Here is a 288,358-nt window from a genome sequence, read left to right as displayed (position 1 = left end):
ATCATGGATAGAGAGATAAGATGACTTTTTATTGCTTCTACTAAAACTTGTTGAATCTGCTCCAAAATGCTGAAAATAATAGCTTCATGTCTTCAAAACTCATTGGCACAATTCCTACTATGTGAAAAGATGTTCTGACATAGTAGGAAATTGTTGGCTTAGTGGCCATTAATGGATGCCACTAGTCAACACGAGAACTCTCACCATTGATGACAATGAGAGTCAAGATGCCCAAACACATCTTTCTAGGTACGAATGAATTTGCTGAAGTCGAGTCACCTAGAAGATCTGACGAACAAGGGACATTAATGTATTCCCATTGTTTGTCAGCATGAGGACTTGCCATTAAGGCATGCAAGCCTCAAGGTGTTTTTACAAAGAATTTAGACTCAAAGGACTATGGACTCAATAATTTGCATTGAAGCAGGGCTTATTTGCGGAATGAAAATGACAAGGAATGGAAGATGAAAATGGAAAATGGCAATGGAGAACAGAAATGGCAATGGCAATAAGCATGTGAATGAGCCTCTTGCTTTTATTTGTGGGTTATGAATGGACAAAAAGAGATGGAAAGTGTATGTGAATGAAAATGGAAAATATGGAGGAAAATGAGATGAATGGTTTATTACGAGGTATGGATGTGATGGATGGATATGATGGAGACGATAGTATCTGAAAGTTTTTCAAGTGTTTGGATCTGAATTTGCATCAACATATTTCCTCTTTGTTGCTGACCATCCTCTTATGAAAAAAATTGGTCTCTTAGAGAGACACCATTCTCTTGTAGTCATTTGTCCTTCCTCCTGAAACCTGCAAAAAAACTAATATTTCTTCTGCAATGGAATGTAAGATTATCAAAGGAGAGAGGTGATCAATCTCTCTAGTTATGATATTTACACACAAAACTAAGAATTTGTATTAATGAAACAAGTTCTCAAAGGAAAAATCAAAAGAATTTATACCTGCTTTGAAATTGGTGCCCAAGTTGAATGTTGCTTCTTTCCAGCAATTTATTTCATTATTTGCCATTTCAAACTCTAATGATAGATTTCTCATTGTATAGATCTTGTTGAGATCTTTCCAATGATAGTTAAATCATCAAAATCTGATTTTGTATGAGAAAGATAGGCTGATTTGAACAATGAGGTTTTTCTGGCTGCGGAATTAGACTTTAGCTGCGGAATGTGCACGGTTCTGTAGCTACAATCTTGGATACAAAGTTAGCCATTCATCTTTCATCATCAGTCCAAAATTAATCAATACCTTCATAAAAGTGAGCAAATAACTTATTCATTTCATTGATTCAAAATTATTATTTTTTCTTGACATGCAGCGACTCAGTGTGGCGACTTAGTGATAACACACAATTTGACTTCCTTTTGACCGAGGTCTTTTTCATCAAATTTGATCGAATGAATAGGACACCATCCATGTACCAACATTCCCCCAGCTACCCATGTGACTTGTTTTGCTTGATGACACCTGCAACCTAGAGTTTAACAAAACAGCTGCGGAAAGTTGAGCCAGCTGCGGAAAGTTGAGCCAACTGCGGAAAGTTAAGCTAAAACAGTCGATCATCAATTTTGAAAAAAAAAATTCATTGTCTGCATGTAGGAACTCTGTGAATGGAGCAAAACAATCTTATTAATGGACTTATAGTTTGATAAACAGCCTATAACCATGATCATAACTATTTGGCCCTTTCATAGACTTAAGCCCTTCCGGTTCTGCCCTCAATAACATACCCATTCTTTCCTTCTTGTTCTAACAATTCATCTACGTGAATGATGGATGAAGAAGATTCATAATGTGTTAGCGGGGAATTGACATGGTTTTATGGAGAAAAATACAATGATGGTAAATGGAGAAACAGAGAACAAGTGGCAGGAACGGAGCGGAGTAGTGAAGTTAGATAGAAATTGCCAGATCAATTTGGACTGGTTCACGTGATGGAGAGCCGTGTTCAATTGGATTGCTGTTAACCACTGTTTTGTTTAATTTAGAATTTTTATTAATCGAGAGGTGGCGGAGCAAGTGCTTAGACGGGTGGCAAAATCAACAAACGGTTTTTTAATGACAAAGAGTCGTATTTCAACTACAGTGTGCCGTGTTTGAATTGTTCTCTATGCATTTAATAAAAATACTTTTTTCCTCATATTCAGTGAAATGGTGGATGATCTGGCCGCCAAGGAGATAGGACCTAAGTGGATTTCTCTTCCTCAGGCACACGGAATTGAATCACGCATTCAAACTATCAGTTAATTAACTAATATTCCGTTTTTCTTCACGCGGCGGCAAAGGAGGCTCCAAAGAACCGAATATTTCTCCCGGACCGCCACAAATTGCTTCAAACAGTTTCTGGGTTATCTAATTGACCTACTTGGAAAACAAACCCATGTTTTATTTTCTTGAAATTCGCCTTCTTTTGGGCAAATCGAGCTCTCAAAGTTTGACGTTTTTTTTTCTGTTCTGTATTTTTTCTGAGTTGATGTTTTTATTGCTGCATTCGTTTTTCTCGTTTGATTAACAAATGAATCCGTATAGAAATTTTCAAAAACAATAGCATTGTTTCATTTGTTATGATCAGGTATTTGATGGAATGTAAGCGATGGTTTCACAGAGGCGGAACGGTTGTATGAGCGGAAGATGGAAGAAGATTGCGGAAAAAAACCAGTGGTTGCAAAAAGAATACAGAGCATACAATGAAAATGTGTTTACAAAACAGAGACTTGTATAAACAGATCCTCAACTAGCAATCGTAAACTCTAGCAGAATTTTAAAATAAAAGGTTGCGGGGTGCAAATTCATAAAATGACTGCAGAGTGGTGTATTGGATTGAAGAAAACAAAAAGTTTCTTTATCCTTTTGTGAAGATCCAAAGTCCTGAGAACATAAATTAAGAACAAAAAATATTTGGTTCTCTCGGACTTGCCAATTGATAGATCACTCCACCATTTCTCAGATTGCAAGATAGGGAGGAATTTGGATACCTTGATATTAATGCAAATGAATCGGTAGTTCTATAGATATTTCAACACAATGTGTTGTCAATGCCTTTTCTACAAGATATCCAACTAATCCTTCATACCTTTTCTTTGAAAACCAGATCAGCAGAATTCCAACCAGATTCCAAAAATGCAGAGTTTTTATTTTAACACAACAGAGTTTTGATTTATTTGGTTTTTGCAGGTTCATTTTAAAGCCAAAATTTGAACATGGATGCATACTGAGGCCACAGTGAAAGCTAGGATTGAGGATAACCATAGATTGTTTTTCTTCTCTTTTTTTCTCTGAAATTGTAAAATTTTATAAAAAGGATTCATGATTTTCAATTTCAGGCAGCAAATACTTTAAGAAAAACATGTTAAAAATAGGACTTTCATTAAGGTCTTAGGTTGGTTTTTCATCGATCTGAGCTGGGTGACTAGGATAGGATCCATGTCGGGACAATTCTGAAGATGTCCATGTGGTCGGTTTTTTCATTGAATGCTTGTAACCTGCTAAACCATGAAACAGCTGCGGAATTCTCAGGTAGCTGCAAAATCAGGGCAGTTTCCGCAGCTAAGTTGCAAAACTTTATTAAAACAGGATACAGTGTTTTGAAGACCACTACAAAGCATAACCAGACAATTTTTGACAATTTGAACCTATCAAAGCAGTTGAGTTTCATTTTTTCATCAATTTTTTTTTTTTTATTGAATCAATTGAAATGTTGAAGTTTATTTTGTCTCCTTTTTTTTATTTTTTTACATAATAATTCTTTTTCTAATCCTCCAGATCACACAAAGTGTAAGAGGAGAGCATACTCAAGAATTATTAACTTTTTTTTTTTACATAACAATAATTTTTCTGATCCTCCAGATCACACAAAGTGCAGGAGGAGAGCATACTCAAGAATTGTTAATTTTTTTTTCAGATGTAAGAAATAAGGTCTCCTAATTACACTTCCCCGGCAACGGCGCCAAAATGTCTAGTCAATTTAACGTCGTAAATTGCTCTACATAAATTATCAATCCGGGTATCGTAAACTGATGAAGTGTGGTGCACCATATGTGCTTAGTTAACCTTTCTCTTACTTCGTTGTTTTATAGTTTATGTTGTTTTTGGGGTTTTGTTCTTGTTGGTTTTCTAAAGTGTTTAATGCAAATGGAAATCCTATTCTAAGTTCTTAAGAATACTTTTAAAGGACAAGTATGGATAAAGATTTCAAGACAAGGCCTATGTCCCTAATGGTAACTTCCAAAACTTAGCACTTCAAAAGAACTTAAAACATGTTATTGGTGGAATTAGTATTTAAACAAAAGTGTAAATATACAGCTAGTTCAATCAAAATAAAATGCAATAACCAAAAAATGAGCTAGTGACTATGAGACCCAGTATCCTTGCTGCTTCAGCAGAAGGACAAGATGATTCTATCATGTCATTAGTCATTAAAGGCTATGTGCATCACTAATCTACAATCAACCGGTTGAACACACTTGCATGAATTAAAATTGCATGAATGAAAAATCTAATCTATCAAACTTGAAAGCAATTTATGTATAGCTAATATACAGAAGCATAACAAAATTAATGTAAAACAACAGTAATCAAAACAGCTTGTTATGTACAGCTAATGTACAGAAGCATAACAAAATTAAATGCAGAATTAAATGACAACTATACAAGGCTTTAGTGTGCAGGGGCCCTCTGCCACTTGCATGAATTAAAATTGCATGAATGAAAAATCTAATCTATCAAACTTGAAAGCAATTAAATAACATAATGAAATCAAAGCAATATTTACAAAATGAAATCTACTCTACCTTACATTCTACAAAGCAATATTTACAAAATGAAATCTACTCTACCTTACATTCTAATATGCTCCATGACATTTACTTCACGTCTCCTTCCATGTTGAGAACATCAAAGCTTTATTCAATTTCTTCAAAAGTACAAAGTACAACAAAGTTCTCCAAAGCTTTCAAAAGCCATCAAGGAAGAATTACAAACTTAAGAACTAGGGACTAACAAGCTTAAGCTAAAATAGACTAACAAATGAAGGAGAGAGATCTCCTATTTATACAAAAAGATGAGAGCCATCTTATTAATGAGAGTCCATGAATCTCTCCCTCTACCTCTAGAGTCCTAATCAAAATAGGAACTGATAAGACACGTCTTCTTAGAGTTACAATACAATTAGGAGATGTGACACATATCCTCATGATCCCATGATTCTTTCCAACCAAATTCGAATTTAGCCTTAGAGTGCCACATAAGGGTCTTCTAGAAGTCTCCTTTCAACCTACACATGTCAACAACCTCAACCCATTTGTTAGGTATAAGCATATGCACATTATTTTCTAATTTTTAACCACAAATTCACTTAAAAGACTTAGAATTAATAAAGATTGGAAAAACATAAATGTGGCCCAATGATAATGAAAGTGGGATGAATGTGGTGACATAGTAGTGAAGTGGAGGTGATATAATGGACATAATAGTGAAAGTGTAATGGAAATGAATGAAATTTTCAAGGCTCAACAAGTGTTATCATAAAGCAATGGAAATAACATTATCATTCATCATCTTCATTATCTTCAATTATACATATGCAGTGGAATAAACAACACAAGTATACACATATACTTGGGAGGGGAAACTCCCAGTTAAGTCTGCCCAAATAATATATAAAATCTTTAATAATCTACAAATACAATATTTACAACGTTTCCCAAGTTCGTGCAGCCACCTGCACACCTTGCCAAGTTCACTCGGTTATCATTCCCGGGTCGTGCAGAACTGCCACTCGTCGACACTATCTCTGCTAGAAACACCAAAATAGTGATGTCCAAAACAATCATGCAACACCCTTGTGTTCAGAACTTCCTAAATTTTTCCTTCAATTGTGTCAAACATATCATGCAGCGTCGCCCAGGCAACACATTCAACCCTTCTGGTGCCTTCGTTCAACCGTGCCCAGGTCTGCATTCAACTCCGTTCATTCGCGCCCAAGTCCGCTCGTTCACTGTCCTATCAACCCGTTCAGATCTTCGTGCAACCCCTTCACATAGGGTGGGCACATTGCTTAGGCCAGTGTCAGCGACACTGCATGCCTGCGCCCTTCCTGTGACCTTCCTGCCTACGAAACTCGACCTCCTCTGCCCGACCTGTGACTCGACTCAATTCTTCACCCTTCAGCATTCCTTCTTCGATATCCTTTGCCTTTGCTTTGTTTTATGTATGTAGAGTGAGTTGCCTCGCTCCCTTAGCTCCTCCAACTCTACTTCTACTTATACACTTCCCATCCATATGCATTCCATCAAATAGTCATGACATTTGGGATGCCCATGGGTCAGCCTACCCATCTCTAGGTTAGCCGACCTGTCCACCCATCACCATACTTCATTGCATGCATTCATTGTGCCCATGTTTCGGCTCCACCATATAATTTTTTGACCGACTATATATGACTCTGCACTTCGCTAACACGACTACCCGAGTTGTTTTGCCTGGGTGCTCACCCTCGCCCAACTCGTCGCACATGGTGGCCTCGTCCTCTTGGGCACCCAACACGAGTCGCCTGTTGCGTTGTCACCCAGTGACTTTCCCATTGTGTACTCACCAAGGGGCTTGCGCTCTCCCAACACTATGCACCCACTATGTAATCGCCCATCACCAAGTCCGCCCATTCACTATCCTGTCAACCCGTTCAGTTCTCCGTTCAACCCTGCCTATCGGGCAGGCACATTGCTTAGGCTAGTGTCAGCGATACTGCATGCCCGCACCCTTCTTGTGACCTTCCTACCTATGAAACTTAACCTCCTCTGCCTCACCGGCGACTCGACTCAATTCTTCACCCTTTGGCATTCCTTCTTCGCTATCCTTTGCATTCGCTCTGTTTTATGTATGTAGAGTGAGTTTCCTCACTCCCTTAGCTCCTCCAACTCTACTTATACTTATACACTTCCCATCCATATGCATTCCATCGAATAGTCATGACATTTTGGATGCCCATAGGTTAGCCTGCCCATCTCTAGGTCGGCTGACTTGTCCACCCATCGCCACACTTCATTGTGTGCCTTCATTGTGACCATTTGTCGGCTCCACCATATAATTGTTCGACTGACTATATATAAATCTGCACTTCGCCAACACGACTACCCGAGTTGCCTTGCCCATGCGTTCACCCTTTCCCAACTCGTCGCACATGGTGGCCTTGTCCTCTCCGGTGCCCAACACGGGTCACCTGTTGCGCTGTCGTCGGGTGAATTTCCCATCGTGTACTCACCAAGGGGCTTACGCTCGCCCAACACTATGCACCTACTATGTCCGCGCCCATCACCATTGTACATAAATGAATGTCATACCAAGTCATCACATGCACGTGCTCTCCACCCGATTTGGTCCAACACGAGCACCCATCGCACATGGGTGTGCCTGTTATGACTCGATTGCACGTCCTCCTGACTCGGAGGCCTGAAACTCCTTACCTCTCCACCTCTATCACTCTATGTCTTTTTTCTTCCCTCCCATATCTATCTAGAGTTAATATATATCATGATATATTAATATATATTATCGTATAACAAATTTAATATTATATTAATCCAAAGTTATTAAATTTAATAAAATTAATATTATAACATATTAAAATGAATATTAGATTTAATAATAGTAATCATAATAATAATAATCTTTTAATATTAATATTAGGGTTAATAATGTTTTCTTTGCATGGTATTTGTTATCCCCTGAGATGCAGTGTTGCTATTTTTAGAAGAAATGTCCCCTGTTTTAGCTCTGACGGCCACATCTCCTCTTGCTCCACTTTGGCATCTCCAAATGGGTCCAAATATGCTCTTTAAGTCTTCAAAGGCCAGTAAAATCATGCCAAAGACCAAAACCAGCACAGGAGAAGAACCCTTGGAATGGCGGAAAAGCACTATCGGGAGGCAAAAACACATAAAAATAGTGAAAAACCAAGCATCGAAGGCATAAAAACTAAAATGCACAGCAGTCGTACGACCTTGCCAATCAATGGTCCAAATATGATCAGCGAGTCGCAATCGCCTAAGGCAGTCGGAGGATATCGGAGGCGGACACACGATACAACAGGGTCGATGCGATATCGCGATCTCCGATATCGGCAGATCGCAATCGGCGGGGGCATAGGCCAATGTTATATGGAAAGACCTCAGGCTTGGGAGATATGCGATTGTGACAAGTCGCATCACAATATCGTGTTGGAACATTGCAAAGGAGCAGGGCGGTTATATATTTATGCGATCTGATGAACCAGGCTTGATGGTTATATAAACCTCATTGCATATTTTGAGATCCACAGAAAAGGAATTTTCCTTTGTATTTGCGTATTTCGTTTATTAAACTAAATACAAAGGGATCAAGTGCCGATGCGATAAGCCAGACTCGAAAGGGTTCCTTAAGGCTAATGTATAATATTTCAGGTCCACCAAAGCCAATTTTGCATGATTTTTAGTGTTTTTCATGTATTTCAAAATCCAAAGGGAAGCCATGGAAGGGGCATTGCGACGTGCGATAAGTGATCACAGGCAGACCCAATGGGAGAATAGATCATATTTAAGGACTTTTGAAGTCCGAATGAGCAGTGTTTTGGGCATAATTTCACAGTATTGCAGCATTTCACCATGTTAACAGAAAGCGGCCATTGAAAGGATTTCAAAGGCCCGAAGACCCATTCCATCACATAACAGAGGCCGGGAGATAGAGACAGAAGGCCAGAAGGGGAAAGGCAACAGCGCAACACAACAAAACCAATAGAAGGGATCATGGAGCATCGCTAGCATGAGTGAGCTCCCTAACAGCGCAACAAACTACTAGAATGCAGTTACTCGGCTGTTAGAAGAAGAAACCTTCGAGCCCACACATGCCTAGTCATGGCATCAGATAGTTTAAAGGATAGAAAGGATAGATTAAGACCTCTCGAGCCTCAAAAGGCTCGAGAGCATTGTAAAAGGCATATAAATATTAGAAAGTTCAGAGTAACAGGGGTTCAATTTTTTATGACTATGGAGACTCTACTCCTATAGCTTCTCATCTTCATTCTAGTAATATAATCTTCTTTTGTTGTTACATGTCCAATTCCCATTTTCTCTCATGTTCTATGCTTGCACTTGAATAGGTTATTAATGTTTCTTCTGTGTCTAATGCTAGATAATTGTCATCTTATCTCTGCATTGATAAATTAGATTTGCAAGCTTCATTTGCTTTCTGTAGCTAGCCATTCATATGTGTTTATGTATGCATCTGCTAGTATTGTCAGTATTCTCCATTTATCCATTGAATCTTTAAACTATTGAGCATTAGTGGTCTAAAGCCTTATATTGTTGAGGGTGTTCATGCATGTCTTGAGTGAGAATAGAGCTGAAATGGTTATCTGACTTGATCCAAACCATCATCCATTCCAATAATTCCGAGAACAATATTGAAGATTATATGTTACCAGGCATCTCCGAGCTACAACCTAGGAGAGTTTCCGGGAGTGATAACATAATTGGCACCATTGCTGGGGAGAGGAGGCTGAAGCTCGGCTTCCCTAGGAGACGACACAGATCCAACTTTGATGATAGACAAATCCTGAACACTTTTTCGGTTGTAATAATATATCTGGTGACTCTACTGAATGACGAACCTCTTGGCGACTCCACTTCATAGTTCTTGCTCAATTTGTGAGGCATACTCAAAGAAATCCTCAAAAGCCACAAGCTGACCCAGTATCTGATCCTGAAAAAATCATCAAAGAAAGAAAGGTATTGCAGAAAGGAGCATGAGGTTCAGGTAAATCTAAACAATATTCTATAGCTCTTCAAGAAAATTCTGTAATAGAACAAATACATGTTGAGAGTATAGCTTCTAATACTAGCAGTGAAGAAAAACTCTCAGAAATTCATAAATCTCCTTATTATTTAGGTTCTCCTTTTGTTGTAAACCCAAAGGAAACCTCACCTCCTATCCATCATACTCCTTTAGTCCTATCAATCACTCCTTAGCCTCTGTCATTCAGACTTCTAGTACCCTTATAGCCACCACAGCTATGGAAGGCCCACAAGCACCTACCAAAATGGAAAGAATCATAACTGCTAGGTATGGACCTCTGGTACTACCCACTCCTTTGAATGCCATTCCTACTGGAGAATACCAAAACTATAGGCCAAATTTCACTGGGACTGAAGGTGTTACAGCTGAAGAACACCTTGAATCATTCTATAGCTATGCTGATAACCTGGACATTAGTGAAGATGATGTCTGGATGAGAGTCTTTGTCCAAAGCCCAGATGGAGAGGCTAGAAAATGGTTTAGAGAACTGACCTCAAGATCTATAGGAAAAATTGAGGCTTTAGATGATGCATTCTTAAAGCATTGGGGGGATAAGAAAGATCTACTCTACTACCACACCGAGTTTGGGAACTTAAAGAGGGAAAATTGTGAGTTATTGTCTGATTTTAATAAGAGGTTTAACCTCATGTATAGAAAAATACCAGCTAAAGTAAAACCCACCACTACCTCTCCTAACTCACCTATGCTAGTGCCTTTGATTCTGACTTATGTCTACTATTGAGGGAAAGGTGATGTGCTACTTTGGCTGATATGTAGGATGTAGCCTTGGAAGTAGAATTAAACATCATGGCTGCAGAGAAGCTCAAGGGGAATGTTGATAGAAGGAGACAGAGGTGAAAGTCTTCATCATCTTCAGATCCCAAGATAGATAAAATGACTAAGATGATAGAGTGATTAGCCTATGAAATATCCAAATTAAAGATTGAGCAACACCTTGGGAAAGGAAGAGTTCCTAATACCTTTGCTCCTAGAAATCTAAATCCATATAGAAGAGCTAATGAGCAGTTGCAGATTTTGCAAAGAAGCAAAGATGCCAATGAAGACGAAATGGTGAAGACCCCTTTCCAGAACATAATCATGGAAGAAGAGAAGTTTGAAGAAGATGATGAGATCCATTGTATGGAAGACAAAGGTAGTGCCTCCTTTTTGACCTTAGTTGCCTATGAAAAGTCATTATTCAATGACCAGATCAACCAAGAATGGGATGGTGAAGCTGTTCTGCAAACTGAAGATCAACACAGATATAATATAAGGTTGAAGATGAATAATGCCAAGGAAACCTCTATTCAAAGAGCTGTTGTCCCTGCAGTACAACAAGCTAATAAGCAGAAGCGACCAACAGTTGATCCTATCATCCTCAAAGCTCCAGCTCATGAGGTAAGAGGCCTTGACAAGTCTCCTTCTCCTTTCAATTTTCAATCAGAAATTTAGAAGCTAAGAATACCTATACCTATGATTGAACTAGTGAAGAATGAGTCCTTCAAAAGATCCATCCTCGAGGCCCTTTAGCCTAAAGCCATCCAAGCCTCCACTGACTATGTAATTCTGCAACATGACAAACCAGCTGTTATTCGCAGCCCAATGATTGAAAATTGTGAAGACATCCCCCCAACATTCTATGTCTCACTAGCTATTCATGACAAAATCCTTCATAACTGCCTTCTGGACATAGGATCCAGCCATAATCTAATGCCCAAGGCTGTCATGGATGAATTGAGTCTTGATATTAACAAGCCTTATCATGACTTGTTTTCTTTTGACTCTAGAAAAGTGAAATGTCTGGGATTAATCAAGGACCTAGCCATCACTTTGTCTCAGCTACCCATGAAGAGCATGATGATGGATATTGTGGTAGAAAATGTACCCCCCAAGTTTGGCATGCTGCTTTCCAGAGGTTGGATCAAGAGATTAGGTGGAACATTGCAAAATGATCTGTCCTATGCTACTGTCCTAGTTTTTGGAGGTGAGAGTAAGAGATTATACAGGGAAGCTCAGTTGGCTTATATAATCAATGATGAAAAGAATCCCACTAATCATCCCATCTATGCTGTCAACACTGATTTTGGAGCTTGTATTCTTCAGATTGAAGAATCCCAGTTGGCCTCCACACAGCTTAAAAAACCAGTTTTCCATATCGTAGAGGAAGAAGGCCCACAAATTTGGGACATGTTCTTTGATGGGGCTTGCTCTAAGGAAGCTGCAAGGGAAGGTGTATTCCTTGTGTCCCCCACAGGAATGCATTCATTTATCTTTCAAATTAAATTTTTAGGTCATGAATAACATAGCAGAGTATGAAGCCTTGATATTGGGCTTAAACACTGCTAAAGAAATGGGCATCAAAGGTCTGAAAGTGTTTGGAGACGCATACCTTATCATTCAGTAGGTCAACAAAAATTTCCAAGAAAATCATCCAAGGCTGAAAGCATACAGAGATGAGGTATGGAAGATTAAGGACGCTTTTAATATTTTCGGCATTTCTTACATCCCCAGAATGAATACCTAGCTTGTTGATTCCCTTGTTGTGTATGCTAGCACGTTTATTCATCCTTTGCCTCTTAAATTGACTTATGAAGTTCAGGTGAAATATAGACCATATCTGCCTGACAATGTCAAATACTAGAAAGTTTTTGAAGATGATGATGAAATTAACAGGTTTTTACAAGTCGTTGACAAATTTTCTGAAATGCACATCGACCAAGAAAACGAAAACAATGAAGAATGCAACCAGTCCAAGCTAAAGGATGAGATTGGTTAGGACAAAATTGTTCAACTGCCAAGTAACAATATACCCAAAGGATTGGTGCCCCTATAGAAGTTGTTTGATCATAATGATGTACCTTATAAGCCTGCCAAAATAGAAATTGAGTCTGCTATTTATAAACATAATATAGGGACTCCAGCCCATCCAAAATACATAAATCTGTCCACTCACTAGTCTGCTGCCCAAAATTCCGAGTATTGCACCTTAATGAAGCAATTTGTTGATATTTTTGCTTGGGAATACAGTGATTTCAAGACTTATGACATAAACATCATTCAGCATAAGATTCCGCTAGAGAAGAACACCATCCCTTTTAAGCAGAAATTAAGACCTATTAGCCCTCTCTTATTGCCTTTGATTGAGAAAGAAATCAAGAACCCGTTGGATGCCAAGATCATAGTTCCCCTATGGTATTCAAAGTGGATAGCTAACCTTGTGGTAGTAAGAAAGAAGAATGGAGAAATCAGGCTTTGTGTTGACTTCAGGAATCTGAACAAATGCTCTATAAAAGACAACTACCCCCTGCCTAAGATGGAACACATGTTGCAAAAAGTTTCAAGGGCTAGAGTCATGTCTTTCCTAGAAGGATTTTCAGGTTACAATCATATTGTTGTACATCCAGAAGATCAGGAAAAGACCACCTTCACTACTCCTTGGGGCACTTTCATGTACTCCAAGATGCCTTTTGGAATCATGAATGCTGGGGCTACTTTTCAGAGGGCCATGGACATAGCCTTTGTGGGAGAGAAGGACAAGTTTGTCCTTATTTACCTTGATGACATAACAGTCTTTTCCAACACTCACAAGGACCATTTGCAACATTTGAAGAATGTTTTTCTTAAGTGCAGACAGTTTGGAATTTCTGTGAACCCAAAGAAGTCACAATTTTTTCTAGAAGAAGGAAAACTTCTGGGACATATTGTTTTTGCTAAAGGTGTGAAGATTTATCTAGCAAGAGTTCAAGCAATTCATACATTGTCTACCCCAAGATCAAAAAGGGACATTCAATATTTCCTGGGTAAGATTAACTTTGTAAGGAGGTTCATTCCAAACTTTGCAGAGCTTGTGAAGCACATCACTTCCATGATGAAGAAAGGATCGGAAATAAAATGGACAGATACTGCAAGAAGCTCTTTTAAGGCCATCAAACAAGCTATCATGGAAGCTCCCACTCTAATCAGCTCAGATTACACCAAGGAGTTCTACATCTTCTCTTTTGCCTCTTATGATACACTTGCAACAGTTTTGTTGCAAAAAAATGATGAAGGCATAGAACACCTTGTGGCCTTTTTCAGCAAAACTCTGAGGGATGTTGAACTAAGGTATGACCTTATTGAAAAACAAGCTTATGCTCTAATAAAATCTTTAAAGGCATTCATAATTTATATACTTCATTCCAAAGTGATTGCATATGTACCTTTGGACTCAGTAAAAGATGTTTTAACTCAGCTGAATATCGATGGAAAGAGAGCTAAATGGATTGCAAAATTTATAGAGTTCAACATAGAGGTGAAGCCCACCAATCTTGTCAAAGGCTAGGGCTTGGCTAAACTTATGGGCAAGGAAAATTGCAGCTTGTTAGACATCAATTGCATGGGTTCAAATTCAGGTGATCAGCAGACAAAGGAAGCAGCAGAAGAGAAAAATCAAAATTAGTCTTTGGCTGAAAATCTAGGCACCTGTGAATGGTATTCCAGCATAGTTCATTTTTTGCAGAAGATATAAGGCCCTTCAGGGCTTAGCTCAAGTCAAGCCTAGGCCATTAAGCTTAGATTAGCCAAATTCTGCATTAATGAAAACCTGCTCTATTGGAAAGACCGATCAAGAATCCTCTTGAGATGTCTAGATAAAGGACAATCTGTGGAAGTCATGCACCAGTTCCATTCTAGCATCTGTGGAGGGCATCATTATTGGAAAATCACATCCTACAAGATCTTGAGAGCTGGGTATTATTGGCCTACTCTGTTCTCTGATGCGTGTTATTTTGTGAGGTCTTGTGATAAATGTCAGAGGTTTGCAGGAAGACAACAACTAAAATATCTGCCTTTGAAGCCAGTACACACCAATGGTCCCTTCCAGCAGTGGGGCTTGGACTTTATAGGAGAGATCAACCCACATTTCAATGGCCAGCACAAATGGATCTTGGTAGCCACTGATTATTTAACCAAGTGGATTGAGGCTATACCCACTAAGAATGCTAACCATCAAGTTGTCATAAAGTTCTTAAAAGAGAATATTTTCACTATATTTGGGTGCCCAACTGATGAGCCCCAGAAATGGGTAATTATATGGGCTCATTTTGCCTCTTAATTCGACTTAATCCACCATTCTCATTAGTTTATTGCATGTTTTTTATTATATTTATGCTAATAGAGTGAATTGGGTTAGTCATTATGCCAAAAAGTCTAATGTGTGCTTTATGCAGATTTTTGGTCAATTTTGAGACAAAATCAAAGGTTTAATGAGCATTTGGCAGCCAAATTCGAGGAAGAACAAGGGAGAGGAATTGTAGTAGGGTGTCCCCTTCATTTATGAACCCTTACCTAAAATTCTCCATCAGAAAATCGGAGCATAAGCAGCCACATCAGTGCATCCAACGGGCAGTCGAGCAAGTAAAGAAGGACCACTGTTTGTCTGCAGTTTTGGGAAGCTAAGCCCCTTGATTTTAGGAGAGCTGTTGGAGGCTCGAGTTGTATAAATAGTAGGGATTAGGTGCTCAATTTTTTTAGTTGGATTTTAGCCAGTCATTAGTAGATTTTCGCACTTTTGTGCAGCATTGTGTTCAACTCATTTTCGAATTCCTTTTTGAGAACAGTTCTTGTAATGTGACTATTATTTTTGGTAATGAAGATGAAACAATTTTTAAGCCAGCATTGATCTCTTCCAGAGGGCTGATGCTTTTGGGTTAGGGCCCAACCCAAGTTGCCCAACACCTCTTACTGTGTACTTATATGTTTTTTCTTCAGTTCATGAGTTAATTTATGTGGCATAGATTCATTTTACCTTGTTAGATTAGGTTGCTTTTGATGGTTAGCATAGTTGTTTTTGTTTCAGTTGCTCAAATAGGTTACTGTAGTGACGGAATAAGACTCAAAAAGGCCAATAGCAGGCCCTGATCTCCTTTCTCCCTTCCTGGGACTATGCTTTGAGGTCAAGGCATTTTTTCTGTAACCAAAAACATAGTTTTTGTTCTTCCATGCAACTGCTAGTGTGATAACTTGATTTGGAAAAATTGATATATTGGTTCAGATTCAGTTGCTTAGATCATTTCCTGTAATTTTACCATAGTTCTCTCCACATTCTTTTCTGTTCACAGGTTACTGTTCAACATTTTGTGTTTGTAGGTCAGAATTAGGTCAAGCTAGAAAAAGTTCTGTTTTCATGGTATAGTTAGTGCTTTCTTTGATCAGTTTTGATAAGTAAATATGCAGATCTCTTGCAGGACATCTCAGCTCACCATCCATCCATAAAACAGCTAGCACCAGCTCACTTCTCATAGATTTCCCAGGTCATTCGCAACATTTCACTAATCTGCCCTAATTTCTGCGTTTTTCTCCATAAGCTTTTTTCTTGCCATTTGAACAAATCCAACCATCATATTCATTCTTGATCTTCCTTTAAAAGTTATAAACACCTCAAACACCTTCATCTAGCCTTCAGTTCCTCTTTCCCATCACTTTTCCACCTTCAAACCTCCAAAAATAGCTCTAGGCCTCCTCCTATAGATCCCATGCAACATCCTGTAGAGCTTCTTGTGTGTGATTTTGGAAGTCCGATCGCTATGAAAGTCTTCAAAAGGATACTAGGGGCTTCTTAGGACCTCTCCAAATCTTCCTCCACCTCTACAACAACCAAATCCACCTTCCTTCACCACCAAACCTCTGAACAATCACAATCAGACAAATCACAAGTATAATGATTTCACATAAAAACACTCAAAAGCACAAAAAATGTTTTCTTCTCATTTCTTTTCAGAAGTAGCTTGAATAAATGCAATTTACCTTTTCAGTAGTCAATATCACTCTTTTCATCAGTTTCCATCTCTTTTCTTGCAAAAGTAAGGTTAATAGGTAAATTAGGGTTTGCTAGGGTTTGTGTTACATTTCAGTGCTCATTCTCTTTCTACAAGTAGAATAGTCCTTGTAGAGTTAGCTTTCTTTCATCACAATTAAAAGATTCTTCTGAGAATCCATAGAAGTTGGCTTAAGCTCCTAGTGATCTTGTGCCAGCTGACCAAGTGACAACTTGCAGTAATAGCTAGTACTTGTGCATACAACACCGCCGCTTCCAAGTTTGTTACGAACTACCGAGTTGATAAAAGTAAAGAAGAAAGCCCCAGGAGTTGCAGCATTATTGCTACAATACTGGTGCTCACCATCTTTTTGGCGTTGTTTTTGGGGAAGCGTCAGAGTATTTTGTGATTACTGCTTTTCTTCTATTTTCTACTGCAGCATTCTGCTAAGTAGTTTATTTCAGCAAAAGTAGAGTATTTGTTTCATTTCAATTCTGATAAAGTAGATTACGCATTTCCTGCTTTCATTTCAGGTCTGCAATTTCAATTCTGCAAAAGTAGATTAGACATTTCTGCTTTCATTTCAATTCTGCAATTTCCATTTCAGCAAAGTAGATTAGGCATTTCCTGCTTTCATTTCAATTCTGCAATTTCCATTTCAGCAAAGTAGATTAGGCATTTCCTGCTTTCATTTCAATTCTGCAATTTCCATTTCAGCAAAAGTAGATTAGTCATTTCCTTGCTTTCATTTCAATTCTGCAATTTCCATTCCAGCAAAAGTAGATTAGTCATTTCCTTGCTTTCATTTCAATTCTGCAATTTCGTTTCAACAAGTTCATTTCAGATTAGTTGCAATTTGTTTGTTCATTCAATTTCAGTTTTGCAAGTACAAGCAAAAAAAACAAAAACCACCCAAAAATATTTCCTTTCATGCCTTGTAGGAGTAGAGATAATTCAGAAAAATGTTTGCCCAACACCCCCACTGCTTCACACAACCAACCTTCTCTCTTCTTCGGTGGCTGCAATCAAGAAACACCCTTAGGTAACAGCCAGACATATTTGAAGAACCTATAGGGAAAAAAGAAGAAGAAAACATTCCTCTGGAGCCAATGGCTGAGAACAGAAATGCTGGGAGCAGTACCTTTTCTTCCAACTCATCCATTAAGGGTGAAATTGGAAACATGTGGGAAGACTTCAAGAGTGAGATGCAGCATATTCTTGCCATGCATATCAAAAGAAAACAAGAGGAAGTAGAGAGGGCTTTGGCCATTTTTTGTCTTAGCTGCACAAGGAGTCATTCTAGGAATGAATGCCCATTGAAATCTACAGAGGTTTGTTCAATCTGTGAAGAAAATCATTCTACAGACAAGTGCCCTTCCTTGCCCAGACTTAAAGTTGTATACCAAGGGGCCGCAAAAGTCACTGAACAAACCTATTACATAGACCAAAGGAGGCCGCATGGACCTAGACCATATCAGTAGGGGATGCAAGGGACATCTCAGGCATACTATAACCCCAACCAAGTCACTTCTATTCCTTCTTGGGGCCCCCTTGCTCATCCTTCCTGGTCCATGCCTCCTCCTTGGTCCTTCACATCTCCATGTCATGCCCAACCAACTGCTCATCCATTTCACCCCTATGCTCAACCACAGCCTCAATGGAATGCACCTCATCAGGGGTGGAGGCCCCAGTACAACTCTCCTCCCGCTCTTTTTCCTCCACCACCTGCTCAACCGCAACCATTGCCTCCTGCTCCACCAAGGCAACCCCAAATGCCTACTCAACTGAACCCGAACCTGAATAACAAATAGGCCCAACAAGTATATAGTGGGGAACCACCATTTCCAAACCCACACATTGGAGTAGCTCAACCCAATTACAAAGCTGAGGTACAACAATTCCAAACAACTCCTCTTGAGCTCAATGATATTCACCATAGCTCAGGAAGAATATTACAAAAAAGAGATTATATTGATATCATTGAAGGACCACATCCAACAGAAGAAGATGCAAAAGAGAAGATCAAAGAAACATGGGCTACACTTAATGAAGAGAAGACGTTAGAATCAGAGATCGAGAGAGCTCCCTCATGGTTACCATCAAATCCTCCATGTATTCAAGAGAAAAAATAGCAAAAAGAGGAAGATGTGAAGGTCATGGTATAAGGTGACATGAAGAATGATCCAGATCAGCAAAAGGACCAAGGAAATCACAACTATATTCAAATATGGTTCCAGACAGTCATTAAGTTGCAGCAGTACTCTCTTCCTCAACTATGCTTGATCTCTTCAAAGTCAAATCATTTGGTCTCTGAAATCTGGATACCTGTCAAAGCATGCATTTCAAGCCTCCACATCATTTTGTCTATCATCTCGATGTGCACATGGCTCCACTGGAAGTATTCTTATAGTTAGAAATGATTTTGTTTTTCAAGTAGGGTAGGGTAGAGAAAAATAAGAAAAATAAGAGAAAAAAATAAAAATCTAAGGTGAAAACCTCCTCGGAGGTGGCTCAGATTGGCTCATTGATTGAAAACCTCCATGAGGCAGTCAATGGGTTGGAAAGAAGAGAAAAGAAAAAGAGAATAAGATTCCTGGGTGAAAACATCCCTTGGAGGCGCCCAGCGCAGACAATTAGGGTGAAAACCTCCTTGAGTGCCCTAGTTGTTTCAAAAAAAAAAAAAGAGAAAAAGAAAAAGAAAAATGAATTTCCAGTTGTATTGCAGGTCTGCAGGAGAACTTCAAGAAGCAGCAACAGGTGCCAAGAAAGCTCTGAAACCAATAACAACACCTATCCTACCTTCCCTCACCCTTCTCCATCATTCTTGACATTCTTTCCACCTCACTGTGCTTCTTTTCTGAAAACTGTGTTTTCTACAGGAGACTCCTGTAGAAATTACAGAGAGCTAGAAATGGATTTTAAAAGCAGTTTGGGGAACAGGGAAGCTTCATAAAGGGTTTATAAATCCCCCTGCAATCTTCAAACCTCTCTTCCATCATTTCCAATTCTGCATTACAGCCAAAGCTCATTTTTTCTTATTATCCAAAAAACTGCAGAATGCTCTGACTAAAAAATACATAGAGCAGAAATTTTCTTTTTCCCTAACTTGAAAACTGTGCATCCATTTAAAAAATTGTTTCATGGGGAATTGTATAGGGATGATGGCAACATGCCCAAGCAATTTCAGCCAATTCCAGTGCACGGTTTCCAAGAAATCAACCTCCATCACCTTCAGCCATTTTTGCATTTTCTCCATATCCGTGCATCCATTTAAAAACCTGTTTCATGGGGAGATGCATATGGGTGATAGTAACATGCCCAAGCAATTTCAGCCAATTCTAGTGCACGGTTTCCAAGAAATCGGCCTCCATCACCTTCATCCATTTTCAATTTTTCTCGAAATCCGTGCAATAATTGACCACAATTTTTCTATGGGGGTGCATAATGATGATGGAAACATGCTCAAAAAATTTCAGGTCAATCCAGTCTATCGTTTAGGAGATATGGACAAAAAAAGTCACTGTCCCATTAAAATCTAGCATCAGCAGCGTGAGCATGCAAATCTGAAGGTTGAAGTAGACTCCTGCAACTTAGATCCAGCTAGAGGATGCCTGCACAAGAAAAATAGTCACACATCAGATAGAAACAAAGCATAGCAACTGATACCCTTAAAAATCAAGCTCCAGAAGTAGAATCGGTGCAACCACAGATGTGTAGAATGCGCAAGGAGCAGGATCCTGATTGAAGATCACCTGTACAAGGAAGCTGATCCACCAATCCAAAATCCACAGGCACTAGCAACAAAATCCATGGATAGAACGCCAAATCCTAAGCATGCAACAACACGACAGCACACAATTCTCGACTAACAGGTAACTGACTAAACTCGTTCCTCTGTTGCATGGGTATAGTTTAAAAACTTCATGGACAAATGAGATGGTTGCGGTTAAACTAGATCGGTGGCTAGCTAACTGGCCACCCTCGTCTAGTTCAAACAGCGCTCAACCGGAGTTCACACTACAGGTGTGTCTAGTCAACTCATGAGAATCTGAAAACAATAAGTGGTGGTTGTTTAAACTCCAACGCAAATGATGGGAGGTGATTGCGGACAGAAAGCATAAGGTTGCATGATGACACTACAGTATGGACCAATAGTCCAAATAATGCCAACACACATTTTTTCCAACTCACCATCGGCGGAAATATCTCAAAGAAAACACAAGTATGCCTCCTCGATACTCCTTCACCACATTTTCTTCCATTTCATCCTCGTCCACTTAGTTGCAGTAAGCTCTATACCACCACCATAACCTCGAAATCATCATCCTCTATCGTTTTCAGCCATTTTTCTGCTATCGGCATTCTACAGGAGCAGTAACAGGTTCTACAAGAGGGCCAGTAAGCTGTTTTGGAGAGGAAAAACATGGTTTTTAGCACAATTCTTGGGCTACAGAGGTAGGTTCTTGGCGTACCTCCATTGAATATCAAAATATGCTAACAATGGTTTAGCTTTTGAGGAGAAAATACAACTGTTGGGTGGGGGAATTCATAAAAAATTGCTGCTTATGGTTGAAAAAAATATAGTCTCTGTCTCTCTGTTAAAAAAAAAAAAAGGAATTCTCTCCATTTCCATAGTTGGTTTTCCAAGGAAGCTTGAATAAAATGACAGGAGGTTTTATGAGAAGCGGAAGAAACTGGTGATTTAGAAGAACAAGAAGGGAAGAAGGAAGAAAGCAAGATAGAGGAGGAGAAAGTTGAATAAACGGAGTAGGGAGAGACAGAAATAGAGAAAGAGACATAAGGAGGAAAAAAGGCAGAAGAGCAGACCAAGGGGTGGAAGACATTGAGCACATGGAAAACAAGTTGAGAGAAATGGCCAAGGAATTGAGCACGGTAAGACATACAGAAAGCATCAGAAGAGCTCAATTAGAGGCAGAAAATGAAATGTTAAAGAAGCAACTACAAGAAAGGGAACCTCAAGGAGGAAATGAGTTGTCAATCTTAAAAAGAAAACAATAGGAAGAGGAACCCTAGGCAGACAGTGAGACATTAATAAGAAAACAACAGGAAAGGGAATCCCAGGCAGAAAATGAGGTGTTGATCTTGAGAAGACAGCTACAGGAAAAGGAAGCCCAATTAGCCTGCATGGCCAACTAGGCTATGGAGGCATTACAGTGCAGGTAGCCAGCCCAATCATATGTAGTATACCTCAAGGATCAGTGGCTCCAATTTCAGATCAAGACACTAGCCCAGAGGGGCACAATACCTTTTTAGGATTATGGCCAATTCATGCATCTATGTGATCACAGTTCAGCTGAGGACAAAGCGAAGCTAGTAGAGTTTTACTTGCACAACATGGCCCTCACTAATATGAACCTATGGGATCCTAATGCTGCGTTGGGAGACTTGCAGCTGATGGCCATGGCATCTTGGATGAGCCATGGATAGAAAGGTAGGATTCCATGATAAAGAGGAAGATATCACATCAGAAGCATGGGATGTCAGGGAATCTGTTAGAGCCATCAAGGATGAAGAGTTAGACTAGTTGCTCAAAGGATGAGCAACCCATTCAGTAGGGGGGTAATGATGAGCCCCAGAAATGGGTAATTATATGGGCTCATTTTGCCTCTTAATTCGACTTAATCCACCATTCTCATTAGTTTATTGCATGTTTTTAATTATATTTATGCTAAAAGAGTGAATTGGGTTAGTCATTATGCCAAAAAGTCTAATGTGCATGCTTTATGCAGATTTTTAGTCAATTTTGAGACAAAATCAAAGGTTTAATGAGCATTTGGCAGCCAAATTCGAGGAAGAACAAGGGAGAGGATTTGTAGGATGGTGTCCCCTTCATTTATGAACCCTTACCTCAAGTTCTCCATCAGAATATCGGAGCATAAGCAGCCACATGAGTGCATCCAAGGGGCAACCGAGCAAGTAAAGAAGGACTGCTATTTATTTGCAATTTTGGGAAGCTGAGCCCCTTGATTTTAGGAGAGCTGTTGGAGGCTCGAGTTGTATAAATAGCAGGGCTTAGGTGCTCAGTTTTTTTAGTTGGATTTTAGCCAGTGTTTAGTAGATTTTCGCACTTTTGTGCAGCATTGTGTTAAGCTCATTTTCGAGTTCCCTTTTGAGAACAGTTCTTGTAATGTGACTATTATTTTTGGTAATGAGATGAAACAATTTTTGAGCCAACACTGATGTCTTCCAGAGGGATGATGCTCTTGGGTTAGGGCCCAACCCAAGCTGCCCAACACCTCTTACTATGTACTTATATGTTTTTGCTTCAGTTCATGAGATAATTTCTGTTGCATAGATTCATTTTACCTTGTTAGATTAGGTTGCTTTTGATGGTTAACATAGTTGTTTTTGTTTCAGTTGTTCAAGTAGGTTACTACACTGACGGAATAAGACTCAAAAAGACCAAAAGCAGGCTCTGATCTCCTTTCTCCCTTCCTGGGACTATGATTTGAGGTCAAGACACTTCTGCTACCACTAAAAACACAATTTTTGCTCTTACATGCAACTGCTAGTGTGATAACTTGATTTGGAAAAATTGATATATTGGTTCAGATTCAGTTGCTTAGATCATTTCCTGTTCTTTTACCATAGTTCTCTCCGCATGCTTTTCTGTTCACAAGTTACTATTCAGTATTTTCTGTTTGTAGGTCAGAACTAGGTCAAGCTAGAAAAAGTTCTGTTTTCATGGTATAGTTAGTGATTTCTTTGATAAGTTTTGATAAGTAAATGTGCAGATCTCTTGCAGGACATCTTAGCTCACCATCCATCCATAAAATAGCCAGCACCAGCTCACTTCTCATAGATTTCCCAAGTCATTCGCAACATTTTGCCAATCTGCCCTAATTTCTGCGTTTTTCTCCATAAGCTTCTTTCTTGCCATTTGAACAAATCCAACCATCACATTCATTCTTGATCTTCCTTGACAAGTTCTAGACACCTCAACACCTTCATCTAGCCTTCAGTTCCCCTTTCCCATCACTTTTCCACCTTCAAACCTCCAAAAATAGCTCTCAGCCTCCTCCTATAGATCCTCCTATAGATCCCCTGCAACCTCCTATAGAACTTCCTGTGAGTGATTTTTCGAAGTCCGATCGCTATGAAAGTCTTCAGAAGGATACTAGGGGCTTCTTAGGACCTCTCCACACCTTCCTCCACCTCTACAACAACCAACTCCACCTTCCTTCGCCACCAAACCTCTGCACAATCACAACTAGACAAATCACAAGCATAATGATTTCACATAAAAACACTCAAAAGCACAAAAAATGTTTTCTTCTCATTTCTTTTTAGAAGTAGCTTGAATAAATGCAATTTACCTTTTCAGTAGTCAATAGCACTCTTTTCATCAGTTTCCATCTCTTTTCTTGCAAAAGTAGGGTTAATAGGTAAATTAGGGTTTGCTAGGGTTTGCGTTACATTTCAGTTCTCCTTCTCTTTCTACAAGTAGAATAGTCCTTGTAGAGTTATCTTTCTTTCATCACAGTTAAAAGCTTCTTCTGAGAATTCATAGAAGTTGGCTTAAGTTCCTAGCCAACTGACCAAGTGACAACCTGCAGTAAGAGCTAGTACTTGTGCATACAGCACCGTCGCTTCCAAGTTTGTTACGAACTACTGGGTTGATAAAAGTAAAGAAGGAAGCCCCAGAAGTTGCAGCATTATTTCTACAATTCTGGTGCTCACCACCAACCAAACTAGTGACTGATAATGCAGCAACTTTCAAGGCAAAAGAGTTGGTGGACATGACTGAATACATGGGCATTCAATTGGTGCATTCTACCTCATATTATCCTCAAGGCAATGGCCTGGGAGAATCATCTAATAAGAGTCTTGTAAGGATAATCAAAAAGCTGTTGGAGGACAACAAAAAGCGCTGGGATTCCAAGTTGAAGTTTGCACTATGGGCTGACATAGTTACCAACAAGAAGTCCATAGGAAATTCTCCTTTTAAGCTGGTTTATGGCGCTGATGTTGTTTTTCCTATCCAGCTGGTTCTCCCTGTGGCTAAATTCTTGCAAGAAGAATAGGATGAAGAGAATGACATGGTAAGGATAATTAATAGCCTGGTCGAATTACAGCAGATCAGAGAGCAGTTGGTTGAGAAGTCAAGAATTCATCAAAAGAGGATCAAATAAACCTTTGACAAGAAGGCAAAAGTGGAAAATTTCCAAGTTGGTGACTGGATTCTCAAATGGGATGCATTGAAGGAAAAGAAAGGTAATCATGGTAAGTTTGACTCCTTATGGACGGGTCCATTCATCATCACTCAAATTCAGCAGAACAATACCTTTATTCTGGAGAGTCTGGAAGAAGAAGATGTTTTTTGTGGCCTAGTCAATGGGCAGTTCTTGAAACTTTATTTCATTTAAGGCTTTAAAGCCTTGCTATTGTAAATATGTTTTTCAGTTTTTATTTTTTATGCAAAATAAACTCCATGCCCAATGTAACACCAGGAGATAGATTTGATTTTGGTTTTACAGGAAAGGCATTGGTCTGTGGTTCTTAAAACCTCACAAGGAGGCTTTCATCCCCAGAAGGAGCCAGTGTTAGCCCCTGAGGTGTAGTGCTACTATTTTTAGCAGAAATGTCCCCTGTTTCAGCTTTGACAGCCACATCTCCTCTTGCTCCGCTTTGGCCGTAATCCAGACTTCCAAATATTAATCTTGCATCTCCAAATGGGTCAAAATATGCTCTTTAAGTCTTCAAAGGCCAATAAAATCATGCCAAAGACCAAAACCAGTGCAGCAAAATAACCCTTGGAATGGCGGAAAAGCACTATTGGTAGGCAAAAACACATAAAAACAGTGAAAAACCAAGTATCGGAGGCATAAACACTAAAATGCACAGCAATCGTTCGATCTAGCCGATCAACAGTCTAGATCTGATCGGCGGGTCGCAATCAGCTAAGGCAGTCAGAGGATATCGGAGGCGAAGGCACGATAGGACCGAGCCGATGCGATATCGTGATCTCCGATATTGGCGGATCGCAATCGGCGGGGGCATAGGCCAATGTTATATGGAAATACCTTAGGTTTGGGCGACATGTGATTGCGACAAGTCGCATCGCAATATTGCATCAGAACATTGCAAAGGAGCAGGGCGGTTATATATTTATGTGATCTGATGAACCGGACCTGATGGCTATATAAACCTCATTGCATAGATTTTGAGATCCACAGAAAATGCATTTTCCTTTATATTTGTGTATTTCGTTTATTAAACGAAATACAAAGGGATCAAGCACCGATGCGATAAGCCGGACCCAAAAAGGTTCCTTAAGGCTAATGTATAATATTTCAGGTCCGCCAAAGCCAAATTTTCATAATTTTTAGTGTTTTTCACGTATCTCAAAATCCAAAGGGAAGCCAGCGAAGGGGCATTGCGACTTGCAATAAGCGATCACAGGCGGAGCCGATGGGAGAGTAGATCATATTTAAGGACTTTTGAAGTTCGGATGAGCAATGTTTTGGGCATAATTTCACAGTATTGCAGCATTTCACCGTGTTAATAGAAAGTGGCCATTGAAAGGATTTCAAAGGCCTGAAGACCCATTCCATTACATAACAGAGGCCGGGAGACAGAGACAGAAGGCCAAAATGGGAAAGGCAACAGCACAACACAACAAAACTAATAGAAGGGATCATGGAGCATCGCTAGCACAAGTGAGCTCCCTGATAGCACAACAAACTACTAGAATTCAGTTACTCGACTGTTAGAAGAAGGAACCTCCAAGCCCACGCGTGCCTAGTCATGGCATCAGATAGTTAAAAGGACATAAATGATAGATTAAGACCTCTCGAGCCTTTGAAGGCTCGAGAGCATTGTAAAAGGTCTATAAATATTAGAAAGTTCAGAGTAACAGGGGTTTAATTTTTGGAGACTATGGAGACTCTAGTCCTCTAGCTTCTCATCTTCATTCCAGCAATATAAGCTTCTTTTGTTGTTACATGTCCAATTCCCATTTTCTCTTATGTTCTATGCTTGCACTTGAATAGGTTATTCATGTTTCTTCTGTGTCTAATGCTAGATAACTGTCATCTTATCTCTACATTGATAAATTAGATTTGCAAGCTTCATTTGCTTTCTGTAGCTAGCCATTCATATGTGTTTATGTAGGCGTCTGCTGGTACATTCAGTATTCTCCATTTATCCATTGAATCTATAAACTATTGAGCATTAGTAGTCTAAAGCCTTATATTGTTGAGGGTGTTCATGCATGTCTTAAGTGAGAATATAACTGAAATGGTTATCTGACTTGATCCATACCATCATCCATTCCAATAGTTCTGAGAACAATATTGAAGATTATATGTTACCAGGCATCTCCGAGCTACAACCTAAGAGAGTTTCCATGAATGTTAACAGTATTATTAATATTTTGGCCCATGGTCATGGAAAGTTTTAGGGGCTAACATTCACAGGTGGGCTAATTTTCCATGCTTTTTCAAAAAAAAGATTAGTCAATTTCCATTTTTTTATAAAAAATTATTTGTATATTAGGGACTAGTGAGATTCGACAATATTTTTAAACTTCAAGATAATTTTCCATCCTTAAAATTTTCCCTGCCTATGGGATTTGGCCCATAGGCTTTACCTAAATAAAACCTGTTTTTTGGGTGTTCTTAAGTATAAAGAGGTTTAGGGAGTAAATATAAAAAGAGGTTTATGATTGTTTTTATAAAATTAAAATTTTAATATTTTCTATTATCACATATTTTAAGTTTTACATAAACATATATCTTGTAGTGATTATTACATAAAAAATGTTAGAAAGAAATGAGATAATCACCTCTAATTAAAAGTAATATTATTTCATAAAACACAATTAATGAATCTTTCAAGATAACATTTCACGCACCAAGATATAGAATAAAAGTAAATTGCTATGATATATCATTCTCTTTCTTTTTTTTTAAATTAATTTAAATATGTGATTTTTTTCATTTTAAAAATATTAATTAATAAATTTTACATTTTTAATATAATAATTTTTTTGGAAATATTAATTTGATGGTTATAATGCAGATCAAGGCGATTTAAAATGAGTTTTTTTTTGTTATTAATACATTTTTAAGTATATGTCAATATTAATTCATATTAAAATATTTTATTCATAACATTAAAATATCATTGCGTATTTATTATATATAACATTAAAATATTATCTTTTAGCATGTTTTTTTTTTTCCATATATAGATATATACTAATTTTTACCATTGGTAGTTTATGGGTTCCAGGTTTTGACAGCCCATGGTATTTTCCCTTTAAAACTTCATATATATTTATATGTAGAAAAAAATGTTAAATGAAAATATTTTAAAGTTGTATATAGTAAAATTGCTTCTGGTTGGCTAAGAGCTCGTCTTCCTCGGACGTAAGGAAACAGGTTAACGGCCCAAGACCCAAAGGCATCTGGCAGGAGTGAAAGCCTACTCCCTTACGGACCACCAGCGGGTTATTACAGGTGGCGTGGTTTTCCTTGATAACGGTGATGAGTCAAACCGACATTCGCGGATAGCACCTAGAGATAGCTATTGGTTTGACACCTGAGTTTGATAAGTTTTACCACCTTTGAAAAAAAAAAAAGAAAAAAAAAAAAGTAAATATTTTTTAAATTTATATAATTAGTTACATTAGACATAGAACTAAACTTTTAAAAAGCTTATTTTAAATTTTATCTTTATGATGTTGAATTTATCATCTTTTATTGAAACCTTTATTCCTTTCTACTGTAATAATTTGATATATAATATTTATATATAATTATTATGAATTAGTTTTACAAAGCGCAATATTAAAATATAGGTTGAAAATTCTCTCCAACATGATAATTCTTAAATTGATGTGAAGTTGAGACATTTACAAACAAATCTTTGTATATTTTTATGTAACAATATTTAATATGAATACAAGAATATATTTATGCAAAATCTTTGATATATAGAATCTATAATATCGAGATCTCCTCAAAATATTATAAAACTCAGTGTCCACTGCACAGATTACAAACAAATTTAGTAAATTATAATTATTGAATGAGTTGATGCATTAGTTTGTAATAAAGAAAATTGGAAAAACCAATTAAGAATGTTGCCAACAGGATGAAATGATTGGAGAAAGAGTTATACGACATAATGTTATAATTATTTTTTTTCGTGAAAACATTATAGTAAATGAAAAATGGAACCATGTATACATAGATTCCGAAAGATTGCAGGTCAGATTTCGGACCTGAAAAGGGAATTAGAGGTTCTACCCACGCTCGAAAATGATAATAGAAAATGAGAAGGAGAAAAGTTAACATGTTTACAGGGTGACCATCTAAATGCCCTTGATTTTCCATCATACTCTGCACAACACAATGCTCGGTTGTAGGATTCTTTATGACCATCACAGGAAACTTTGCATGGTGTGCACAAAGCCACTAACGCTCTACGTAAGTGTTCTGCAACAACATCGCCATAGTGGTTATAAAATCATGCTACTAAAACACATAGATTATTAGAAAACATCAAGAATAAAAAACCATCTCACAACTGATACTCAGGGAAACACTTGGAACGATTTAGTTGACAGTTAAAACACTTGAACGATTTACTTGACAGTTAAAATAGTGGGATTTAACGGTGGAAAAATTTTCAATCGTTTAAAATTTGATCTGAAGATATAAAAAGGTGCAGAGTGGTAACTGGGAGAGTTCTTTTCGAAGGAACACCTTATCACCTTATGGCATAATAAAAAACTATTTAATGTTGACTAAATCAAAATTAAACAAAAAAAATAAAAACTATGTAATTAAAATAATAAAAAAAAGATGTATACCATATGTTTCATGTAGGTTCCATTAAAACACACATAAATAACAATATAAACTCAAAACATCCAGAAATAATTTGAATCGAGGAATTTAGAGAATAACTGAGCAATACACTAAAGAAAGCAGAGAATGTAATATTTTCATGTATAAATTGCTTTTGGTTATAACTACTTAGGTGTTCAAAAAGATCATGTCCTTTCATAGCACTTAGGAATAATTTGGATTCCTATCTGATAGAAGAATCCTGGATATTGTGGCTATCCCAAAAGAATGCGTACATTCAATTAGACCACACAATCTGAAGTCTGTTTAATGAAAATTGACCTCATAAGAGCATATGGCAAGGTAAATTGGGAATTTTTCAGACCGATTCTTCCCAAAATAGACTTTCCCTACAGACATATCAAATGGATCATGGTATGTGTTACTACAACGAACATGGTCGTATTAATCAACGGTTTGCCAACATATTTTTTCAAGATCTCTAGATGATTACGACAAGGGTGTGCACCTTTGCCTCTTCCTTTTATTCTGGTTATTGATGCGCTTAATAGAGGACTAAGGGAAGCGAAGGAGGCAGATAAAATTTATGGGTGCAGGGTAACAAGAAATATATCAACGACACATCTAAGGTTCATTGATGACGCCCTCGGTTTTGAAGAGGCTAATATATCTGAATGGCAGATCTTCTACTAATTTGTGTATCACAGTGATGTCTCTATCTCACAAGGATGATAAGCTAGTGTGGGGAGGTAGAGCATATGGAGATAATATCTCAACGAAAGAGGCTTATTCCTATATTTCTATGAATAATTAGCGTAAACTCCATGTGGATTGGTTGGCTCAAATGTGGAAGTGGGAAGTTCCACTAAATCTAAAATGTTTTACTTGGTTGGTACTTCACAATCAGATTCTCACTTGGGAAAATATGATTAAGAGGGATTTTCGGGGCCAGGGAGATTCCCTCCGTGTGGATTGGCATATGAAGAGATTGTGCATCTATTTTTGAGCTGCCCATTTGTGATCACTATTTGGGAGGAGGTATCTAAACTTATTAAGATTGATGTTATGATGGATCCATTTTTTTTATTGATTCTTGTATCAATAACTGAACCACTAGGCTGACATAATTCAGATCTATCCCACTGTACATTTTTTTGGGGAATCTTGTGGTGTAGAAATGCTAGCATTTTCGAAAACAAATCCCCTGATGTGTTGATCATCAGTCTGAAAATTGTGGCCTATTTCCAGGAGATTGGTTCATGGAAACCAAAGATCCATCGAAGTTGTGTTACCTTTAAGGATCTTGGGACCTCTTTTCCTATTGGGTTTTTTGACGGGGCATTTTCTAGTGGACAGTGTGGTTGCAGGGCCTATATAGAGCTTAGTCCGGTGTGTTGGGAATTGGATAATCCAACGCTCCCCATTAATGACAGTGTAGAAGGATAATCCAACACCCTCGTGTGTTTAGTGGCATGTGCTTAAATCTAGCCATGTGTCTGTTTACTAACACCTGCGGGTTTTGGTGTAACTGACAATGGTGACTCTAACAAGTGATATCAGAGCCAAAGGTCTCGAGTTCAAAACACACTTGGCTCACGTTGGGGGGGAGATTGTTGGGAATTAGATAATCCAACACTCCCCGTAACACTCCCCCTTAATGGATCCGTTAACTCTAGCGATGTGTCTGTTTACTAACACCTGCGAGGGGGGGAGATTGTTGGGAATTAGATAATCCAACACTCCCCGTAACACTCCCCCTTAATGGATCCGTTAACTCTAGCGATGTGTCTGTTTACTAACACCTGCGAATTTTGCGAATTTTGGTGTAACAACAATCTTGACTCCAACACGGTAGACTTAGTAATGCGCATCTTGCCTGACCATTGAGGAGATTCTAATCGTCAGTGATTCCAAAATGGTGCTCGAGTGGGTACAAGGCCAGAACTCTCTTAAGGTGTTATCCTTATTTCATTGGAGGCAAAATATCGAATTTCTGATGCAATCCCTCATTAACATCTCCTTCTGACATGTATATCAGGAGCATAATACAATGGTAGATTCCCTCTGTAAACACGGGACTTCCTTTCAGGCAGGTTTGATGCATATTGACTACCTTGTCAATGTTGTTGTATGCGGATCGGGGACTTTTGACTTCTAGCATAGACATGGTTTTGGTTATTTTTCTCTATTTTTTCTTTTTTTTGATCTGAAATACGAAGATGATCCTTTTGTTCTTTTTTGGAGGTGACTTTTTGATCTATATTTCTCGTCTTGCTCGGGGAACTGTTCGATAATTTAGTCAAAGTGAAATCCGTGATTCGTGGGTCGTTGATCCTCTGCACTTTACTGTCTTTTCACTTTTTTGTCTCCTTTGTTTTGGCCTATCACATAATGTAGATCGTATCATGCCCCTGTTTCGGCTATAGTATTATTTTCAACAGTATGCTTCTCAATTCTCTGTAGGTTAAAATGTAAACAGCATTGTGAATGAATCTGAGTCATCAGGATACAGAGATATGATCATGTAAACTTCTTTTATATTAATGAAAGAAGTTTGTTTTTTTCTCGTGGAAAAAGAAAACTGCTTGGGTATTTATAAATAAATCAGGGATGATCTTGACAACAAATGTGACCAATTAAAATGTAAACAAGGAAATTATAGAATAAACGTAATATTTTAAGGTATAAATTGTTTTGGTTATAACTACATAGGTGTTCATAAATCGGGGCGATCATGACGACAAATGCAGCCAATTAAAATGTAAACAATTATATTTGCATTTTGTTTTCCCTCACATCATTTTTTCTTCTGTTCAGGAAGGTTTTTTCTGGTGGAGTAGACAATTTCCCTCTTGAAGATCGCTGTTCATTATCACTTGCTAGTATCTGTGGAACTGGAGGAATGCGCACATTTTCCAAGACTCTAAGGAACCTCTCCAGGCTATTCTTCAGCGTATATTGGCTTGCTACGATTCCTATCACCAAAATTTCACTACATCAACATGTGATCCCATCTGATGCCGCGAGATTGTGGTTCTGCATGAGGTTTCTGCCTTTCAGATTGTCATTATCCTTTTTGTTTGGATCCTCTTCACCAAGGCAGGGCGTATCTGCCCCCTCCTTATATGTTTTTGAATGAATCTCCTTTTTGGTACAGCCTTGTAAAGTTTTGACACATCTCCATCAAGCTTCTTGATCAACTGATCCTGGAGATGTATTATATATTGTCTCTGTTCTCTTTCATGTGCATTTCTGAACTGGTCTGACATAATGTTTTTTGCTAAGGATGATAGACATTATCTGCCTGTATGGGAATCTGTCTGCATTTTTATGAAGAGGTCTGGGCATATCCATGCCAAATCAGTCATCTTGAATTATGTATTGAAAATCTTTATATACTCTTAATATAAAGCTATGCTGTTTTTTTTCTCTGAAAAAAAAAGAGATTGTTTCCCAAATGTTTCTTGAAATAACACGTAGTATAAGTGCCCTGCAACTTTTCCTGGAAAATTATGGAAATTATGGTAAAATTTTGGTCAAATCTAGCAGGGATTTTTGTAAGTCCAGGTTACCGCTATCAAACTTCAGTATTAGGTGCCCAAAAGTTTTTGATGGTGTTGAATCTATTTCCACCATCAAAAACATGATTCAAACACTGGTACTGCAAAAAATTTTGAAAATTTTTATCCAAATTCTAGCCACTTTTGACAGTCCAAGCAATTTTACCACAACAAAAAAAATAATTAGCAAAACCAATTCACTGGCTAATCTTCAGTTCCATCTCATAAACTTCACACAAAAGCCATTTCCAAGTACTCGTGTTATGCATATATACGATTCTACAACACTCACGGGGATCGAACCTGTGACATCTGCTTCTCAAATGCAAACTTTGCAATTTCTCTGTAATACCATTACCAAATACCTGTGCTATGCAAAGAACAACTTACGAAGGGGAAATAATTTATGCGTAAGATTATTAGTAGTGATCCTTTAGAATTATGGGCAGTGCATAACACGATTCTACAACACTCACGGGGATCGAACCTGTGACATCTGCTTCTCAAATGCGAACTTTGCACTTTCTCTGTAATACCATTACCAAATACCTGTGCTATGCAAAGAACAACTTACGAAGGGGAAATAATTTATGCGCAAGATTATTAGTAGTGATTAGAATTATGGGCATTTAACGAGGATACAACTAAGCTCTTTTTCCTTTAACAACATAATATATATATATTTTTAGACTAGTAATGGTCATGTATTGTGCCGTAGACATTTATGCGTTCACACATATTGAAAGTGTTTGTGTGGTGATATTGAGTAGTATATTTTTGCATTGTAAAAGAAGTTGAAAAACTATTTGTGTTAATTATTTTTTTAAAGTCAAAATTCTATTCATTCATCAAAAAACAGATAATCTCACCCCGACCAAGTTTGTTGACCACCATTTGCAGCATATGATTAATAAAAAAAGGAGACTAAGGACATCATCCATAACCGAGAAGCCCAGAGACACCAGAAGACAGGTAACACAAAAAGAACACCTATAGTCATGCTAGTCATCCGACGTGATGGAAGTTGGGTTGTCCGGGGTTGTCCCAGGAGGAGGCGGACGATGGAAGGAGCATTGGGCATGCCCTTCAAAGTGAGCCATCCAAGACTCTAGCTTCTCCACATTCTTCGATAGCAGGTTTTTTCCACCCCAGACCACCACCACTCGTTCATGAACCTGACACTGGAAGTAGTGCATTTTATCCAAGGTGGCTACCAATTCAAAATGCTCCTCTCTTCAGATCTATTCAACCATTTCCAACCTCTCCAGCAGGGATTGTATCAGCTCACGGTAATTATCCAGAAAACAATGCTGAATTTCCCTCGCACTAGGTGTCGAACGCCTTACAGACCCACGCCTTCCAGTGCCACGACGTTTCATGCCACAACTCCGTCGTGGTCGCTGCGAGCGCCCCCCACGCCACATCACCAAGTTTCCACCTCACACACCAGCCACTCTCTACTGGGAGCACCTCGTTGTCTTACCACCCCAGCAAGCCCTTACGTTTCCACTCTCAGGTCTAAAGATTGTATTTGAGTTTCTGGGTCCCTGCATCCAGCCGGGCCAGGGTTTGTTGGGAGGGAGGACCGCCTTCATCGCGGAGATGGGCACCACTGGCTAGACCAACAACGACACTATCGATACCAGAGTCAAGAATGCAAGAACCATTGGTAGCCTTCCAAACACACCCGAACCCTAACCACCAAGCCCGCCTCCCCAAAGGCTAAACCGCTAGCCACCTAGGCAAAGTTGAGAGCTAGCACTTACCTTGCTAAAGCATCAAAACACACCTACCTGACTTCTACCACCCCACAAATCTTGCTACCCTAGGCCCCGGTTCATAAACTCACCATAATTTTGAAATTTTAGAAGATGAAGGGTCGAGAAATACCCGACCTTTCCCGAAGCACTCCGAGGAGCACCTCCCCAGCCACACTAGCAATAGGAAGCCACAACGACCTTCAAGGACCCAACTCCCTTCGCCCCAGAACACATAGAAAACCATACATTGAGAAGCATAGCAGCCCAATTATAGGCCCAACAACCTACAAAGGAGCGCCACACATAAAGCCGTCACCACCACTAGAAGCACCACCAACTATACCACCTCCACCAACCTCCAAGAAACTAATAAACCACAACTTCTAATTTCCAAATGAACCAGAAATACAAACTAGTCGACACCTTCGAAAGCCACATTGTGCATGCGCAAAAAAACACGTGATACCACCCTTGGAACAAGAAGGATACTAACCTGCAGAGCCAAGAGTCTGGGAAGAAACTCTAGGATTGACACCATGCCCAGAATTGACACCGTGCCCAGAAAATCTAGTGATGCTTCCTTCATCAGCAAGTAGAATACCTGGAACATGAAACTATATTGAAAATCTAACGCAAATGGATTCACCATAACCTATCCTATGTCTCAGATCATTGGCTCTCGTGCTAGTTGAGGCGCTGAGGTATTTCACACAGACGCCATAACTCTCCCCCGTACGTCAGGTGATTTGAGAGGGTGGGGAGGCCGACCCTCCACCCTTATGCCAATTGTTTACAAACATGAGCCACGTGATGCTTCGTGCGACGGGTTCCTCACCTCCATTGGGGAAGCCTCTTCCTCTGCCACTATCCGACATAGATCCACCAGGTGGGTATTTTGTGAAAGGGGGGGTCAATCCTGGAGGAGATCCTTCCCTTGATGATCACTACCCCAATTTTCTAGTTTATCAGCTACCTTATTACCCTCTCAATCGACATGTTATGTGATTACATATTCAAAGGAGGAAAGCCTGGAATGAATATTTTCCCATATTAGTTCGATTTGCGAGCTCTTTATGACTATGTCTGGAGAGGATCTTTTAATGAGTTTTTGAATCATGGCTATAGCTATCTGGGACTCTCCTATGACTTGGAGTTTAGACACCCTCATTTCCTTTGCTACGTGAAACCCTCTTTCAAAGGACAGAAATTCAGCTACATTGTTTGTGGTGTTGTCACAAGAGGTTGCGTAAAATTTTACGCTTTCCCTTTGTCATTGCAAATTATTCCCCCCAGACAATCTAACCCAGGGTTTCCCTTGGAGGCCCCATCAAAATGAAGCTTAAGAAATCCCTGTAGGGGGCAAATGAAAGCGCTGGAACATGCTTCATGTATTGTGGGGAAACGAGCTGGCCTAGGGTCAAAGGAATCCCGAAGGAGATCAAGGGTAGTCAGAATGACATGTTCATTACCCTCTTCTTTCCAGTCATCCTCTGACCAACGTGAGATTGACAAAGTTTCCTTGATGTTCCAAAGGAAGGTTTTCCATACATTATTGCTTTGAAAGGCTTATGAGTGGAAAACTTCCATGTTTCTGGCTTTCCATATATTCCAGAGGACAAATCCTTGCGAGAGGCACCATGCTCTATTGACAATGGGGTTTTTAAAGAGAGTCCATCTCCATGTCTCCAATGATTCTTGTAGGCTATTGACTGATAGGTCAGATGCTCCAAACACGTCTATGTGATGGCCCCAGACCTTCAACGCCTTTGGAAAGAATTTTAAGAGGTGATCGTTCATTTCCTCCTCATTGTGGCAAAGAGGGCACCAGGAGGGGCCATGGAAACCTTTTTTCTATATTTTATCCCATGTGAGGAGCTTACCTTGGCCTGTTAACCATAAGAAGAACGTAATTTTTTGCCATAATCAGGAGTACCATATTCACTTCCACAATGGATCCAGCTCGAAGTCTCCTGTAGATGATAAGATTGAATAAGCTTCCTTGAGGGAGAACATTCCTTTCAAAGGGTGTCCCCATCGTAGCTTGTATAGTTCCCCGCCGTTGAGAATAGGGTGATGGCGAAGAATCAAGGTGAGAGCCTCCCAGTCCAGAGGTGGGTCATGGGCTGGCCAGTGAGCTAAAGATTTCCATTCCCTCCATTTCGACCCTGGGATTGGGTCTTGCCAGAAGTCCTTAGTGCGAACCGCCCCCAACTAGGAGGTCAATGCTTGGAGACATTCGAGGGTAAGGTATTGATCCAATCTAGGGTGCTACATCCAACCCTCTTTCCAGACTTAGGCCTTGTTGTTGTTCCTGATTTCCCAAAACTCGTGATCCCGAATGAGGCCCTGGTGGAATTTTGCTCGATTCCATATTGAGGTGTCATTTGGTAGGTTATGATGGTGTTGCAGTGGATCCTTTCAATCCGCAACCCTGTATTTTCACACCCAATGTTTCTTCCATATCTCTTGTCCACCTTGCAACCATCGCCACCAAAATTTTGCACTAATGGCATGAGATAGTAACTTAGGATATGTTATGAAACCAGCTCACAAAAAGATAGAAAAGAGAGATCCACGCCTTAGAATTCAGCCTCTTCGAGGGGGCAACCTCCTTTACATTACATAAATGAACAATTCTTGGATGATACAAATGAAAAACCTCCTTTCTATATATAGGAGTCTAAGTGGTCCCAATATAATCAAAGCCTACCTAACAATAATATTGTAGGGCACAAAAATAACAATAGTGGGATTCTATGTGGCACAATAGTAACAATATGGGCACTACATGGGTACAACAATATAAATAAGGGGTATAACTACAATAGTAATGGGGTAATCACTAGTATTATAGGGACCCAACATGCCCCTCTCCTTCAAAAAAGTGTTGTCCTCAACGCTTGAGTAGTTCTGGATACTTCTGCATAAAATTCTCATCCTCCCATGTGGAATCTTCAGCGGATAAGTTCTTCCACTTGATAAGATACTCTGAAATTGATCGATTTCGTAGCTGTCGAGTTCTTGTTTCTGTGACTGCTTCCGGTTCCAATATAATTTTTCCTTCCTCGTCAAGTTCTGGCAATATTGTTTGAACTGGGAGCTTGTCGCCTATAACCTTCTTTAAACATGAAACATGGAAAACTGGGTGCAATCGAGAAGCTGCAGGAAGCTCCAATTTGTATGCCATAGTACCAATCTTTTGCAACACCTTGTACGGACCATAATACTTTGGTGATAATTTATTATCCTTCTTAGCTTGCTTGAGGGACATTTGCTTATATGGTTGTAGCCGTAGGAATACCCAATCACCTACATCAAAACTTCTTTCACTGCGATGTTGATCTGCCTGTTGTTTCATTCTATTTTGTGCCAACACGAGGTTATCCTTTAAGAGTTGGAGGACTTGTTGTTGATGTTCGATGTGATGTTCCACTGCCTGAACCTTAGAATTTTCTCTTAAATATGATGTGATGGATGGTGGTTGATACCCATAAAGTGCCATAAATGGGGTCATTTTTGTTGCTGTATGGAAGGAAGTGTTATACCACCATTCAGCCAGAGGCAACCATTTGACCCATTGTGTCTGTTTATCAGATACAAAGCAACGAAGATATCCTTCCAAACATTTGTTTACTATCTCAGTTTGCCCATCAGATTGAGGATGATAAGATGAGCTATGAGCTAACTGAGTACCAAGACAAGAAAATAATTCTGTCCAAAAATTTCCAGTGAAAATGGGATCTCTGTCACTTACAATAATCTTTGGGTTTCCATGTAGCTTTTGAACTGTTTCCATAAATGCAGTAGAAACTGTACTGGCTTTAAATGGATGTGATAATGCACAAAAGTGTGCATACTTGGTAAGTCTGTCAACTACCACCATGATGACACTCTTTCCCTCAGACTTGGGTAAACCTGTGATAAAATCCATTGAAACCTCCTCCCAACGTTGGCTTGGAATGGATAAAGGTTGTAATAGACCCGGTGTCTTAATTGTTTCAACTTTATTTTGCTGGCAAACCAAACATTCCGCCACAAACTTTTGAATATCTGATTTAAGGCCATCCCAAAAAAATTCCTTCTTAACCCTGTGGTAAGTTTTTAAAAATCCTGAGTGCCCTCCTAAGGGAGAAGTGTGCAATTCCATAAGAATCTTTTGTTTTAGCTGGGAATTCTTACAGAGGTATAAGCGATCTTTGTACCATAACGAATCATTTTTCCAGCTAAATGTATCAGAAGTACTGGAATCTTGTTGTAGCTTTCGAATAAGTGCCCACACTTCTTCGTCATTCTTCCATTCCTCCCTTGCTTCGTTTATCCAATCTGGTTGGATAATAGAAATGGCACACAACAATGCTTCCACATCCTCATCCTTTCTTGAGAGTGCATCTGCCACCACATTTTGCTTCCCTTTTTTGTAGATGATTTCAAAGTCATAACCCAACATCTTTGTGACCCACTTTTGTTGCTCTTCAGAGGATAATCTTTGTTCTAAAAAGTATTTAAGGCTATCATGATCCGTTTTTACCTTGAAGTGTCTTCCCATTAGGTAGGGTCGCCATTTCTTAAGTGCATGGAGTATTGCCAACATTTCCTTCTCATAAATAGCTTTGCTTAAAAACTTTCCCTTGATTGGACGACTTTCAAAAGCAATGGGTCTTTCATCTTGCATTAGAACAGCACCAATTCCATTTCCTGAAGCATCACATTCCACAATAAAGGTTTTTGTGAAGTCCGGTGTAGCTAAGACCGGTGCTTGGCACATTGCCTCTTTAAGATGTTCAAAGGCCTTTGTTGCTTCCGAAGTCCATGAAAATGAATCTTTCTTCAATAATGTTGTTAGAGGTGCTGCTATTCTCCCATAATTCTTAACAAACTTGCGATAATACCCTGTCAACCCAAGAAATCCTCGCAGATGCTTTATGGATGTGGGGATTTTCCATTCCTTAATGGCTTTAATTTTGCTAGGGTCTACCTTAACTCCTTCATGAGATACAATATGACCCAAATATTCCACCTCCTGGACTCCAAAGAAACATTTGGATCTTTTTGCATATAATTGTTTCTCCTCCAATAGTTGTAGCACCCTGTCAACATGTTCAACATGATCCTTCCAAGACTTGCTGTAGATTAGTATATCATCAAAAAATACTAACACAAATTTTCTAAGGAATGGTTTGAAAATTGAATTCATCAAACCTTGAAATGTTGAAGGTGCATTGGTAAGGCCAAAAGGCATGACCAAAAATTCATAATGACCCTCATGAGTTCTAAATGCTGTTTTTGGAATGTCTTCAATCTTCATTCTGATTTGATGATATCCCGAACGAAGATCCAACTTGGTGAAGTAAATTGATCCATGCAATTCATCCAGTAATTCATCAATAACAGGAATGGGGAACTTATCTTTAATAGTGAGCTTGTTGAGCTCCCTATAATCTGGACACATGCGCCATGATCCATCCTTCTTGTGCACCAATACTACTGGAGCTGAGAAAGAACTTTGACTCGGTTGAATTATACCAGCCTCTAGCATTTCTGCAACCATACGTTCAATTTCACTTTTTTGGACATATGGATATCTGTACGGCCTGATGTTTGGAGGAACACTTCCTGGAATCAGATGAATAGCATGATCATGATCACGCATAGGTGGGAGACCTTTGGGAGTCTCAAATACCTTGGAATGATTGTCCAGGACTTTTTGGAGATCTGGAGAAATAGATGATTCCAATGTGGAAACATCTAGCGAACATAATTGTGCAATTACACCTCTTTGCTCCTTTTTTAGAAGCTTTGTCATACCATTAGAGCTGATTATCTTTCCTGGTTTCCCTGCAATACCCCTTAATTCAACTTCCTTTCCTTCCACAGAAAATTTCATGAAAAGTTCTTGAAAATTAAAAGCTATTGTACCCAAGGATTGTAGCCATTGGACTCCTAGTACAACATCAGCACCTCCCATTGGAATGGAAAGCATTGGGCTAGTCAATACATATTCTCCCATGGATAGCTTGATATTATGGCACTTTCCAGAACAATTTATTGTTCCTCCATTTGCAATCATCACTTGACACTCTGGTGCTGGATATAGGAAGCAATTCAATTCTTTTGCTACCCTACAATGAATAAAATTGTGGGTGCTTCCTGAATCAATCAACACTATTACCTTTTTCTTCTTGATTTGTCCTTCTATCTTGATGGTTTGAGGAGTGGTAATTCCCGCCAATGCATTACAAGATATGGTCGGATTTATTTGTTCTTCATCTAGGCTTTGTTCCTGAATATATCCTCTTCTTTTGACCTTTCTTGCTCCTTTTCTTCTTCCTCTTCACAATCTATGTAGAATAATTTCTTCTCAGCACACTTATGACCTTTTGTGTATTTGCTATCACAATTGTAACAAAGCCCTTTTGCTCTTTTTTCTTCCAATTGTTGTGGTGTCAACCTTGTAGGTTGTGGAAGACTATGGGCAACAACACTTCCGTCTTTATAGTTGTGAATGGTATGCTTCCTAGTTGCCATAATTTTGCTTTCCATTTTTCTTGCTAACCTGAATGCCTTCTCTAATGAATCAGGTTCCCAAAGGCGCACATCATGTTGGATATTATCCTTTAAAGACCCTATGAACACATCAATCCTATGCTCCTCTGGAATATCTTTTACCCTTATGTTCAATTTTTGGAACTCCTCAATGTGCTCCATTATTGAACCCTTTTGTTTGAGACTTATCAATTGGCTAAAAAAAGTGTTGCTTTTTGTATCCTCATAATGTGCTATCAATTCTTCCGTAAAAATTGCCCAAGTGATAAATTGTTTACGAGAACAAAGCCATTGATACCATACAAACTGATTTGGTTCCAAATATAAAGTTGCCATACGTACCTTTTGTGTGTTTTGCACATTATTGAGATCGAAGAATTGCTCCATCTGTAATATCCATGTGGCGGGATCCTTGCCATCAAACTTCCTCATATCGATTTTTGGAACATGGTGAGTCTTCGATCCAACATTAGAGTCTATGGAATCATGATTAACATTTCTTTTGTTCTCATCATGAGTTTCCTTTACTACCTTTTCACCATTAGTGACCCTTTCTTGTAGCAACTTCTTCAATTCTTCCATGTTTGTATTCAAATCTATCTTCAAATTTGCCATCGAATCCTCCATCTTAGCTTCCATGCCCTTTATCTTAGATTCCACGCCATTTACCTTAGATTCCACGCCACTTATCTTAGCTTCTGTTAGCTTTTGTGAGCGTGACATTTGTTGCACTTGTTCTTGTAATTTTGATATATCATGTAGCATTTCTTCCTCTTCTTCATGAGTCATGCTAGAGCTTTCAGGTTCCTTACTAGGTGTTTGCATTTTCTTTCCTCGGGGCATCAGTTACCGATAATAATGCTTTACTATGCCCTTTGAATTCCGTTAAACCAAGCTTACACAAAAATTAAAAAAAAACTACACACCTTTTTTTCACTTTATAGAAGCCTGATATTGAATCTGATGTATCTCTGTAATTTCGGATCATCCAATTCTGAAATTACTACCTGTAGTAGCCTTCTGCGTCTTCTTTCCAATGACACAAGTCTGAGACAAATTGGATTCTCCAAGGAAGAGTTATGTGAAATCTCCCACGGTGACTTGCTTTTAGACTGGTTTAGTAGAGCGAAGTTGTACGACGTGCCACGAGTCACTGTTTCGACCTTTGGATCTGAAAAACACCCAAAAGAAACTACAGTCCGTCCTCTTTCTGTACCTTCTTACGAAACTTCAATCCGATGCTCAGAAAGAAAGTTATGACGATTTTCCCCAGGTCACCTGTTTTGAGTGTAATTCAGGAGTCATCAAAAAGACCAACTTCCTAAGATCATATCTCCGAAAATATCGCGCGAAAAGCTCTGAAATTCGGACCCAAGGTTCAGCGCGATGTCTTCTCAAATGGGTTTTTTTTTGCGACTTCTGAAACGTCACAGAAAAAAAGTTATAGCAAAAATTCCACGATGACCTGTTTGGAGCAGCGAAACCCTAGAATCCAAAGCTCTGATACCAAATGTTATGAAACCAGCTCACAAAAAGATAGAAAAGAGAGATCCACGCCTTAGAATTCAGCCTCTTCGAAGGGGCAACCTCCTTTACATTACATAAATGAACAATTCTTGGATGATACAAATGAAAATACCTTCTTTATATATATAGGAGTCTAAGTGGTCCCAATACAATCAAAGCCTACATAACAATAATATTGTAGGGCACAACAATAACAATAGTGGGCTTCTATGTGGCACAATAGTAACAATATGGGCACTACATGGGTACATCAATATAAATAAGGGGTATAACTACAATAGTAATGGGGTAATCACTAGTATTATAGGGACCCAACAGGATATTTCAATTCTAGGCCACCATGAATCTTTGGTTTACATAACTTATCACATGCCACCAGGGCCCATTTTCGGCTGATCTGTTGTCCAACCTAGAGAAATTTCTGGAACTTGACTATGAGCTCCCTGTAGATGCTCTTGGGGTGTTGTAGGGAAAAGTATCCGACTCGGATGACCCTAACCCACTCTAAGGGTGACAGTTCCTTAGCAACAACTGTAAAACAAACTACTGAAGTTTTACTTCTTTATGAAAGCAAAAGAGGATGGATAGAGCACTAACCGTTGCCTTGCGCTTAATGTCGAATCCAAACTCTCCTCTTTGGCCGCTTGTTCCTAGCTCTTTGTTGTTCTGCTCGCCCAGCTGCAATGAGATCTTGCACAATAACAAAGAAGGAAACTACAAGAGGCATGCAATCATAACTGGTTCATGGATTAGTGTAAACCAAACATGCAATCATCACAATATATAACTGAAACAAAAGCACATAGAAGAACCTCAATAGCTTTTATTAATGAAGAAATAAAGGTTCTGAAAGGATTACAACCATTGCAGGCTCCAACCCAGCAACACCTCCCAGCAGAAAGAATTGCTCTTCTTCACCTCTCTCAAACAATCACCCAATAACTCAAGAATGAAACCAACAGCATATCATTACTTTGCACCAAATTCCAGCCTCCTGAGCTCATAGGAGAGAGCTCAATATATAGATGAATTGAGAAAGGATGAGTCAGCTTGCAACTGATGTGTAGCTGCCTTGTGTCCTCTCTCTCTTCAGTTAATCTTTAGTTGATCTTCAGTTCTTGAGTCCACTTGGTGAACCTTGCTTCCACTTGGAGAAACAAAGCCTCTGACTCATCACAAGGCGAAATACCTGATCCAAGTGTCATTTTTGGAAGATTCCAAAGCTATGACTCACTCTGCCACATGTCCAAACTCGCCCAACGCAGGTGGGCTTTGTTCTGCCTGCTTTGCAACGCAGGTACACCATGGAGCAGTTGTGTTTCAGCGCAGAAACCCAGTGGAGCACCTGCTTTGATTTCAGGATTGCTTGATTTTGAGTGTTTTCAGGTGGAGAACTGATCTGAGAGCTGTTGGTTTGCTGACCTTGTTCCTCTAGGGGTAGGAACATCATGTTTAGGGAACTTTGGATCCCTTGGATTATTGACAATTCATGCTTGTTGCTGTAAGGCACAAAATTGTCTATAACAGATGCCCCCTAAAGTATGAGGTCGTTTATCGGGTGAAATGCTTTATTGAGAGGATCCGAAGTTCATTCAATCTGCTGAGAAGTGTCCTGTAATAAGATACAATACAATACATTATTTTTCATACATTTTTCATGATCTAGCTGAGGCGGGCATTCCCATGCTCAGCTTAATAAATACATTTTGGTACATAGAACAGACGATCGTCTGATGCTAGACTGATAATTCTCTGCCGAATTTATCGTCCTTCACTGATAATTCTCTGCCGAATTTATCATCTTTTGAGAAGGATGATCATCTGTTGCAATGATGTACATATCAAATGTCTTTACGTCCCGAATATATATCGCAGCCCAAATGGATGAAACTAGATCCAGGGTCTTCAATCTCTTCCAATCTTCACTCGATGTACAAGTCGATCCATGTGAGAATTTCTTGAAGTCGAACATGGAAAGACATCGCTTGATTACCGGTCAATAATGTAAACCGTTAACAAGCGCAAGAGGAATCACCGATAAGGATGATGACCCTCAAGGTACGGCAGTACAATCTACATGGTGGGAATAAAGGACTTGGCGTCGACCACCATGCAAAATCTTCTGGTCGAAGGTCATTGATGTATACCTGTCGCCGGAAGTGAGAAACTTGCCATTGAGGCATGCAAGCTTCAAAGTACTGAGGGGGGTGTTCCTAGATCAACTCCTTGGATAATGAGCTGATGTCGACAAGGAGCGATCCGTCAAAGGAGGGCCTTAATGAATCCCACATCAGTGACACGGAACGGAGCTAGTGATAATGATGAGGTGAAAACAAACTGTGATGTATGATTCAGGGTGGCGGTCATGAAATGGATGAAGGATAATGTATGGCAGTGGGCGGAGCAGGGTTGACTCTTTACAGAACCACATCTCTTGAACATATAACAACACTGATGTGATGGATTGGTAGCATTACCCCAATTGTGGATGGTGTGGCGAGGACCATGATTCTGCGACCGGTGAATGAAACAACCCAACCCGAAGCGGACGGAGGACAAAGTGTCATGTTCAAGAGCGACTTGCTACCATTAATACTGTGAGGTTCTCCCAATTTTTCCCCAGTCATTGCTGACCAGTACCTCTTTATTTTTGTCAAGCTTGAGGAGGATAACATATGCTTGTTCTATAACCTGCCCTTCGGGCAAGCCCATCGCTATGTTTTAACGAGCCTAGCGATAGGGAAACTCGTTCTCGTCTAAAGACAAGTTTGTCGCTATTTAATCATTTTAACGAGTCTAACGACAAGGAAAACTCGGTCCTTTTCATTTTTAGAGAGTCTGAAAAGGTACGAAAAGTTAACTCCAAAATTCCTTTTTCGTCTTCTAATCCCTTAAGTCCGAAAAAGTATAAAACAATACAGAAGGAATGAATTTTCGGTTGCTTTAACGAGCCGAACAAAACAAGCGCTCGATCTTTTTGTGCAATAATCCCTCAGGTCCAAAAAGATTAAAATCTAAAGGAGGGATAGCTTTCCGGTCGCTTTAACGAGCTGGAAGGCCAAAACTCGGCAAACTTTTCATATTTTACGAGTCAGTGAAAAGAGCTCAAAGAAGACTCGTCTTTTGAGGAACGAGTGATGAACAGGGATAGCAGCAGATTCCAGGTACAGGTTGGAACTTTCCAATCACGGCAGTGTCACAAGGATGGCTAAGTGAAATCACTCTTCGCAGCTGTTCCTCAAAATGGGTAAACAAACATATGGAGGTGAACGATTGGCCAAATGAACGGATGGAGGTGATGGCATATAAACACGACCAAAGGGCTTTTAATATGGCTTTCAAAGGTTACATTTCTCGAGGTTGTTTACCGGTTCATTTTTTATGCGTGAGCTTGAACTGCTAGGGAAAGATTGCTCACAATCTACGTTTATTTTTTAACGAGCATGAACTTCTGCACAAAAACTGCTCGATTCTTGCGTTTATTTTTTAACGAGCATGAACATTGCCAAAACTGCTCGGTTCTTGTGTTTATTTTTTAACGAGCATGAACACTGCTAAAACTGCTCGAATTATACCAGTCTTAATACAAGGAATGCTTTTAGGTGAGGTAATCTTATTTAAGGAGCGATACCTCACTAATTACTCCAATTTGGCAGGTTTTAACTTTTGCCCTTCATCCTTTCTTTATGCAAGCTAGAAACGGCTAATCCTACGAGTTTAATGGGTTAGACCTACAGGTTTAAAGGGAGGACCTAAAAATTTAAAAAATAAATAGTCGTCCCATGCTTGCACTCCAAAAGGTTTGCATGCCCCCAGGTATAAAGTATAATTTCGAGATTCTGCCATCTCTTACTTATTATCCGAAAAATGGTTTTGTTTGCTGCCGCAAACTAAACTCTCTTTTCGGCGATGTCTATCATTAGGTTGCTAAGGATGGTGACCACTTGTTGCAGCAATTTCATCTCTTTCTTTGAAGACTGCCCCTACTTATCCTTCAAAACAGCTTGTTTTAGTGGGTGAGGCTTGACATTCAAAGATGGTGGCTTCTTGCTACCACAAATAGACCCCCTCCTTAGGAGAGCCCACCTCTTTAGACAAAGGGAGCGATCGCTTCGCTTCAACATAACTTTGACAAAATAATTTTCTCCTAGAACAACCCTCTCTTCCACTGCCGGACGGGGTACGGACTAGTCCATTCTTCTGCGGAAATTAACTTTATACCCAAGGTTTTCTCTGCCCGAGGCAGGCCAGGGTGCATGCCCCCTGGGTCCCAGTTCTTTTCTTTCTGAATTACTCGCATTCATCGGGAAGTAGAACCGGAGGCGGTGGCATTCCTTGAGTGAATAAACCATTAAGGGATGGTATTTGACTATTTGCAATGCGTGATCCTGGAAATGAAAGTTGGTCTACGAGCTGGACCATTCTTCCTTCGTGCGGAAAACACATGACTCTAAAGAGCGAGGACACTATCGCCTCCATGCAATATATATAGTCTCGTCCAAGGAGTAAGTTATATGCCAAGGGTCCCTGGACGACCATGATGTTCATGCGAACTGACTTCCCTTTCAATGTAAGCGGAACATTGGGGAGAATCCCTAACGGGTGACTGGTTCCTTTATCAAAACCTGATAGATTTCTCATCTCAGGTAAAAGCGCTGGGCAACCCAGTGCTTTCCAAGCAACAGAGGAAAGGATACTCACAGACGCCCCTTCATCAATGATAGTTCCAGCCATCACCATTCTGTAGATTTGGACTATGATTCTGAATGGGATACTGGCTGGTAACCGGGGTCTGCCTAGTTGATTCCAATCAAAGGATACAACTAGGTTGCTTGGTGGTGGGACCGAATATACGGCCGGATACGACCCTGACGATGTTCCTTCCTGCGATAAAGGAATGGGCGCATTGCCCTGATGCTCATCAGAGTCTGTGTTGATGAAAAGAATATGGATGGTGTCATCCTTATCCTCTTCAGTGAGGGTGTCATTTGAAGATGGGTCTTCAATGACGGAGTCATTGGACGATGAAACCTCTGAAGGAAGAACCGGGTCAACTGCCGTTTCGACCTTTAGACTTTCGTCTGGTCTGGATTCAGCAGGTTCACTCTCAATGACCGACACTTCAGCTGACCACTTGGGTGGGTCAGCTGGATTTTCAACTATCGAGGGATTAGGCGCGAGTTTTTGGTATCCAGGAGGAAGTCGTAACGGTGAAACCGGACGATCTTCTAAAACTCTCTTTGCCTCATCTAAGAATGGACATCGGTGGATGGCATGCTCGCCTTCACACAATACACAGGGTGATCTTGGTCTCCCTCTTCGTCCTTCACTCTCGCTAGTTGATGGACTGCAATCAACATGACTACCAGAGGTTGATGCTACCGGATTGTGCAACCTTGGGGACCAGTCCCTTAGTATCCGGGGAATACAAGGACAATCACGATGGAAGTGGGTCCCTTCACAAATGACACATGGCGATTTAGGCCCGGTCGGTGCAGTGTGTGGGTTTTTGTCAGCTGTCTTCTGCTTGCCCCCAGTCGCCTTCGCCATAGGCTCCTTCTGCTTCTTTTCTTTCTTCTTCTTTTCTTTCTTCTCCTTGGGAGGCTGACTTTTTCCAGCTCTACCTCGCGAAGATGAAGGATCGGAGGAAGTATTGTAAGAAGTGGAAGGCTGGTGGGTAGTTCTAGATTGTTCTGACTGTTGATTCGACTGCTCAGGATTAGTGGCGATTTGGACTACATTAGTTGAAAAGAGCCATACAGGGAGGCCGATTGTCAATCCTGGAAGAGACAATGTTGCCATATGAGGCGCACCAACATCTCCCCAAGAGGAGAAGGGATTTGGACTTCTGCCAAGGTTGCCTCCTTGGTTGGTGGGCTCCATACTTTTCAACTGAAAGATCAACGTGGGAATAACAGGTGATTTTGTTCCGCTTAAAATAAATTTTATTAACGACGCTTTTAGACACAAACTTGCTTTTTCATGTTTTAAGAGTCGAGAAAAAGCTAAAGATGACTCTAGTCGCCTTCGATGTTTTAACGAGCCCGAAGTGACAAATGCTCGGATGGACTTTTTCAGTTATAGAGTTTGAAAAAGGCCAAAAGAAACTGCTCTGGAGTTCTAGGCAGAGGGTGTGCCAAACTTTTCGTGAAACCACAGAATACGTTTTACGGTACGGGTGGTCGATCTTCGTGAATGCTGTGTTCACTGCATCGCGATCAGTAGGGCGGTCGACACGGCTTCCTATGGATAAAGGATAATTGCCTATAGGGGTCTCCCAATATATACGCGACGGTACGTGGGAGCACAAGTCCGTATTAGTGCCACCGACTCTCAGGAGGAATCACCCACCTTCGTAGAGATCGACAGTCACTATGTTTAACGATGCCGGAACACGTCTCTACCTAGACCTCTAGATGTTTGCGTTATGTTACAAAGCGTTGTTATGTAAATTGGATTTATTTTAATGTTGATCTTGCTTAACAGTTTGCCTTTAAGGATCACCACGAGATGTATATAACAAATTCCTGAATGCAGTCTAAGATGAGAAGCAAACTTTTCAATCTTTCAACTTTGAAAACCTTAACTACTGAGGGAAAAGAAAGGCAAATCTTTTCACACAGATCATAGAGCACACACTAAAATGCAAATTTTCCTAAATCGTCAAGCACACAATCAAATGCAAAATGCACAATGCATGTATTTTCTTTTTCCCTTTCTTAATGTGGATGGATACAAAAAGAAAGTGGTTATATAACTTTGATTTCGATTTAAAGCGAAAGTAAACAAGCTTGTCCAAAATCAAAAGACACCTTAAGATTCACTTGCTTAATCACTGGAAATACATGAAATCAAACCAAATTAACGAAAGTAAAATGACTAATCAGTTATGGACAGCAAGCAAGCTAACTCTTTAGACCAGCAAAACGCCTAACACAGGTTCAGATCTAAGAGGCCAAAAGCATGACTAGTTTACTTTTCGTTATGGGAAATTGTAAATGAGCAAGAAATACAAAGAACAAGTACAATTTTGTTATATAACAGAGGCAGAATGATGGCAAGTAATATTGGTTTCAAAACAGGTACAAGACTGACACCTAGCAGCAAAACTAAGTGAAAACAGGCAAGAGAAAGAAGAGACCCCAAATGCACTAAGCAAATTTGGGTCAACGCAGGCTCTGCACAGTCAAACTGGCTCTCAGCGCAGGTAGCTAGTTCGGGACCTGCGTTGCAAAGCAGGTAGCCTGTGTACTACCTGCTTTGGAAAACGAGAATTGCGTTTTCACAGTCTCCGGGTCATAATTTTCTCAAAAATGCGCGGTTTTTGCTCAAATCAGAAGCATTCAGTCAAGTATACTCAAAGGGATGATTTAGAAGGTGCAAAGCTATCACTAAGAGCTTACAAGGATCTTTGTAGATCAGCCTTCAAATCATGAATCTGCTCAGACAATAAGCAAGAGTAGCAGCCCCTCTACTTCGCTTTTGATATAGTCAAAAGCTTTTCGATTTGGTACTCTTTGGTTCAGGAAATGAATAGCAAAGATACTACAAACACAATCAAACGGATACGATCCCCAGCGGAGTCGCCAGTTTGTTGTAGGGAAAAGTATCCGACTCGGATGACCCTAACCCACTCTAAGGGTGACAGTTCCTTAGCAACAACTGTAAAACAAACTACTGAAGGTTTACTTCTTTATGAAAGCAAAAGAGGATGGATAGAGCACTAACCGTTGCCTTGCGCTTAATGTCGAATCCAAACTCTCCTCTTTGGCCGCTTGTTCCTAGCTCTTTGTTGTTCTGCTCGCCCAGCTGCAATGAGATCTTGCACAATAACAAAGAAGGAAATTACAAGAGGCATGCAATCATAACTGGTTCATGGATTAGTGTAAACCAAACATGCAATCATCACAATATATAACTGAAACAAAAGCACATAGAAGAACCTCAATAGCTTTTATTAATGAAGAAATAAAGGTTCTGAAAGGATTACAACCATTGCAGGCTCCAACCCAGCAACACCTCCCAGCAGAAAGAATTGCTCTTCTTCACCTCTCTCAAACAATCACCCAATAACTCAAGAATGAAACCAACAGCATATCATTACTTTGCACCAAATTCCAGCCTCCTGAGCTCATAAGAGAGAGCTCAATATATAGATGAATTGAGAAAGGATGAGTCAGCTTGCAACTGATGTGTAGCTGCCTTGTGTCCTCTCTCTCTTCAGTTAATCTTTAGTTGATCTTCAGTTCTTGAGTCCACTTGGTGAACCTTGCTTCCACTTGGAGAAACAAAGCCTCTGACTCATCACAAGGCGAAATACCTGATCCAAGTGTCATTTTTGGAAGATTCCAAAGCTATGACTCACTCTGCCACATGTCCAAACTCGCCCAACGCAGGTGGGCTTTGTTCTGCCTGCTTTGCAACGCAGGTACACCATGGAGCAGTTGTGTTTCAGCGCAGAAACCCAGTGGAGCACCTGCTTTGATTTCAGTATTGCTTGATTTTGAGTGTTTTCAGGTGGAGAACTGATCTGAGAGCTGTTGGTTTGCTGACCTTGTTCCTCTAGGGGTAGGAACATCATGTTTAGGGAACTTTGGATCCCTTGGATTATTGACAATTCATGCTTGTTGCTGTAAGGCACAAAATTGTCTATAACATGGGGGCTAGAATGGTCAGCGCTGATATAGGGGAATTTCTTGCAGAACTTCCATTAGAAGAATGAGTCGACCCGCCGATTTCATAACCCAGAAGGTCCAACTTGATAACTTCTTATCAATGCGGAATAACATCTCCTTCCAATAGGAGATCTTGAGATATTTTGAAACTAGAGGTACTCCGAGGTAAGTGTTAGGGAGTGAGCCAACTTTGAATCCGAGAGTTCTTTCCAGATGACTTTGCACTCTAGGATGAGTGTTGAAGAAGAAGATGTTTGATTTGTCACCATTGATCTGGGTACTAGATGCCTGTTGGAATAGCGCCAGAATAGATCCCAATTTCTTTGCCTCTTTTAAGGTGGGTTTCCCATATAGCATGTTGTCATCAACAAATTTATGGTGGGTGAGAGGAGGGGCCTCTTGCGAGATCTTGATGCCTAGGAGGTTACAAGATTCAACAATTGCTTTGATAAGTCTTCCCAATCCTTCTACTGCGATAAAGAGAAAATGAGAGATTGGATCTCCTTGGCGAAGCCCTCTGGATCCACAAAAGGTCTCAGAGGGCGCTCCATTCACAAGGATTGAATAGAAGGGGGTCAAAATCATGGATTTGAACCAACTAATTTAGAAAAAAGGAAGTTGAAAGTAGCAAGCATAGACAACAAATAATCCCAATTTAATCAATCATAAGATTTGGAGAGATCTAGTTTGATAAGCATACCCTAGGTTCGAGATGAGGACAAAGAGCACCACCTCGTGAGCCACCAATATCCCATCCATTATTTTTCACCCTTCTACAAAAACAGAGTGTTCGGGTCTAATGATATTGTGAAGCAGGGGTTTGAGCTGTCGAACTAGAATTCTTGAGAGGATCTTGTAGCTTACGTTGCAAAGTGAAATTGGCCGAAAGCCACCAGGGTCCAACACCATGCCCTTCTTAGGGATAAGTTTCAGAAATGCTGCATCCAAACCCAACCAAATCCATTGGGTGCGGTGAGAGTGCTCTACTAGTTCGTGAATATCATGTCCTAGTATTTCCAGCTAGCTTTGAAGAATTCTAAGATGAACCCATCCAGGCCAAGGACTTTGTTCGACAGAAGAGCCTGTACCATTTCCTCCACTTCTGCCAAGGAGATTTCTCTCATAAGGTCCTCATTTTAATCTTCTGAAATTAATTTTGGAATGTATTGTTGGATCTTGGATATTTCCTCACTCTTATCATTATTTGGCTATGTGAACATAGTATAGAAGTGAGTGATAAACTCTTCTGAAATTTCCTCATGTTGCACCAATTGTCTACCATCAAAGCCATTGAGGGAGAAGATCCGGTTATACTGGTGATGCTTCAACATGGTCATGTGGAAAAATTTTGTGTTCCGCTCGCCCTCCTTGAGCCATTGGACTCACGACTTATGTCTCCATGGGATTTCCTCATATTTCCATCGTTGTTCTAGATCAGTTAGGAGTTGTCCCTACTGGGCTATGAGGGCATCTGTTCTCCCTTCCAAGAAGATATTTTGTTGAATATATCACATGTCTTCTTCAAGTCATCGCTTTTCCCGGTGGATATTTTTGAAGTTCAATCGGTTCCATTCCTTGATTATTCTTTTTAATTATTTAAGCTTTAGTTGGAAAGTTTCCATTGGGTTGCAACCAATCACCTTGATTTCTTTCCACCATTCTTCCAACTTAGCCAGGAAGTCTAGCTTGCCAAGCCAGAATTATTCAAAGCGAAGCGCACGGTTGTGAGGAGCCATCCACATATCGATCTCAAGATAGATTGGTCAATGATCTGATCCCAGGCACGGGAGGATCGACGCTTGAAAAAATAGATCCTGATGGAGGATGTTATCAGAAAGAAGAAAATGATCTAATTTTGAGGCTATCTGATACTTACCTCCCCGTCGGTTGTTCTAGGTGAAGGAGCCATTCTTAAAATAAATGTCCTTAGTTCCTAGGTCTTGGATGGTTTCCTAGAATGTTAGGGATATCGGATCCAACTACTGAACTCCTCCCTTCTTCTCACTGAGATCTTTTATGAGGTTGAAATCCCCAACAAAGATCCAGTTGGTGTCCCCCAAAAGCTCCTTGAGGTGCCACAGACTATGGAGAAAACTTACTTTCATCCCTGGGAGGGAAGGGTTGTAAACCCCTGTTAACCAAACCTTGTCAGAATATCCTATGCATTCAAATTGGCCCAAAAGGGTATGGGGTTGGTGATCTAGTGCCCGAAGGAGATGGATCGAGGGTCCCAGAGGATACCCAAACCTCCTGCACTACCCCTTGCATCCAGTGCCATGCATTCCACCAAAGGCCAGCTCCTGCTGGTGATATCTTTAAGTTTTTCCTGTGTCACTTTAGTTTCTTGTAGGACTACTATGTCTGGTTTCTTTGTTTGAATTCTATCCTTCAGATACCTCAACTTCCCCTTGGAGTTGAGGCCTCTTATATTCCATGATAGAAGCTTAATTAAGGGAGGGGGGGGGTGTGGGATCGCTAATAATACTCCATCAGGATGTTAGTTTGTTCCCAGTTGAGTAACATCACCCCTACTTCCCAGATCACTTCACTAGTTTTCCTTTTGTGTTTCTTCTTGGAGACCGATCTAGCATTTGTCCATCACGTGGATGTATCTTCATCCCGTATAGCTAAATCCAATTGAGGAGGGGAATCTGCAGAGGCTTGGAATTTCTCCCAATCCTTGTAGATTTGATGGAATTGGTTCAACTAATCTTGAGGGATATCTGATGATCCATATTTAGCCCTGTTTCACAAATAGGCAACCATAACCCTTTCATCGGAATTGAGTTGATCCATATTCACATCATGTTCTAAAGCATGGTGTATCTGGCCAAGGACTTGTTGGATTTCCTTACTGTTGGTATGAGCCTCCAGGGTTTTATGTTTGCTCGACTGTTTATTCTTGGGGTTTTCCTGTCCCAGTTCTACTTCCATCATTGCTTAGGATTGGGCCACAACCCCAGGTGTCGCTAACTATTCTAGTTCAACCGGATCTACTAGGATAGTGAAGTGGTTTTTTGAAGGGAGATTTGGGGCCGCTTGGGAGTTACTAGAGGGGCAGTTGGGGGCCTCTTGAGAGGGTCCATCCTTCTAGCTGGAGGTTGCTTGAGTGGTGCTTTTCGGGGCTTGGGATGGAGGGACTCTACTTGGAGGAGGACATCGCCTCTGAACTTCCTAGAAGTCGTTCACGGAGTGAGCTGCCATGGGAGCCAAAGCTTGCTAAGGGAAATCACGAAATAGATGCCCGTATTCATGGCATAGTCTACATTTAAACGAGACATGTTCATAGTCCAGCGGTTGTGACCAGGTCTCATCCTGGTATTCTATTTCCACCGATTCTTGAGAGAGGTTGGGAGATGTTCATATACACACAGATCTGAGCATACGAAGAAAACCTTCTACGCCGAGTGATCTCTGAGACCTGGACAAAGTCGTTGATGGAGTTGTTGATTGATTCCAAAATGTCCATCTCCCAAAAATCCTTTGGAAGAGAATATGGTCGAAACCAAATAGGGGGAGCTAAGAATTGTTCCTTCTCTGGGTTATAGCAGGGTTCCCAGTGCCTCATAAATAGACCAGCACTATTCATGAAATAAGGGCCATTATCCAAGATTCACTTTCGATCTTCCAGATCTTCGAATATTACTGTGAAAAAACTTTTGGCATGTAGGCAAAGATCAAAGGGGGATTTTGGTTGCCATTTGATCTGGATCGATCACAGGATATCTGCTTCTCGAATCCAGATATCGATTTAATTTACAGATGATTGCATGATCTTGCATAAACTGGTGGGATTTCTCAAGGAGGTTTTTTGGGATCACCACTTTACAATTCTTGGTTGGTTTTGGAAGGCAACAACCTCTCATACGCGACTACCACTGAGCACCGAGGGTCGGTAATTCAAGTTGTTTAGCTTTGTGATGGCCGAAGCTAGACGAGGGGGCAATAGGTGAATGAAGCACGCTGGTGAGGATTGACTTAAAGCAGGGATGGATGACACTCGCTCTCTAGACCCACTCTCTAGTTAAAAAATCACACTTTAGAGAATGACTTCCCTCTGTCTCCACAGCCATAAAATTCCCGTGAATTCCCTGACTACAGAAGCCCTGCCAAAGGGTCCTTGCGCCAACACCAACCAGGACAGAGATAGACCCTCTCTTTTTGCATAAGATTAAACCATTATGCATCCATTTATATATTTTTCTAAGCCTTATCCATATGAGGAAGTGTGGGACTAAGGGCTTACCTCCTGGATCCCACTGATCCACCATGATGATCCTGCTCGCTGAAATGACTTCTGCCTTGTCCAATTTCACCTTCCCCTCATGCGAACCATCTGATCCAAGGCAGGAGGAGTAAATGCAATTCTCATTTAGAGATATTTCACATGTTTGTTCCTTGAATTCACCTGCTACAGATCCGAATCCGAGAAGCGATAAACAAAGTTTCCACACTTAAGCACAAGATTACGCCAAGTGTTTCAACATGCTTAGAACTATGTGCAGGAGGAAAATGGAGGAGGTTTTCACGCTTAGGAATCTAGCCACGAGGTGGGGAGAAGGGGAGATAAGTGAGAGGACGGATTTGATTGGGTCAGGGAAGACAAGAGGAAGGGTGAGGAAGGGTAAGAAACGATGGAGGTCGAGGTAGCCAAGAGAGGTGGGTCAGGGTGAGGGTGATGTGGTGGGAGAGGAGGGAGAGGGGAGGGCGGGGGGAAGGGGGAGGCTGATGTGGCGAGAGAGGAGGAAGAGGGGAGGGTAGGGGGAGGGAACCTTGAAGGAGAGGACGTAACCAATAGTTTCTTGAGTCTTCATAGGTAGAGGGGAAATAGGGATAGAAAAACCCATTAGAACCTTGATTTTTTAGCGATGGTTATGATTTTTTATATAGGGGTCAAGATTAACTTTCAGGTTTAGGATATTCATCTAAGAAATTAGGGAATAGGGAAGTGTCCCTCTATTTCATTTACCTTGCTTCTTTCTTCTTTCATTTAGCAGGCCTTGTTTCTTTCATATCAACTTCCTTGTTTTTACCTCTTAGGATGTGAAAAAACTTTAGTTTCCCAAATAGAGGTAGCATTCCCTGGGCTCTCTTGAGAATTTGATTCAGTTTGTTGTTTTGAGATGCAGAGTTGTGGTTCATATGTTTTATGATAAGAAGGTATCCCCCAAGATATTCATATCCATTATTCCTTTTTGTTCAGCTAAAGGTGAGATCGAGGTACAATCCATAGGCCTCTGCCTGGTTGTTTGTCTTCTTGCCCAAATTCTAGGAAAATCTATATTCAAATATTCCTTCGGGATTAATGAGAATCCCTCCCCTTCCTTCCATCCCATTTAACCATAATATATTAATAAATATATATTGGTACATTAATTTATAGATTAACATTGTAAAAACACTTTTATTTACATATAACACATTAATAATATATTAATTTACGCATTAAAATATGAAGAAATGCATTAATATATTAATAAAAACATTAACACATATTAGTCGTGAGTGACATGGCCAACTATAGTCAACATAGAGATATTAACTATATAATAAACATATTAACTATGCATTAATACATGTTAACTATAGTTGAATTTAGTTGACATGGTCAACCATAGTTGACATGGTAAACCATAGTCAACATGGACATCAATAATCAACATGGTTGTCATGTTCAACCATACTTATCGCATGCATTATGGTCTATGTATATGTGACCCATAGTGAACCATAGTGAACTTTATTAAACCATAGTGGGTGGTCATGACTAACCATGGTGGCCTATAGTGGATGGCCATGACCAACCATGGTGGCCTATAGTGGATGGCCAAGGTTAACTATATTTGACCATGTTGACCTATAGTTGATGGGAATGATTGTTACACAAAAATATCGTCACCATGATTATTTGCAGTCAGTATGGGTCTATCATCACTTGTACTGTCCTCCTAAGCAAGTCTTAGACCTCAGCTCTTCAAGTCAAGCTTTGAAATTGAGAGAGAGACATTGAAAATAAATAAAACTCTGGTTCCGCACTTTCTCTCACTATTGCCTGCGGTCCCACACCTTCTGTTTACAAAAACTGCGGACTTGCCCGCTCTGTCCCTAAAGGTGTGGATGCGGACCCCTGTGAAAGTCAAAAAGGCGCAAGTTTATTCTAAAAAACTCACTTTGGGTTAATTCTAGATGATTCTAGAAGGAATTTTGATGTGGATTGGCCGCTCTTAGGTGGTTCATGCATCCCAAAACAGAAGGAGCTAATCCCTTGATGAGAGGAGCTATCCCTTTGAAGGAGGACCTAGTAACTTCCCTCCATTGCACTATAAATTCAGGCATTGGGCTAGTTGCTAGAGAGGTTAGAAGCTGAACATTTTTTAGGGTAAATGCTGGTGAAATCAAGACTTCCTAGTTGAGCTTAAGAGGAGAGATCACATACCTTTTTGGCTTCATTGGGGAGTGAGTGAGACTTGCCAAAGTAGAGGAGACTTCTTGCTGGACCCTGGGAGGAGCTTGTACAGCGTCAAGGCAAAGGTTGTAAAGTTCTTCTTCTTTTGAATTAATACAATCAAACTCATTTTTCTCAACAAGTATCTCATGTTATTTGTTTCATGGACTCCTTGACTTTCATGCTGAATATGTTTTATGATATTGGCTTTTCAGGTGCTATTTAATTTGTTTGCCTTGTTTGTGTTTGCATATTCGCGACAAAGGAGCTCATTTGGATCGAAGGAGCGAGGGCATCCACAAACTTGCGTTGGACCTAAGGTAGACGCTAAAAACACTTGTTTGTCATTGTTTATTAAAGCATATTTAGAGAAAGATAATGTCTGGTTGGCTTGCTTGTCATTAGGTCTTCTTTAGATTCTAGGAAGGTCTATCTTGTCCGCAAGATCGACTTAGTCCGTGTGACAAAATGGCGTACCTTGATTTTCGTCATTATGTTGGGGGCATGCGAACTTATAACAAGCATAGTTTTTCGTTTCAAGCTTGCGTAAACATGAAACCGGATCCGAGCATAGTTCTTTTCCTGTGTCAAGCTCGTTAAAAAATGAAACAAATCCTCCTCTAATTGAGTCGAGAGTTTGACTAGATCTCATAAATGTTAAGTTGTATATTTAGGTTAGTTATTTCAGTTTTTTGCATAATTTTCTTACAGTTTTAGGTCGAGTCTTTCAAATGATCTCGTAACTGAACCTTCATTTCATCCACCTGGTTGAATGAAATGAAGCTGGGGGGGCATGCGCTCTAGCAGTTATGCTTAGGGGGCATCAAGCACAGTTTTCTCTCTGTTTCAAGCTTGTGTAAAAATGAAACTACTTTGAAGCATAGTTTTTCTCTGTTTCAAGCTTTTGTAAAAATGAAACCTATCTCGAGTCAATTTCAATTATTTTCAAGACTCGTTAAACTCATGAAAATCCCGAGATTATTTTGCTATCTTTCATTCTCGTAAAACAAATGAAAATGTTGAGTTCTTTCCGTCTTTTCCTGCTCGTAAATTAAATTGAAAGTCGGCCATATGAGTACATTTTTATCATTTTTTCGAACTCATTAAAACTTATGAAAAAGTGAAAACCATGAGTACATTTTTATCATTTTTTCGAACTCGTTAAAACTTACGAAAAAGTGAAACCTTAGAGTCACCTTTAAGCTCTTTTTTGACTCCTGAAACATGAAAATATTGCTGAGTTTTTCTTTTAAACTCATTAAAACGGAACTAAAAGACGGTCCACTTACAACTCTTTTCTGACCGTAAAAACATGAAAAGATTGCCGGATTTTTGTCGTTTAAAATTCGATACTGGTTATAAAACGACGTGTCGTTGATCGCTTTTTTACTTTTTTGGATCAGGTGCACTAATTACGAAAAGTACTCCTTGGTCGTAAAAGATCAAACGGTTCTCTCAAGTATTATTTTATACTTTCTCGAGCTTGGGAGACACAAAATTACGAAAAAGGTCAACCTTGGAGTTTTCTGAAGTTTTTTCAGACTCTCTAAAAATGAAAAACGTCGAGTTTCTCCTATACTGGACTCGTTAAAATTTCACAGTAAAGGACCTGTTCAATTACAAACAGGAACGAACCACTCCTTCTTAGGGTTCGAATTTAAACTAAGTTGGACTCATCCGAAGGATGAGCTTATAATCAAGCAAATGTTATCCTCCTCAAGCTTGTCAAAAATAAAGAGGTACTTGCCAGAAATGGTGGGGGAAAAGAGAGAAAAATGAGCCTTTTTGTCATACTTTGTAACCACTCTTGAACACGACACTTTTATTCACCTGGGTTGGGAAATTCTTTGCCTAATAGTTGATCAAACCACATTGAAAGTCTTCAGCCGGTTTCTGGGTATTAACTTTGGGTCAATTGTCACCAAGCCATTTGTCGTGTCGTTATGTGTTCAAGAGGTCACTGCCAATAAGCCATTCATTTGCAAAATATCTGTCATCCATCTTTACCATCCCTGAGTCAGTCCTTGCAACTAAATTTCTTCAACTTGATCTATGATTTCGTGTTGTGGGCTTGCCTGCGACGGATCGCTTTCTATCGACTTCAGCACATTATCTAGAAAGATGATCTAGAAATCGTCAGTACCTTGGGATCTACATGCCTCAATGGCAGGTTTCTCGCCTTTGATGACTGGTTGCATCATTGACCTTCGATCAAGGGATTCCGTGACATGTTCGACATCAACACATTTATTCACATCTCATGGATTGTACTGGGTACTTTGAGAGCCATTGACATCACTGGTGGTTTCTCTCACACTTGTTAACAGTTTACATCATTGACTGGTAATCAAGTGGTTTCTACCATGTTCGACTTCAACACATTCATTCGCATGGATAGAATTGTACTGTTTCGGGAAGTAGAAATGAAGACCCTGGATCTAGTTTCCACAATCCAGGCTGCGAGGAATTTTATATTCATTATATAATGGACTATTCATAAACAGATGGCTGCGTCCATACTGTGTCCACATGAGTCTGTACTTATGATGTATTACAAGATCATTCCTGTATCAGAGCAGTAGTTAGTTTTCTAAGTCAGTTTTGATCTGAGTATGGGAATGCCTACCTCAGCGATGATATGATCTCATATATATATCTTGCATTGAATGTTTTTACAGGTTCCAACCGGGCTCTCCACAATATGATCCTCGAAATGATAAAGTACTTCACTCTTCCTAAATGATAAATGAAATCCTCATCTACTACAGACTTCGCACTTTAGGGGGCAATCTGTTACACAAAAATATCGTCACCAAGATTATTTGCAGTCAGTATGGGTCTATCATCACTTGTACTATCCTCCTAAGCAAGTCTCAGACCTCAGCTCTTCAAGTCAAGCTTTGAAATTGAGAGATAGACATTGAAAATCACTAAAACTCTGGTTCTGCACTTTCTCTCACTATTGCCTGCGGTCCTGCACCTTCTGTTTACAAAAACTGCGGACCTGCCCACTCTGTCCCTAAAGGTGTGGATATGGACCCCTGTGAAAGTCAAAAAAGCGCAAGTTTATTCTAAAAAACTCACTTTGGGTTAATTCTAGATGATTCTAGAAGGAATTTCGACGTGGATTGGCCGCTCTTAGGTGGTTCATGCATCCCAATAGAGAAGGAGCTAATCCCTTGATGAGAGGAGCTATCCCTTTGAAGGAGGGCTTTATCCCTTTGAAGGAGGACCTAGTAACTTCCCTCCATTGCACTATAAGTTCAGGCATTGGGCTGGTTGCTAGAGAGGTTAGAAGCTGAACATTTTTGAGGGTAAATGCTGGTGAAATCAAGACTTCCTAGTTGAGCTTAAGAGGATAGATCACATACCTTTTTGGCTTCATTGGGGAGTGAGTGAAACTTGTCAAAGTAGAGGAGACTTCTTGCTGGACCCTGTGAGGAGCTTGTATAGCGTCAAGGCAAAGGTTGTAAAGTTCTTCTTCTTTTGAATTAATACAATCAAACTCATTTTTCTCAACAAGTATCTCATGTTATTTGTTTCATGGACTCCTTGACTTTCATGTTGAATATGTTTTATGATATTGGCTTTTCAGGTGCTATTTAATTTGTTTGCCTTGTTTGTGTTTGCAGATTCGCGACAAAGGAGCTCATTTGGATCGAAGGAGCGAGGGCATCCACAAACTTGCGTTGGACCTAAGGTAGGCCCTAAAAACACTTGTTTGCCATTGTTTATTAAAGCATATTTAGAGAAAGATAGTGTCTGGTTGGTTTGCTTGTCATTAGGTCTTCTTTAGATTCTAGGAAGGTCTATCTTGTCCGCAAGATCGACTTATTCTGTGTGACAAAATGGCGTACCTCGATTTTCGTCATTATGTTGGGGGCATGCGAACTTATAACAAGCATAGTTTTTCGTTTCAAGCTTGCGTAAACATGAAACCGGATCCGAGCATAGTTCTTTTCCTGTGTCAAGCTCGTTAAAAAATGAAGCAAATCCTCCTCTAATTGAGTCGAGAGTTTGACTAGATCTCATAAATGTTAAGTTGTATATTTAGATTAGTTATTTCAGTTTTTTGCATAATTTTCTTACAGTTTTAGGTCAAGTCTTTCAAATGATCTCGTAACTGAACCTTCATTTCGTCCACCTGGTTGAATGAAATGAAGCTGGGGGGGCATGCGCTCTAGCAGTTATGCTTAGGGGGCATCAAACACAATTTTCTCTCTGTTTCAATCTTGTGTAAAAATGAAACTACTTTGAAGCATAGTTTTTCTCTGTTTCGAGCTTTTGTAAAAATGAAACCTATCTCGAGTCAATTTCAATTATTTTCAAGACTCGTTAAACTCATGAAAATCCCGAGATTATTTTGCTATCTTTCATTCTCTTAAAACAAATGAAAATGCCGAGTTCTTTCCGTCTTTTCCTGCTCGTAAATTAAATTGAAAGTAGACCATATGAGTACATTTTTATCATTTTTTCAAACTCATTAAAACTTACGAAAAATTGAAAACCATGAGTACATTTTTATCATTTTCTCGAACTCGTTAAAACTTACGAAAAAGTGAAACCTTAGAGTCACCTTTAAGCTCTTTTCTGACTCCTGAAACATGAAAAGATTGCTGAGTTTTTCTTTTAAACTCATTAAAACGGAACTAAAAGACGGTCCACTTACAGCTCTTTTCTGACCGTAAAAACATGAAAAGATTGCCGGATTTTTGTCATTTCAAATTTGATACTGGTTATAAAATGACGTGTCGTTGATCGCTTTTTTACTTTTTCGGATTAGGTGCACTAATTACGAAAAGTACTCCTTGGTCATAAAAGATCAAGCGGTTCTCTCAAGTATTATTTTATACTTTTTCGGGCTTGGGAGACACAAATTTACGAAAAAGGTCAACCTTGGAGTTTTCTTAAGTTTTTTCAGACTCTCTAAAATTGAAAAACGTCGAGTTTCTCCTATACTGGACTCGTTAAAATTTCACAGTAAAGGACCTGTTCAATTACAAACAGGAACGAACCACTCCTTCTTAGGGTTCGAATTTAAACTAAGTTGGACTCATCCGAAGGATGAGCTTATAATCAAGCAAATGTTATCCTCCTCAAGCTTGTCAAAAATAAAGAGGTACTTGCCAGAAATGGTGGGGGAAAGAGAGAAAAATGAGCTTGTTTGTCATACTTTGTAACCACTCTTGAACACGACACTTTTATTCACCTGGGTTGGGAAATCCTTTGCCTAACAGTTGATCAAACCACATTGAAAGTCTTCAGCCGGTTTCTGAGTATTAACTTTGGGTCAATTGTCACCAAGCCATCTATCGTGTCGTTATGTGTTCAAGAGGTCATTGCCAATAAGCCATTCATCTGCAAAATATCTGTCATCCATCTTGACCATCCCTGAGACAGTCCTTGCAACTAAATTTCTTCAACTTGATCTATGATTTCGTGTTGTGGGCTTGCCTGCGACGGATCGCTTTCTATCGACTTCAGCTCATTATCTAGAAAGATGATCTAGAAATCGTCAGTACCTTGGGATCTGCATGCCTCAATGGCAGGTTTCTCGCCTTTGACGACAGGTTGCATCATTGACCTTCGATCAAGGGATTCAGTGACATGTTCGACATCAACACATTTATTCACATCTCATGGATTGTACTGGGTACCTTAAGAGCCATTGACATCACTGGTGGTTTCTCTCACACTTGTTAACAGTTTACATCATTGACTGGTAATCAAGTGGTTTCTACCATGTTCGACTTCAACACATTCATTCGCATGGATAGAATCGTACTATTTCGGGAAGTAGAAATGAAGACCCTGGATCTAGTTTCCACAATCTAGGCTGCGAGGAATTTTGTATTCATTATATAATGGACTATTCATAAACAGATGGCTGCGTCCATACTGTGTCCACATGAGTCTATACTTGTGATGTATTACAAGATCATTCCTGTATCAGAGCAGTAGTTAGTTTTCTAAGTCAGTTTTGATCTGAGTATGGGAATGCCTACCTCAGCGATGATATGATCTCATATATATATCTTGCATTGAATGTTTTTACAGGTTCCAACCGGGCTCTCCACAAGATGATCCTCGAAATGATAAATTACTTCACTCTTCCTAAATGATAAATGAAATCCTCATCTACTACAGACTTCGCACTTTAGGGGGAAATCTGTTACACAAAAATATCGTCACCATGATTATTTGCAGTCAGTGTGGATCTATCATCACTTGTACTGTCCTCCTAAGCAAGTCTCAGACCTCAGCTCTTCAAGTCAAGCTTTGAAATTGAGAGAGAGACATTGAAAATCAATAAAACTCTGGTTCTGCACTTTCTCTCACTATTGCCTGCAGTCCCGCACCTTCTATTTACAAAAACTGCGGACTTGCCTACTCTGTCCCTAAAGGTGTGGATGCGGACCCCTGTGAAAGTCAAAAAGGCGCAAGTTTATTCTAAAAAACTCACTTTGGGTTAATTCTAGATGATTCTAGAAGGAATTTTGACGTGGATTGGGCGCTCTTAGGTGGTTCATGCATCCCAAAAGAGAAGGAGCTAATCCCTTGATGAGAGGAGCTATCCCTTTGAAGGAGGGCTTTATCCCTTTGAAGGAGGACCTAATAACTTCCCTCCATTGCACTATAAATTCAGGCATTAGACTGGTTGCTAGAGAGGTTAGAAGCTGAACATTTTTGAGGGTAAATGCTGGTGAAGTCAAGACTTCCTAGTTGAGCTTAAGAGGAGAGTTCACATACCTTTTTGGCTTCATTGGGGAGTGAGTGAAACTTGTCAAAGTAGAGGAGACTTCTTGCCGAACCCTGGGAGGAGCTTGTACAACGTCAAGGCAAAGGTTGTAAAGTTCTTCTTCTTTTGAATTAATACAATCAAACTCAATTTTCTCAACAAGTATCTCATGTTATTTGTTTCATGGACTCCTTGACTTTCATGTTGAATATGTTTTATGATATTGGCCTTTCAGGTGCTATTTAATTTGTTTGCCTTGTTTGTGTTTGCAGATTCGCGACAAAGGAGCTCATTTGGATCGAAGGAGCAAGGGCATCCACAAACTTGTGTTGGACCTAAGGTAGGCCCTAAAAACACTTGTTTTCCATTGTTTATTAAAGCATATTTAGAGAAAGATAGTGTCTGGTTGGTTTGTTTGTCATTAGGTCTTCTTTAGATTCTAGGAAGGTTTATCTTGTCCGCAAGATCGACTTATTCCGTGTGACAAAATGGCGTACCTCGATTTTCGTCATTATGTTGGGGGCATGCGAACTTATAACAAGCATAGTTTTTTGTTTCAAGCTTGTGTAAACATGAAACCGGATCCGAGCATAGTTCTTTTCCTGTGTCAAGCTCGTTAAAAAATGAAGCAAATCCTCCTCTAATTGAGTCGAGAGTTTGACTAGATCTCATAAATGTTAAGTTTTATATTTAGGTTAGTTATTTCAGTTTTTTGCATAATTTTCTTACAGTTTTAGGTTGAGTCTTTCAAATGATCTCGTAACTGAACCTTCATTTCATCCACCTGGTTGAATGAAATGAAGCTGGGGGGGCATGCGCTCTAGCAGTTATGCTTAGGGGGCATCAAGCACAATTTTCTCTCCGTTTCAAGCTTGTGTAAAAATGAAACTACTTTGAAGCATAGTTTTTCTCTGTTTCAAGCTTTTGTAAAAATGAAACCTATCTCGAGTCAATTTCAATTATTTTCAAGACTCGTTAAACTCATGAAAATCCCGAGATTATTTTGCTATCTTTCATTCTCGTAAAACAAATGAAAATGTTGAGTTCTTTCCGTCTTTTCCTGCTCGTAAATTAAATTGAAAGTCGGCCATATGAGTACATTTTTATCATTTTTTCGAACTCATTAAAACTTACGAAAAAGTGAAAACCATGAGTACATTTTTATCATTTTTTCGAACTCGTTAAAACTTACGAAAAAGTGAAACCTTAGAGTCACCTTTAAGCTCTTTTCTGACTCCTGAAACATGAAAAGATTGCCGAGTTTTTCTTTTAAACTCGTTAAAACGGAACTAAAAGACGGTTCACTTACAGCTCTTTTTTGACCGTAAAAACATGAAAAGATTGCGGATTTTTGTCGTTTCAAATTTGATACTGGTTATAAAACGACGTGTCGTTGATCGCTTTTTTACTTTTTCGGATCAGGTGCACTAATAACGAAAAGTACTCCTTGGTCGTAAAAGATCAAGCGGTTCTCTCAAGTATTATTTTATACTTTTTCGGGCTTGGGAGACACAAATTTACGAAACAGGTCAACCTTGGAGTTTTCTTTAGTTTTTTCAGACTCTCTAAAATTGAAAAACGCCGAGTTTCTCCTATACTGGACTCGTTAAAATTTCACAGTAAAGGACCTGTTCAATTACAAACAGGAACGAACCACTCCTTCTTAGGGTTCGAATTTAAACTAAGTTGGACTCATCCGAAGGATGAGCTTATAATCAAGAAAAAGTTATCCTCCTCAAGCTTGTCAAAAATAAAGAGGTACTTGCCAGAAATGGTGGGGGAAAGAGAGAAAAATGAGCCTGTTTGTCATACTTTGTAACCACTCTTGAACACGACACTTTTATTCACCTGGGTTGGGAAATCCTTTGCCTAATAGTTGATCAAAGAGAGAAAAAAGAGCTTGTTTGTCATACTTTATAACCACTCTTGAACACGACACTTTTATTCACCTGGGTTGGGAAATCCTTTGCCTAATAGTTGAACAAACCACATTGAAAGTCTTCAGCCGGTTTCTAGGTATTAACTTTGGGTCAATTGTCACCAAGCCATCTATCATGTCGTTATGTGTTCAAGAGGTCACTGCCAATAAGCCATTCATCTGCAAAATATCTGTCATCCATCTTGACCATCCCTGAGTCAGTCCTTGCAACTAAATTTCTTCAACTTGATCTATGATTTTGTGTTGTGGGCTTGCTTGTGACGGATCGCTTTCTATCGACTTCAGCTCATTATCTAGAAAGATGATCTAGAAATCGTCAGTACCATGGGATCTGCATGCCTCAATGGCAGGTTTCTCGCCTTTGACGACAGGTTGCATCATTGACCTTCGATCAAGGGATTCCATGACATGTTCGACATCAACACATTTATTCACATCTCATGGATTGTACTGGGTACTTTGAGAGCCATTGACATCACTGGTGGTTTCTCTCACACTTGTTAACAGTTTACATCATTGACTGGAAATCAAATGGTTTCTACCATGTTCGACTTCAACACATTCATTCGCATGGATAGAATCGTACTATTTCGGGAAGTAGAAATGAAGACCCTGGATCTAGTTTCCACAATTCAGGCTGCGAGGAATTTTGTATTCATTATATAATGGACTATTCATAAACAGATGGTTGTGTCGATACTGTGTCCACCTGAGTCTATACTTGTGATGTATTAAAAGATCATTCCTGTATCAGAGCAGTAGTTAGTTTTCTAAGTCAGTTTTGATCTGAGTATGGGAATGCCTACCTCAGCGATGATATGATCTCATATATATATATCTTGCATTGAATGTTTTTACAGGTTCCAACCGGGCTCTCCACAAAATGATCCTCGAAATGATAAAGTACTTCACTCTTCCTAAATGATAAATGAAATCCTCATCTACTACAGACTTCGCACTTTAGGGGGCAATCTGTTACACAAAAATATCGTCACCATGATTATTTGCAGTCAGTATGGGTCTATCATCACTTGTACTGTCCTGCTAAGCAAGTCTCAAACCTCAGCTCTTCAAGTCAAGCTTTGAAATTGAGAGAGAGACATTGAAAATCAATAAAACTTTGGTTCCGCACTTTCTCCCACTATTGCCTGCAGTCCCGCACCTTCTGTTTACAAAAACTGCAGACCTGCCCGCTCTGTCCCTAAATGTGTGGGTGCGGACCCCTGTGAAACTCAAAAAGGCGCAAGTTTATTCTAAAAAACTCACTTTGGGTTAATTCTAGATGATTCTAGAAGGAATTTTGACGTGGATTGGGCGCTCTTAGGTGGTTCATGCATCCCAAAAGAGAAGGAGCTAATCCCTGGATGAGAGGAGCTATCCCTTTGAAGGAGGGCTTTATCCCTTTGAAGGAGGACCTAGTAACTTCCCTCCATTGCACTATAAATTCAGGCATTGGGCTGGTTGCTAGAGAGGTTAGAAGCTGAACATTTTTAAGGGTAAATGTTGGTGAAATCAAGACTTCCTAGTTGAGCTTAAGAGGAGAGATCACATACCTTTTTGGCTTCATTGGGGAGTGAGTGAAACTTGTCAAAGTAGAGGAGACTTCTTGCTGGACCTTGGGAGGAGCTTGTACAGCGTCAAGGCAAAGGTTGTAAAGTTCTTCTTCTTTTGAATTAATACAATCAAACTCATTTTTCTCAACAAGTATCTCATGTTATTTGTTTCATGGACTCCTTGACTTTCATGTTGAATATGTTTTATGATATTGGCTTTTCAGGTGCTATTTAATTTGTTTGCCTTGTTTGTGTTTGTAGATTCGCGACAAAGGAGCTCATTTGGATCGAAGGAGCGAGGGCATCCCCAAAATTGCGTTGTACCTAAGGTAGGCCCTAAAAACACTTGTTTTCCATTGTTTATTAAAGCATATTTAGAGAAAGATAGTGTCTGGTTGGTTTGCTTGTCATTAGGTCTTCTTTAGATTCTAGGAAGGTCTATCTTGTCCGCAAGATCGACTTATTCCGTGTGACAAAATGGCGTACCTCGATTTGCGTCATTATGTTGGTGGCATGCGAACTTATAACAAGCATAGTTTTTCGTTTCAAGCTTGCGTAAACATGAAACCGGATCCGAGCATAGTTCTTTTCCTGTGTCAAGCTCGTTAAAAAATGAAACAAATCCTCCTCTAATTGAGTCGAGAGTTTGATTAGATCTCATAAATGTTAAGTTGTATATTTAGGTTAGTTATTTCAGTTTTTTGCATAATTTTCTTACAGTTTTAGGTCGAGTCTTTGAAATGATCTCATAACTGAACCTTCATTTCATCCACTTGGTTGAATGAAATGAAGCTAGGGGGGCATGCGCTCTAGCAGTTATGCTTAGGGGGCATCAAGCACAGTTTTCTCTCTGTTTCAAGCTTGTGTAAAAATGAAACTACTTTGAAGCATAGTTTTTCTCTGTTTCAAGCTTTTGTAAAAATGAAACCTATCTCGAGTCAATTTTAGTTATTTTCAAGACTCGTTAAACTCATGAAAATCCCGAGATTATTTTGCTATCTTTCATTCTCGTAAAACAAATGAATATGCTGAGTTCTTTCCGTCTTTTCCTGCTTGTAAATTAAATTGAAAGTCGGACATATGAGTACATTTTTATCATTTTTTCGAACTCATTAAAACTTACGAAAAAGTGAAAACCATGAGTACATTTTTATCATTTTTTCGAACTCGTTAAAACTTACAAAAAAGTGTAACCTTAGAGTCGCCTTTAAGCTCTTTTCTGACTTCTGAAACATGAAAAGATTGCCGAGTTTTTCTTTTAAACTCGTTAAAACGGAACTAAAAGATGGTCCACTTACAACTCTTTTCTGACCGTAAAAACATGAAAAGATTGCCGGACTTTTGTCGTTTCAAATTCGATACTGGTTATAAAATGGCGTGTCGTTGATCGCTTTTTTACTTTTTCGGATCAGGTGCAATAATTACGAAAAGTACTCCTTGGTCGTAAAAGATCAAGCGGTTCTCTCAAGTATTATTTTATACTTTTTCGGGCTTAGGAGACACAAATTTACGAAAAAGGTCAACCTTGGAGTTTTCTTAAGTTTTTTCAGACTCTCTAAAATTGAAAAACGCCGAGTTTCTCCTATACTGGACTCGTTAAAATTTCACAGTAAAGGACTTGTTCAATTACAAACATGAACGAACCACTCCTTCTTAGGGTTCGAATTTAAACTAAGTTTGACTCATCCGAAGGATGAGCTTATAATCAAGCAAATGTTATCCTCCTCAAGATTGTCTAAAATAAAGAGGTACTTGCCAAAAATGGTGGGGGAAAAGAGAGAAAAATGAGCTTGTTTGTCATACTTTTTAACCACTCTTGAACACGACACTTTTATTCACCTGGGTTGGGAAATCCTTTGCCTAACAGTTGATCAAACCACATTGAAAGTCTTCAGCCGGTTTCTGGGTATTAACTTTGGGTCAATTGTCACCAAGCCATCTGTCGTGTCGTTATGTGTTCAAGAGGTCACTGCCAATAAGCCATTCATCTGCAAAATATCTGTCATCCATCTTGACCATCCCTGAGTCAGTCCTTGCAACTAAATTTCTTCAACTTGATCTATGATTTCGTGTTGTGGGCTTGCCTGCGACGGATCGCTTTCTATCGACTTCAGCTCATTATCTAGAAAGATGATCTAGAAATCGTCAGTACCTTGGGATCTGCATGCCTCAATGGCAGGTTTCTCGCCTTTGATGACAGGTTGCATCATTGACCTTCGATCAAGGGATTCCGTGACATGTTCGACATCAACACATTTATTCACATCTCATGGATTGTACTGGGTACTTTGAGAGCCGTTGACATCACTGGTGGTTTCTCTCACACTTGTTAACAGTTTACATCATTGACTGGTAATCAAGTGGTTTCTACCATGTTCGACTTCAACACATTCATTCGCATGGATAGAATCGTACTGTTTCGGGAAGTAGAAATGAAGACCCTGGATCTAGTTTCCAAAATCCAGGATGCGAGGAATTTTGTATTCATTATATAATGGACTATTCATAAACAGATGGCTGCGTCCATACTATGTCCACATGAGTCTATACTTGTGATGTATTACAAGATCATTCCTGTATCAGAGCAGTAGTTAGTTTTCTAAGTCAGTTTTGATCTGAGTATGGGAATGCCTACCTCAGCGATGATATGATCGCATATATATATCTTGCATTGAATGTTTTTACAGGTTCCAACCGGGCTCTCCACAAGATGATCCTCGAAATGATAAAGTACTTCACTCTTCCTAAATGATAAATGAAATCCTCATCTACTACAGACTTCACACTTTAGGGGGCAATCTATTACACAAAAATATTGTCACCATGATAATTTGCAGTCAGTATGGGTCTATCATCACTTGTACTGTCCTCCTAAGCAAGTCTCAGACCTCAGCTCTTCAAGTCAAGCTTTGAAATTGAGAGAGAGACATTGAAAATCAATAAAACTCTGGTTCCGCGCTTTCTCTCACTATTGCCTGCGGTCCCGCACCTTCTGTTTACAAAAACTGCGGAACTGCCCGCTCTGTCCCTAAAGGTGTGGATGCGGACCCCTGTGAAAGTCAAAAAGGTGCAAGTTTATTCTAAAAAACTCACTTTGGGTTAATTCTAGATGATTCTAGAAGGAATTTTGACGTGGATTGGCCGCTCTTAGGTGGTTCATGCATCCCAAAAGAGAAGGAGCTAATCCCTTGATGAGAGGAGCTATCCCTTTTCAGGAGGGCTTTATCCCTTTGAAGGAGGACCTAGTAACTTCCCTCCATTGCACTATAAATTCAGGCATTGGGCTGGTTGCTAGAGAGGTTAGAAGCTGAACATTTTTTAGGGTAAATGCTGGTGAAATCAAGACTTCCTAGTTGAGCTTAAGAGGAGAGATAACATACCTTTTTGGCTTCATTGGGGAGTGAGTGAAACTTGTCAAAGTAGAGGAGACTTCTTGCTGGACCCTGGGAGGAGCTTGTACAACGTCAAGGCAAAGGTTGTAAAGTTCTTCTTCTTTTGAATTAATACAATCAAACTCATTTTTCTCAACAAGTATCTCATGTTATTTGTTTCATGGACTCCTTGACTTTCATGTTGAATATGTTTTATGATATTGGCTTTTCAGGTGCTATTTAATTTGTTTGCCTTGTTTGTGTTTGTCGATTTGCGACAAAGGAGCTCATTTGGATCGAAGGAGCGAGGGCATCCACAAACTTGCGTTGGACCTAAGGTAGGCCCTAAAAACACTTGTTTGTCATTGTTTATTAAAGCATATTTAGAGAAAGATAGTGTCTGGTTGGTTTGCTTGTCATTAGGTCTTCTTTAGATTCTAGGAAGGTCTATCTTGTCCACAAGATCGACTTATTCCGTGTGACAACGATTGTCCATGTTTGAACTATAGTGAGCCATCAGAAACCATAGTGGCATATAAGATTTATCAAGTTCATATATGATAGTTACAAATAAACCATAGGGTTTCAGAATATGGTTAACCATCAACAACCACCATTGCAATGGTAACCATAGTCAAATCATGGTCAATTGTAGAAAATTTATAGTTAAAATATGTTCAACCATAGTCAAATTGTATTCAAATCATGGTCGACTATAATCATATAATTATTAACCATAGGTAGTCATAGTTAAAACATAATCAATGATGTTTAAACATGGTGAGCATGGACAACTATAATTAACTGTAGTTAACCATAGTCAAACAATTGTTAAACATAGTCACTCATAGTCAAAACACAGTCACTAATGTTTAAATAAGATGAACATGGAAAATCATAGTCAACCATGGTCAACCATTGTCAAACAATAATTAACTATAGTCACAACATAGTCGATGATGTTTAAAAATAGTCACACATGATCAAACATAGCCTAACCAAAATCAACCATCATCAACTATCATCACCATGGTTGACTATGGTTAACTATGATTGACCATAGTTAACTATGGTCACCATGTCCAACCATTATCAACCATAGTTGACTTATTCAACGTGGTTGACCATCACCAAACATGTTTAGTCATGTTTAACCATGGGAAACCTAAGCCAATCATGGTCATCTTAGGTCAACCATAGTCACCATAATCAACCTTTCAAAACCGTGGTTAACCCATGCTCAAAATGGACAACAATGATTAATATGGTCAAACATGGTCAACTGTAGCTATTAATTATCAATATAGACATCCATAATCTATAATGGAAAACTGTGATCAACCATGGTCAAATTTGAACTTGGTTAAGCCATGTTCACCCATGGTTAAACCATGCTCACCCATAGTCAATGTCTAAAAATGTTTAATAATATTAATATTAATATGGTTTAAAACACATTATTTTATTACTGTGGTTAATTGTGTTCAACTATGTTTAACAATCAACTCTCTTCAACTTTGGTTAAACATAATCACTTCTAATTATTAATATTGAATAATAGTAATAGTCAAACAAAGTCAAATTTTATTTTGCAATGTTTAAATAGTTTACCATGTACAAACTTGGTCAACCCTATTTTACCAAATTTAACAATAGTCAACTTGTTCACTCATAGTCATCCTTAGTCAACATAACTCAACCATATTCACTTATACTCAACCATGGTTGAACAAAGTCAAGCATTATCAACCTTGGTCCACTATGGTCATCATAGGTTGGTCATAATCAAGATTTTAAAATCTTTATTAATAACAACATTACTAGAAATAAAGTTTTGTCGACGTGTTTCGAACCATCGAGTGTGGTTCATCCTGACGATGAACCACACTTGATGGTTTGAAATGCGTCGACAAAACTTTGATGATGTGATTTTTACTGAAAGTTTTCTTACTTTTCATGATATGGATCACATAAACCTAAATTCAATTATTAATAAAGTTGAAAAATAATAATAATATTACTATTAATATTGTGACATCAGAATACTACAAAAATCTATATCCAATGTCACAATGTGACAAACATTGCTGCAATGTTATATTACATTGCAATTTATCCAATGCCACAATGCAACATTACAAAATTTGTCAACCACATTTACTGTTGTGGTTAACTATGTTCAATTTTTTCTATTATGTTTGACAATCAACACTTTTCAACTTTGGTCAAACATAATTGCCTATTAATATTATTGATTAATATTAATAAACAAACATGATGTGACATTGGAATGGTATGGAAATCTATCCAATGTTGCAATGTGATAAACATTGTCGCAATGTTAAATTACACTTCAACCTATCTAACGTTGTAATGTGACGTTACAAAATTAGTCAACCACATTTACTAATGGGGTTGACTGTGTTTGATAGTCAACACTCTTCAACTTTGGTCAAACATAACAACCTATTAATATTATTGATTAATATCAATAATCAAACACAGTCAAACAAAGTCAACCTTTAGAGTCAATGTTTACATAGTTGACTATGATCAACTTGGTCAACCCTATATTTACCATATTTAACAATAATCAGCCCTGTTCACTCATAGTTGTCCTTAGTCAACATAACTTGACCATATTCAATTAATAGTCAACCATGGTTGACCAAAATGAAACATTATCAACCTTAGTCAACTCAACTCATCCTTGGTCAATCACAATAAAGATTTAAATATGTTTATTAATAATAAAATGTTGACTAATAATAATAATATTAAGGTTGAATATACTAACCATATCCTAGTATAGTCAACCATGATTGTCTAAAGTCAAATGAATATATTATTAAATTTAATATATTATTGATAGTTGATCATGATCAAACTTGGTTAACTCTATATATACCATAGTTGACAATACTCAACATTATTCACTCATAGTCATCATCAATCAATGTAACTCAACCATGGTTGACCAACATAAATCAAGGTCAACTTTAGTCAACCAAAGTCAATGTTTGATCCAGGTGGATGTTGGTGGCCACCCACCTATTCCACTGGGAGCCCCACCACTGTCTCTTTCAGTTTTTTAGTTTCCTTAATTGTAGCCTAATTTACTATTTTTGGCATTTTTTTGGGTCCTAAACTTCCAGAGCTATTTTGAGGCCCTAAGTGACATTTTTTTTGGGAAAATTGAGGCCAACCAAAGTTATGACCCTTAGAAGTTGATGTACCAATTTACCCAAACGGGGCCCATAGTTTTGTCGCTTCATCTCCTAGGGTTAGGTTTTTGGATGTTTAGGGTTTTCCATTTTTCTCAATAATAAATAGGCCTTTGAGCCTCATTGTAACACAATTTAGAGGCATGTATCTGCCACATCTCTTCTCAAAGATAAGCTATCATCACTCGAGCTAGTATTATTTCCATTATGTTTGTAAGCATATTTCAGTATTTGATATTAATGAAATGAAGTGTTATTTCTGCTACATCTCTGTATTTATGATTAAATCTGTAATTTGTTGTGTTCTTGTTTAAATTCGAATCAGTGGTATCAGAGCAGTCTGCTCTTTCTCTGTTTTTCTTTTCATGTCCCCAATGAGTTTGGGATATAAGGAGTTAGGGCTCAAACTGGTAGAACCTTTGCAATACCAACCTTGCAAATCCCAACGGGCTCCGATGGCAGAAGAGGAGAAAGACAAGAGGGCAAGCGATCCTTAATCTTACTCGAAGAATCCCTCGAGCGATAGAGGAATGCGATGATCGACAACTTTGCGTAGATCCTTTAATGGCTACCCAAGGGAGACACATCTCCTTCCAGTAGCTACTTTGGAAGCGCCACACCCTTTAAGGTACAAGTTAACTTTGACATCCCCATATTTGAGGGTCAGATAGTTGTGGACGCCGTATATAAATGGTTAAATCTGCTAGAAGGATATTTTTTGTTCATGATTTTTCCAACTAGGAAAAGGTTGCTTTTGCACTTCTTAAATCTGCCCCCCATGTCAAGGACTGGTGGGAAACCTACTAGGAGAAGAAGGAAGAAAGTACACCCTCACTATCTTTAGCCACACCCACTTGGAGTTCGTTCTAGGTCGTCATCAAGGAGTAGTACTACCGTGTCAGGAACTATGAGGATAAATACATAAAGTGGACCACACTGCGATAGGGAAGGGACAAAGACGTGTAAGAGTTTACTAATATTTTTCATACCCTTCACAAGAAGTTGGGTATCAAGGATTCTGAGTGGCATTTGGTACTCAAATACCACAACTTACTACACAGGTACATCCAGGATGATATGGAGTTCTTGGAAATCTCCTCTCTCAGCACGTCATACCGATACACTGTCAAGATTCAGCAGAAGTTTCAACAAAAGAAGCAAGACTTTGGATCTGTGAATCTGAAGCAAGGGAGAGGTACCCCCCAATTAGAGAACCAAGGACAAATCGAAGGCGGTTGACCCAAGACAACCCGTCAAAGCTACATGAAAAGAACAACACCACACAGTCAAAGAAGGACACAGGGAAGTGGTGTGAGTTCCATAAAGCCCCACTCACAACACAAGGGAGTGTTGATCTAAGCAGTCGTTGGTGGACAAGTTGAAGGCTTTAGAATTAGATGCATGTTTCGACTCTGAGTCAGAACCCAACAAGAGGAATAAAAAAGGAAAGAATATGATTTATGCGCAGCCCAATGCCATTGTTTCCACCACCATGATCCAGAAGAATGAGGCCAAAGATCCAGAGGAGGGGGAGCGTATCTTCCACTCACAAATGTGGGTGAAGGGTTCGCCACTGCAATTCATTGTCAATAGTGGGAGCCAAAATAACCTCATTTCAGCAGAGGTCGTGAAGTGATTGGGCCTACCGACCACACACACCCGCAACCGTACAATGTTGGGTCCCTATAATACTAGTGATTACCCCATTACTATTGTAGTTATACCCCTTATTTATATTGTTGTGCCCTTATTACCCCCATGTTGTTATTTCTGTGCCCCATAGAATCCCTCTATCGTTATTTTTGTGGCTTTATATTATTATTGTTAGGTCGGCTGGATTATATTGTGACTCCTTAGACTCCTATATATAGAAAGGAGGTTTTGTCATTTGTATCATCCAAGAATTGTTCATTTATGTAATGTAAAGGAGGTTGCCCCCTCGAAGAGGCTAAATTATAAGGCGTTGATCTATCTTTTCTATCTTTTCTTGCGCTGGTTTCATAACATTTGGTATCAGAGCTTTGGATTCTAGGGTTTCGCTGCTCCAAACAGTTCATCGTGGAATTTTCGCTATAATTTTTTTTTCGTGACGCTTCAGAAGTCGCAAAAAAATCCATTTGAGAATAAATCGCGTTGAACCTTGGGTCCAAATTTCAGAGCTTTTCGCGCGATATTTGCGGAGATATGATCTGGGGAAGTTGGTCTTTTTGCAGACTCCTGAATTACATTCAAAACAGGTGACCTGGGGAAAATCGTCATAACTTTCTCTATGGGGATTGGATTGAAATTTCGTAAGAAGGTACAGAAAGAGGACGGATTGTAGTTTCTTGTATGCGTGTTTCAGATCCAAAGGTTGAAACAGTGACTCGTGGCACGTCGTACAAGTTCGCTCTACTGAACTAGTCTAAAAGCAAGTCACTGTGGGAGATTTCACATAACTCTTCCTTGGAGAATCCAATTTGGGTCAGACTTGTGGCATTGGAAAGAGGACGCAGAAGGCTACTACAGGTCGCAATTTCAGAACTGGATGATCCGAAATTACAGAGATACATCAGATTCAATATCAGGCTTCTATAAAGTGAAAAAAGGTGTGTAGTTTTTTTTAAATTTTTGTGTAAGCTTGGTTTAACGGATTTAAAAGGGCATAGTAAAGCATTATTATCGGTAACTGATGCCCCGAGGAAAGAAAATGCAAACACCTAGTAAGGAACCTGAAAGCTCTAGCATGACTCATGAAGAAGAGGAAGAAATGCTACATGATATATCAAAATTACAAGAACAAGTGCAACAAATGTCACGCTCACAAAAGCTAACAGAAGCTAAGATAAATGGCGTGGAATCTAAGATAAAGGGCATGGAAGCTAATATGGGTGATTCGAAGACAGATTTGAAGAGAGACATGGTAGATTTGAAGACAGACATGGCATATTTGAAGACAGATTTGACAAATTTTCTACAAGAAATACTTACTAATGGTGAAAAGGTTGTAAAGGAAACTCATGATGTGAACAAAAGTAATGTTAATCATGATTCCATAGACTCTAATGTTGGATCGAAGACCCACCATATTCCAAAAATCGATATGAGGAAGTTTGATGGCAAGGATCCCGCCACATGGATATTACAGATGGAGCAATTCTTCGATCTCAATAATGTGCAAAACACACAAAAGGTACGTATGGCAACTGTATATTTGGAACCAAATCAGTTTGTATGGTATCAATGGCTTTGCTCTCGTAAACAATTTATCACTTGGGCAATTTTTACGGAAGAATTGATAGCACATTATGAAGATACAAAAAGCAACACTTTTTTAGCCAATTGATAAGTCTCAAACAAAAGGGTTCAGTAATGGAGCACATTGAGGAGTTCCAAAAATTGAACATAAGGGTAAAAGATATTCCAGAGGAGCATAGGATTGATGTGTTCATAGGGTCTTTAAAGGATAATATCCAACATGATGTTCGCCTTTGGGAACCTGATTCATTAGAGAAGGCATTCAGGTTAGCAAGAAAAATGGAAAGCAAAATTATGGCAACCAGGAAGCATACCACTCACAACTATAAAGACGGAAGTGTTGTTGCCCCTAGTCTTCCACAACCTATAAGGTTGACACCACAACAATTGGAAGAAAAAAGAGCAAAAGGGCTTTGTTACAATTGTGATAGCAAATACACTAAAGGTCATAAGTGTGCTGAGAAGAAATTATTCTACATAGATTGTGAAGAGGAAGAAGAAAAGGAGCAAGAAAGGTCAAAAGAAGAAGATATACTCCAGGAACAAAGCCTAGATGAAGAAAAAATAAATCCGACCATATCTTGTAATGCATTGGCAGGAATTACCACTCCTCAAACCATCAAGATAGAAGGACAAATCAAGAAGAAAAAGGTAATAGTGTTGATTGATTCAGGAAGCACCCACAATTTTATTCATTGTAGGGTAGCAAAAGAATTGAATTGCTTCCTATATCCAGCACCAGAGTGTCAAGTGATGATTGCAAATGGAGGAACAATAAATTGCTCTGGAAAGTGCCATAATATCAAGCTATCCATGGGAGAATATGTATTGACTAGCCCAATGCTTTCCATTCCAATGGGAGGTGCTGATGTTGTACTAGGAGTCCAATGGCTACAATCCTTGGGTACAATAGCTTTTAATTTTCAAGAACTTTTCATAAAATTTTCTACGGAAGGAAAGGAAGTTGAATTAAGGGGTATTGCAGGGAAACCAGGAAAGATAATCAGCTCTAATGGTATGACAAAGCTTCTAAAAAAGGAGCAAAGAGGTGTAATTGCACAATTATGTTCGCTAGATGTTTCCACATCGGAATCATCTATTTCTCCAGATCTCCAAAAAGTCTTGGACAATCATTCCAAGGTATTTGAGACTCCCAAAGGTCTCCCACCTATGCGTGATCATGATCATGCTATTCATCTGATTCCAGGAAGTGTTCCTCCAAACATCAGGCCGTACAGATATCCCTATGTCCAAAAAAGTGAAATTGAACGTATGGTTGCAGAAATGCTAGAGGCTGGTATAATTCAACCAAGTCAAAGTTCTTTCTCTGCTCCAGTAGTATTGGTGCACAAGAAGGATGGATCATGGCGCATGTGTCCGGATTATAGGGAGCTCAACAAGCTCACTATTAAAGATAAGTTCCCCATTCCTGTCATTGATGAATTACTGGATGAATTGCATGGATCAATTTACTTCACCAAGTTGGATCTTCGTTCGGGATATCATCAAATCAGAATGAAGATTGAAGACATTCCGAAAATGGCATTTAGAACTCATGAGGGTCATTATGAATTTTTGGTCATGCCTTTTGGCCTTACCAATGCACCTTCAACATTTCAAGGTTTGATGAATTCAATTTTCAAACCATTCCTTAGAAAATTTGTGTTAGTATTTTTTGATGATATACTAATCTACAGCAAGTCTTGGAAGGATCATGTTGAACATGTTGACAGGGTGCTACAACTATTGGAGGAGAAACAATTATATGCAAAAAGATCCAAATGTTTCTTTGGAGTCCAGGAGGTGGAATATTTGGGTCATATTGTATCTCATGAAGGAGTTAAGGTAGACCCTAGCAAAATTAAAGCCATTAAGGAATGGAAAATCCCCACATCCATAAAGCATCTGCGAGGATTTCTTGGGTTGACAGGGTATTATCGCAAGTTTGTTAAGAATTATGGGAGAATAGCAGCACCTCTAACAACATTATTGAAGAAAGATGCATTTTCATGGACTCCGGAAGCAACAAAGGCCTTTGAACATCTTAAAGAGGCAATGTGCCAAGCACCGGTCTTAGCTACACCGGACTTCACAAAAACCTTTATTGTGGAATGTGATGCTTCAGGAAATGGAATTGGTGTTGTTCTAATGCAAGATGAAAGACCCATTGCTTTTGAAAGTCGTCCAATCAAGGGAAAGTTTTTAAGCAAAGCTATTTATGAGAAGGAAATGTTGGCAATACTCCATGCACTTAAGAAATGGCGACCCTACCTAATGGGAAGACACTTCAAGGTAAAAACGGATCATGATAGCCTTAAATACTTTTTAGAACAAAGATTATCCTCTGAAGAGCAACAAAAGTGGGTCACAAAGATGTTGGGTTATGACTTTGAAATCATCTACAAAAAAGGGAAGCAAAATGTGGTGGCAGATGCACTCTCAAGAAAGGATGAGGATGTGGAAGCATTGTTGTGCGCCATTTCTATTATCCAACCAGATTGGATAAACGAAGCAAGGGAGGAATGGAAGAATGACGAAGAAGTGTGGGCACTTATTCGAAAGCTACAACAAGATTCCAGTACGTCTGATACATTTAGCTGGAAAAATGATTCGTTATGGTACAAAGATCGCTTATACCTCTGTAAGAATTCCCAGCTAAAACAAAAGATTCTTATGGAATTGCACACTTCTCCCTTAGGAGGGCACTCAGGATTTTTAAAAACTTACCACAGGGTTAAGAAGGAATTTTTTTGGGATGGCCTTAAATCAGATATTCAAAAGTTTGTGGCGGAATGTTTGGTTTGCCAACAAAATAAAGTTGAAACAATTAAGACACCAGGTCTATTACAACCTTTATCCATTCCAAGCCAACGTTGGGAGGAGGTTCAATGGATTTTATCACAGGTTTACCCAAGTCTGAGGGAAAGAGTGTCATCATGGTGGTAGTTGACAGACTTACCAAGTATGCACACTTTTGTGCATTATCACATCCATTTAAAGCCAGTACAGTTTCTACTGCATTTATGGAAACAATTCAAAAGCTACATGGAAACCCAAAGATTATTGTAAGTGACAGAGATCCCATTTTCACTGGAAATTTTTGGACAGAATTATTTTCTTGTCTTGGTACTCAGTTAGCTCATAGCTCATCTTATCATCCTCAATCTGATGGGCAAACTGAGATAGTAAACAAATGTTTGGAAGGATATCTTCGTTGCTTTGTATCTGATAAACAGACACAATGGGTCAAATGGTTGCCTCTGACTGAATGGTGGTATAACACTTCCTTCCATACAGCAACAAAAATGACCCCATTTATGGCACTTTATGGGTATCAACCACCATCCATCACATCATATTTAAGAGAAAATTCTAAGGTTCAGGCAGTGGAACATCACATCGAACATCAACAACAAGTCCTCCAACTCTTAAAGGATAACCTCGTGTTGGCACAAAATAGAATGAAACAACAGGCAGATCAACATCGCAGTGAAAGAAGTTTTGATGTAGGTGATTGGGTATTCCTACGGCTACAACCATATAAGCAAATGTCCCTAAAGCAAGCTAAGAAGGATAATAAATTATCACCAAAGTATTATGGTCCGTACAAGGTGTTGCAAAAGATTGGTACTATGGCATACAAATTGGAGCTTCCTGCAGCTTCTCGATTGCACCCAGTTTTCCATGTTTCATGTTTAAAGAAGGTTATAGGCGACAAGCTCCCAGTTCAAACAATATTGCCAGAACTTGACGAGGAAGGAAAAATTATATTGGAACCGGAAGCAGTCACAGAAACAAGAACTCGACAGCTACGAAATCGATCAATTTCAGAGTATCTTATCAAGTGGAAGAACTTATCCGCTGAAGATTCCACATGGGAGGATGAGAATTTTATGCAGAAGTATCCAGAACTACTCAAGCGTTGAGGACAACACTTTTTTGAAGGAGAGGGGCATGTTGGGTCCCTATAATACTAGTGATTACCCCATTACTATTGTAGTTATACCCCTTATTTATATTGTTGTGCCCTTATTACCCCCATGTTGTTATTTCTGTGCCCCATAGAATCCCTCTATTGTTATTTTTGTGGCTTTATATTATTATTGTTAGGTCGGCTGGATTATATTGTGACTCCTTAGACTCCTATATATAGAAAGGAGGTTTTGTCATTTGTATCATCCAAGAATTGTTCATTTATGTAATGTAAAGGAGGTTTCCCCCTCGAAGAGGCTGAATTCTAAGGCGTTGATCTATCTTTTCTATCTTTTCTTGAGCTGGTTTCATAACATACAACATCGACTGGCTTCACCAAGGACTAGATCTCCGAGTCAGCTAGTAGTGTCGCCTTCCCTACAACATCAAGCCCTTCATAGATGAGGTATTGTGTGATGTTTCTCCTCTTTATGTTTGTGATGTATTATTAGGACAACCATACTTATGGAAGAGACATGTTGTATATGAATCAAGACCTCGCTCTATTATTATTTCTTTGGGTAATACATTATACAAGATACCAGAGGTAGCTTCGCCTATCGCCATTTCTTTGATCTCTACTAAGAAATGCAATAAGATCATCTCCCAGAATAAGAAATTTTTTTTCTTTTTGATTCACTCTCAAAATAAGGGGAAGATCCTAGCCACATCCATTATGGAAAATTCCAAGTATAAGCAGTGAAATGATCAAAGTCGAGTACCACACAAATTTCAGTTGGGCGATAAAGTTTGGTTGCATTTGCAGAGAGAACGCTTTACCAGAGCTCATCAAAAGCTCAAACCATTACAATATGGTCCTTACACCATTACCGAGGCTGTGGGAGACAATTATTTTGAGCTCAGTATTCCCCCATTCCTTGGCCTACACCCAATGTTCAATGTGGACCACCTTCGACCATACTTCCTTCCATTACTGGAAACATCAAACATTGCAGAATAGCTCACACTAACAGAGTTAAACCAAGACTGCATGGAGCAGGCCACAACTGAACGGATTATGGACACAGGTCAAGAACACTCACCAGGAGAAGATCCAACTATATTAGGTTGTCAAAGATGGCCAATTCCTACACCAAGTCAAGTGGCTCACCAAGGACCAAGTTTAGAAGAAGTTTCCCCATCTCATGGAGGCACTCAATGCAATTGGGACCATTGCTTCCTAAGGGGGGAGGAATGATCTAGGTGGATGTTGGTGGCCACCTGCCTATTCCACTAGGACACCCACCATTGTCTCTTTCAGTTTTTTAGTTTCCTTAATTTTAACACAATTTACTATTTTTGGCATATTTTCAGGTCCTAAACTTTCGGAGCCGTTTTGAGGCCCTAAACGACGTTTTTTGGGAAACTCGGGGCCAACAAGGGTTGTTAGCTAGTGTTGATCAGTTGGAAGTTGTATTCCTCAGATAAATATTTCTAATGAGGTATTGTGTGTGTCAAACGGAGATCATATGCCAAAGTTACGACCCCAGGAAGTTGATGTACCAATTTACCCAAACGGAGCCCATAGTTTAGGGGCTTCATCTCCTAGGGTTAGTTTTTTGAATGTTTATGGTTTTCCATTGTTTCTCAATAATAAATAGGCCTTCGAGCCTCATTGTAACAAAGTTCAGACGCATGTAGCCGCCACATCTCTTCTCAGAGATAAGCTACCATCGCCCGAGCTAGTCTTATTTCCATTTTGTTTGTAAGCATATTTTAGTATTTGATATTAATGAAATGAAGTGTTATTTCTACTGCATCTTTGTATTTATGATTATATCTGTAATTTGTTGCGTTCTTGTTTAAATTCAAATCAATGTTTGTTAGTCAAAGTCAAGGTTTAATAATAATAATAATAATGACAACTATATTATTGTTATTATTATATGATTGAATATATTATTAATAGTTTACCATGATATAACTTGGTCAACCTTATGTTTTACCATAGTCAACAATAGTCAACCTTGCTCATTCATATTCATCCTTAGTCAACATAACTCTTTACCATATTTAATTATAGTCAACCATTGTTGGTCATAGTCAAGGTTTAAAAATATTTAATAATAATAAATTAATGTTAATAAAGTTGACTATTACTAATATCAGTATTGACAAATATTAATATTAAAATTGACTATATTATTATTATTATATGATGATTGAATATATTATTAATAATATTATTATTACTATAAAAGTTAATAACATTAATATTAGTATTAACAAGGTTTATTAATAATATTAATATTAGGGTTTATGGATAAAGTTTAATATTTAATAATAATATTAGGATATCTTAATAAGGCTTAATAATGTTGATTAATAATAATAATATTAAGGTTGAATATATAAGGTGACCATAGCTAGTTATGGTCAGCATGTTTTACAGTGGTCAACCATAGTCAACTATTGTAGCTTGTAGATAACTATGCTCAATGTGGTCAACCATCATCAACCATAGTTGACTCTATTCGAGAGGGTTGACAATAATCAACCACTCTCAATTATGAACTTTAGCTAGCCATCATAAGTCATTGTCAACAATGGTTAATGATCATCAACCATGACTAACCATAGTCATCTTTGGTTGACCATAGTCAACCTTGAATAACAATAGTCAACCCATGCTCAACATGGCAAACCATGGTCAACCATGGTTAAAATGGTCAAACATACTCAACCTTAGTTAAGAATGGGCAACATTAATGTAACATTATTAAATTGAAGTAACATTAATATTTTGTTACATTAATCGTTGATCATGGTCAAATGTAGATAACCTCTATGAACCATGTTCGACCTTGGTCAAAATCATCAACCATGACCAAACTAATCAACCGTCTTCAACCATGGTCAACAACTCCACCCCGCACATATCGATTCTCAACCAACACAATAATATTAGTAAATGTGGTTGATATATGTTGAACTAAGTCATTTTCCCCCTTTCGTAAGGCAATAAGCATATGAAAATGACCTCAACCTATATTAACTATATTTACTAATATAATTGTGCTAGATGACATTTCTTTAAAAATTAAAAAACTAATCAATTTTATATATTCTTAATATCTCATATACCCAATCTAATATACAGATACATATAATGCATTCTCATAAGAAAAAAACTTTGTTGTGAGGAAATTAATTAGAAAGTGCAGACTCAATCTCATATATATATATATAGTGATTGACTCATTATTATTAATATCTCATAGACCAAATCTAATAAATAGGGATATAATTAATTCTCACGAGTGAAGGCTATGTTGCTAGGAAATTAATTCGAAAGTGCAAAATCATTCTAATTTTAAAAAAGAAGTTATGTATCCCTAGATGTGGTCATTGCGGCTTCTGGGCTTGACTTGCAGTGATGGTTGTTGGAGCTCGCGAGCAGACCTGGAATTGGACTTTGACATCATGTTGAACGTATTTTAATTTTTTTTCATATTTATGGTTAATAAAAAATTTAAAATGTTAATAGGACATGTTTAAAGAAAAATTAAACCTCTTAAATTGCGAATATATGTTTCTAAGAAATTAATTATAAAGTGCAAACCACTCTCATTTCAAAAAGATATTCCAGGTTATTAGTTTTGAAAGCCATATGTCTAGATGCGGTCATTCCTATTTCTGGGCTTACGTCGCAGCGATGGCTCTCGAGCTTGTGAGCAGGCCTTGAATTGGAATTTGACGTCATGTTGAATGTATTTTAGTTTTTTAAAAGCAATTTACTATTATAAAAAAATAAAAAATAATAATTGTGACCAGTGAAAATAAAATTACACCCTTAAATTTTAATGGTTAGTTGTAAATATTTAAGTTAAATTGAGTTGATTTTGGATGAAACAATCTTAGTTCGATTTTAAGGAGTCAGTTTATGAGCATATGTACTAGTATATTATTATCATTAATATAATGAATATTTTTTTCAAGAGAATAGCATATGAATTAGAGAACACACATATTGAACACAATTTTCCCATTTGATTACCAAAGAGGGGTTGTTATACATAATGAAGAAGCTTCTGGATCGCCTACACTATCGGTGGCAATGGCTTCTTCAAGAAGCTAAAGAAATCTCTAGAAACTCCGAGACACTTGAGCATTTAATGCGATAGGTATTGGAATTATTGTTTATCCAACACTCCCCCTTAATTTCAACCATATGACAAACACACAAAATACACTATAGCACAATACATAAGACACAAACATACTCTTAATTGACATGCATGCTAGTCTAAGTCTTAGCTAGGCTTACAACATAGTCTGGATTTTCTACAACACATAATTTACTTCTACAAAACTCAAATTTGTCCTTCCTAAGAGGCTTAGTGAATATGTTAGCTACATTCTCATTTGTATTACAATATATTAAGTCAATTTCCTTTGATTGGACCTTTTCTCTTACAAAATGATATTGTGTGTCTATATGCTTTGACCTTACATGACATACATAATTGTTCGCCAATTTGATGGTGCTTTGATTATCACATCTAATCACTAAGGTTCTTGTTGACCTTCACCAACATCTTCAAGTATCCTTCTAAGCCATATAGCTTCACAAGTGGCACTACATAATGCTTTATACTCTGCTTCAGTTGATGACAAGGAAATTGTTGGTTGTTTCTTACTGCTCCATGATATAGCTCCTGATCCTATATTGAACATGTATCCAGTGGTGGATTTCCTGTCATATGGATTTCCGACCCAGTCAGAATCACAATAACCTGTCAATTCAACATTACAATCATTACTATATTCAATACCAAAATTGATAGTTCTCTTTAAATATCGAAGGCCCCTTTTTTGCAGATATCCAATGGCTTTCATTAGGCTTAGCCATGAATTGACTAAGTATGCTTACTGCATAAGCATTGTATGGTCTGGTGGTAGTGAGATAATTCAGACTTCCCACTAATTGTCGATACAATGTTTCATTCACCTCCTTTGTTCCATCATCATTTCTCAATTTGATATTTTGTTCCAATGGAGTACTCACTGCTTTACATCCTTTCATATGAAATCTCTTTAGTACCTCATTTGTATATTTTCTTTGTGTGATTAAAGTCCTTCCATCATCTCTCCATACTTCAAGACCTAGACAATAGTGCATCTGTCCAAGATCCTTCATTTCAAATTCTTGTGATAACTTCCATTTTATATCTTTAATCAATGTATCATTGCTCCCTGTAATTATTAGATCATCAACATATATAGAGATTAATACTATATTTCAATTTTATCTAACTTGACATACAAATTGGGATCGTTTTTTCTTTTGTTAAATCTCTTTCGAAAGAAGAATTTGTCGATTTTCTCATACCAAGCTCTAGGTGCCTATTTTAGCCCATATAAGGCCCTTTTTTAACTTGCATAAAATATGTTCTTGTCACTTCTTTACAAATCCTTTTGGTTGAACAAGATAAGTCTCCTCTTTTAAGTCCCCATTTAGAAAAGTTGACTTCACATCTAATTGGTGTAACTTCCAATCATATTTAGTGGCCAATGCTATCATTATTCTAATTGTATTCATTTTTGCAATTGGAGAAAAGGTATCTTCATAGTCTATACCTTCCTTTTGTGAGTAACCTTTTGCAACCAATCTTGCCTTATACTTGTCTATGCTACCATATGCATTAAATTTTGTCTTGTACAACCATTTTGATCCTATTGGAACTTTATTTTCAGGTAATTCTGTTAATTCCCAAGTTTCATTTTTCATTATAGAGTCATATTCTTCTTTCATAGCTTCCATCCATTATTTATGACTTTTAGCTTATTCATATTTTAAAAGCTCAAAAACTGTCATTACTTGAGACATTAAAACATAATTTGTATACCTGGTAGGGGTTTGAGTTTAACGTGTTCACCTTCTTAGAGGTTCATTACACTCTAGAGTACCTTATCCTCTTCTTCTTCTCCGTGGAGTGCCTTCATCACTTCTTTGTGGACTTTGACTTCTTGAAATGTCTTCTGGAATGTCCATGCTTTCTTGAGATTCCACAACTTCTTCTTCCTTAAAGCTTTCATAAGGAGGCTACCATACATTATGTTCATCTTCTTTTTTGTTTATCTACATGCACATGAAATATAACATCTCTACTTGCAAAGACCTTGTGAGTACTTGGATCATACATTTTATATGCTTTTTTATCAGTACAATATCCAATAAAAATGCATTTGATAGCTTTAGCATCTAATTTTCTCCTATCCTCTTTAGGAATATGAGCAAAGGCCTTGCATCCAAATATCCTTAAATGACTAACTTTAGGTTTAAAACCATAAAATGCTTCCAATGATGTTTTGTGCTCTAGATACTTTGTAGGGCTTCTATTTTTGAGGTATACAATTGTATTAATGGCTTCAGCCCAAAAACTATTAGAAAGTCCTTTACTTTTTAACATACTACGAGCACATTCAAATAATGTTCTATTATTTCTCTCAACTAATCCTTTTTGTTAAGGTGTATGTGGTATTGTAAATTGTTGCATAATTCCATTTTGCTTGCAGTATTTGAAAAAAACTCCAGGAGTGTACTCACCACCTTTATCTGATCGAAGAATTTTAATGCTCTTTCCTATTTTCTTTTCAACCATACTCTTGAATTCTTTAAATTATTCAAACACATCACTTTTGTTTCTTATAAAGTACACCCAGGTGTATCTAGTGCTCTCATCAATAAATATAAGAAAACAATATGTTCCACCAAGTGACATATTTTGCATTGGACCACATACATCAGTATGCACTAGTTCCATTATTCCACGTTTTCTTCTATTTTCATGCACAGGAAATTCTACCCTATGTTGTTTTCCTAGTGCACAACCTTCACATTCAAAGTGTTCACCCTTAATATTTGGAAGGACTTCTTTCATCAATTTCTTTTGTAGTAAAATTAGGTCATTACGATTTAAGTTTCCATGCCTTTGATGCCAAAGCTCTATATTTGACATGCTTGTTGATGCCAAAGGTTGATGCCCATTCTTCATTACATCCAACTTGTATAATCCTCCAACTCTCATTCTTTTTGAAACAACCTTGTAGTTGTCTTGCACATCCTTTACCAAACAATGTGATTTCACAAATTCAACTTTTAAATGTTGATATGTAATAGTAGAGACTGAAATTATGTTCTTCTTTAATCCTCGAACATACACCACATTTTGAATTTGTTTTTCTTGTCCATTAGGAATCATAACACTTATGTCACCATATCCTTTAATTTCATGTGATCTATTATCTTCTAAATAGATGTGTGTGTCATTATTAACTTCATTATATGTATCAAACCAATATCTTTTGCATGACGTGGATTGATGCACCCGAATCTATAAATCAAGCATTATCGTCATCAATTTTTGTTGATAAAGCAGCATTGGACACAAATAATTTAAGATTGCTAAAATCATGACTAATTGCTTCATCTCTATCAACATAATTTCATGAATGCCTTCTTTGTTTAAATTGATCAGACCTTCTTTTCATGCAATTCTTAGAAAAATGACCAGGTTTTCCACAGTAATAACACACATCATCTCTACTTGATTTTCCATTTTTCCTTGGTAAAGTTGTACCTTGAAATGATTTTACCTGTGGCTTTTTGCCTTTATTTTTCTATCACTGTTTGCCATTGAAGCACTGCTTCCCTTTAGCCATCAATGCTAAATCTTAATTGGGAGATTTTTGTTTAAGACTTCTTCTCCGCTCTTCTTCCTGCATAAGTATACCTGCCAACTCATCAAACCCAGGAACCTTCTCTCTAGCTGAAATACCGGTGATAAACATTTGATATTAACCAAGAATTCCATTTAATGTCATAGTAGCCAAGTCTGTACTGGATATTGTTTCACCAATGTCCCCTAATTTATCCTTTAGATCCTTAATTCTAGAAATAAAATTACTGACACTTTCATTTTCTTCCATCTTAATTGAAAAAAGCATACTCTTTAAATACAATATTCAATTTGTAGTCTTCATCTCATACAAATTTTTGAGAGTGTCCCATGTATCCTTGGATGTTTTGCACTCTCTAATGTGTGGAATAATGTTGTCCTTAATGGACATCCGCAAAAGAACCTTCGTTGTGTTTTCTCGTCGCTCTTAATCTTGAATTGTAGCATCTATGGCTTGAGGGGGCACGGGCTTGACTTCAACCCCAAACACAATCGCCCATATATTGTAGCCTTCCATCAAAATCTACAACATAAACTTCCAATTTGCATAGTTTTCACCATCTAGCTTGTTAGAGTCAGATAAATAATATTTTGCCAATATATTAGCCATGATACTAATCTTCTGAATCCTCCAATCACTAAATACCAATAACTTTAATGACTCCTTAATCACAAATAGAATTCCTTAAACATAAGTCATAAAGTTATATTAAACTTCACAACTCAAAAATATTATTAAACAATATGTCTTCCTCCTCCTTTTTTAAGTTATATATATAATTTTTTTTTTATTCCATAATCACCAATTTCATCATATAGCCTTCAATCTTTTAAGAGTCTTTCTAAAATAACAACGCCAGTTTACAAAAAAAGGTTAGGAGGTCAATCATTAATCAACACCCCGCAACACTTTTCACTTAGTTGAAATTTAACAAATTTATTTTTACGACCAAAATTCACTTTTTACTAAGTTGGAAAGTTCCAAGAACTTGAAACCCAAACAAAAGAACCACCACAAACTATTCTTCACTTAGAAAAACTATTTTCACCTTAAATAACCCCAATTTGTAAAATATGCACATTTAAAACTTCATTTCAGAATGCTCACTGAAGGCAAATCAGAGTTTTACACACCGAAAACTTCATTTCACAGTGCCCACCAAACTCACTGTCAAGAATACCAAAAAATGATGTTTTGTTCACCAGAAATATTGCACCCAGTGTTAGCCAAAGCTTTCCCACTTATCCATGCACACACAAAACGATAATTCTAGAGATAGAATGAAAAAAAAAACTTTCCCAAACTTTTCAATATTCTCCACAAAAAAAATCTGAGCAAATAAAAAAATCTCTTGTACCAAAAGCTCACCCCACTAGCTTGTCTTCGGAGCTCCGACAACTCCTTATAAATCTTTGGCTCGGTTTCTCTGACAGGAGTAGACTCCCTCCAGTGAGCCTCATGAACCAGGGACCAGTGCTGCCTCCCTGATCGTCCTTAGCACGACCTCCCTGATCGTCCTCAACACGAGTAGATTTCTCCACACTACCCTGATTGTCCTCAGCACGAGCAGATTTCTCCATACTATCTACACACAAAGATTTCTCCATACTATCTGCACACAAAGACTACACAACTGTTTCTCCCACAGTGGTTGCAGACAACACGCTAAACACTCAACCTCACGCCAATATGTTCTCCACCAAAGCTTAATTAATTTGTTGCACACAGACACTATGCAACACCCTCAGAGATCTCACACTCTGATCGCCCACAGAGAACAAAGACTCACACTCTCACCTCACTCTGATACCAAATCAAAGAACACACATTCGTGGGCTGGTTGCAGGTGTTAAGGATAATCGTTCAAAACTAGAAACGATTTCTTCAAGTTCAGGTGGAACTTCTTCTCGGGTTTCCTTTGGAGTATCAGTCATCAACCTCCAAATTTAGGTATTCTACTAAAATAACATAACTATTAAATTTACCCGATATATGGCAAACCTTCTACTTTTCCACGAAACCAAAAGTAAACAAAACTGCAATTTATAACCTTGTCACGTCTGTCATTCCACAAACCTTTAGCGCGTTAATTCTCTGCCTTCGATCTCATTCCTTAATCCGACAGTTATCGCTTCGTCCGCTCACCAAATAGTCCGGACGATCTCTAGCGTTGATCAATTCCACTTGATCCAATGGTTGTGGCTTAATCTCGTGTGGAATCTTATGCGATGTATAACGAGCCGAGAGCACGCGAGAAAAGAATTTTTCCCGTGCTACGTGTCGGCTGCTAAGTGTAATCACGTGAAATTTCAGAATACAACTTACCACCTTGAGATTGTGCGAGAAACAACTTTCACCTACGAAGACTACTTTTCTATTATGACTAACGCCTATGCTTGTTGGCATGCGATAACCGTTAGATCTATTGGATCTGTCGATCTTCTACTGAATAGATCATCATTGATCCATCCTGTGATCAATGATGATTTGTTAGTGCATTCAATCTTGTACGCTTTCAACCACGATCAACGAATTAAAACCTCAAACATCAGATTCCACTACAGGTTTTAATTTCGCACACAAATTCCTGTATTTAACAGAGATTCAACCTACGATTTAAAGAATCAATGAAACCAAATCACATAAGAAAATGTCACGCAGAAACAAGTTTTTAACACAAAACTCCTTTAATTCACAATTGTATTTACATATCCATTCAGAACATCTTTTGCTATGATTTATTCTCACAACTACTTAGCTCTCTCTAACACTTTCTAACTCTTCCTAACACTCTGTAACACTCTCCTCGTCGGCTTACATTTATAGCATAATTACATAATTATGGATTATACTAGATCCATGATATTTTCCATAATTCACTCAACTAATTCCTATTCGAGGATCTCGTAATCCCTAAGATCTCTACGAGATTACCCATATCAATTATCCCTGATATTCTCACATAGTTGAGAATATTTCACAACTGAAAACCTCACACATAGATTTCTCACTCAATTTATTAAAATATACAAATAAATTAAAACATCACACCCCCTAGTCAACCAAATATACAATGATTTCCTGAAGCAGGATGCTCCTACATCAGACTCCCGATGTAGAAAAGAAAATTTCATAGACTCCTGTCTATGAGGTTTATCACTTTTTTGTAGTAATGTGATAGCTACAAGTCTGAATGACTTGCTACCTCCAGGATTCCAAACTCTGTTTTGCTGATGGTCCTTCAAAGGAATAACTTCATCATGTAGTCTGGCATTAAATTTGTAGAATAATATCTTCAGAGAATGATTAAACATGATTCTCGACTTTCCATACCTCATCATCCTCTGTTCTGGAAATATAGACTCATGAACTGCATGTGGAAACTTGAATACCCATTTTCCTAGTTTCCAAATTTTGAATGAGTCTCAAACTGGTTCACCGTCTGCACCTATAACTTTGCCAGGTAACTCTGTCATGCTGAGATTAGTAAGAACTAAATCTGAAAGTTCTCCATCATCGTCACTCGAATTGTCAACCAAATTTTGTATATTAGTAAAGCAATTTTCTCTACCATGTTCTGCAAGTAATTCCTCTTTGTTAATTACGTCAACGCAGTTGATGTTCTCTATGGTGCCTTTTCCTCCTTTTCTTATAGTTTCTCTGTTCTCAACTTCTTTGGCTTCTTTCTCTTTAGCTATTGTTTCCTTCTCTGCAAACTCAACTTCATGGAATGAAAAACAATCATCCCAATTTCCTTTAGGTTCACAAAAGACTTCTTGATCATAACAATGGTCATTAGCTGTCTCTATAGCAACAAATTCCTTATTTAGTACCATACCTGTATTCACAGACAAACTATTAGTTTTGAAAATACCAAACCTTTCGGTCTCTTTTAATGCTTCAAGCACCAAATTCCCACCATGGAATTTCTGGGTTTCAGCAAATCCTCTTTGCTGTGACTCAATTCCTATGAGTCTCTCCTTCTCCAACAAAGAAATATGTATTTGTTCAAGTTTGTTCATCAACATAGCATTCCATTTCTGTTGCAATAGATTCCACTTGACTTGTTTCCTTATTCTCCATCCATGTCTTCGGTCTTCATTCTCTTTCTCTTGAAACCATTCCTGTAGTATATTCAACTCTGCTCTCATCACTACAATACTTATCCTACGCTCTTCATGACTCATCTGAAATTTATTTGAACCTTTCCTAAGATTCTCCATGTTCATTTTCACTAATTCTTCAAACTCAATTAAAAGAAAATATTTACCTCAATCAAATTCTAAAAATGACTCCTCTGTTTTTCCCTTTGCTTCCATTGCGCCTCTGATTTTCCTTGTCATATGTTTTCTTGTCTTTCTAACAGCTTTAACTTGTAAGTGGCAATCAGCCTCTGCAGTAACAAGTCCCCTTGTTACATGATACCTCACTAAGCTTTCCTCCTCTGAGCTCAGTCATTTGGCATCTCTCTGGTTCTGTCCCCTGGAACCATATGAGCACTCCTTGCTATAGGCCACTGCAAATCTTCTCATCTTTTTCTGTTGTTACTCTGCACAAAAGTATAAAGACTAACGCTGACAAGTTTGCAATATAATCATACTTCACATAGAATCTTCTTCTGCTCTGATACCACTTTGATGGGCTGGTTGTAGGTGTTAAGGATAATTGTTCAAAATTAGAAATGATTTCTTCAAGTTCAGGTGGAACTTCTTCTCGGGTTTCCTTTGGAGTATCAGTCATCAACCTCCAAATTTAGTTATTCTACTAAAATAGCAGAACTATTAAATTTACCCAATATATGGCAAACCTTCTAATTTTCCACGGAATCAAAAGTAAATAAAACTACAGTTTATAACCTTGTCGCATCCATCATTCCACAAACCTTTAGCGTGTTAATTTTTCGTCGTCGATCTCATTCCTCAATTGGATGGTTATCGCTTCGTCCGCTCACCAAATAGTCCAGACAATCTCCACTGTTGATCAATTTCGCTTGATCCAACGGTTGTCACATAATCTCGCATGGAATCTTGCACGATGTATAACGAGCTGAGAGCACGCGAGAGAAACAGTTTTCCCGTGCTACATGTCGGCTACTAAGTGTAATCGTGTGAAATTTCAGAATACAACTTACCACCTTGAGACCGCGCGAGAAACAAGTTTCACCTACAAACACTGCTTTTCTATTCTGACTAACGTCTGTGCTTGTTGGCACGCAATAACCGTTAGATCTATTGGATCTGTCGATCTTCTATCGAATAGATCATCATTGATCCATCCTGTGATCAATGATGATTTGTTAGTGCATTCAATCTTGTATGCTTTCAACCGCGATCAATGAATTAAAACCTCAAACATCAGACTCCACTACAGGTTTTAATTTCACACACAAATTCCTGTATTTAACTGTGATTCAGCCTACGATTTAAGGAATCAACGAAACCAAATCACATAAGAAAATATCACGCAGAAACAAGTTTTTAACACAAAACTCCTTTCATTCATAACAATATTTACACATCCATTCAGAACATCTCGTGCTCTGATTTACTCTCACCACTACTTAGCTCTCTCTAACACTTTCTAACTCTTCCTAACACTCTGTAACACTCTCCTTGCCGGCTTACATTTATAGCATAATTACATAGTTATGAATTATACTAAATCCATGATATTTTCCATAATGCACTCAACTAATTCCTAATCGAGGATCTCGTAATCCCTAAAACCTCTACGAGATTATCCATGAGATTATCCATATCAATTATCACACATACAGAACACAACTTGGTCATTTGATTATCAAAGAAGGGTTTTTATACATAGTAAAGAAGAAAAATCTCTAGAAACTCTCAGAGAGTTCAGCATTTAATGTAATAGGTGTTGAAATCATTGTTTATCCAACATTATGACCCAGCGTGATGTGTCAATCAATTACCTCGAATTATTACCAAAAAAAACTTGATCAAATTTCTTACATGTTACTTAGATATTAATGACAATCCTCTTTCGATTCTAGTTAGGATAAATCCACTATAATGTTCTCGATAATTTCTGTTTTCAAGATTTTTAATCAATTGCCACAAATTTTGTTGATCAATTATTCAAATTAATTACCTCAAACTTTATTGATCAATTGCCTCAAATTATTACCGAGAAAACCAACAAAACTTTTAAATGTTATTTAAATATTAATAATAAAATCTTTTTATTTAAAATTAAAATCTATTTTATGTTAGAGTAGTTTAATTCTCTCCAATATAATTGTCATCCTTAATTGCTCTCCATAAAATTTGAAACTATTGGAAGCCATCACACAAACTAATTAACCTATCTCTATCTCTCGTAAGTATAATCACAATTATATTATATATGGAAGTTATTGCGTGCAACTTAATATAACAATTAAAAAAAAAATCATAAATGTGCATAAAACTTAAATCTACATATAGGTGCTTAAATTTTCCCTTTACGCGTGGAAGAAATTTGAAATTCCAGCACTGCTTGGTGGTCAACGATGGTTCTTAAAGCGCGTGGAAATATCTTCCTACGAGACCTTTATTTCTGCCATTTGAAATTCCATCGCTGCTTTCTAGTCAACGGTGGTTCTGAGATCGCGTGGAATTATCGTCCTATGAAACTTTTATTACTTCAAAGTAATTAACGATGGCCCAGGCCCTGGACTTTATTTCTGAAAAATAGTGTACGTTGCTGCAATAATGTGCATAAAACTTAAATCTACATAAAAGTGCTTAAATTTTCCCTGAACGCATAGAAGAAATTTGAAATTCCAGCCCTGCTTGCTGGTCAACGATGATTCTTAGAGCGCGTGGATTTATCGTCCGACGACACCTTTATTTCTGCAATTTGAAATTCCAGCCCTGCATTTTGTCAACGATGGTTCTCAGATCGCTTGGAATTATCGTCCTATGAAACCTTAATTACTTTAAAATGGTCAAGGATGGTTCTCAGAGCGCGTGGAATTATAGGGCTTTATTTCTGCGAAAGAGTGTACGTTCTTGCAATAGGTCAAATTGGAACTCAACTTTATTATTCTATTATTATCAACAGTCATTGGTCAGCGAAGAAATGAATTTTGCGATGACTTCATTTCCGTTTCGGTACTGGAGCTCGCGAATCAGTCGCGACTCGCCATAAAATTTGGAAGGCTTTTTCTATTTTCACTTTTATAGTATTATAAATGTTATCTGATATGCGAGGGGAATAGTCATCATACTTTAAGTGATAGCACATGGAGAGAGAACCAGGGTTGGAATTTGGATTTCTCTTTACCCGTCAAACAATTTTTTTTTGACGTTTTAGATCTTCATACTACCCGTCAAAGAACGTTATGTTTAAAATGTTACCCTTCACCAGTGATGCTTTGATAATAAATTAACCATTCACCAAAAAAGTTTTGACCATAACACATGAATGAGTTATTGAATCTGATTATTTCCATATAATTAATAATGATAACATATTTTCTATTTTAAAATATCTTTTTATATCAAAATTTCTCAATAACCAAATTGAAAATCAAATTAATTATTAAAAATTAAAATAAAAGTACTTCATTGTAAGTCTTGTACACAAAATTATATAGTACTTCATAAGTGAATTTTTGGCATTTTGGACATTTTTAGACAACCATTTATTTTTATTTAATTTATAGGTGACCATATTATTTTTTATTTTTGTACATAGCCATATTATTATTTGTACACAATTGTTATTATTAATTCCAATTAGACTCAATTAAGTATCATTATTTACAGAAGTTGTCAAATCCCAACCCTCATGAGGGCTACTATGAGGACTCCACCCAGCTAAAGAAAGCAATGCCTTTTGAAAATAAAGTTTTATCCTATTACACAACCCTTTTGAAAATAAGTTATATCTCGTTATACCACTTTCCAAACTGAAGCTAGTGAAACTATTAACATATATATGCAATTACAAATGATTCATACATCATTAACATGTAGCAAAAACTAGTCTAGTGAAAACCCTAAAATGTTTGTCTAAGGTGAAATTGATTAAATTACATTTTTTATTTCCATCCTACATTACAAGTTTATAGATTCTCTAATAATTTATGTCCCTCTTTCCCATATATGTAATAGTAAATCTATAGTCAATAAATACCTCTTCCTCATTTTTTAAAGTATTCTTACCCTTTATCTTGGGCCTCTACTCCACTCCTAATGTCTTATCCTCAAACTAACTCCCTTTTTTTCTTTGTTTTCTGTGCTATTTATTATCATTTTAAACTAACTCCCTTTCTTTCTTTGTTTTATGTGCCAATTTCTTATCATTTTAGAGCACAGATTGATATACTTCTTCTAAAATGGAACTTATGTAAATTTATCTCATTTTACATAGTAAATTTTTAACATATTTGGGATGTTGAAATTCTCTTCATTTTAGAGCACACATTGATATACTTCCACTAAAATGAAACTTATGTAAATTTATCTCATTTTACATTGTAAATTCTTAACATATTTGGGAAGTTGGAATTATTTTTTCCTAGTTATTTTTATGTAAAATTATATCTCATAAAATGCCATTATATACACTTTATACTCTATTCCTCAAACACATTTTCACTCCTTTTCCTTCTCTTACATTTGAATAACACTTTCAACTCCTTTCCTTCATTTAGTTCTTTCCTAGTCATAATTACAACTCATATCAAATTGAGACTAAATTTAATTGAGAATTTCTTGGCAAAGCAATATTAATTAAAACTAAAATTATTTTTATTTTTCTCCAAAAATTATTATGAACGGTTTAGTAAATTTTAAATCAAACAATTAACATAAAAATAAAAACCAAATGCTAGTGAAATTTATCACTTCAATTGGGATTTAATCACAACATTATAATAAATCAAGCGAAGTTAACCATCTCCTCATTACACTTCAAGACAACGTTATAATAAACCATACTGCATTTCAACACAATTAAAAAGATGTTACTTTACTTTATAGTTGGCACTTCAAGACATGTTATTGCTTTTCATGTAAACACAATTAAAAAATGTTAAAAATTTTAATAGTTAAAAATATAATTTAAAAAGAAAAATGAAAAAAAATAGATTTCGTTATAGTATTAAAAGATGAAATAATTGGTCAATCTGTAATGAATAAACACCATCTTACAATTAAATGTAACCTATAAAATTTATTTTTTATTTTTAATAATAAAAATAGATACTAATTTACAAAATGTTTATAATAAAAATACACATCACCATAAATAAAAATACATAAGATATTTCCAACCAAAAAACACAAAAATCTAATAAAAATACAGCGCTGCGAAAATAAAAATACACCAAATGTTACCTGCAAAAAAGGCACAAAATTTTTTAAAATTTCCTAACCTAAACACAACCCAAAGGTCACCCATTATAAAATTTCCAACCTAAACACAACCCATCTTTGCTAGTTCCTCGTTTTGATTTATTTAGTTTATTGGTTTTGATTTAGTTTTCATTGCTACCAAATTTCGATATTTTTATTGGTTAATTTTTCTGTTAAATGACCAATCAATAATGGTTTGAGTAGTTGAGATTTGGTAATAAATCCACATGTAATAACCCAAAGAATAGTTAGACTCTGTCGAAATCCAATGCTATGATGGCGTCACTCGCCTGTCTAATTAATTCATTAGATACAACACAACACAGTGACCGACTTGGATCGCTACCAACTGCGAACTGGTGGAATTGAATGTAAATTGGTGGATCTCATTAATTACATTGCAGAGTTGGAGCCTGCCAGAGCGTGAGAGGACAGCTGTGGGAGAATATAGGTAAATAGGTGACTAGGTATAAAGACGTTTTTGAAAACAATTAAACCGTCAAAAAAACGTTCCGGGAGTTTCAAAACACATCGTGTGAAACGGCAATGTAAAATTATTAAACACATCGTGTGAAACGGCAATGTAAAATTATTAAACACATCGTGTGAAACGGCAATGTAAAATTATTAAACGTATATTACGGTCAAAATGCCTTCTGACGAGCATTTTGCTCGTCAAATTCCAACCCTGGAGAGAACTAACATAGAAAAAGCACTCTGACTATTCCCCTAACATGTCACAATGCATTTATAATGCTATAGGGTGGAAATAGAAAAAACCAACTTAAAAAACGTGGAATTATCGTCCTTCAAAACCTTATTTCCGCAAATAATGTATGTTTGAGCTAAATGTACAGTTGGCGAATACGGACTCAACTTTATTATTATCCAGAGTCCATGGTCGGTGAAATTATCTGGAAACAAAAATGAATCTCCTAATTTTCAGAAGAGAATTTGCCGTGTTAGTGATACAAATTGTGGCGGGTTTAATTATAATTCATATTTCTTTTTAGAACTAAAAGAAAGTCAATCTCCATCTGGACATAAAATGATGTGAAATATAAACATTAAACCATGAATTCTGCCAGCGAAATAAGTTCACAAATAATTTGACCAAGAATTTGTAATGGGAAGGGAAATTGTATATTATTTTTTATATAATTAGCTACTGTAAAATTGTGTGATTTCCCAGATTTGTGTCAATATCGACCAGGAGTCTATTAAAAGGCGGTGCTACAAACTCCTATCATCTTCATCACTCCTATCATCCTCGCTGATATTTATGTTTTTATTCATATTAAATATAGATGCATACCAAACATGATAGCAAATCCATTTTAATTTTACGCTATGTTGTATAATTTATTAAATTTTTTAGCTTATGCATAAAATTAATTATTTACATGATTTTCATTATATTTATCCTTTTCCCTCTCACTTTTATAAAAACAAAAAAAATAATAAATTACTTGGTCTGTTATTTATAGTTATGTTATTATTAAAGATTGTGCAAGGCTTAAAACAAAAAAAAATAATAAATTACTTGGTCTGTTATTTATAGTTATGTTATTATTAAAGATTGTGCAATGCTTAATGAGTTGATTATAGATATTTTTATATATGCCCAACCAACTTTTTCTATCAGAAATGAAGACTCATCACAAGAATTTGATAATTGCTTTTTAGTGACTAAAATTAATACATCATTACAAGAGTTTGATGATTGCATTTTAGTGGTTGAAATTTATATATCAATTTATAAGGATTGCTTGGACTATATTTTTTAAATTTTTATTTAAGCTTGCCAATTTGTGTACTATTAATTTTTAATTTGTACTATGCTAATTATTGAATAGTGATAGACAACTTCGTGATTAATACTCTAATATCTCCCCTTAATCAAGACCTAAATGTTAATTTGTCTGTTGGTCTGGTGTAGTTTCAATAAGAGATTGTAAATGGTAGTAAAACTAAAATATATTTCACTTTTATTTCATTTCCTTTATCACTAGTAATATTTTTTTTGGAAATTTAATGAATATGATTTTCATTGTTGAATTTAGATTAAAAATAAGGTAATTTATTGAGAAGAATTGTCTATGAATAATAGACCTAAAAAATATAGAAAATAAATAGCACTTTGTTGAAGTGTTCAAATTGAAGCCAAATGACTTAATTATTGAAGAAAATATTAATTTTGAGGTTAATAATGAAGAAAAAGATATTGAAAAATTTAAAATATCATTTAAATATGGATGAAAGTAAATACAAAAATAGAAATATTCTATAATAGGTTCAGATGGTGAAAGTGTTGATTCTATATCAAATTCAAACAACATACACCATATGCCAGGGAAAGTAGTAGTACAATTCAATTAAGTGGAATAAATGGTCATGGTTTATGAGGTTCATAAACAACAATTCAAATATTGGAGAGTGAATAAAGAAAATCATATTTATCCATGACTAAACCTCTTCAAATTATGTTGGAAACTATATATTCGTGGCTATAAAAGATTTTCCTTTAGATTTGTACAGAGCCTTATGTGACATTCATAAGTATAGGGAAACACCTAATATGTCTTTAGCCAATGAATAAATTATCCATGTGCCAGTATTGCATGTGGAAAAAAGTCCTTATTAGGAGCAAAAATAGTTTATCTGGAAAAATTGAAGGCAAAAAATGATTTTACTTCTTTCTATTTTATTTTGGTGGATGAAAAGATTGATAAAACAATGGAGCAACACCTTATTGTATATACCACATATTTAATGGATGGAGAAAGAGTTCCACATTAAAATTTATTTGTCTTTTGAAAATCAAGGCTAGTACTTCACTATCAATGTATGAATCCTTATTGTGATTATTATCATAAATAGATTTATGAAAATATATAATGGTAGGATTTGGGTTCCATGGAGCTTCATTTATGAGAGATATTTATGAAGGTTTGACCTCTAAGTTGTTGTGAGAAGTATCTCATTTATTATGCATTCATTCTATAACACATTATGAGGCATTAGCTATAATTGATCCTTTAAATTATGTTTGAAAATTTAATTATATTGATAAATTGGTCAATAAAATATATTTTTGGTTGGGAAAATATACAAAAAAAAATATGGAGAACTTACAAATTTAATTGACATATTTCAAGTTGATAAGTTACAATTACTTCAAATTCATCAAATCCAATGACTTTCTGGAATACAAGTGATGAACCAGCTTGTCAAAATCATTATAATAACAAATAATATAATGTAATGATTAGTTATAATTCAATAAATTTATTAAGTTTTAAAAATAATCATAAATTTCATATTTTTAAAAAGATATAAAATTTAAATATATAAACAATTTAAAATATATTTTTAATTTCAATAATATTTATTTTTCCAGATAGAGACTTAATTCAAACTTATTAAAACTCTAGAATATTACTTAATAATAATATTGGCGTTGATAATTGAAATTTTTTTATTTGTAAATAGGGCAGGCATCGTTAAGACCTCAAGTCAAACCCGTTGCTACCTATTTTGGTTTGGTTCTAGTCATTGGGAATCAATGATAATTTACATGAGCTCTGCAGTTTTAGTTTGCTAAATATTCTTTATAAAAAAAGAAAAAGGAAGAATCGACACCCATGATGTTGGATAATCTTTGTTGATCCTCATTATTGACAAGATGCTGAATAACCTTTAAAGGAAGAATCGACACCCATGATGTTGAATAATCTTTGTTGATCCTCATTATTGACAAGATGCTGAATAACCTTTAATCTTCGTTATTGTCAAAATTTTGTGCTCGAATTATTTTTTGTCACTGATGTCTGGATTTAGAATTGTTTTCATCATCGAAATTAGGCTAACAAAATAAACGAAGATTTGCCTTTTAAACCTGAGAATTCTTGCGGTAATTTTGTTCATGGCAACTTGTAATTTTTATCAGATAAAAATAAATTTTTATTGATGACGATTAATATATTTTTCAACTTCCTATTTTTGTCCGTGTTCTATATACTATGGTGTTAAAAGTTTACACCCTGCCGTAATTCTCAACGAAAAGCTATGTATGTATGACTCGCATGGATTTGAAGTGCGTGGGAATTGATTTAGAACTGTCTATGCAAAGTGAATAGATCAGACAAAATGAACACAAATATACTTTTAGTAATGAAAACCATGTACCTAAGTACAAAGTGGTATAGGAGGTTTGTTACCTCCTAGGCTACATGTGGACCTGGGCCAATGTTTTTAGGCTCTGATATTCTGAGCGAGCGGCTGGGTTTAGGAAGATCCGCCATCCAAAGAGATAAAGAAGGAGATCTTCGAGGTTTCTCTGTCAGACAGTAATGGATGAAAGAGGATCTGACTCTGCACTGAAGCGAACAATGCTAACATATGCAGATAAAAGAAGCAGAAGCATTTCGTCATTAAGACTCTGGATTGGAGGAGAATGAGGAATCTGAATACAAATTAGAGAAAAATACAAAAAAACAAATAATGAGGAGTCTGAAAGAAAATTAGAAAGAAAAAAAGAAGAGACAAATCTGAAAGCAACGCTGATTCAGATTCCCATTATAAAGAAATACAGAAAACAGAGGAATCTCTAAGCAACACTGATTCAGATGCCTATTATAAGGAAATACAGATAACAGAGGAACCTGAAGGCAACACCGATTCAGATGCCTTGGTTGAATACATTTTCACAACTTACTAAATAAAGGTAGGGACTTTGAGGTTGGAAGCTCTTGTACATAGATGCTAAAAGAGCAGATGGATATGCATCTTCAGTCAAGATAGCTACCCTTCATCAAGGTACACATCCAATCAACCCTGAACTGCCCAGCTGAGGATGAGAATGCCTTATTCCAATCATATCCCGCGGTCAAATGTGAATCATGAAAATTATTGCCTGGGACTGAAGTATGTTAGCATTACTACTCCCTGGCGCATAGTAGGTCTTCGGACACTCTGCTCTTGTATGCAGAGAAGAGCCACTAAGAATATATGCAGGGCTTCCTCCACTGGGACGTTGATAAGCCTGGGATCAATAATCTTCATAACTTCTTCTCTGTTCCAATTGGTCATCTTCTTCGCCCACCCTGTGATGTTCATATCCTCTTCAAATTCACTTTCACCAGCTGCCCTTTTGCCCGTGATGAGCTCAAGCAGAACCACTCCAAAGCTGTATACATCACTCTTCTCGTCCACTTTCATGGTGTATGTATACTCTGTACATTCAACATCCAATCTTAAATGGTATGCTACAGCAAAGGCCAGTGGCAAAACCACCCAAAATAAGCAATACGCATACTATGAAGCACTTTTGACTTCTATATAATTGCTTTTATTTATAATGCAGCGCTGCTCTGCCTCAACACACTATGTTTATAATTGGCAATAACAGATCATGGACTTCAATAACAGACCATAAAATTTAGGAAAGCTAGCAGCTCAGTTAAACATTCCGGCGACCCGCCAGTAAAATTAGAAATCGACGACTTCAAAATTTAAAGATGAAACAATCACTTACCTGGAGCTATGTAACCAAAGGTGCCTGCAACTGAAGACATATATTCCGACGTACCAGATTGATGCAAGAGTTTGGCTAGGCCGAAATCTGCAACACGAGCTTGAAAGTTGGAGTCCAAGAGAATATTGCCGGACTTCACGTCGCGATGAAGGATGGCCAGGCGACAATCGTGATGAAGATAGCTCAACCCCTGCGCAGTTTCCACAGCAATTTTGTATCTGGTGTTCCAATCCAGAGGCGTGGCATTGTTTCCATGAAGCAACTTCGCCAGGCTTCCGTTCGGCATGTACTCATACACCAGAAGATTGGTGTCATGGTTGAAGCAAAACGCCAGCAATCTAACAACATGTCGATGGCGGATTCTGCCCAGAGTTTTGATCTCTGCAGAGAAGCCATGAGCATTTGAAGAGCCTATCCGCGTAAGTTTTTTCACTGCAACTACTTCCCCATTGGGCATGATTCCTTTATACACAACACCCTCTCCTCCTTGGCCGATGACATTCTCTTCTCTAATGCATTCCACCACGTCATCGATTCCAAAGCTGAGTGTTTGGAAGGCCGTCATCTTCCATGGCCTGCCCTCGCTATCTTTCTTCTTCTTCTTAATTGTGACTGCTCGAATTGCCCACACCAGCGTACAGAAGAAGAGAATTCCAAGCGCTAAGAGAGGCAAGAGAAGTTCAAGCTTGATGTGTAGTCGGGCGGGCGACCCTTTGACACTAGAATTACAGTTGTCCAACTGTTCTCCGCATAAGTAGGGGTTCCCTACAAAAGAGGTTGAATTTAAACAAAGCAAATGTGGGACAAGACCGGAGAAGTTATTGTATGAGAAATCCGCGGAGATGCTATTGCATGACGAACCCGCGTCCAACAAGCTCGTCATTCCGTCGAATTCTCCGGGAATGCTCTCGTTGAAGTGATTTCTGGATAGATTTAGAGAAAAGAGATTGCTTAACCTGGTGATTTCCACTGGGAGGGGGCCGCTGAATTCGTTCTGACTAAAATCAATTTCTGTCAGATTAATAAAGTTACCAATATCCTTAGGAATCTTACCAGAAAGTCTGTTTTTGCTGAAGTCGACAATTCCAATTTGGCTCAGACCCCCAATGTCTAAGGGAACTTCCCCAGACAATCCGTTTCCCGATAGTTTTAAAGAGATTAGATTGGGCATCCTTATGATTTCCAGTGGGATGGGACCGCTGAATTCGTTCTGGCTAAGATCAATTTCTCTCAGATTAACACAGTTACCAATTTCCCTGGGAATCATACCAGAAAGCTTGTTTGAGCTGAGATCAATGTATGTCAGAGCACTGAAGTCGCTTATCTCCCTAGGAATCATACCAGAAAGCTTGTTTGAGCTGAGATCAATGTATGGAATCCTGCCCTGTAGTATATTATGGGACAGGTCCAAAAAACTCAACTCTCTTAGCTCGGCGAGTTCCACGGGTATTTCACCAGAAAGACCGTTATTTTCTAGATCCAGGGTTTTTAAGGTCACAAGCTGGCCCAGTTGAGGAGGGATAGGGCCTGTGAGGCGACAATCGGACAGATGGAGTTCTACAAGGTTGCTCAAATTTCCTATCTCAGGAGGAATCCCACCATCGAATAAATTTCCCCGCAAATTAAGTGTTTTCAAATTCCCCAGTTTTCCAAGCTCTCCGGGTATTTTTCCACTCAAACTGTTTCCACCGATTGAAAGATATTCCACACTTTTTAGGTTCCCATACTCACCAGGAATGCTGCTGGAGAAGAAATTACCTCCGAGATCAAGATGGTTGAGCTTCAGGAGATAGGCCAAATCCAGTGGCAACGCCCCTGACAACTCGTTGTAAGAGACGTCGAGGACCTCAAGGTTCCTCAATTTTGATATGTTTGAGAGAAGACTTCCAGTGAGGTTGTTATCGGACACATCGAACACCTTTAGATTCCTCAAGTTTGATATATTGGAGGGGAGGCTTCCAGTGAGGTTGTTATGGGAGACATTGAACACCTTTAGATTCCTCAAGTTTGATAGATTGGAGGGAAGACTTCCACTGAGGTTGTTATGGGAGAGGTCGAGCAGTCGGAGCGATGACAAATTTGTGACTTGAGTGGGGAATGAGCCTGAAAGGTAGAGAAATGAAGAGAGATTTAGAGCCACCACTCGACCCCGACCCATGAGGTCACAATGGACGCCAGTCCATGAACAATAGGTGCTGTTATGGGAGAGTGCCCAGTTATGTAACACGTCGTTAGGATCAAAGAGGGCTGCTTTCATTGAGATGAGCGCATTGGCATCTCCATGGATTGATGGATTGCGGAGGGCAGATGAGGATGGGTGTAGAAACAGGGTGAGGATGAAAAGAGGCAAGAGAACGGAAAGATTTTGCAACCTCATATTGCAATTAAACACGGATTTTTGATACTCTGTGTGAGATGCAGAGCAATATATTTTTAAAATGCCACTGACCTATTTAACATAAACAAAAGAAGGCACAGTAGACTTAGAAATAACGCAAGTCAACCGTTAGTCCTGGTATGAACCGTAGATTGTCGGCCAATTCAAACAATGGAATTCAACTTTTGAATTTCTTAATCTTCTATCTCCATTTTGACTGTTTCAGTTAAAATAAATTAAAAAGGGATGGAGTTTAATCTTTCTTCCTAATTTTTCATTTTATAATAGTTTTTAATAATAAGAACACAAATAAATTGAAATTGTGATTAAAATAAAATATTTTTATATAAAAAATACAAATAAATTGAAATTTTGATTAAAATAAAATAATTTTATAATATTTTTTATAATAAAAATACAGATAAATTGAAATTTTGATTAAAATAAAATAATAATAGAATCTAGATTTCTGTGATGTGTGAATGTTGATTTTTAGAGTTTTTTTAAATTATTATAATTTATTTTTATTTTTATTTTTATAATTAAATAAAGAAATATTTAATAATTAAAAAATAATAAATAAAAATTATTAATATTAATATATTGTTTTAATAATAAAAAAGTACCCACAGTAAAATAATAAAAGGTCCAATAAAACCTAATAACTAAAAAGAATAATAATAATTGAAAAATAATTTTAAAATACAAAATATTTTAAAATACAAAATAAATAATTAGTAAATTATTTTTATGATAACTAATTGTATTGAAAAAACCCTAGCTTCTGAGCTCTGAGCTCTGCACCCTACTGCCAATGCGCAGTCCTGCGCCCCTGCGCCATCAGACCTTCTCAGAACGTCATCATACTCAGAATAGCTTGCAGTAACGGTTCTGGAATATATAGGACATCGCGTCATGTCCTCTCGGAAGGGAGGGGCGGGATCTCAAGCCCCCCCTCCTTCAAATGAACAGCAACGGAATGGCGGCGCACCCGTGTTCTCCTCGCCTCCACCTGGTTCATTTCCAGAACAAGGCCAAAGTTCCGAACAGCTTGACATTTCAGTACAACACCCAGACACGGAAGGGGAAGAGACAAATACTCCAAGGGCGTCACAGCGAAAGGCAACATCGGCCACTTGCATCCCCAAGGCAACAGAACGAATCAAAGTTGAGCTTCCCAGCCATAGAATCAATGGCGAAATCCAATACATGCAAGATCATGCACTCATTGGAAAATTTCTCGGGTTCTGGCCAACAGAAAAAGCTTTATATGGATGGATCGCCTCCAAATGGAAACCCAAAGGGCATGTATCGCTGCTACTAGGCCCTAAAGGCTTCTTCACTGCTATATTCACCTGCCTGGAGGACAAAATAAGAGTATTTGAAGGAGGCCCTTACTTCTTCAACTCCGCAGGTCTCTTCCTGCGAGATTGGAAACCGAGGTTCAATCCAGACACAGAAGATCTAAGTCACGCTCCAGTGTGGATTCGCATGTATGGTCTCCCCACGGAGTACTGGAGAGAAGAAACGCTGAAAGACATCGGCGATAGCATTGGCACCTTTATAAAAGTTGCTGAGGAAACCAAGAATAGAAGATTCACCTCATATGCCAAGCTCTGCGTCCAAATGCATCTCAAGAAGACCCTTGCAGACTCGGTAAGTCTTTTTCACGATGACTATGAATGGACTCAACCTCTTGATTATGAACATATTCCATTCCGCTGTCGTAAATGTCATGAACATGGTCATCTGTTCCGAGACTGCCCTCTGACCTCCCAGTTCAAATCTTCTGTTAATGAACCCAGCAAAGACTCTGAGGGTTTCATTAAAGTGCCTTCTTGACGCAGACATACTAAAAAACAAGCTGCTACTCCCTCAAGCCCCAAAAAGCTAGCCTCCCAAAACAGATTTCAAGCCCTCGCTCCTCAAGATCCCTCAGTGTCACAGCCAAATGTATCCCCTGCCTCGCCTCTGCAGCCATCATCATCCAAGGATCTAAAAAACCCCTCGGATCCTTCCTCCTCTATAATGGCCAATGCTCCTCTTGACTCGAATGCCAAAATGCCAACCATAGAAGCTGATATACACCCCTCATCCATGGATCTTGATGCCGCACTAGCCCTCAGTTTGCATGAGGAGGCTACAGAAGACCCTCAGAACATCCCCATTATTATGGAGGAAGATCAAGAAACAGTAAGTATAGATGGTCTGGATATACTTAAACTTGAAGAGGCCTGCAAGCAAAAAGAATATAATTCAATCCCCCCATGGGAAATAGACAGACTTGCAGGAGTCCTTGCCAAAGCTCAGCATAGCGAATGTCTTGGAGTACAAGCAGGCAGTCCATGGGACGGCAAGAAAATCCAAAAAGAAACCAAGAAAAGGTGACGCAAAACCGATTTGCAAAGAACCATCATTCTAGGAGAAATACTTATGGAATCTAGAAGATTTCCGAAGTTGACCACGTTTTACAAGCCCCACCCCCAAAGTTCCCCATGAAGCTTATCTCCTGGAACATGCGTGGGCTCAACAGTCCTTCGAAACACAGAATGTTGAAGAATATGATACAGTTGGAAAAACCAGCAGTGGTATTCCTTCAAGAAACAAAAAGTATTAGTACAGCGCTTGAAAAGATCCTTCGCAAAGCCGGAGCGGAAGTAGATCAGTTTTCGTGGACGCAGTAGGGGCGTCGGGCGGGCTCTCCATTGCATGGAATCCGCAGATCCTGAAGCTACAAGACTTTCATGCAACCCACCATTTCATTCAAGCTAATGTTCATCTTATTGGAACGGACATTCATGGACTCCTCACCAATACATACTTCCCGCAAGATATGCACCACAAGCTAGATGTGCTGGAAGCATTAACAGATCTAAACTCAACCAGACAATTCCCATTGTGGATAAGTGGAGGCGACTTCAATCTTATCACTCATCTGGGAGAAAAAAAAGGCGGGCGCATGAAGCTAGAAGATGACAGTGCCGGTTTCAAAGACTTTATTCGAAGTAATCAGCTTATAGACATACAAACTTCCAATGGCACCTTCACATGGATGAACAAGCGCAGGGGAGTACACAATATTGCCTCTCGACTTGACCGCTTTCTCATCTCAGACAACGCTATCCACTTGGGCGGAGACTTTAACGCTTCCATCCTACCTCAGGGGGGATCGGACCATTGGCCAATCATGCTGCAATGGACGAGACCTGGTAAACACAGCAATCGACCATTTAAATATGAAGCCTTTTGGGCCAGTCATCCCAAATTCAAAGAGGTGGTCCAAGAGGCATGGAAATCATTCTCTCCTCCAGAAGGCGCAAAGATGTTCATATTTCAACAGAAACTCCGACATCTCAAGCAAGTATTGAAGGTGTGGAATAAAACTCAATTCGGGAACATCACGGAATCCAGGCAAAAACTGGAACAGGAAATGAGCACAATACAGCAAACAATCATCCTAGAAGGCAGAACAGAGGAATTGGCAGACAAGGAGCAAGCCACATGGACAGCGTTAGAAGCTCAGAGATCTCAAGAGGAAATCCTCTGGCGCCAAAAATCCAGAATAAAATGGTTAAAAGAAGGTGAGAAAAATACAAAATTCTTTCATCGATCTACCATTCAACGGCGAATGCACAATAACATTGCCTTCATCAACAATAACCAAGGGGAGAAATTAGAAATGCATGAAGATATGGAAAAAGAGCTAAGGGATTACTTTCAGGAAGCACTCAAGGAACAAACCAGAAGCAGAACAACAGCAATACAAGAGGTCACTAGGCACATCCCCAAGCTCATCATAGAAGAACACAACAAAAATTTGTTGCAACCAGTCACAAAGCAAGAGGTAGAGGAAGCAATGGCGCAGTTAAAAGATGGTAAGGCTCCTGGACCTGATGGCTTTACTGCAAATTTTTTTCATGATTTCTGGGAACTAATAGACGCAGAGGTCTGGGAACTAGTGGAAGAATCTCGCTCCATGCACTGGCCCCTCCCCTCTCTCAACTCCACGTTCATTGCTCTGGTTCCCAAGGGGGAAGAAGCCAATACGCCTGACAAATTCAGGCCCATAGCCCTCTGTAATGTTATTTATAAACTCATCTCCAAGGTAGTGGCCAATCGGCTCAAACCCCTCCTGCCGCTTCTTGTCCTTCCGGAACAAACGGGTTATGTCGAAGGTCGCCAAATCATGGATGGCATCATCCTTTCTAATGAGGTGCTCCACTCCCTAAAAATCCTAAAGAAACCTGGTATGATTATGAAGCTTGATCTATCTAAAGCCTTTGATAAGCTTAGTTGGGAGTATATTCAAAAGATGCTGCTAGCCTTTGGCTTTAATGCAACATGGACTAGATGGATCATGAGCCTTATCTCATCTCCCTGTTTCTCGGTTCTTCTCAATGGCTCCCCATCTTTGCCTTTCCGCTCCTCACGAGGCATCCGGCAAGGGGACCCCCTCTCGCCTTTCATTTTCGTTCTGATGGCGGAAGGGCTCAGACGCCTTATACACCATGCTATCTCCTCTCAAGCAATCAGAGGCATAACGCTTCATGGCCTATCCCCCTTATCTCATCAACAGTTTGTCGACGATACCATGCTCTTTGGCCATCCTTCTTCTTCTGAAGCTAAATCCTTCAAAGCCTTGCTCGAGCTGTTCTCTGAAGCCTCAGGGACCTCCATCAATGCTTCTAAATCTCAGCTCTTCTTTTTCAATACCCCTGTCTCCATTCAAAGGAATATAGCGCGCATCCTTGGCTTCACCATTGCAGTGCTCCCATCCAAATACTTGGGTGCTCCTCTTATGGTCTCTGCTCTCAAGCATGCATCCTGGCGCACGCTCCTGGACAAGCTGGAAGCCAGACTCTCATCCTGGACATACCGATCGCTAAACACAGCCAGTCGACTTGTAATGATGAAGTCCGTGGTCCAGGCTATGCCTCTTTACCTCTTTTCCATATTAGCTGCTCCCAAGTGGGTACTCAAAGCCATTCGAAATCTTCAGCGGAACTTTCTATGGGGATCCACAGGTCTCAACAGGAAATGGGCCCTTGTTAAATGGTCAGAAGTATGCCAACTTAAATCAAAAGGAGGATTAGGTCTGCGGGATCCAATGCAAAGTAATCATACCATGGGCGCGAAAGTTTGGTGGAACTGGCTGGTCAAACCTCTAATTCCATGGGCAAAACTCTGGCAAGCCAAGTATGCACCTGGCAGTCAATGGGAGGATCTCATCAGAATAAGTCCAAGCATCTCTGGCTCCATGATATGGAATGCGGCTAAGCTACACAGTGCATTCATACAGGAGTACAGTTTCTGGGAAGTTCATTCCGGTAACTCAGCGCGTTTCTGGGAAGATTCGTGGCAACAACTTCCAAAGCTTGCCACGATTTTCCACAAACCACTTTGGCAGACTTACATGCAGAGCCACAGTTTGGTTCGCATCTCCCAATTCTGGCAACAACAGGCAAACAGCGATTACCAACAATGGAAGCCAGCTTTCTCATGGCAACCGGGATGGCAAGAAGAGACCCACGCAGATATTGAGGAAGAATTAAACCATAGGAAAATCGAGCAGTCAAATAAGCAGGATAAGCTAAGATGGGGGAACACAACAAAGGGAACCTTCACCACGAAAGAGGCTTATATACTGCGATATGCTCCAAGTCAAAACAACAGAGATCCGCTATGGAATAATATATGGCAGCCCAAACTTTGGCCCAAAGTTTCAACCTTCCTATGGTTGTTGAGCAAAAAACGCATCCTTACTTGGGACAACTTGCAGAGAAGAGGATTCATTGGGCCATCAATATGTCCAAATTGCGCTCTCCAGTCGGAAACCATACTGCACCTCATGGAGACATGCCCCCTCGCAGCCCATCTCTGGAATCAAATAGAACGATGCAATCAACGAAGAGCACACCGTCAGGGAGATATCGCAAACCTGCTGAGAACCTGGCACAAATCGTCGTATAAAAGTCCGCTGTTAAACTCTTTGTGGGCTCTCATCCCAGGATTCCTCTATTGGTCCCTATGGAAGGAACAAAATAACAGTGTATTCAACAATAAAAAGCGCCCTCCTAACATCCTTTGGCTACTATTCAAACAAAGTATCCAAGAAACTTTGGCGATAAGAACATGGCAAGAAACAGACTGGCCCTCTTCTCCACAAGAGCTACAGGTCTGGAAATTATGGGATCTCCACATTGCTTGCCCACCTTCTGCCCCCTCTTCATCCCCTCCCAATATTGGCTCCCCTGTTCATTGGACACCCCCAATATCATCAGTCTTCAAACTTAATTTCGATGGTGCAGCAAAAGGAAATCCAGGACCAGCTGGATACGGAGGTGTCATTCGAAACGATCAAGGTATCATTCAGCACATTATCTTTGGCTCCATAGGAAATGACACCAACAATGTTGCAGAACTGGAAGGCCTATGGAAAGGCATCTGTATAGCCGATCAACAAGGGTACTATCCGCTGGTAGCTGAAGGCGACTCATTGATCCTCATCAACGCAGCCATTTGAATTCAGGCAGGATCACCTGCTGCCAAAGTAGCTTCCAGTTGGAGATTGCTCAGCAGACTTGAAGCACTGGAGGACAGGCTCAGGAGCCCCAATAGCATTATCTTCCAACATGTTAAGAGATCCGCCAACAAGGTAGTAGATCGCCTGGCCAACCAAGGAGTTAATCTGAATAGCTCACCCTTCTCAGGTCATCTCAATGAATCAAAGGACACTCAACTTCAACAGGATTGCCTTTCTCTGGCAAATCAGGACCTTCTACCCCCGGCTGCGGGTGATTAGTCTGCCCATAAATGAACGAGCCGCCTCATTAAAAGGCAAGTGGCAGCCCGCTCCAGACGTGTGGACGGAAGCATCTCGAACCCGCCTCCTTCGTCCGGCTCAGTTAAATGCAGCCATTACTCCGCATGGGAGAATGGTCACGCGGCATTCTATTTCATTCGGCTCCATCGGCTCGACGATGCATTATGCAAGGGTGGTAATGGTGGGTATGGTCTGTAACTGGTCTCGGGGTTTAGCCTGCAACTTGCTCAGCTTGTGGATGAGATTGTTTTGGCCGAGTGTGCCAGGCTTTAGACCTCGGCCCTCTGTGCAGAAGGCCTTGGTCTTCATCCTGGCTCGCTCTGGCTCTCTGGTTTATCTGCTTCAAAAGAATTTGGCACCTGTGCGGTCTCGTTGGCTCCAAAGTTTCTGGGCTCTGTGCCATACTCTCAGCGTCGCCCTGGTTCACTTCGGTCAGCATTCGGGGGTGGTAAGCTCTGGTTTTTCCCTGTCTGTCATTTCAATTGATATTTCCTCACCTGGTCGGCTTTTGTGTGGCGAAAGGCTCCTTTGTACACCAGGCAGCACGATACCAGAATGCCGCGAGAACGAATGCGGCAACCTTGCCGACGGGGAGGCTCAAGAGGTGGCGCTCGTGGACGAGCTTCTCCTCCGCGGTCCTCAGCCTCACTCGGTTCTCCTTCCGAAGAAATTAACTCTCCAGGTGCTCGAAGGGGCCGCGGCAGAGGACGAGGGCGGGGTGGCACAGCGATGTGCTCGCTCGGCTCTCACCCTTCCACGCGGTTCCGGTTCCCCTGTGTTCTGGATAACGCCACCTTTTATGTTACTGTTCGGCTCGAGAAATGCGAGCACACCGACCTACCAGCAGCTCCAGCGGAGCCACGACCACCCTCGCCTGTTCAAAGCTCTCGACTACAACCTGCGGAGGCCTCGGGTGCGGCTGCGGGAGCAACAGCTGGAACAAGCGAGCCTGCACGCAATGAACCTCCCCACACGGATACGAGCGCCTCTGTTTCCTTCTCTGCAAACTCAACTTCATGGAATGAAGTTCAATCATCCCAATTTCCTTTAGGTTCACAAAATAATTCTTGATCGTAACAATGGTCATTAGTTATCTCTATAGCAACAAATTCCTTATTTAGTACCATACTTGTATTCATAGACAAACTATCAGTTTTAAAAATACCAGACCTTTCGGTCTCTTTTAATGCTTCAAGCACCAAATTCCCACCATGGAATTTCTGAGTTTTAGCATATCCTCTTTGCTGTGACTCAATTCCTATGAGTCTCTCCTTCTCCAACAAAGAAATATGTATTTGTTCAAGTTTGTTCATCAACATAGCATTCCATTTCTGTTGCAATAGATTCCACTTGACCTGTTTCCTTATTCTCCATCCATGTCTTCGGTCTTCATTCTCTTTCTCTTGAAACCATTCCTGTAGTATATTCAACTCTGCTCTCATCACTGCAATACTTATCCTACACTCTTCATGACTCATCTGACATTTATTTGAACCTTTCCTAAGTTTCTCCATGTTCATTTTCACTAATTCTTCAAACTCAATTAAAAGAAAATATTTACCTCAATCAAATTCTAAAAATGACTCCTTTGTTTTTCCCTTTTCTTCCATTGTGCCTCTGATTTTCCTTTTCATATGCTTTCTTTTCTTTCTAACAGCTTTAACTTGTAAGCGGCAATCAGCCTTTGCAGTAACAAATCCCCCTGCTACATGATACCTCACTAAGCTTTCCTCCTCTGAGCTCAGTCTTTTGGCATCTCTCTGGTTCTCTCCTTTGGAATCATATGAGCACTCCTTGCTCTAGGCCACTGCAAATCTTCCCATCTTTTTCTGTTGTTACTCTGCACAAAATTATAAAGACTAACACTGACAAGTCTGCAATATAATCATACTTCATGTAGAATCTTTTTCTGCTCCGATACCACTTTAATGGGTTGGTTGCAGGTGTTAAGGATAATCGTTCAAAACTAGAAATGATTTCTTCAAGTTCAGGTGGAACTTCTTCTTGGGTTTCCTTTGGAGTATCAGTCATCAACCTCCAAATTTAGTTATTCTACTAAAATAACAGAACTATTAAATTTACCCAATATATGGCAAACCTTTTAATTTTCCACGGAACCAAAAGTAAATAAAACTACAGTTTATAACCTTGTCGCATCTGTCATTCCACAAACCTTTAGCGTGTTAATTCTTCATCGTCGATCTCATTCCTCAATCTGACGGTTATTGCTTCATCCGCTCACCAAATAGTCTAGACAATCTCCATCGTCGATCAATTCCGCTTGATCCAATGGTTGTCGCGTAATCTCGCATGGAATCTTGCATGATGTATAACGAGCTGAGAGCACATGAGAAAAACAATTTTCCCGTACTACGTGTCAGCTGCTAAGTGTAATCGTGTGAAATTTCAGAATACAACTTACCACCTTGAGACCGCGCGAGAAACAACTTTCACCTACAAAGACTGCTTTTCTATTCTAACTAACGCTTGTTCTTGTTGGCACGCAATAACCGTTAGATCTATTGGATTTGTCGATCTTCTACTGAATAGATCATCATTGATCCGTCCTGTGATCAATGATGATTTGTTAGTGCATTCAATCTTGTATGCTTTCAACCGCGACCAATGAATTAAAACCTCAAACATCAGACTCCACTACAAGTTTTAATTTCGCACACAAATTCCTGTATTTAACTGTGATTCAGCCTACGATTTAAGGAATCAATGAAATCAAATCACATAAGAAAATATCACGCAGAAACAAGTTTTTAACACAAAACTCCTTTCATTCATAACAATATTTACATATCCATTCAGAACATCTCGTGCTCTGATTTATTATCACCACTACTTAGCTCTCTCTAACACTTTCTAACTCTTCCTAACACTATGTAAAACTCTCATCGTCGACTTACATTTATAGTATAATTACATAGTTATGAATTATACTAAATCCATGATATTTTCCATAATTCAGTCAACTAATTCCTAATCGAAGATCTCGTAATCCCTAAAACCTCTACGAGATTATCCATATCAATTATCCATGAGATTATCCATATCAATTATCACACATACAGAACACAACTTGGTCATTTGATTATCAAAGAAGGGTTTTTATACATAGTAAAGAAGAAAAATCTCTAGAAACTCTAAGAGAGTTCAGCATTTAATGTAATAGATGTTGAAATCACTGTTTATTCTTACCTGTTACTTAGATATTAGTGACAATCCTCTTTCGATTCTGGTTAGAATAAATCCACTATAATGTTCTCGATAATTTCTGTTTTCAAGATTTTTAATCAATTACCTCAAATTTTGTTGATCAATTATTCAAAATTAATTACCTCAAACTTTATTGATCAATTGCCTCAAATTATTACCAAGAAAACCAACAAAACTTTTAAATGTTATTTAAATATTAATAATAAAATCTTTTTATTTAAAATCTTTTAATAATAATAAAATCTTTTTATTTATTTAGAATAGTTTAATTCTCTCCAATATAATTGTCATCTTTAATTGGAAGCCATCACACAAACTAATTAACCTATCTCTATCTCTCGTAAGTATAATCACAATTATATTATATATGGAAGTTATTTTGTGCAACTTAATATAACAATAAAAAAAATAAAAAATTCATAAATGTGCATAAAACTTAAATCTACATATCCGTGCTTAAATTTTCCCTTAACGCGTAGAAGAAATTTGAAATTCCAACCCTGCTTGCTGGTCAACGATGGTTCTTAGAGCGCGTGGAAATATCTTCCTACGAGACCTTTATTTCTGCAATTTGAAATTCCATCCCTGCTTTCTAGTCAACGGTGGTTCTGAGATCGCGTGGAATTATCGTCCTATGAAACTTTTATTGCTTCAAAGTAATTAACGATGGGCCTGGACTTTATTTCTGAAAAATAGTGTACGTCGCTGCAATAATGTGCATAAAACTTAAATCTACATAAAAGTGCTTAAATTTTCCCTGAACGCGTAGAAGAAATTTGAAATTCCAGCCCTGCTTGCTGGTCAACGATGATTCTTAGAGCGCGTGGATTTATCGTCCCACGACACCTTTATTTCTGCAATTTGAAATTCCAGCCCTGCTTTTTGTCAACGATGGTTCTCAGATCGCTTGGAATTATCGTCCTATGAAACCTTAATTACTTTAAAATGGTCAAGGATGGTTCTCAGAGCGCGTGGAATTATAGGGCTTTATTTCTGCAAAAGAGTGTACGTGGTTGCAATAGGTCAAATTGGAACTCAACTTTATTATTCTATTATTATCAACAGTCATAGGTCAGCGAAGAAATGAATTTTGCGATGACTTCATTTCCGTTTCCGTACTGGAGCTCGCGTTTCCGTACTGGAGCTCGCGAATCAGTAGCGCGATAAAATTTAGAAGGCTTTTCTTATTTCCATTTCTATAGCATTATAAATGTTATCTAACATGCAAAGGGAATAGTCATCGCGCTCTGAGTGACAGCAGGTAGAGAGAAAACAAACCTGAAGAAGGCACTCTATAATTATTCCCCTAGCATGTCAAAGAGCATTTATAATACTATAAAAGTGAAAATAGAAAAAACCAACTTAAAAAACATGGAATTATCTTCCTTCAAAACCTTATTTCCGCAAATAAAAGTGGATATAGGAAAAACCAACTTAAAAGGCGTGGAATTATCTTCCTTCAAAACCTTATTTCCGCAAATAATATATATTTGAGCTAAATGTACAGTTGGCGAATACGGACTCAACTTTATTGTTTTATTATTATCCAGAGTCCATGGTCGGTGGAATTATCTGGAAACAAAAATGAATCTCCTAATTTTCAGAAGAGAATTTACCGTGTTAGTGATACAAATTGTGGCGGGTTTAATTATAATTGATTATAAAAGAAAGTCAATCTCCATCTGGACATAAAATGATGTGAAATATAAACATTAAACCATGAATTCTGCCAGCGAAATAAGTTCACAAATAATTTGACCAAGAACTTGTAATGGGAAGGGAAATTGTATATTATTTTTTATATAATTAGCTACTGTAAAATTGTGTGATTTCCCAGATTTGTATCAATATCGACCAGGAGTCTATTAAAAGGCGGTGCTACAAACTCCTATCATCTTCATCACTCCTATCATCCTCGCTGATATTTATATTTTTATTCATATTAAATATAGATGCATACCAAACATAATAGCAAATCTATTTTAATTTTACGCTATGTTGTATAATTTATTAAATTTTTTTAGCTTACGCATAAAATTAATTATTTACATGATTTTCATTATATTTATCCTTTTCTCTTTCACTTTTATAAAAAAAAAAATAATAATAATAATAAATTACTTGGTCTGTTATTTATAGTTATGTTATTATTAAAGATTGTGCAATGCTTAATGAGTTGATTATAGATATTTTTATATATGCCCAACGAACTTTTTCTATCAGAAATGAAGACTCATCACAAGAATTTGATAATTGCTTTTTAGTGGCTAAAATTAATACATCATTACAAGAATTTGATGATTGCATTTTAGTGGTTGAAATTTATATATCAATTTATAAGGATTGCTTGGACTATATTTTTTAAATTTTTATTTAAGCTTGCCAATTTGTGTACTATTAATTTTTAATTTGTACTATGCTAATTATTGAATAGTGATAGACAACTTCGTGATTAATACTCTAATATCTCCCCTTAATCAAGACCTAAATGTTAATTTGTCTGTTGGTCTAGTGTAGTTTCAATAAGAGATTGTAAATGGTAGTAAAACTAAAATATATTTCACTTTTATTTCATTTCCTTTATCACTAGTAATTTTTTTTTTGGAAATTTAATGAATATGATTTTCATTGTTGAATTTAGATTAAAAATAAGGTAATTTATTGAGAAGAATTGTCTATGAATAATAGACCTAAAAAATATAGAAAATAAATAGCACTTTGTTGAAGTGTTCAAATTGAAGCCAAATGACTTAATTATTGAAGAAAATATTAATTTTGAGGTTAATAATGAAGAAAAAGATATTGAAAAATTTAAAATATCATTTAAATATGGATGAAAGTAAATACAAAAATAGAAATATTCTATAATAGGTTCAGATGGTGAAAGTGTTGATTCTATATCAAATTCAAACAACATACACCATATGCCAGGGAAAGTAGTAGTACAATTCAATTAAGTGGAATAAATGGTCATGGTTTATGAGGTTCATAAACAACAATTCAAATATTGGAGAGTGAATAAAGAAAATCATATTTATCCATGACTAAACCTCTTCAAATTATGTTGGAAACTATATATTCGTGGCTATAAAAGATTTTCCTTTAGATTTGTACAGAGCCTTATGTGACATTCATAAGTATAGGGAAACACCTAATATGTCTTTAGCCAATGAATAAATTATCCATGTGCCAGTATTGCATGTGGAAAAAAGTCCTTATTAGGAGCAAAAATAGTTTATCTGGAAAAATTGAAGGCAAAAAATGATTTTACTTCTTTCTATTTTATTTTGGTGGATGAAAAGATTGATAAAACAATGGAGCAACACCTTATTGTATATACCACATATTTAATGGATGGAGAAAGAGTTCCACATTAAAATTTATTTGTCTTTTGAAAATCAAGGCTAGTACTTCACTATCAATGTATGAATCCTTATTGTGATTATTATCATAAATAGATTTATGAAAATATATAATGGTAGGATTTGGGTTCCATGGAGCTTCATTTATGAGAGATATTTATGAAGGTTTGACCTCTAAGTTGTTGTGAGAAGTATCTCATTTATTATGCATTCATTCTATAACACATTATGAGGCATTAGCTATAATTGATCCTTTAAATTATGTTTGAAAATTTAATTATATTGATAAATTGGTCAATAAAATATATTTTTGGTTGGGAAAATATACAAAAAAAAATATGGAGAACTTACAAATTTAATTGACATATTTCAAGTTGATAAGTTACAATTACTTCAAATTCATCAAATCCAATGACTTTCTGGAATACAAGTGATGAACCAGCTTGTCAAAATCATTATAATAACAAATAATATAATGTAATGATTAGTTATAATTCAATAAATTTATTAAGTTTTAAAAATAATCATAAATTTCATATTTTTAAAAAGATATAAAATTTAAATATATAAACAATTTAAAATATATTTTTAATTTCAATAATATTTATTTTTCCAGATAGAGACTTAATTCAAACTTATTAAAACTCTAGAATATTACTTAATAATAATATTGGCGTTGATAATTGAAATTTTTTTATTTGTAAATAGGGCAGGCATCGTTAAGACCTCAAGTCAAACCCGTTGCTACCTATTTTGGTTTGGTTCTAGTCATTGGGAATCAATGATAATTTACATGAGCTCTGCAGTTTTAGTTTGCTAAATATTCTTTATAAAAAAAGAAAAAGGAAGAATCGACACCCATGATGTTGGATAATCTTTGTTGATCCTCATTATTGACAAGATGCTGAATAACCTTTAAAGGAAGAATCGACACCCATGATGTTGAATAATCTTTGTTGATCCTCATTATTGACAAGATGCTGAATAACCTTTAATCTTCGTTATTGTCAAAATTTTGTGCTCGAATTATTTTTTGTCACTGATGTCTGGATTTAGAATTGTTTTCATCATCGAAATTAGGCTAACAAAATAAACGAAGATTTGCCTTTTAAACCTGAGAATTCTTGCGGTAATTTTGTTCATGGCAACTTGTAATTTTTATCAGATAAAAATAAATTTTTATTGATGACGATTAATATATTTTTCAACTTCCTATTTTTGTCCGTGTTCTATATACTATGGTGTTAAAAGTTTACACCCTGCCGTAATTCTCAACGAAAAGCTATGTATGTATGACTCGCATGGATTTGAAGTGCGTGGGAATTGATTTAGAACTGTCTATGCAAAGTGAATAGATCAGACAAAATGAACACAAATATACTTTTAGTAATGAAAACCATGTACCTAAGTACAAAGTGGTATAGGAGGTTTGTTACCTCCTAGGCTACATGTGGACCTGGGCCAATGTTTTTAGGCTCTGATATTCTGAGCGAGCGGCTGGGTTTAGGAAGATCCGCCATCCAAAGAGATAAAGAAGGAGATCTTCGAGGTTTCTCTGTCAGACAGTAATGGATGAAAGAGGATCTGACTCTGCACTGAAGCGAACAATGCTAACATATGCAGATAAAAGAAGCAGAAGCATTTCGTCATTAAGACTCTGGATTGGAGGAGAATGAGGAATCTGAATACAAATTAGAGAAAAATACAAAAAAACAAATAATGAGGAGTCTGAAAGAAAATTAGAAAGAAAAAAAGAAGAGACAAATCTGAAAGCAACGCTGATTCAGATTCCCATTATAAAGAAATACAGAAAACAGAGGAATCTCTAAGCAACACTGATTCAGATGCCTATTATAAGGAAATACAGATAACAGAGGAACCTGAAGGCAACACCGATTCAGATGCCTTGGTTGAATACATTTTCACAACTTACTAAATAAAGGTAGGGACTTTGAGGTTGGAAGCTCTTGTACATAGATGCTAAAAGAGCAGATGGATATGCATCTTCAGTCAAGATAGCTACCCTTCATCAAGGTACACATCCAATCAACCCTGAACTGCCCAGCTGAGGATGAGAATGCCTTATTCCAATCATATCCCGCGGTCAAATGTGAATCATGAAAATTATTGCCTGGGACTGAAGTATGTTAGCATTACTACTCCCTGGCGCATAGTAGGTCTTCGGACACTCTGCTCTTGTATGCAGAGAAGAGCCACTAAGAATATATGCAGGGCTTCCTCCACTGGGACGTTGATAAGCCTGGGATCAATAATCTTCATAACTTCTTCTCTGTTCCAATTGGTCATCTTCTTCGCCCACCCTGTGATGTTCATATCCTCTTCAAATTCACTTTCACCAGCTGCCCTTTTGCCCGTGATGAGCTCAAGCAGAACCACTCCAAAGCTGTATACATCACTCTTCTCGTCCACTTTCATGGTGTATGTATACTCTGTACATTCAACATCCAATCTTAAATGGTATGCTACAGCAAAGGCCAGTGGCAAAACCACCCAAAATAAGCAATACGCATACTATGAAGCACTTTTGACTTCTATATAATTGCTTTTATTTATAATGCAGCGCTGCTCTGCCTCAACACACTATGTTTATAATTGGCAATAACAGATCATGGACTTCAATAACAGACCATAAAATTTAGGAAAGCTAGCAGCTCAGTTAAACATTCCGGCGACCCGCCAGTAAAATTAGAAATCGACGACTTCAAAATTTAAAGATGAAACAATCACTTACCTGGAGCTATGTAACCAAAGGTGCCTGCAACTGAAGACATATATTCCGACGTACCAGATTGATGCAAGAGTTTGGCTAGGCCGAAATCTGCAACACGAGCTTGAAAGTTGGAGTCCAAGAGAATATTGCCGGACTTCACGTCGCGATGAAGGATGGCCAGGCGACAATCGTGATGAAGATAGCTCAACCCCTGCGCAGTTTCCACAGCAATTTTGTATCTGGTGTTCCAATCCAGAGGCGTGGCATTGTTTCCATGAAGCAACTTCGCCAGGCTTCCGTTCGGCATGTACTCATACACCAGAAGATTGGTGTCATGGTTGAAGCAAAACGCCAGCAATCTAACAACATGTCGATGGCGGATTCTGCCCAGAGTTTTGATCTCTGCAGAGAAGCCATGAGCATTTGAAGAGCCTATCCGCGTAAGTTTTTTCACTGCAACTACTTCCCCATTGGGCATGATTCCTTTATACACAACACCCTCTCCTCCTTGGCCGATGACATTCTCTTCTCTAATGCATTCCACCACGTCATCGATTCCAAAGCTGAGTGTTTGGAAGGCCGTCATCTTCCATGGCCTGCCCTCGCTATCTTTCTTCTTCTTCTTAATTGTGACTGCTCGAATTGCCCACACCAGCGTACAGAAGAAGAGAATTCCAAGCGCTAAGAGAGGCAAGAGAAGTTCAAGCTTGATGTGTAGTCGGGCGGGCGACCCTTTGACACTAGAATTACAGTTGTCCAACTGTTCTCCGCATAAGTAGGGGTTCCCTACAAAAGAGGTTGAATTTAAACAAAGCAAATGTGGGACAAGACCGGAGAAGTTATTGTATGAGAAATCCGCGGAGATGCTATTGCATGACGAACCCGCGTCCAACAAGCTCGTCATTCCGTCGAATTCTCCGGGAATGCTCTCGTTGAAGTGATTTCTGGATAGATTTAGAGAAAAGAGATTGCTTAACCTGGTGATTTCCACTGGGAGGGGGCCGCTGAATTCGTTCTGACTAAAATCAATTTCTGTCAGATTAATAAAGTTACCAATATCCTTAGGAATCTTACCAGAAAGTCTGTTTTTGCTGAAGTCGACAATTCCAATTTGGCTCAGACCCCCAATGTCTAAGGGAACTTCCCCAGACAATCCGTTTCCCGATAGTTTTAAAGAGATTAGATTGGGCATCCTTATGATTTCCAGTGGGATGGGACCGCTGAATTCGTTCTGGCTAAGATCAATTTCTCTCAGATTAACACAGTTACCAATTTCCCTGGGAATCATACCAGAAAGCTTGTTTGAGCTGAGATCAATGTATGTCAGAGCACTGAAGTCGCTTATCTCCCTAGGAATCATACCAGAAAGCTTGTTTGAGCTGAGATCAATGTGTTGCAGAGCACTGAAGTCGCTTATCTCCCTAGGAATCATACCAGAAAGCTTGTTTGAGCTGAGATCAATGTATGGAATCCTGCCCTGTAGTATATTATGGGACAGGTCCAAAAAACTCAACTCTCTTAGCTCGGCGAGTTCCACGGGTATTTCACCAGAAAGACCGTTATTTTCTAGATCCAGGGTTTTTAAGGTCACAAGCTGGCCCAGTTGAGGAGGGATAGGGCCTGTGAGGCGACAATCGGACAGATGGAGTTCTACAAGGTTGCTCAAATTTCCTATCTCAGGAGGAATCCCACCATCGAATAAATTTCCCCGCAAATTAAGTGTTTTCAAATTCCCCAGTTTTCCAAGCTCTCCGGGTATTTTTCCATTCAAACTGTTTCCACCGATTGAAAGATATTCCACACTTTTTAGGTTCCCATACTCACCAGGAATGCTGCTGGAGAAGAAATTACCTCCGAGATCAAGATGGTTGAGCTTCAGGAGATAGGCCAAATCCAGTGGCAACGCCCCTGACAACTCGTTGTAAGAGACGTCGAGGACCTCAAGGTTCCTCAATTTTGATATGTTTGAGAGAAGACTTCCAGTGAGGTTGTTATCGGACACATCGAACACCTTTAGATTCCTCAAGTTTGATATATTGGAGGGGAGGCTTCCAGTGAGGTTGTTATGGGAGACATTGAACACCTTTAGATTCCTCAAGTTTGATAGATTGGAGGGAAGACTTCCACTGAGGTTGTTATTGGAGAGGTCGAGCAGTCGGAGCGATGACAAATTTGTGACTTGAGTGGGGAATGAGCCTGAAAGGTAGAGAAATGAAGAGAGATTTAGAGCCACCACTCGACCCATGAGGTCACAATGGACGCCAGTCCATGAACAATAGGTGCTGTTATGGGAGAGTGCCCAGTTATGTAACACGTCGTTAGGATCAAAGAGGGCTGCTTTCATTGAGATGAGCGCATTGGCATCTCCATGGATTGATGGATTGCGGAGGGCAGATGAGGATGGGTGTAGAAACAGGGTGAGGATGAAAAGAGGCAAGAGAACGGAAAGATTTTGCAACCTCATATTGCAATTAAACACGGATTTTTGATACTCTGTGTGAGATGCAGAGCAATATATTTTTAAAATGCCACTGACCTATTTAACATAAACAAAAGAAGGCACAGTAGACTTAGAAATAGCGCAAGTCAACCGTTAGTCTTGGTATGAACCGTAGATTGTCGGCCAATTCAAACAATGGAATTCAACTTTTGAATTTCTTAATCTTCTATCTCCATTTTGACTGTTTCAGTTAAAATAAATTAAAAAGGGATGGAGTTTAATCTTTCTTCCTAATTTTTCATTTTATAATAGTTTTTAATAATAAAAACACAAATAAATTGAAATTGTGATTAAAATAAAATATTTTTATATAAAAAATACAAGAAATTTTGATTAAAATAAAATAATTTTATAATATTTTTTATAATAAAAATACAGATAAATTGAAATTTTGATTAAAATAAAATAATAATAGAATCTAGATTTCTGTGATGCGTGAATGTTAATTTTTAGAGTTTTTTTAAATTATTATAATTTATTTTTATTTTTATTTTTATAATTAAATAAAGAAATATTTAATAATTAAAAAATAATAAATACAAATTATTAATATTAATATATTGTTTTAATAATAAAAAAGTACCCACAGTAAAATAATAAAAGGTCTAATAAAACCTAATAACTAAAAAGAATAATAATAATTGAAAAATAACTTTAAAATACAAAATAAATAATCAGTAAATTATTTTTATGATAACTAATTGTATTGAAAAAACCCTAGCTTCTGAGCTCTGAGCTCTGCACCCTACTGCCAATGCGCAGTCCTGCGCCCCTGCGCCATCAGAGCTTCTCAGAACGTCATCATACTCAGAATAGCTTGCAGTAACGGTTCTGGAATATATAGGACATCGCGTCATGTCCTCTCGGAAGGGAGGGGCGGGATCTCAAGCCCCCCCTCCTTCAAATGAACAGCAACGGAATGGTGGCGCACCCGTGTTCTCCTCGCCTCCACCTGGTTCATTTCCAGAACAAGGCCAAAGTTCCGAACAGCTTGACATTTCAGTACAACACCCAGACACGGAAGGGGAAGAGACAAATACTCCAAGGGCGTCACAGCAAAAGGCAACATCGGCCACTTGCATCCCCAAGGCAACAGAACGAATCAAAGTTGAGCTTCCCAGCCATAGAATCAATGGCGAAATCCAATACATGCAAGATCATGCACTCATTGGAAAATTTCTCGGGTTCTGGCCAACAGAAAAAGCTTTATATGGATGGATCGCCTCCAAATGGAAACCCAAAGGGCATGTATCGCTGCTACTAGGCCCTAAAGGCTTCTTCACTGCTATATTCACCTGCCTGGAGGACAAAATAAGAGTATTTGAAGGAGGCCCTTACTTCTTCAACTCCGCAGGTCTCTTCCTGCGAGATTGGAAACCGAGGTTCAATCCAGACACAGAAGATCTAAGTCACGCTCCAGTGTGGATTCGCATGTATGGTCTCCCCACGGAGTACTGGAGAGAAGAAACGCTGAAGGACATCGGCGATAGCATTGGCACCTTTATAAAAGTTGCTGAGGAAACCAAGAACAGAAGATTCACCTCATATGCCAGGCTCTGCATCCAAATGCAGCTCAAGAAGACCCTTGCAGACTCGGTAAGTCTTTTTCACGATGACTATGAATGGACTCAACCTCTTGATTATGAACATATTCCATTCCGCTGTCGTAAATGTCATGAACATGGTCATCTGTTCCGAGACTGCCCCTTGACCTCCCAGTTCAAATCTTCTGTTAATGAACCCAGCAAAGACTCTGAGGGTTTCATTAAAGTGCCTTCTCGACGCAGACATACTAAAAAACAGGCTGCTACTCCCTCAAGCCCCAAAAAGCTAGCCTCCCAAAACAGATTTCAAGCCCTCGCTCCTCAAGATCCCTTAGTCTCACAGCCAAATGTATCCCCTGCCTCGCCTCTGCAGCCATCATCATCCAAGGATCTAAAAAACCCCTCGCATCCTTCCTCCTCTATAATGGCCAATGCTCCTCTTGACTCGAATGCCAAAATGCCAACCATAGAAGTTGATATACACCCCTCATCCATGGATCTTGATGTCGCACTAGCCCTCAGTTTGCATGAGGAGGCTACAGAAGACCCTCAGAACATCCCCATTATTATGGAGGAAGATCAAGAAACAGTAAGTATAGATGGTCTGGATATACTTAAACTTGAAGAGGCCTGCAAGCAAAAAGAATATAATTCAATCCCCCCATGGGAAATAGACAGACTTGCAGGAGTCCTTGCCAAAGCTCAGCACAGCAAATGTCTTGGAGTACAAGCAGGCAGTCCATGGGACGGCAAGAAAATCCAAAAAGAAACCAAGAAAAGGGGACGCAAAACCGATTTGCAAAGAACCATCATTCTAGGAGAAATACTTATGGAATCTGGAAGATTTCCGAAGTTGACCACGTTTTACAAGCCCCACCCCCAAAGTTCCCCATGAAGCTTATCTCCTGGAACATGCGTGGGCTCAACAGTCCTTCGAAACACAGAATGTTGAAGAATATGATACAGTTGGAAAAACCAGCAGTGGTATTCCTTCAAGAAACAAAAAGTATTAGTACAGCGCTTGAAAAGATCCTTCGCAAAGCCTGGAGCGGAAGTAGATCAGTTTCCGTGGACGCAGTAGGGGCGTCGGGCGGGCTCTCCATTGCATGGAATCCGCAGATCCTGAAGCTACAAGACTTTCATGCAACCCACCATTTCATTCAAGCTAATTTTCATCTTATTGGAACGGACATTCATGGACTCCTCACCAATACATACTTCCCGCAAGATATGCACCACAAGCTAGATGTGCTGGAAGCATTAACAGATCTAAACTCAACCAGACAATTCCCATTGTGGATAAGTGGAGGCGACTTCAATCTTATCACTCATCCGGGAGAAAAAAAAGGCGGGCGCATGAAGCTAGAAGATGACAGCGCCGGTTTCAAAGACTTCATTCGAAGTAATCAGCTTATAGACATACAAACTTCCAATGGCACCTTCACATGGACGAACAAGTGCAGGGGAGTACACAATATTGCCTCGCGACTTGACCGCTTTCTCATCTCAGACAACGCTATCCACCTGGGCGGAGACTTTAACGCTTCCATCCTACCTCAGGGGGGATCAGACCATTGGCCAATCATGCTGCAATGGACGAGACCTGGTAAACACAGCAATCGACCATTTAAATATGAAGCCTTTTGGGCCAGTCATCCCAAATTCAAAGAGGTGGTCCAAGAGGCATGGAAATCATTCTCTCCTCCAGAAGGCGCAAAGATGTTCATATTTCAACAGAAACTCCGACATCTCAAGCAAGTATTGAAGGTGTGGAATAAAACTCAATTCGGGAACATCACGGAATCCAGGCAAAAACTGGAACAGGAAATGAGCACAATACAACAAACAATCATCCTAGAAGGTAGAACAGAGGAATTGGCAGACAAGGAGCAAGCCACATGGACAGCGTTAGAAGCTCGGAGATCTCAAGAGGAAATCCTCTGGCGCCAAAAATCCAGAATAAAATGGTTAAAAGAAGGTGAGAAAAATACAAAATTCTTTCATCGATCTACCATTCAACGGCGAATGCACAATAACATTGCCTTCATCAACAATAACCAAGGGGAGAAATTAGAAACGCATGAAGATATGGAAAAAGAGCTAAGGGATTACTTTCAGGAAGCACTCAAGGAACAAACCAGAAGCAGAACAACAGCAATACAAGAGGTCACTAGGCACATCCCCAAGCTCATCACAGAAGAACACAACAAAAATTTGCTGCAACCAGTCACAAAGCAAGAGGTAGAGGAAGCAATGGTGCACTTAAAAGATGGTAAGGCTCCTGGACCTAATGGCTTTACTGCAATTTTTTTTCATGATTTCTGGGAACTAATACACGTAGAGGTCTGGGAACTAGTGGAAGAATCTCGCTCCATGCACTGGCTCCTCCCCTCTCTCAACTCCACGTTCATTGCTCTGGTTCCCAAGGGGGAAGAAGCCAATACGCCTGACAAATTCAGGCCCATAGCCCTCTGTAATGTTATTTATAAACTCATCTCCAAGGTAGTGGCCAATCGGCTCAGACCCCTCCTGTCGCTTCTTGTCCTTCCCGAACAAACGGGTTATGTCGAAGGTCGCCAAATCATGGATGGCATCATCCTTTCTAATGAGGTGCTCCACTCCCTAAAAATCCTAAAGAAACCTGGTATGATTATGAAGCTTGATCTATCTAAAGCCTTTGATAAGCTTAGTTGGGAGTATATTCAGAAGATGCTGCTAGCCTTTGGCTTTAATGCAACATGGACTAGATGGATCATGAGCCTTATCTCATCTCTCTATTTCTCGGTTCTTCTCAATGGCTCCCCATCTTTGCCTTTCCGCTCCTCACGAGGCATCCGGCAAGGGGACCCCCTCTCGCCTTTCATTTTCGTTTTGATGGCGGAAGGGCTCATCCGCCTTATACACCATGCTATCTCCTCTCAAGCAATCAGAGGCATAACGCTTCATGGCCTATCCCCCTTATCTCATCAACAGTTTGTCGACGATACCATGCTCTTTGGCCATCCTTCTTCTTCTGAAGCTAAATCCTTCAAAGCCTTTCTCGAGCTGTTCTCTGAAGCCTCAGGGACCTCCATCAATGCTTCTAAATCTCAGCTCTTCTTTTTCAATACCCCTGTCTCCATTCAAAGGAATATAGCGTGCATCCTTGACTTCACCATTGCAGTGCTCCCATCCAAATACTTGGGTGCTCCTCTTATGGTCTCTGCTCTCAAGCATGCATCCTGAAGCTGGAAGCCAGACTCTCATCCTGGATAATTATTTTAGAATAATTTAATTCTCTTAAATGTGACTCGTTTTTATTTGCTCCCCGTAAAATTTTATCCTATAACCAATTGGAAACCATCCCACAAACTGATTAACCTACCTCTCATAAGTATAATCACAATTATATTATATATGGCCTACCTCTCATAAGTATAATCACAATTATATTATATATGGAATCTATTGCGTGGAATTTAGAAAAAAGAAAAAAAAATGAACTCATAAATGTGCATACAACTTAAATCTACATAACCGTGCTTAAATTTTCCCTTAACGCGTAGAAAGAAATTTTAAATTCCAGCCCTGCTTGCTCGTCAACGATGGTTCTTACAGCGCGTGGAATTATCTTCCTACGGGACCTTTATTACTGCAATTTGAAATTTCTAGTCAACAATGGTTCCGAGATCGCGTGGAATTATCGTCCTATGAAATTTTTATTACTTCAAAATAATTAACGATGGGATGGGCGTGGACCTCTTTTCTGAAAAATAGTGTACGTGGCTGCGATAATGTACGGTTGGCAAATTGGAAATCAACTTTGTTGTTATATTTTTATTAAGAGTCAATGGTCAGTGAAGAAATGAATTTTGCGATGACTTCACACGCAGCGACCATATGTTTTTTTTATGATTTGATTTTCTTTAAGATTTATTAATATGGTGTCTTCCTATTGAAGCCAAATGATTTAATTATTGAAAAAATTATTGATTTTGAAGGTGAGATTGAGATTAATAATGAAGAAAAAGATATTGAAAAAAGAAAGGCAATGAGGTTGCTCTTAAAAAATCATTTAAATATGGATGAAAGTAAATACAAAAAAATACAAATATTCTCTAATAGGTTTAGATGGTGAAAGCATTCATTTTATATCAAATTCAAACAACATAAATCATATGCTAGGGAAGGTAGTAGTATAATTCAATTAAGTGGATTAAATGTTCAACTATTGAAAAAATTATTGATTTTGAAGGTGAGATTGAGATTAATAATGAAGAAAAAGATATTGAAAAAAGAAAGGCAATGAGGTAGCTCTTAAAAAATCATTTAAATATGGATGAAAGTAAATACAAAAAAATACAAATATTCTATAATAGGTTTAGATGGTGAAAGAATTCATTTGATATCAAATTCAAACAACATACACCATATGGGAGGGAAGGCAGTAGTATAATTCAATTAAGTGGATTAAATGTTCATGGTTTATGAGGTTCATAAAAGTAAATTTTAATATTGGAGAGTGAATCAAGGAAATCATATTTACCCATGATTAAAGAAACTATATATTTTGTGGCTATAAAAGATTTTTCTTTAGGATTGTACAAAGACTTATGTGACATTCATAGGTAAAGGGAAACATCTAATATGTCTTTAATCAATGAATATATTATCTATGTACCAATATTACATGTGGAAAAAAGTACTTATTAGTAGCAAAAATAGTTTATCTAGAAAAATTGAAGGAAAAAAATCTGTTTAGTTCCTTTTATTTTATTTTGGTGGATGAAAAGATTGATAAAACAATGGAGCAACACCTTATTGTATATATCACATATTTAATTGATGGAGAAAGAATTCCACATTAAAATTTATTTGTGTTTTGAAAATCAAGGCTAGTACTTCACAATCAATTTATGAATCCTTATTGTGATTATTATAAATAGATTTATCATAATATATAACAGTAGGATTTGGGTTACATGGAGCCTCATCTATGAGAGGCATTCATGAAGGTTTGGCCTCCAAGTTGTTGTGAGAAGTATCTCATTTGTTATGGATTCATTGTCTAGCACATTGTGAGGCACTAGCTATAGTTATATTGATAAGTTGGTCAATAAAGTATATTCTTGTTTGGGAAAATATGCAAAGAGACATGAAGAACCTACATGTTTAATTGCATATTTCAAGTTGGTAAGTTACAACTACTTCAAATTCATCAAATCCAATGGATTTCTAGAGTACAGGTGATGAACAAGCTTGTTAGAATCATGCCAACATTATTACAAGAATAGAAACATGATAATCAAAAGATGTATGAAATGGGAACAATATTTCAAGTTCAATTTTGTATTTATTTGCTTGCAAATGTTCTCACTAATTTCAACAGGAACACATTGATATAACATCTATTGCTATGCAATTAGATGTGTTTATTGAACTTGTTCGCAAATAGTTGTGAAATGTGTTTGGAGCATGTTCTCAACTTGTTTCATATTTCTTCAAAAATAAACATGAAAAAATGGAATTTATTGATAATGTAGGTGCTTCACATGTGCATATGTTAAGATTCGAACCTATACCACTTGGGCCAGGTACTATGGAATTGTGCTCACTTGAGTAAAGCATTTGCCCAAAATTTGTTTGATTGACTTACTGATGGGCTTACAAATTTGCGAGTAATCAATACAACAAAATTTTTCATTCCTCATTTTTTACTTTGAAAAAGTGAATGAAAGGGACTTTGAAACAAAACTATGGTCGAAAATGTCTAAATGAAAAATTTGATATCAAATATTTAACAATAATTGATACAGAAAAATGTGAAGGTGAAAGGAAAGATTCATTATTACTCTATATTAGGCTATCAAAAGAACGAATAGTTGGAGCATGGGAACAATATGGAGGAGAACTTCACTGGTGTGACTCTCACCCAAATTTAATTAAATTGTGGAAAATTGTTCTTAGTCTTCTTCATCGGGCCAACACGATTAGTTGTGAAAAAATTATTCTTTAAGTTGAGTTGAGTAAAAAATGATGATAGGTCTAGACTTTATCTACCACCTCAAAAATAGCACCAAGTAAATTGGAACATAGTTTATGAAACATGGGCAAGCATCAGACACGAACAAACTCTCTCACCTCAAATTTGTAATATTCAATACTTTGAATAATGCATTTAAAAGAGTATTTTATATCAATGTATAAACTTATTATCTTTATATCTATTTAGGTAACACCAACTGAAGTTGTGTCTAATTATTTAAATTTAATTTGAAAATTATGAAGATATGTTTTGAAAATGATATTGTTAACTTTTTTATAATTAATAGGTTATAAAATTGTGATTTTACATATAATGTTTTAAATTATTTTAGAGCTTCATATGAAAACAATAATTTATTTTAGTTGGTTTGCATAGAAAAGTTAAATAAATTTTACTTTTCAATTTGAAATGTAAACTTACTCTTCAAATTTGATCTCTAGTTGGGAGGTCCGGTTGTAAAGTTTAAACCCTAGACAATGTCATTTGATGCTTTAAACTCACTTTGGAATTTTTTAAACTCCAAATCACTAATTCTAAAATGAGCCCTGCAAGCCAATTCCTCCCATTTTTCCATCTATAAAATACTAAAATAAATAACAAATTATATAATAATTTGTTATAATTCAATAAACTTATTGTATTTTATAATCCAAAATTATCTAATAATAATCTAAAACTCCATATCTTTTTAAAAACACATGAAAATTAAATATATTAATTATTTAAATATATTGTCAATTTCAATAATATTTTTTCCAAATTATTAATTGAAAATTAATTCAAACTTATTAAAACTCAAAATATTATGATAATTGAAAATCATTGATATGTAAATAAAGTACGGATGGTTGAGACCTCAAGTCAAACCCATTCCTACCTATTTTGGTTTGGTTCCAGTGATGGAGAATTATTGACAATTTACATGAGCTCTGTCGTTTTAGTTTGCTAAATATTCTTTTTTTTTGTAAGCTGAGGTATGATTCCATTAATAGAAAAATAAGAAAACTATGTACATATAAATGCCGTCACCTGCCCCGAAGGGAAACCAGGTGAGCTTCAAAAATAACTCATGTCCAGGCAAAAGGAAGTATATGTTCAAGTTGTCTAAACAGGAAAGAAAACCCTACTATTCAACCTTAACATACTAAACAAAGCTGCGAAGACTGAACTGAAATGAAAGCCCTCTATGATAGCAAAACTACAAAAAAGAGTGATATAAAAAACCGTCAGACGCTACTGCTTCATGTCCTCTGGCTGGATATCAGGTTCCACCTTAACAATGCCACCATCTTTGATCAGCTGGACCAACTTATCGATCTTCCTGTCCTGCATCATGAGAGTAATTTGTAGATTCTTCAGTTCTTTTTTCAGATTCTCTTGAGCAATCTCCACCATTTCCGCTGCTACTTGTTCCATGGACTTGGCAAGCAGACGCTTCAGACCCCAATATACATGCAGAGATTGTTTATATAGGGACATCCGCCCTCTGGTGTGGCCAGGGTCAGGAAGATAATGCTCCCAATCAGCCATCTCCGGATCCGATTGTTCCTGCAGCGCCTCCTCCTCCAGGTGATCAACAATCCTCCGAACATTAGGATGGGTTTCCTGCATGTAGGCGCTCTCGGCTTCCTTCAATTTGCGTCGCATATCCCTCTTTCCTCGCCCCCTTCCAGGAATCTCAGTGCTGCAACCTTCCTCGCGAGCTCGGGCCGGACCACGACCGCGTGCACGACCGCGGCCCCTTCGGCCTCTACCGCGACCGCGTGCACGACCGCGGCCCCTTCGGCCTCTACCGCGACCGCGACTTCCATAAACCTCCTCGTCATCATCATCCGCTGGACTACTATCATCCTCCGCAGCATCTTCATCTCCGGCACCCACTGAGCTAGAATGCCGCATCCATTTGCCAACCTTGCCTCCCGAGGTCGGCCGTCGCAACTCTGCTCCAGAATTCTCCCCGATATCTCCTGCCTGGTCATCCGATTCCTCAGAGATATCTACATGTATAGAACGCAAAGCTTCATCAGCTGCATGTTTCCCCTGCTCCTCCAAAGTCACCCCCTGACTACGCGTTCGTCTTCCCTCAGAGCGGACTGCAGCCATTGTTACAGACAGCAGTTGCGCAATCCGTCTGGACGGCAAACCGAAACTAACCCCCCTCACGAAATAAAGCTGGGACAGAGAGAAACCAATTCTTCTACAAGCATGGAAGAGGAAACCGGTTGCATGGAGCCTTATACCAGTCGACCACCTTCCGTCGTCATTGTGAGGTAGCGCCCAAACTTGGTCATTATTACACGTCGCGGGATGAAGGTGTTGATGTGATGAGCACTGTGTCCTCCCGATGCCACCGCATACCCACAACAATACCAATTCTGCCGTCGGCCTTGGGATGGGCAGTTCGTCGCATGTCTGCATTAAATTATGCTGCCAAATGGGAAGGTGTGCGGATTCGTACCTGATCCCACCGCAGCGTTCTTTATGATGCCGCTCCTTTCGTCCCCAGATCATTATGTGAAGGGTGCTAAACGGTCCTGTCGCGCCCAATGGCATCATCATTATCCTGGCGGATGATGGCTGCCAGCTCAGCCCAGCGTGGATCCTCATGTATCAGACCCCAGCTACCATCCAACACCCGATCCGATTCACCACTTGCCCAATTGGCGAGATAATCTGCCGCCCGATTGCCACGGCGCAGGACATGGGTAAGTGTTATATAATCAATCTGCCGCAGCTGTCCTTCAATATCCTGGATAATGGCAGCAACCCTCCAGCTCTTGGCGACGTGATCCCATGGTTGTCCCCGCTGCAGTTTCCGGAGCATGTCAATGACGATTTGGGAATCGCCTTCTATAACCAGATTGCGATAGCCATTCCTTACCGCAATGCGAATGCCATGGTAAGCCCCCCAGAGCTCCGCCTCGTTATTGGACATCTCCCCCCCCCATTCCGCATATGCCCAACGCGACCTCCCTCTGCTGTATTCTTGATAAAATGAAAGGAAAAGGAAGAATCAACACCCATTATGTTGAATACCCTTTGATCCTCGTTATTGAGAAATGCTGAAAAAACTGAATAACTCTTGCAGTAATTTCCTCATGGCAACTTGTAATTTTTATCAGATAAAAATAAATATTTATTAATAACGATTAATATATTTTTTAAACTTTTTATTTTTGCTTGTGTTCTATACTATGGTGTTAAAAGTTTACACCCTGCTGTAATTCTCAACAAAAAGCTATGTATGTATGACTCGCATGGATTTGAAGTGCGTAGGAATTGATTTAGAACTATCTATGTTAAAGTGAATAGATCGGACAAAATGAACCCAAAGATACTTAAAATGAACCCAAAGATACTTTCAGAAATTAAAACCGTGTACCTGAGGACAAAGCGTTATAAGAGGTTTGTTGGACAAAGTATTATAGGAGGCAGGTTTGTTGCCTCCTAGGCTACATGTGGACCTGGGCCATTGTCTTTGGGCTCTGATATTTTGAGCGGCTGGGTTTTCCGGCTGGGTTTATGAAACCCAGCCTTCAGAGGAAGAGGAGTTTAGGAGATCCATTATTCAAAGAGATAAAGAAATTAATTGGACATCTTCAAGGTTTTTCTGTCAAAGCGTAATGAATGAAAGGAGATCTGATGTTGTTCTGAAATGAAAAATGTTAATATGTGTTAATAGAATGTATATAAAAGAAATTATTATCTAATTTTAAAGTCAGACGTCAAATTAGTGTGAGATCTTTTTGTTTGTGGGACAAAGAGTTAATATATGCCAACAAACTGTAGATAAAAGAAATTATTATTATTATTATCCAATTTGACTGCTAAATCTATAAAGGCATACGTACTCTACCTGCTCGGGTTTTGAACCTATGATTTCTTAGGAGGAAATAGATGCTCTTAACCATTATGTTACTCATCATTACAACCTTAAATCAGAGGAGAATTAAAGCTTTTAATTAGAAGGGTATGAAGAAAACCAATTAAAGAGAAAAATAATGACGATTCTAAAAACAAATTAAAAAGAAATAAAAAAACAAAAGAACTGATTCAGATTCCCATTATAAAGAAATACAGAAAACAGAGGAATCTCAAAGCAAAATTGATTTAGATGCCCATTACAAGGAAATACAGAAAATAGAGGAAATTTAGGGCAACAGGGATTCAGATGCCTTGGTTGTATACATTTTCACAACTTATTTCCTTCAAAACAAACATAGGGACTTTGAGGTTGGAAGCTCTCGCACATAGATGCTAAAAGAGCAGATGGATATGGATCTTCAGTCAACCTTGAATTGCCTCGCTGAGGATGAGAATGCCTTATTCCAATCATGTCCCGGGGTCAAATGTGAACCATGAAAATTATTGCCTGGGACTGAAGTATGTTAGCATTCCTACTACCTGGCGCATAGTAGGTCTTCGGACACTCTGCTCTTGTATACAGAGCAGAGCCACTAAGAATATATGCAGGGCTTCCTCCACTAGGACGTTGATAAGTCTGGGATCAATAATCTTCATAACTTCTTCTCTGTTCCAATTGGTCATCTTCTTCACCCACCCTGTGATGTTCATATCCTCTTCAAATTCGCTTTCACTCACCACGTTTTTGCCCGTGATGAGCTCAAGCAGAACCACTCCAAAGCTGTATACATCACTCTTCTCGTCCACTTTCATGGTGTATGCATACTCTGTAAATTCAACATCCAATCTTAAATAGTATGCTACAGCAAAGGCCAGTGGCAAAACCACCGTAAAATAACCAATACGCATACTATGAAGCACTTTCGACTTCTATACAATTTCTTTTATTTATAATGCAGCGCTGCTCTGCCTCAACATACTATGTTTATAATTGGCAATAACAGATGATGGATGGAATTCAATAACAGACCATAGAATTTCGAAGCTCAGCTAAACTTTCAGGCGACCCTCCACTAAAATTAGAAATCGACGTTTTCAAAATTTATAGATGAAACAACTACTTACCTGGAGCTATGTAGCCAAAGGTCCCTGCAACTGAAGACACATATTCCGACGTACCAGATAGATGCAAGAGTTTGGCGAGGCCGAAATCTGCAACATGAGCTTCAAAGTTGGAGTCCAAAAGAATACTGCTGGACTTTACGTTGCGATGAAGGACGGCCAGCCGACAATCGTGATGAAGATAGCTCAACCCCTGCCCAGTTTCCACTGCAATTTTGTACCTGGTGTTCCAATCCAGAGGCATGGCATTGTTTCCATGAAGCAACTTCGCCAGGCTTCCGTTCGCATGTACTCATACACCAGAAGATTGGTGTCATGGTTGAAGCAAAACGCCAGCAATCTAACAACATGTCGATGGCGGACTCTGCCTAGAGTTTTAATCTCTACAAAGAAGCCATGAGCATTTGAAGAGACTTTCCGCGTAAGTTTTTTCACTGCAACAAGTTCCCCATTGGGCATGATTCCTTTATACACAACGCCCTCTCCTCCTTTGTCGATGACATTCTGTTCTTTAATGCATTCTACCACGTCATCGATTCCAAAGCCGAGTGTTTGGAAGGCCGTCATCTTCCATGGCCTGCCCTCGCTATCTTTTTTCTTAATTGTGACTGCTCGAATTGCCAACACCAACGAACAGAAGAAGAGAATTCCAAGCGCTAAGAGAGGCAAGAGAAGTTCAAGCTTGATGTGCACTCGGACGGGCAACCCTTTGACACTAGAATTACAGTTGCCCAATTGTTCTCCACACAAGTAATGGTTCCCTGCAAAAGAGCTTGCTTTTAAACGAGATAATGTTAAGCTCCATTAATTTTTTTGACAACTACTGCCTACAATTCTGGAATCCAATTGCAGTCTTTCCTTAATTTCTGGAAACCAACTGCAGTAATTTCCTTAAATTAAGGAAATCAACTGCAGTTAATAAATTTATTGTTGGGAGCTACTGAAGTGGTCCATTACTCCATCTGGAGTTCTCTATCTTGATCTGTGGAACACCTGACACATAGCCATCAGAAGCTTGTTGGAATCTTGGCTATAAATTTATCTGTTTGGTCCCCAAGCTTGTATCTCAATCCCCTTCAGTTTTTTACACCATCTAGCTGAGAGAGCAGAGCTTGGAAGTGCCTTCAGACTTTCTGTATTCTTTTCTTTTTGATTGGATTGAAGCTGGAGTGCTGAATTAAAGAAGCAAGTGGACTGGGGTTTGCATCAAGAACATCACCAATGGCTGGAGGTAATTTATATTTCTGGGCATTAAGTTTTAACGATTCTTTGAGTTTTTCTGCATACAGAATCACTGTTGAAATTTTAAATTATCATTTGGTATCAGAGCGAATGTTTATTTATCTCTGCCTTGGATTCGAATACTTTGAAGTAGGTTATTTGCGAGCTCATCTTGAATTACATTATAAAACCCAATGGCAGAAATTTTATGAACTTTCATTCTAGCTAGAGCTCCTCGTCCTCATGGCTAGGGGCGATTGTAAACAATTTTTGTTTGGTGTCGTAGAGTCACAGAGTAAATTCTACTCGTCGATGGCATCTATTGTTTCACTTGCTGCCCATTTGCTGTTCTTCTTCTGTGAAGGCAGCAAAGCAGAGTAGTGGGATGGCAACAAGAAGCCTTCGAGAAGAGGGATGTTATATTCTATCGCCCTGGGTACTTTTTGCAGCATTGCTGCTATGATCTCTTGAGATTCCAGTTTCCGCAGAACAATAGTAAACTATTAGAATACTATATACATTTTAATGTTTATTCAATTTTTATTAAAATCAACATTGGAATAATATTACAACTTCACTTGCTGCGGCTTTAACAAGATGTACCCCGAAACTCTCCAACGGTGGTTATGTAACCCATGACATACGTGTTGATTTGTTTCAACATTAACCTTTCCACGCGAATGTTGGTTATGGAGTTTTAATATAACCCAACAAGAAAATTAAGCACTGTTGCATCTGAATTTTTTTGGTCCCTGTTAGTGTTTAATAAATCTAGAAGCTTCTATTACCAGTGCACTTGGATTTTTATTCAGAAAATAGAACAAGGATCTATGCTAATATAGATTTGATTACCAATTCACTTAGATTTTAATTTTATTCAGGAACTGAAAAATTTGCTGCAGTATTCATGATTTTGTTTCATATGTATTAACCCCAACGTCCCTTCCACGTGGGCCACGTTGGTTATATTGGTATTCTGGTTTTTGCTATTCTATGTATGCGGGATTTTGAGAGATTGAAATTCTGCTTGTATGCCATACCGAGTCTTTATTTCTCATTCGGGCAATCAGTTTTTGATTCCATGTTTATTCCGCATGAAGTTTAGATTTAGCATTGTTGAAATTTAATTTAAATTTAAATTTAATTTAATTTATCTTGTGAGCAAAAAGCTTGTTTGCTGGTCTATTTTTTTTTGTTTTGTTTATAAATTGAACAATCAATTTGCAGTCATTTATGGTAATGCTCACTGCTTTAACCTTAATTTTGATTTTGTGATGGAATTTATTTAAAATGTCATTTTGACTTACTCCTTTCAGTAAACATTATTTTTTCTCTCTGGTTAAGTTTTTTTTTATGCAACAAAATAATGTCTAGTGATCCATATAATTTTAATTAATTAGAGAATAGCCACAACATCTTTATTTAAATAAAATTATATATTTTGATTGGTTAGATCACATAAATATTATTTAGACATTAAATTGTAATTAATTAGACTGAATATAATAGATTTTATCCCACAGGAATTTTTATTATATTTATGTAATTAATTAGGATAAAATTTCATAACCTATCCACAGGAGTTATGAAATAATAAGTTTTATCATAAAGTTTTATTGAATATGTTTGAATTGAAAATTTAGCCCACAGGCAATTTTTATGTCATTAAATTCAATTTTTGAGCATGATTTACATTGGTAAAACATGAAAGTTTATTAAGCCTCAATTTTAACATAAGCATGTGATTTTTAATTTTGATGCAGTAGTACAACCTGCAAATTTCTCTGAAATTCGTTGTGACATTCCCGAACTTAAGGGAGATAACTATAAGATTTGGAAGGAGAGGATTCTCCTTCATTTAGGGTGGATGGACATAGATTATGCTATTAGGAAAGATGAACCATCGGCACTCACTAATACCAGCACTGCAGCGGACATCACGCTTTATGAACGATGGGAGCGATCCAATCGTCTAAGCATGATGTTCATTAAGACTAAAATTTCAGCTGGTATTCGTGGTTCCGTTGATCAGCATGAAAAGGTCCGAGACTTGTTGAAGACCATTGATGATCAATTCGTCACTTCAGACAAGGCACTAGCAAGCACCCTAATCATGAATTTCTCATCCCTAAGGCTCACCAGTGTGAAAGGTGTGCGCGAGCACATCATGCAGATGAGGGACACTGTGGCTCAATTGAAGAAACTCGAGGTTGATATATCGGAGTCCTTCTTAGTGCACTACATCCTGAACACCCTTCCGCACCAATATGGACCTTTCAAAATCTCATACAACACACATAAGGATAAATGGTCAATTAATGAACTCATGACCATGTGTGTTCAAGAGGAAAAGAGACTGGTGATGGAACTGGGAGAGAGTGCAATGCTGGCAAAGCGTGGAAAGGGCAAATCTCAAGCCAATCGGAAAGGGAAAGGTAAAGTACCTCCCCAAGCCGATATCAAGAAGGATTCCAAGTGTTTTTTCTGTAAAAAGAAGGGACACATGAAGAAGGAATGCGCCAAATTTCAGAAATGGCTTGCAGACAAAGGTAATTTAATCTCATTTGTTTGTTATGAATCTAATATGGTTAACGTTAATATTAACACATGGTGGATTGATTCTGGATCAACAGTTCACATTTCGAATTCCTTGCAGGGTTTCAAAACCTAAGGAAGCCAGTGGGAAGTGAGCAAAGCATCTTATCAGGAAACAAGATGGGCTCGCATGTGGAAGCTATAGGAACATGTTATTTAACTTTAAGTAGTGGCTTTGTTTTGGAATTAGAAAAGACCTTTTATGTTCCAAGTTTTTCTAGAAACTTGATTTCAGTTTCAAGGCTTGTACCTTTTGGATATTCCTTAAACTTTTCAGAAAAAACTTTCAGTCTATTCTATAAATCTGATTATGTTGGGAATGGTATTTTGTCTAATGGTCTTTACTGCATTAATTTACAAAACAATGTCACTTATGATTCAATGCATGTTCACACTGGCACTAAAAGATGTGTTATTAATGAAGATTCTTTTAAATTATGGCACCGGAGACTAGGTCATATCTCCATAGAAATAATTAAAAGGTTGGTAAATGAAGGGGTACTTAATACTCTGGATTTTATTGATTTTGAGACTTGTGTGGACTGCATAAAGGGAAAGCAGACCAACAAGTCAAAGAAAGGTACCAATAGGAGTTCGGACATATTAGAAATCATACATACTGGTATATGTAGTCCAGACATGGACTCACATGGTTAGAGATACTTCATCTCCTTTATAGATGATTACTCACGATATATGTATATCTACATGCTTCATAAAAAGAGTGAAGTATTAGATGCCTTTAAGATCTTTAAGGCTGAAGTAGAGAAACAATGCAGCAAGCAAATTAAGATCGTGAGATCAGATAGAGGTGGAGAATATTATGGTAGATACACAGAAGATGGACAAGCACCTGGGCCATTTGCTAAATTTCTTCAAGAGCATGGGATCGTTGCCCAATACACCATGCCTGGTTCACCCAACCAGAATGGTGTAGCAGAAAGAAGAAATCAAACATTATTGGACATGGTGCGGAGTATGCTTAGCAGCTCCAATCTTCCTAAATCCTTGTGGACTGAAGCACTTAAGACGGCAGTGTATATATTAAACCGAGTTCCAACCAAGGTGGTTCCTAAAACGCCATTTGAATTATGGAAAGGTTGGAAACCGAGTTTGCGACATATGCGCATTTGGGGATGCCCATCTGAAGTGAGAATTTATAATTCACAAGAGAAGAAGCTGGACCCAAGGACCATTAGTGGGTATTTCATTGGATATGCTGAAAGGTATAAAGGTTACAGATTTATTGTCCATCTCACAGCACTAGGATTGTGGAATCAAGAAATGCAAAGTTTCTTGAAAATGACTTGATCAGTGGGAGCGATCAAACCAGAAACATAGTTTCTGAGAAGGATCATTCAGAATCTCAACCTTCCACTTCAAGTGATAGATTGGTTATTGTTCATAGCACCCTTCAAGTACAAACTGGTGTTGAACAACCAATTGTTGAAGTTCCACAAGCTGTTGACGATATTCCAGTAGATCAAGGAGTTCAAGAGTTGCCAAATTTTTTTGAACAACAAGTTGAATCACATACTTCTCAGGAAGATGATGGTACAACATTAAGAAGATCTACTAGACCAAAGAGATCAACAATTCCTAATGATTATGTTGTGTATCTACAAGAATCTGACTACAACATTGGAGCCGAAAATGATCCCGAGTCATTTTCACAAGCCATGAGTTGCAAAGAATCAAAACTATGGTACAATGCCATGAAGGAAGAGATGAATTCCATAAAGAGTAATGAAGTTTGGGATCTTGTTGAGTTGCCTAATGGTGCAAAAGCCATTTGATGTAAATAGGTCTTTAAGACAAAGAAAGACTCATTGGGCAACATTGAGAGATACAAGGCAAGGCTTGTTGCTAAGGAATTCACTCAGAAAGAAGGAATCGACTACATGGAGACTTTTTCTCCTGTATCTAAGAAAGATTCCTTGCGCATAATTATGGCATTAGTAGCCCATTTTGACTTGGAGTTGCAACAAATGGATTTGAAAACGGCTTTTCTTAATGGAGATCTAGAGGAGGAGGTTTACATGAAACAACCTGAAGGATTCCCCTCTAGTGATGGTGAGCAATTGGTTTGCAAGCTCAAGAAGTCATTATATGGTTTAAAACAAGCATCCCGCTAATGGTATTTGAAATTCCATAATGTAATTTCTTCTTTTGGTTTTGTAGAAAACATTATGGATCAATGTATATATCTGAAAGTTAGTGGGAGTAAAATTTGTTTTCTTGTTTTATATGTGGATGACATTTTGCTAGCAACCAATGATAAGGGTTTGCTACATGAGGTGAAACAATTCCTCTCTAAAAATTTTGATATGAACAATATGGGTGAGGCATCTTATGTCATTGGCATTAAGATCCATAGAGACAGATTTCAAGGCATCTTGGGTCTGTCACAGGAAACCTATATTAATAAAATTTTAGAGAGATTTCAGATGAAGGATTGTTCACCAAGTGTAGCTCCCATTGTGAAGGGTGATAGGTTCAATTTGAACCAATGCCCGAAGAACGACCTTGAAAGGGAACAAATGAAGAACATTCCATATGCTTCTGCTGTCAGAAGCCTAATGTATGCTCAAGTCTGCACAAGACCTAACATTGCATTTGTTATGGGAATGTTGGGACGATATCAGAGTGATCCAGGTTTAGACCACTGGAGAGCTGCAAAGAAAGTAATGAGGTACCTTCAAGGAACCAAAGGCTACATGCTAATGTATAGACGGACGGACAACTTGGAAGTAATTGGCTATTCAGATTCTGACTTTGCTGGATGTGTTGATTCATGCAAATTAACATCAGGTTACATTTTTATGATGGCCGGTGGAGCTGTATCATGGAGGAGTGCCAAGGAGACCTTGATTGCCACTTCCACTATGGAAGCCGAGTTCGTCTCCTGTTTTGAGACTACTTTACATGGTGTATGGCTTAAGAGTTTCATTTCTGGGCTTAGAATTATGGATTCTATCTCTAAGCCATTGAGAATATATTGTGATAATTCAACTGCTATTTTTATGGCTAAAAACAACAAAAGTGGGAGTCGAAATAAACACATCGACATTAAGTATTTAGCTATAAGGGAACGTGTTAAAGAAAAGAAAGTGGTCATTGAGCACGTCAGCACTGAGTTGATGATCGCTAATCCTTTGACTAAGGGCATGCCACCATTTAAATTCAAGGATCATGTAATAAATATGGGACTTGGTTCCATTATGTAGTTTCTCATTGTATGGACAATGTTATTTTAATGAAATTCTTAATTATTGTGATGTTTTTTCTCATATTTATGTGCAACTTAAGTTTATCTGAGAAAATTCATTTAAGAAGGACCAAGAATAAACATAAGGTTTATTCATTAAGAAATTGTTGCCACATAAATTATAATAAGAATAAATACATAGTAATACATGGAAGATAATACTCGTCATTAGAGGACTTATTGCCATGATTCATGTATCTATTACTTAATACAGATTATCAATGGGTTTTAAGTTGAGACATTAAGTTTGGAAGTATGGACCAAGTGGGAGAATGTTAAGCTCCATTAATTTTTTTGACAACTGCTACCTACAATTCTGGAATCCAACTGCAATCTTTCCTTAATTTTTGGAAACCAACTGCAGTAATTTCCTTAAATTAAGGAAATCAACTGCAGTTAATAAATTTATTGTTGGGAGCTACTGAAGTGGTCCATTCTCCATCTGGAGTTCTCTACCTTGATCTGTGGAACACCTGACACATAGCCATCAGAAGCTTGATGGAAGCTTGGCTATAAATTTATCTGTTTGGTCCCCAAGCTTGTATCTCAATCCCCTTCAGTTTTTTACGCCATCTAGCTGAGAGAGCAGAGCTTGGAAGTGCCTTCAGACTTTCTGTATTGTTTTCTTTTTGCTTGGATTGAAGCTGGAGTGCTGAAGTAAAGAAGCAAGTGGACTATGGTTTGCATCAAGAACATCACCAATGGCTGGAGGTAATTTATATTTCTGGGCATTAAGTTTTAATGATTCTTTGAGTTTTTCCGCATACAGAATCGCTGTTGAAATTTTAAATTATCAGATAATAGACCGCCCTCTGGCACAAGACCGGAAAAGTTATTGAAAGAGAAATCCGCGGAGATCAAGCTCGCCATTGCATTAAACTCTTTGGAAATGCTCCCGTTGAAGTGATTTCTGGATAGGTTTAAAGAGTAGAGAGATCTTATTGTGGTGATTTCCACTAGGAGGGGGCCGCTAAATTCGTTCTGACTAAAATCAATTTCTATTAGATGAATAAAGTTACCAATATGCTTAGGAATCATACCAGAAAGTCTGTTTTTGCTGAAGTGGACAATTTCAATCTGGCTCGGACCACCAATGTCTAAGGGAACTTCCCTAGACAATCTGTTTCCTGATAGTTTTAAAGGGTTTAGATTGGGCATCCTTGTGATTTCTAGTGGGATGGGACCACTGAATTCGTTCTGGCTAAGATCAATGTATCTCAGAGTACTACAATTGCTTATCTCTCTGGGAATCATACCAGAAAGCTTGTTTGAGCTGAGATCAATGTATGTCAGATTACTACAATTGCTTATCTCCCTGGGAATCATTCCCGAAAACTGTTTTTGCTGAAATTGATCTCTTCAATTTTACCCAGTCGGCTAATCTCTGGCGGTAGATTACCTGTTAGTTGATTCCCATCAATCATAAGTTGCCGCAAATCAGATAATTTCCACATGGATGAAGGAATAGATCCACTCAAACGATTATTGGAAATTATCATTATCCGTAAAGTCGAGGATACATTATTAATTACATAAGGGATGCTCCCACTGAGATTATTGTTGTCCAAGTTGATCACAACCATCAAGGGTAAGTATAGCAAGCCTTCAGGAATCGAACCATTCAAATAATTTTGCCACATGTAGACTGCACCCAGCGAATCGCATTTTTCGAGAGAATCAGGAATCAATCCGACAAATGAATTATTTGCTATAGTTAAAATTTGCAGCCTCCTACCCTTGCATAGATTCGGAGGGATGGAACCAGTGAGCCTGTTATAATCAAGACGCACTTCAAGTAGCTTTCCACTTACGCCCAGTTGCTGAGGTACGAGACCTGTGAAATTGTTTTCCAAAAGCCTCAAACCCTCCAAATTTGGCCAGTCCCCAATGAAAGATGGAATCGTGCCCTGTAGTCTATTATAGGACAAGTCCAACATCCTCAACTCTTTTAGCTCCGCGAGTTCCACGGGTATTTCACCAGAAAGATTATTAACAAATAGAAACAGGTTTTTTAAGGTCACAAGCTGGCCCAGTTGAGGAGGGATAGGACATGTGAGGAGACAATAGGACAGATCGAGTTCTACAAGGTTGCTCAAATTTCCTATCTCAGGAGGAATCCCACCATTGAATGAATTCGGCCCCAAATGAAGTGTTTTCAGATTCCCCGGTTTTCCAAGCTCTCCAGGTATTTTTCCACTCAATCTGTTTCCACCGATTGAAAGATATTCTACACTTTTTAGGTTCCCATACTCACCAGGAATGCTGCCTGAGAAGTCATTATATCTGAGATCAAGATGGTTGGGCTTAAGGAGATAGGCCAAATCGAGTGGGAACGCCCCCGACAACTGGTTGGAAGTGACGTCGAGGACCTCCAAGTTCCTCAATTTTGATATGTTTGAGGGAAGACTTCCAGTGATGAAGATGTTAATGGACACATCGAACACCTTTAGATTCCTCAAAGTTGATAGATTGGAGGGAATACTTCCAGTGAGGAAGTTATAGGAGAGGTCGAGCAATCTGAGGGATGAAAAATTTGTGACTTGAGTGGGGAATGAGCGTGAAGTATCCATTGATGAGAGATTTAGAGCCACCACTCGACCCATGAGGTCACAATGGACGCCAGTCCATGCGCAATGGGTGGTGTTATGGGAGAGTGTCCAGGTATGTAACCTGTTGTGAGGATCAAGGAGGGCTGCTTTCATTGAAATGAGCGCATTGGCATCTCCCTAGATTGATGAATTACGGAGGGCAGATGATGATGGGTGTAGAAACAGGGCGAGGATGCAAAAAGGCAAGAGAACGGAAAGATTTTGCAACCTGATAATGCAGTGAATGGAGATACAATAATTAAACACAGATTTATAAAATGTCGTAATCCATGTGAGATGCAGAGTAACAAATGCCAGTAACCCATTTAATATAAACACAAACAAAAGGCACGGACACCTCAGTAGACTTGGAAATAACAGAAGTCTACGGTAATAACAGAAGTCAACTCAACCTTAGATTGCCGACCCATTCAAATAACGGAATTCGGCTTTTGAATTTCTTAATGTTCTATCGATTCTCCTTTGATCGTTTCCAGTTTTAAAAAATAAAAACGGATGGACTTTAATCTTTCTTCCTAATTTTTTATTTTATAATAAAATTACAAATAAATTGAATTTTTATTAAAATAAAAAATAACAACCAATAAAAACTATAGGCCAAAAACAACACGATTTTATAAAATTCTCATTAAAATAGGTTTTAATTAAATACATTATTTATATTTTACTAAAATAATAATAATAATAAGTTAAAATAAGGTTATGATTTAATTAGTTTAATGGTTTTTTTATTTTATTTTATTGTATTTTAAACAGTGAATATGTATTATGAAGTGAGTATTTTGATGTATTATGAATTGACGCCTATTGATATTTATCAACCATTTATTTTATATATTCATCACTAGTATAAAAAAATATTAAATAATTTTAAATATACATGTAAATGGAGGTGAGATATTTCATCAAAAGTTTAAATCCACTGCTCGTAACCATTCAAAATATTATCTTTCAATTCATATTGTTCAAAGTATTCAATAAGAAAAGTTTTATTTAAGTTTAAGTTTTTAAACTTATGATAATAAGTTTAATATTTTATGACCAATGAGGTGATTGTTAAGCTAGAGTCTGTGCTTCAACGCCACTCTCTGAACCAAAGATCAAGCTTTGAATAGATGGGTGCACCGAAGCAGAAATGGACAAAGGAAGAAGAGGCATCTCTTCAAGTAGGAATACAAAAATATAGCCCTAGTAAATGGTCTGCAATATTCAAGAATCCCACCCTAAGTTGTTATTTTGAATCACATTCCAATGTGGATCCCAAGAGATCAATTGCAGTGGAAAAATAAGTAGTCTCTATGATAGGTGAAGCCCTGCCCTTGCCAGATGAAACACAAGCCAATATGGTACATACCCACTCTCCTTTTAATTCTCGTGAGCAAAAGATAGTTCTGGAAAAAAATTGTAGCGGGGTTGCTCTTTCCCCTATGTTAAGGCCAATGCCTCTTATTTACTGACTTTCTTGGTATTGGTAAGGCCCTTGGATCCTTAAATTTATTTTTAATCCTTGTCAAGCTTCCCTCTGGTTAATCGTTGATCCTTGGGGTTTGTTCCACATATTTAGTATGAGACCTCAAGCTTTCCCTGGAGCTCCAGGTGGGTATTCCTTTAATCATGCAACGCCTTCTTTTTGAAGGTAAGGAGTTGGACAATTCTTCCCCTCTTTCAGTCTATAATATTGGTAAAGATGTCATTGTTTATATGGTCCTTTGTTTATGAAGGGGGGCTATGGGAAATCCTTCCTCCTCTTGAGAATTTTCTTATAAATATGTCCAGGCTCAGCTCCCCCCTAAAGGCATCTTAGTCTAGAGCAATTCCTCAGCCATTTCTAGTTGAAAAATTCGAGGAAGTTCTCTCCTTAGAAATCTCTAACCCTCTTCTTGAGGAACTCCGTCAGATCTTTGCAGAGAAAGCCCTTGTATGTCATTTTTGTTGAAAAGCCAAGTAAAATGTGTACAAGAACAATTATGAACTATAATTATTTGTGAATTTATTAGAGCTTCTTTAATTCACCTTCTTCATCAATTAATTACACTTCAAAAATCCAACAGATAGCAAAGACAAGAAAGTATAGATCATAGGGCACAATAACAAGAGACACCAAAGTTTAGGTCAGAGACTAGGACAAAAGATCTTGGATAAGTAGGCTCTCAGACCACTAAAAAATTGTTTGGATTATCCTTCTAGATCTCGGCCTAGTACCATATTTTAGATCACAAGAATAGGAAGTACATCTCAGACCACCAGACTTCAGATCACAAGTATAATGAGAAGATATTGGACCACCAGACTTCAAATCAAAAGTACAATGACCAGATCTCATACCTTTTCACATAGGAGAATAGATGAGTAATGTATATGTGATCGAATTGCATTTGAAGTAGGACGAATGGAGCTTTTTTTTATAGCCATCATTAAATCTGAATGGGTGACTTTCTATGAAAATTGACTTAACCATCTAAAAAGGTTGATCTAATCCAAATGAGTGTGTTTCTAAGCAAGCCAAATTGGACGACTTAGCACTTGAGGAGCCACTTGTAAAATTATAAATTAAATAATATTTTCTTCTTTTCAAAAATACATTTTTTACCAAAAAAAGAACAAGACAATAATTTTATGAAGACCGACCATAGCTATAATTTCAACACTCCCTCTTAGCTAAGGAGGTATTCATAATCACATTCAAGATGTCAAAATAGTTGAAAGGTTTGTTAATGAAAGATCAATATTAGATCAACATCATCAATAGTTCATCATTACCAACATCAACCACACCTGTAGGAATTTACAGGGTAAGTTCCTCATAAAGAATACCAAAAGGACACCACTCACAACCAGATCATAGATCAATACACCAGTATTTTTGACGTGGTTAAAACCCTCAAAGAGGGAAACAGTCCACGGCCTGTGCCAACGTGGCTACTACAGGCAATTTATTAATCAAAGAATGAAAATTTACATAAGCTTCTCTCATGCACGGATTACACGAACAATGACCCTCCATGCGCTTTAAATAGAACTCATGGACCAATCGAGTGTCAAGCCATGGATCAAGTGTCGGTAATACCGAGGAGAGAGTGAACCGTCGGATCACTACATATCGTGACCGTCGGATTGTAAGTTACAAAATGTACAACGGTAAAGAAACACACTTTACCTAACTCTATACTAGACCAAGTTGAACTTAACTATTTCCTATGTGTCGGAATATCCTAACAACACCGTACCAAATCGTCATGGTACTATTCATGCATGATATACCCAAAAGACAACTAACAACTAGTGTCTCACAATCATGGTACCAATCATATCCATACATAGTCTACTAAAGAGACCTTAATCAAATCCATGCATGCTTTCTATTAAAAACACACATGGAGAAGACAACAGATAAGATAAACGTGAATTACATTTAGTCACAAATGATATACAATTATAATACATTCAATGACCCTTGGTTTCCTTTTACCAAGTGGTCTCTTGGACTCTAGTGAAATTTCACATTCGACACCAACCTTTAGTGGATTAGGTGTCCAACTTTCGCCCCTTTAATCGGAAGGGGTATATACGAGTCCAAGAACATAGCTATAACAAAAAAATACAACAATGCATGACAGTAATAGGTTGAATGTGCTCTCTCAAATGAAGGTCTAAGGTAGGAAAACTCGAGGTCTTAATCGGTGGTGGTTTAAGGATGACCACCAACACTGGTGTAGTTCCCGAAACTCTTCCAAATCTAGCAAGAAGTTCAAGTCTTCTGCTAGAGGAAGTGCTCCCAATTTTTTTTTAAAGGGAGACAATTGGGGTCTCAACCTGGAATGCTTAGTGAGGTTCCCAAAACTCTTCCAAATCTAGAAAGAAGTATAAATCTTCTGCTAGAGGAAGTGCCCCTAATGCTTTGAAGAGGGAATCCTTCAACCTGGAAAAAGAGAGGTCTAAAACCTACTGTGGTTTAAGCATTGTTTAAGAAATGCCACCAACCAAATACATGCTTAGGGGCTTCTCCGTGTATAGCTACAACTTTGAATCTAGGTATGCTTGTCTTTGGTTGTAGGCTTAGGCACAGGTTCAAGTTGTGGCTCAGGCTCACTTGATTTATCTTTGAAAATTGTAGATGACCATCAATTCATCCTATGTCACATACAAGGTGAGAAGATGAAGAGATATGAACTTCAGGACTTTTCAATATTCAGGAATAGATCATGTTGTATGAGAAAAATATATTCTTGGTTGTTGATTCCCATTGCTAAGAAGCAATCCATCCAAGGTGAATTTTTTTTCTTGCAAGAGGCTTGTTTCTAAAGCATTTTTTTTAAGAATGAGTGTGCTTACCACAATGCTTTCACGAATGTGGATAAAAACAATGATCTTTTACATGTCCAACTCAATCACAATGTTGGAATTTCACAGTCGTTGTTGTGGAGGAGGAGAAGGAACATGTGAAGATGAACTGTCCTAAAGAAATAAAACACTTTGAAATTTGAAGGGCTTTGTGTAGTTTGGAATATGAAAAGACGCCTCCTTATCATATCCAAGAGTTTTTCTATGATTGTTGTCGACAAACTCTTCCCAAGGTATGATGATTGGCTTGGGAAGTCCAGGATGAATATTTGCATCTTTCTGCATGTCTACTCCTAAAATGGGTACTGCATTAACAATTTCTTGTTGCTAATGAGAATATTTCTCAATCTCAAATAAAGGGTTATTATGAAAAGAAAAAAACAAGTTCATAATGATCACTATTCTGTTGTAGCTCTTCTTGTTGGAATTGAGATTCAAGATGCAAAAGTCAATCTTTTCTTGTGCATTTTATAGACAAACATGAATGTCAGCAAGAGCAGTTTTCTTCATTTTGACAGTGTTGTGAGTAGTAGCTAGAATTAGAGTGCTCGATAACTCTAATAATCCATGAATTTTCACCATTATTCAAACAACCTAAGTCAACAAATGACCAAAAATGTACTTGTAAAGGAAGATAGCTAGCAATGCAATATTCTTCAAAATTAAATATGCCCAATGATAAAAGGGAAATATTCTCAAAAGAAGGACAATTCCATTACTATTTGAAGACTCCTCTCGAACAGAGAGCGGGAAACAATGTCACCTTGAACATACCACTCTTTAGATTAGACCGCAAAATAACAAAAAAATCGGTATCCTATCCTTGGAGTTTTACAACTTTGATATTCTGCCTTTAATTTACTGGGGCCAAACCCAACGATGGTCATTTTAATCTATAATGGAACTTTCTGCTCGAGCTATTTTCTTAAAGAATGGGGGTTGCAAATCTAAAACTATAAAAAATAAAGAAATTGATACTTTGACAAGGCACTAGTTTGAACACATTTTTCTCAAAGGTGAAATCTCGTAATGTAATTTTGAGAGCAAACCACTTTTGCAAGGCCATAGAAACACGAAATTTGTAGGTTGTAAGCACTATTTTCTATGAATTCAGTTGAAATATCCTCCAAGCACTTCCAGGAAATTTTGGATCGGCTTCTAGCAGGTCGAAGCATCCCTTCTAATATCTTGCATAATGACAATTTTCATGCAATCCCACACACTTTAAGCAGATTGTGAACAAGGCCTTGTGAAGAGGGACACTGACATTTCCAAAGAATGCTTGGTGAGTCTTGGCACCTTCGACAACGCCAACGCATCAACATCAAACAATGAGCACATGAACTACCTGTCAATGGACCAATAGAAAAACTGATCATTCAACGAAATAGCATTACACATACATATCACAAGCAACATTTAAGGTTGTATTTAGACATTCAACACAAAGTAGCAAAAATGACATGTAAAAATTTCACCCCACAGAGAACCGAACGACATTTAATACAACAATAAACTAATAAGAGATATTGATATTAAAAGCACATGCAACATTCCAACAAACCGACGTTCAAGTTCAGGACCATCGTTCATCGTAGAGAATCGAAAAATGCTCTGAATGGAAACACTTCGAATTAAAATGGAATGTGATACTACATCACACTAGCTAGAGATAACTATAACAAAAGTTCCATTTCCTAGAGAAATCATTGAGGGCCGACGTCCAAGGGCGCCAAAACCACTGTGGCTCGCTATTCAACGCAGGAATAATCGTAGACCTTCAAACCTATTCAACGCCCAATGGTATTATCCACCAAGGAACTCGCAACATGATTCATACTATTAAAATGATATTGATGTACATATAGTTGCAATAGGGTTAATATTCCATTTCAGATTTCAGGCCACAATTTTCAAAGAATCGTTAAAATAGAAATACGCTCTCCACAACATATAAACACTAGCATTCCAAATGTAAAACGTAGATTGTCGGGCAGCAAATAACAATATAAAACACACACCATAACAAACAATGCACCAAATTCATACTAGTTCAACAAAGTCCAACAGTCATACGGTCTTAAATTCCATGCTGAGAAAGATAACAGGTCTTTGTGCAGACAGATTGGTAACACATGCAGGAAGATAGGTCCTGGAAAGGTCATATGTGCTAGAATAAGCATTGAGAGATAGAAAAAAGCATTTTAAAATTGTACATGGCAAGGACATAGAGAGTGACAATATGACAAATTTTAATGGGGGTGAATATGGGTAGCACTGACAAGTTCTGAGCACCCTGGTCAAATTAAATTTATGTGTTGTCATTTCTGAATTGCATGCACAATAGGGTAACGAAGACCACAAAACCAGTGGTTGGGCAAGGCCACAAAAATAATGGTTCAAGTTGAAACAGGGCTAGAATGAGCAGGGCTAGTTTGGAGGCGGTCATAGACTTCCTAAGCTAGCATTAAATTCCAGCCAAAACCACCTAAGGCTCAAATGGGGGTGGCATAAAGACACAAGGGCCTGGTTAGACTATTGGGAGGTCAACGAGAATGATGCATTGCAAAACATCAATAACATTAAAGTTATTGTTACTTCTAAGTTACAAAAAAAAATGTGGTGTGAGAAAGATTTAGCAACTAAAAGAAAATTAAGTTATTATAAGGAGGTCATCAACCCCACTCTAGAAGATCAAAAGTATCTCTCTATTTTAACTAGCTCAAAGAGGAAAATTAATATAGCAAAGATTAGGACGAATTCTCATGAGCTCCATAGTGAAACAGGTCGTTGGTAGTTCCTAAAACACCATGGATGGAAAGGATTTGCCATCTATGTGAGAATGAGAACATCGAGGATGAAAACCACTTCGTCTTAGAGTGTCCTACGTACAACCACATTAAATCTCAGTTTCACAATCTTTGTTACAACACTGACCTTCCTAGCCTTTTACAATGTCAAAATTATAATGAACTCAGGAGGCTTCTCTCCAAGCTTTTTGAACATAGGAACAAAATCTTAAATCAAAATAAATAATTTGTTTTTTTTAGGTTTGATAGACCAATGTTTGGTTTCAGTGGAGGTTAACCATCATCATCATTATCGAATGTGAATATTTTGACATTTTATTTATAAATGATATATTTTGTTGTTTTTAAAAAATTGTAAATCTTCTTATAATAGAAAATATAAAAATATATATTTTTAATTATTTTATTTTTTGTATATATATGGAAAAATAATATAATATAATATTATTTAATTTAAATATTAAAATATTTTATTTATGGTTAACATTAAATATTTAGAGTAGATTCTTTCGGAGAGATTATAACGAATAATTTTTTAATTATAATATATTAAATCTACACAAAAAAATTATACATATTTTCATATCACATCATAAAAATGAGTTGATTTTAGTGAGATTTTTTGGAAATTTTTCCGGTGAGTTTTTTAGGTCTAATTTCTCGCAGGAATTTATTGAAATCACAAATTTGATGGGACCTGAACAATCCAAGTGCCATAGGGGTTTTTCAAGGTGTTAAATCCATATATATATAGTAAAAAAACTAGTTTAAATAACACAAATCAAATTTTCACCTCAATTTTTTTTGGCCAGATTCTGGCACTTGAAAATCCAAAAAAAATCACATTAAATTTTTATTATCCAATTGGTGTATGCGACCCCCTTGTTTATGGGACAAGGAACCCACCTCCATGTAACATTTCACTATTAACATACATACTCTACTCATCTAATTTTAAACTTGTAACTTCTTAAAAATAAATATTTTTTTTTTTAATTGATAAAAATTACACTAATATATAAAATAAAAAATAAATTTATTAATACAACTAAATATACTTGCCACTCACTTCTCCAAAGTCCAAAAAAAAAAAAAAAACAAACAAAAACAACAGAACACAACAAAACGTATTTGATTTAATCGTAATATCGTAAAATACAGCGTTGGAATTTCAAGTGTGTGTGATGACACGTTATCAAAAACTTTGTTTGTGTAAACTCATGCAAGGAATTTACACACACGTCTTGCCGCCTCACTTCTCCCCAAAAAAAACAAACAAAAGAACATATTTGATTTAATTGTAATATTTTAAATTGTAAAATACAGCGTTGAAATTTCAAAAGTGTGATGTCACTTTACGTTCTCAGGGAAGATTTGATTTTTAATCCCTTTGTATATTCATTCAGTAATTAATGATGCAATCCATAAGTTTTCAGAGATTTTTTGTTTTAACTAAATAAAGAGTAAGACACTGGTTTAATTTAAAAATAATATTATTTAATTATTTATTTATTTATTGAAAATGAAATATTTTAACGAGATTAAAAATAGTTTATGAGATTAATTATTTCATAAGTTATTAAATTATATATATATATATATATATATATTTTCTTTTCTGAGTAAGGTTAATTCTATTAAAAAAGAGGAAAAATATTTACATGAGGATCGAATTCAGTGCATTGCTCTGAAAAGAGACATAATTCCCAAGAAAAAGCAGTTAAGGAAACCAAGAGCAGAACCCACGCAGGGGATCGGGATAATGCTTTTCTGGAGTACCATAGAAACCCAAACATCAAAAACATAGGCAGACCATCGCCTTTTTACTATAGTACTATAGTAGACATGCTCAAAAAAAGCCATTACAAAACCAAAAAGACAAACCCACCTCAGCGAAAAGCAGACTAGTCAGCAGGTGGTTCTTCCACGATTTGGCACCAACCGAAATCTGGCACATCAGCAGCAGGAGCGGCGATCTGATTGGAGGGTCCGAGATCTACTGGCAACATCTCAGCATCCTGAGTGCTGCATCTTGGGGCATCCTGTACATGCTGCGGCGCCACTCCAATTCCAAGTTGAATCGTAGAAGAAGGACCTGCAACTGCCCCTGAGCCTCTTGGATGAGAATCTGAGCCTTCCAACTGAGTTGTCTCATAGAAGAACACGGATATGTGGGCAGTTATCCGAGGCCGATGCAGAGAGCTGTTGAAAGTGAAAATGGCTGAGCCTGTCGAGGATGGAGGCCCACGATAGTGGCTAGAAGCCTGACGCCTCCCGCGCCCACTTTGGGTTCCAGGATAACGACCAGTGAATAGTTCACTGGTGGGGGCTGGCGAGTCCGATGAAGAGCCAGTGGGAGCGTGCTGGGGTTGTCCTCTACGGCACCCCATTCTCTGACGAAGACGAGCCATTGATGAAGGAGTAATGGATAGGTTGCAGACCGGCTGGGCAGTGGACCTGAAATTAAGCCAGTGGCGAGCAGAACAACAATAACGCGGAGACCCGGTAGAAAGCCCTTGAATGCCAGACACAAGCGGGAGCCTGCGGGTTACCTTTGAATTTCCCAGACTAATCTCCCTCCCTCCCAACTTAAAGACCGGGTAGAAGACAAAATGGTTGAACAGGGGGACAAAAACTGTAAAGGGATTGCTCAGAAGCATTCCACAAGAACCGACGGCAAGAACAGAGAAAACGAGATGATAAACCAACCTGAGAACCTCCAGACTTAAACCCAGAGCCCCCCAATGGAAAGATATGAGCCAAAGGAGCTGCCCTTGGAAGGCCGAACAGAGCTTCCTCGTCAAAGGCACAAAAACTTCAGAAAGAACCGGAATTTGAACAGAGGCGAGGGGATGAGCCCAAAGAAACAACTCGCAAGGTTTGAACGTGAACACAGGGCAGTGCCACTCCTTAAGCTTGCCAAACCTGTCACGAAAAACCACATTCATAACTACTGCATTGATGATCGCCGTCAGCGTACGGAGGGAGGATCCATTGCAGAGGACAGAGAGAATGAGCCAGAATCACTTGACGGGGGAATGTAATGACTCGCCTTGCGCGCATGCCAAGCGCTATTCCTTTCACCTATATTTAACACCTCGTACTGGGTGGGCAGGTGTCGAGCTGCCTCGCCCCACCCCAGTCCTATCATGTTGAATGCCGCGTCAGTCACCCGCATCCGGGGTATTTGAATTTGTTAATGATTAAGAGCTTTCGAATTTTTTCTTAATTTATTTCCATTTTGATAAAAAAATAATGTTAATTCACAATTTATACTCACAAATTAAGAATCCCCTATGGAGTGTTTAAGTCTTTAATCAGTTAGGATTAGTTTCGGGCTATTTAGTGTATTATCCTTAACCCGTTTTCGATACTATTGGGCAGGTTATAATTAGATTTGATTTCCTCCATAATTTTCATTATTTATACTTTTATTATTATTTCTAGTATAACCTTAGAATTGAGTTTTTCCCTTTAACTTGTCTAAGAAACCCCCTTTTTAAACCGTATAGAGAATAATATATTTACCTAATGTTGTAGTTACCTTCAATATTTTTTAATAAAAAATTTGAACCATTAGGCTTTTAGGATATACCAATAATATTAGTTATTCTATTAGTAAAAAACTTGGGCTTTATCAACCCTATAGGTAATAATATATTTACCTAAGGGCTTAGTTACCTTTAATATTCTTATTGGAATAAAAAGTATTGAACGAATATTAATTATTGACCATTAAAATTAAAAGGATAAATTATGATGTACCAAGAATATTAGTTATACTTTACCCTAAATTTTGGTATTTACCTAATATAATAATATTTTAACATTTGTTTGGAATTATAAATTATTAAGTAGATATAGATTTTTTAATAAACATATATTATTTTATATAACTTATCATTTTAATGAACTTTTATATTTAACAAGGGAGCCACTGCCATGGCGGTAGTCCCTTCCGAGGTCTGCAGGGACAACACAAATGGATTGTTGTAATTGCACTCAATAGGAACTATATCGGTAGATGCTAACCTGCCCCAAGCTTAGTAGGTTGAAGAGCCCATGAGCAGGGAAAAGTAGGATTTCAGCGGAATGGAATAGCAAGACCAGATCTGGTTTCTTGCGGTAGTATTCGAAGTGAATGTGTTAAGATATGGGTATTCATTAAAAAACAGTGTTACATTAAAAATGTAAAATTTTAAAGAAGATATATGCTAAAAACAGTAAAACAGAAAATGTAGAAAGACATTATTATGGTTATCATTAATCAAATGTTTTTATTTATTTATTAAGTAAAATATCAAGATCACATATTCAAGGTATAGATAGAGTTGCTCCTGTTGTGCATCCCTTAAATAGCCCCAATAAATAGCCCAGCGCAGAAAGACCAAATCCACTTTGAGGAGAGACCCCAAATCCACTTTGAGTATTGTCTCTCCACAAACATTTTATTTGTTTAAAAAATAAAACAATTAATATATGTAGAAATAAGTAATAATTGAAAAAACTAAAAAGGTAAATAAACATTTGAGGAGGCACGTTGATCTTGCATGCAAGCCACGTGCCTCTCCTCTCTCGACCTCAAGTATCTCCGCCATCTAGACAACATGCTTTAAGCATGGCTCAACCGGGGATCCATTGGCAATTCTGGAAATTTTCATTAATGTTCTGTAATTTCTAGAATTTGAAATAAAAATGAGAAACTTTTTATTACCTTGAAAACAATTATAAGAAATCTTTAGTAATGTTTTGTAATTTCTGGAATTTGTTATTTGAAACAAAAATAGAAACTTTTTATTATCTTGAAAACAATTATAAAAAATCTTTATTAATGTTTTGTAATTTCTAGAATTTGAAACAAAAATGAAAAACTTTTTATCATCCTGAAAACAATTATAAATTAAAAAATAGAAAGCTTTTTATTTTCCGGAAAACAATTAAAAATTAAAAAATGGAAAGCTTTTTATTGTCCTGAAAACAATTATAGATTTACACACTTTTGATTATGGAATTAATTTAGTCTTTTCCTTTGCTTGCAATTCAGGTATGTGATTGAAAAACCTCCTAATTATAATTTGCATTTAATTAATGATTTGAAAGATGTTTTCTTTGTTACAGTTTACTATACACAATGTAGAAAACAGACTTTTCTACAGTATATATTTTTTGTCAGTTATAAATTTGATAAGAATTGGGTAGAATCCCAACTATGATCGAAATATAATCAATTTTTTGAGCACCCAATAGTTTTGTTCCATTTAAATAAACTTAAATTATAATAAAATATGAAATTGTAATTCAATAAAAACTCTACTTTTCCAGTTTTGCAGAATAGGCTCATTCTCTCGAATGCACCAAAACACCTTAAAGATCTTGAGAATACTAAATGAGAATACTAAATTAGGCATTTACCGTTATTTACCGTTGAGTTTTTGAGTAAGTTTTTCATGTTCAATATCGCCTACAGTAAATAAAAATAAAAACAGTTAAAGGAAAAAAAAATGATGCATTTAAAAGCAGAGGAAATTAAAGCACAAAATGGATGCATTTCTCGTTGAGTTTTTTATTAAGGTTTTGGTAATTTCACCTTGAAGCCACGGTGCTAAATTTATGCTTTAAATTAACAGGTTCTCCATGATCCTCTGCAGGTAGATCCCTTGCAGCTAGCGTAATAACACAAAATAACAAGTAAATAACAAGTAGCAGCGAGCGTAATAACACAAAATAACAAGTAAGGTACTTCTCCGGAGTTAGTTGCATCTGAAGTTTGCCCAAATACATAAAAATAGTCTGATACATATCTGAAGTTTGCCCAAATACATAAAGATAGTCTGATACATACCAGGTCTGTCAAGTCGCAAAATACAATGCTACTGCCTTCCACAATGCCATCTTCCAGACTCAAGCGACTCAATGGCATCTTGCAGACTCAAGGGACTCAAGCTTGTAGATAACAGAGCAAGTTCAAGGACTGCAATTGTAATCTTGCAGACTCTTCTGGGCAGGCGGCGACTATCTTTTACCATACCATACCAGAGTTGCATGCTAATAGCCATATGGAAGGGGCTTTGCATGCTAATAGCCATGTGGAAGGAGCGTTGATATACATGTGGAAAGGACCTCGAATGGGCTACTAGCTTGGAAGTATATTGGCTCTCTCTCTGAACTTTGGATAAAATTGTATTGCCGCAATATTCACATTTTTCCCTATCATTTATTAAATTTAATTAATTATTTTATAAATTGTCATAGGCCTTTTCTCATTTCCATAGTTCTAAAAATATTTTTTTAATAAAATAGTCATACTTTTTAATTATTTAAAATTAAGAAAAAACTATAAATTTAAAAAGCAACATTGTAGGTTGTTATATATCCTTTTTTTATATAGTTAAACATTAAGGGCATGATTGTTTTTTAAGATGTAAAATATATTAAAAATATATCAAGATTAAAGAGGGAAAAATAAAAGTATAATATTTTAATTAATTAAAATTAAAAAATTCTTTAATAAAAAAACAAAATAAATTATATATTATTTAATTTTAGAAAAGGTACAGTAGAAGAGTCAATTTGATGATCTTTATAAAATAAAAAGTAAAATTAATATTATACTTTTACTATTTACTATTTAAAATGTAAAAAATAACATTAACTATATATTTTCGAGATTTAAAATTGGAAAAAAATAATTAATTATTCTCTAAACATGAAAGTTTTCCATACCTATCTATAACTCAAATTTGCCCCTATGATTTTTTTCTACCATGCAAAAGGGTGCAAAATAAAATAAACTTTTTACATCAAAATTCATTGAACAAGTGATATGGATAAAATAACCACAGCCTACTTTGGATAATATGAGATTGCCTCAATATTTTTGCATTGGGCAACGTGAAGGCTGCAATAAGACCTCAATAGTTTTCCAAACCAAAAACTTTGGGTAAAATTTTGTTGAATAAAATTGGGAGCATCAAACTTAGGTTAAAATGTGAAAACACGAAAAAAAAAACCGGTCAAAGTATCAAGTAATAGTAGGTCAATGATCGCTATTAGTCCCAGTCAGGGACTAATAAGAAATATGATATAGTTTAAATAACTAAATCGTGAAGATCTAACTTACCTATGGACCTTTAAATATTTATCACACAATGACCTAGGGTAACTAAATTATAAAATAATTGTGATTTATTACCATTCCTTATATTTAAATAATATTGGAATATTAAATATAGACTATTTATATATTATGGGATATAATGACCATTATAATTAAAATAATAATATTATGGATTCTCGTAAATAATATATCTATTTTAATTAACAATTGAATTCCTTTATTTACCTATTTTAGCTATTTTTAGAAATATTAATTAACTAATTTGACCAGGATCATTAGGTCAAAATTAGCCGTTGGAATCTCTGCACACTCTATTTAATCAAGCATAAACCGGATTGGTTCTTCAACTGTCCTGACGATGAACCACACTGGTTGGTTCGAAACGCGTCGACAAAAGATTGATTATGTGATTTTGCCGAAGATTTTCTAAACAATATTATGGATCACAAAGTCTAAATTCCTTAATCCAAAAAACACTTTAATCATATTCCAATCCCATAACTCTACTTTTACATCTATTTTAGAAAACATATAATAATTCAAACAAAAAATTTCATTAAATTTTCTTTTAACTAAATGAAAACTAAACCCCAAAGGGAGGCATTTCACTAAAATGAACTGCCACACAGGTAAGTTACCACATGCAATGAACTTCACAGTTCCACGAAAATAGTCAACGAACCACAGACCACGTGCTCCACACTTGTCCACAAATCAACCGGAGACGTTGTGCTCATGCTAGGAATTTCCACACTTACCATATCAACAAATTTCACGACAGCGGTCAATTAGCCACAAACGTCGTGCTCTTGCAAGCAATTGCCACAGTTATCCACGAGAATAGTCAATCAACCACAAACGTTGTGGTCATGTGATCAATCAACCACAGACGTTGTGGTTATGTAAGAATTTTCCACACTTCTCCACGATTTAATATTCAATTTTCCACACTTCTCCACGATTTAATATTCAATCAACCATTGGCGTGGTGCTCATGCAAGGAATTTCCACACTTATCATATCAACAAATTTCGAGAGAAAAGTTAATCAGCCACAAGCGTTGTCGTGCCACAGTTGTCCACGAGAATAGTCAATCAACCACAGACGTTGTGGTCATGGAAGGAATTTCCACACTCGAGAAGGAGAATAGTCAATCAACCAGACTTTCTGATCATGCAACGAATTTCCACACGTGTGGACCATTGAGGGTTCAATCAACCATTCACGTGAAGAAATTTCCACAGTTATTTATGACATATTTCCAATTTCCCAACGCTCGTGGTACTTATGAAATGCTAGAGTCTTGAATACGGAATAATTGTGTCTATCACAAACAATGAAGTCCAATCAATCCCTTTTTTCATAAATTCTATTGGAACCATATAAGATATGATGATTCCCACCATTAGTTTAGACCATTAATAGTCAAGGAAATAATTTCCACACTTGCGAACGAGAATAGTCAATCAACCACAGACGTTGTGCTCATGGAAGGAGAATAGTCAATCAACCACAGACGTTGTGATCATGCAACGATTTCCACACTTATCCACCATTGAATATTCAATCAACCGTTCATGTCAAGAAATTTCCACACTCATCACATATTACCAATTTTCCTCACACTCGTGGTCCTTAGTAAATACTAGTCTTGAATATGGAATAATTGTGTCCGTTACAAACAATGAAGTCCAAATCAATCTTGGAACCATATAATATATAATGATTCTCACCACTTGTGTAGATTAATAATCTCATTTAAGAAACATTATCAAATATTTACTAATTTATTCTATTTCTTCGTACATGTTGAGACATTGAAAGACATAATGATTTGTGAATCTTTTGCACTATTCATCCCATTTCCAGTCGAAAAGTTATTGCTAATTATCTATCAATCTACAACATTTTTTCATAGATTCTATAGATCTATAAAATAAATAATAACTCCTTATACTTTTTTTAAACGAAAAATCTCATTTTTATTGGAAAAGGTGTTGACAAGTACCTACTCATATAATTCATTTACTTATAGATTCTGTTGAAACTATAAACAAAAGGCGTGGTCAAGTAACTAATGTTCTAGTTTATTTTTTCATAGTCATTGATGGAAAGAGATAGTGGTCCCACTAATATGTAGTAATAAAAAGGAATGTCTTGCTTGAAACATGTAAAAACAAATTTTCCAAACTACCATTGCCAATTCATTATCGGACTTAGATTGCCATATTTTATTTTCATGATTCATCAATGAAAAGATTTTCCATCTTTTAAAATTCATGATATAATGTTGTGATTTGTCATATAATTTTCTATTTAGCAATGTGTAGATTTCTCATTTTTAAGTGAATTTTTTATCCTATTATTTCATTGAATGATTTAATAATGTATAAAGTTACATTACTTTATTAATTTATTGTTTTAAAATAAATTAGGATGTGAAGTAAGGTAAACATAAATTCAACTTTATATATTTACTTTATCCTTTTTCATTTTACCTTTTCTCTCATATATATATTGAAGGCAACATATTCAAATATTTCTTAGAGCGCCTGGAATTATCTTCCTACGAGATCTTTATTACTGCAATTTGAAATTTCTAGTCAACGATGGTTCCGAGATCGCGTGGAATTATCGTCCTATGAAATTTTTATTACTTCAAAATAATTAACGATGGGATGGGCGTGGACCTCTTTTCTGAAAAATAGTGTACGTCGCTGCGATAATGTACGGTTGGCAAATTGGAAATCAACTTTGTTGTTATATTTTTATTAAGAGTCAATGGACAGTGAAGAAATGAATTTTGCGATAACTTCACACGCAGCGATGGCTACTGGAGATCGCGAATCAAATTATAGGTAATGATAAACTAATATACACATTTTTTTTCAAAACTAAAATAAAAAACGCATTTAAGTTACTAAAATACATTTAAGTATTAAGGGGTTTTTACAGTGGGTTATATTAGATATTATTTTGAGATTTAACTAGGTTAAGTAAGTCATTCATTTATGACCATTTCCATGAGAGATAGTTGTAATTGACTAATTTCTCATTATTTTTGAATAATTGTTTCAATAAAAGATTATAAATGGCGGTAAAACCAAAATATTACCATATGTTTTTTTTATGATTTCATTTTCTTTAAGATTTATTAATATGACGTGTTCATATTGAAGCCAAATGATTTAATTATTGAAAAAATTATTGATTTTGAAGGTGAGATTGAGATTAATAATGAAGAAAAAGATATTGAAAAAAGAAAGGCAATGAGGTTGCTCTTAAAAAATCATTTAAATATGGATGAAAGTAAATACAAAAAAATACAAATATTCTATAATAGGTTTAGATGGTGAAAGCATTCATTTTATATCAAATTCAAACAACATACACCATATGCTAGGGAAGGTAGTAGTATAATTCAATTAAGTGGATTAAATGTTCAACTATTGAAAAAATTATTGATTTTGAAGGTGAGATTGAGATTAATAATGAAGAAAAAGATATTGAAAAAAGAAAGGCAATGAGGTAGCTTTTAAAAAATCATTTAAATATGGATGAAAGTAAATAAAAAAAAATACAAATATTCTATAATAGGTTTAGATGGTGAAAGCATTCATTTGATATCAAATTCAAACAACATACACCATATGGGAGGGAAGGCAGTAGTATAATTCAATTAAGTGGATTAAATGTTCATGGTTTATGAGGTTCATAAAAGTAAATTTTAATATTGGAGAGTGAATCAAGGAAATCATATTTACCCATGACTAAAAAAACTATGTATGTTGTGGCTATAAAAGATTTTTCTTTAGGATTGTACAAAGACTTATGTGACATTCATAGGTACAAGGAAACATCTAATATGTCTTTAATCAATGAATATATTATCTATGTTCCAATATTACATGTGGAAAAGAGTACTTATTAGTAGCAAAAATAGTTTATCTAGAAAAAATGTAGGAAAAAAATTGTTTTAGTTCCTTTTATTTTATTTTGGTGGATGAAAACACTGATAAAACAATGGAGCAACCCCTTATTGTATATATCACATATTTAATGGATGGAGAAAGAATTCCACATTAAAATTTATTTTTGTTTTGAAAATCAAGTCTAGTACTTCACAATCAATTTATGAATCCTTATTGTGATTATTATAAATAGATTTATCATAATATATAACACTAGGATTTGGGTTACATGGAGCCTCATCTATGAGAGGCATTCATGAAGGTTTGACCTCCAAGTTGTTGTGAGAAGTATCTCATTTGTTATGGATTCATTGTCTAGCACATTGTGAGGCACTAGCTATAATTATATTGATAAGTTGGTCAATAAAGTATATTCTTGTTTGGGAAAATATGCAAAGAGACACGAAGAACCTACAGGTTTAATTGCATATTTCAGGTTGGTAAGTTACAACTACTTCAAATTCATCAAATCCAATGGATTTCTAGAGTACATGTGATGAACAAGCTTGTTAGAATCATGCCAACATTATTACAAGAATAGAAACACGATAATCAAAAGATGTATGAAATGGGAACAATATGTCAAGTTCAATTTTGTATTCATCTGCTTGCAAATGTTTTCACTAATTTCAACAGAAACATATTGATATAACATCTATTGCTATGCAATTATATGTGTTTATTGAACTTGTTCACAAATAGTTGTGAAATATGTTTGGAGCATGTTCTCAACTTGTTTCATATTTCTTCAAAAATAAAAACATGAAAAAGTGGAATTTATTGATAATGTAGGTGCTTCACATGTGTATATGTTAAGATTTGAACATATACCACTTGGGCCAGGTACTATGGAATTGTGCTCACTTGAGTAAAGAATTTGCCCAAAATTTGTTTGATTGACTTACTGACGGCTTACAAATTTGTGAGTAATCAATACAACAAAATTTTTCATTCCTCATTTTTTACTTTGAAAAAGTGAATGAAAGGGACTTTGAAACAAAACTATGGTCGAGATGTCTAAATGAAAAATTTGATATCAAATATTCAACAATAATTGATACAGAAAAATGTGAAGGTGAAAGGAAAGATTCATTATTACTCTATATTAGGCTATCAAAAGAATGAATAGTTGGAATATGGGAACAATATGGAGGAGAACTTCACTAGTGTGACTCTCACCCAAATTTATTCTTTAAGTTGAGTTGAGTAAAAAATGATGATAGGTCTAGACTTTATCTACCACCTCAAAAATAGCACCAAGTAAATTGGAACATAGTTTATGAAACATGGGCAAGCATCAGACAGGAACAAACTCTCTCATCTCAAATTTGTAATATTCAATACTTTGAATAATGCATTTAAAAGAGTATTTTATATCAATATGTAAACTTATTATCTTTATATCTATTTAGTTAACACCAACTGAAGTTGTGTCTAATTATTTAAATTTAATTTGAAAATTATGAAGATATGTTTTGAAAATGATATTGTTAACTTTTTTATAATTAATAGGTTATAAAATTGTGATTTTACATATAATGTTTTAAATTATTTTAGAGCTTCATATGAAAACAATAATTTATTTTAGTTGGTTTGCATAGAAAAGTTAAATAAATTTTACTTTTCAATATGAAATGTAAACTTACTCTTCAAATTTGATCTCTAGTTGGGAGGTCCAGTTGTAAAGTTTAAACCCTAGACAATGTCATTTGATGCTTTAAAGTCACTTTGGAATTTTTTAAACTCCAAATCACTAATTCTAAAATGAGCCCTGCAAGCCAATTCCTCCCATTTTTCCATCTATAAAATACTAAAACAAATAACAAATTATATAATAATTTGCTATAATTCAATAAACTTATTGTATTTTATAGTCCAAAATGATCTAATAATCATCCAAAACTCCATATCTTTTTAAAAACACATAAAAATTAAAAACTCCATATCTTTTTAAAAACACATAAAAATTAAGTATATTAATTATTTAAATATATTTTCAATTTCAATAATATTTTTTCCAAATTATTAATTGAAAATTAATTCAAACTTATTAATTATGATAATTGAAAATCATTGATATGTAAATAGAGTACGGATGGTTGAGACCTCAAGTCCAACCCGTTGCTACCTATTTTGGTTTGGTTCCAGTGATTGAGAATTATTGATAATTTACATGAGCTCTGCCGTTTTAGTTTGCTAGATATTCTTTATACAAAAAACAGAGGAAAAGGAAGAATCAACACCCATGATGTTGAATAACCTTTGATCCTTGTTATTGACAAATGCTGAAAAAACTGAAGAACTCTTGCAGTAATTTCCTCATGGCAACTTGTAATTCTTATCAGATAAAAATAAATATTTATTAATAACGATTAATATATGTTTTAAACTTTCTATTTTGCTCGTGTTCTATACTATGGTGTTAAAAGTTTACACCCTGGTGTAATTCTCAACAAAAAACTATGTATGTATGACTCGCATGGATTTGAAATGCGTAGGAATTGATTTAGAACTATCTATGTTAAAGTGAATAGATCGGACAAAATGAACCCAAAGATACTTTCAGAAATTAAAACCATGTACCTGAGGACAAAGCGTTATAAGAGGTTTGTTGGACAAAGTATTATAGGAGGTTTGTTGCCTCCTAGGACCTGGGCCATTGTCTTTGGGCTCTGATATTTTGAGCGGCTGGGCTTAGGAAAACCAACCCTTCAGAGGAAGAGGAGTTTAGGAAGATCCATTATTCAAAGAGATAAAGAAATTAAGTAGACATCTTCGAGGTTTTTCTGTCAAAGAGTAATGAATGAAAGGAGATCTGATGTTGTTCTGAAATGAAAAATGTTAATATGTGTTAATAAATTGTATATAAATATGTGTTAATAAATTGTATATAAAAGAAGTTATTATTATCTAATTTTAAGGAGGTCATGGTCAAGTTAGACGTCAAATTAGTGTGAGACTTTTTTGTTTGTGAGACAAAGAGTTAATATATGCCAACAAATTATAGATAAAAGAAATTATTATTATTATTATCCAATTTGACTGCTAAGTCTATAAAGGTATACATACTCTACCTGCTCTGGTTTTGAACCTTTGATTTCTTAGGAGGAAATACATGCTCTTAACCATTAGATTACTCATCATTACAACCTTAAATCAGAGGAGAATTAAAACTTTTAATTAGAAGAGTTTGAAGAAAACAAATTAAAGAGAAAAATAATGAAGATTCTGAAAACAAATTAAAGAGAAAAATAATGAGGATTCTGAAAACAAATTAAGAAGAAATAAAAAAACAGAAAAACTGATTCAGATTCCCATTATAAAGAAATACAGAAAACAGAGGAATCTGAAAGCAAAACTGATTCAGATGCCCATTATAAAGAAAAACAGAAAACAGAGGAAATTCAAGACAACAGGGATTCAGATGCCTTCGTTGTATACATTTTCGCAACTTACTTCCTTCAAAATAAACGTAGGGACTTTGAGGTTGGAAGCTCTTGCACATAGATGCTAAAAGAGCAGATGGATATGGATCTTCAGTCAACCCTGAACTGCCTGGCTGAGGATGAGAATGCCTTATTCCAATCATATCCCGGGGTCAAATGTGAACCATGAAAATTATTGCCTGGGACTGAAGTATGTTAGCATTACTACTACCTGGCGCATAGTAGGTCTTCGGACACTCTGCTCTTGTATACAGAGCATAGCCACTAAGAATATATGCAAGGCTTCATCCACTGGGACGTTGATAAGTCTGGGATCAATAATCTTCATAACTTCTTCTCTGTTCCAATTGGTCATCTTCTTCACCCACCCTGTGATGTTCATATCCTCTTCAAATTCGCTTTCACCCACCGCCTTTTTGCCAGTGATGAGCTCAAGCAGAACCACTCCAAAGCTGTATACATCACTCTTCTCGTCCACTTTCATGGTGTATGCATACTCTGTAAATTCAACATCCAATCTTAAATGGTATGCTACAGCAAAGGCCAGTGGCAAAACCACCGTAAAATAAGCAATACGCATACTATGAAGCACTTTTGGCTTCTATACAATTGCTTTTATTTATAACCCAGCGCTGCTCTGCCTCAGCATACTATGTTTATAATTGGCAATAACAGATGATGGATGGACTTCAATAACAGACGATAGAATTTCGGAAAGCTAGCAGCTCAGTTAATCTTTCAGGCGACCCTCCACTAAAATTAGAAATCGACGTTTTCAAAATTTAAAGATGAAACAACCACTTACCTGGAGCTATGTAGCCAAAGGTCCCTGCAACTGAAGACATATATTCCGACGTACCAGATAGATGCAAGAGTTTAGCTAGGCCGAAATCTGCAACACGAGCTTCAAAGTTGGAATCCAAAAGAATATTGCCGGACTTTATGTCACGATGAAGGATGGCCAGCCGACAATCGTGATGAAGATAGCTCAACCCCTGCGCAGTTTCCACTGCAATTTTGTACCTGGTGTTCCAATCCAGAGGCATGGCATTGTTTCCATGAAGCAACTTCGCCAGGCTTCCGTTCGGCATGTACTCATACACCAGAAGATTGGTGTCATGGTTGAAGCAAAACGCCAGCAATCTAACAACATGTCGATGGCGGATTCTGCCCAGAGTTTTGATCTCTGCAGAAAAGCCATGAGCATTTGAAGAGTCTATCCGCGTAAGTTTTTTCACTGCAACAAATTCCCCATTGGGCATGATTCCTTTATACACAACACCCTCTCCTCCTTTGCCGATGACATTCTCTTCTTTAATGCATTCCACCACGTCATCGATTCCAAAGCCGAGTGTTTGGAAGGCCGTCATCTTCCATGGCCTGCCCTCGCTATCTTTTTTCTTAATTGTGACTGCTCGAATTGCCAACACCAACGAACAGAAGAAGAGAATTCCAAGTGCTAAGAGAGGCAAAAGAAGTTCAAGCTTGATGTGTACTTGGACGGGCAACCCTTTGACACTAGAATTACAGTTGCCCAACTGTTCTCCGCACAAGTAGTGGTTCCCTGCAAAAGAGCTTGCTTTTAAACGAGATAATAGACCACCCTCTGGCACAAGACCGGAAAAGTTATTGAAAGAGAAATCCACGGAGATCAAGCTCGCCATTGCATCAAATTCTTTGAAAAGGCTCCCGTTGAAGTGATTTCGGGATAGGTTTAGAGAGTAGAGAGATCTTATCATGGTGATTTCCTCTGGGAGGGGACCGCTGAATTCGTTCTGACTAAAATCAATTTCTGTCAGATGAATAAAGTTACCAATATCCTTATGAATCTTACCAGAAAGTCTGTTTTTGCTGAAGTCGACAATTTCAATCTGGCTCAGACCACCAATGTCTAAGGGAACTTCCCCAGACAATCTGTTTCCCGATAGTTTTAAAGAGTTTAGACTGGCCATCCTTGTGATTTCCAGTGGGATGGAACCGCTGAATTCGTTCTGGCTGAGATCAATTTGTCTCAGAGAAACTAAGTTACCAATTTCCCTGGGAATCATACCAGAAAGCTTGTTTGAGCTGAGATCAATGTATGTCAGATTACTACAGTTGCTTATCTCACTGGGAATCATTCCCGAAAGCATGTTCTTGCCGAAACCGATATGTTCAATTTTACCCAGACGGACTATATCTGAGGGAACGTTACCATACAAGCTGTTTGCGCTGATATCAACGTATGTCAGAGTACTACAGTTGCTTATCTCCCTGGGAATCATTCCGGAAAACCTGTTTTTGCTGAAATCGATCTCTTCAATTTTACCCAGTCGGCTAATCTCTGGCGGTACATTACCTGTTAGTTGATTCCCATCAATCATAAGCTGCAGCAAATCAGATAATTTCCACATGGACGAAGGAATAGATCCACTCAAACGATTATTGGAAATTATCATTGTCTGTAAAGTCGAGGATACATTATTAATTACATAAGGGATGCTCCCACTGAGATTATTGTTGTCCAAGTTGATCGCAATCAGCAAGGGTAAGTATAGCAAGCCTTCAGGAATCGAACCATTCAAATAATTTTGCCCCATGTAGACTTCAACCAGCGAATCGCATTTGCCGAGAGACTCGGGAATAGAGCCGACAAATGAATTATATGTCATATCTAAGATCTGTAGCCTTCTGCCCTTGCAGAGATTCGGAGGGATGGAACCAGTGAGCCTGTTGGAATCAAGATGCACTTCTACTAGCTTTCCACTTACGCCCAGTTGCTGTGGCACGAGACCTATGAAATTATTTCCCGAAAGCCACAAAACCTCCAAATTTGGCAAGTCCCCAATGAAAGATGGAATCCTGCCCTGTAGTGCATTATAGGACAGGTCCAACATTCTCAACTCTCTTAGCTCCGCGAGTTCCACGGGTATTTCACCAGAGAGATGGTTATTAAATAGATACAGGGTTTTTAAGGTCACAAGCTGGCCGAGTTCCACGGGTATTTCACCAGAAAGACTGTTATCAGATAGATACAGGGTTTTTAAGGTCACAAGCTGGCCGAGTTCCACGGGTATTTCACCAGAAAGACTGTTATCATGTAGATACAGGGTTTTTAAGGTCACAAGCTGGCCCAGTTGAGGAGGGATAGGGCCTGTGAGGGGACAATCGGACAGAGCGAGTTCTAGAAGGTTGCTCAAATTTCCTATCTCAGGAGGAATCCCACCATCTAATGAATTTCCCCATAAATCAAGTGTTTTTAAATTCCCCAGTTTTCCAAGCTCTCCGGGTATTTTTCCACTCAAACTGTTTCTACCGATTGAAAGATATTCCACACTTTTTAGGTTCCCATACTCACCAGGAATGCTGCCCGAGAAGAAATTATGTCCGAGATCAAGATGGTTGAGCTTCAGGAGATAGGCCAAATCCAGTGGCAACGCCCCTGACAAAGTGTTGTAAGAGACGTCGAGGACCTCAAGGTTCCTCAATTTTGATATGTTTGAGGGAAGACTTCCAGTGAGGAAGTTATAGTAGACGTCGAACACCTTTAGATTCCTCAAGTTTGATAGATTGGAGGGGAGGCTGCCATTGAGGGCGTTAATGGAGAGGTCGAACACCTTTAGATTCCTCAAGTTTGATAGATTGGAGGGGAGGCTTCCAATGAGGCTGTTATTGGAGAGGTCGAGCAATCTGAGCGATGACAAATTTGTGACTTGAGTGGGGAATGAGCCTGAAATATCCATTGATGAGAGATTTAGAGCCACCACTCGACTCATGAGGTCACAATGGACGCCAGTCCATGCGCAATGGGTGGCGTTATGGGAGAGTGTCCAGGTATGTAACATGTTGTGAGGATCAAGGAGGGCTGCTTTCATTGAAATGAGCGCATTGGCATCTCCATGGATTGATGAATTACGGAGGGCAGATGATGATGGGTGTAGAAACAGGGCGAGGATGCAAAAAGGCAAGAGAACGGAAAGATTTTGCAACCTCATAGTGCAGTGCAGTGAATGGAGATACAATAACTAAACACAGATTTATAAAATGCCGTAACCCATGTGAGATGCAGAGTAACACATACCAGTAACCCAGTTAATATAAACACAAACATACGGCACGAACACCTCAGTAGACTTGGAACTAACAGAAGTCAACTCAACCGTAGATTGCCGGCCCATTCAAATAACGGAATTCAGCTTTTGAATTTTTTAATGTTCTATTCTCCTTTCACCGTTTCCAGTTTTAAAAAATTGAAACGGATGGACTTTAATCTTTCTTCCTAATTTTTTATTTTATAATAAAATTACAAATAAATTGAATTTTTATTAAAATACTAAATAACAAACAATAAAAACTATAGGCCAAAAACAACACGATTTTATAAAATTCTCATTAAAATAGGTTTGAATTAAATACCTTATTTATATTTCACTAAAATAATAATAATAATAATTTAAAATAAGGTTATGATTTAATTATTTTAAAGATTTTTTTTTAATTTTAACCAGTTAATATATATTATGAAGTGAGTATTTTGATGTATTATGAATTGACGTCTATTGATATTTATCTACCATTTATTTTATATTTTCATCACTAGTATAAAAAAATATTAAATAATTTTAAATATACATGTAGATGGAGGTGAGATATTTCATCAAAAATTTAAATCCACTAAAAATTTAGCACGTAACCATTCAAAATATTATCTTTCAATTCATATGGTTCAAAGTATTCAATAAGAAAAGTTTTATTTAAGTTTAAGTTTTTAAACTTATGATAATAAGTTTAATATTTTATGACCAATGAGGTGATTGTTAAGGTAGAGTCTGCGCTTCAGCGCCACTCTCTGAACCAAAGATCAAGCTTTGAATAGATGGATGCATCGAAGTAGAAATCGACAAAGGAAGAAGAGGCGGCTCTTCGAGCGGGAATACAAAAATATAGCCCTAGTAAATGGTTTGAAATATTCAAGAATCCCACCCTAAGTTATTATTTTGAATCACATTCCAATGTGGATCCCAAGAGATCAACTGCAGTGGAAAAATAAGTAGTCTCTATGATAGGTGAAGCCCTGCCCCTGCCGGATGAAACACAAGCCAATATGGTACATACCCACTCTCCTTTTAATTCTCGAGCAGAAGATAGTTCTGGAAAAAATTTGTAGTGGGGTTGCTCTTTCCCCTATGTTAAGGCCAATGCCTCTTATTTACTGACCTTCTTGGTATTGGTAAGGCCCCTAGCTCCTCAAATTTATTTTTAGATCCTTGTCAAGCTTCCCTCTGGGTAATCGTTGATCCTTGGGGTTTGTTCCACATATTTAGTATGAGACCTCAAGCTTTCCCTAGAGCTCCAGGTGGGTATTCCCTTAATCATGCAACGCCTTCTTTTTGAAGGTAAGGAGTTGGACAATTCTTCCGCTCTTTACTTGAATCCTCATATGCAACAAACTCCTCCATCACAAATGTCTCACGAATGGGACCTATATTGATGACTAATGATATCTTATTGTGAAGTTATTGATGACTAATGATATTTTATTGTGAGGTTACAATTAGGTTGTAATTTAGAATGGGGAATATTCAAATTTACATTTTTATTGGTTCTTATTAGTTTTTAAAATATTTTGAAAATTAGTTGAATCTATATATATAAAAGAATTGAAGTATTTGGAAATGATTAATAATGATAAATTAAAATATATAAACATTGTATTAAACAAATAATTAAAATACATTTAAATTTTGTTTTATTGGAAAATGAGCAGTGATGATAAATTAAAATATACAAAATATTTATTAAAGAACATTAAATTATGAAAATAAACTGAAGCTTTGTCTCAATTAAATATGATTGATAATATTCAACTCAAATACACTTATGCTTTCTCAATAAACAATTGACTTACTTGTGTTATAACATGCTTCTTATATGGTACTTGTCATCTCCTTTATCACCCATTAACAACCCTTTATGGGACTCCATTAAATATGACTCCTATGGCCTAATCTACATTGAAAATTATGTGTACTTTCCCAACTCCAAGTAAGTTAGATTTGATATGTTACAAATGGAACTATCGCACTCAAATCTTGCTATTACCTATGTTATTAATTATTTCCCATTTTACTTCCAATCTTATTTTATCTTTTAAATTTTCTTAATTCAATTTGATCTTCTAGAATGAGATCTAGAATGAGATCTTCATTCATTAATATCATAACCTTTTTAGACTAAACTTTTTACTAATTATGTCATAGCTATGGTTAGTAGAGCTTATCTTAACATATACTAACCCACTACTATCCTATCTTTATGTTTAATCATGTTACCCAATTGTTTGAATAAAATCACATACCAATAAGATCAAAATGAATGTGGAAATAAAATATAGATTCAAACAATAAAAAGGAGACACCAATATGTGTGTTTCACCTAATTTGGGATATGTCCACAGAGAAATAGCCAATCATTCCTTTTATTATGTCTAGCAAAATGAACAGATTACAACTTGAAACATGTTGTTGCTCTGAGAGACAGCCTTGGATTGCTTACAAGACCAGTGCCTGAGCACATCTAGATTGACGTGTCTCAAATGATTCTCGGGCAAGAGGGGACATCACATATGCTCTCTCTCTTTCTCTCTTTATATATATATATATATATATATAAGAGGAATGGGTTGGTTCATTCATCCAAAGATATAAGTCATGTTTTTTTGGTACTTCTTCACATACACAGTTCCCAGAAATGTAGCAGAAAATAGTGGTGGCCGAGGAATTCAAGGACTTATAGTTTAATAAGCTTTATGGAGTAAATGAGAGAGGATAAGGAGAAAGGATAACTCATCATGTAGAGCCCAAAGCATCAATAATTCTATAATTAACACAAAGCTTGAATCAAATAAGAAATTCCACACTTATTTGAGTTACAGTAGATATAATGAAATTGAAGAGGGGCTGGGTGCTATGATTCATGTAGGGAAGTTTTAAAGATCCAATTTCAGCCCTTCATATAGGAAAATGCATCAACAATTCAATACAAATGAATCTGTAAGGAGGTATGAAATATTCTAGCAGCTATTATAACATGAATCCAGAGAAGAACATGAACATAATGGAATTTAACAGGAGGAGAACATACTGTAATACTCGAAGGGGGAATCACCACCATTTCTGTCATATTCTAAAAGATCTATATTATCAAGTTATACAGTTTTGAGAATACTTGCAGCTTTTTCTTCTAGATTTATGAACATTTTTTAAGTGTTGCTTCCCCTCATTTATAAGAAGGGGAGCATTGAAAATTCATGACACAAAATATCTTTGGGCCGAGTCTCAACTGTCAGACCAATTAGCTGTCTCAGCCTAGGGATGGCTCTGTGGCCCAAAATCATTACAAAATAGTAATTTCCTCATTAAAAGGTTGGCGCATTATAGGATAACAAAGCAGATGAAAACGTTAATACAATATCTCAACGCCCATCCCTGTGGTTGCTCAGCCGACTCTAGTTGTTTTTGCCTTTACTTGATGGCTTGATGGGGCCTGACCTAGGTTCGGATTTATTTAGACAAACACATCCCTACACTACTAGCCCTTTCGGCATCAGCCCTGGAGCGTGGATTGAAGTCTCACCCGAAGCAGTATGGGGGGATGCTGGAACCAAGTTTCCACACCCTTGAGATGTCTGAGGTGTCGATTTAGTCCAACTGTGCCTACCTTCGCGCACTGCTCCAACCTTCAATACCTTCGCGATCTTCTATAATCGCCTTTTGTGCAGCCCTAACCAGGGGCTGAGATGCTTTCGCGCTGCTATGGTAGCGATCTGCGCTATTTCCCTAAATTATACTGCGTATCTTACTTATCTTCTTAAAGACCTTAGTTAACTTGCGTAAACAGATATTTTTTCTTGCATTCACTTAATCAACACATTCATACATATTCGCGCATCATATAAGCATTAAAAGTGCAATGTATATTCAATGTAACATAAACATAAAACTGGAAATAAATACATAGAATGGATATGAAACTTCTCTTTGTTAATACTCCAATTGTTACAAACTCGACTCACCCTGCACACTTTAGCTACAGGGGTCTGCGCACTCAGCTGCGGACTACTAGGCCTCTATGCACTCAGCTGCAGAGCTTTCTCCTACTCTACGACCCAAAAATAAACTTCACACTTCTATTATTCCACTATGCTTTTATTCCATCATAAGATTCCTTTGATTTTTTAACTACTTAGAGCCTCACTCTATTTATATAATCCCATGGTCCACGGACCATGGGTAGATCTCTACAGCCGACATTACATTACAAAATTGAGGTTGGACAACCCTATGACTCTTTTACAAGCTACACACCCACAAAATGTAGAGTCTTTAGATCGAAGTTATCATTTTTACCAAAATCTAGGCTCTAAGCCCCAAAACTTTCCTTGGGGGATCCTACGCCCAATAGGCCCCCAACACAAACATTGTGACTCGCCCTCGAGTCACTTTGTCAGTGCAGAGATATTTGCGCGAAGACCTCCCAACTTTGCCTGAATTGCTGCAAGATCGACAGTGCACTGAGCAGCTGCTTGCTACACTTCCTGGACGTGCTGTTCAGAAACCGCTGTAGCCGAATTGCTTTCCTGAACCTGTTCCTGTGTTCCTTGCCTCTGTGCGAGCTTTGCTTCAATAGAGGTTGTAATGACGTACGCCTCATCAATCTATGGTTGTGAGCACGCCTCAAAACTGTTTCCTTATGTCGAGCATTATCTACCTGCTCCTTGAGTGCTTTCGCCTGCTGCATCCACATGAGCCTTTGTGTAAGGGCTACCGTCTGCACAGTCCCTTTTACTTCATCATAATTCTGTTGTAGCTTGCGCACCTCTGTTTCTAGGCACTGTATGTTCGGGTCCTCCTGCAAAGTGGTGAGAACCTCGAATGACTCCTCGAACAACTTTGTGCAGTCTTTCACTGCACCATTGACCTTCGCTATTTCCACTGTAATCACACTAGCACGCTATTCCTTAACCTCCGGCAGCATTGAAGTTTGCGCCTTGAATTGCAGTTCGGCTATCTGAAGGTTCAGCTCCAGCTGAACCTTGGCGATCTCTTCCTTTGCCTCACGCACCCCTGCTGCTAGTTTCCAGATGTGCACCTCCGCTGGTTCCTCTGCTTGGATGGCCAACTCCAGGACCATCTGGTAGGCTTCCTCGACCACCTGCACTAGCTATCGGTTCTGTGCCACTACCTCATCATGTTGCAGGCTCAACTGTTCAATGTTGATGTGCTGCTTGCTCATGACTTGGAGCGTGCGGCCCTCCCTGGCTCGCATCTCTGCAGTAACTCCGTCCTACAAAACATAGAGCATCTCCCAAGGGAGCGCAACCATATTTAGCCTGATTCCCTTCAACTTGCTGACAATAGGCCTGCCAGCTTCATTCTCTGTAACGAGTGCTCCCTCTGGTAGCACTATAGTGTTGGTCATCCCGGCGCGCATCATTTCCTTGGCCGCGGCCATGGCTAGTGCAAGGTTGGTTGACACAGTACCAGCCTATTGAGTGGGCACCTGCAACTCATGTATCTACGCTCGGAGAACCCCCAACACTGTCTGGTGTTCCTCTGCAAACTGCTGGAGGGCCTTCGCGGTGACGTCCCTCACCATCTTCCCAATGTCATGTAGATCCCCCTCAGTGAGGGTGATCGGGTTGAAAGAAGTCTTTGAAGCCTTCGACTTCTTTCGCGGCCCTACCTACTCTCTTGGGAACTGTCGTTTCAACTGTGTGGACGCCGTCTATGGGTCTGTGCCACCTTTCTCTATATCTATTTCCTGTTCGGGCGAAGGCGACTTCTCGCCTTCATGCTCCTTCTCTGTTGCCTTCTACTGCTCTTCCGCTGCCTTCGCAGCATCGTGTGCCTCTTACGCCTTGGCTTCTACTGCTTCATTTCTTTGCTTCTCTGCCAACTATGCCATCCGCAGTTTTTCCTCATCCTTTTTCCTCTCTGTGACGGACTTCTCTGCTTCCACCGCGGAGGTCGCTGGAGTCCGCCACTCCAGTGGCCACAACTCAAGGATCGTGAAGATGACATCATCCATTGCCAAATAAGGTAGCTCATTCCATGTCTTCGCGAGGTCCTTCCACGCCCTGATGTACACGTGGTGGAAGTCCACCTTGAACTCTGCGAAGCTCTGCAGATTGTTGTATACAATGGGCGATAACCATGGCTTGCGATTAATCCCCATTCTGATGTTCATCTCCATGAACACCGAGAATATCTTACTGTCCCTAATTCTCTACGCATCTTTAGTTGCCCACATCGAAGCGTACTTCGTTGCCTATGGAAGGTCATGTGAAATCATTGGGAACTGGCTATCCTCAGGCAATTCGCATGTCACTAGTACAATGGACAATGGCAGCCACACATAATGAAAAGTCTTCCCCTACTCCTGTGCCTCGCGACAATTCTCAAGGAACTCTCTGCACAAGTAGTCTGCCCAGTTAAACTAGACCCCTCCTGCGCATTGCGCAGCAAGTGCAACCACCGGCCCGGGCACCTCATCCACACGACACTTCCACATAACCTTTCCGGCCAATATCTGCGTCGCGACTTTGACCGCAACATTGTTGATGCTAGAAATCGCATACCCTCTCTTCTTCTTCTCCAGCTTGAACTTCTTCTTCATGGCCTCCACGATGGCCAAATCATCACTTTTATCCTCTAAGATGTTCACTGGGTCCTCCCCTTTGCAAGGGAGCCGAGTAATTCTGTGAATTAAGTGGTCCGTGATGGGGATGGACTCCTATAGCTAGAAGCACCCATCATGCACCAGGTAGAGTAGTTGCGTGATGACAAAAATAGTCACTGGGGCGCGATGGTAATGCAACACCTAGAGCAGGTTTAACAGTCCTGCCTTTTCTACACCTCTCAGCCACTGGCATGGCTCCAACTCGATGACTCCGAGTGGTGTGTTTTTCTTTTGGCACATTAGTTGCGCGGTTGCCAAATGTGGGAAATTCTCGTGGTCCGTGAGATCCCAGTCTTCAAATTTCAACACAGCTGCTCACCCCAAGTGCGCTCCATAAAAAATGATGTCATTGGGGAGCAGCGAGGTCTGCAGAGAGCTCTTGCTCTCATCTAGGTCCTTAGGCACCCTTGCTTTCCCCTTCCGCAGAGGAACATACGCGGGCAGCCTGGTCAGAGGGTCCACACCCTAGGTTTCCACCTCCATCTCTACGTCCTCTTCCTCCTCTACCAGGATTTCTTCAAATTCTTCCTCCTCAATGGCCTCCAAGTTGATAGCCTTCCCCTTTTCTTCCATGGTGAGCTTAGTCCTTAACGGATTCCTAGGGGACACGCACACCAGTACCATAGGCTGCTTGTATTTCTTGGGTCTCGACGTGCGCAGCGATTTAGGGATTTCTGCGACTATCCCAACACTTTCTAGGGCTTCTCCTTCCGTCATGGCCTGCACGGCCTCCTCAGTGGTCATTACTCTAGTATCTATGGCTTCCTCAGGTGCTGCCATATTGCTATTCCACAATTCTCTCAACAGCTTGGGTAAGTGCTCAAACAATGACTTTGACTTCAAAAGATCGAACAAGTCTGGGTTCATGAGTGTTTGGGTGCGCAATAGCTCAATTCTCAAATGGCCAAGTGTTGTTTGCTAGAAAACCCTTTGCAATTTATAGCATCTTTTGAATTTGAATTCGACCATTTCCCCCACATTCGGTCCATTAATGCTCACTTGGCGCCTTATTTTCACAAATCTAGCCCATAAAGTTCGCCTTAAATGTCTTCCGCTCACTCCATTTGGCCTCAAACCAAGCATCACATCATGAATAGTGACTGTAGCGGTCACTTTCCAGCCAACTTGCACAGTAGCGTAGCTACGCTCGCACTGTCGCGGACCCTGTGACACTTCACTACTATGTGTAGTCCTGACATCACGCAGCTCTTGGGCAGAGTAGTTTATAGTCCCGTGCCTCCTTTCAGCTGCCTGGAGCGCTAAGACTGTGCTTCCTGTAGCTAGTCAGATGGCTAGGCCACCTGTGTATGGCTTCAAATGACTACCATTTACTTTTCCTGGGAAGAGTTTGCCATTTAATTTCACCAACTGCACTGTGCCACCATCTGTGATTTCCTTAATAACATACGGTCCTAGCCAATGCATTCTGAGCTTCCCTGGGAATTTATCAAACTTACTATCATATAACAACACCAAATCATTCGCCTTAAAGGTGCGCAACTTAATATGTCGATCATGCCAAGCCTTTTCATGCTGCTTTTGTACCTGTTGGTGGAATCCAGGCAAAAACCGTTCTTCTTCGAGCTCCTCTAGCTATGCGAGCCTCTCCTCTAGGGCTCTGCAGTCCATCATACCTGTGAGCACTGGTATGTGTAGACTAGGCACGATGTACTCCATAGGCATTACAACTTCTACTCCATAGACAAGCCTAAAAGGTGTATATCCTGTCAGTTTCTTGCATGCCGTCCTATAAGCCCATAATACTACGGGTATGCGCAGGTCCCAATCACTTCGCTGTGCATTGGATACCTTGTTCAGCATTTTGCACACCTTATTGAACACTTCTGCGTGAATAACCTTCTGCGCGATTGTTCTTCCTACATAATGTATTTCCAACATGAAGAGCCATTTACACATTTATCCCCCCCAACAAATGCTTATTGACCATACCTTTTAGTGCGGAGTTCATGTGCATCCGCCTAGGTTGTTTTCCATATGCCTGCACTCACCTAGACAGATGCACGTGCGGACCCTCCCGTCCATTGTACTTGTCTGTCAATCGCACCCTAGGCTTCCCAAATCATGTGCGCATCATTCTCCTACATTCACGCCAGTCGTCAAAGCTTCCTTTGTGTGCACCCCACCATCTCACGGGCATAGTGCATAGTACCCAATCCAAGGCCTGGAAGCGTTGTTTTTCTGGCACATCCCTTTCAAATTTATCCAAGAAGGTATCTACCTTGCTTAAACCATCATAAGTAGACAAATTTCTTACTTCTGTCGATACGAAGCGCAATGACCTTGTCATCATATTACAATTCGACGTGGTTACTTCATGTAACCGATTCTGCCATCGCTCTATCTCCTCATTAGAATATGAAGTACAGGAGCTCTCGCGCTCCCATGAAATCCGCCCATCCGCATTAGGATTTATCCAGTCTTTCTCTCACGCTGTGATTTTGTAGATGTAGTCCAAATCATCATCACTTTCATAGTCGCGCACCGGCTCTGTATAGCACGATCCTTCAGTAGGGTCCAGGGGTATAACTACACGTAGTGACTTCTTCTCAAAAATCATCTTGCGCTTCAAATTAATCACTGCATTCATGTCAGTGGCCCAATCAATTCCTAAGAGTGCGGGGTAGAGATTGCTGTCATCAACAATCTCTATCACTTCAAAGTCTGCTAGCGCGCTTGCTCCCTCAATGTCCACAGTTATTCCCTACAGTCGCCCCATGGGTATTATCTTCTATTGGTTCGCCATTTCCAGCTGAATAGGAGACCACTGCAATGTAGGTCGCCCCATTCGTTCCCATGTATGCTTTGGCAGAACATTCACATCCGATCCTAAATCCATAATTACTTGGTCCATTTCATATTCTCCAATCTGCACGGTTAAGCTCATTTCTCTTCCCGTCCTTGTCTTATGCTTTCCAATATTTCATACTACACGTGGTTCTCCTGGCGTGGTCCCAACACATCTGTTAATGAGTTTCTGTAATCCTTTTACAACTTTACTATCGCGTAGTAACTTCATACATGTTTCCAAGAACGTCATGAGCATCAATGGGTCCATCTTCGGCTTCGATCTATCTTTTCTTCCTAAAGTGGAGGCATCATCGAAGCTCTTCTTAGCTTCCATGAAGGTTTCCCGAGTGTGCTCCAAATCAAACTCTGCTTCTTTCGCCGGAGCTTTGCGAACCCAAGTACTATCTTCTGGTTTTTTTCCTTTGTCATCTCCCGTCATGATTCTACTTCGGAGTACAATGTTCATATTCAGATCTTCCTCGCGCGGCTCAGACCTCATCATCTGTAGGTTTTGAGTCGGGGGAGGCGGTAGCGCTCCTTTGTCGCGTATCCTAGCTATCAGCATAGGATAATCTTCATCATCATGATCAAACAAGGTACAATACAAACATGACGGGCGTGTTGGGTTTGTGCAATCGCGGGCATAATGTCCTGGCGCTCCAGAATTGTAGCATATCAACTGTCCATGACCTCTTCCAGGTCCTCCTTCGCCCCGGCCTCGTTCGCGCCCCTGAGATCTGGTTCGCACCATTCCTGCATTTTGGTCTAAGGGCCGCATTTCGGCCTGAACTCTATAGGTGGGAGTTCTATCCATCATCAACTCATAGCTTCTACAAGTGCACTCATCGTTTCCCACCGACCTACAAAAGTTACAGAACAACTATTGTGAATTTTGTGTATACTTTTGTAACAAGTGGTAGTTGTCCATGGCATGTTTTCTAGCTATTTGAGAAATCGCGCACCACAAAGCAGGCACCATGCTAGGTCCTACTTGCGCTTCCAGCCTTAAAGGCATCGGTCCTCCTCCTAAGAGGTAATTTGCAAAAACCAAGCAGTGGTCCTTGTCATGACCCTGGCCCTTGCATTTTACGCACCACACCTCTTCACGCACTTCTGGTCGAGCTGTCTTGTCCTGTTTTAGACTTTGCATCTCAAGGCATAAATTCTTCAGCTGCGCGTGGATCTGCTAAACTCCTAAGTTAGGATCCTACATCAGGGTCTCATGCAACCTCATCGTGATCTCTAAGGCCTTTTCCTGAGTCGTTAACTTCTGCTATGATAACGCACTACTTAAATGTGGCGTTAGCAACGCTACAAACCATTCATGATGCTGTCCATCCTTCAGATTCATATTAGCTTCGTGAATTGTACATTTTAGCCTCTGATCTAGCTCCCAAGGAGTCTCGCATAGTAGCATTCTGATCTCTTTGAATCCAATGATCGACTATGCTTCAGACTTCGGCCTGCTGAATTTCTTATTTAGTGCAATTTGGATATCCACGATTCCCGCATTTGGATTATCATTGGAGTGCTTGATATACCAGGTTAGCGCGCAATCCTGTAGGGTACTAACCAGTGTCGCTTGCTTTATATTGTCATTTGTAATTCCTTGCGCTTCCCATATGGCTCTTACAACGAACCAAAATTGGTCTGGATCCTTATTTCCCAATCCCTTGAACACAGGCAACTTCACCGTACTTTCCATATTGAATTGCGGTGGTGGTGTACGGGTGAAGATGGAGGTGATGGCGGTGAATCTGATGGCAGCATGGGTGTGGGTGGTATTCGCGGAATCCTTTGCCTTATCAAATGGATCGCACCTCGCAGAGAGACCTTCGCGATCTCTTCCTCCTCCCCTCGTGGAGGTGAAATCAAGGGGATATTTTATGGTCCTTTACATCCTTCGTTCCTGTAGGTTTTTCCACTTCGTGTAGCCCTGAACATCAAGGAAATTGCATAACCCTCTTTTTTAACAATAACATTTTAATCCAAGTATTTAGATACTTTACGTACTTACCTCGCGATCCTTTCAGAAAGCGTCGCTCTGCCTCATTGTAGATGACTGAGGTGTCGACCACAAACTCAGTAATGAATCCTCCTATAATCCGATCGAGCCAATAATCAATGGCACGCACGATCTTATCCTTCGATGCTTCTAAACTTCACACTAACTCTGGGGTCCACATAATAGGACCATTGAGTTTCCACCTTCCTTGGCTATCTGCTAGCTTCGCTATCCACTCGTACAAATTAGTAGGGAAAGACGTGAAGAATGTTTCATGGATCTCCGTGTATAGGTAGCAGTCTAACCACTCTTCATTTGACAGTCACGGATTCCTATTCTCCTACGTCACGAACTTGTGAATTCTTCTGTCCAACCAGCCTTCAATTTCCTTCTCAGTTGGATTCCAATGATACTACATCAGACATCTCTATGCAGATTCTAGTCCTGACAACGAAACAATTTGTTGGCTTGATGGGGCTTGACCTAGGTTCAGAGTTATTTAGCCAAAAAAATCCCTACACTACTAGCCCTTTCGGCATCAGCCCACGGAGCGCGGACTAAAGTCTCACCCGAAACAGTATGGGGGGATGATGGAACCGAGTTTTTGCACACTTGAGATGTCTGAGGTGTCAATTTAGTCCAACTGTGCCTACCTTCTCGTAGGTCACTTCACCCACTGCTCCGACCTTCAATACCTTTGCGATCTGCTATAATTGCTTTTCGCACAACCCTAACCAAGGGTTGAGATGCTTTCGCACTGCTATGGCATCGATCTGCGCTATTTCCCAAAATTATACCGCTTATCTTACTTATCTTCTTAAAGACCTTAGTTAACTTTCGTAAACAGATATTCTTTCTTGCATTCACTTAATTAACACATTCATACATATTCGTGCATCATATAAGCATTAAAATAGCAATGTATATTCAATGTAATAGAAGCATATAACAGGAAATAAATACACATAATGGATATGAAACTTCTCTTTATTAATGCTCCAATTGTTACAGACTCGACTCACCCTGCGCACTCAGTTGCAGGGGTCTATGCACTCCGCTGTGGACTACTAGCCTCTGCACACTCAGCTGCAGAGCCTTCTCCTACTCTACGACCCAAAACTAGACTTCACACTTTGGTTATTCCGCTATGCTTCTATTCCATCATAAGATTCCTTTGATTTTTTAACTACTTAGAGCCTCGATCTATTTATACAATCCCATGGTCCGCGGACCATGGGTAGATCTCTACAACCGACATTACATTACAAAATTGAGGGCGGACAACCATATGACTCTTTTACAAGCTACATGCTCTGCGCCCATAAAATGTGGAGTCTTTACATCGGAGTTATCATTTTTGACCAAAATCTGGGCTCTAAGCCCCAAAAATTTCCTTGGGGGATCTCGCGCACAACAGTAAATGAGAGAGGATAAGGAGAAAGGATAACTCATCATGTAGAGCCCAAAGCATCAATAATTCTATAATTAACACATAGAGCTTGAAGCAAATAAGAAATTCCACACTTATTTGAGTTACAGTAGATATAATGAAACTGAAGAGGGGCTGGGTGCTATGATTCATGTAGTGCAATTTTAAAGATCCAATTTCAGCCCTTCATACAGGCAAATGCATCAACAATTCAATGCAAATGAATCTATATGGAGGTATGAAATATTCTAGCAGTTATTATAGCATGAATTCAGAGAAGAACATGAACATAATGGAATTTAACAGGGGGACAACATACCGTAATACTCGAAGGGGGAATCACCACCATTTCTGTCATATTCTGAAAGATCTATATTATCAAGTTATACAGTTTTGAGAATACTTGTATCTTTTTCTTCTAGATTTATGAAGTTTTTTTAAGTGTTGCTTCCCCCTATTTATAAGAAGGGGATCATTGAACATTCATGACACAAAATATCTCTAGGCCGTGTCTCAAATGTCAGACCAACTAGCTGTCTTAGCCTAGGGATGGCTCTGTAGCCCAAAATCATTACAAAATAGTAATTTCCTCATTCAAAGGTCGGCGCATTATAGGATAACAAAGTAGATGAAAATGTTAATACAATATCTCCACGCCCATCCCTGTGGTCGCTCAACCAACTCCAGTCGTTTCTGCCTTTACTGCTTTCGGTGCCGACCTTGGATCTGTGTCACAAAAGGGCATTTTTGGGTCTGCCCATACCTAGTTTTGAATGCTCTATCTCCCTTATTGAATGCCACAACTTCTTTCGGGACTGACCCACCGCGAATTTAAAGTTCTGCAAAACACTATCAGTGCCTTGATACACCTGGTGATGCGCTTATGGAGTAATATGGAGGAATTTCCTGTGCTATCCCTTATCACTAAAACATTATGAAATAGGCGAGTTCTGATCCCCTTTAGGCCCCTTCGCTTTAGCCCCTTTCTGTGATTTTGCTCATGTGAACAGGGGCTATGACCAGGTGCTTAGTCCTCGAGTGATAGGGCCTTTGATCTCCCTCCCCGGGGTATTTTTCCTTTGTTACATAGAATACCACATCCTGACGCTTTATACACTTTACCTTTGGCATCTCCCCTTGAAACTTGCGATCGTCGATCAACGGGATTAGGCCCACCTAGGACGTAACATTAATATTATGGTAGATAGTGGTGACGATGAGTGGTTTTTAGAGGGGGGTGTGATTGGTAAGTGGTAAGTGAGGCGGGGTGCGAAATGATGTGATAAGGACACATTGTAGCGGGGCTTGGTGGGGAAACCGCTTCTCGGAGCCCCCCTCACCGATAAAGAGAAACATGGCAGGAGGGGCCGAAAAGGCCTGGGAGCCATCAATCTGGGTGGAGTTAATCTGAGTCATCCTGAGATGGGGGTGTTATAATCATTATTTGGTATTTAAAAGAGACGGACTCGACACACCTGTAAACCTGTTGTATAAAATATTTCATTCGGAGAGTTCCTGCATATTGCAATAGCAAGCTGGAAGGGACATCGGTGGAGGAAGACCTTAACTTGTACGATCGCTGATCGTCGGTTGTGATGGATAACGTCATCACTGCCACGTGTCACTCTATGAGTGGTGACATGTGTCACCCAAAAATTCCCTTTTTGAACCCTGAAAATGCCATATCTGCATGACACGTGTCCTCCATACTACCGCGTCAGCTCTGTACTGCCACGTCATCTCCGTAATGCCACTTCATCTTTGTACTACCATGTCAGCTCCATACTACCACATCTTTTATAAGGACCAATGGTAGTCTGCCATGTGGCCCCTTGGAGAAGAGAGAAAAAGGCTCGCCTAGCCTTGGTTTTTCTATGAATTCCTTTGTTAAATGAAATCGACCTTCCTCGGTGATTTAACATTGAGGGCCCAAATTATCGGTGATTTTGGTATTTATCGGTGATTCTTAACTATCAGTGTTCAACAATGTTTAGGATCCTGTGTTCGCGTGCACCCCTTTGCGCCTACGATCGGTGATATGCGATATTGATGCTCTGCCTTGTGAACCGCCGATGCACCGTAAGCCTGTGCCGGGGACCGCACCCATAGCCGATTTGTGATAAGACAGGACCCACTGATATGCTATGTGCCATGAGCCATCCAACCATCGATTGTGATTTGCGATGGGCCTTTTCCTTTGGTCTATTTCTCTTTGTTTTCTAGCTTTCCAAGGGCAACTTCCATATGCTCTAACTTATGATCCAGAAGTCCATTCTTGGACTTCCATATACCGTTGGAAATCTCTTTCCGAGCACTGTGTAATGGAGAGGGTCCAATTAAGCTATGATATCTTTTGTGGCTTGGTAAATGGATTCAAACTTCACTGCTCTTATTCATTCTGGGAAATTAATAACTTGTAAAGTAGTGAGTGACAACACAAGACATTTGTTACAAGTTCCTCTTCTCTCTCATAGTCCCATTTCCCTCAATTAAAATGTTATCACAATAATATACAATCGCAATACAATTAATTGCCTAGGACAAAAAGAGGGTTTCCTTCTAGGGAAAAAACCCTAACATAACATCTATTATTATATCTATGAATTAAAGATGAATAGTTCATGTTGACTATGAAAGTACAATATTTTACAATGTATTTTTTCTATAAATATCTCCTTGGGGGTGTTGTGCTCTAATCGCCATTAGGGCAACTCCAAAGAGGATTTATTGCCCCACATAGACCCCTTAGTGATAATAGTAGGATGGCAAGCCCCCCTACACCCCCCATCAAGAACTAGGGTCCAAACGTGGCTAAAACCAAGACCTCTAAATTAGGAACAAAATCAAGCTCCACAACCAACAATCTCCCACTTGAAGATTGATCACAATAACGCAACTGTTATTGCACTTGTTGGATTATAATTCAACTTTGGACCTAGCTAGTTTCTCATCTCCAATTTCATTCTTGAACACCAATTGAAACTAAACAAAAACTCATATTCTCCTTGTTTACTACCCTCATTAACATGTCTGCAAAATTCGAGCTAGTATGTATCTTACCCAGCTTCAACTCTCCCTCTTTTAAAATTGATCGTATGAAATGGCAGCATGGAAAATTTTAACGATGGAATTTTATATTAAATTTTAGAAACCTTGGTGAATATTCCTAGTCCATAATATACAAATTATAAAATGTTTGGTAATATTTCTGTAAAAATATTTAGATCCCTAATGATTTTATATTATTATGTGTAAAGTTTTAGCGATTTTGGAGGCAAAATAATTTTGTACTATCACATTTGGGTGAATCAATTTTAGAAAAAAATGGACATTTGGCGAATATATTTTTTGGAAAAAGCATGAAAAATTAGCTCACTTGAGAATATTAGCCCCTAAAAGTTTCCTTGAATGGCACCTAAGTTGTATACACTTCATCTTAGAATGAAAGGTTGATTTATTTTCAAGATGAATGACACTCATTATCACTATACAACCTACTATTCTCCTACTTCTTTCTAAATTCCTCCATGAACCTCTATAACCGAATCATCTCTTTACTAGCTTTTGTAGTAGCAATATACTATGCTTTTGTTGTTGAAAGTTCAACAACCCTTTGTAATTTCAAAATCCAACTTATTGATGTTCTACATAAATAGAAACATACCTTATGGTGCTTCTTTCTCTATCTGTATCACTTTCTATATTTGATTCAACATATCCCTATAGAATAATGTTTGAACCTCCAAATGATAATTCCTAAGTAGTGTGCCTCTCAAATGCCTAAGAATCCACTTTATCACCTTCTAATGCTCTTTATTTTGATTTTTCATTGTTCATATACCTTCTCACAACTCTCATTGCATGTGCAATATTTGGCCTTGTGCACAACATCACACATATTAAGCTCTTAAGTAATAATGAATATGGAACCTTGGACATGTAGTATATCTCCTGTTGTGTCTTGGGATACATCTCTTTAGTAAATTTAAAATGTTTAGCCAAAAGTGTACTAATTGGTTTTGCGTCTTTCATTTTAAATATTTCCAACACCTTTTCTATGTATTCATTGTGAGACAATGTTAATCTATGATTTTTCTTTGTCTCTTCTTAAATTTATCATACCAAGGATTCTTTGCATCACCTAAATCCTTCATAGAAAATGAATTAGCTAATTTCTTTGACAAAATTTATATACTGCATGTTAGATGCTACAATAAGAATGTTAGACTTTCTAACAAGCATTTAATGTACACACAACAACATGATAATATAGTTGTCATTATCTATTGTCTTGAAAACATAGTGGTCATACTGACATCTATAGTAACCTTGTTTCATGATAAACTTATCAAACTTCAAATATCATTTCCTGGTTCTTACTTTAAACCATACAACTTCTTCTTCAATCTGCATACTAAGTTTTCCTTTCCTTTGATCTCATATCCTTGTGATTTTTGCATATATATCTCTCCATCTATCGAGTCCCCATGGAAAAAATTTGCTTTTACATCTATCTTCTCAAGACGCAAATATTCTACTACCACTAAACTTATAATAGTTCCAATTTAAGTTATTTTGACAATAGGAGAAAATATTTGATCAAAATATATACTTTTCTTCTATGTAAACCCCTTTACAACAAGTCTAGCCATGTACCTCATTTTTCTTCCATCTTCTGTTGACATTATGATACAGGTATGATATAGGTGTTGTCTTTGATGGCAACTCACTCAGATGATAGATCATAGTGCAACAGGTCAAGAGAAAATAATTAATGATCAGAGAGAGGTATACGTAGGTTCACCTTGTCAAAGCAGCGTATACACGCGGGTTAACAGACCAAAAGAAGTGTATAACGTACACACGCAGTTTCATAGAAGAAAAGGCGTGTACATGTTGGAAAACTAAGTTTTGGTCCGTGGTATTTGGTCCATGATATTTGATCCGAGGTATTGACCCCAGGTATTGGGTCCAAGGTATTTAACAAAAGAGAGAGTGCCCTACAAGAAGAAGTATCCAAATTAAAGGCTCAGCTGGAGTGTGCCTTCAAAGTATGTCAAATGCTGCAAGATGAAGTGATATCATTGAAAAATAAGCAGAATGAAGAACTACCTCAACCAGATAAAGAACAAGAAAATGAGATTCTCAAATTAAGGCAACAAGTGGAAGAAGGAAGAAAGGCTGCAGAAATCCTGAAGAAACAACATCTGGAAAAGGAAGAGCAACATCAGATTGAGGTAAATATCTTAAAAGGTAAATTAGAAGAAAAGGATAAACTGTTACGATTTCAAGACAGTACTAAGATTTTGGATAATATTCTTAGTAGTCAAAGATCCCCTGCTATCAAAACTAGTCTTGGTTTTCATGAATCTGTTGAAGGCAAATCTAGCTCTCAGGGTGAGGCAAGGAACTCTAATGCAAAACTTGAAATGCTCAACAAGGAGATAAGAGGTCAACCACATCAACAACCAAGGAAAGAAATCCGTCAAAGAAAATATTTTACTCCAAACTATGGAAGTGATAGTCGGTTATTTTCTCAGATGAATAATGTTGAGTGTTATGTATGTCATAATCTTGGACATGTTGTAGCGAGATGCAGAAGTAGAATGATGCAAGACCATCACACAGAAAGATCATCATGTTCCAGGTACTTTAAGGGATATTTTTTTGCTTGCAATATGTTTGGTCACAAAGCCATTGACTGCTACCGAAGGAATATGAAACATGTAAGATGTTATGCATGTAACAAGTTTGGACATATAGCAAAGGAATGCAGGAACAAAGTACGGGCACCATACCAAAAGGAGAAAACATCATCACAGTCGAAGATATGGAAGAAGAAGGAAGTACAGTAAAAAAGATGTGGCATAGCAGAGTATACAGACATGACAGACTCAGAGGGAACTAAAAGTGTGAAACTTCAGTACTCTAAATCTCATACGCAGGTTTCATGAAGACAAGTCACGTGTATATGCGAGTTAGATGCTGCACAACCGCGTATATGGTGTTCTGAAGAAAAGCAGTGATAAAAAAGTCTGATATGGTTCTTATCTGTTCTGTTTGATGATGGTATGGCACAAGTTCAGGGGGAGCATATGTTTCGAATAATGCATTGTTGGCATTATGGTTAGAAGCCTTTGGTGATGATGCTTATGTGATACTCTTGTTACTTGTTGTTGGTTGGTCAAAAGAATGGTATTGCAGGTTACAGGTCACGATGCTGCTGACAGATGATTGTGGTGCAGATCATATATGGTGTATGATATTTGCTGATGACTATCATGGTCTTGTTTAGATTTCTGGTCTTTGTGATAAAAGTCATGTATATCATTTGATGTAAAGGTCATGCAAAGACGTAATTTGTACCCTCACTATGCATGGGAGGATGATGTAATGATGTCTATTTCAGTCATATATTAACACTTGGTATATCCGCACTTGGTTGGGTGGATGAGTCAAAAATGGTGTATCCCCACTTGGTTGGGAGATTGATGTATGTATGAGTCATTGGTGATAGGAAGGTGATACTCACTTAGTTGAGTTGTAGAGTCATGTTATTCTTTTGAAAAATATTTTTGCAGTCTCTGCATGTGCTCAGGGGGAGCGTGGACGGATTGGTACATCTTGGCATGTACAAAGGGGGAGTTCAGCATATACTCAAGGGGAGTATGGACATCATAATGTATATCAAGGGAGCGAATATTGTGGTCCACCCTCTGCCCTTGATGTCAAAGGGGGAGAGTGACTTGGAGTGGTTGTTGCCATCAAGTCCAAAGGGGGAGATTGTTGGCATTATGATACAGGTATGATACGGGTGTTGTCCTTGATGGCAACTCAGTCAGATTGCAGATCATAGTGCAGCAGGTCAAGAGCAAAGAATTAATGATCAGAGAGAGGTATACGCAAGTTCACCTTGTCAAAGCAGCGTATACATGCATGTTAACAAACCAAAAGAACCGTATAACGTACACATGCAGTTTCACAGAAGAAAAGGCGTGTACATGTTGGAAAACTAAGTTTTGGTCCATGGTATTTTGATCCATGGTATTGGTCCATGGTATTTGGTCTGAGGTATTAACCCCAGGTATTGGGTCCAAGGTATTGGTCCTACGTGGTTTTGGACCATGGTATTGAGAGAGGCCTAAACCTATATAAGGAGGAGAAGATCATTAGGCCAAGGGGGCAAGAGGTGCAAGGATTGAATATCTGATGAAGTATGAGATCCAGTATGCTGGTTATGGGTTTGTGATGCTTTGCTTGATCTGAACCAAGGATGAACACATGTGAATGATGATGAATGATGGATCGGGATCTTAAGGCTTGGAATGTTTTATAATTATGTGGTCTGATCATGGATAGACTAGATCTGAATTATTGACGCATGTTTATTCTATAAATGTTATGATTTGGGTATGATTGATGTCTGGAATAGCTGCAAAGTTATAAGTTAGTATTTGCAGATCTGTACGCAGGTTTCCTTTGGTTTAAGCGCGTATACACGTTGTTTGGGTTCATCAGAGTAGCGTATACATAATGAAATATGATATCTGAATTTGCAGATGGTTCTGATGGTTGTTGCAGAGTTCTGTGTTCTGCTTTGTGTTTTGGTGATTGTGTTTTGATGATAGGGTTTCAGTGATTCAGTGTTGGGTGATTTAGAGATTGACGATGCAGGTGTACTTAATGGTTGTATTGCAGTGGTGATTGATTTTGAGCTTCAATGTTGTTGATGGGTCCAGTATGAAAATTGGATGAAACGTGGCCTTCATATATATGGTGTTGTGATCCAGGAGTATCCAGTCTGAAAATTTATGAAACGTGGTCCCTGGAGGAAGAGTGAATGTTGGAGCCTTCAGTAGGCCGACACCTACGTACTGGTAAACATATCGGCCAGTACAAGAGCCAGGGCATTGGAGCTCCCTTCCAGTAGTAGCTAGAAAATGAGAGAGGGTTGTAGCCTTCTGTCGGTCGGAGCCTATGTACTAGTAAATATATCGGATAGTACAAGAGCTAGGGGGTTGCAGCTCCCTTCCGGTAGTAGCTGGAGAATGAGAGAAGGTTGTAGCCTTCTACAGGTGGGTGCCTGCATACTGGTATGAGTCTACACTAGTACAAGATTGTAAACATGTTTTTCTTATATTAAAGGAAGACGACAGCAGGTGGTTTTTGTCCCGCATTGGGTTTCCACCTTACATCATGGTGTTCATGTGTGTTTCTTATGTGTGATGATATGTTCTATTTTACTGCACCTATTTACTATTTATATGGTTAATGAAGTTCTGATGCACTAATTAAAGATCAACATATGAAGGATTAACTGAATCATAAGTTTATTGGATATATGCTAGTTGCATTAAACACAGTTGCGTATACACGCGGGTTCCCTTAATTGAAGTAGCGTATATGAATTAGAGTACGAAATGAAAAGGTTATATTGATTTGCTAATACTGATTCACCCCCCCTCTTAGTATTATTTCCAAAAATTGGTATCAGACCAGGTCCTTTGGTAGAAACTTGATCGCTTGAAGGAGATCCATAGAACAATGGGAAAGAAAGCATGTCAGAAGAAGAAGACAGCTCAAAAGAACAATGACAACTTGCTTTCAAGTGGAAGTAAGTATTCAGATTCTGAATCACCTCATATTGAAGATGGACAAGCAAATGTAACGTCAGATCAACAAGAACTATTTAGCAAAAGAGAGTGTGCCCTGCAAAAAGAAGTATCCAGATTAAAAGCTCAGCTGGAGTGTGCTTTCAAAGTACGTCAAATGATGCAAGATGAAGTGATATCATTGAAAAATAAGTAGAATGAAGAACTACCTCAAGCAGATAAAGAACAAGAAAATGAGATTCTCAAATTAAGGCAACAAGTGGAAGAAGGAAGAAAGGCTGCAGAAATCCTGAAGAAACAACATATGGAAAAGGAAGAGCAACATTAGATTGAGGTAAATATCTTAAAAGGTAAATCAGAAGAAAAGGATAAATGTTACAATTTCAAGAAAATACTAATATTTTGGATAATATTCTTAGTAGTCAAAGATCCCTTGCTATCAAAACTCGTCTTGGTTTTCATGAATCTGTTGAAGGCGAATCTAGCTCTCAGGGTGAGGCAAGGAACTCTAATGCAAAACCTAAAATGCTCAACAAGGAGATAAGGGGTCAACCACATTAACAAACAAGGAAAGAAATCCGTCAAAGAAAATCTTTTACTCCAAACTATGGAAGTGATAGTCAGTTATTTTCTCAGATGAATAATGTTGAGTGTTATGTATGTCATAATCTTAGACATGTTGCAGTGAGATGAAGAAGTAGAATGATGTAAGACCATCACACAAAAATATCATCACGTTCTAGGTACTTTAAGGGATATTGTTTTGCTTGCAATATGTTTGGTCACAAAGCCATTGACTGCTACCGAAGGAATATGAAACATGTAAGATGTTATGCATGTAACAAATTTTGACATATAGCAAAGGAATGCAGGAACAAAGTATGGGCACCATACCAAAAGGAGAAAACATCATCACAGTGAAAGATATGGAAGAAGAAGGAAGTACAATAAAAAAGATGTGGCATAGCAGAGTATACAGACATGACAGACTCAGAGGGAACTGAAAGTGTGAAACTTCAGTACTCTAAATCTCATACGCAGGTTTCATGAAGATAAGTTGCGTGTATATGCGAGTTAGACACTGCACAATCGCGTATATGGTGTTCTGAAGAAAAGAAGCGATACAAAAGTCTGATATGGTTCTTATCTGCTCTGTTTGATGATGGTATGGCACAGGTTCAGGGGGAGCATATGTTTCGAATAATGCATTGTTGGCATTATGGTTAGAAGTCTTTGGTGATGATGCTTATGTGATACTCTTGCTACTTATTGTTGGTTGGTCAAAAGAATGGTATTGCAGGTTACAGGTCTGGATGTTGCTGACAAATGCTTGTGGTGCAGATCATATATGGTGTATGATAGTTGCTGATGACTATCATGGTATTTTTTAGATTGTTGGTCTTTGTTATAAAATTCATGTATATCATTTGATGTAAAGGTCATGCAAAGACCTAATTTGTACCCTCACTATGCATGGGAGGATGATGTAATAATGTCTATTTCAGTCATATATAAACACTTGGTATATCCCCACTTGGTTGGGTGGATGAGTAAAAAATGGTGTATCCCCACTTGGTTGGGAGATTGATGTATGTATGAGTCATTGGTGATAGGAAGGTCATACTCACTTAGTTGAGTTGTAGAGTCATGTTATTCTTTTGAAAAATATTTTTGTAGACTCTGCATGTGCTCAGGGGGAGCATGAACGGATTGGTACATCTTGGCATGTACAAAGGGGGAGTTCAGCATGTACTCAAGGGGAGTATGGACAGCATAATGTATATCAACGAAGAGAATATCGTGGTCCGCCCTTTTCCCTTGATGTCAAAGGGGGAGTGTGACTTGGAGTGGTTGTTGCCATCAAGTCCAAAGGGGGAGATTGTTGGCATTATGATACAGGTGTTGTCCTTGATGGAAACTCACTCAGATGACAGATCATAGTGCAGTAGGTCAAGAGCAAAGAATTAATGATCAGAGAGAGGTATATGCAGGTTCACCTTGTCAAGGCAGTGTATACACGTGGGTTAACAGACCAAAAGAAGCACATAACGTACACACGCAATTTCACAGAAGAAAAGGCGTGTACATGTTGGAAAACTAAGTTTTGGTCCGTGGTATTTGGTCCATGGTATTTTGATCCATGGTATTTGGTCTGAGGTATTGACCCCAGGTATTGGGTCCTATGTGGTTTTGGACCATGGTATTGAGAGAGGCCTAAACTTATATAAGGAGGAGAAGATCATTAGGCCAAGGGGGCAAGAGGTGCAAGGATTGAATATCTGATGAAGTATGAGATCCAGTATGCTGGTTATGGGTTTGTGATGCTTTTCTTGATCTGAACCAAGGATGCACCCATGTGGATGATGATGAATGATGGATCGAGATCTTAAGGCTTGGAATGTTTTATCATTATGTGGTCTGATCATGGATAGACTAGATCTGAATTATTGACGCATGTTTATTCTATAAATGTTATGATCTGGGTATGATTGATGTCTGGAATAGCTGCAAAGTTATAAGTTAGTATTTACAGATCTGTACGTGGGTTCGCTTTGGTAAAAGTGCGTATACACACTATTTGGGTTCATCAGAGTAGCGTATACATAATGAAATATGATATATGAATTTGCAGATGGTTCTGATGGTTGTTGCAGAGTTCTGTGTTCTGCTCTGTGTTTTGATGATTGTGTTTTGATGATAGGGTTTCAGTGATTCAGTGTTGGGTGATTCAGAGATTGATGATGCAAGTGTAGTTAATGGTTGTATTGCAGTGGTGATTGATTTTGAGCTTCAATGTTGTTGATGGGTCCAGTATGAAAATTGGATGAAACGTGGCCTTCATATATATGGTGTTGTGATCCAGGAGTATCTAGTCTGAAAATTTATGAAACGTGGTCCCTGGAGGAAGAGTGAAGGTTGGAGCCTTCAGTAGGCCAGTGCCTATGTACTGGTAAATATATCGGCCAGTACAAGAGCCAGGGGGTTGGAGCTCCCTTCTAGTAGCAGCTGGAAAACGAGAGAGGGTTGTAGCCTTTTGTAGGCCGGTGCCTACATACTAGTAAATATATCGGCTAGTACACGAGCCAGGGGGTTACAGCTCCCTTCTAGTAGTAGCTGGAGAACGAGAGAATGTTGTAGCCTTCTGCAGGTGGGTGCTTGCATACTGGTATGAGTCTGCGCTAGTACAAAATTGTAAACATGTTTTTCTTATATTAAAGGAAAAAGGCAGCAGGTGGTTTTTGTCCCATATTGGGTTTCCACCTTACATCATGGTGTTTAGGTGTGTTTCTTATGTATGATGATCTATTCTGTTTTACTGAACCTGTTTACTATTTATATGATTAATGAAGTTCTGATGCACTAATTAAAGATCAACATATGAAGGATTAACTGAATCATAAGTTTACTGGATATACGCTAGTTTCATTAAACACAGTTGCGTGTACACGTGGGTTCCCTTGACTGAAGTAGCATATATGAATCAGAGTATGAAATGAAAAAGTTATATTGATTTGCTAATAATGATTCACCCCCCCCTCTCATTATTATTTCCAACATCTTCTTCCTTCAACCTATAAATCCATGTATTATGCAATTCTCTTTACCTATAGGCAATAGGACCGAGTCGCAAGTCCAGTTATATATCAAACTGTCCATCTCTTCTTTCATGCCTTGCTCTCATTTCATTTTAGTTTCTACTTGCATGGCTTCTGTATATCTTTATGGTTCATGAAAATCATTGAAAAATACATAATACAATGAAGATGAGTATCATTGATGGGGTCTACTTAATCGGGTTAATCTTCTAATAACACTTGCAGTATTTTGAGGTACCTGTTATTGTTGTGGTTGTTGGACATTTTGATTTTTGGCACCTTTGGAATTTTTTTCTATGATTTCATCAAGTACTATGTATTTTATATTTTCTTTTTCTTGTTTTTTTTTGTTTGTAACCAATCTTTGTATATCACCTTCTCATTGAAAATCACAACTCCATTCCTAATAATTTTTTGATTTTCATTATCTCATAAGTGATACTAGCCAAATGATTAACTCTGCATCTAATAAAAATACACTTATTGGATTTTGGCTTAAGATTTGTTCTATTTTATCTGTCGATATGGATGAATGCTTCACAACCAAAAGTCTTCAGGAATGAGAAGTTTACCTTTTTTACCCGTCCATTCCTTCTCTGAAATGCCACTAACTTAGGAACTTGAAGGTCCTCTATTTATTAAGTAAAGAGTAATATTGACAACATATGCCCAAAATTGTAAGTGTAATCCTACATGGAATCTCATACTCCTTGCACGCTCCATGATTGTCTCGTTCATCCTTTATGACACATGATTTTCTTGTGCTGTTATAAGGATTGTCTTCTCTCTACAACTTCCATGGTATGAACATTAATTATCAAACTCCTTTCTACAATGTTCACCTCCATTATTTGATCTAAAACACTTCAACTTATTTCATGTCTCATTGTCAGCCAAAGATTTTCATTTCTTAAAAGTATTTAAAGACATTATATTTGTTTCTAATGTAGGAAACCTATGTTTTCCTAGTTTCATCATCAATAAAAGTAACATAATAATAATATCCACCAATAAATGATACCTGAACAAGTCTCCATACATCTCTATGCAAAAGCTCTAGCTTTTCGATCTTCTTTATATTTCCAACTTTGAGAAATATAACTCTTTTATTTTTTCCATAAACATAACACTCGGAGACATCCAAATCAGCCTTCTTTAAACCTAGAAATAATTTCCTTCAGTGGAGAATTTGTATTCCCTTCTCAATTATGTGCCTCAACATATGATGCCACAACGTTTTATTTTCTCATGTGAAAGCTTAAGCAATAGAAGGGTCAACATTACTAGTACATAAATACAATGTACCTATATTCTCTCCTCTTTCTATTATCAGAGATCCTCTAGTGACCTTCCAAGAATTTCTTGCAAATCTAACCATACAACCCTCACTTCCCAACCACTCTATTGAAATTAGATTTATTCTTAAATGAACAAACATGAATTACCTCTTCAACAACCTTTGGTTTCCATTCTCTAATTTTATCCTTGCCTTATCGTTTCCCACAATTTTACGTAGTTCATTATCACCCAAATAAACCTGTCCAAAATCTCCTTCAACATAATCTTGAAAATACTTCCTAAGGGGTGTGGCATGAAATGAAGCACTTGAGTCTATTACCTAAGAGTAAGAAATTTTATCTATTGAAAGGATTAAAGCATGTTGAAACACCAAGAGATCAATGATATTTTTTCTTATGTCGTTTCTTCCCACAATGTTAGCATTTCATCCTCCAACTAGATTTGGATATGCCCTCCTTAAACTTTCCACAATTCCCTGGGCTCTTTCCTTTGTCACTTTTTATTCCCCTTTTCTCTATAGTCAAGTCATTACTTGACATCTCATCTATGATTTTTCATTACATTTCCTCATTAAGGATACGTCAACAACATCATCAACATCTTTCATAGTCATTATATTTTTTCTTATTCTTCCCAATGACAAAAAATAAAAATTTCTAATAAAAATAATCTTCCATTTGCATCTTCCACAACTAGTACTTTTTCCCATCAAAATTCTTGACCCTAAAAATTTCTTCTTCCATTTCTCCCACTAAAACTAGGAACCCTCTATTCCTCTAAGTTTTATCAGCATAATAGACCTTCGACTCTAATACCAATTGTTAGGAATACAATCATAAAGTAATAAAATAAAAATGAATGTGCAAATCAAACATATAATGAAAAATACAAAGGAGACATAAATTTAAGTGGTTCATTTAATTTGGGATATGTCCGTGAAGAAATAGTAAATCCTTCCTTCTAGAAAAAAGAAGAGATTACAACCTACAACACTCCTCTTCTATCTCTGAATTACAATGTTTTTCAATAATATACTAACACAATATAATTCCATCATAAAAAGAGGGTTTCCTCTTAGTTAAAAAAAACCTAACATAACATTTTCCATTAAATATATGACCTAATGATGAACAATACTGATTGAATATAAAATTACAATATTATACATTCGAAGTTTCTAAAAAATTCTCTGTGTGGGATTATACCCAAACCCTCACCAAGGGGGGCTCCAAAGATTCATTGTTGCCTCCCTTCGACCCCCTAGTGACAATAGTAGGGGAGCAAGCCCCCCTATACCCTAGTTAGGAACTAGAGCCCAAACACAGATAAAAATGAGAACTCTAAATTAGGAAGCTAATCAAGCTCCACAACCAACACTTGACCTTATTGCTTTCATGAGACATATTTATTAAATTTCTAACTCTAGTTCCTTGACTAGTTATAGAGTGCCCTCGTGCCTCTCTTGTAAACCAAACTATGAGGTTTAAGGCTCTTATGACATTTTTGGTCTAATTCTATTAGCTTATGATGTAGCTACCAACTTGATGAGAACCCTTCAGAGCTTTTTTTTTTTTTTCTTTTATTGTCTAATTTTACCCTCGCTTCAAAAAATGGTGCTACTAGTAGTGTTGAGTATGGAGCATGATTGTTTAGAGGTCTTTGTTTCAGCCAGATGTATACCCCAGGAAGTTTGTACACCCCTCCACGCAGGGGGATGCGGGGGGGACTCGTCCCCCCCGCGGGGGTTCGGGGGGCCGACCTCCCCGGCTGGGGGGTCCGGGGGCCATCGGTTCCCCGACGGGGGTTTCAAGGGCAGCGCCCCCGAAGCTAAAAACAAATGTAAAATTGCCTTGTAAAAGTATAGTAATTTCTAGTCAATTTGGGCCGTTCATTAGGCGGATGATATGACGGTAGAACTTATGTTTAGTTTAGGGGTTTTTGCCCTAGAAGGCAACCCCTCTCTTTGTATGAGGGCATTGTATTTGAGGCTATGTAATAGATGTGTATTCTCCGAGCGAGAAGCAGAGAGGTGAGATTGTGAGAGAAAACATAGGATATTACAATGGATCTACTGTAGGTTGTGTCTCTTCATTTTGCTGGATAATAGAAAGGAAGGACTGGCTATTCGGGGTGGACGTAGCCCAAACTGGGTGAACCACGTATATTTGTGTCTCTCCTGTTTTATGCATTTTCTGTGTTTATATTTCTGCAATATTTTATGTGTTCCATTGCTCCGTACTAACAACTAGTATTAGAGTTGAAGGTCTATTTGGCTGATAAACTCGCAGGAAAGAAGGGTTCCTCGTTCGAGTGGGAGCAATGGTGGAAAATGGTAAGTTTAGGGTCGAGAAATTTAACGGCCAAAACTTCTCGCTGTGGAAGATGCAGATGGAAGATTATCTGTATTAGAAAGATCTATACCTACCATTGGGTGGAAAAACAAAGATGCCGACAGGTATGACAGATGAAGAATGGAACCTTCTCGATAGAAAGGCACTTAGAACAATATGGTTGTGCCTTGTAGCATCGGTCGCCTTCAACATTTCGAAGGAAACAATGATAGAGGGTTTGATTAAGGCATTGGAGAAACTATATGAAAAACCCTCGGCCTCAAACAAGGTATTTCTTATGAAACGATTATTTAATATGAAGATGTCGGAAGGTGGATCTGTTGCAGACCATTTAAATGATTTTAATACTGTTACAAGTCAGTTATGTTCTGTAGGGGTAAACTTTGATGATGAAGTTAGAGCTCTATTATTCTTGTGCTCATTACCAGAAATTTGGAATGGTTTAGTAATGGCCATTAGTAACTCTGTTTCTGGATCTAGTACTTTAAAGTTTGATGATGTTGTCGGTGCTATCCTTTGCGAGGAAATGCAACGGAAAAGCTCTAGTGAGACATCGGGTAATGCTTTGAGTGCAGAGTCTAGGGGAAGAAAAATGGAAAGAGGAAAGAGCTCAGGATATCGCAGTAAATCAAGGAAAGGCAGATCCAAGTCTAGATCGGGGATAGTGTGCTAGAAATGCGCAAAGAAAGGGCACCTAAAGAAAGACTGTAGATCTCGGAAGGGAAAAGAAGGAGATTCACAACAAGAAAACAATCATGAAGCAAATGTGACAGGTGAGGTCTTACAAGATGCTTTGATTCTTTCTTTCGAAAATATTACTAATTCCTGGGTGGTAGATTCAGGGGCCTCATTCCATGCCACACCTGATAAGAAATACTTTCATGACTATGTTCAAGGAGATTTTGGACAAGTTCGTTTGGGTGATCATAAACCCTGTCAAATTGTTGGAATGGGTAAGGTTCTTGTAAAATAGCAGAATGGAAACCAATGGCTACTAAAGGATGTAGGGCATGTTCTAGATCTAAATAAAAATCTGATTTCAACAGGGCAGTTAGGCGGTGAAGGTTGTGTGACAACTTTCACAGATAAAGCTTGGAAGGTCACCAAAGGAGCCCTGGTAATAGCAAAAGGTGAAAAGATTGGTACATTGTATTTATGCAATGGTATTTCTAACTCTGTTAATGCTTTAACTTCCAAAGGAGCAGATGCAACATTATGGCATCATAGGCTTGGACACATGAGTGAAAAGGGGATGAAGATTCTTCACTCAAAGAATTTGTTGCTGGGTTTGAAGAATGTTGATTTGGACTTCTATGAGAATTGAATTTATGGAAAACAGAAGAGACTCAGATTTCTAAGAGTTGGGAAAGAAAAGAAGAGTGAAAACTTAGAGCTTGTGCATACAGATGTATGGGGACCTGCTTAGGTATCATCTCTCGGTGGCTCTCGTTATTATGTTACTTTTATTGATGATGCAACTAGAAAAACTTGGATTTATTGTATTAAGAATAAATATGATGTATTTGATACTTTCAAGAAATGGAAAGCTTTGGTTGAGATTGAGACAGGAAAGAAATTGAAGTGTCTTAGATCAGACAATGGAGGTGAATATTGCAGCAAAGAGTTTGATAGGTACTGTTTAGAGCATGGAATTCGCTGAGAGAAGACAGTTGCAAGAACACCACAAGAAAATGGTGTGTCAGAAAGGATGAACAGAACAATCATGGATCATGCAAGGTGCATGAGATTGCATGCAGGATTGCCTTTACAATTTTGGGCAGATGCTGTAGATACTGTTGTTTATCTAATAAACAGAGGGCCTTCAAGTCCCTTGGATGGTGGTGTTCTAGAGGAAGCATGGACACGTAAAAAGGTAAACTACTCTTTTTTAAAGCCTTTTGGTTGTGAGGCCTTTGTCCATATTGATAAAGAAAATAGAACAAAGCTTGAGGCAAAGTCAAAGAAATGTACCTTTATTGGATATGGTGTTAATGATTTTGGTTATCGCTTATAAGATTACGAAAATCACAAAATCATTAGGAGCAGAGATGTAATATTCAGTGAAAAGGTTTTGTATAAGAATCAGTTACAAGAAAAGAAACAGGAAAAAGAAAACAAGGAATACGCAATTCTTGATGAAATCACTGAAAAAGTAAAGGTGCCTGAAAGTAATAATAATCAACAACCACAACAACAACAACCACCACAACAACAACAGGCACCCAAAACACCTGAAAGTGGTATTAGAAGATCTACCAGGATAAGTAGACCCCCTGAACGATACTCTCCTTAATTATATTATTTATTGTTGACTGATTTTGGTGAACCCGAATGTTATGAAGAAGCAATGCAGGTTGAAAGCAGGAAGAAGTGGGAGGTAGCCATGGAAGAAGAGATGGACTCCTTAATGAATAAACAGACTTGGGACTTAGTCAGGTTGCCTGTAGGAAAAACTAAATTGAAGAATAAATGGGTTTATAGGATGAAGGAAGAAGATGGAGGAAAATAGAGGTACAAAGCTAGACTTGTGGTGAAGGGGTTTGCACAGAAGAAAGGTATTGATTTTGATGAAATATTTTCTCCTGTTGTTAAAATGACCTCAAACAAAACTATTTTAAGTCTAGTAGCAGTTAAATATTTGCATCTTGAGCAGTTAGATGTAAAGACAACCTTTCTCCATGGGGATTTGGAGGAAGAAATATATATGTAGCAACCACAAGGATATGAAGTGAAAGGGAAGGAGAAACTTGTGTGCAGGTTGAAGAAGAGCTTGTATGGCTTAAAACAGGCTCCAAGGTAGTGGTATCTAAAATTTGACAAGTTTATGTCTGAATCAGGTTATACTAGATGTCACTCTGATCATTGTGTTGATTTGAAAAAGAAAAATTATGGCAGCTATATTATATTGTTATTGTATGTAGATGACATGCTTGTTGCAGGGTCTAACATGTAGGAAATAAATGTGCTCAAAAGAAAATTGGAAAATTCATTTGCAATGAAGGATTTGGGAGCTGCAAAACAAATCCTTGGTATGAGAATAACTAGAGACAAGAAAAATCGTAAATTAACATTGTCTCAGAATGAGTACATACAAAAGGTGTTGAAAAGATTTAATATGCACAAGGCAAAACCAGTTAGTACACCTTTTGCTAGCCATTTCAAACTTAGTAAGGAAATGTGCCCAAAGACCCAAGAAGACATGGATTATATGTCGAAAGTTCCATATGCATCAACAGTTGGAAGCTTAGTGTATGCAATGGTCTTCACAAGGCTTGATATTGCACATGCAGTGGGAGTTGTAAGCAAATAAAGGAACAATCTAGGAAAGGAACATTGGATGGCAGTGAAATGGATTCTCAGATATTTAAAAGGTACCACAAATAAAGCATTATGCTTTGGTGGTTCAAACATTTCTCTACAGGGATATGTTGATGCAAATATGGTAGGTGACAGAGATAACAGGAGGAGCACTACAGGATATGTATTTACTGTTGGTGGAACAACTGTCAGTTGGGTTTCAAAAATCCAAAGTGTTGTTGCACTTTCAACAATAGAAGCAGAGTATGTTGCTGCTACAGAGGCTAGTAAAGAAATGATTTGGTTACAAAAGTTTATGGGTGAATTGGGTAAGGAGCATGATATGGGCACGTTATACAGTGATAGCCAAAGTGCCATTCATCTTGCAAAGAACTTAGCATTTTCATTCCAGGACTAAACACATACAGCTCAAGTACCATTTCATACGATCAGTGTTGGAAGATGGAGAGTTGAAGCTGGAAAAGATACACACTAGCCAGAATCCTGCAGATATGCTAACAAAAGTTGTAACCAGGGATAAACTGAGAATATGCTCAGTTTCAATTGGTCTTCAAGGATGACGATGAAGATGAGAAACAACCAGGTCCAAAGAGGAGTCATTTTCCAGCAAATGAAGCAGCGGTGGAGTTGCTACAATCATTCTCCAAGTGGGAGATTGTTGAGTATGGAGCATGATTGTTTAGAGGTCTTTGTTTCAGCCGGATGTATACCCCAGGAAGTTTGTACACCCCTCCCCTCAATCTGGGTTATTCATTAGGCGGATGATATAACGGTATAACTTATGTTTAGTTTAGGGTTTTTTTCCCTAGAAGGCAACCCCTCTCTTTGTATGAGGGCATTATATTTAAGGCTGTGTAATAGATGTGTATTCTCCGAGCGAGAAGCAGAGAGGTGAGACTGTGAGAGAAAACAGAGGATATTACAACAGATCTGCTGTAGGTTGTGTCTCTTCATTTTGTTGGATAATAGAAAGGAAGGACTGGCTGTTCGGGGTGGACGTAGCCCAAATTGGGTGAATCACGTATATCCGTGTCTCTCTTGTTTTATGCATTTTCTGTGTTTATATTTCTACAATATTTTATGTGTTCCATTGCTCCGTACTAACAAGTAGAACCATTTTTCTTATTATTAAATTACTATCTTTTGCATCCATTGTCTTAACAATAACGTAATGTTGTTGACAAAAAACCTTTAAATCAATACCCTAATAAAAAAATGAAGCTAATAGCTACACATTCTTTTTTTAAAATTGAGGTTAAAATCACAACTTCTTTGAAAACTCCGAATGTAATAACCAATATTGTTACAACTAAACCTTTAAATCAACCCTTAAAAAAAAATATGTTACTAATAATACTCTTTTTTTGAAATAAAATTACAAGGTTTTTGAAATTATATCTTTAACAAGTATCCCTATAACTAAAATTTTATAAACAAACATCCAATAAAAAAAAATATCATAAGTAACACATTTTTGTATTTAATTTAAAATTATAACATTTTAAAAATTATATATCAAAAATTCAATATTATTAAAAAAAATCATTAAATAACAACATTTTCAATTTGAAAATAATCAAATTATATATATATATATATATATATATATATATATATATATATATATATATAACTAGCAAATTATATATATATATAAAATTAATTTTTAATTTATATATAAATGAAATTAATTATTTAAAATATGAAAACCAAACTTATATTAAAACAAAAACAAATTTATGAGTTTTGAGAAAGTTTGCAATGCCCACATCCACATCCACATCCACATCCACATCCACATCCACATGCTCATGCTCATGCTCATGCTCATGATGATAATGTTTTATTTGAAGCCTTGACACATCCACATGCTCATGCTCATGCTCATGATGATAATGTTTTATTTGAATCCTTGACAAATTCATGAATTTAGAGGGGTGTCAATGCTCTCGTGATGATATTTTTAACGGATTTTTTTAATGTTTATTAGTTTAAATCATGTGAATTGGTATAATTTTTTAATGATTTTAGAAACATAGTAATAATATTTATTTTATATTATAAAAAAGTCGAAGTTTTTTTTTATATATAAAGTTTTTGAATTATGATTTTTAAAGGGTTATAAGTTAAATTAACAGAGAGGGAATGCTATTAATTGCACTTTTTTTATTTAAGTTAGAAGTATCAAATTTGGTTCCAAGAATAATGCATTTTAGAGTTATAATTTTAAAAAATATGTACAAGGGTGAATGCTAATGAGAATATTATTAAGAGTAAATTTTAAGGTTTTGGTGACAAAGATACTAATTGTTAAGTTTGAAGGTGTTAGTGCTTGTCAGTTTTGCTAGTCACCAGTGATCAAATGTACTCTTTCAAAGTTTTTGTTAACATCCTAAGTCAATTTTTTATAGTTTCAGTAGGTTTTCAAATAAATATTTGGTCACTGGTTAGTATGTCTCGGTATCTTACTACTCCCTTCATTTCATGGTCAAAATTCCATCTTGGTCATACCATCACTCCTTATGATGAGTCATTAGTAAAGTGTCTTGATTAGCATCTTAGTCATCATCTCATGGTCAGTCATATTGCAAGGTTTAAAAGTCCAAATCATCAGTTTCATAATCCATTAGGTGTCATTATCAAGGTCAAGTCATTAAAATGGTCAAAAAGAGTCATGATGTCACCTAGGTCATCATCATAGGAGTAGTAATTAGGGAAAAAAATGTTCAAAGAAATTTCAACTTGTTTCAACATCATCATTCATATTTCATATACCTCCCTCAACTTCCATCATAACTCCCATCATTCCCTCTAAAACCCCTTTTTCCTTGGGAAAATCCTAAATCCTAGCCAAAACCCATTTTTTCTCCTTTGGAAAGACTCATTTTTAACTCTAGCTTTATTCCATATCAAAATTCTCAAACCCTAGCCTTGTCCCAAAAATCCCTTTGTATATCCCTCTAGCTGCATTTCCCTTTTGTTTATATATTGAAACTCTAGCTGAAATCCATTTAACACTAAGAAACCATGTTGAAGTCCCTTTTTAAGGGCTGGGACCCACAAACATATCACTATCGGCACAATCGCACAAAACAATACAAAACCACCTATCTCCCCTTCCCTTTTACGATTGTGATATCACATATCGCAAAGTACTTCCTCTGCCATATCGCAAAGTCCCTCCTTCGGCGATATCGCAAGTTCCTCCCCACCGACTGCGATATCATAAGTCTGAGCTTGCCAATTGCGATAAGTTCTACTCGTCGATATTGCATATTGAAAAGTTCTTCCTCACTGATATTTCCAACACCTTTTCTATGTATTCATTGTGAGACAATATAATCTATGATTTTTCTTTCTCTCTTCTTAAATTTCTCATACCAAGGACTCTTTGCATCACCTAAATCCTTCATCGAAAATGAATTAGCTAATTTCTTTGAGAAAATTTATATACTACATGTTAAATGCTACAATAAGCATGTTAGACTTTCTAACAAGCATTTCATGTACACATAACAAGAGGATAATATAGTTGTCATTATCTATTGTCTTGAAAACATTGTGGTCATACTGACATCTATAGTAACCTTGTTCTGTGATAAACTTATCAAACTTCAAATATTGTTTCATTGGTTCTTGCTTTAAACCATACAAGTTCTTCTTCAATCTACATACTAAGTTTTCCTCTCCTTTGATCTCATATCCCTGCGGTTTTTGCATATATATCTCTCTATCCATTGAGTCCCAAGGAAAAAATTTGCCTTTACATCTATCTTCTCAAGACACAAATATTCTACTACCACTAAACTTAAAATAATTCCAATTGAAGTTATTTTGACAATAGGAGAAAATATTCTATGAAAATCTATACTTTTCTTCTATGTAAACCCCTTTACAACAAGTATAGCCATGTACCTCATTTTTCCTCCATCTTCTTCCTTCAACCTATAAATCAATGTATTATGCAATTCTATTTACCTATAGGCAATAGGACCAAGTCGCAAGTCCAGTTATATATCAAAGTGTCCATATCTTCTTTCATGCCTTGCTTTCAATACATTCTAGTTTCTACTTGCATTGCTTTTCTATATATTTATGGTTCATGAAAGTCATTGAAAAATACATAATACAATGAAGATGAGTATCATTGATGGGGTCTACTTAACCTGGTTAATCGTCTAATAACACTTGCAGGATTTTGAGGTACCTGTTATTATTGTGGTTGTTAGACATTTTGATTTTTTGACACCTTTGGAATTTTTTTTCTATGATTTCATCAAGAACAATGTATTTTATATTTTCGTTTTATTGTTATTTTTTGTTTTTAATTGATCTTTGTATATGACCTTCTCATTGAAAATCACAACTCTATTCCTAATATTTTTTTGATTTCCATTATCTCATAAGTGATACTAGCCAAATGATTAACTCTGCATCTAATAAAAGTACACTTATTGGATTTTGGCTTAAGATTTGTTCTATTTTCTCTATCAATATGGACAAATGCTTCACAACCAAAAGTCTTCAAGAATGAGAAGTTTACCTTTTTTACCCTTCCATTCCTCCTGTGAAATGCCACCAACTGAGTAACTTGAAGGTCCTATATTTATTAAGTAAAGAGTAATATTGACAACATATGCCCAAAATTGTAAGTGTAATCCTACATGGAATCTCATACTCCTTGCACCCTCCATGATTGTCTCGTTCATCCTTTATGACACATGATTTTCTTGTGTTGTTATAAGGATTGTCTTCTCTCTACAACTCCCATGGTATGAACATTAATTATCAAACTCATTCCTACAATGTTCACCTCCATTATTTGATCTGAAACACTTCAACTTATTTCATGTCTCATTGTCAGCCAAAGATTTTCATTCTTAATAGTATTTAAAGACATTATATTTTTTTCTAATGTAGGAAACCTAAGTTTTCCTAGTTGCATCATGAATAAAAGTAGCATAATAATAATATCCACCAATAAATGACACTTGAACGAGTCTCCATACATCTGTATGAACAAGCTATAGCTTTTCACTGTTCTTTATATTTCCAACTTTGAGAAATATAACTCTTTTATTTTTTCCATAAACATAACACTCGGAGACATCCAAATCAACCTTCTTTAAACCTGGAAATAATTTCATTCAGTGGAGAATTTCTATTCCCTTCTCAATTATGGGCCTCAACCTATGATTCCACAACGTTTTATTTTCTCATGTACAAGCTTAAGCAATAGAAGGGTCAACATTACTAGTACATAAATACAATGTACCTATATTCTCTCCTTTTTCTATTATCACGGATCCTCTAGTGACCTTCCATGAATTTCTTGCAAATGTAACTATACAACCCTCACTTCCCAACCACTCTATTGAAATTAGATTTATTATTAAACGAAAAAACATGAATTACCTCTTCAACAACCTTTGGTTTCCATTCTGTAATTTTATCCTTGCCTTATAATTTCCCACAATTTTACGTAGTTCATCATCACCCAAATAAACCTGTCCAAAATCGCCTTCAAAATAATCTTGAAAATATTTCCTAAGCGGTGTGGCATGAAATGAAGCACTTGAGTCTATTACCTAGGAGTAAGAAATTTTATTTATTGAAAGGATTAAAGCATGTTGTAACACCAAGAGACCAATGATCTTTTTTCTTATGTCATTTCTTCCCACAATGTTAGCATTTCATCCTCCAACTAGATTTGGATATGCCCTCCTTATACTTTCCAAAATTCCCTAGGTTCTTTCCTTTCTCACATTTTATTCCCCTGTTCTCTATAGTCAAGTCATTACTTGACATCTCATCTATGCTTTTCCATTACATTTCCTCATTAAGGATACGTCAACAACATCATCAACATATTTCATAGTCATTAGCTTTTTTCTTATTCTTCCCAATGGAAGAAAATAAAAATTTCTAACAAAAATAATCTTCCATTTGCATCTCCCATAACTAGTACTTTTTCCCATTAAACTTCTTGACCCTAAAAATTTCTTCTTCCATTTCTCCCACTAAAACTAGGAGACCTCTGTTCCTCTAAGTTTTATAAGCAAAATAGACCTTCGACTCTAATACCAATTGTTAGGAATACAATCATAAAGAAATAAAATCAAAATGAATGTGCAAATCAAACATATAATGAAAAATACAAAGGAGAAAAAAATTTAAGTGGCTCATTTAATTTGGTATATGTCCTTGAAGAAATAGTAAATCCTTCCTTCTAGAAAAAAGAAGAGATTACAACCTACAACACTCCTCTTCTATCTCTGAATTACAATGTTTTCCAATAATATACTAACACAATATAATTCCATCATAAAAAGAGGGTTTCATTTTAGTTAAAAAAAAAACCTAGCATAACATTTTCCATTAAATATATGACCTAATGATGAACAATCCATATTGAATGTAAAATTACAATATTTTACATTCAAAGTTTCTAAAAAATTCTCTTTGTGGGATTATACCCAAACCCTCAGCAAGGGGGGCTCCAAAGATTTGTTGTTTCCTCCCTTGAACACCCTAGTGACAATAGTAGGGGAGCAAGCCCCCTTATACCCTAGTTAGGAACTAGGGCCCAAACATATATAAAAATTGGAACTCTAAATTAGGAAGCTAATCAAGCTCCACAACCAACACCCAACCTTACTGCTTTCATGAGACATATTTATTAAATTTCTAATTCTAGTTCCTATACTAGTTACAGAGTGCCCTCGTGTCTCTCTTCTAAACTAAGATATGAGGTTTAAGGCTCTTACTACATTTCTGGTCTAATTCTATTAGCTTATGATGTAGCTACCAACTTGATGAGAACCCTTCAAAGTTCTTATTTTTGTTAGAGGTTACATTTATTGTCTAATTTTACCCTCGCTTCAAAAAGCAGTGCTACTAGTACAACCATTTTTCTTATTATTAAAATTACTATCTTTTACATCCATTGTCTTAACAATAACGTCATGTTGTTGACAAAAACCTTTAAATCAATACTCTAATAAAAAAATGAAGCTAATAGCTACACATGTTTTTCTTTTAAAATTAAGGTTAAAATCACAACTTCTTTGAAAACTCCGAATGTAATAACCAATATTGTTACAACTAAACCTTTAAATCAACCCTTAAAGAAAAAATATGCTACTAATAATACTTTTTTTTCGAAAATAAAATTACAAGTCTTTTGAAATTATATCTTTAACAAGTGTCCCTATAGCTAAAATTTTATAAACAAACATCCAATAAAAAATAAATATCATAACTAACATATTTTTTTTTATTTAACTTAAAATTACGACATTTTAAAAATTATATATCAAAACTTCAATATTATAAAAAAATTCATTAAATAACAACATTTTAAATTTAAAAAGAATCAAACTTTTTATATCTATATATATGTAACTAACATATTTTAAATTATATATATATATATATAATTTATAATTAAAAAAAAAAAAAAATAATTAATTATTTAAAATATGAAAACCAAACTTATATTAAAACAAAACAAATTTATGAGTTTTGAGGAAGTTTGCAATGCCCACATCCACATGCTCATGCTCATGATGATAATGTTTTTTTTTAAGTTGTTACAAATTCATGAATTTAGAGGGGGTTGTCAATGCTCTCCTGATGATATTTTTTTAATGTTTATTAGTTTAAATCATGTGAATTGGGATAACTTTTTAATGGTTTTAGAAACATAGTAATAATATTTATTTTATATTTTATATCATAAAAAAAATTGAAGTTTTTTTCATATATATAAAGTTTTTGAATTATGGTTTTTTAAAGGGTCATAAGTTAAATTAAAAAAGAGGGAATGCTATTAATTGCACATTTTTTATTTGAGTTAGTAGTATAAATTTGGTTCCAAGAATAATGGATTTTAGAGTTATAATTTCAAAAAATATGTAAAAGGGTGAATGTTAATGGGAACATTATTAAGGGTATATTTCAAGGTTTTGGTGACAAAGCTACTAATTGTTATGTCTGAAGGTGTTAGTGTTTGTCAGTCTTGCTAGTCAGTAGTGATCAAATGTACTCTTTCAAAGTTTTTTTTAACATCCTAAGTAAATATTTTATAGTTTCAGTAGTTTTTGAAATAAAAATTTGGTCACTGGTTAGTATGTCTAAGTATGTTACTACTCCCTTCATTTCATGGTCAAAATGCCATCTTGGTCATGCCATCACTCCTTATGATGAGTCATCAGTAAAGTGTCTTGATTACCATCTTAGTCATCATCTCTTGGTCAGTCATATTGCAAGGTTTAAAAGTCCAAATCGTCAGTTTCATAATCCATTAGGTGTCATTATCAAGGTCAAGTGATCAAAAAGAGTCATGACATCACCTAGGTCATCATCATGGGAGTAGTAATTAGGGGAAAAAAATGTTCAAAGAGATTTCGATTTGTTTCAACATCATCATTCATATTTCATATACCTCCCTCAACTTCCTTCATAACTCCCCTCATTCCCTCTAAAACCCCTTTTTCCTTGGGAAAATCCTTAAATCCTAGCCAAAACCAATTTTTTCTTCTTTGGAAAAACTCATTTTTAACTCTAGCCTCATTCCATATTGAAATTCTCAAACTCTAGCCTTATCCCAAAAATCCCTTTGTATATCCCTCTAGCCACATTTCCAATTTTTTTTTTATATATTGAAACTCTAGCTGAAATCCATTTGATATTTCAACTCTAGCCGAAATCCATTTAACACTAAGAAACCATGTTGAAGTCCCTTTTTAAGGGTTGGGACCTGCAAACATATCACTATCAGCACAATCACACAAAACAATACAATAACTGCCCATCTCTCCTCCCCTTTCGTGATTTCAATATCACATATCACAAAGTCCCTCCTCCACCAATATCGCAAGTTCCTCCCCGCCGACTAGGATATCGTAAGTCTGAGCTTGCCAATTGCGATAAGCTCTGCTCACCGATATCACATATTGCAAAGTTCTTCCCCGTTGATATCGCAAAGTTCCCCGCCGATTGCGATAAAGTCCTCCTCGCCGATTGCGATAGAGTCCTCCCTTTCGATCGAGATAATTCCTCTCCCCGTCGATTGTGATAATTCCTCTCCCTCCTGATTGTGATATCGCAATCAAGGATCGCGCAAATCAAAAGTTTCTCCTCCACCGATGTCGCAAGTTCCACCTGCCGATTGCGATATCGTAAATCCCTTCCGACTTGCAATTGTGATGTGGTAAGACCCCTCCCCAGATGTGATATTTTATGTGATACATTCTATAAATTATCACATCCGGAACATCGGAAAATCACCATAAATCAATATTAAAGCCCCTTTTCTCTTTCCGATGGGAATATGTGAAGTCCTAGTTTCGGATGTGATATTTTATGTGACATGATTTATTAAAGTTTCACTTCTGGATAGTTGGAAAAACATTATGAAACATGGTGAAAAGTCCCTCTCCCTGTTGCGATTGTTATAATACAACGACCCGGATCAACAACCCAACTTTAATCAGCCCAAATCAGCAGGCCCATATCAACGGTTAATAATCCTCTCGGATGGTCAAAATTAGTTCATTCTTTACGCTCTCGGTCACGAATTCTCACTATTTTTTCATATAATTTCCCATATTTCCCCATTTGAGTAACCATGACCTTCATTCATAGAGCACCAAATCATCCATTTCGCCTTCGCTCAGAGGACAATGAGGAAATTTTCGATGCGTATCCATTTCGCCTTCATGCAAACAGAATGCAAAAAAATAGGGAAGTCAACACAATTCATCAGCCAACATGACTAATAACAATGTCTATTTGAGGCTTCAGTTACCACCAGAACACCCAAAACAACACTGGAGCTTAGTCGACTGATATTATTAGCAGTTTGAAACTAATTTTATAAATTTTTGTAACAAATATTGAATTTTCTTTCAAGATATTTATTTTTGTAAATGATTGTATAAATAATTTAGATTTCGAAGTATTAAGGGTTGGATGTTGTTTAGTCAAGGGGTTGTGGAGTTAGTGTATTTGTGATCATTCGTAGGAGTAATATACAGGAGTTTCGGCTATTATAGTGGGATTCATGTGGTATTGTCATTAGCAGTGTTTTTCTTTTGTTTGTTCTCTCTACTTCCATCTCATGCTTTTTTGTGACTGTTTCATAAGTATTAAACATGATTCTTAAGTATTTGCTTTGTTTTGATGAAACTCTCATACTTTTGTTACATTTTCCTCTGATAAAAATGAATTCATGAAACTCATGCTCATTTTGAAACGTTACCTTTCTACCCTTCTCCCATGATAAATCAATAATGCTAACTGATAATTCCTACCTTGCCCCATTATATCTTTGCAAACTCATCTTTTGGAAACCTTGACCTAGTCCCCTAGACTCGGACCTTCATCCAGCATACCCAAAAATCAAACACCATTGAGCTTAATATCTATCCTAACATCTTATTTCCTCTCCAGTCACTTCTTCGATTGTGAGATCCTTGAGAGAGCCCTCTCTAATTTGGTAGGGCTAGCTGCCAAGTCTAAAGATTGGTTTGAGGTTACCTCCTAGTCTTCCTTTCTCAGCCTTGGGACACTAAGGGGTGCTAACATTTTTGGCGACCATATTGGGGAGGACGAAAGTCAATCTTCTACGAGAAATATTGTTCATGTTGTAGATCTGATGGTTGATGGTGGACAATGATCAGATAATGAAGGTTGAAATCATTCACCTAGCAACTCCAACCTGATTCAAAGACTCCACTGGCATCAGGGTCCATAAATCAGGGTTTTATTGGTGATTCCAATGGTAGAAGTATCAGTAGCCTAAAGGATGCTTTAGTTCATCTATTTTTCTCAAGATGGATTCAATTTCTAGAAGGTATGCTCCTATGAATCGTGCTCACATTCTTGGTTTTCCAAATCGAATTCCTTGCATAGATTGGAAAACTAATCTGCCCAAATTCATAGATGGAAATGAGGATGAGGCTATTCTGCATCTAATAAAATTTCATTGGCATATACATAAGCTTGGGATTAGTTTTCATGAGGATTTTTTGATGAAAATGTTTATGGCTACTGTGGAAGGGAAAGCAAGATCATGGTATGAAGGTTTAAATCTAGGTAGCTTATACTCTCTTAAATATTTTCACACAACATTCTTTGAGTTTTATGGAAAATATCGTCATTCATTTTTGTTGTTCGAAGATTTTTGTGAATCTTGTGAAGATTTCATTCAATAAATTGAAGAGGCTTTTGGTGATGAAGAGTGTATGGATTATGAGATCATAGAGTCCCTTTATGAATTTTCTTCTCAAAAGAAAATAACAGAGATTAGTTGCTTTGATACAAAGGATCATTCACACCACACATCAACTCCTTCTTTGCTTGAAGATGAAACAGATTTACATCCTAACAGTCAAGAAGAAATTGGTCCATGTCATAATTCTGAAATTGCATGTATAAGAAACTTAAACAGTGAACTACCTTATGGAAATGATCATCACATAATCCAAACTCTTTATCCTCTAGAGTTTCATCATTGTCTTCTTCTACAATATTTTATGCTTCCTTTTGCTCATTTTCATCTTCTAATGGATCTTTGATGTCTGCGACTCTCCCAATGTATATCTTTCCAAACATTCCATGTAATGGTGGTTGGGGTTCCTTTGCCTTTTTTGCCACACGTGATTCACTAAAGTCCCCTTTCTTCAACCCAATTTCTTGCATTGCATCTGGAAGAAATTGAAGAGCATTAATTCTTTGCTGAATGAAATTACACTGTATTTGATATTTTCAATTGCAATGCAATTTCTTCCTTTTTGAAGGCAACATGCTAGTGTTGTACCTAATTATCAAGCACAAAAGAAATTATGAAGTAAATTAGAACAACGACATATTAATTAAAAAATAACATATTGAAATTCAATTCCATATAATAAAACTTACTTGAGCCAGAAAATATATCCAGAACCCAATCTCCTTCATTTGAACATATATCTATAAGATAGTGAATCAATAATTGTGGTTTTTGATAAATGTTAACTATCTCTCCTTGTGCTTATTTGTCTTCATATGTTAGTTTTCTCACAACAGCATCATAAATCAGTATTTGGCGGGCGGTCTGCCAGGGTGGCATGGGGTGGGGCTGTAGTGCTCACCCCGCGCCACCCTGGCGGCCTGCCCACCCCCCGGGGTGGCTGGAATCATCCAGCCACACATGGGGGGCGTGTGGGCTGCTAGGGTGGCATGGGGTGGGGTTGTGGCGCCCACCCGGTGCCACCCCGGTGGCCCGCCTGCCCCTTGGGGGTGGTTGGGCAAGGGGGGCAAGCGGGCCGCTGGGGTGGCACGGGGTGGGCACTAGGCCGCCGGGGTGGCGCGGGGTGGTGTTGCGGCGTCCACCCCGCGCCACCTCGGCGACTCGCCCGCACCCCGGGGGTGGCTGGTTGATTCTCGGAATCGCCTAGCCACCCCTGGGGGTTGGGCGTGTTGCCAGGCTGGTGCGGGGTGGGCGTGGGCCGTCGGCGTGGCGCCCACCCCGCGCCACCTCGGCATTCCGCTCGCCTCCCGGGGCTGGGCGGGTCGCCGGGGTGGTGTGAGGTGGGTGCCGCAACACCACCTCGTGCCACACTGGCAGTCTACCCACCCCCCGAGGGTAGCTGGTTGATTCCGAGAATCAACTAGCCACCCCAAGGGGGCAGGCGGGTTGCTGGGGTGGCGCGGGGTGGCCGATGCAGCACCACCCCGTGCCACCCTGTGCGCCTGCCCGCCCAGCCGACTGGACGATTCCGAGAATCAACCAGCCACCCCCAGGGGGCGGGCGGGTCGCCTGGGTGGCATGTGGTGGGCGCCACAACCCCACCCCATGCCACCTCAGCAGCCCACCCACCCCCAAGGGGCGGGCGGGCCGCCGGGGTGGCACGGTGTGGGCACTGCAGGACCACCCCACGCCACCCCAGCGGCCCGCCCATCTTCCGGGGGTGGCTGGGCGATTTCGAGAATAAACCAGCCACCCCAAGGGGGCGGGCGGGCCGCCGGGGTGGCGTAGGGTGAGCACCACAACACCACCACGCGCCACCCCGACGACCCGCCCACCCCTTAGGGGTCGCTGCGCGATTCTGAGAATCAACCAGCAACCCTCCGGGGGTGAGCCACCAGGGAGGCGCGGGGTGGTGCTGTGCCCCGCGCCACCCCGACGGCTCACCCGCCCCCTAGGGTTAGCTGGGCGATTCTGAGAATCGACCAGCCACCCCTGGGGGGCGGGCGGGCCGCTGGGGTGGCAAGAGGTGGGCGTCGTAGCACCACCCTGTGCCACCCCGGCGGCCCGCCCACCCCCCGGGGGTGGCTGGGCGATTCCGAGAATCAACCAGCCAGCCTTGGGGGCAGGCGGGACGCCGGGGTGGTGCGGGGTGGGTGTCGCAGCACCACCCCGTGCCACCCCAGTGGCCCGCCCGCCTCGCGGGGGTGGCTGGTTGATTCCAAGAATTAAATAGCTAGGCCTGGGGGGCTGGCGGGTTGCCGGGGTGGCACGGGGTTGGCGCCACGGCCCCACTCTGCGCCACGGTGTGGGCGTCGCAGCACCACCCCACGCCCACCCCCTAGGGTGGCTGGGCTATTCCGAGAATCAACGAGCCACCCTTGGGGGGCGGGCAAGCCGCCGGGGTGGTGCCGCAGGCTCGCCCCAGGCCACCCCGGCAGCCCGCCCACCCCCTGGGGGTGGCTGGGCGATTCTGAGAATCAACCAGCCACCACCGGGGGCAGCGGGGCTGCTGGGGTGGCGTCGGGGTGGGCACCACAACACCACCCCACACCACCCCAACTACCCGCCCGCCCCCGGGGATGTTTGGGCGATTCTAGGAATCAACAAGCCACCCCCGTGGGGTGGGCGGGCCGCCGGGGTGGCGCGGTTGGGCGTCGCAGCACCACCTTGCGCCACCCGGGCAGCCCGCCTGCCCCCCGAGGGTGGCTGGTTGATTCTCGGAATCAACCAGCAACTCCCGGGGAGCGGGCGGATGCCGGGGTGGCGCGGGGTGGGCACCGCAACACCACCCCGCGCCACCTCGACGGCTCGCCCGCCCTCCAGGATTGGCTGGGCGATTCCTAGAATCAACCAGCCACCCCGGGGGGAGGGCGGGCTGTCGAGGTGGTGCAGGGTGGGCGCTGCAACACCACCCCGCGCCACCACGGCGGCCCGCCCGCCCCCCAGGGGTGGCAGGCGGGCCGTTGGGGTGGCATGGTGTGGGCACTGCAAGACCACCCAGTGCCACCCAGGCGGCCTGCCCGCCCCCCGGGGGTGGCTGGGCGATTCCAAGAATCAACCAGCAACCCCCGGGGGGCAAGCGAGCCACCGGGGTGGTGCTTCGCCCCGTGCCACCTCGGCAGCTCGCTCGCCCCCTGAGGGTGGCTGGGAAATTCTGAGAATCAACCAACCACCCCCAAGGGGTGGGCGAGCCGCTGGGGTGGCGCGGGGTGGCACTCCGCGCTACCCCGACAGGCCACTCCGTACCACCTCGGCGGCCTGCCCTCCCCCCAGGGGTGGCTGGACGATTCCGAGAATCAACCAGCCACCCCTGGGGTCGGGCGAGACGTTGGGGTGGTCCGGGGTGGGCGCCGCAGCACCACCCCATGCCACCCCGACAGCCCGCTCGCCCTAGGGGGTGGCTGGTTGATTATGAGAATCAACCAGCTAGCCCCAGGGGCGTGCGGGCCGCCGAGGTGGCTCGGGGTGGGCGCCACCGCCCACCTCGCACCACCTCGGCGGCCCGCAGGACCCCCCGGGGGTGGCTGGGTGATTCCGAGAATCAACCAGCCACCCCTGGGGGGCAGGCAGACCGCCGGGGTGGCGTGGTGTGGGTGCCGCAGCACCACCTCGTGCCACCCCGAAGGCCCACCGGCCCCCCTAGGGTGGCTAGGCGATTTCGAGAATCAACGAGCCACTCCTGGGGGGCAGGCAGGCCTGCAGCGCCCCCTGGGGGTGGCTGGACGATTCCGAGAATCAACAAACCACCACCGGGGGGCGGGCGGGCCACTAAGGTGGTGCCGGGTTGGCGCCACAGCACAACCCCAAGCCACCCCAGTGGCCCGCCCGCCCCCCGGGGGTGGCTGGTTGATTCTCGGAATCAACAATCAACCAGCCACCCTCAGGGATGCACCAGCCCGCGCCACCCTGGGGTGGGCGATGCTGCACCACTCCGCGGCATCCCAGTGGCCCACCCGCCCCCCGGGGATGGCTGGTTGATTCCGAGCATCAACTAGCCACCCCCGGTGGGCAAGCGGGTCGCTAGGGTGGCACGGGGTGGGCGCCGCATCACCACCCCGTGCCACCCCGGTGGCCCACCCGCCTCCTGCGGGTGGCTGGGCAATTCCGAGAATCAACTAGCCACCCCCGTGGGGCAGGCGGGCCGCTGGGGTGGTGCGGGGTGGGCACTGCAGCACCACTCCGCACCACCCCATCGGCCCGCCCGCCCCTCGCAGGTTGCTGGTTGATTCTCGGAATCAACTAGGCACCCTCGGGGGAAGGGCGGACCACCGGGGTGGCACGGGGTGGGCGCCGCAGCACCACACCGCGCCACCTCGGTGGCCCGCCCGGCCCCCGGGGTGGCTGGCCGATTTCGGGAATCAACCAGCCACCCCCCGGGGGGCGGGCGGTCGTCGGGGTGGCACGGGGTGGGCGTCGCCGCACCACCCCGCGCCTCGGCGCCCACCCCGCGCCCCCTGGGCGGCTCGCTCGGCCCCCTGGGGTGGCTTGTTGATTCCTAGAATCGCCCAGCCACCCCAGGGGGGCGGGCAAGCCACTGGGGTGACGCGGGCTGGTGCTGCCATGGGGGTGGCTGGTTGATTCTCCCCTGGCGAGACGCTGGGGTGACGCGAGCTGGTGCTGCCACAGGATTGGCTGGCTGATTCCGAGAATCAACCAGCCACCCCCGGGGGTGGGGGCGGCCGCCATGGTGGTGCGGGGTGGTGCTGCGGTGCCCACCCCATGCCACCCAGGCGGCCGCTCGCCCCCCGGGGGTGGCTGGTTGATTCTCGGAATTGCCCAGCCACCCTCGGGGGATGGGCTGGCCACTGGGCTGGTGCGGGGTGGTGCTGCGGCGCCCACCCCGTGCCACGCCAGCGGCCGCTCGCCCCCCGGTGGTGGCTAGTTGATTCCCAGAATTGCCCAGCCATCCCAAGGGGCTGGGCGGGTGGGCAGTCGAGGTGGCATGGGGTGTTGCGGCGGTGCCCACGATGCGCCACCCCGACAGCCCGCCCGCTCCCCAGGGGTGGCTACTTGATTCTTGGAATCGTCTAGCCACCCCGAGGGGGTGAGTGGGCCGCCGGGGTGGCGCGCGAAGGTGCCGCGGCGCCCACCAGGCGCCACCGCGGTGACTCGCCCATCCCCGCGGGGTGGTTGGTTTTACTAGCATTTGGCACATAAAAATTCGGTTTTACTAGCATTTTTTAAAAATGTTGAAGATTGACCCTAAAAAAATCATCATTCTGGTATCATCACTTTTTTGTTTTCAAGTTGTTTTTTGTATGAAAATTTCGTTTTCATTACCATTTTTAAAACATGTTCAAAATTGACCCTAAAAAAACAATCATCTTTCCAATATACACACTTTTCGTTTTTATCACTGTTTTTGATGTATTTTCGGGGTTTTTTGGCCAGAGTTCCTGCTTTGAGTTTATAGTTCCCATTTCAAAGTTTACATTGTTATGAGCACATGTTCAATGGACACATTGAGTTGCCTACCTTTTGTTTTTTCTGTCTACTTAAGGAAAGTACGAGCATGATTCAAGTAGGTAGCCATTTGTTGGATTGGTTACACTGGAGGGATCATATCACATGATTGTATATATATCTTCAGTAGGTGGTTGTTATCATCAAGATTTGAAGCCCGAGGTGAAGGCCCTAAGATCTCAATGGTTTGCTGCCATAAGTAACTAAGTGTTTCGCAGTCAAGTTAGTTTCATTTTGTTAGTCAGTCATTTTAGTGTCGATTCTTGTTTTTTATTTTTGACTCCATTTCCCAACGGATGAGGTTACCTAGTCTACAGTGTTCTTGACACCTCCTAAAGGAGCTTCCATCCCCAGATAGAGCCAATGTAAGTGTCTTTCAGTCCTGCCAGTCATCAGTGATGAAATGTACTCTTTCAAAGTTTTTGTTAGCATCCTAAGTCAATTTTTTATAGTTTTAGCAGGTTTTCAAATAAAAATTTGGTCACTGGTTAGTATGTCTAGGTATGTTACTACTCCCTTCATTTCATGTTAAAAATGCCATCTTGGTCATGCCATCACTCCTTGTGATGAGTCATCAGTAAAGTGTCTTGATTACCATCTTAGTCATCATCTCATGGTCAGTCATATTGCAAGGTTTAAAAGTCCAAATCATCAGTTTCATAATCCATTAAGTGTCATTATCAAGGTCAAGTCATCAAAATGGTAAAAAAGAGTCTTGACATCACCTAGGTCATCATCATGGGAGTAGTAATTAGGGGAAAAAATGTTCAAAGAGTTCTTGACTTGTTTCAACATCCTCATTCATATTTCATATACCTCCCTCCACTTCCCTCATAAATCCCCACATTCCCTCTAAAACCCCTTTTTCCTTGGAAAAATCCTTAAATCCTAACCAAAATCCATTTTTTCTCCTTTGGAAAAACTCATTTTTAAATCTAGCCTTATTCCATATTGTAATTAGCAAACTCTAGCCTTATCCCAAAAATACCTTTGTATATCCCTCTAGCCGCATTTCCATTTTGTTTATATATTGAAACTCTAGCTGGAATCCATTTGATTTTTCAACTCTAGCCGAAATCCTTTTAACAGTAAGAAACCATGTTGAAGTCCCTTTTTAAGGGTTGGGACCCACAAACATATCACTATCAGAACAATCGCACAAAACAATACAACAACGGCCCATCTCCTCTTCCCTTTTGCGATTGCGATAGCACATATCGCAAATTGCCTCCTCCTCCATATCGAAAAGTCCCTCCTCCACCATATCACAAAGTACCTCCTTTACCGATATCATAAGTTCCTCCTTGCTAACTGCGATATCGTAAGTCTCTGCGTTCCAATTGCAATAAGTTCTGCCCATCGATATCGAAAAGTTCCCCACCAATTGCGATAAAGTCCTCCCCACCGATTGCGATAAAGTCCTCCCTGATGATCGCGATAATTCCTCTCCCCACTGATTGCGATAATTCCTCTCCCCGGTGATTGCGATATCACAATCAGGCATCGCACAAATCAAAAGTTTCTCCTCCATCGATATCGCAAGTTTTGCCTACCGATTGCGATATCGTAAATCCATTCCAACTTGTGATTATGATGTGGTAAGACCCCTCCTTGGATGCGATATTTTATGTGATACATTCTATAAACTATCATGTCCGTAATATCAGAAAATCACCATAAATCAGTGTTAAAGCCCCTTTTCCCTTTCCAATGGCGATATGCGAAGTCCTGTTTCCAGATGCGATATTTTATGTGACATGTTTTATTAAAGTTTTGTGTCCAGACAGTCGGAAAAACAGTATGAAACATGGTGAAAGGTCCCTCTCCCTGTTGCGATTGCGATAATACAATGGCCCGAATCAATGGCCTAGATTTAATCGGCCCAGATCAGCAGGCCTAGATCAATGGTTCATAATCCTCCCAGATGGTAAAAACTAGTTCATTCTTTATGCTCCCGGTCACGATTTCTCAGTGTTTTTTCATATAATTTCCCCTATTTTCCAATTGAATGACCACGGCCTCCATTTGCAGAGAACCAAATCATCCATTTCGCCTCTGCTTAGAGGACAGCGAGGACATTTTCGATGCGTATCTATTTCGCCTCCGCTCAAAGTGAATGCAGAAAAACAGGGACATTGGTGCAATTCATCAGCCAGTAGGACTAACAACAATTTCTATTCAAGGCCTCAGTTACCACCAGAATGCTGAGAACAGGGACTGCCCCAATTTATTGAGTGAGGACTCCCCCAATAGCACAGTCAGAGGCATCTATCTCGATCTCAAAGGGTTGTTGCAAGTCTGGTAGTGTGAGAACTGGTGCAGAGAAGAGGCGATGTTTTAGCTCTACAAATGCTTTCTGTTTAGATTCAGACCAAAATAATTTTGCTTTCACTCCTCCCTTGGTGACTTGACTCAAGGGCCAAGTGATATGAGAGAACCCCAAAAAAAACCTGTGGTAGAAATTGGAAAGACCCGGAAAGTTGTGGAGCTCCGTTAGAGTGGTTGGGGATGGAAAATCCTGAATGACTTGGATCTTGGTTGGATCCACATGCACCCCTCGTTCATAAATAATGTACCCCAGATATTGAACCTGGGTCATGCCAAAAATGCATTTCTCCAAATTGGCACACAACTTGTGTTGTCATAGTGTTTGGAGAACCTGTTGGATGTGGTGGAGGTGCTCTTCCTAACTCTAGCTAAAGATCAGAATGTCATCCAAGTATACCACTACAAATGAGTTGGTGAATGGCTACAAGATGTCATCCATTAGCCTCATGAAGGTTGCACGAGAATTCATCAACCTGAAAGGCATAACCAACCATTCGAAAAGGCCCTCTTTGGCTTTGAAGGCAGTCTTCCACACATCAGAGGGTTCGATTGGTCCCTGGTGATATCTGGACTTCAAGTTGATCTTGCTGAAATATTTCCCCCCCTTGAGTTGGTCTAGAAGGTAATCAATCTGTGGGATCGGGTACCTATTCCAGAAAATGATCTTGTTTAGTGCTTGATAATCAATACAGAGTCTCCAAGTCCCATCCTTCTTCTGTACCAACATGATCGGGTTCCCACAGGGAGATGAACTCAGCCGGATGTGACCTTTCTATAGTAGCTCCTGAATCTGCCTCTTGATTTCATCATTCTCCAGAATGGAGTGCCGATAGATTGGTCCATTGGGAAATGGCGCACCTGGGTTCAAATCAATGAAGTGCTTGACCTGATAGTGCAGAGGCATCCCTGAGGGGGAGGTGAAGATGTCCTCGTACTCCCCTACAACCTTGTCCATCTATTTTTATCGTGCGGAGGGGGCTTGTCTGGAGGTCTTGGCCAACATATTCTTCTTTCCCTGAGGGCGTATCATCAGGAAAACAAATTTTCCAATTTTGGAAATGAGCTTACTGCATTTTTTTGTAGTAACCAAAGAGATGGTGGTAGGTGGTGCCACCTATGGTATCATGTACAACTTATTTCCCAAGGTAACAATAACAACGCGCGGCCTTGATTCATACACAACATGTCGCTTCCACAAGTATAGTTTGACTATTAAAACATTACAAACATCAAGGGTAGAAACATCCCATAATACCTCATCCGTGAAGGGCTTGATGTTGTATGGAAGGTGACACTATTGGCTTAGGCGAAGATCTCGTCCTTGGTAAAGCCACCCGATGGTGTACAGTTGTGGGTGCATTGTGGTCGGTAAGCCTAGCTACTTCACGACCTCTGCTCCAATGAGGATATTTTCGCTTCCGCTGTCGACAAAGAACTGTAGCGGAGAACCCTTTACCCACATCTAGGGGTGGAAGAGATGCACCTCCTCCTCTGGATCTTCGGGTTCCTCCTTCTGGATCTTCGGGTTCCTCCTTCTGGATCTTCATGGTGGAAATGGTGGCTTTGGGCTCTGCATCAATAATCTTCTTCCCTTTATCATTCCCCTTCTCAGGTTCTGACTCAGAGTCGGAACATGCATCTAATTTTGAAGCCTTCAGCTTGACTACCAGTAATTGCTTGGCCAGAAACTCACTTGTGTTGTGAGTGGAGCTCTTATGGAACTCACACCACTTTCCCGTGTCCTTCTTCAGCTTCGCAGTGTTGTCCTTTGCTTGTGGCTTTGGAGGGTTGTCCCGGGCCATCCCACCTTGGATTTGTCCTTTTTTCTGTGGTTTAGGGGAACCTTTCCCTTGCCTTGGATTCACATATCCAAAGTCTCGCTTCTTATCTTTAAACTTCTACTCGATCTTGATGATGTATTGGTACGCTGTGCCAAGCGAGGAGATGTCTTGGAACTCGATCTTGTCCTGGATGTATTTGTGTAGGTAGTCGCGGTACTTGAGTACCAAATGTTTCTCAAAATCCTTGATACCCAACTTCGTGTGAAGGGTATGAAAAACATTGGTAAACTCTGACACATCTTGGTCCCTTCCCTTCTGTAGTGTGGTCCACTTCATGTATTTGTCCTCATAGCTCCCGACAAGGTAGTATTGTTCCTTGATGGCGTCCGGGAACGAATTCCAAGTGGGAGCGGCTAAAAACAGTGAGGTCGTACTTTCATCCTTCTGCTCACAGTAGGTTTCCCACCAGTCCTTGACGTGGAGGGCAGCTTTGAGAAGAGAAAAAGTAATATTTTTATGGCTGGAAAAATCATGAACAAAAAAATATCCTTCTAGCAGATTTAACCATTTATCTACGGCATCTGCATCTATTTGGCCCTCAAATATATGAATTTCAAAGTTTACTTGTACCTTAAAAGGTGTGGAACCTCCAGAGTGGCTGTCGGATGTGGATGCACCGCCAGTGGGCGATTGTTGAAGGATTTGGGAAAAGTTATCCATCATCGCGTTCCTTTGTTTGTCGTGGACCTGCTCGAGCAATATTTTGACAGGATCTCCTGCTCCCTCGTCTTTCTTTTCTTCCCCCATGGGTGGACGTTGGGGTTTGTGAGGCTGATCTTGCAAAGGTTCAACCAGATCAAGCCCTAACTCCGTATATCTCGACCTCGTTGGGGACATGCAAAGAAAAACGGAGAAATAGAAGACCACTCTAATACCACTGATCCAAACTTAAACAAGAATGCAACAAATTATAAATATAACCATAAATACAGATATTCAGTAGACATAACACTTCATTTCATTAATATCAAATACTCAAATATACTTATAAACAGAATGGAAATAAGACTAGCTCGGGCGATGGTAGATTATCTCTAAGAAGAGATGTGGTAGCTACATGCCTCTGAATTGTGTTACAATGAGGCTTAAGGGCCTTTTTATTATTGAACAATAATAAAAAGGGCACGTTGGGGTTAGCTGGGCAACAAACTTCTTGGGGTTGTAACTTGGTCATATTATCTTCGTCTGACGCGTATGATACCTCAGTATACAGATCTCTCTGAGGACTACAGCTGGAATCACGATTTCCATTGAAATTGTTGGAGGAATTTTTCCAAAAAAACATTGTTTAGGGCCTCAAAACGGCTACGAAAGTTCAAGTCCCAAAAAACTGCTAAAAATAGTAAATTGTGCTACAATTAAGGAAACTGAAAAAACTGAAAGAGGTAGTCATGGGGGTCCAAGTGGAATAGGAGGGTGGCCACCAACACCCACCTGGATCACTTATATAGTGAATCCTTTGTACATGAATTCTGAACAGGATGATACAGATGATGAGATGGGTGAGGAATAAGATTAATGATATCAAAATGTTGAAAAATACATTGAGGTATGTATTTATATGTTTTCAGTTGGTTTTTTCTCTTTTGTTCACCTTAATTTTTCTTTTCTTAGTTTTTATGTTTGAATGCTATTGCATTTCTTTCAAATATATTATAGTAGATAAATTGGGTAATGGGGAATCAGGAGTGATGTCAAGGCGGGGAGGGGCCATATGAGCTCCCACCTTCACGTGGTTTGCCTTATTAAGTAGATAATATATTATTCTTGAAATGAAGAAAAGCTCATTTACGTTTATACCATAATTTTCAATTTTCACATTAATGGTTCGTTAAGTATATGTACTGGAAAAGTTGGATGAATGGTGAACTAAGTGACACGGCAGTTGGGTAGACATGCGAAGTAAGGTCATCGCATGACTTCCCATGAATTAAGTTCCCACCATGGTGTATCATAATGATTTTTGGAAAATTGACAAAATTAATGTTTAGGTGTTAAAAGTGGGGTTATAATTGATTGATTATGCAGCATGGATGTACTAAAAAATGATAATATTTTGTTTTCATTGATGAGCTAATGATTTGTGTTGACTTATTTGCATAGTAAGGTGAATTCCCGTGCCCTAGATGCACCTGCACGAAGGCGGAGCACCTGGGAAACCCTTAAGGTGTCACGATCTAGCCACGCTAGGACGTCTGCCCAGTAGGGGCACTCGTGCAACAAACTAGTGGGTCGACCAGACTTGGCAAGGGGTGCCTGCATAAAAGAAGTAATATCGGCCCATGATTGGCTATGAACAAAGTTCCCACCAAGGGGTCTTATAATGATTTTTAGAAAATTGACTAAAGTAATGTTTGGGTGTTAAAAGTTGGTTTATAATTGATTGATTATGCAACATGGTACTAACACATTATAATATTTTGTTGTTGATGATGAGTGAACAAAGGTAGAGCGCTCGGACGCCCATGGGGGCGTCTCATGCTAGGCAGACCAAGACGTCATGAGCTGGGAACGTTAGGGAGCCTGACGCCCATGGGGGCGTCATATGTTGGGCACGCTGGGGCATTGTGTGCTACGCATGCTATGGCACCTGCACAAAAGATGTAATGTCGACCCATGACTTCCAATGAATAGAGTTCCCACAAGGGGGTCTCATAATGATTTTTAGAAAATTATGCAAATTAATGTTTAGGTGTTAAAAGTAGTTTACAATTGATTATTGATCATGCATCATGGAAATAAAAAATGATAATACTTTTTTTTCATTGATGAGCTAATGATTTTTGTTCACTGATTTACACAACAGGGTGAATGCTTGCACCTTGGGTGCGCTTGCATGAAGGCGGGGTTGCCAGGCACCCATGGGGGTGTCGCATTCTTGGCATGCCAAGGGGCCCAATGCTCATGGGGGCATCGCATGTTGGGCATGCCATGACGCCCGATGCCTATGGAGGTTTCATGTGCTGGGAAAACTATGGTGCCCTACACCCATGGGGGCATCACGTGTTGGGCACATTAGAGCGCTCAATGCCCATGGGGGCATCATGTGTTGGGCATGCTAAGGCACACTCCCAATAGGGGTACCAGTGTGACGATTTGGTGGGTCAACCTGGCTTGGCAAGTGGCACCCGCATAAAAGAAGTAAGGTCGCACCATAACTTCCCATGAACATAGTTCCCACCAAGGGGTCTCGTAATTTTTTTTGAAAATTGACTAAATTATTTTTGGGTGTTGTTGACAGTGCTGGACCCGCCAACATTCAGGGGATATCCCCGGTATGAATTCACAACTAGACCTCACACCGTTTGATGTAGGAGTCCCATCCGGTACGATGGCACGTTTCCATTATCTTAGAGATTTGCCTTAGCTCTTATTGTTCAACACATGAGAGTGTTATTCTTGTAACTTCAAGAAAGCGAGGTGAGTTTTCCTGGTGAGTGTGTAATGTAACTTTATGTCCAGTTTCTCTTAATGTCAAAAGGCAGAGGTAAAGTGAGCATCTTGATGAGAGGGAATAGTCCGAACCCAGGAAGAAACACACGTGAACAACAAGAAGGGTTTGTCCAACATCCAGGGGAATAGTACACAACGGATGCGGCAATTGTGAAAACCAAAGTTCAAGGGAAAACACATGCATCATCCAGTGGAATAGTCCACACGGGGGTGTCAGTCGTTAACACCAATAAATATACAAATATGGTATGTCTAATGTTCAACAGAGTAGTACACACGGACAAGACAATAGTGATAAAAAATACAACACATCTTCAACAATATGAGTACTAAAATAATCGAAGTAGTTCAACTATCTTAGTATAGTTTAATCAAACATGCATTACAAACACTTAAAGAATAGTCTTAGAAACGGATACAAAACAAGCATGAAAATGTGCTGGCCTGAGACAAGCTTCTGAATTAAGAAAAATATCCAAGACACATATGTACACCATACATCACTAGTCCCAGTAGTGGGACATTGGAGCCACTCCTTGCTCCTCAAAGAACATACTATAGACTCTCAAGGCTATATGGGAGGAGCCAAGGTGAGAAGTATTTTTCTTATACAATGAGGGGGTATATATAGCCAAGGGGGTATAACTAACCCTTGTGACTCTTCGACCTCCCTCATGACTGTTTGACTTCCTATGATGTTTCGAATTTACGTGAGCCTTAAACTTCAAATGCGGGTCTCTTGGACTTCCACTTTACATTACATTGATTACAACAAGTATGGCCCATAGTAATAATGTGGCCGAGAAAAATCATGACACAACTCGACATGAAATTGTTGACATGTACTGGTTGATTGTGATGTCTTTGTCGAGCTATTGTGCTGCTGAGTGATGGTATTCTATCAGCGTAATATGTCTTCGCCTTCGCATGGAAAAGTGCATGGGTTTTTCGATGGTCTTGGTCTTTGCTTGATGGTGCATGTGAATGTGTCCCTTTTTCTCACTTTCTCGATGTGCTTCTTGTGTTCGTTAGACCACGAGCAAGTCTTATAGCATGCGCCTCTTTTCCATCTTGTTTGTCATTGTGCCATGTTTCATCGATGTACCTATTCCTAAAATCACTCATGATGAGACGACATCAAATCCAAAAATCTCCTAGTCTATCATGATGCATTGTTTTCCATTTTGGTGCAGGTGATCGGGAGAGAGACAAGGCACTAAGACTATGGAGAGAAAAACACATGTCGAGATGCGTGGCTCTGGAGCATTGTCAGTAAAAACTACGGATATGTCACTGGGAGACAGATTTTCACAATATGAGACAACAGTGATAGCTACGAGGAAAAATGTAGCTGGGAGGAAGAATTGCGCAGTCTCTGGGAGGAAGGACAGGCAGGGTGTGAGGGAGCTATTGTGCTAGTCTGTGCAATTTTATAGGGGAGCACTGGGTAGGTCATCCAGCTGGGATCTACGCAATTTCTCTTGGGAAGACATTGTGAGTAGTAGGAGGCACTGGAAAAAAAAATTGCACAGTTTTCCAGGGGAGAGAAAGATCGGGCTACAAGAGCTACTGGGCAAAATTGCGCAATCCTGGGAGACAGTACAGGCTCAGACAGTTCTGCACAATTTATGAGCTGGTTGCAGAGTGGGAAAGAAGGGCAGGGCAGGCAAGCTCTGTGCAATTCCTGAGCTGGCTGCAGAGCGGGGAAGAAGGGCTAGGCAGGACATCTTTACACAATTCCTGAGTTGGTTCCAGAGAGGGGAAGAAGGGATGGTCGGACAATTCTGTGCAATTTTGGAGATCCGTACAACCCTGGGTCATAGCTCAAGTCATTTCTTCCGGTTGACTAGCGAGAGGCTTGATCAGAGGTCTTGCAGGAAACGCAGAGTGGATCAGATTCTATGGAAACTTTTTCACAATTCTGGGAGTCAGTCAGGTGGCTCATTTTCAAAATTGCACAGAGCAGGCTACTTGGAGGACAACCTCAATCTCTGCGTAGTTCTGAGCAGCAGTGCAAGGTCACTGAGATTGAGTCTAGTTTACGGAGGGTTTTCCGATTGACAGATATTTAGGAAAATTGACTAATGTGAAAGCAAGTGTACTTGTGTATACATGACAATGTGATCACACGCTTAGCATGACTCGATGAGAAGACACCTTAAACCAACAAGACAACATGTTCTCAATGAGACTGACTCGAAGGTTAAGAATGACAAGTGTGACACTTGAGATAGATCTTTGAACAACCGTGACGACACTTGCATGACAGTGTTTACAACTTTGTGTGTGAGTTTGATCGATGTTCACAAAGTGAAAGAAACTCATGCACACAAAGACAAACCTTCAAATTTTCTAGAACAAAATCGCAAGCATGACATAGCAATCAACATGCCAAAGAAGAAAGTTGGTTAAACAAGCTAAAAGGAAGCAAGACATGTAGAGGAAACACATGAAATGATTTTGTGCTTGCAAACATGCATGTTATCAAAGAAAAAATGATATGACAATGACAAGCAGTCCTTCAAGCTTCATTAAGAGATGTAATTCAAAATATTATTTACTTACAATACTTACCCTCGAGATGATGATGCATCCGACGAAGTTTGCATGAGGTCCCAATCATAACCTAGTTCCTTGTTCCTTCTCCTCAACTCCGTAAGAGTGATGCAGCATGTCACCTTTTCCCGTAGTCACTAAGAGATAGATCAACGCAATTTCAGCGGATAGTGACTGCTGCCGAGATGATCTGTGTAGTTTTCAAGAGCAAGGTTCGGCTGGCTTCTTTGTGCAATTTTTGAGAGCAAGGTTGTTGGCTTTCTTTGTGCATTTTTCCAGAGCAAGGGTAGGCTGCTCTGCGCAATTTCTGGGAGCAAGGTTGCTAGGAAGTTAGGAAAACACTACATAGTTTTGAGATGCAAGAAATCGCTACGGGATGGGGTCCTAGAAGGACACCTCTACGCATTTTCTTAATGCAGGGTAGTCAGATTGCTCTGCACATTTATGGAGAGTAGTGTTGCTTGGACAGCTGAGGGACAACGTTGTGCAGTTTCAGATGCCAAGGGAGGTTGGGGTCTCTACACAATGCGTAGTTCCAATAGGTAAGGGATAAAGCTTGAGGGTTGCAGAAGGAAAGTGTGTAGTTCTGGAAATCTGGGTGAGGCTAGGTTGCTCGGGAAATTGGACTAAGTATGAGATCAATGACACTAATGCAAATAGTGTTAGGACTTGACTATGATCACACATGAACACTTAGTGATACAACATAGACCATCCATAACATAAAAGACATACTCTTCTTGATGCAACAACCTTTGTGACAAGAGTGCACGAAGTGAGTGTGAAACATGTCTATGTAATGAGAACAACACATACGAACAAGATTTCCCCTTGAAGCAGAACAACATTTCCTTTGCATGGAAAACAATAATTTCGATGCCCAAAGATGACACATACTGCATAAATATAAGAACATGAACAAATATTAAGATCAAGGAGGGGGCTTGAGATCATCATCTTACCAAAAAGTGACCAAGGAACGATTGATCACAAGATCCAAGGTAGGCTTCGAAATTTGCATGTGAGCCAAAATTTTAGAGGGTGATTGTAACCGTTATAACAAGTGTTAAAAGTCGATTTATAATTGATTGATTATGCAACATGGTACTAACAAATTATAATATTTTGTTGTCATTGATGAGTGAACAAAGGTGGGGCACCTGTGAAAGGGGTGCCCGTACAAAAGAAGTAATGTCGGCCCGTGACTTCCCATGAACAATGTTCCCACAAGGGGGTCTCATAATGATTTTTAGAAAATTAATTAAATTAATGTTTAGGTGTTAAAAGTTGGTTTATAATTGAACATTGATCATGAAACATGGAAATAACAAATGATAATATTTTGTTTTCATTGATGAGTAAATGATTTTTTCACTAATTTTCCCAGCAAGGCGAACGTTTGCACCTTAGGCATGCTCACATGAAGGTGGAGCACCGAGGCACCCATGGAGGCATCGCATACTGGGCACGCCAGTGCACCCTTGCAACAATCTGGTGGGTCGGCCTGACTTCGCAAGGGGCTGTTTATTCAATTTAGTGTCCTAAATTGCTACATAAATTATCAATCCGGGTGTCGTAAACTGATGAAGTGTAGTGCACTATATGTGCTAGATAACCCTTCCTTACCTCACTATTTTCAAGTTTATGTTTGTTTTGGGGTTTTGTTCTTTTGATTCCTAAAGTTCTGCAATGTAATTGAAATCTTAATCTACTGCTGCTAAGAACCTAAAAAAATGAAGTGAGAGTCTAAAAGTGCTTTTAGGCCAAATTTGGAAGTGAGGTTTTCAAAACAAGAAAGTGAAAAACAAAGCTTCTCTTCTTGCTCTTGTAATTGTTTCCAAATCATGAGCTGAAAGGACTCTTAAAGCTGCTATCTACTTAATTACAAAACCAAAACTTAAATGAGAAAATGGAATTGCAACCAACTACAATAAACCAAAATTGAAACATTGGAAACAAAACTACTTCTGTTGTCTAGTCTAGTTGCAAAATTAAAGCTTAATGAACTACTGAATATGGAACTGCAATTAAACTAAGGGAAATGAACAAAAATGAAATTGAAACTATTCTATTTGTGAAAGCAAAACTAACTGAAGTATTGTTATCACTCTGCTATATAATTTAGGGAGAATTAACTCCTTATGATAGCAACATTTGAGAGATTTCATTCGTCATCATTCTAAAAGAAGTAAACATGAGAATGCAAGGAAAAACTCAGTCATAAATAGAACATTTCACCACTTAGTCATAGGTTCAACCATCAACAAAGGGCTTTTGGAAATATCCATTTAAATCATGAGTTGCTAAATTGATAAGAAAATGGCATTGGACTACTTAACCCAAGAACTAATGAACAACAATTATGATGAAAGACTCATTTATAAATACAACATTTCACCATTTAGTTTGCGGATTAACCATCAGCGAAAGGCTTTTGGAAACATTCATTTATATCATGAGTGACTATACTAATAAGAAAAAGGCATTGAACAACTTAATTTCAAATATAGAAACTAAGGAACAATAGATGAAATAAATCAAATTATGCTATTGACATCAATTTCAAAACTACAGTTAAGAGACTAGAGAGTAATGAAAACTACAGGACTACTCTACGCTGGAATACAACTATCTTGAGTTAGTGGAAACAATTGACACAAGCTGCAATATACACAGTGTTAGAAAATGATTATGAACATGATGAAAAACACAGTAAATATACAATTAAACTAAGAAAGACAAACAAAAATAAATTGTACAGTAATGAAATGTACCCTTGACCACATAGGGGCCCTCTGCAAGGTCTAGGACTAGCAACGCAGAATCAACACTTCACACGCTTCAAGTATCCATTAAAAAAATAGAGTTTAGTATTAAAAATAGAGAACTGAGTGTCTCAAGCTACAAGTGGAAATTGCACTATTACATCAGCAAAAACATGAACTTGTTCTGCGTTCCAAACGTTGATATTTATAGGAAAAATATACAACTGTTTGAAGAGAGAAGTCATCTACAACAAACACATAGGTAGGTAATGTATTCAGAAATTTTGTCTTCGGTTGCCTTGAAACATAAATCTTCAAATAGTGGCTGTTGGATACTATTTATGCAGGTGGAAAACGACGTCCTTGGCTTCAGGAGACTGCCTCAGATTCATTCACGAAGAAACGTGCAAAAACAGAGTTCTACTTGCTGTAGGTTTCTTCAGTTGACTCCCCTTTGACTGGGGTCCTCCTCATTGATCTTGGTCAAATGGATAGGATACCATCCATGCTCGGACATTTTCCCAGCTACCCATATGATCCATTTCCTCTCTTGACACCTGTAACCTACAAAAGCATGAAGATGGCTGCGGAACAACTGGTTAGCTGCGGAATGTGGCTGCGTTCTGTAGCTGAAAAACAAAAACCTATTCAAATAACAAACATAACAATATAACTTATAAATCACTGAAATATACTCCTTGGGGCAATGTGTAATGGCTTTTGATGATTTAGGATGCATTTTCCATGGAAAAGAAAAGGAAGAAGGATGAGAAAGTTGCTCAAGAAAGAGGCAGTTTTGGAACTCAACATACCCCCACTGCGAAACTATTGCATGTCCCCATGCAATCAAAATTGTAACACCCTCCTTCTACTGCATCTGCTCTGAAACTTCAGCTAGAACATCCAACCTTTTCTTACTTCTCTTTGCTGCAACTGCCATTCTAGGCTTTCTCATGAGGAATCTATACTTAAGGTTAATGAGAGCCCTGCTTAGCTTCCTATTTTTCCTCTTTAATTTTATGTTCTTCTTATGCCACAGACCCAAATGAAGCATGGTGTTATCATGAATGATCTTATCCAGCTTGTTTTGTTCTTTTAAAGCTTCATTTTCCTTTTGAATATGCCTATTTAAGACCTCTAACTCATATATTTCTTGCTTAAGTGAGCTAATCAGAGTCTCTTGTGATGTAGCTGGCTGCTCAAGGTGGGATGAAGTCCCCTGATCTACTGATGTATTCTTCTACTCCAATGACTCAATATAATCATAAATCTACTGTTGAACTGGGTCAATCCCTGGAGAGACTCTCCTTGGGCTGCTCTCAAAGTTTTGTTGAGGAGAATGTTGTGGACTTTGCTCAAATGAGATGTTGTCTTGGGATTGAGTTGGAGTTTCCTCTCCCAAATCTATGAATTGGGCCTCTTTTGACTTTGTTTTCTTCATTCTGCCCTTAAGCCTAGAGCTTCTCCTCAAACTTTGTGAGCCTATGTTTTCTTCTTGTCTTCTTTTCCCCTTTTCCTTCTCTTTCTTGGACTGTTCCTTGATGTTGACTAATTTTTTAGAAAGTAATTGCTCCTCTTCTGATGAAGGTTCAGGAGTATGTTGATAGATTTCCTCAACTTTTCTTTTCATTTTTCCTCTCTGTTTTGTTTGCTTTATGATTTCTGTTAGAGTTTCAGAGAGAGGCTCTTCCTCACTATTTTCTTTTGTTGAACTTGTAGGAGTGTTTTGAATTGCAAGACTTGTTCTTCTCCTCTTACTCTTTTTCACTGAACTTCCTTCAGGTAACTCAAGTGGATCTTGGAAGAAGTTCCTGATCATAAAGTTTCCCCCTGTGTCTCTTATATTCTTCAAGTAATATTCAACTAGAATTTTTATGAGACCATGGTGATAAAGGTGAGGTTCTATATCTTCTATTTTCTTCTGAACAGTGGTAGACATCCTCCTTAAGCTATTCAACAGAAAGTATGGGAGATTGATGGTTCCGTTTTCAAGAAAGTTCATCAACAACCTTATGTGATACATATACATTGAACCATATCTACCTTCACATGTGACAACTTTCTGCAAAATCAATAGCAAGCTACTCCATTTATCCTTAAGTGCAGAGATGGGAATTCCTCTCTTGAAAATTGAAGTATCCATACCTAGGCTTTGGAGAATAACTTTCCAAGTCTCATCATGGAATTCTTTATTCTTGAACCACCTCTCTCCAAATTTTGGTAGTTTGGTTGTAGCTGCAATGAAAGACTCGGTCAACGAAAGCTTTATGTCACTGATCTCTACATCCACCCCATCAAACGATCTAGCAAATGACTTGGTGATTTCTTTGTGATGACCATCAAATTTCTCAATAAAACTCAGCCAACCAGCTTTCTTCAACATCCCTTTCAACTGAGGGTATCCCTCCATATATTTCACTCCTATAGGTTTTGTTCTTACAATGGGACCCATTACTCTTTTCTCTGCTTTTCTTCACTGTCTGTGTGTAGAAAACTCTGTAAACAGTAGTGGTATATGGAAGCAAAACAGTTACAGAGACAGGAATGGAATATCAGAGTATTGTGGAAAGAAAACGATGGATATGGGAATGGAACATGGAGGGTATATGAAGCAAGAAAATCGTATGCGTGAAATGGTGTGGAGGATGTATGGAATGGAAGTGCTGCACACATAGACTGTATGGAAAACAGAGTATTGCTTATACACAGAGAGAACCGAAAACTGAATGAATAATCTAAGTGCTCGTATACATAGGAAGGCTGCGGAAGTAAAAACGAGGAACTCGGTGTAATAAAGGAACAGTAGGGTTGTGAAGAGCCATATCCAACTGGGTTAAGTCATATAATTAGCCATTAAACAGGTGTAATGGAGAAGTACAGTGAAGTACGAGTTAAAATCGGAGATCAAATCATGAAACTGTTAGGCATTAAAGTCAGAAGGCATGGTGGAATAATCACGACAATCAAATCGCATGATGACAAGTCAAGGAGTAGTGTGATTATACAAATTATACAACTTATGTTTTATATTCTTATTTGAAATAGGTTTTTATTCTCACCTCTAGAACCATACCTTTCCACTTGCTAACCTTTCGTTGTTTGCTTCTTCAGGTGCTTAGATGTTGTTGTGTCTTCAAAAGTTGAATTCTCCTCCAATACCTGCATATGAAATTTATTATGCCTTGGCCTTTTTATTTTTTTGAGCTAATAATCAAACTGTTACTGCAGAGTCAGATTGGCTGTAGGATAGGATTAGCTGCGGAATTAGAACAGCTGTGGCATGTAAAATAGTGAATAAAATATGACTTTATGAATGAATGAAAAATGGAGAGGACTGTGTGGATGAAATATGGTGGAATGGAAATGAAAAATGTATATGGAAGAAATGCTGAAGCAGAAAAATTTATTGGTGATATATGGTGGTGGAGTGGAGTGAAACTTGCAGAAATAAAACAAAATGAACTAAAGTAAACCATGAATTTTCAGAATGTACAATGAGTCACTTTTTTTTGGAAAATATAGGGTGTTAGAGTCTTCTGATTTTCACCCTACATTTTCTATATAAGGATGCCAATCAGTGATTGGTTTTCAACCTTATACAATTTATATATATATATATATATATCTATCTATATATATATATATATCTATATATCTATATATATATATATATATATATATTTTTTTTTTTTTTTTTCAGTTGATGAAAAGAACAAAGATTAAGTTGGTGGAGAAGAAGGATTCTTCTTCACCAACTTCATTTCAGAATTATTTTGAAAGATCTTTATAAACTCCTCTTTTGAGATTGGATTTTGATAAATCTTCGACCTATGACCATTCACAAGGAGAGGAGTTTGATGCTTATCTATTGTTCTGATTCTTACCACTCCATTACTGAAAACGTTTTCAATCTCATATGGCCCAAGCCAATGAGTTTGAAACTTTCCTTGAAAATCCTTAAACTTTGAATCAAATAACAGTGCCCAATCTCCCTCTTGAAACCTTTTGTCCTTGATGTACTTGTCATGCCACTTAGCTCTCTGTTGCTGAACTAGACCAGTCCTTTGAACAGATTCTTGTCTGATTTCATCAAGTTCATTTAACTACTCCAGTCTATGCTTTTGAGCTTCTGACAAATCCATCCCCAACTTGACCGCCATCTTGAAAGTTTTGACTTGGAACTCAATGGGGAACAGGACTTGCTTTCCATAAACAAGTTCATAAGGTGTATGTCCTGTTGTGTTCCTCCATGTAGTTCTATAGGCCCACAAGGCTTCAGGAAGCCTTTCTGCCCAATCTCTTCTATGTAGATGCATAGTATTGGTGAGGATTCCTTCAATCGGTTTACTTGTAGACTCCACTTGACCATTTTCTTGTGGATGATAGGGAGTGGATTTCCTATGTTTGATCTTGTACTCTTCCATAAGCCTCTCCATCATTTTGGATGTGAATTGAGATCCTTGATCTGTCACAATTTCTCTTAGAACACCAAAGCGAGTAAAAATATCTTTAAAAAGAAAACTAACTACAGAATTTTCGTTAGAAAAAAATAATGCTCTGGCTTCTACCCATTTGGTGACATAATCAGTGTATACCAATATATACTTTTTCTGCTTGGATGGAGGATTAATAGGTCCAATAAAGTCTAAAGCCCATTTTTCAAAGGGTTTGATAAGTACCTGAGGTTGTAATGGCATCTCATTTGAGGGAGCAGGTTTCCCTACCCTTTGGCAGTTGTCGCACCTTCTGACATATTCTTTAGCATCTTTGAAGATGGATGGCCAATAATATCCTAAAGAAAGGATTTTATAGGCTGTCCTCTTATCAGCAAAGTGTCCACCACACGGCTCATCATGACATGCTTTGAGAATATCAAGCATTTCATCTTCCCTGACACACCTTCTGATCATAAGATCTGGCCCTGTTTTATACAATTTGTTAGAGATCCATGAATATCTTGCACTATTTTGAATAATCTTTCTTTTCTCTCTAGGAAATAAATGTGAAGGTAACTTCCCTGTAACCAAATAGTTAGCAACATATGCAAACCAAGGAGTTTGAGTAGTTACTGCAAATAGATATTCATTAGGGAACTTATCCTCAACCAGAGAGTCTTCTTTGATATTCTGAATCCTGGACAAGAAATCAGCAACTGTGTTTTGTTTTCCAGGTCTATCTAGCACAGTAATATTTAATTCTTGCAAAAGTAAAATCTGTCTTGTAACTCTGCCATTAGTAATAGGTTTATTCATCAAATATCTAATTGCAGAGTGATTTGTATGAACAAAAGTTTCATAACCTGTTATATAATGTCTAAACTTGTTAATTGCATGAACAACAGCTAAGAACTCTTTTTCAGTCACAGTATAATTCAACTCAGTGGGAGTCAAATTTTTACTTGTATAGTAAATGGCATAAGGAATCAAATCTTTTTGTCCCAGTACAGCTCCTAGAGCTGTATCTGAAGCATTCATAGAAATATGGAAAGGAAGTTTCCAATTTGGTCCTCTTAAGATAGGTGCTTCAGATATTTTTGCTTTCAAGGTTTCAAATGCTAGTTGGCAATCATGATTCCACTTGAATTCACAATCTTTTGTAAGCAATTTGAAGAGTGGAGATGATACTTTGGTAAAGTTTTCTATAAACCTTCTGTAATATCCTGTAAATCCTAGAAAACTCCTAACATCTTTTGGCAATTTGGAATTGGTAACTTAGAGATGACTTCAACTTTAGATTTGTCTACTTTAATCCCATCTCCTGAAATGTGATGTCCTAAAACAATACCTTCCGTAAACATCATAAAGCATTTTTCATGGCTTAGTGAAAGGTTTGTTTCTTTACATCTTTTAAGGACTTTTTCCAAATTTTCCAAGGCCTCTTCAAATGTGTTACCATAGACTGTAAAATCATCCATATATACCTCTACATAATCATGTATTAGATCAGAAAAAATTCCTAGTACTGCTCTTTGGAATGTTGCAGGTGCATCACATAATCCAAAAGGAAGCACTTGGTAGGAAAAATTTCCCCATGTTCAAGTAAATGTGGTCTTATCCTGATCCTTAGGTGCTACCTGAATTTGATTATAACCACTAAAACCATCCAAAAATGAAAAGTACTTTTTACCTGCTAATGTATCTAATACCTGATCTATAAAGGGCAAAGGAAAGTGATCTTTCAAGGTTGCTTTATTCAATTCTTTGTAATCAATGCACACCCTCCATTTACCATTCTTTTTAGGTACAATTACCAAAGGAGAAACCCATTGGCTATCTAAGATTGGGTAAATGAAGTTTACATTGAGTAGTTTTTGGAGCTCTTCTTTCACAATCTCCCTAAGATTTGGATTCATTCTTCTTTGAGGTTGTCTGATTGGTCTACTGTTTTCCTCAATATAGATATGATGGATACAAGTCTTAGGGTCAATACCTTTCATATCAGTATACTCCCATGCAAATGCAGCAGAATGCTTTTGTAAGATCTTGGTTAGCTCCTCTTGTTGTAATTTCTCCAAGTTTTTGTTTATGTTCAATGTTCTACCTGGAAAAATTTCAATTGTAGAGCTACCAAACTCTTCCATAGAATAGAGAGACATCTACCTAGATGACAAGTATTCAACATTAGATTTTACCTGAAATTGTGCATGATCATATTTTGAAGATGTTTCAAAATTTTCTAATGTGTTCAAAATTTGACTATCCTCACTAATTTCTAATATAGTAAAGATAGGCTGTATAACATCTTCATCATCGATCCATTCCTTGTCATCTATTTCTGTGATTGCTTTTGCTGGAGGATACAAAGTAAATTTCTTTGTTGAACTACCATCAGAAATATACATGTCACCAGATCTACAACTAATAAAAGCATCAGCTGTGGCTATCCAAGGTCTTCCTAAGATGAGTGGGTGTCCTCCTAAGTTATTCTTGGGAGTTAAAATCATGAAATCAACAGGATATTCCCAAGAATCCAAGGAGACTGAAATGTGTTCTAGCACAACATCTAGTTTGATTATTGATCTATCTGCAAGTTGTAGTAAGGTAGGTGTGTAAAGAAGGTTAGGAAGTTTAAGATGCTCCATAGTCTGTCTACTCATAATGTTTATTGCTGCCTCTAAGTCAATCAATGCGTTTGGAATTTCAATCCCATTTATGTGTGTCTTGACAATTGGACTTCCTGGATCCACATATTTTTGCATGGCAATCTTTCCCATCATGATATCTGCCATTATTCCTACCAGGTGAATTCTTTTTGTGTCTCTTGGTTTTCTTCCTGGTCTTTTGATGCTCAACTCCTTTATCGTTTTTGCTAGAATAGGAATTTCTCTAATGGCTTGTAACAAAAGAATCTTGATACAAACATTCTTCAATTCATCTAGGAAATCATAATTGGGCAACAAGATCTGTTTTTCCACTCCTCTATCAATTTGTAATCTCTCAAGAAAAGGAGGTGTAGAAGTAGATGTTGGTTGCTCAATTATAGGAGTTGTGTTTATTGACTCTTTTTGTTTTTCTTTTTGAATGTTTTGGTTTTGAAGGGATGTTCCCTCAAAAATTTTATTGACTTTCAGAGAATCCTCCTCAAAAGCATCTTGTTCTTGAATATCTATAGAATGTTTTTCCTTTTCTAATATCCTACTAGATCTAAGTTGAACATCATTAAGATCTAGAGGAACAATCATGTAAGTAGGAAATTGTTGTCCTTCTACCATATAAGCATTCTGAGGGTTTTTATTATTGGGGTTTGGCAATGATTGGGCTGGTAGTTGATTTGGTTTTTGTTGAAATGGAAGTAAGAGTTGAGGATTTTGACTTTGTTGTGGAGGTTGTTGTGGAAATGGCAATGAAAGGTGAGGGCTTTGATTTGGAAGTTGTGGTTGCTGATTTTGCTGCTGATTTTGTGGGGGAGGATAACTCTAATAAGATGGAGGATATTGATAATATTGAGCAAATCTCCCATAAGGATTTTGTATCCCTTGTGCCCATTGTTGAGATTGATACTGAGATTGAGGTTGAGGCCAAGGTTGCTGCCAAGAATTCAATTTTGGTGGGGGCTGAAAATTCATTTGATTGTTAAATACTTGATTTTGTGGCCCTTGCCAAGGTCTTCTTGCAACAAAACAAAGAGGTTCTACAGAATTTGGAACTACTTCCTCTTGAAAGACAACCTTAAGACCTGGGATTGAAGGACAACCCTTGGTCTCATGACTTTCTGAACAAATCATACAAGTTTCTACAGTTTTTGCATCTAAAGGGCATTCCCTTAGAGCATGTTTCTTTCTGAATTTTGGACAAAATATGGCCAAAGCATCAAATTCTATTTTCTACTTGTTTTGGATTTTTAGGGTGTCTAGATGCGCACTAAGGCTCCCTAAAATATCACTTTTAAACTCATCAAGCATATTGCCAATTTTTTCCCTACTTACAGATCTAGTTGCAGATTTGTTTGCTCTAATAAGAGAAGGATCTCTTGGTCCTTTCCCAGTTTTAGATTTCCCTCTTGAGAGATGGACACATAGTTCTGCTATGTCACTCAATGGAAGTTGAGAGATGTCTCCCTTCCCCATCATGTTAAGGATATCTATCCATTCATCTCTAATGGCCTTCAACAAAAGAGCTTTCAAAGTTTCTTCATCTAAATTGTTCATTTTTTCTCTTTTCAAATTGTAGTTAAACCTCTCAAGAAAATCCTCTAAGTTTTCATCTTCCTTTTGCATCATTTTGAACACTTCATCCTTGTGATTGGTAGGCATACAGTAATCCAAGTATCTATCCAAAAATGCCTGTTTCATATCATTCCACATTCTAATGGATTGAGTGGCTAACCCCATAAACCATTTCAAAGCAGCCCATTTTAGTATTGAAGGGAACAATTTGAGTTTTTGAGAGTCTTCTAGATAGTCATAGGTTCTGCATAACAATTCAAAATCAAACAAAAATGTTTCAGGATCCTCACTTCTCAACCCATAAAAGTTTGGGAGGACAGATGGTGAAATGTTTTTCATTGTTGTATGTGTATCCTCATCTACTATACGGAATCCAAATGAGTTATCTCCTTCCCTATTTCCTCTACCTCCTCCATTGTTACCTCTACCTCCTCCATTGTTTCCTCTACCTCTCCCTCTACCCCCTCCTCCAAATAGTGAAAATTCTCCATCTTGTTCTTCTTCTGCCATGATAGTTTCCTCAAAATCTTCTGGTTCTTCTACTAATGGTTGATGAGAGAGAGTTTCTACTTCTTCTTCTTCTCTAGGTATTCCTACTTCTTCAACTACAATAGGCTCCCCTATAGAGGTGAAGAAGGTTTCCTCTCCTAGGTCTGGTTTAGTAGATGAAGTGGGAGAATCTTCTAACTGAGTTGCTGCCCCTTGAATTCCAGGAATCCTAAGGCTGGGAGTATGAGTTTGGGATGGAGGTGTGTCCTTTCTAACCCTTGGTGGAGTAGGTGGAGCTGTGAAAATCGAACTTCTACCCCTAGCTATAAATCTACCCCTAGAATCTCTTTCTCTATGCATGTCATTGTTTTGTTTTGTTGTTTTTAATTTTTGTTTAATGAATCTAAGAAGTAAGGCTACCTAGTTACACTTCTCCGGCAATGGCGCCAAAATGTTTAGTCAATTTAGTGTCCTAAATTGCTACATAAATTATCAATCCGGGTGTCGTAAATTGATGAAGTGTAGTGCACTATATGTGCTAGATAACCCTTCCTTACCTCACTATTTTCAAGTTTATGTTTGTTTTAGGGTTTTGTTCTTTTGATTCCTAAAGTTTTGCAATGTAATGGAAATCTTAATCTACTACTGCTAAGAACCTGAAAAAATGAAGTTAGAGTTTTAAAGTGCTTTTAGGCCAATTTTGGAAGTGAGGTTTTCAAAACAAGAAAGTGAAAAATAGAGCTTCTCTTCTTGCCCTTGTAATTGTTTCCAAATCATGAGCTGAAAGGACTCTTAAAGCTGCTATCTACTTAATTACAAAACCAAAACTTAAATGAGAAAATGGAATTGCAACTAACTACAATAAACCGAAATTGAAATACTGGGAACAAAACTACTTCTGCTGTTTAGTTTACTTGCAAAATTAAAGCTTAATGAACTACTGAATATGGAATTGCAATTAAACTAAGGGAAATGAACAAAAATGAAATTGCAACTATTCTATTTGTGAAAGCAAAACTAAATGAAGTATTGCTATCACTCTGCTATATAATTTAGGGAGAATTAACTCCTTATGATCTCAACATTTGAGAGATTTCATTCTTCATCATTCTAAAAGAAGTAAACATGAGAATGCAAGGAAAAACTCAGTCATAAATAGAACATTTCACTACTTAGTCTTAGGTTCAATCATCAACGAAGGGCTTTTGGAAATATCCATTTAAATCATGAGTTGCTAAATTGATAAGAAAATGGCATTGGACTACTTAACCCAAGAACTAATGAACATCAATTATAATAAAATACTCATTTATAAATACAACATTTCACCATTTAGTTTGCGGATTAACCATCAACGAAAGGCTTTTGGAAACATTCATTTATATCATGAGTGACTACACTAATAAGAAAAAGGCATTGAACAACTTAATTTAAAATCTAGAAACTAAGGAACAACAGATGAAATAAATCGAATTATGCTACTGACATCAATTTCAAAACTACAGTTAAGAGACTAGAGAGCAATGAAAACTATAGGACTACTCTACACTGGAATACAACTACCCTAAGTTAGTGGAAACAAATGACACAAGCTGCAATATACACAGTGTTAGAAAACGATTATGAACATGATGAAAAACACAGTAAATGTATAATTAAACTAAGAAAGACAAACAGAAATAAAATGTACAGTAATGAAATGTACCCTTGACCATGCAGGGGCCCTCTGCAAGGTCTAGGATTAGCAACGCAGAATCAACACTTCACACGCTTCAGGTATCCATTAAAAAAAACAGAGTTTCTATATTAAAAACAGAGCACTGAGTTTCTTAAACTACAAGCAGAAATTGCACTATTACATCAGCAAAAACATGAACTTGTTCTGCGTTCTAAATGCTGATATTTATAGGAAAAATATACAACTATTTGAAGAGAGAAGTCATCTACAGCAAACACGTAGACAGGTAATGTATCCAGAAATTTTGTCTTCGGTTGCCTTGAAACATAAATCTTCAAATAGTGGTTGTTGGATACTATTTGTGCAGGTGGCAAACGACGTCCTTGGCTTCAGGAGACTGCCTCAGATTCATTCATGAAGAAACGTGCAAAAACAGAGTTCTACTTGCTGTAGGTTTCTTCAGTTGACTCCCCTTTGACCGGGGTCCTCCTCATCGATCTTGGTCAAATGGATAGGATACCATCCATGCTCGGACATTTTCCCAGCTACCCATATGATCCATTTCCTCTCTTAACACCTGTAACCTACAAATGCGTGAAGGTGGTTGCGAAACAGTCGGTTAGCTGCAGAATGTGGCTATGTTCCGTAGTTGAAAGACAAAAACCTATTCAAATAACAAACATAACAATATAACTTATAAATAGCTAAAATATACTCCTTGGGGCAATGTGTAATGGTTTTTGATGATTTAGGATGCATTTTTCATGGAAAAGCAAAGGAAGAAAGATGAGAAAGTTTCTCAAGAAAGAGGTAGTTTTGGAACTCAACAGGGGCGCCCAAAAAATAAGTAATCTCGACCCATGACCTCCCATGATGCTAGTTAGTTCTGATCCGATATTGGAAGTATTGGTTTGATAGGAAAAGCTTTAAGGTAAGGCTCTAAGCTATGACCTATGAGATATGTTGGTCTCCTCAAGTCTAATCAAAATACATTCCTAAAGCCAGGCTCGCTAGCTTAGGGTGAATATATAATTATAGAACAAGTTTGTAAGGTATTTTGTTCAAGTCGACCTAGGTCCTCTCCTAGGCATCTTCTTCTAACTGGCACATAGAACTATATCTTACGGTGGATTGTTATTTCCCTTTTAATGATAATGATATATTATTTCACAAGCTTTATACTTCCTATAATATTGTTTTTAGTAAAGTTTCCAAAGTGCTAAGTCAAAAAGCTCTACTCAAGGTGATAGACTGATCCTATTCTTGAGTTCACGTCAGAGTTTTGTTCTTGTTCAAGACTTACATATAATTTATCCTTTTTCTACCTTTAACAATAGGTTTAGTCCCTTGAGATATATGTAGCGTTCTATTGTGAGTTTGTCCCTTTAAGGCTTTCAATAGTCCCAAAGGATGTGAAATTGATCTTCCTTCAAAGTGTCACAACTCGATGGAGTGAGAGGTTTCTATTTGGAAAGACTTGTATAAATCTCAAAATTTTTGAAGATAATTGTGCTCTTTTAGGGTGAATATTCTTTGGACTAGACCTTCCAAATGGGCCTACAATGGCTCTATATAGTTCGGTCCTGGTCCTTCTTAAAAGTAGTTTTTGGATGACTGAATGGGAAGTGCTCATCCATGGGAATTTTAATGAGTTTTAGGATAATTCCAAAATGCATTGTAGGGTTCAATGACAAGGTATATTTGAGGGCTACTATGTTCATCTTTGCCAACAAATGTAGAGGTTGATAGATCAAATCACAAGACAATACATGAATATTTTCATATTATGAGTCATGGATGCTTATGGTTAACTAACACCTTCTATTGAGTACTGAATGCCATGAATTGGCATTATTTGTTTTAATATTATCTTCTACGCACTAAAATATGGATTGAATGTGTACTAATGATAGTTATTTAAGACATCCTATAACAATTGATAAAATTATCAACTAAATTCTACCTCTACTAATTCAAATTACATGATTTTTTTTTAAAATGTAACTGTTAGTGTAAATTGATTATTAATTAATAAAATTAATCACTATTTTCTATCACATAGTTGTTGATTTTATTTTTTTAAATTTACAATTAAATTACAAATATTAATATTAAATAAGAAACATATTATATTAATTATTATATTATTAAATCAAAACCATATACCAATTATTATATTATTAAATTATCAATATTAATTCCTAGCTCATATATATGTTTTTTGCAGTCATTGCATATGGTTTTCGCATAGACTATGAGTTTTCTCAGTGGATCCACTACCTTATACGTTTTTGGCATGTCATTGCATCTGGTTTTCACATAGATTGTGAGTTTTTTCGGTGGCTCTGCTTCATTATACATTCGATTCTTGCAGATTATAGACTATGAGTTTTCTCAGTGGATTCGCTCCCTTATACATTCAATTCTTGCTATAGACTCCAGGGTTTCTTAGTGGCCCCGCTCCCCACATTCAATTCTTGCAACAGACCTCAAGGTTTCAATGTGGCTTCGCTCCTTTATACATTCGATTCTTGTAGCAGACTCAAGGGTTTCTCAGTGGCTCTGCTCCCCACATTCAATTCTTGCAGCAGACCTCAGGGTTTCTTTGTGGCTTCGCTCTCACATTTCATTCTTGTAGCAGACCTCAGGGTTTATCAGTGGCTCCACTCCCTACATTTGATTCTTGCAGTAGACCTGAGGGTTTCTCAGTGGCTTTGCTCCCCACATTCAATTCTTGTAGTATACCTCAGGGTTTCTCGGTGGCTCCGCTCCCCACATTTGATTCTTGCAGTAGACTTCAACATTTCTCGGTGGCTCTGATCCCTACATTCAATTCTTGTAGCAGACACAAGGGGTTCTTGGTGGCTCCGCTCCCCATATTTGGTTCTTGCAACAGACCTCAGGTTTCTTGGTGGCTTCGCTCCCCATATTTGCTAATATAAAATTTGTTTGGCTTTACTAATGTGTATATTGTATCTTTTTCCAGCCTCTGAGTATATTATAAACTTCTGTATTCAAGCTTCTGTGATCCATAATGAATTAAGCAAAGTCTTTTGGTAGAAATCACATAAGAGAAATTTTTGGCCGATGCGTTTCAAACTAACAAGTGTGGTTCATTCATGAAAGGCTTTGCTTAATATTAAAAACTTGTCTAGTTGCACTAATGTGTATATTGTATTCTTTTTTCATGAATACAACTAGTATAATATTTAAAAAATAATAATGATATTGAGTTATCTTCTTCAAAGATTTCAAATATTGCAATTTTTATAATATTTGGATTGGTTGTCAAAGTTTTAGTGCTTCCATACTAAATATTTATCCTTTTTTCATAATCAATATATATTATGCTAACTTTTGATATATTATTTTAGCTTTAGTATATAATCTCTCGTTTTAATCATCAAATTGGAAATTCAATCTTCACAACACAATTCAAGCAATAAGTTATTTATTTATTGCATCGAGAGTCGCATTCTACAACCCAATATGACCCTGATGTGTAAGTATGTCACATGAACAAAAACATAAAAATAAAAATAAAATTTCACTAATGTCAGCCAAAATATTCACATGAATCTTAAATTATATATAGCTTGAATCTTTAGATTATATATAACGTTTTAATCTTATTAATGGACTAATAGTAATTATTAAAACAAAATTGTGTTATTATATATAATTTGAATGGATAATAAATCATCTCATATGTTTAATAGCTCTTTTATCATATTAGTGAATTTGAATGGATCATAAATTACATTTAACAAAATTTTTTACCACATTAAAGTTCCAAATTAGGTAAAATTTTAAACATTTTTACTCTTTACTAAAGCCAATACCATTTATTAAATCAAAGGAAAAAGGTTAATTCAACACAAAGAATCTAAAATCCTACTCCAAAATCTTTTAGTATTTCTTTTAATTAAATATTTGTAAAATGAATCTTTAAAAGGAAAAACCATATATATTAATTTGATGTAGTTTTATTATACATTTTGTTACCATGCTATGTAAAAAACATCATTAAATATAATATTTATATTAAAAGATTAATATTAATATTAAATATTAATATTAATATATTATAATATTAGTATTATTAAATTTAATAACTTTGGATTAGTACAATATTAAATTTGTTATATTATAATATATATTAATATATCATGATATATAATTAACTCTATATATATATGGAGGGAAGAACAAATACATAGAGTGATAGAGGTGGAGAGATAGAGGGAGTGACAAGGGAGAGATGGAGATAATATGAAGGAGAGGGGAGGGGAGGAATGAAGAGATAGAGAAAGAGAGGAGTGAGAGAGTGAGAGAAGGGTAAGAGAGAGAGAGAGAGAGGGATACATAAAGATGGATGGGGGAGAGAGGAAGAGAGAGTGATGGAGATAGTGACAAGGTTGGAGGGAATAGCGAGAGAGAGAGAGAGAGAGAGAGAGAGAGAGAGAGAGAGAGAGAGAGAGAGAATGAAGTAGGAGAGAAATAGAGAGAAGGGAAGGGCCAAAGAGAGGACTTGAGAGGGAGGTACAAAGAGATGGAGTTGGAAGGGGAGAGAGGGAGTGAAGTAGAAATACATAGAGAGAGAAAAGTGGAGAGAGAGAGTGTGTATGTTTTATGGTGAGATAGAAAGACAAATAAGGAGATATGGAAGGAAGGGGGGAGAGAAGTAGAGAGGGAGGGAGTTAGTGACTAAGTTGGATGGAAGAGAGAGAGAGAGAGAGAGAGAGAGAGGTGCGAGAGAGAGGGAGAGATAGGAAGGAAGAGAGAGAGGACGTGAGAGAGAGAAGGAGAGAGGGAGGGGGAGAGAGAGGGAGGTAAGAAGAAAGACACAGAGAGAAAGGTGGAGAGATAGAGAGGGAGTGATAAGGGAGATAGGGGGAGAGGGGGAGAGGAGAGTAGGAGGGAAGAGAGATAGAAGGGGGAGAGAGGGAGAGAAGGGGAAGAGAGAGGGAGAGGGGTATGAATAGGGAGGGAGAGATAGATAGGTATGGAGAAAGAGTGTGTATGTTTTGGGGGTGATATAGAGAGACAAAGGGGAGGTAGAGGGAGTTCGAGATATAGATGGGAGGTGAATAGAGGGAAGAAGCGATAAATAGAGAGAGGGAGAGAGGGAGGGAGAGATAGATAGATATGGAGAGAGAGAGCGTGTGTGTGTGTGTGTTTGGGGGGGTGAGATAGAGAGACATAGAAGGAGAGATGGAGGGGGGAGAGAGAGAAGATTATTTATTGCACTAGATGCATTGATTTCAGTGTAGATGACGATTTCTAATCCTATTTGGTTTCTTGCACTAGATGCATTGATTTCAGTGTAGATGATCATTTCTAATCCAATTTTATTTCTTACACTAGATGCATTGATTTTAAGTGTAGATGTTGATTTTTAATCCTATTTGATTTCATGCTCTAGATGCATTAATTTCTTTGTAGATGGTGTTTCATGATCCTATTTGATTGTTTGCACTAGATGTAGCGATAACAATGTAGATTTTTATTTCTAATTATATTTGATTGTTTGCACTAGATGCATGGATTTCAGTGTAGATGTTGATTTCTAAGCTTATTTGATTGCTTGCATCACATGCATTGATATCAGTGTAGATGTTTTTTTCTAATCCTATTTGATTGTTTTCATTAAATGGATTAGATATTGTTAATCATGAGGCTATACATTATTAAAAATATTTTCCAAGATTAGATGGAAGGGGGAGAAAGGGAAAAAAATTTCTTACACTAGATGCATTTATTTATGTGTAGATGGTGATTTCTAATCCTATTTGATTGCTTGCACTAGATGCATTGAATTTAGTGTAGATATTGATTTCTAATTATATTTGATTTCTTGCACTAGATGTATTGATTTCAATGTAGATGTTGATTTCTAATCCTATTTGATTTCTTGCACTAGATGCGTTTGATTTGAGTGTAGATGTGGATTTCTAATCCTATTTGATTGTCTGCATTAGATGCAATGATTTCAGTGTAGATGTTGATTTCTAATCTCATTTGATTTCTTGCATTAGATGCATTGATTTCAGTGTAGATTTTGTTTTCTAATCCTATTTGATTGCTTGCATTAGATGCATTAGATGTTAATCTTGAGGCTATAGGTTATTTAAAAAATATGTTTTTCAAGATATATTTAGTAATACCTAGAGGGACACTATTAAGAATTGATTAGCTATAAAAGTTGTGATGCCTAGAATTAAAACGAAATAGATGTGCATAATCAATCCTCCTGCAAACTGCAAATTAATCCTTGACAAGGTCGTCTCCCTTTTTCATCACCAACTAATTACTAATAGGGTGTTACATATATTCAAAATATATTCAAAATTACTAATAGATAATTGTGTACAACAATGTATTCAAAATATTTATAAGAGGAAAATATATATTTATAAACATTCAAAACAAATCAAAATATTCTTGAAAGAGATGTGATAATTGTTTGGATGTAAATATTTTATAAATCTGGCCACTCATTAAAACAAATTCAAAAATACATTATTTCTTGACTTTGAAAAATAGATTATAGATAAAAAAAGTCATCAAAATATTCTTGAAGGAAATAAATTATTTCAAACATTAACAAAGAAACAAATTATATCAAGAGTAATCTTGACGATGTAAATTATTAAAACTACTCATCAAGATATCTTGACGTTGTAAATTATTAAAACTACTCATCAAGATATAATTAGTATTAGTAATACCTAGATGAACACTATTGAGAATTAATTAGTTGTCAAAAGTTGTGATACCTAAACTTAAATGAAATAGATGTGTAGTATCAATCCTCCTATAAACTATTGAAAATGTTGTCTCTCTTCTTCATCACCAACTAATTATTAATAGACAATTACATACACATATAAAAATATAGCACAACAATTGTAACATTCACAAACACTACCATCCAAATCCAAACACGTAAACACACAAACCACTCAAAGCATCCAAACACATATGTACAAACCATTCAAGACAAGCAACATAGACTAAATTAAAGAAGAGAATGATATGGTCATGCCAAGCAAAGAAAACATAATGTGAATTCTGAAGTTAATCTCAAATATATACATAATAATGATAATCTAAAAATGTGATATTGTTGCCCTCAACTGGAACAATCTTATATCCATCTAACATGAGATCTACCAAGTGCTGAGAGAGATCAAATCCCTCGAGGTGAAAAGCTTTCCTCAAGTTCTACACTCCAAAAATAAGGTTTGCACCTCGACGGATTTGATCCCTCTCGACGCATGATAGACCCAGTGTTAGATGGATCTAAGTTGGTATTTAATTTAGATTTGAATTAATATTAGTATTGGATTTACTAATATCTATATTAATATCAATATCAATATTAAAATTTAATAATAAAATTATAATTAAAGTTTAATCATTTTATTAATAATATTAATATTGATATCAATATAATACCAAAATTTAATAATAAAATTTTATATGAAATTTCATAATTTTATTAATAATATTAATAACTAAATAATAATATTTAACCATAATATATTAATAAATATATATTGGTTCATTAATTTATAAATTACCATAGTAAAAAAATATTTATTTAAATATAACACATTAATAATATATTAATTTATACATTAAAAGATGAAGAAATACATTAATTTATTAATCTAAACATTAAAGCACGTCAGTCGTGATTGACATGGTCAACTATAGTCAACATGGACATATTAACTATACAATAACCATATTAACTATGCATTAATACATGTTAACTATGGTTGACTATAGTTGACATGGTCAACATAGTCAACATGGACATTAATAGTCAACATGATTGTCTTGTTCAACCATACTTACCATGGGCATTATGGCCTATGTGTATGTGACCCATAGTGAACTATATTGAACCATAGTGGATGGCCATGGTTGACCATGGTGGCCTATAGTGGATGGTCAAGGTTGGCCATGTTGGACCATGTTGACCTATAATTGATGGGCATCATTGGCCATGCTTGAACTATAGTGATCCATCACAAGCCATAGTTGCATATAAGATTTATCAAGTTCATATATGATAGTTACAAATAAACCATATGGTTTAAGAATATGGTTAACCATCAACAACCACCATTGCAATCATAACTATAGTCAAGGCATGGTCAACTGTAGAAAATCCATAGTTAAAATATGGTCAAACATAGTCAAATCCTATTCAAACCTTGGTCGAGTATAGTCATATAATCATTAACCATAGCCATTCAGAATTAAAAGTTAAAACATAATCAACAATGTTTAAACATGGACAACTATAATTAATTGTGCTTAACCATAGTCAAACAATTGTTAACCATAGTCACTCATAGTCAAAACATAGTCATTGATGTTTAAATAAGGTGAACATGGAAAACCATAATCAACCATGGTCAACCAGTGTCAAACAATCATTAACCATAGTCAAAACATAGTTAGTGATGTTTAACAATAGTCACACATGATCAAACATACTATAACCACAATAAACCATCATCAACTATCATCACCATGGTTGACTATGGTTAACTATGATTGACCATAGTTAACTATGGTCACCATGGCCAACCGTTGTCAACCATAGTTGACTCTAGTCAACATGGTTGACCGTTGTCAAACATAGTCAATCATGTTTAACCATGGAAACCTAAGTCAATCATGGTCATCTTTGGTCAACCATAGTCACCATAATCAACCTTTGAAAACCATGGTTAACCCATGCTCAACATGGCCAACAATGGTTAATATGGTCAAACATGGTCAACCTAGGTGACCATGATAAAACACGGTCGACTGTAGCTATTCATTAATAATATAGACATCCAAAATATATCATGCAAAACTATGGTCAACCATGGTCAAATTTGAACTTGGTTAAGCCATATTCACCCATGGTTAAACCATGCTCACCCATAGTCAATATTTAAAATATTTAATAATATTAATATTAATATTAATATGGCTCCCCATAAAATGTGAGAATGTGTGATTCTCGTTTTTATTTTCTCCCCATAAAATTTGATCCTATAACCCAATTGGGAACCATCCCACAAACTAATTAACCTACCTCTCATAATTATAATCACAATTATATTATATATGGAAGCTATTGCGTGGAACTTAATATAATAATAAAACATAAAAAAAATTCTTAAATCTACATAATCGTGCTTAAATTTCCCCTTAACGCGTAGAATAAATTTTAAATTCCAGCCCTCGCTCGTCAACGATGTTTCTTAGAGCGTGTGGAATTATCGTCCTTCGAGACCTTTATTTCTACAATTTGAAATTCAACCCCTGCTTTGTAGTCAACGATCGTTCTTAGAGCGCGTGGAATTATTTATGCAATTTAAAATTCCAGTGCTAATTTCTAGTCAACGATGGTTCTGAGATCACGTGGAATTATCGTCTTATTAAACCTTTATCACTTCAAAATAGTCAACGATGGTTCTCAGAGCGTGTGGAATTATAGGACTTTATTTCTGCAAAATAGTGTACCTGGCTTTCAAATTTGGAATTTCAAAACAGACACACCTGTTAAATTTGACGGTTTTGACACCTCCCCATGAGTATTCACAGTTTCAACAAAAAAACATGATGATTTTGCAAATTTCTTACTTTTATTTGATGGGCAAATCACCCCATGATGGGCAATTTTCCCATCAAATTCCATCCTTGGCTGCAATAATGTATAGTTGGCAAATTGGAACTCAACTTTATTATTCTATTCTTATCAGGAGTCAGCGAAGAAATGAATTTTGCGGTGTGTTCATTTCAGTTCAGTACTTCACACATGGTGATGGCTGCTGGAGCTCGCAAATCAGTTGCGATGGATGTTAGAATGCGTGGAATTATCATCCTTCAAAGTCCTGTTTCGACAAATACATATGTTTGAGCTCAATGTACAGTTGGCGAACATGAACTCAACTTTGTTTTATTCTAATGAAGGATGGTCAGTGGAACCGTGAATTATCTAGAAACAAAAATGAATCACCTAATTTTCAGAAGAGAATTTATCGTTTTAATTATACAAATCGTGGTCAATTTAATTATAATTGATTTTTCTTTTAAAAACTAAAAGAAAGTCTATCTCCATCGATAATGTAAACATAAAATTGTTAGAACATTAATCACGATTGCGGTCAACGGCGCCACCCACTATTCCCACGTCATCAAGTCATCAATGTCAGTCGACGAGTGTTGGTGAAAAATAAATGACCATAGGACTGAATCTATGTATAAATCTATGTGTTTGTGAATATAATGATCAATCTCTTTTCAAAGAGTCTTCAGTGTTTCTGTCATGGTATCAGAACCATAGTAGAGGAGGGCTTGGTGGTGTGAAGGTCTCAGGGAGCGAGATCCCATCTGTGTGTGAAGAGTGGTGGATTGTGTACCACCTGGGAGCTTTGTGAAGCTGTTTGTTGTAGTTCGTTGGACGGAGAGTGTTGTTCTTTGTTGGATCCATTAAGGAAATTGTTGGAAGAGGCATGGAGGAGCTGCCTTGAGATGCAGCAAGCAAAGGCTGTATTGAGATCTAGTTGTGGGTTTCATCACTCTGGGTATAGTGGAAAATCAAAGAGCGTGTGGGTTGACCTTGTAGTCGACTAGGTCATAATCCACGTTGTAATCGATTGTGAGAATTGTCTATTTCCTAGTGAAAGAGAAGGGCCAAGGAGGGTTTCCGATTGTTAAGTAGAAGATTGGTTGAAAGGGGCCATCGAATCAACGCGCAGGAGATTCCTTTGCTTGGCGAAGTCGTGCACAATGAAATTGTAGATTGGGGTTGCTAGTTGCGTGTAGGGCACCACAGTGCTCAACTTGGTGCCTCCATGATCCTTCGTGCTTATTCGCAGCTTCTCTGTGTTGATTCCAAGGGGGACACCATTGGTATTGATTCTTTGCACACCAATGTAAAAGTTGTTTGTGAAGACAATATTCTTGATCAATGGAGTGAAGCGTTCTATTGACCGTGGATTTTTGTCCTACTAGCTGCTGAGAGGAAGCAAGCTGAAGAGGTGTGGAGCTAGCGTGAATGAGACCAGCATGCCTGGGAATGTTTTTGACTCAAAGCCATCACCCATGAGATATTTTGTTGCAGAAACGTCTTGACAACTGTGCTATCATTGTTGACGAGTAGACAAGTGGAATCCAACGCCTCAACGATCTCAATGTGGATCGATTTCAACTTCAGCGGTGAACGTGGAGCTGTCTAGAGCAGTGTGGATGTTACCGGGAAAAGTGTCTATTTAGAACTGCTCTATCCCACTAAGGTGTGACAGCTGCCTTAGAAACAAACAGAGAAATACTACTTTTGTATTTCCTTTATGAACTATAGATAGAGAGGAATAGAAAGAACCAACCTCTGTCTTGCGCTAATCCTTTGATCCAATCCCTCTCTTCTTTGACAGCCTCCAGCTACTTGCTCCCTTACTTGCCCAGCTTCACGAAGTACCTGTAAGATCACAGAAGAGGAACACTATACAAAGACATGGATCTATATTCATAAACAACTTAGGATCAGATTTAAGTTAACCATACAAATGTAACAAGCATCAATGATACAAAAGCATGGAGGAAAAACTCAAATAGTTTTTATTGATAAACAAGAATAGATCCAGGAGGAGTTACAACCGATGGTTCCTGACCCAGCATCAACCTCCCAGTAAAGAAGCCCCTCTTCACCTCCAACAAAGCATAGATCACCCAATACTCTGATGTTTGTCTCAAAACCAACATCAATTCCTTACAATGTGAAAAATTCCAGCCTCTGGATCTCTGGGATGAGGGATCCATGTAAGGAGGATGAGTCAGCTTGTGATTTGATTAGTGTCTTCTCTCTGTCAGTTCTTGCTTCCACTTGGAGACTGAAGGCCTCTTACTCATCCTTGGTCGAATTCAGTGAGGCAAGTGTCACAGGAGAAGATTCTGGAAGCTTCCATTGTCTCTCCACCTCGCGGAATGACACTGCCATTTGTCATTTCTCGCCCAACGCACCCTCACAGTATATTTAGGTGCATTGCAACGCACCTAGCCAGTGTATTTAGGTGCAATGAAACGCACCTAGCCAGTGGAGTAGCTGAAATGATCCTGTTTTGACTTATTCTGAGCAGTTTCAGGTGGAGAACTTCTAGGAGAAGCTGTAATCTGTTGACCTTGTTCCTTTAGGGGTTAGAACAACACTTTTAGGGACTTAGGAGCCCTTGGTTTATGGACATTTCATGCTTGGAGTTGTAAGGCACAAAAATGTCTATAACAGTTGCCCCCTAAAGTATGAGGCCGTCAACCTTTTGGTGTCGGGTGAAATGCTTTATTATGAGGATCCGAAGTTCTTTCAATGCTGGGAGGAGACCTGTAATAAGATACAATACAATACATTATCTTCACACTGTTTTTCATGATCTAGCTGAGGTGGGCATTCCCATGCTTAGCTTTATAAATTCATTTTCATGTACATAGGACAGACAATCGTCTGAGTGTAGACTGATGATTCTGATAGAGCCATCATCCTTTTGGTAGGATGATTATCTGTGCTACAGTGCTTGTACATTTAATGTCTTTATTTCCCTGAATATATATCACAGCCCAGATGGATGAAACTAGATCCGGGGTCTTCAATCTCGTCCGATCTTCACTCGAAGTACAAGTCGATCCATGTGAGAAATGTTTTTAAGTCGAACATGGAAAGACATCGCTTGATTACCAGTCAATGATGTAAACTGTTAACAAGCGTGAGAGGAATCACCGATAATGATAATGACCCTCAAGGTACTACAGTACAATTCACGTGGTGTGAATAAAGGACTTGGCATCGAACACCACGCAAAATCTTTGGGTCGAAGGCAATTGATGTAAACCTGTCGCCGGAAGTGAGAAACTTGCCATTAAGGCATGCAAGCTTCAAAGTACTGAATGGGGTGTTCCTAGACCAACTTCTTGGATAATGAGTTGATGTCGATAAGAAGTGATCCGTCAAAGGATGGCCTTAATGAATCCCACATCAATGACACGGAACGGAGCAAATGATTTTGATGGAGGTGAAAATGATCTCATGATATACGGTTCAGGGTGGCAGTCATGAAAGGATGGAGTATAATGTATGGTAGTGGGTGAGACACAGGTGGCTTCTCTGGATGACTTCTCTTGAACATGTCAGCGACACTGATGTGATGTATTGGTAGCATTAACCCCAAATGTGGATGGTATGGTGTGACCATGGCGATGTGACCGGTGAATGAAACAACCCAACCCGACTCGGACACGGAGTGGAAGTGTCATGTTCAAGAGCGACTTGCTACCAATAAAGATTCTTTGAGTTTTCTTCCCAATTTTTCCCCAGTCATTGCTGACCAGTACCTCTTTATTTTTGTCAAGCTTGAGGAGGATAACATTTGCTTGTTCTATAATTTGCCCTTCGGGCAAACCCATCGCTATGTTTTAACGAGCCTAGCGATAGTGAAACTCGTTCTCGTCTAAAGACAAGTTTGTCGCTATTAATCTTTTTAACGAGTTTAACAACAAAGATAACTCGGTCCTTTTCAATTTTAGAGATTCTGAAAAGGTACGTAAAGGTAACTCCAAAATTCCTTTTTCGTCATCTAATCCCTTAAGTCCGAGAAAGTATAAAACAATACAGAAGGGATGAATTTTCGATAGTTTTAATGAGCCGAACAAAACAAGCGCTCGATCTTTTTGTGCAATAATCCCTCAGGTCCAAAAAGATTAAAATCTAGAGGAGGGATAGCACTTCCTGTCCCTTTAACGAGCTGGAAGGCCAAGGACTCGGCAATCTTTTCATATTTTACGAGTCAGTTGAAAAGAGCTTAAAGAAGACTCGTCTTTTGAGGAACGAGTGATAAAATGGGTAGCAGCTGATTCCAGGTAAGGTTTGGAATTTTCCAATCATGGCAGTGTCACAAGGATGGCTAGTGAAATCAATCTTCGCAGTTGCTCCTCAAAATGGGTAAACAATCAAGTGGAGGTGAATGATCGGCCAATGAAAAAGTGGAGGTGACGGTGCAAACACGACCAAGGCTTTAATGGCTGAAGTACTACATTCACGGTGGCTATTTACCGGGGAATAGTTCATTTTTTAATGAGCTTAAACGCGGGTGGAAACATTTGCTCATGTCTTATGTTTATTTTTTAACGAGCTTGAACTATGCGCTAAAACTACTCGATTAATCCAGTCGTGTGATAAGAATGTCTCATATAAAACGACAACTTTTAGAGTTTTGCCCCACATCCTTTCTTTATGCAATTTACGAAACGACCAACCAAAAAACAGATAAATGATCTACTCCAAAAGGTTTGCATGCCCCCAGGTATAAAATAGAGTTTCAAGGTTACCCCTACTTCTTTCCGATAAAACATTGTTTTACCGAGAGAGGCCTACCTCTTACAGGTTACCCAAAGATTGCTTTATTCACAGCGCAAACAAAACACTTCTTCGGCGATGTTTACCGAAATAGACAAAGGTGAGTGAAGGAGGCTACTCCACTCACATAACTTTGACAAGAGAATCTTGTTCTAGAATAACCCTCTTTTCCACTCACGGACGGGGTACAGACTAGTCATATTCTCCCGCGGAAACCTACCCTATACCCGAAGTTTTCCTGCCGAAGCAGACCAGGGTGCATGCCCCCTGGGTTTCAGTCATATCCCTCCGAATTACTCGCGCTCATCGGGAGGACGGACTGGAGATTGAGACATTTCTTGCGTGAAAAGACCATTCAGGGATGGTATATGACTATTTGCTCTGTATGATCCGGGAAATGAAAGCTGGTCCATGAGCTTGACCACTCTTCCTTCGTGCGGAAAACACATTACTCTAAAGAGTGAGGAGACAATTTCTCCCATGCAATAAATATAGTCTCGTCCAAGGAGTAGATTGTAATCCAGGGGTCCTTGAACTACCATTACGTTCATGTGAACTGTTTTCCTTCTCAATGTTATGGGCACATCGGGAAGGATCCCTAACGGTCGACTGGTTCCTTTATCAAAGCCTGTCAGATTTCTCATTTCAGGCAAAAGCGATGGTGAACCAAGCGCTTTCCAAGCAGTTGAGGAAAGGATACTCACAGAAGCCCCCTCATCTATGATGGTACCAGCCATAACCATTCTATATATTTGAACGATAATTCGGAATGGTACGCTTGCTGGTAAACGGGGTCTGCCTAGTTGATTCCAGTCGAAGGAGACAACTAGGTTGCTTGGAGGTGGGACCGAATAGACGGCCGGGTACGGCTCTGACGAACTTCCTTCCTACGGTAAAGGAATGGGTAAATTTCCCCCTTGTTCGTCGGAGTCTGTGTTTATGAAGAGAATTTGGACAGTGTCATCCTTGTTCTCTTCAGTGACTGTATCATCTTAAGATGAAACCTCTGAAGGCAAGACCGGGTCAACTGCTGCCTCGACCTTTTGACTTTCGTCTGGTATGTATCCAGATGGTTTATCTTCAATGATAGGTGCTTCATCCGACCACTTGAGCGGGCCAGCCGGATTTTCAACTAGTGACTGACTCGGCAAGAGTTTTTTATATCCAGGAGGAAGTCGTAACGGTGAAACCGGACGATCATCCAAAACTCTTTTAGCTTCGTCTAAGAAGGGACAACGGTGGACGGCATGATTGCCTTCGCACAGTTTACAAGGAAATCTACATTTCCCTTTTTGTCCTGGGGCTTCACTTTCACTAGTTGATGGTGTGCTTTCAACATGATCATCAGAGGTTGACGACATCGGGTTGTGCAAACGAGGAGACCAATCCCTTAAGATCCGAGGGATGCAAGGACAATCTCTATGAAAGTGGTCTTCTTTGAAAATGACACATGGTGATTTAGGCCTGGTCGGTGCAGTGTGTGGATTTTCGTTAGACGACACTCGTTTTCCCCCATTCGCCTTTGGCTCCTTCTTCTTCTTCTCTTTCTTCTTCTTTTCCTTCTTCTCCTTAGGATCTCAACTTTTGGCTTTACCAGCCCCATCAAGCGAAGAGGAAGGAGGAGAGGAAGAATTAGAGGAAGTAGAAGGTTGGTGGGCAACTCTGGACTCGTCTAATTGCTGATTTGATTGTTCAGGAATAGTGGTGTTCTGAACGACAGAGGTTGAGAAGAGCCATACAGGTAAACCAATTGTCAGTCCTGGAAGCGACAATGTGGCCATATGGGGTGCACCAACATCTCCCCAAGAGGAGAAGGGACTAGGATTTCCTCCAAGGGGAATTCCTTGGTTGGTAGACTCCATTTTCTCAACCCAAGATCAACGTAGGAAAGGGTAATGAATATTCCGTTTAAAATAATTTTTTATACGCTTTGACACAACTTGTTTTTTCAGTTTTTAAGAGTCTAGAAAAAACAAAAGATGACTCTAGTCTCCTTCGATTTTTAATGAGCCTGAAGTGACAAGTACTGAGATGGACCTTTTCCGTTAAGGAGTCTAAAAAGGAACGAAAGGGACTGCTCTGGAGATCTAGGTAGAGGGAGTACCAAACCAATCGCAAAACTGCAAAATACTTTTTACGGTATGGCAGTCAATCTTCCCGAATGCTGTGTTCAATGCATTGCGATCGATAGGGCGGCAGACACGGCTTCCTATGGATAAAGGATTTAAGCCTATAGGGGTCTCCCAAAATATACTCGACGGTACGTGGGAGCACAAGTCCGTACTGGCACTTATCGTCTCAAAGTGGAGGAATCACCCAACCATCAATGAGGACAACAGTTACCAGGCTTTACGACGCCGGAATACGTCTCTAGCCTAGACCTCTAAATGTTGTGCGTTAAGTTCCAAAGCGTTGTTAGATTCATTGAATTTATTTTAAGTTGATCTTGCTTATGAAGTTTTCCTTTTGGGTTCACCGCGAGATGTAGATGTAATTCCTAAAATGCAATCTAAAGATGATAATCAAACTTTTATCTCTTTTGTGCAATGAAAATCCTAGCTACTAGAGGAAAAGAAAGACACAATCTTTTCACAAAGAGCAAAGAGCACACTGTAAATGCACTTTCCTAAATCAAGCCAAACAGACTGTCAATATGCAAATGCACATGCATGTATTTGTTTTCGACTTTCTTAGTATTGATGCTAAAAAGAAAGTTGATGTACAAATCTGAATTTGCTTTCAAGCGACAAACACAAACAGGCTTCTTTTCGAAATCAAAAGATAGAGACGATTACGACACCTTGCGATTTTGAAATGAAAACTTGTACTTGACACTAGAAAATCACAAATTCAGACCAAAGCAATAGTAACAGTATAATCGACCAGCAATCAAACTTTCTCCTATGATCGAAATCGACACTTGTGATAGATCCAAATCAAAGGACGACAGTACGACTATTCTACTTTTGCAATGGAAAACTGTAAACGACTCAACAAACACACAAAAACATCTACAGTTCTTTTGTACAAAGGAGGTGGAATAACAGCAAGGAAAAGGGGTTTTAAACAGACACATATACTGATCACGGGCAGCAAAATTCAGAGATAGAACTGGAGAAAATGAAGCACAAGAACCACAGCTGCACAGGGCTAGTCTGATCAGTGCACCTGTAACAAAGAGAAACTGCACTGCAGCACAGGTTTCCCTTTCGGGAAGTGCGCTGAAATTCAGGATCTCTTAATAGTACCTGCGCTGGGCCAGAAATGAGAATCTGTCTGGGTTCTGGGTCACATTTTGCAGTTCAGTCTTTGGTTTTCGGCCGAGCAAAAGCAATCAGTAATGCACAATCAGGGGTAGATCTAAGGAGGGTCTAAGAGTTATCACAAGGGCAATCAGATAGTTTGTGAATCATCTGTTCAAATCATAAACAGATCCAGTTAATGGATTGAAGCAACAGATGTCTACTTTGCATTTGTTATGGCAAATGCAGTTCGAATGCTACTTATAAGTTTATGAAACAAACAACAAAGAATGATACACAAACAAACTAATTAGACTTTCTCCCCAGCGGAGTCACCATTTTGTTACCAGGAAAAGTGTCTATTTAGAACTGCTCTATCCCACTAAGGTGTGACAGCTGCCTTAGAAACAAACAGAGAAAAACTACTTTTGTATTTCCTTTATGAACTATAGATAGAGAGGAATAGAAAGAACCAACCTGTGTCTTGCGCTAATCCTTTGATCCAATCCCTCTCTTCTTTGACAGCCTCCAGCTACCTACTCCCTTATTTGCCCAGCTTCACCAAGTACCTGTAAGATCATAGAAGAGGAACACTATACAAAGACATGGATCTATATTCATAAACAACTTAGGATCAGATTTAAGTTAACCATACAAATGTAACAAGCATCAATGATACAAAAGCATGGAGGAAAAACTCAAATAGTTTTTATTGATAAACAAGAATAGATCCAGGAGGAGTTACAAGTGATGGTTCCTGACCCAGCATCAACCTCCCAGCAAAGAAGCCCCTCTTCACCTCCAACAAAGAATAAATCACCCAATACTCTGATGTTTGTCTCAAAACCAACAACAATTCCTTACAATGTGCAAAATTCCAGCCTCTGGATCTCTGGGATGAGGGATCCATGTAAGGAGGATGAGTCAGCTTGTGATTTGATTAGTGTCTTCTCTCTGTCAGTTCTTGCTTCCACTTGGAGACTGAAGGTCTCTTACTCATCCTTGGTCGAATTCAGTGAGGCAAGTGTCACAGGAGAAGATTCTGGAAGCTTCCATTGTCTCTCCACCTCGCGGAATGACACTGCCATTTGTCATTTCTTGCCCAACGCACCCTCACAGTATATTTAGGTGCATTGCAACGCACCTAGCTAGTGTATTTAGGTGCAATGCAACGCACCTAGCCAGTGGAGTAGCTGAAATGATCCTGTTTTGACTTATTCTGAGCAGTTTCAGGTGGAGAACTTCTGGGAGAAGTTGTAATCTGTTGACCTTGTTCCTTTAGGGGTTAGAACAACACTTTTAGGGACTTAGGAGCCCTTGGTTTATGGACGTTTCATGCTTGGAGTTGTAAGGCACAAAAATGTCTATAACAGTGGAGCTATGAAAAACACTGCTCAAAAGCATGAAAGAGGTCTTGAAAAGCTTGGTAGAAAGGCTAAAGCCACAAAGAATTGGGATATACGCCGACTGTTGTGCTTGAAAGATCAGATCCACAGACAATGATGTTTGGAGAAATTGAAATAGAAAAATCCCTGATTTCCAGAAGAGAGACATCATTGGAGTGGGCATGTTGAATGTGTTATGAGTTTGTACTTCTTGGAGTCTTGCCCAGCACATCGCAGAGGAATTGGTTTGCACATCATCAGAGAGGAGATATATCAGAGGCTGAGTCGTCAGGGTTCGGTGGATAGAGTACTCTGAGCTCGATGGTGTGTAGTGTGAAGACTGCTGAGGAGCACAGGTCGACGCACTGTAGGAGAGCACCATCATTGAGAGCATGAGCCCAGATATTGTGAGCGTTGCGTGGACATGATGTAAAGCATTGCATGGAGGTGATTATGGTGTTGTCAATTGATTGAAGCCCATTACAGACCGTGTTTGGTGCATATGCCGAGATTCTAACCCAGGCTTATTGCCTGTAGGCTTAAGTAAATGTACCTGGGGCGTGAGCAGAGAAGCTGACCGTGGAGGCATCAAAGTAAATTGTGTGTTGAGCCTGGAGGAGATGGAGAGTTGATCGTGCAGTCTATGACTGGTGCATGTGTAGCAGAGTGAGCATTGGTGCCTCATTTTAGAGTGAGTGGAAACATCTCTGTGCCTACGTCCAATTTGAAGCCGAGTTTGTCAGTCCTTAATCCTGAGAGGAGAAGATAAAGGTTAAATATTGTTTGTGTAAAGATAACAATGTAAACTTTGAAACGGGAACTATAAACTCAAAACGGGAACTCTCGCCCAAAAACCCCAAAAAAACCACAAAAACAGTGCTCAAAACGAAAAGTGTGTATACTGGAACGATGTTTTTTTTTTTAGGTGTCAATTTTGCGGCTGCTTTAAAAATGGCAGTGACTACGAAATTTTCTATGAAATTTTCTTGCAAAATATAGCTTCAGAACGAAAGAGTTGATACTGGAATAATGATTTATTTTTTTAGGTGTCAATTTTGCTGCTCTTTTAAAAATGGCAGTGACTACGAAATTTTCTACGAAATTTTCCTGCAAAATATAGCTTCAGAACGAAAGTGTTGATACTGGAATCGACCCGCCGCCGGTCCGGCGGGGCGGGGCGGCCCGGGGGTGCCGCTGCGTGGAATTGGTAATGTGGATCGTCATTTGATGCGTGGAATTGGTAAAACCCAAGATGCCCGTCAATGGAGAATGTCTGTGTCTTTTCACTTTTCCGAGTCTCTCTGTCGCGTACTGTCTCTCTGTCCGTTGTATCGCACATACAAGCTGACGTCCACCCTCGAAACCTGTAGTAGGGGATGCGAAGGCAACCTAACGTCACCTTAAAATTTTCATCAAAACTATAATGCTAACTATATATAATTGGAGTACAGACAAAATAATAGAGCTCAACCAAATATAGATATCGTTGCTCAAACATTCACATAATAAATAACAAATTTAATATATACAATTAATTTTTCAAAAACATGCTACTTGGACCATTTCTGACCTAAGAGGCATCCTTCACAGTATCATATAATAAAATACAATATATTACAATAGTCTTTAAGAGTCCATGAAGTGTAATATGGCCTTGAAATACACTATACATGTGAGGACTTCCAACCAAAGGGCGTATGCATCACTAAAGAACTTATCCAATCCTAATATTTGTATTGTTCCAAAGCATAAGGGTTCAATGAATATGCACGGTTGTTTTTTAACTAAGCGCAATCATATCTATGAGAATCCTCCTATTTGAATTCTCTCATGCATCCCCCCTAGCAACTTCCCCTGAATCCTTCTTCTTATTCCAAGAATGGAGGTGAGACACCTCTTTAGTCTTCCTAGTCAGAATTTGCAAACAAAATTTCTTAGGAGCTAGCTTAGAGAGGTGTAAGAGATTCCCTTGTCTTTGACGAATGTATTGCCTCTTTTTCCTTTTAGTTAAGGATTTATATATTTTTATCTTGTCCATTTTAAGAGATTCATCAACAGCTTCCTTAATTGCTCTCCTCGCACTTTTACACTCTTTGTCATACCATGGATTGGTTTTGCTATTTCTTTTATTATTTGATATAGGAAAAATAATTTGCAAAATTTGATAACTAATTCTCTAAATCCCTTTCCAAGACTAACATTTGAAAAATCAATTAGGTAACAAACATGCTATTAGATAGAACTATTTGTTTCTTTATTTCACCAAACCAAATTGAAAAAATAATTTTATAAATTAAAAATCAATAATACAATGTCAGTTTAAACCTATTATTATAATCATGATGTGAAATACAATTATTATAAACATTTTTTCAATATAATAACTTAAAGTAGGGGTTAACACCAATACTAGAAACATTTGTGAGGGGATTTTAACATGTGGGACATTATATAAACTGTGGCTCTCTAGTGAAAGTCGTCACATTCGTGTTTCACAAAATTTCATCGCATCAATAAGGAGAGTGAGCAATTTCCAATATCTACGACATGATATTATGTGAACTATGCAAATGGTTGTTGGAGATTTAACTAATTCGTTGAGATTGTAGTAAAAAGGAATTATGAATAACAATACGCACGTGAATTCCAACTACTATGAGCTACTCCGAATATTTTTATTTCACCAAGCACCTAACGCATTCAGCTTCCCAAAAATGAAAATATGTTTTCTCTATAGCTTCATGACAAATGTCTCCTCTGTCGTTTCATGACAGATCTGGGTATTACGTCCATGACACGTGATGTTTTTCCTGTTTTAAATAAGACAAAGAATTGATCACACTAATGCTTTTCCTGTTTTAAATAAGACAAAGAATTGATCACACTAATGCAAACACAAGAGCTTCTTTACCAAACTTTCCCTCGGTGGTTTTAAAGAATCCAAGAATTGATGACCTAATGCAAACACCAAATCTTTTTAGTGACACTTTCCCGTAGCTTTTTCTTTTGAGATTAAACATACAAAATTATAATTAAAAGCTGGCATTGCAGTACATATCAATGTAAAGAGACACTGGCCTCACTAATGAAGCTTAAAGAAACTTGTAACAGCTTCTTGACGACTTCGTTACATAGAAACTGCCATTGCCACCGTTCATGCAAATCTCCATTTCCAGGCATTCTCGAAGGTCATCAAGACTGATGTATTGATGTTTGGCTGGCATGGGTGACATCAGATATTTAGCAGAATGAGTGGGACTGTGGATCCACACGTATGGCTCAGAATGCCCATCGTAGAAGTAGCTGCTCTTGGCTCGGGGAGCATAGCTTCTGTATATCTTCTTGCGCCTCAGCATCTTACTGCAGCCGGGCTTAAGTGTATAGGTCTTCATTAGAATCGATCCTACCCTTATCTGTATTTCAACAGGCCGGTCAGTCAAGTTTCTGACTGCTGTTTTGGATTCGGGTGATCTCTTCCTCATCATCAACCACAACAAGAATAGGCACATTATTAATTATTTCACTCGACACTGATAGCAAAATGAGATCGAACGTTAGTATCAACTAAAAAATTATGTCGTTGGGCAACACCACTTAGTTTAAGTTCGGTGAAGCGCATTAATACTACAGACGAAGCAACAATTCATTATATATGATAGCAGTGTAGCAGGTGTGAGAGAAGAAAATTGCTCACTCTCGTTAATTTTGTGAAACACGAATGTGACGACTTTCACTAGAGAGCCACAGTTTATATACTGTCCCACATGTTAAAATCCCTGCACCAATGTTTCTAGTATTGGTGTTAACGCCTACTTTAAGTTATTATATTGAAAAAATGTTTGTAATGTTTGTCTTACTGCCCACTTGAAGTTATTATTCAGAAAAAGGAGGTGCATTTTATAGATGAGAAGGGAGGTTATACGTTAAAATTTGATGTATGGTTAGTCGAACCCACTCTTCAAAATCGTAACGCTTTCAGAAATCTTCACCAGAATTTGTGAACTAGAGCTCACAAGCTCCGAAGCCGGTACGGGTCGATTCCCGGAATCGACCCGCCGCCGGTCGGGCGGGGCGGGGTGGTGCCGGGGTGGCGCTGCGGCGGGGCGGGGCGGCGCCGGGGTGGCGCAGCGCCACCCCGCCCCGCCCGACCGCGGCGGGTCGATTCCGGGAATCGACCCGTACCGGCTTCCGAGCTTGTGAGCTCTAGTTCACAAATTCTAGTTCACATCGAGAGTATGACCGCAGCACAAGGTGGCATTTTATTGGTGCACTCTTTTGCAGTGGATCCTCTGCTAATTCTCTTCAATCCTCCTACTCTTTTACTCAGTGATGATTCATTCGCTTCTGGGGCCATTGCTAACAGTGCTGCTGCTTCCATGTTAATCCAACCTTGGTCGATGATCTTCTTCTTAAATTGGCAAAACAGAAAATGCAATTCTCCTGTGCTTTACACATTATAATTAGCTCCACTCCCCAAATACAAACTGTCTGTCCACAACCCACAAGACAAGACATGCTACAGGGTACTGCTTTGTTTATTTGGCAGTGGAGGACAACTAAACTAAAATGCCAATCAAGCAAAGAAGAGAGAGCAAAGCAGAGCAGGTGATAGTCCTCTAATATATTATTACCCTAACATTGTACGAAGTTTTACAGCCTGCTTGCATTTATGGACCTCTGTCTCACAACTAGCTGTACTGCCAAAACCGTCACTCAATCTGGTGAATGTTGTTTTCCCATCATATGGGTTGATGTGAAAATTGATTTAATGACATCCACTACCTGAGACAAATCAGTTGAGGACTTTGAAAAATTGTCGGATGTATTATTCTCGATTCGATGAAACGGCTCCAAAACTTGACCTCGAACTTAAGCATATTTAATTAAACATTATATTTTATCCTTTTAGGATTAAACATGTGGTTTCGAAGGAAGAAATATCTGTTTTACAAAGTTGGATCTCTTACAGTGGATACACTATTCAAGCGTACGATAAAATCTAACCTAAGGAATGAAAATACATAAATAAAACAAAAATCCATTACAAAGTAAAATAGAATCTGTCAAATTAAAAAAAAAAAGGAAAAGAAGGTCGTCTTTGTTTATAAGCCCTCTTAGAGCTCACTTACAGAATATATTTATCAATCAAGACGAGCAAATTGTAAAAGATATACATCATATACGAGTCTTGGTCCACTCAGCAGACGAAGCATGGCTCATTATTAGGCATGCGCTTCCATCAAAACATGAAAAAAAACTCCACTATCATCATAATCAAATCAAAAGTTAATCATCAATACTAAACAAGATTCCAATGTCAAAATTGTGCAAGTATTTTTAATGGTTAGTTTTCATGACAATTTCCAAATATTTTTTAGGGTTATTACTCAAGTTAAAGTTAAACAAGAAACCAAATTAATGTATAAGATTTTTTATTTATAAGACCAAAAAAAACTCCTAAATGTAGTGACTGTCACTTAAATACATAAAATATATATTTTATGCAATCTAATTTTAAATCAATAACTCTTTAAAAAAACACATAACCATTAAAACCCACTCAAACTGTAACATACTCTTTACAAACTTCAAACTCTCTCCCCAGCGAAATTTTTAGTTCAAACTAAAAACTATACTTTTCATATTTCAAAGGTTGTGTGGGTGGAAGCTAACAACCATGGGGAAAAACAGGATGGTAAATATTTTTTTTTTTCAAAATAAAAATTACATCTTTTATATTTGAAAAGAAATCAAAAAATACAATCTCTTTTTACTCTAAAGCAGTTTATTTGATAATTTACAAAATTGAATAACCTATTTAATAACCTAATTAAATCTTATTTAAATAAGATCAAATAAATTGAAAAACAAAACATCAGTAAATCTTATTTAAATAAAATTGAAACAGACAACACATTACTCTTAATATTATTATTACATTTCTTAAATAAAAACTATTATTACATTTCTTAAATAAAAACTAAGCTAAAAACTAATAACAAAATTTCTTTAAATCCATCCTGATATTATTTTCCCTAGATATATGAAAAACTTGCACATAGTCATATAGCCCGCGGATTTTCCTCTGCCAAGATTGCATAATCAATTATCAAAAACTTGCACATCGTCATATAACCCGCGGATTTTCCTTTGCCAAGATTGCATAATCAGTTATGAAAAACTTGTACAACGTCATATAGCCGGCGGATTTTCCTTCGCCAAGATTGCATAATCAGTTATTAATTTTAGTTGTGCTTTCATCTCCAAACGGATGGGGAACTCTCGGGTAATGGTTGCGATTGGCACCCGGAGGTGGGTAGTCGCTCATGAGCCCGTTGCCTTCCGCCAACAGTATCCTCCGGTCCTCTAACATTTCAGCATCCTGCACCCAATAAACACACGAAATAAATATCGCTTCTCTGTTATTAAACAAAATATTCAAGTACTGTAAAATACTCAAGTGAGGGAGAAAACAAGCCCTCCGCACCTCCGTTAGTACAGACTGGGATTCGACTACTTCAACGGCTTGAATGGATGTTCCTTTTCGATTTGAATCCAGTAGCTGAGAATCTGTAACACCCAGTTAATTCTCTGTAACTTATTTTTTTACATCAACTAGTTTTAACATGTATAAACAGTATTAAATGATATATTTTTTTGACAGTATGAAAATCTATCATAACTAGTTGTCGAATTGGCAGTAAGATAACCATCACTAAAAAATATACAATATCTCATCATTATTATTTAAAAAAAAACAATATTAAGCGGAATCACCCGCTACCCGTTAATAATCCATAAAATATCATGCTTTCACTCCTACTAAATACTTATAAAATACTGGGGATTTAATGATTTCCTCACCTTCCAAAACGACAAACTCTTATCACATGGAAACAATACAAACTCTTTATCACATGGAAACAATTTGAAATCATACTTGAGAAACTACTTCTATGTCGTACCTGTAATAAACTTCTTTTCCTTTTCTTTTTTTTAATTTGACAGATTCTATTTTACTTTGTAATGGATTTCTGTTTTATTTATGTATTTTCATTCCTTAGGTTAGATTTTATCGTACGCTTGAATAGTGTATCCACTGTAAGAGATCCAACTTTGTAAAACAGATATTTCTTCCTTCGAAACCACATGTTTAATCCTAAAAGGATAAAATATAATGTTTAATTAAATATGCTTAAGTTCGAGGTCAAGTTTTGGAGCCGTTTCATCGAATCGAGAATAATACATCCGACAATTTTTCAAAGTCCTCAACTGATTTGTCTCAGGTAGTGGATGTCATTAAATCAATTTTCACATCAACCCATATGATGGGAAAACAACATTCACCAGATTGAGTGACGGTTTGGGCAGTACAGCTAGTTGTGAGACAGAGGTCCATAAATGCAAGCAGGCTGTAAAACTTTGTACAATGTTAGGGTAATAATATATTAGAGGACTATCACCTGCTCTGCTCTCTCTTCTTTGCTTGATTGGCATTTTAGTTTAGTTGTCCTCCACTGCCAAATAAACAAAGCAGTATCCTGTAGCATGTCTTGTCTTGTGGGTTGTGGACAGACAGTTTGTATTTGGGGAGTGGAGCTAATTATAATGTGTAAAGCACAGGAGAATTGCATTTTCTGTTTTGCCAATTTAAGAAGAAGATCATCGACCAAGGTTGGATTAACATGGAAGCAGCAGCACTGTTAGTAATGGCCCCAGAAGCGAATGAATCATCACTGAGTAAAAGAGTAGGAGGATTGAGGAGAATTAGCAGAGGATCCACTGCAAAAGAGCGCACCAATAAAATGCCACCTTGTGCTGCGGTCATACTCTCGATGTGAACTAGAATTTGTGAACTAGAGCTCACAAGCTCCGAAGCCGGTACGGGTCGATTCCCGGAATCGACCCGCCGCCGGTCGGGCGGGGCGGGGCGGCGCGGGCCCTCTGGTGAAGATTTCTGAAAGCGTTACGATTTTGAAGAGTGGATACGATTTTGAAGAGTGGGTTCGACTAACCATACATCAAATTTTAAGGTATAGCCTCCCTTCTAATCTATAAAATGCACCTCCTTTTTCTGAATAATAACTTCAAGTGGGCAGTAAGACAAACATTACAAACATTTTTTCAATATAATAACTTAAAGTAGGCGTTAACACCAATACTAGAAACATTGGTGCAGGGATTTTAACATGTGGGACAGTATATAAACTGTGGCTCTCTAGTGAAAGTCGTCACATTCGTGTTTCACAAAATTAACGAGAGTGAGCAATTTTCTTCTCTCACACCTGCTACACTGCTATCATATATAATGAATTGTTGCTTCGTCTGTAGTATTAATGCGCTTCACCGAACTTAAACTAAGTGGTGTTGCCCAACGACATAATTTTTTAGTTGATACTAACGTTCGATCTCATTTTGCTATCAGTGTCGAGTGAAATAATTAATAATGTGCCTATTCTTGTTGTGGTTGATGATGAGGAAGAGATCACCCGAATCCAAAACGGCAGTCAGAAACTTGACTGACCGGCCTGTTGAAATACAGATAAGGGTAGGATCGATTCTAATGAAGACCTATACACTTAAGCCCGGCTGCAGTAAGATGCTGAGGCGCAAGAAGATATACCGAAGCTATGCTCCCCGAGCCAAGAGCAGCTACTTCTACGATGGGCGTTCTGAGCCATACGTGTGGATCCACAGTCCCACTCATTCTGCTAAATATCTGATGTCACCCATGCCAGCCAAACAGCAATACATCAGTCTTGATGACCTTCGAGAATGCCTGGAAATGGAGATTTGCATGAACGGTGGCAATGGCAGTTTCTATGTAACGAGGTCGTCAAGAAGCTGTTACAAGTTTCTTTAAGCTTCATTAGTGAGGCCAGTGTCTCTTTACATTGATATGTACTGCAATGCCAGCTTTTAATTATAATTTTGTATGTTTAATCTCAAAAGAAAAAGCTACGGGAAAGTGTCACTAAAAAGATTTGGTGTTTGCATTAGGTCATCAATTCTGGGATTCTTTAAAACCACCGAGGGAAAGTTTGGTAAAGAAGCTCTTGTGTTTGCATTAGTGTGATCAATTCTTTGTCTTATTTAAAACAGGAAAAGCATTAGTGTGATCAATTCTTTGTCTTATTTAAAACAGGAAAAACATCACGTGTCATGGACATAATACCCAGATCTGTCATGAAACGACAGAGGAGACATTTGTCATGAAGCTATAGAGAAAACATATTTTCATTTTTGGGAAGCTGAATGCGTTAGGTGCTTGGTGAAATAAAAATATTCGGAGTAGATCATAGTAGTTGGAATTCACGTGCGTGTTGTTATTCATAATTCCTTTTTACTACAATCTCAACGAATTAGTTAAATCTCCAACAACCATTTGCATAGTTCACATAATATCATGTCGTAGATATTGGAAATTGCTCACTCTCGTTATTGATGCGATGAAATTTTGTGAAACACGAATGTGACGACTTTCACTAGAGAGCCATGGTTTATATACTGTCCCACATGTTAAAATCCCCGCACAAATGTTTCTAGTATTGGTGTTAACCCCTCTTTTAAGTTATTATATTGAAAAAATGTTTATAATAATTGTATTTCACATCATGATTATAATAATAGGTTTAAACTGCTTCTAAGATTGTATTATTGATTTTTAATTTATAAAATTATTTTTTCAATTTGGTTTGGTGAAATAAAGAAACAAATAGTTCTATCTAATAGCATGTTTGTTACCTAATTGATTTTTCAAATGTTAGTTTTGGAAAGGGATTTAGAGAATTAGTTATCAAATTTTGAAAATTATTTTTCCTATATCAAATAATAAAAGAAATAGCAAAACCAATCCATGGTATGACAAAGAGTGTAAAAGTGCGAGGAGAGCAATTAAGGAAGCTGTTGATGAATCTCTTAAAATGGACAAGATAAAAATATATAAAGCCCTAACTAAAAGGAAAAAGAGGCAATACATTCGTCAAAGACAAGGGAATCTCTTACACCTCTCTAAGCTAGCTCCTAAGAAATTTTGGAGGCAAATTCTGACTAGGAAGACTAAAGAGGTGTCTTACCTCCATTCTTGGAATAAGAAGAATGATTCAGGGGAAGTTGCTAGGGGGATGCATGAGAGAATTCAAATAAGAGGAAACAAACTAGAAAAAAAGGAATGAAAAGAGAAGTTTAAGAGAAGAGAATGGGATAAAATGAAGTGCGACGAGTATATAGACTAGATCAACTCTTAAAAAAGGTGGATCCATTTTCAACATTGTCCCTCCTAACGTGCGTCTAGAAATAAAACAATTGCATGTGAAGGTGGGAGAATAAAGTATTCATTGTTTGATTCGAAATTACTTGAAGATTTGGGTAGATGTGTTCTAGATCCGCGCAGCGCCACCCCCGGGCCGCCCCGCCGCCGGTTGGGCGGGGCGAGGCGGCCCGGGGGTGCCGCTACCGCGGAGGGGACGGGGGAGGGGGAGAGGGAGGGGGAGGGGTGGCCGGGGAAGGGGCGGTGGCGGTGGAGGGGTGGGCAGGGGGGCCGGGAGGGGGCAGTGGTGGGGGATGGGTGGGCGGGGGGGCCGGGGAGGGGCGGTGGCGGGGGATGGGTGGGCGGGCAGGGGGCGGTGGCGGTGGGCGGGGAGGGGGCGGTGGCGGTGGAGGGGTGGGCGGGGTGGGCGGGGGGACCGGGGAGGGGGCGGTGGCGGTGGAGGGGTGGGCGGTGGGCAGGGTGGGCGAGGGGTAGTGTCGGTGGCGGTGGCGGGGGATGGGTGGGCGGGGAGAGGGTGGTGGCGGTGGAGGGGTGGGCGGGGGAGAGCACAACTGTGATTTTCGCATTGATTTTTTAGTTAATTATTATTTTTTGAAAAAAAAAGTTGCTATTATTATTTTTTTGACATGAAATTCATAAAAAAAACTATTATTTGACCATTTTTAGTTAATATTTTTGTATAAAAATTGTGATTTTGACATGTTAATTCTAGCAAAAAATTATCAAAATGTTTAGTTTTTTTGTTATATTTATGTTAAAAATGGTTATTTTTTGTCCATTGTTAAAAAATGTTGTTTTTTAGAAACAATTATTTCATGTGGATTGAAAAAATAATTAAGGATGTATAAATATGTAGATTATCTAAAATTCAAACTATCGACTTTCTAATTTAAAAACGCAAAACAATAAAAACCCCACTAAAAAAAAAAAAAAATTAAGATAGAGAACAAGAAAATATGAATAAAATGACCACTTCAAAAACTATCAAATTTAGAATATAATTTTTTACATTTCACACACTAGAAAATTTAAAGTCAAAAAATAGGTCTTTTAAAAAAAGGGTGTGATGCAGAATACTCACTTTTTAAAATCAGGATGAAAATCACTACCATTCACTACCATTCTAAAACTTAATGCACATGAAAAAAATAAAGTTCCAAAAACCATGTTCTAAAAAAAACATGTGTATTCTGCATCACCACTTTTGAAAATCGGGTCATTTTTTTGCCACCTCTACAAAACGGGTAACAGTATCAGTTCTCGTTTCAAAGTTTACATTGTTAGATGTGGCTGCCAGAGTGAGTGAAGAGACCCGGTAGAAGATCACTGGTCTGATTTGAGTGGGATAATGTTGGATATTGATCTTTTTGATGATGTCTTTTTAGAGGGTCCATTTGGAAGTATTTTTGGGCCTAGTAATGCTTTTTATTCAGGTAGGTCACAAGAACTATTAGATCAACATAATGATTTTATTGATGACCACAAATATCTAGAGCTGGAGTCCATTCCTCATGAGTGAAAATATTGCTTTTCCCTGAACCCAATGGCTAGTAATGTGATTCGATCCACTTCTAAAATGGCTCAGACAATGGAGGATACTACCATGAATGTTGTTCGGAGGTTGCTAATGTTTGAAAATGAATGCATTTTGGTGGCTCCCAATGGAAAGTGGGGAGATCATGAATGGGATTACCTAGCTTGGGATCTTGCCTTTCATCCCAATCCATAAGAGGTTGCTAATGTTAAGTACATAAGAAAAGAGTAGTTGAAGGAGCTCATAAGGAAAGCCAGAAAGGTGAAGATGAAACTGCACCAGTAAATGAACAAGCATGGACCCTTTAGCAAGAAGGAAAAAAATGAAATGTTTTGTTGTAAGCGCTGAGACTTAGACCAGCAGGCAAGTTAAATTTTAGGTTGTCGTGATTAAGGGGTAGTGTTAGAAAATTAATCACGACTGTGGCCAATGGTACTGCCCACTGTTCCCATGTCATCAAGTCATCAATGTCAGTCGGCGGGAGTTGGCAAGTGTTGGTGAAAAATAAATGATCGTAGGACTGAATCTATGTATAAATCTATATGTTTGTGAATATAATGATTAAGGTCTTTTCAAAGAGTCTTTAGTGTTTATGTAAAAAATGATGTAATAAAGAGCCAACTACAAATTCTAGCAGCAAAATAAGTTCACAAATAATTTGACCTGCAAGAATTTGTAATTGGAAGGGAACTTGTAATTTATTTTTGATATAATTAGCTACTGTAATATTGTGTGATTTCCCAGATTTATGTCAATATCAACCAGGTGTCTATTAAGAAGCGGTTCTACAAACTCTTATTCATCTTCATCTAATATTCATGTTTTGTATTCACATTAAATATGGATGCATCCCATCCATGATAGCAAATCCATTTTAACTTCACTCTATGTTCTATAATTTATTAGTTTTGTTTAGCTTCCACATAAAATAATTTAGTTTGATTGTTATTTATCATTATGTTATCATTAAAGCTTGTGCAATGCTCAATGAGTTGATTATAGATTTTTTTATATATGCCCAACGAACTTTTTCTATCAAAAATGAAGACTCATCACAAGAGTTTAGATTTTTTTATATATGTGCAACGAACTTTTTCTATCGGAAATGAAGACTTATCACAAGAATATTGGAAATGAAGACTCATTACAAGAGTTTGATAATTGTTTTTCAGTGGTTGAAATTTATACATCGTCATAAGCATTTGGTGGTTGAAATTTATCTAAGCTAGGCTTTCTAGTTTGGTCTCAGTCTCAGCTAGGCTTACAACAATATATAAAAAAAACTTGATAAAACAGCTTTCATTTTTTCCTTCTTTCTAAAGGGTCATGCTTGTTCATTTGTTGGTGTATTATCAATAAAATATTATAAATGGTGGTAAAACCAAAATATATTCCACTTTTATTTCATGTCCTTTACCACTAGTAATATTTTTTTTGGAAATTTAATGAATATGATTTTCATTCTTGAATGATGGGACCAACCCAACACTTTATAAACTGTCGTAATGGAAATGATTTTGTAATGTTTATTCGTTTGATTGAATCATATAGTGGTGATTACACGTGGATGAAATGGACATCAGATATTTTGGGTTTTAATTTATGTGGCATTCAATTAAGCAATGATGAAAGGGTACTTGCCTTGGAGTTTGTATTTCCTGCTCAACCCTATGCTTGATCCCTTTGTTTGTTGGTCTTTTCGGACATTTGCTGTTACTCGTCGAGGGTTTACTCCATAGTGCTCTGCAAGGTTTTGGTGGGCAGCTATGCTGCAAGTCTTGGGCGCACCTCTGGTTGCTCTTTGTTGTGGGTGTGTTGGTCTTTAATCCTTGGTTCGTTGACAGCTGTGGTTCGACCTGTGGTTGCCTGGGTAAGTGACCTCTGTTGTGTTTTGTTTTCCTTCTGCCGTGGGTTCTACAGGCCGCCGTATGTCAACTCATGCACTGGTATTTCTCATTCTGGTTGGAAATTAATGCTTGCTTGTTTCCAGGTTTGGCTCAATGGTTTTCTTTCGTCTCCGGCTTAACACACAGGTAATTTCTCTTTCTCTATTTCAACTTATGGCTCTTTTTCCCCAGTTCCTGACCTGGGCTACTCCTTTGTCTTCACAGTCACTCGGAGCTATTGGTGGAATGCTGGTCTTTGGTCTCACTGCAAACTTCCAGGTAAAATGAATGTAACCTTCGTCGTTTTGTTTCCTTTCCCATCTTTGTATTTCACTTCTACTGCAATGTATCTGCTAACACCTGTGTATCATGGTTGTGCAAGTGTTAAGGGTTTTTAGTTGGAGAGTTTGGCCATATTCGTCGTAGTCTTATCTGGTAGGCTCTGCCTCTTCGAATTTCTTGTAGTGTTCGTTTTGATCTTTATTATGCCTTCGGGTTGTATGGGTCTGTCATCCACGTTGTGTGTTGAATGGCTCACTGTGAGTGATGCTCCGCTGCTTTGGGTTTCTGGGCTTCCAATGTGTCTTCACTGCTATCTTCTGTTTATAACTGCAATTTCTTTCTAAACCAAAACCTGGGGTTTGTCGTTCAGGGCTTGAGCATGTCCATAGTTCTGTATGGATATGTGTTTTGAAACCCTCACCTAGGGTTTATTGTTATTGGCTTGAGAATTCACGGCTTTAATTCTATAGAACTGTTTTGTAACTATTGTATACTGGACTTTGCAATTTTGAAAGAAAATTCCTTCAGGAAGATATAATAAGATTCAATTGGTTTACCTGAATGAAATTTTCTCTTGATTCATTCTGTGTTCGTGGCCTGAATGGCTGTATTGATTCTTTAGTTTATTTGGGGTTAAATGAACATACACAAACGGTGTAGATACATTGGTAATTTTGTATGGTTATCAATTTAATTGTATGTGGATGTTTTCGTCCGGCCGGTAGATGCTTGGCCTATGCCGATTTTCGTTTGTGCCTTTCTCTGTCTATTCGCTGCTTGATTCACGTGAAGTATAAACCATCGTGTTATATCTGTTCCTTTGTCTCACTATGAGAACTGGTTCTTTCTCTCAAGAAAAACAAAAAGAATTTATTTTTAGAAAAATCTGTGTGGAGTTAGTTTATGCTCAGATAATCATCAACGGAAAACATAATAATGTACAGTAGACATACAGATGGACAAAACTTTAATTTCTCTGTTATTGTTTTTATTTGAGTGCGAGAGGGGCTGAACTGAACCCCTTACATGATTTTTCCTGCTACATTTATATGTTTCCAGTTCCAATTAATGGAACTATACAGTTGCTTTTCAGTTATAGATTTTACAATTACATGGTTGTTATTCATTCGTTCTATGTTATGGCAAGATTTTCCTTTAGGATACATTCATCTTTTCCCTTTTAAAATAATAAGACAGTCATTAATCCATGACTTGTTAACATCAGACAAACAAGTAACCTTAACTGATCAACTACCCTTGACTAATTTAGAAATTAAGACAAGAATAAAAGTTCTACCTACTATTCTGTTAACTAACATAAAGACAACTAAAAGTAAACTCAACTCTTTGACCTGGCAGAGATCGACACCCAGTCATGGTGCCTGAGTTGGATGCTCCTGCATCAGGCTCCCAGGCAAAAGAAAATCATGACTCCGGTTCATGAGCTCCTCAACTGAAGAACCTGTCTGCTCAATCTGCCTGGCATCAAGCCACGAACTGTCCTCAATAGGACGGTTCTTCCACTTGACCAGGTATTGCAGATACTCCTTCCGCCGAGTTCGTTTGGCCACTTGAGTGTCGAGTATGCGCTCGATCTCGGGAGGCTGAATGTAAGGCATCTGTCTCATCCAAGCTTCTCCTCCATCCTGGGTATTCCATGTAGGCCGCGTGGTTCCATCTTCTTCCTTTTCCTCTGGGTCAGCCGTGTAGGGAAATAGGTCTGCTACGTTAAAGATAGTTGGAATGCCTATTCCAGGTGGCAACTGTATCTCATAGGCATTTGGCGAAAATTTCCAAAGGACTTTGTAGGGTCCTATTTTCTTATACTTTAATTTATTGTACGTACCCTTAGGGAAGCGTTCCTTGTGCAAATGCATGAGGACTTCGTCTGCCACATTAAACTGTACTTCCCTTCTTTTCAAATCCGCTTGCTATTTATACTTTAGGCTGCTGTCCTGTAATTTTATTTTTACTTGCTCATGCAAATCCCTCATCGCATTAGCGAAATCCTCTCCATTTGCGCTTCGCCTTTCTTGCAGTCCAAGATCCCGCAGCTCATGCACTCCGCGAGGATGCATGCCATACAGGATTTGAAAAGGGCTGAAGCTTGTGCTGTGGTTAGGCGAATCATTATAAGCGAACTCTGCCTGTGCCAGCACTCGATCCCACATCCGCAAATTCTCTCCAACCAGACTTTGTAGCAGGTTTCCTAGACTCCTGTTTACAACTTCTGTTTGTCCATCCATTTGTAGATGATCAGCAGAACTGTAACTCAACTGCGTATCCATTTTCTTCCATAGGGTACACCAAAAGTGTCCTGTAAACTTCACATCCCTATCTGACAGAATAGACTTAGGCAACCCATGTAACCTGACAATCTCTGTGAAAAACAAGTGGGCCACGTGAGTGGCATCACTGGTTTTCCTGCAAGGGATGAAATGCACCATTTTCGAGAATCTGTCCACTACTACCATCACCGAGTCGTAACCTCGCTGTGTCTTAGGTAGACCTAAGACGAAGTCCAAGCTGACTAAATCCCACGGTTTTCCTGCAACATGTAACGGTGTGTACAGTCCCGTGTTTTGACTGTGATCCTTCGCCAACAGGCACACCTTACATCTGGCCACAAACTAGTTGAAAATAATTAATATTATTTTGTATTAATGGAGAATTGGTTACATAAGTTGTAACGTATCTCCTTAGTTTAGGATTTGTTCCTAGAATTTAGGAGTTTGGTTGCAACTTCCTAATTTCTAAGGTTGTACTTAAATGATGTAATCTTTCATTGATGATAATAGAGTGTACGAGAGTGATCTCTCTGTTCTGAGTGTAGTCTCCAGGTGCAGGCCTCACCTGTGAGCTACATCTCCTTCTTTTCAATTATGTTCACATTTTATCTTGGTATCAGAGCTTAGATTGTGTGAGTCTGATCTTTTATCACCTTTTTGGCTGAAGTGATTTTGTGGCTAGCTTGCTTGTGTGGTAGAATTGCCTGTGTGGTTTGAAGTTCCTCTATGGTTGCGTGTACACAAGAGCTTTGTGCTCAATTGAGCAGGTTGATTGCAGAACACCTGGCTCGGACTCGGAAGTTTTTTTTTCCTGAGTAGAAGGGGGTTGGCATGGGTTTTTTGCTGACAGTCGCGCTAGGAGGGGAAATTGGCGCGCCAACTCACCTTCGAGGAGGTCTGCGGGAAGCCTCATCTTCGTTTGACGATTTGCGAGGGGTGCAGATTGGAGAAGTTGCATATCTATCCGGGAGAGGCAGATCGTATCACTTTTTGATCAGATCGATTTTTTGGCTGTATTGAAAAACAACGGATTTGCTCATCGGAGTGCAACTGATTTTGCTGAGTTGTCAGATATTGGCGGATCTGAATCGGAGACAGATCGATTTGACAGGTATCGATTTTTTGTTACTGTTGGGTAGATTCATTTCTTAAATATGATCAGAATGAGTAATATGATGGAATCTTACCTCCACGAGTCTGGTAAACTCAATGGATCTAACTTCACGAATTGGAAGTTTAAGATCCAGACCTTGCTTGAGGGTGTGAATGCTTGGTCCATAGTTACAGGCGATGAGCAGAAGCCGAACGCAGGGACACAGGGGAAAGATTGGGAAAAACGAGAGAACAAGGCCAAAGTTTTGCTGAAGATGTCCATAAAGGACAGTATTATCCCGCACATCAGAGACTGTAAATCATCCGTGGAGATCTGGACGACCATGAAAAAACTGTATCAGACCCAGAACACAAGTCGAATTATGGCGCTTAAAAGCAAGCTTTTTTCAATGAGGATGAACGAAAGGGAAACTGCTGCTGCATTTGTTGCGCAAATCAAAGATGTGAAAGACGCATTGGGGGAACATCGGAGAGGCGATGTTTGACTCTAGCCTTGTCTCAATCACACTGAATGGGATGTGAGATGAATTCAAATGTTCATCACTGGATTGGCGGCAAGGGAGAAAGCTCCCACATTTGAAGATCTGACAGGGATCTTGCTGCAAGAGGAGGAGCGGCGGCAGAACTTGAACCCCCAGAATGATGATCTTGCGCTGATGGTGAAACGACGATCATTCAGAGGGAAGCAGCCATAGCAGCAATCACAACAGAAAGGAGGAACATCGCAGAAGCATCCACATAAAGGTATGATTGCAAATGATTCTGTAAAGAAATGTTATTATTGTGGAAAGAAGGGTCATATACAGAATGAATGTTTTAAGAAGTAGGCTGATGATGCAAAGAGGAAGCAGGCAAGTGCAAAGCATAGAGGATACTTTGTTGAAGAAGAAGATAAAGACTTCAGTCATGAATTTCGACTGTTCACAGTTGACTGTGCCCTTTTAGCATCTAATGAGGATGATATTTGATATGTCGATTCCGGAGCCTCCTCTCACATGACAGGTAAAAAGGAATTTTTTGATAGTCTTGAAGAAAGTACAAATGGATCAAAAATCTACCTAGGAGATGATAATGGATACGAGATTAAAGGTTATGGGGTGATTTCAGTCAAGTTACCAAATGGAAAAATTAGTCACCTTAAAAATGTTTTATATGTACCTGGAATTAAGAAAAATCTGATATCTGTATCCATAATGGCTGATGAAGATATGCAAGTTGAGTTCTTCAAGACTCATTGTGTGATAAAGGATTGCAGGAATGAAATAGTTGCAACAGGCATGCGAGTTGGAAGCCTATACAGACTGGATGCAAAGAGCATACCAAAGCAAGCCATGGTTGCAGAAGGATCAACAGCCGAACAACTCTGGCATCAGAGATTCGGTCACTTGAATTTGCAGCACCTCATGTTATTGCAGAAGAAAGGTATGGTTGAGGGGCTCCCTATCTTTCGTAATATTCAGTTAAATTGTGATGGTTGTGCCTTAGGTAAAATGCATAGAGAACAGTTTCCTGTGCATGATAGGAGGAAGGAAACAGATATTTTAGAACTAGTGCACACTGATATATGCAGACCTATGCAAACAAGGTCGCTAGGTGGAGCATATTATTTTCTGTTATTTACTGATGACTGCACTAGATATTCATGGGTTTATTTTTTGAATAAGAAAAGTCAGACTTTCCAGTGCTTTATAGAATTTAAAACCTTGGTGGAAAAACAGTTTGGTAAGAGTATAAAAATTCTCCGATCTGATCAAGGGGGAGAATACAAGCTAGGGGAATTCATGAAATTTTGCAAATCTCACGGGATTGTTCAGCAGTATACAGTGCCACACACACCACAACAGAATGGAGTTGCAGAGTGCAAAAACAAAACCTTAGTGGAGTGCGCAAGGAGCATGTTACAAGGTAAGGGTTTGTCTAACAGTTTTTGGGCAGAGGCTATTAATACTGCTGTATATTTGAAGAACAAAAGTCCTACCAGGTATCTTGGCTTCAAAACTCCTTTTGAAGCTCTATATGGATTCAAACTAGCAGTAAACTGTTAGGCCCCTATACTACTAGTGTAACCCATTATTGTTATTAGTATAACCCACTTATTATATTGATGTACCCATGTAGTGCCCATATTGTTACTATTATGCCACATAGAAGCCCACCATTGTTACTATTGTGCCCTACAATATTATTGTTATGTAGGTTTTGATTGTATTGGGACCACTTAGACTCCTATATATAGAAAGGAGGTATTTTCATTTCTATCATCCAAGAATTGTTCATTTATGTAATGTAAAGGAGGTTGCCCCCTCGAAGAGGCTGAATTCTAAGGCGTGGATCTCTCTTTTCTATCTTTTTGTGAGCTGGTTTCATAACATTTGGTATCAGAGCTTTGGATTCTAGGGTTTCGCTGCTCCAAACAGGTCATCGTGGAATTTTCGCTATAACGTTTTTTCTGTGACGTTTCAGAAGTCAAAAAAAAAACCCATTTGAGAAGAATTGGCGCTGAATCTTGGGTCCAAATTTCAGATCTTTTCGCACGATATTTTCAGAGATATGATCTGCGGAAGTTGGTCTTTTTGCAGACTCCTGAATTACACTCAAAACAGGTGACCTGGGGAAAATCGTCATAACTTTCTTTTTGAGCATCGGATTGAAATTTCGTAAGAAGGTACAGAAAGAGGACGGACTGTAGTTTCGGTTTATATATTTTTCAAAGTCATAGGTTAAAAAAGTGACACGTGGCACTTCATACAAGTTCTCTCTACTGAACTAGTCTATAATCAGGTCACTGTGGGAGATTGTGCATAACTTTTTCTTGGAGAATCCAATTTGGATCAGACTTGTGGCATTGGAAATAGGACAAAGAGGGCTACTACAGTTCACAAGTTCAGAACTTAAAGATCCGAAAGTACAGAGTTACAGTCGTTTCAGGGTAGATCTCCTAAAATCAAGAAAAAGCAAGATGAGGAAGTTTGATGGCAAGGATCCGGTAAATTGGATACTTCAAATGGAGCAATATTTTGATATACATGGTGTACAACTGTTACAAAAGGTATGTATTGCATCTTCATATTTAGAACCAGATCAATTTTTATGGTACAAAGGGCTTTGTTCTCGTAAAAAACTTGTTACGTGGTCAATTTTCACGGAGGAAATGATAGCACATTATGAGGATATAAAGAGCAACACCTTCTTTAGAGCAACACCACAACAATTGGAAAGAGTAAAAGGGCTTTGTGACATAATGGAAAGAAAAATTATGGAAACCAGGAAGCATACCCCTCACAACTATAAAGATGGAAGTGTTGTTTCTCCCAGCCTTCCACAACCTACAAGGGTTACACCACAACAATTGGAAGAAAAAGGAGAAAAAGGGCTTTGTTACAATTGTGATAGCAAATGCACTAAAGGTCATAGGTGTGCTGAGAAGAAATTATTTTACATAGAATATGAAGAGGAGGAAGAAAAGGATCAAGAAACATCAAAAGAAGAGGATATGCGTCAGGACACCACCCCAGAGAAAGAAGAAATGAATCAGACCATATCTTGTAAAGCATTGGCAAGAATTACCACTCCTCAAACTCTCAAGATAGAAGGACATATCAAGAAGAAAAAGGTGCAAGAAGTGAAAGATCACATCGAGAAAGAAGAAATGAATCCAACCATATCTTGTAATTCAATGGATGAAATTACCACTCCTCAAACTATCAAGATAGAAGGACACATCAAGAAGAAAAAAGTTCAAGAAGTGAAAGATCACATCGAGCATCAAGAAATGAATCCGACCATATCTTGTAAAGGACTGGAAGAAATTACCACTCCTCAAAATATAGAAGGACATATCAAGAAGAAAAAGGTTCAAGTAGAGAAAGATCATATCGAGCATCAACAACAAGTTCTCCAACTTTTAAAGGATAACACCACTTCGGTGCAAAATCAAATGAAACAACAGGTAGATCAACATCGTAGTGAAAAATGTTTTGATGTGAGTGATTGGGTATTTTTACTGCTACATCTCAAGCAAGCTATTTATGAGAAGGAAATGTTGGCAATACTACATGCACTTAAAAAATGGCGACCTTACCGAATGGGAAGACGCTTCAAGGATGAGGATGTGGAAGCATTGTTTTGTGCTATTTATATTATCCAACCAAATTGGATAAACGAAGCAAGGATGAATGGAAGAAGAATGAAGAAGTATGGCCACTTCTTCAAAAGTTGCAAAAGATCCCAATTCAAGCAATATTGCCAGAAATTGAAGAGGAAGGAAAAATCATATTGGAACCTGGAGCAGTCACAGAAACAAGAACCCAACAGCTACGAAATCGATCAATTTCAGAGTATCTCATCAAGTGGAAGAACTTACCCGCTGAATATTCCACATGGGAGGACAAGAATTTTATATAGAAGCATCAAGAACTACTCAAGCGTTGAGGACAACACTTTTTGAAGGAGAGGGGCATGTTAGGCCCCTATACTACTAGTGTAACCCATTATTGTTATTAGTATAACCCACTTATTATATTGATGTACCCATGTAGTGCCCATATTGTTACTATTATGCCACATAGAAGCCCACCATTGTTACTATTGTGCCCTACAATATTATTGTTATGTAGGTTTTGATTGTATTGGGACCACTTAGACTCCTATATATAGAAAGGAGGTATTTTCATTTCTATCATCCAAGAATTGTTCATTTATGTAATGTAAAGGAGGTTGCCCCCTCGAAGAGGCTGAATTCTAAGGCGTGGATCTCTCTTTTCTATCTTTTTGTGAGCTGGTTTCATAACATAAACCATCTAAGAGTATTTGGGTCGAAAGCATTTGCCCATATACCCAAAGCTGATAGGAAGAAATTAGATCCTAAAGCTGTGAAATGCATCTTTGTTGGTTATGGCACAAAATTTAAACCATATAAATTATTCAATCCTGAGTCTCGTAAGACATTTGCAAGCAGGGATGTAGTGTTTCATGAACAGGTACAAGAAGGGAAAGATGACATTGGTGATGATTGGCACATCCCATTGTTGATGGATGAAAGCAGCGAGGATGAAAGAGAGCAGGAGCAGAAGGAAGAGAAAAAAGAAGAACATGAAGAAGGTGATAAGGCAAGCCCATTTAAAGCTGAAGACGACAAATTTGAGGTAAGTCCCCTACCAAGGAGATCTAGTAGGAAGACTCAAAAACCATTAAAATTGAGAGACTATGCTTTGATGTCAAATGTTTTGAACATTGTAGAGCCCACTAATTACAAAGAAGCTAGTCAATTTAAGGAATGGAGGGCTGCAATGAATGAAGAGATAGAATCAATTCTTAGAAATGACACTTGGGATCTAGTTGAGCTGCCTAAGAATAAAACACCCATAGGATGTAAATGGTTGTTTAAACCAAAAATGAATGCAGATGGAAGTATAGAGAAATTAAAAGCTAGGCTGGTTGCAAAAGGATATTCACAGCAGGAAGGTATAGATTTTGATGATACTTTTGCACCTGTAGCAAAGTTAAATACAATCAGAATGCTTATTGCTTTAGCTACTAAATGTAATTGGGAGCTACACCAGCTTGATGTTAAATCTGCATTTTTAAATGGTGATTTAAAAGAGGAAATTTACTTAGTACAGCCAGAAGGGTTTGTAAAGTAGGGGCAGGAGCATCTTGTTTGCAGATTGGAAAAGGCTTTATATGGTTTAAAGCAAGCACCCAGGTCTTGGTACGAAAAGGTTGATTCTTTATTTTTAGAGTATGGCTTTCATAGAAGTTTAAATGACCCAAATT

This window comes from Pinus tabuliformis, chromosome 4_2, assembly GCF_031772625.1.
Source record: "Pinus tabuliformis cultivar Carrire ecotype Pingquan chromosome 4_2, CPIR1, whole genome shotgun sequence".
NCBI lineage: Eukaryota > Viridiplantae > Streptophyta > Pinopsida > Pinales > Pinaceae > Pinus > Pinus tabuliformis.
Note: the sequence above shows the minus strand (reverse complement) of the source record.